This window comes from Nerophis ophidion, linkage group LG20, assembly GCF_033978795.1.
Source record: "Nerophis ophidion isolate RoL-2023_Sa linkage group LG20, RoL_Noph_v1.0, whole genome shotgun sequence".
In the NCBI taxonomy this organism is placed as follows: domain Eukaryota; kingdom Metazoa; phylum Chordata; class Actinopteri; order Syngnathiformes; family Syngnathidae; genus Nerophis; species Nerophis ophidion.
Window position 1 is genome coordinate 29,365,360 of NC_084630.1, and position 284,664 is coordinate 29,650,023.

A 284,664-nucleotide genomic window follows, 5' to 3' on the forward strand; every position below is an offset into this window, starting at 1 on the left:
GGAGAAGGCATTCGACCGTGTCCCTCGGGAATTCATGTTGACTGTCTGATTGTTACGGTTCGCTTCTGGTTTGATGTTTTAAAAAGAGTTTTCATATCCCTCCGATTGGCCGCTTCCTCTGCTTCCTTTGCTTTGTCATCAATGAACTGTTTCTTGTCATCCCTTTACACTCCTCTTAATTTCTTTAAAGGCCTACTGAAACCCACTACTACCGACCACCCAGTCTGATAGTTTATATATCAATGATGAAATATTAACATTGCAACACATGCCAATACGGCCTTTTTAGTTTACTAAATTGCAATTTTAAATTTCCCGGGAGTTTCTTGTGAAAACCTTGCAGAATGATGACATATACGCGTGACGTCACGGACTGTGAGGAAATATTAGCGCTGCGCACACACACAGCTAAAAGTCGTCTGCTTTAACCGCATAATTATACAGTATTTTGGACATCTGTGTTGCTGAATATTTTGCAATGTGTTCATTTAATAATGAAGACTATAAAGAACAATGCTGTTGGTGGAAAGCGGTGGATTGCAGCTGTCTTTAGCATCGAGACCCAGCTTGCGTTTCTTTGTTTGTTGTGAAAGCAGAGGGGTCAAGCGAACATGTTTTCTCTACGTCAACCAGCATGTTTTCGGATGGGGAAATTGTGATATATATTTTACCAAAGACATCCGTGGATTATTCGTCGTTCTGCAGCAGCTGTGAGCTTCGATCCTCGGCTTCTCTCTGAGACACAGTGTGTTCAACGCAGCCATCCGACCTCGAGGTATGTCTTTACAATCTTTACTTTACAATCTTTAAAATCTCCCTAAAACACTATTAAAACAATAAGCAGATTAGGGATCTTCCAGAATTATCCTAGTACATGTGTCTAATTACATCTGAAACGCTCACACTGCCGTCGCCCGGAGCTGTCGCTTTTTTATTTATTTTTTTTCTAGTCCGTTGCTATCAATATCATCAAGCACAAATCTTTCATCCTCGCTCAAATTAATGGGGAAATTGTCGCTTTCTCGGTCAGAATCGCTCGCGCTGCTGGCGTCCATGATTGTAATCAATGGGTGGATGTGAGGAGTCCGACAATCTGTGATGTCACGTGCACTACTTCCAGGTCAGGCTGGGCTTTTTCAAGAGCAACCAAAAGTTGCGAAATTTATCGTGGATGTTCTCTACTAAATCCTTTCAGCAAAAATATGGCAATATCGCAAATTTATCAAGTATGACACATAGAATGGACCTGCTATCCCCGTTTAAATAAGAAAATCTCATTTCAGTAGGCCTTCAATTGCTTGTTTGTAAAGCCTGTCTTGCACTTTGTTCCATGTATTTTCTCTCATTTATTCTTTCTTTTGCTTTTTTTGATGTCTCATTGATGTCTCAGCAAAATGTTGGAATATGTCTTTCACTTCTTCTTATCTTTTGTCTGTCATCTACTGGGAGCTGGTTAAGTATGTCATACTTGCTCTGTAGTTGAAAGGTACATTTCCTAATGTATGAGTCTTCTTATAACTTCCATCTATCCATTTCCTACCGCTTGTCCCTTTTGGGGTCGAGGGGGGTCGCTGGAGCCTATCTTAGCTGCATTCGGGCGGAAGGCGGGGGGAACCCTGGACAAGTCGCCACCTCATCACAGGGCCATCACAGATAGACAGACAACATTCACACTCACATTCACACACTAGGGGCCAATTTAGTGTTTCCAATCAACCTATCCCCAGGTGCATATATATTTCTTGGCGATGCCTTTTGTTTGTTTTTTCCTTATTTTTAGTTTTGTTAACATATCAATGATGAATTCCATTGATGAATGAACATTTATATTTCTCTTGTCCAGGGTGTACCCCGCCTTCCGCCCGATTGTAACTGAGATAGGCGCCAGCGCCCCCCGCGACCCCAAAAGGGAATAAGCGGTAGAAAATGGATGGATGGATGGATGGATGGATGGATGGCTCTTGTTAGCAAAGACATTGATGAGGTGAAGGAAGCGTGCTGCCACTTGCAACTTTTTTTGACACCGTGATGGATTATTTTGCAATCATGCTAAATAAAAAAGCACAGAGACCAAGGGCCGGATTTACTACACAAAGCTGATCTACAAAACCCAAAACCAGTGAAGTTGGCAACAACACATTTCAAAAAAGTTGGCACAGGGGCATTTTTACCACAGTGTTACATGGCCTTTCCTTTTAACAACACTCAGTAAACGTTTGGGAACTGAGGAGACCTAATTCTTCCCCATTCTTGCTTGATGTACAGCTTAAGTTGTTCAACAGTCCGGGGTCTCCGTTGTCGTACAATGCATAATGCGCCACACATTTTCAATGGGAGACAGGCAGGCCAGTCTAGTACCCGCACTCTTTTACTATGAAGTCACGCTGTTATACCACATGGCTTGGCATTGTCTTGCTGAAATAAGCAGGGGCGTCCATGATAACATTGCCTGGATGGCAACATACGTTGCTCCAAAACCTGTAAGTACCGTTCAGCATTAATGGTGCCTTTACAGATGTGTAAGTTACCCATACCTTGGGCACTAATACATCCCCATACCATCAAGGATGCTGGCTTTTGAACTTTGCGCCTAGAACAATCGGGATGGTTATTTTCCTCTTTGTTCCGGAAGGACACGACGTCCACAGTTTCCAAAAACAATTGGAAATGTGGACTAGTCAGACCACAGAACACTTTTCCACTTTGCATCAGTCCATCTTAGATGAGCTTGGGACCAGCGAAGCCGGCGGCGTTCATGGGTGTTGTTGATAAAATAGCTTTCACTTTGCCTAGTAGAGTTTTAACTTGCACTTACAGATATAGCAACAAACTGTAGTTACTGACAGTGGTGTTCTGAAGTGTTCCTGAGCCCATGTGGTGATATCATTTAAACACTTATGTCATTTTTTAAAGCAATACCGCCTGAGGGGTCCAAGGTCATGAGCATTTAATGTTGTTTATCAGCCTTGCTGCTTACATGCAGTGATTTCTCCAGATTCTCTGAACATGTTGATGATATTACGGACCGCAGATGATGAAATCCCTAAATTCCTTGCAATAGCTGGCTGAGAAATGTTATTCTTATACAATTAGCTCACGCATTTGTTCACAAAGTGTTGACCCTCGCCCCATCCTTGTTTGTGAATGACTGACCATTTCATGGAAGCTGCTTTTATACCCAATCATGGCACCCACCTGTTCCCAATTAGCCTGTTCACCTGTGGGATGTTCCAAACAAGAGTTTGATGAGCATCCTTCAACTTTCCCAATCTTTTTTGCCACTTGTGCCAGCTTTTTCAAAACACGTTGCAGGCATCCAATTCCAAATGAGATAATATTTGCGAAAAATAACAGCGTTTCCCAGTTTGAACACTAAGTATCTTGTCTTTGCAGTCTATTCAATTGAATATAAGTTGAAAAGGATTTGTATTCTGTTTTTTTATTTACGATTTTACACAAGGTGCCTAACTTCACTGGTTTTGGGGTTTTGCACATTTGTAGCCACAGCTACCCTGATGGAAGACTACCTGCAAAACATTCATTCATGCATTCATTCACACGCATACACACCTGCGTGAGCACCACCGCGAAGCAAGGTCGGCGACGAGGACGGTCAAGTCGCTCGCACGGCTGCTCTACCATCTGAGGCACGCCGTCCTGTACTCCCATTTTTTTTTTTTTTCTTCTTAAGTCTGCTTTTTCAGGTGGTCCCCAGAGATCACAGATGTTGGCCACATTCCCGGGCGATTAACACGATGCCACAGTGTCCTTTAATTAAGATGTGGCAAAACAGGACTGTGTATGTTTGTCTTTAGTTGCGGAGGTAGGGGGGGGGTTAAAAGGGTGACAAGGAGATAGTGTTGCTGATTGACATGTGAAGAGTGGCAAAAAAAAAAAAAAAAAAAAGTTCCCCCTTTGGAATGCGCCAATCTCCCAGAGTCCCGTGTTGCTTAGGTCTGACGGTGAATTGTTAAAAGCATTCCTGGCAGTTAGGGTGAGGGTGAAAGGAGGGTGAGAAGAGATGGTCCGCTGCTAAAAGAGGAGTTTGTTTACCCCCAAAGAGGCTTGAACAGTATCCATGCCGCCTTGAAACACAATCGTGCATAAAACATAGAAAGACCGAGGAAAAGGACGATTATCGTACAGTCGCCTCGTTCTCATCCTATCACTTTCAAAGCACTTTAACTGAGGATAGCAGTTCAAAAGAGGCTTGGTGGTCCCTGAGCTCCTGCAGTCACATTAACCCCCCACCTGTCCCCCGTCCCCTCCCCAGACACCCTCACCATCCCAAACCCACCCACCGAGCCGGGGAAGGTGGTGGTCCTGCTCTGAGGCAAGGTCCATTTGGAGCGGCAGGTTAAACTGAGCACACGACGGGGGCAAAAGGCCCCTCTTACAAGGTCTAATTGGTTTCACAGACCGCAGACTGCACAGGAAAAGCGGGGACGAGGGAAGAGAAGAAAAAAAAAGGGAGCCAAGGGGGGTAAAGGGGAGAGGTGTACGGCGGGGATAGACACAGATAAATGGGAGGACGACAGAAGGAGGTCGGTACAGGAAGGAGGGATCAGACAGAGGACACCAGGGGGGACACTTAAGACAGACATAGAAAGTTTGATCACGCCGATGGAAAAGACAGAACGGAGCAGGTCGGAGGATGAATAGGAAAGACGGACGGAGGCGACGTAGGAGGACACCCAGTGATGGAAGGCGCTCGTTCCCATGATGAAATTGTTTGATTTTATTGTGACTTTTACAGCAGGGGAGAGACTTGCTAGAGTCGGTACGAGCTGGTGGATTAGCAGCGCCGGCTCCCAGGTGCATCGCTTTAATAGTGATACCATTCGCATGTACAAAAGGTTTTCGGTGCAGCTGCATTCTTCCAGCGCGTTGCTGCCCTAACAGGGGACATATTTTACTTTTGACTCCAGTTCAAAGTCCAGTCCCGGGAGAGCAAATACACACACAGTTTTATGGAAGTGTTCTTGCTCCAAAGGAATGTTTTTGATCAAATCCTAGTCAAATGTGTTATATTCGGTAGTATCTCAATTTATGAGTTTAATTCGGGGGTGTCAAACTCAGATTAAATGAGGGGGACACATGTACAAACATCTACAACCAAGTGGGCCGGACTGGTAAAATCACGGCACGATAATTTAAAAATAAAGACAACTTCGGATTCAGTTCAGTTCAGTTTCAGTTTCAGTTTATATCGAACTTGCATATTATACAATCAAATCTAATCAAATCAACTTTATTTATAAAGCACATTTAAAATTTACCACAGGGGTAGCCAATGGGAAGGTTAAAAGATAAACAACACAACACAAACAGAACATGATAAAAAATAAATAGATAAAACATAAAAACAGGTTCACAGCAGGTGTATAATGGGGCGCCATGGCAGGATGGATATCAATCAGTGTTAAAAGCCAAGGAATAAAAGTATGTTTTTAAGAGAGATTTAAAAACAGGAAGAGAGGAGGCTTGTCTAACACTCACAGGTAGGTCGTTCCAGAGCTTGGGAGCAGCAGCGGCGAAAGATCTGTCCCCTCTAAGCTTCAGCCTTGTGTCAGGTACCGTCAGTAGCAGCTGATCGGCTGATTTTAGGGATCGGGTGGGGCAGTAAGGCTGAAGGAGGTCGGAGAGATGTTGGCGCGAGGTTGTTTTGACATTTAAAAGCAAATAGAAGGAGTTTAAAATTGATTCAATAACGCACAGGGAGCCAGTGAAGGGACGCTAATATAGGGGTGATGTGCTCAGACGAGCAGCAGCGTTCTGCACGAGCTGCAGGCGGGCGAGGGAGGCCTGGCTAATGCCTACATACAGGGCATTGCAGTAGTCTAAACGATTCGAGATAAAGGCGTGAATTAATTTCTCGAGATCATGTCCTGACAGAAGCGGTTTCACTTTCGCTATTTGGCGTGATTGATAAAAGCTTTTTTGAACGACGCTGCTGATTTGTCTTTCGAATTTAAAATCTGAGTCGAACTTTACCCCCAGGTTTGTGACACAGTGGCTGAGATACGGGGTCAGAGTGTCGAGGTCGACGTTGGGGGAGGGAGAGCGACTTGGACCGAACAACATACCTTCTGTTTTGTCTTCATTCAGACTCGGGAAGTTAGCTGAAAAACCAGGCTTTGATGTCGTGCAGGCAGTCAATGAGACTTTGAACTGTAATGCATCACACAATTCCAGTTGTTTCATAACAGCACGTCCGAAAAGGAGTCGGAAGAAGCAGAGCTATACCGGAGCGAAATAGCTCGGTTGGTAGAGCGGCCGTGCCAGCAACTTGAGGGTTCCAGGTTCGATCCCTTCTTCCGCCATCTTAGTCAGTGCCGTTGTGTCCTTGGGCCAGACACTTTACCCACCTGCTCCCAGTGCCACCCACACTGGTTTAAATGTATCTTAGATATTGGGTTTCACTACTTAAAGCGCTTTGAGTCACTAGAGAAAAAGCGCTATATAAAAATAATTCACTTCACATTTAATCCTACCCCCTTTCATACCACAGCAATGTAATCCAATGTCCTTGTTCTCAGTAACAGGACAGTGAACAAATAAATAATCAATAATAAATAAATAAAATCCCATAGTAAAAAAACACAATTTTAAATACATGAATAATGTTTCTCAATAAAAAATTAAAAAAAAGATAGTTTTCTTTGTTTAAAAATAGAACAAGCACATTGTGAAAATGTACAAATCATAATGTTGTTGGGGTTTTTTTACACTTACATGTTGCAGTTAATAGTATTCTATCTTAATTTGTCGTTATTTATACTTTTGGAATAAATTATGTGATAATGTTCATTAGTGTTAATTTTCAATCTATCAAAACAAAAAAATATATATGAAAACCCAATTAAAGGATGTTATTTATGTAGTTTGATCACTTTCCTCGACTGGTGCACTAACATTATGCGGTTTATTTTCCTTACATATGTAGTATCATCTACAAAGATACAAAGAATTGCTATTGCGACATCTAGTGGACACATTTAGAAACAGCGGTTTCTTTCATTTAAAAATGTCGATTCATTTTTTTACATAGCGAACTCATCCAGCGGGCCGGATAAAAAAACAGTCAGACCCGCAGGCCGTACATTTGACACCTCCGGTTTAATTGGTTCTGAGATCGAGCTCTTAACTCAAAGCGCTTGTATCGCAACTCAGCGTCTGCCATTGACATGGATTAAAATCAACTGAATGGATGTTTGGCCGCCAAAAGAGCACAATTTTAACATTTAACATGCCTTTTAAAAGAAAAAAAAAAATTTAGAAAAGACATATGGTGTGAAAACAATACAATATAAGTTACTACAAACAACGACAGTAGCTTTATGAAGTAATGTAATAATAATGTACAGCAATTATTGACCTCACTTCTCTATTCACTTCTACGGTGTCTCATTCCAGCTGCTTCTCCGTCAAACACACCATCAGCAGCGTTTCCATATGTTCATGGATAAATGTCCACTGTTCAGATATTATTTAAAAAAAAACAAAACCAGTGAAGCTTTCACGTTGTGTAAATGGTAAATAAAAACAGAATACAATGATTTGCAAACACTTTTCAACTTATATTCAATTGAACAGACTGCAAAGACAAGATACTTAACATTTGAACTGAAAAACTTTGTTATTTTTTACAAATATTAGCTCATTTGGAATATGATGCCTGCAACATGTTTCAAAAAAGCTGGCACAAGGGGCAAAAAAGACTTAGAAAGTTGAGGAATGCTCATCAAACACTTTTTTGGAACATCCCACAGGTGAACAGGCTAATTGGGAACAGGTGGGTGCCATAATTGGGTATAAAAGCAGCTTCCATGAAATGCTCAGTCATTCACAAACAAGGATGGGGCGAGAGTTACCACTTTGTGAACAAATGCTTGAGCAAATTGTTCGAAGTTGAAAAACCAGCATCTGTGATGGTATGGGGGTGTATTAGTGCCTAAGGCATGGGTAACTTACACTTCTGTGAAGGCACCATTAATGCTGAAAGGTACATACAGGTTTTGGCGTAACATACATTGCCATCCAAGCAACGTTATCATGGACGCCCCTGCTTATTTCAGCAAGACAATGCCAAGCCACGTTGTACAACAGCGTGGCTTTGTAGTAAAAGAGTGCGGGTGTAAAAGAGTGCGGGTACTAGACTGGCCTGCCTGTAGTCCAGACCTGTCTCCTATTGAAAATGTGTAGCGCATTGTGAAGTCTACAGTACCAAAACTTGAACAACTTAAGCTGTACATCAAGCAAGAATGGGAAAGAATTCCACCTGAAAAGCTTCAAAAATTGGTCTCCTCAGTTCCCAAATGTTTACTGAGTGTTGTTTGAAGGAAAGGCCATCCAACACAGTGGTAAAAATGCCCCTGTGCCAACTCTTTTGCAATGAGTTGCTGCTATTAAATTCTAAGTTAATGATTATTTGCAAAAAAAAAACAAGTTTCTCAGTTCGAAAGTGAAATTTGAACGATTTAGAATCATATTTAAGTGAATAATAATAGCTTATTTGATTATTTAAATTCATATACCGGCCACTTTGTATTGTTGGCAATTTTGTGTTAAAAAAGTTTTTTTTTTGTTGTTGATTTTTTTCTGTATGTACCAGATTTTGGTACTATGCCTGTCAGGCTTGTCACTGACAGTTTGGTTATATTTGGGTTTTCCTCTTGTGTTTGTGTTCATTCAGCGCTCTTATTTTGGTGCAATTTCCTGTTTGTCTCCCTGAGCGCTCTCGTTTCCTCACCTATCCCTGATTGGCAGCCTGGCACACCTGGTTGAAATTGCCAATCAGGCTACTATTTATGCCTGCCTCGCCTGTTCCTCAGTGCTGGAGGATTGTTTGCTGTCGCCTGTTTTCCCCCCGGTATCCTGGTCCCTGGTTTCCCTGCATGTCCTTTTGAGATTGAAGTCATGTATTCCTGCAACAACTCATGACAATGACCCGTGCAGCATTTCTTTCCTTGAGCTATACTCTATAACTCATCTCACAAGGGTAGACGTGGCCTAAATTAATAATGACTGTCTTTAAAATGCAGTGCAATCTTTTGTGTGGACTAGGGTGGTACGGTATACCAGTATTAGTATAGTAACGCGATACTATACTGCTGTTTCACAAGCAGACAAGCATGTTCGGCAGCGAAAAATTACAGAGTACTTACAAGCAGACACAGTGTGTCAATAGAAAAGGGAGAACGGACGCATTTTGGCTTAAAAACTAACGATAAAGGTGAAGTTATAACACTGAAACGCCCTCAGGTAGAGGTGCTTTAAGACATGGCTAGCTAGCTAGCGGCTAACGTTCATCCACCAGCGGCAGTGTTTTAGCTACTTCTAAATCACTAATCTTTGCTTCCATGGCGAAAAATAAAGTATGTTTCTGACAAGTATAATCCCTGAAGGACAAGGAATAATTAAACATGCTTCACTACACACCGTAGCTCACCGGCATCAAAATGTAAACAAACGCCATTGGTGGATCTACACCTAACATCCACTGTAATGATACCAAGTACAGGAGCATATTTCGTCGATATTACTATGATTACGTATATTTTTTGGCATCACAACATCTTCTTTCGTTTTTTAAAAATGTATATTATGTTTATAAACTCAGTAAATATGTCCCTGGACACATGAGGACTTTGAATATGACCAATGTATGATCCTGTAACGACTTGGTATCGGATTGATGCCCAAATGTGTGCTATCATCCTAAACTAATGTAAGAATAAGTGATTATTACATTTTAACAGAAGTGTAGATAGAACATGTTGAACGAGAAAGTAAGCAGATATTAACAGTACATGAACAAGTAGATTAATAATTAATTTTCTACCACGTGTCCTTAATAATGTTGACAAAATAATAGAACGATAAATGATACAATATGTTACTGCGTATGTCAGCAGACTAACTAGGAGCTTTTGTTTGTTTACTTACTAATAAAAAAAAGTTGTAAAGTATATTCACTATTTTATTTAAGGACCTAACTGTAACGACTGGTCGGCATGGCGCTGCCGGGTTTGTCCCTCCGTGGATGTGTCGAGCAAGAACACAGCGTGAGGTAAGATGTAAAGTATTAATTTAACTAATAAAAGGCTAAGGAACAAAAAACACTGGAGCTAAGCACAAAGGCAAACGAAAACGCCAGCAGTGAAGGCTAGGATGAACAAATAGATAAACACAAACTTGGCACAAAGGCACACAAAAACAGGAAAACAAATCATCAGCATGAGAGCTGGAATAAAATAACGCGTAGCGTGAAAAGCTAGCGATAATATACATACGTAGAAATAGGTAGCAGTCGTTACGTGTTGCGTGTAAGCAAATTTACGAACCCAGAAAGAATATCAAAAAGGGGCAATCTTAAATAAGGAAGTTGATTAGAAGAAACAGGTGTGAGTAGACAATAAGGGGCAGGTGAACTAATGAGCTACCATGGTGACCGACTAAACAGGAAATAAGAGGATCAGACGGAGAGTGAAACAAAAATGGAACAATAAACAATAATATGTGGCGATCCGAAAAGCGGATCTCAACATTAACTGCAATAAGAAACATATGTTTAATGTACCCTGAAATTTTTTGTTAAAATACAGCCGATAATGCAATTTTTTTGTGGTCCCCTTTATTTAGAAAAGTACTGAAAAGTAGTTAAATCATTTTTAGTACCGTTACCAAAATTTCGGTATCGTTACAACACTAGTGTGGATACGTGTCAACCCCAAAAGGACGTATTTTATCACCCAGAAAGTCAGACAGCAATGCTGGCAACACATCAGCAGGATGCCGTCAAGGCTCAGACATGCAAAGCAAAGTATGAAAGTAAAATCCGAGCAGTTTCTTGCCAAGAGTATTTGTCCTTTAGACAGTTTTAGTAAGCACATGCTGACAGAACAAGATATAAACGCTGCATCTCCTCAGTCTCACACATGGAGAATTGGTTTTATTTTGCATGCTAACTGCAGGATGGATGTTGCATCCATTTACCAACATAAAACCCAACGGAATAAGGCAGGTATGCTGATATGTAAATTGATTTGTGAGAAAAAGCCACAGAGCAGAGGCAAAAAGCTGCGATAGCCCTGAGCGGAAAAAAATCTGGAAGTGCTCAGCAGATGAAGGAGTGACTTTGCGAGTCCTCAGAGTATTTATTTCTTTTTATACACGGGCGAGCGTCATGTGTATCATTGGGAGGTACGCAACAACAAATGATATTCCCAGAAACGTCTCATCTCCACGGTTGCTGTCAAACATGCACAAAAAGTCCAATTTCGTACTTTCTTCAAAGTTTAAACCCTCAACAATGGGATATAAATAATAAGACTTGTTCCCATGGCTGACACCTTTGCCATCTTTCTTTGTGGCTTTGGAGCGTGTCCATGTCTTACATGGCTATGACATTTGTCCTCACCAGTCTAGACCAGACTAATAACACTTAGAAATTCCTCGAGTGACTGGCATTCCCATTCTAGGTAAAGTGATCTGCTGTCTGCTTGCCAGGAATGAGTGAACAAAACACTCGCTTTGCACTGTTAAATGAGGGACTCACTAATTCCTATTGTTATTCAGCACTTGCTGGAAGTCTGTGATGGATTTTCAAAATAAAAGCTTTTTTATTCAAAGTAAATAAAATATTTTAGCTGACCAAACGTAATATCAAGCTGCATTGTACGGTCACTGCTGTTAAATATTGAACTGTGTCCCAGCACATTTACCAAAAAATTGTAGACATTACATCGGAATATGTGGTACTACTACATATTAGCAGTTTTTCACTATTTAGAACAGTGATTTTCAAACTCTGGTATGCTTATCACTTGTCCGGAGATAGCTTCCCCTCTGGCTTAGCTAAATGTAATCAATAGTAACTTGTCTTTTCCAAGTAGCTTTCCCATCACTGCAAATGGGTAACTGGCAAATGATGAAAAATTGGTAAACACAAATGTTCTTACCTTTTCAATTTACAAATGATCGCTCTGGTTCACATTCACTGGATGTCCGCTAACTTTTTGCAACTCAACGCTAAGAAAACGGAAATGCTGATTATCGTTCCTGCTAGACACCGACACCTATTTAATAAAACCACCTTAACATTTGACAACCAAACAATTACACAAGATAGATAGGTAGTACTTTATTGATTCCTTCAGGAGAGTTCCTTCCAGAAAATCAAAAGGTAGGCGGCTCGATAAAGAATCTGGGTATTATCTTCGACACAACCCTCTCGTTTGAGCCACACATCAAGAGTGTTACTAAAACGGCCTTCTTTCATCTCCGTAATATCGCTAAAATGTGTCCCATTTTGTCCAATAGCGATGCTGAGATCATTTTTCTTGCGTTTGTTGCATCTCGTCTCGATTACTCTAACGTATTATTTTCAGGTCTCCCTATGTTGAGCATTAAAAGATTACAGTTGGTACAAAATACGGCTGCCAGACTTTTGACAAGAACAAGAATTTTTGATCATATTACGCCTATACTGTATATACCTTTTATATACCTATACTGGCTCACCTGCACTGGCTTCCTGTGCACTTAAGATGTGACTTTAATGTTTTAATACTTACGTATAAAATACTACACGGTCTAGCTCCATCCTATCTTGCCGATTGTATTGTACCATATGTCCCGGCAAGAAATCTGCATTCAAAGAACTCCGGCTTATTCGTGATTCCCAGAGCCCAAATAAAGTCTGCGAGCTGTAGAGCATATTTTTATTCGGGCTCCAGTACTCTGGAATGCCCTCCCGGTAACAGTTAGAGATGCTACCTCAGTAGAAGCATTTAAGTCCCATCTTAAAACTCATTTGTATACTCTAGCCTTTAAATAGACCCCCTTTTTAGACCAGTTGATCTGCCGTTTCTTTTCTTTTCTGTTCTTCCCCCTCTCCCTTTTGGAGGGGGGGGCACAGGTCCGGTGGCCATGGATGAAGTGCTGGCTCTCCGGAGTCGGGACCCGGGGTGGGCTGTGCATCGGCTGGGGACATCTCTGCGCTGCTGACCTGTCTCTGCTCGGGATGGTCTCCTGATGGCCTCACTATGGACTGGACTCTCACTATTATGTTAGATCCACTATGGACTGGACTTTCACAATATTATGCTAGACCCACTCGACGTCCATTGCACCGGTCTCCTCTAGGGGTGGGGGGTCACCCACATCTGCGGACCTCTCCAAGGTTTCTCATTGTCATCGCACTGGGTTGAGTTTTTCCTTGCCCAGTTGTGGGATCTTAACCAAGGATGTCGTTGTGGCGTGTGCAGCCCTTTGAGACACTTGTGATTTAGGTGTGTATAAATATACATTGATTGATTGATTCATGCCGTGATTGGGCAGCCAAATGACGGAGCTGGACATTTAATGGCCGTTTGGAAAGATGAACCTAATTGCATGATTGGCCAGAGAAAGATTGACTCAGACCGGTGAGAGGTTTACGAAAGATGGGCTCACCTTGAGTGCATTGGGTCGGGACAAAAAAGTTCATATTTGCGCTGTAACTGGGCGGCCAAAAGGTAGAGCTGGGCTTTTGATATGCATTTGGATAGATGGACCCGTTTACGCCATTGGCCGCAGAAAGATGAACTCAGCCCGGTGATAGGCTTAGCAAAGACAGACTTGTGGAGACGATTGGCTGCCGTTTTGTAAGCCGTCTTTTTATCCATTTCTACCGTATATGGATAATCCGCTGATCTCACAAATGAAGCAAATTCCAAATGGCTACTTTGGAAGAGGTATGAAGGAAGGCAAGATTATCTTCGCAACGCCTGTATGGAGAGCTGGGCCAGAAGGCAAAGCTCTCGGTCTACAGAGCTATCGACATTCCTACACTCATCTATGGTCATGAAGTGTGGGTCTTGATCGAAAGAATAAGATCGCGGATACAAGCAGCCGAAATGAGTTTCCTCAGAAGGGTGGCTAACCCTAACCCTAACCCTAACCCTGACCGTTAGAGATAGTTTGAGAAGTTCAGTCACCCGAGAGAGACTCTGAGTAGAGCCGCTGCTCCTTCGCTTCGAAAGGAACCAGCTTAGGTGGTTCAGGCATCAGGGGTTAGGTTTAGGGTTAGGGTTAGGTGGTTTGGGCATCTCGTGCAGTATCGGGAGGTCCTCGTTGCACGTCCCACTAGGAGGAAACCCCACGGCAGGCCAAGGACCAGATGGGGGGATTACATCTCCTCTCTGGCCTGGGAACGCATCGGGATTCCCCAGGAGGAAGTTGCTAATGTTGCTCTGGGGAGGGAAGTCTGGTGTTCTCTACTGGAGCTGTTGTCCCTGCTACCCAATTCGGGATTTGCGGTGGAAGATGCATGGATGGATCCCTGTATGTTTGATTTCAAATTTTTGGGACTTATGTAGATCCGACCCAGCAAGACATTCACCCTCCTGGAATCCATGCAACGTATTCATGCAATGTAATCTAATTTTTCCGAGCATGCATCTCTTTTGAAGGAATATTCCACATAAGTACAATATTTAACCATGTAAACAGTAGGACACAGCTGTAGTAAAGATCAGCTGGGCTAGACAGCTCATCAGTCAATCGCGGATCAGTTTACAAAGGCAAATATGGGCTCCGATCTATGATCCGGATTGAGACATCTCTAGTAATTTGGTATTAAATCTTTTTATTTGTGCATATCATATGTCCTTCATATGTTCTGTGTACAGTCACTCAAATGTTCATTGCGATTTATTTCAGGTTTTCGTAACCTGTACTCATGATATAATATAGTCTTTCTAATCTGCACTTATTGAAAATATCACTTAAATACTGTGCGTTTCATATAACCCAGGGGTCGGCAACCCAAAATTTTGAAAGAGCCAATATGGACCAAAAGTACTACAAAAAAAATCTATCTGGAGCCGCTAAAAATTATAAGCCTAATATGAGTGTTATAATGAAGGCAACACATGATGTAAGTGTCTATATTAGCTATGTTTGCCTACTAGAGGCTGATGCAAATCTTCGTTGACAGAAATGTTGTATTTAAAATTGTATTCTACACATTTTTGCAACATTGGAAATCATTAGTAAAATGAAGGCTTCTCACAGGATGACATAACTTCTCGAGATTACCGGCTCAGAATTACCAAAATGAAAATATATGTGTGTCCAAGTTAAAAGAAACGGCAGGCTGTCTTCTTCTAATGGATTTATTACAATCTTTGCAAGCTGGGTAACTTTTGCAGTGGTCTAGAACAACGTAGCACACAAACAACTATGAGAAATGCAGCCAATGTGTCATGAGACATGCAAATAAAAATCATTTACACACAGGAAATAAGTAAAGGAAATTAAATGAGCTTAAATATAACTACAAATGAGGCAAAATGATGCAATATATAGTTAGCCTAAAACGTTTGGTAGACAAAATAAGACAAAGAATGAGTGGCATAAAACACGTATTTTTGTGGCAGCATCGGAGAAAGTTATACATGTAAACAAACTAGTAATTAGTAGGACAAAACGGTGCTTCTCAAATACTCTCATCAGTGAAGCATGTTTAACATAAACAGGGGAATTTCTTACAATTAGAAAGGTTTGTGTAATGTTTGTTCTCCTACAGAAAATATATTTTAAAAAATTATTTTCCATTTTCACACATCTCTGAAAGCGGTCCATGGAGCCACTATTGCTGACCCCCAATATAATCAATGGCTGTACTGCCATTAGCATACTTGCCAACCTTGAGACCTCCGATTTCGGGAGGTGGGGGGTGAGGGGCGTGGTCGGGGGTGGGGCGGGGGCATGGTTGGGGTGGGCGGGGCGAGGTTGGAGTCATAATTAAGAGGGGAAGAGTATATTTACCGATAGATTCATAGATTCACCAAGTTAAGTATTTCACACAGACATATATATATATATATATATATATATATATTATATATATATATATATATATATATATAATATATATATATATATATATGTAGGTGTGGGAAAAATCACAAGACTACTTCATCTCTACAGAACTGTTTCATGAGGGGTTCCCTCAATCATCAGGAGATTTTAATGGAAGCATTCACATACAATGGTTTATATAGGGCACAGAGTGGGTGGGTACAGGCAGGCGTAGGGTGTGTGGCGATTGGCTCATGTGTTACCTAGGAGGTTTTTCCGTCTGTGGCGGCATGTTGAAATGATTTCGCTGCGCTTGTTGAGGGATGATAGATCTGGATGATATATAATAAACAGTTTCTCTTTTAAGCATAGGTTGCATCTTTTATTACCATTGTTGTAAGGTGTGCTGGATGCAAGAATTTGCCATGTTATTGAATATTCAACATTATTGTCTTTGAGGTTCCAAATGTGTTTGCTGAGTTCTGTAGAATTCCGCAAAGTCTGGTTTCTAAAGGAGGCGTTGTGATTATTCCATCTTGTTTTGAACGCTCCTTCGGTTAATCCTACGTACGTGTCGGATGTGTTCATGTCCTTGTGTATTACCTTTGCTTGGTAAACGACTGATGTCTGTAAGCACCCTCCGTTGAGAGGGCAGTCAGGTTTCTTGCGACAGTTACATTCCTTATTGGTTTCAGAGTCGTTTAGTCTGGGGGTAGGCAGTCCTTCTGCAATTGCTTTGTTGTGGTTTGAAATGATGTGTTGTATGTTATTCATACAGCTGTAGCTCAATTTAATGTTCTTGTTGAATATTTTTCTTAGGGTGTTGCCTTTAGGGAAGTGTTTGTCGATCAGAGTGAGGAACTTGTGGCCGATATTGGCCGAGCATTGGTTTGTCCTTGATTTTTAGATGACAGACATCAGTCGTTTACTTTGCGGAATTCTACAGAACTCAGCAAACACATTTGGAACCTCAAAGACAATAATGTTGAATATTCAATAACATGGCAAATTCTTGCATCCAGCACACCTTACAACAGTGGTAATAAAAGATGCAACCTATGCTTAAAAGAGAAACTGTTTATTATATATCATCCAGATCTATCATCCCTCAACAAGCGCAGCGAAATCATTTCAACATGCCGCCACAGACGGAAACACCTCCTAGGTAACACATGAGCCAATCGCCACACCCTACGCCTGCCTGTACCCACCCACTCTGTGCCCTATATAAACCATTGTATGTGAATGCTTCCATTAAAATCTCCTGATGATTGAGGGAACCCCTCATGAAACAGTTCTGTAGAGATGAAGTAGTCTTGTGATTTTTCCCACACCTACATATTGCGCTCTACCACGGTATCGATCACTATTCTCTGGATAATCCAATCAAGACACATATATATATATATATATATATATATATATATATATATATATATATATATATATATATATATATATATATTTCAGTGAATTATAGCTATATATACATATACATATATATATATTTATTTTATATATATATATATATATATATATATATATATATATATATATATATATATATATATATATATACTAATAAAAGAAATACTTGAATTTCAGTGTTCATTTATTTACACATTTACACACACATAACACTCATCTACTCATTGTTGAGTTTAGGGTTGAAATGTCCATCCTTGTTTTTGTAACCATATGCATGTACAGTAGATTGCAGTATTGTCCTGTTTAAGAGTGTCACAACATTGCTGTTTGGCAGACGAACTGCTTTACGGTAGATGAAAACAGACTGCTGTTGGTGTGTGCTGTTTTACCGCGCTGGGAGTACGTTAATGAAACTGGCTAACAATAAAACCACATAAGAAACCAAGAACTCACCCTCGATCATTCTACAGTTATTACGTCATTGGGCAGAAACGCTCTTTATACACGTCACGGTCGCTCAGGTCCGCACGGAGCTGGAGGGGGCGTGGCCTCCAGCTCCGCCTGAATTTCGGGAGTTTTTCGGGAGAAAGGTTTTCGGGAGAGGCGCTGAATTTCGGGAGGGTTGACAAGTATGGCCATTAGCTACAGTACATGCATATATACAGTATGTATTCTGGTATTTGCAGTACTTGCAGTCAGTTTCATATCATACCCGGACAAAAAAAAAATACATTGTGTTTTGTCCGCTGCACTACATCAATAGTATCGGCCAATTGAACATTCTGTCCGACTGTAACAGGGTCATTTACGTCAATACCTGAATATTGTTTGATGTTTTGTTAATGTGGAATCATTGTCTCGTTATACTGCAATAATAACTATGAGACCTGTCTTTTTATATGCGTTGGACACGCCTTCCAACTTCTCTTTTGTCTATAATTGAATTTTAATTGAATTTAAATTTTTAATTTTAAATTTAATTTTGTCTCTCGCTGCTGTGTTGGATCCGCTTTGGACTGGACTCTCGCGGCTGTGTTGGATCCACTATGGATTGAACTTTCACATTTTTATGTTAGACTTGCTCGACATCCATTAATTTCGGTCCCCTGGGGTGGGGGGGGGTTCTTATAGTCATCATTGTCACCGACGTCCCACTGGGTGTGAGTTTTCCTTGCCCTTATGTGTGCCTACCGAGGATGTCGTAGTGGTTTGTGTTGTGGTTTGTGCAGCCCTTTGAGACACTAGTGATTTAGGGCTATATAAGTAAACATTGATTGATTGATTGATTGATTGATAATAACGGGAGAGGTAAGCGTCCCTGCGACGACAGAAAATGTATTGTCTTGTTAAGCATTTAAGTTCACTTTCCTGTTCATTATTATATTTGTGTAGGGGCTCGACGATGGCAGACAGTTTTTGATGACAGTTGTATTCTGTGTACCATCACGTATGTTTTTTATTTTAGTGTAGTATGTAATGCCCCTTTGTCCATGACATGGGTGTCAAACTCTGGCCCGCGGGCCAAATTTGGCCCGCCGTGTATTTTCATTTGGCCCTTGAGGCAATATCAAATTAACATTATAGCTGGCCCGCCGGTATTATACAACGGCGGTGTCGCTGTAACACCGTATTCACCGCCAATACTCATACTTGCTAACCCCCCCACGATTTTCCAAGGAGACTCCCAAATTTCAGTGCCCCTCACAAAAATCACAGGGGGCAACCATTCTCCCAAATTTCTCCCGATTCCCACCTGGACAACAATATTGGTGGCTTGCCTTAAAGGCACTGCCTCAACCGTCCTCTAAAACCTTTCGTCATGTCCGCTTTTCCTACGTAAAAACATTGTGTCACATGATACATGTGGCTTTTACACACACACACACGCTAATGCAATGCAAGCTTGGTCAACAGCCGTACAGGTCACACTGAGGGTGGCCGTATAAACAACTTTAACACTGTTACAAATATGCGCCACACTGTGAACCAACACTAAACGAGAATGACAAGCAAATTTCGGGAGAACATCCGCACTGTAACACAACATAAACACAACAGAACAAATATATAGAACCACTTGCAGCACTACCTCTTCCTGGACGCTACAATATAAAAATTTATTATTTGCCTGTGGGAAAATGTTGATATTTACCTGAGAAGGCTGCAAATAGGAAAGAGGCATTCAATTTCTATTTTAATTTTATTTGATATGCCACTGCTATTTTTAAATTATTAGTATTATTTGAAACTCGATTTTCATGTCACTATAAAGTTATATGAGCCTTGCTTGTTCAATATTCAATGCAAAACTTGTTTGGGTCCCTATTAAAAGGTTAATTTGTTCAACCTTGGCCCGCGGCTTTGTTCAGTTTTACATTTTGGCCCACTATGTATTTGAGTTTGAATCCCCTGGTCTATGATAACAGGAGAGGGGCTCGACGATGGCAGACAGTTTTTGATGACAGTTGTATTCTGTGTACCATCAGGCATGTTTTTATTTTGAGTTTGAGTTTGAGTTTGAGTTTATTTGGAACATGCAAGCATACAACATGATACATCACAATTTCCAGTTTCTCTTTTCAACATGTTCGAAAAGAAGGAGGAAGAAGCAGAGCTTATTTAATCCTACCCCTTTTCTTTACATAACACTTGCTAAAACTTTTGTTCACTTCCTGTTCTCAATGTATTCACAATGTATACTCCATAAGTAATAAGTAATCACAATACAAATAAATAAATAAATAAATAACTGCTTAAGTAAGTTTTATTCCATACGATGAGATAAATCAGATTATTTTGAGAATGAATGGGTGAGTAAAATCAGAATGTTTATCATAGTTTTTCTTTTTTGTACTTTGTAAACACTTCCAGTTTGAAGAGTTTCTTGAAGTGGATCATATTAGTACATTTTTTGATTGCTTTGCTTAATCCATTCAATAATTTAATTCCACATACTGATATACTGAAGGTCTTAAGTGTTGTACGTGCGTACAAATGTTTTAAATTACATTTTTCTCTAAGATTATATTTCTCTTCTTTTGTTGAGAAGAATTCTTGTATCTTCTTGGGAAGCAGGTTATAGTTTGCTTTGTGTATAATCTTAGCTGTTTGCAATTCCACTATGTCGTGGAATTTCAGTATCTTTGATTCAATAAATAAAGGGTTTGTATGTTCTCTATATCCAACATTATGTATTATTCTAACTGATCTTTTTTGTAACACTGTTAGTGAATGAAGTGTACTTTTGTAATTATTTCCCCATATTTCTACACAATAACTCAGATATGGTAACACTAGTGAGCAGTAGAGAATATGAAGTGATTTTTGGTCTACAACATATTTGGCTTTATTCATTATTGATGTATTTCTTGCAACTTTATGTTGTATATTTTTTACATGAGATTTCCAGTTAAATTTATCATCAATCATTATACCTAGAAATTTGGTTTCATTTACTCTTTCAATTTCTATTCCGTCTATTTGTATTTGTGTTTGACTTTCTTTTCTACTGTTACCAAATAGCATTATTTTAGTTTCACTGAGATTCAATGATAGTCTGCTTTTGTCAAACCATTTTTTTAATTTGTTCATTTCTTCTGTTATTATTTGAATTATCTTCTGAGTGTTCTCTCCTGAACAAAACACTGTTGTATCATCCGCAAATAATACTAACTTTAAATCTCTTGTAACTTTACAAATGTCATTTATATAGAGATTGAATAATTTAGGTCCTAGTATTGATCCCTGAGATACACCACAGGAAATATTTAGCATTGTAGAAGTGTGTTCGCCTAGCTTCACGTATTGTTTCCTGTTCGTTAGATCACTTCTTATCCAATTTAAGACTAACCCTCTGATGCCATATCGTTCCAGTTTTTTTATTAAAATAATGTGATTAATTGTGTCAAATGCCTTTGTTAGATCCATAAACACTGCTGCCGCACATTTTTTACTATCTATTGCATTGGTAATTTCTTCTGTGATTTCAATTGAAGCCATTGAAGTTGAAACATTAGCTCTGTATCCATATTGGTTGTCTTAGTTTAGTATGTAATGCCCCTTTGTCTATGATAACGGAAGAGGGGCTCGACGATGGCAGACAGTTTTTGATGACAGTTGTATTCTGTGTACCATCAGTAAAGTGCAGCTGAGAAACCCACGGTGTCGGTCGTGTTCCATAAATCACACACAACGCAGAGGAAAAGACCACCGGTTACACGACTACTCAAGCTCATTGACAATGAGGTGAATTATTCAAGTGCGTGTGAAACTTGTGAGGGGAACTTTGTTTTTGTACATTTTGTTGGTCCCACTAGTGAGAATCAAACTATTCTGCAGACAGCAAACCTCAGTCCGGCCAAAAACGCCATCATTGGCTCCCAACGTGTGATGGAAAGAGACACTTTGTCATGCAAAAAAGGGGGAATCTCAGATATGTGAAGACGAAATGTTTCGGAGCACACCGTGACACGTTAAGTCCGAACATTGGTGCAACAAACGTGTCTTGGAGGTGAAGTCTTGGGGGCTCGTTGGGCGAGTAAGGGTTAAGTTGTCAGTTATTTGGAGGAGATAGAAGTTGAGAGCAGCCCATGAATCTTCAAGTCTCTATAGGCGCAGCATGGTAAAATAATTAGGCTTGCTTTGAAGCAGACTAAATAAACACAACAGCACTCAACAGCAGCTCCATCTTTTCTCTCTACGTCTGCAAGTAGACTTTCCAGCTCCTTTTACCTGCCTCACTTAACCCCTGGCGTTACCTGTCCACATGTGCCCTCCCGAGCTCTTACTTCTTCACCTTCTGTGGTCGAGCATATTTTCAAAGTGGAGGAGGTGGGGAGTCGGGAACAAGCGCCAGGTGTTGCAGTAGTCATTTTTTTAAACTGTTTTTATGGATGGATTTTATATTGAGGGGGTGTTGAAGGAAGAGTGTTGCTGCAGGAATTCAATAGCGTCATCACATTGTTGCGGCTCTCACATTTGTCTTTTAAAACACCTGAGAACGGCAACCTGAAAAAAAAGCATCTCCTTCAAAATGCATTATTTTTTGCTTCCGTTAAAAGGGACAATTATTTTGTGACAGCTGTGATTCCTGGGGCCAAACTACTACTTAGCGGTTCCAAACGTTGCCACAAAATAATATATACAGTCGTGGTCAAAAGTTGTAAAAAAAACAATGTCATGGCTGTTTTGATTGTCCAACAATTTCTACAACTCTTATGTCTTTGTGATAGAGTGATTGAAGCACATACTTGTTGGTCAGAAAAAACATTCATGAAGTTTGGTTCTTTTATGAGTTTATTTTGGGTCTACTGAAAATGTGACCAAATCAGTTGGGTCAAAAGTATACATACAGCAATGTTTAGTTCAGTTTACTTTAGTTTAGTTCGATAAAGATCCAACTGCAGTGGAGACTATTCTTCCTGGGGTCCAGGCAAAAAAACATCACACAATCACAAAACAAAACATTACAATGCAGTACAACATGATCAAATAATAAAATGTTGTAATACAAAAATAACAACAACAAAGAACAAAAAAAAATCAAAATAACTTTGAGTTTACATAATAATGTTCATACCAAAGATAAAAAGAGCACTATATATATACACACACAGTATAACCCGTTTTCATATGAGTTGGGAAATTGTGTTAGATGTAAATATAAACGGAATACAATGATTTGCAAATCCTTTTCAACCCATATTCAGTTGAATATGCTACAAAGACAACATATTTGATGTTCAAACTCATAAACTTCATTTCTTATTTTTTTTGGGCAAATAATAATTAACTTAGAATTTCATGGCTGCAACATGTGCCAAAGTAGTTGGGAAAGGGCATGTTCACCACTGTCTTATATCACCTTTTCTTTAAACAACACTCAATAAACGTTTTGGAACTGAGGAAACTAATTATTGAAGCTTTGAAAGTGGAATTCTTTACCATTCTTGCTTGATGTACAGCTTAAGTTGTTCAACAGTCCCGGGTCTTGTTGTCGTATTTTACGCATCATAATGCGCCACACATTTTCGATGGGAGACATGTCTGGACTGCAGGCGGGCCAGGAAACTACCCGCACTCTTTTACTACAAAACCACGCTGTTGAAGTAAAATGGATACATGGATGATACAGCAGAGGATTGGGAGAATGTCATGTGGTCAGATGAAACCAAAATAGAACTTTTTGGTATAAACTCAACTCGTTTTGTTTGGAGGAAGAAGAATACTGAGTTGCATCCCAAGAACACCAAACCTACTGTGAAGCATGGGGGTGGAAACGTCATGCTTTGGGGCTGATTTTCTGCTACGGGGACAGGACGATTGATCCGTGTTAAGGAAATAATGAATGGGGCCATGTATCGTGAGATTTTGAGCCAAAACCTCCTTCCAACAGTGAGAGCTTTGAATGGTTGACCAAACACTTATTTTCCACCATAATTTACAAATAAATTCTTCAAAATTCCTACAATGTGAATTCCTGGATTTTTTTTTCACATTCTGTCTCTCACAGTTGAAGTGTACCTATGATGAAAATTACAGACCTCTGTCATCATTTTAAGTGGGAGAACTTGCACAACCGGTGGCTGACCAAATACTTTTTTGCCCCACTGTATATATACTTTTTTTTGGGGGGGGGGCATAAATAAAAGAGAGAATCAATGGCCTAAAATATACACATTAGTGTACCAAAGACAAACAATAAGTGACGAAAAAGTACCATCCATCCATTTTCTACTGCTTGTCTCATATTCAATAAAATAGTCCATAGTCAATAAAAACAGTCATGAAATTAGGTACAATCTAGAACAGGGGACAGGAACATTTTAGCTGAGAGAGCCATGAAAGCCAAATATTTTAAAATGTATTTCCGTGAGAGCCATATAATATTTTTAACGCTGAATACAAATAAATGTGTGCATTTTTAAGTAAGACCAACATTTTTAAAGTATAATAAGTCTCTTATTCTTTTCAAACACATCGTTATTCTGAAGCTAACCAATAAATATAATGCTTCCTAACATTAATGCAATTTCTTCAACAGGTGCGGTAGAAGACAGATAAATGGATTAAAATGCATGAGAATGTTTTATTTTGAACATTATTTTTAACACTGTGATTACCAGCGGAATTATTCATTACTTATCATGTTAAGCAATGTCAGCTAAGATTTATCTGAGAGCCAGGAGCAGTCAGCAAAAGAGCCACATCTGGCTCGAGAGCCATGGGTTCCCTTCCACTGATCTAGAATAATCTCTGTCCGCAATACTTCTCCTCTTAGTCTATTCTTAAAACCCACTATGCTGGTGATTGATAGCAGATATTGTGGAAGTTGATTCCAGTAAGTGATTGCCCGATACATAACAGTCTTTTTCAAAACATCAGTTTTGGGTTTAAGACTGGTAAGAGCACCTCTTAGTTAATATTTGGTTACATGTCCCTTGGCAAGTTTCACTGCAATAAGGCACTTTAGGCTAGCTCTGGTTGAATTTTTGACCACTCCTCTTGACAAAATGGGTGCAGTTCAGCTAAATGTGTTGGAATTCTGACATGGACTTTTTTCCTCTTGCTGGATATTGTGACGAAACAGCTCAATTTTTGTTTCATTTGACTACAGAACTTTCCTACAGAAGGTCTTATCTTTGTCCATGTGATGTCAGATGAAACAAAAATTGAGCTGTTTGGCCACAATACACAGCAATATGTTTGGAGGTGAAAAGGTGAGGCTTTTAATCCAAGGAACACCATACTACCGTCAAGGATGGTGGTGGTAGTATTATGCTCTGGGCCTGTTTTGCTGCCAAGGGAACTGGTGCTTTACATAGAGTAAATGGGACAATGAAAAAGGAGGATATGGAGGTCTTGCAATTCCGGATTCTTTGGACCACCAAGGACGGACATGACAGGCTCGACGGTTTTGTGATTTTGTTTATTTTTTAATAAACTCGCTCTGCTTTCCAGCAATCGCCTCTTGTGACAGACTCGTTTTTCGGGTTGCTTTTCAGCCGTCCGTTCTCTGTCTCTGTCTCGCTCGTGCTCGGGTTTTCTCTCCATCATCAACCACTCCAGCCGCTTCCTTCCCGGCTGCTACAGAGTGACAGCTGATCAGACAAACGCGCTGAGGTTGGCCATCTACGCACCTGTCGCCAATCTCGACACACCCCGCCTCGCTGCAGGTCAGACGATTACCTCCAAATTCTTCAGGAGAACCTAAAATCATCAGCCCGGAAGTTGGGTCTCGGGCGCAGTTGGGTGTTCCAACAGGACAATAAACGATAAATGGCTTGTACTTGTATAGTGCTTTTCTACCTTCAAGGTACTCAAAGCGCTTTGACACACTACTTCCTTACTTACTTAGACTTAGTTCCTCCCGTTCCTGTTGAAACATTGGGCGACGAGTCCCCTCCATTTGTTCCGGTCACTGGCGACCCTTCTTGCTCCATGTCAGCTGACTCCCATCTCTCTCAGGTCTTCCTTGGCTGTTTGTCTCCACGTCTTCTTTGGCCGTCCTCTCTTCCTCTTTCCCCCTTCTGGCACCCAGTCCATTGCCACATTTGCCGGTCTCTCTCTTGGCAGCCGGAGCACGTGTCCAGCCATTCTCCTTCTCCTGTCAGAGACTATGTTGGACAATGGTGCTACCCCTGCCCTTCTCATCACCTCTTCATTGGTGATGAGAAGGGGCACCGACGGTGGAAGATATCCAGCTTGTTCGTAATGCCTGATGTCTTCATCCACGTCTCCCAGGCATAGGTCACTGTAGGGATGACCACTGACATATAGAGGCGCAGCTTTGTGGACGTACTGGTAGATTTTGATGACCAGATCTTCCTGAGGCGTTGGAAGACTCCTGCAGCTTTTCCGATTCTGGTCTGTACATTCATTTCTGCGTCTCAAGTGTTTGAGATGTTGCTTCCCAGGTACGTGAAGTTCTTAACGTACTCCACGCCTACTTCCACATTTACCCATTTACACACACATTCACACACTGATGGAGGGAGCTGCCATTCAAGGCGCTAACCAGCACCCATCGGGAGCGAGGGTGAAGTGTCTTGCTCAGGACACAACGGACGTGACGAGGTTGGTACTAGGTGGGGCTTGAACCAGGGACCCTCGGGTTGCGCACGGCCACTCTTCCACTACGCCACGCCGTCCCTGAGTATGACCCCAAACACACGTCAAAAGTGGTAAAGGAATGGCTAAATTGGCCAGAATTAAGGTTTTAGAATGGCCTTCCCAAAGTCCTGACTTCAACGTGTGGACAATGCTGAAAAAGCAAGTCCATGTCAGAAAACCAACAAATTTAGCTGAACTGCACCAATTTTGTCAAGGGGAGTGGTCAAAACTTCTAAAAATTCAACCAGAAGCTTGCCTAAAGTGCCTTATTGCAGTGAAACTTATAAAGAGACATGTAAACAAATATTAACATTGCTGCATGTATTGTATACTTTTGACCCAGCAGATTTGCGCACATTTTCAGCAAACCCATAATAAATTCATAAAAGAAACAAAATTCATGAAGGTTTTTTGTGACCAACAAGTATGTGCTCCAATCACTCTATCACAAAAAAATAAGAGTTGTAGAAATTTTTCAAAACTCAAGACAGCCATGACATTATGTTCTTTACAAGTGTATGTAAACTTTTGACCACGACTGTATTACCAGTATGGCAGGTTAACATCATCAGGTCTGTATAAAATTGAGTCTGTGACGATCTGTCACATTCACGTCGAGTTGTGTTTCCTTGGTTGGTGTTTATTTCCTGTCAGCGCTCTTATTTTGGCTCCATTTCCTGCTTGGCTTCCGGACTGATGTTTCACTTCACCTGTTGCTGATTGGCAGCCTGGCCTCACCTGTTGTCATTCAGCTGGCTGCTATTTATGCCTGCCCTGCCCTTCAGTCAGGGCTCGATGATTGTTTGCCATTTCCTGGTTCCTGGTTCCTGTTTTTCCCTGCATTTTGACACTAAAGTCATGTTTTCAGCATCTTGGGGTTCACCACAAACAGATTATGACAGACTCAGTTTTTTATTTAATTAAAAGTTCAGTCCGTCCAAGACTGTGTGGACATTTTTATGGTTGTTGCAGCCTAAAATTCACAATAGCTTTGTCAAAAAGTTTTGGAAAAAGTTGCGAAGGCATATACAGTAACCTCTTTGGCAACCAGGAAAAAGTGTGTCCTGATTGGCATCCAGGGACTTTTTGAATCCTGTAAATTTTGGACAAATTTTATTTTGCACATACATATATAAGTATAAGCCACAGGTGTACAATTAAAACAGGAAATATTTAGACAGACACTTGTGTTCATTCACTAATTTAACAAAAGACAGTAGTATACCAGAGAAGTCATTAAACGGTCACTAAAGCGCTGAACCTGCTGAAGTGGTCTTCTTTGGTACGCAGCCGTGCAAGCTTTTGGAGCCTATTAGTGGTGATGAATTTCCGTTCATTAAAACAGCCGTTTTCTTTTTTGTTGGCCTGTCTAATCGTCTTTGGCTTTGGGGCTAGGTCCTGTGCATTTTTTCCCTGTCTTCTCCATAATGAGTGTGAGTCCATAACACTCTAAATGACTGACTGACTGACTGAATGATTGTGTGAGTGCATTGGATTTAATGTGAACAATTACACAAGTCTGATGTGACCCAGCTAAATTTATTGGCGGCATTTGAAGTTTGTGAACCCGGAAAAACCCATAAATTAGCTGCATTATTGTATAAATGCAGCAATAATTATGGTAATAATTGCAGCCCTAGGTCATAAGTAAAGATGCAAGCAATGTCTGGTTGTTTGGTTATGTTGACAGCCACTTATGCCAAAGTGATTGATGTCGAGGGATGTCATTGTTGTTGATGTTGTTGTGGTTGCACAGCAATTTTTATCTTGACAAAAAAAGTTTTACAACAAGTTATGGTTTCTCAAAGCGAAACAATCTTTCAACTTATAACATCAAAGAGTGGTGAGTGGTGTTGGGTCTGTTCTGGCCTTGCCTGTGGGGTCTGTGTCGGTGGCTTGATGCGGTGGCAGTGCAGCTTTCTTGTTTGGTGTGGGTGCTGTGTCTCGGTTGTTTGGACGGTAGTGTGTTTGTGCGGGTTTGGATTCTAAGAGGGAGGGTGTTAATGTTTCGTTTGCCTGTTGGCTTTTGGGCTGACTGGCGAGGTGGAGCTGGCTTGTCTCCATGGTCCTGTTGACGTGGGGTTTGATTTGATCGAGTGGTGCTGGTTGTACGGGGTATTGTAGCCGTTGTTTCTGCTGCCGTTTGTTCGTGGTGTAGGTGCCCATGGCTGCTGGGTCCGGTGCGGTGGAGGTGGGCGATGTTGTGGTTTGTGGCAGCACGTGGTACGGCTTGTCGATTGCCGGCTCGGACCTGCCCTTGTGCTCTGCCACGCCGTCCTTCAAGCCCAGTGTCGTGCCGTCGTCTGGGTGCAGGCTTGTCGGGGGTTGAACCTGGAGGGGAGGGGTGTGCGCGGCCAGACCTGTGGGTGGTGGGGGTTGAAGTGATCGGCTGGTTCTCGGTGGACAGTAGGTTTCGAGGCAGCCGCCCAGTGTATGAATTTGTTTGTTTATAAACGTGTGTGCGTCTATGTATGTGTGGAGGACTCTTGCCTCCAAGTTCTACGGATCACCCAGCACAGACATGACAGTCTCGACAGGTTTACAACAATGTTTATTTTTCAATAAATCTTCAGTGTTTGTGCTTTTCAGCTAGTTGTCTCTAGTGTTTCTCAGTCTCGCTCTTTCTCGTGCTCCAACTCAAACTCTCCTCTCTGGCTGCTGCCTTTTAACAGAGCGATAGGTGATTAGACAAACAGGCCCAGGTGGGCCATCTACGCAACTGTCGCTGATTTCGCAGCCGGTCCTGGCACACCCCTCTCCGCTGCAGGTCCGCAGGCCATACCCCCCCCACCCTCCCACAGTAGGTAATTATTGTTGTCATATATATACTTGTATGTGTGTGTATGAATATGTGAATGTGTGTGTATGTATGTATGTATACATGTGTATGTATGTGTGTATATATATTTATATGCATATTTCTATATGTGTGTGTGTGTATGTATGTATATATGGATATGTAGATATATATTTTTGGGGGTGGGCGTACTCAGGCTTGCTTGTCTGGCGGGGGTCTGCGCCTCACACTACTGCAGCTGGGCTGCGTGTCTGAGGCCTCTGTCACACACCGTCCACGCCTTCTAGATGCCCGTCTTGGTTGGTGCCTGCTTGGTCTAGTCCCTGCGTCTATCGTGGCAGCTCGGTGCGCTGCAGAGTATTCTACAGTGGGAGGGGTGGGCCGACTTGAGTTGGGCGGCCCCGCTGTAATCTCCTGGGGTGGGGTGGTCAGGCTTGTCTGGGCTTGGTTGCTGGTGGGGCGGGGCCGGTCTTCCCGTCTAGCTGCAGGGAGTCTCTGGGCGCCTCGCGGAAGTGCGTCCCAGTCTTTCTGCCCGAAAGGGGTGTGGTCTCTCGCTGGCTTGGGGACTGGCTGTCCCCTGCTTCTCCCATGCCTTGTCTATGGCCTGCTGCTGGCAGGGTGAGCCCGGCTCTGGGGCTCCTGTTGCTGGCCCGCCTGGTTGCGTGGTGCCGGTGGACTCTTGTTCCCTGAGCACCACACCTGCTATTTTGGGTTGGACTCTCTGGATGGCTGGGGCCGTACCTTGTCTTTCACACACACCGGGAGACAAATATATTGTGCATACAAATTTCCATACTTACTCCCATACACACAATTATTCATACATATGTGCACACGTACGTATATTCATTCATTAATACATACAGCCACACATTAATACTTTCCCACATACATAGGTACTATACATACATACATACATACACAAATACAGCTGAGGTGGGATGGGGGTGTATTTATTTTCAAGTATTTCTTAAATAATCTGTTCATGAATGAGTTCGGCCACCGTGTCTAATGGAGAAGTCGGATCTACCTAATTTGCAGGCAGCATAACCCGTCCCTTTCGAGCTGTCCTGGATGAACTGAAATTATTTTTTTCCAATCACTTTGGAACTTGCAAGCGTACTTCTTCTTATTTGTCGTTGCCATGTCTCTTCTTCGTTCTTTTACTTTTTCTCTGTTATGTGTTTGGATATTTTTACTTGCCGCAGTTTTGAAGCAATGCATGATGGAAATCCGGATGTTGTGTGTCAGTGTATTAACGTGCCGGCTAGAATAAACACACGCTGAGAAATAGCTCCCTGCCAGCCTACTTTGTGGGTTATAGATAAACCTATGGATAGCGCAGACATATATAATAGTCTCCTGTTAAGGTGAGAAAGGACGCTAAAGGCAGTGCCTTTAAGGCACGCTTCCAATATTGTTGTTCGGATTGAAATCGGGAGAAATTCGGGAGGGGTACTGAAATTCGGGAGTCTCCCGGGAAAATCATAAGGGTTCAAGATTCAAGATTGTTTATTGTCATATGCACAGTTAAACAGTTTGCCGTACAATGAAAATCTTATTTTGCTAGTCCACCCTTCAACAAGTCACACGGTACTTAGCTAAAAAGAAAAAATACAAATAAACATGTAGATACAAGGCACGGTAAGTACATAACATTATTGCACATTCTGATTGACAGTCAACAGTATAAATATAGAGGTGACCTTGGGTCACAGCAGCAGTTAAAGTGTCTTTAGTAATCAAAGATGAAAAGTGTCTACAGTGATGGTTCACAGTTCAGGGGTGGTCAAGGTACCTGTCTTTTGTTCAAAAAGACAAAGTAAAAATAGGTTGGCAAGTATGCGGCTGAGGAACTGCTTAGTCCAGCCCAACTTTACCGCAGCTGTGTCCCAGTGTTTACATGGAGAAAGATTGTACTCACATGAAAGATTCCTTCAAAAGTGATGCACGCTCATGGAGACAAAATTGCATTTCCACATTGCTTGTTGCACACATGCAGGAGTTGCATGAAGTTCAGGAGGGTGCATGTCTTGCCAAAACACCGGCTCAAATTTAAGAGCATGCTGCAAAGAATGTGTTGTCCACAGTGCAAAGTCGCTTTTAAGATACTAATCTTCACCGCCACGACGGAAAATAAACATACTGCTCAAGCATCAAAGTAAAAAAGGGGTGATCGATCCAGATGTCGATACTCTCCATACCTAGTATAGTATCACTATATAAACGATACTAAAGTAATTGGATTGATATTTAATTTTTTTTATTACAAAAATAATTTTGGGGTGTTTTTTGTTACTGTTGACTATGTCAGTGAGTAAATCTTTGGATGCAGAAAAGCTTTGAGGGCAAAACCCAGTTGATCTAGATGGGGGCCTTTAGTAGTTCTTGCTTTTGTTGTATGTTCAGTAGCATTCCACATCACACATTAATTACAGTATCTAATTTTCAACTATACTAACACATTCTAAATTGAGTGAGATAAACTTTATAAACATGTGTTTATTGTGTGTTACATAAGTTGCTATAAAACATTGTCAGTCTTTTAATCTATGGTCAAAGTATCAGATCAGGTGGAATTTGAGGCAAAAAAAAATTGAATCAAGGTCATTGGACAATTTTTTTTTTAAATAAATTACATTTTTGTTTCATCTGACATCACATGGACAAAGATAAGACCCTCTGGAAGAAAGTTTTGTGGTCATATGAAATAAAAATGTAGCTGTTTGGCAACAATACCCAGCAATATGTTTGAAGGAAAAAATGTGAGGTCTCTAATACCAGGACCACCATCCTACCGTCAAGCATTGTGGTGGGAATATTATGCTCTGGGCCTGTTTTGCTGCCAATGGAACTGGTGATTTACAGAGAGTAAATGGGACAATGAAAAAGAAGGATTGTCTCCAAATTCTTCAGGACAACCTAAAATCATCAGCCCGGAGGTTGGGTCTTGGACTCAGTTGGGTGTTCCAAAAGAACAATGACCCCAAACACACATCAGAAGTGGTAAAGGAATGGCTAAATCAGGCTAGAATTAAGGTTTTAGAAATGCCTTCCCAAAGTCCTGACTTTAACGTGTGGACAATGCTGAAGAAACAAGTCCATGCCAGAAAACCAACAAATTTAGCTGAACTGCACCAATTTTGTCGAGGGGAGTGGTCAAACATTCAACCAGTAGCTTGTGGATGGCTACCAAAAGCACCTTATTGCAGTGAAACTTGCCAAGGGACATGTAACCAAATATTAACATTGCTGTATGTATACTTTTGACCCAGCAGATTTGCTCACATGTTCAGTAGAGCCATAATAAATTCATAAAAGAACCAAACTTCCTGAATGTTTTTTGTGACCAACAAGTATGTGCTCCAATCACTCTATAACAAAAAAATAAGAGTTTTAGAAATTATTGGAAACTCAAGACAACCACGGCATTATGTTCTTTACAAGTCTATGTAAACTTTTGACGATTGTATATTTAGGATGTACAAATGGTAGATGTGTATAAAGGGAATGTTAAATGTCTCTACAATGCCACTACAAAATCTATGACTTAGACCAGGGGTGCTCATACTTTTTCAGCATGCGAGCTACTTATAAAATGATCAAATCAAAATGATCTACCTACTACAAAAATGCAAAACATATATTTATTTCTAAAAATATTTATATCTACAATGTATGTTGATGTACATGCATAACGGCATGAGCCAATATTGCACAACACAACACAATTAACTATGTACATTTTTTGTCATTACCTGAGTTTACTCTGATGACTTCACTGAATTGAATCATCCAGGGATGCATAGTCCGGACAGTAGCTGCTGACAGCCAGCCTCAAGCACACCCGAAACGATGCTTTGGTGGCGGCTTTCGCTTTTGACGTTTGTTTTTGTGAAAAATGACTGCTGTCCAGACAACTGGGATTTCAGTTCCTTCACCTTTCTCTTGCTCAGCTCGCTTTTCAGCGGGAAGTCAATGTCGTATTTTCCATGAATAGTCCGAAAATGCCGCTCCACATTTCCCTTCTTTGGCACCCCCCCAGGACCCCAAAGGGAATCCATCCATCCATTTTCTACGGCTTATTCCCTTTCGGGGTCGCGGGGGGCGCTGGCGCCTATCTCAGCTACAATCGGGGGAAGGCGGGGTACACCCTGGACAAGTGGCCACCTCATCGCAGGGCCAACACAGATAGACAGACAACATTCACACTCACATTCACACACTAGGGACCATTTAGTGTTGCCAATCAACCTATCCCCAGGTGCATGTCTTTTGGAAGTGGGAGGAAGCCGGAGTACCCGGAGGGAACCCACGCTTTCACGGGGAGAACATGCAAACTCCATACAGAAAGATCCCGAGCCTGGATTTGAACCCAGGACTGCAGGACCTTCGTATTGTGAGGCAGACGCACTAACCCCTCTGCCACCGTGAAGCCCTAAAGGGAAGCTCCAAAGGGAATAAGCGGTAAAAAATGTATGGATGGATGGAACCCGATCTAAAATGAGTTTGACATCCCTGACCTAAATGTTAATACAAAAACATTCTAGCAGTCGGCATCCTAATAACAGCAGACCTTGCACAGTAAGTGATGTTTTATTATGTTTGTTGTCTCATGAAGTCTGAATTGAATAATAAACAGTGATGAAGACAAAACAAGCAAATGTTGTGACACTATTTGTATATAATTAATGATCAAAATACGTAAATAATAAATGTCATTATAAATGTGTCTGTTAGTAAATTACATACATCCTGACATCATGTATATAAAACCTCAATGGAGGTCTTTGGATATTTTCTTAGGGGCTTTATGGGCTGAATTGCGCAGCTCCTAAAGGCTCCATTTCAAGCAAACTTTTGATCGCATTTATTTAATATTTAAAATGCAAAAGAAAAAGCATCCATCGCCATGTCTTTCATAACGATTGTAAACGATAGGTAAAATTCCCCAAAAAAGTGCAGTTCCCCTTTAAAGCAATCTTGCCATGCTTTTACTGTTTTGTTTAGTTTAGTTTAGTGTAGTTTATTAAGGATCCCACCGCAGTAATGGCTATTCCTCCTGGGGTCCAGGCAAAAAAGCATCACACAATCACAAAACAAAAGATTACAACACATTACAACATGATCAAATAATAAAATGTTGTAATACAAAAATGGCAACAACAAAGAACCAAAAAATATATATAATAACTTTGAGTTTACATACCAAAGATAAAAGAGCAATACATACAATATATATATATATATATATATATGCATATATATATATATATATATATATATATATATATATATATATATATATATATATATATATATATATATATATATATATTTATTTATTTATTTTTAAATTTAAAATATACACATTAGTGTACCAAAGACAAACAATAAGTGACGAAAAAGTGCCATCCATCCATTTTCTACTGCTTGTCCCATAGTCAATAAAATAGTCAATAGTCAATAAAAACAGTCATGACATTAGGTCCTGTTCTACCTATCAAGTACTGTGTGGCTACAAAGGGGAGTAACACGAGGAGTAGCAACCTTTCAAATGAGTAATTATGAAACATATTTAAGTTTTCCACATAGGGTTTGTAGAAATTCTCACAAATGGTTCTTTACTTTTTTTTTTTTTTTATTGAACCGCACCTCTTGGAGGACTGTGAGGAATCTGAAGAGTAGGACGGTGATCTCACCACAGTGTAGACTGATGGTGATGATGCATGAGGGACATTACGTGCGGCTCCAAAACTCCAGGTCGTCTTTATTTTCTGAGAAGGTGAGTCTGAAATATATTCATGCTGCTATCTGCACATGCTCGACCGCAAATACACGGACATGAAATATACGCTTTTAATACTCGACGTGTGGTTTTTGTTGCAGTCACTGCATCAATTTCATCAGTTAGTTGGTGTTATTAAATACACATGTGTAATGTGAAAAGTAGGGTTGTATGGAATACCGGTAGTGGTATAGTACCCCGACACTAATGAATCATATTCGGCACTGTTGTTGGTTTTACCAGCAGAGGAGCATGTTCGGCAGCGCACAATAACAGAGTACTTACAAGTCGACACAGTGTGTAGACAGAAAAGAGAGAACGGACTAATTTTGTCTTAAAAACTAAAGATAAAGGTGAAGTTTTAACACTGAAACGCCCTCTGGAAGAGGTGCTTTAAGACATGGCTAGCTCGCTAGCGACTAATGCCCAGGCACAGTCGGCAGTGTTGTAGCTACTTCTAAATCACTAATCCTCACCTCCATGGCGACAAATAAAGTACTTTTCATACAAGTATCAGCCCTGCAGGACAAGGAATAGCGAAACTTGCTTCACTGTACACCGTAGCTCACCGCCGTCACAATGTAAACAAACACCATTGATGGATCTACACCTGACATCCACTGTAATGATACCAAGTACAGGAGTGTATCTAGTCAATATTACTATGATTACATAGTTATTTTTTAGCATGCCAAAATCTTTCATTTTTAAATAATGTATATTATGTTTATAAACTCAGTAAATATGTCCCTGGACACCTGAGGACTTTGAATATGACCAATGTATGATCCTGTAACGACTTGGTATCGGATTGATACCCAGATTTGTGGTATCATCCAAAACTAATCAAACAACAGAAGAATAAGTGTTAGTTACATTTTAACAGAAGTGTAGATAGAACTTGTTAAAAGAGAAAGTGAGCAGATATTAACAGTAAATGAACAAGTAGATTAATAATTCATTTTCTACCGCTTGTCCTTAATAATTTTGACAAAATAATAAAATGGTAAATGACACAATATGTTACTGCATATGTCAGCTACTAAATTAGAAGCCTTTGTTTGTTTACTTACTACTAAAAGACAAGTTGTCTTGTATGTTCACTATTTTATTTAAGGACAAACTTGCAATAAGAAACATATGTTTAATGTATCGTAAGATTTTTTGTTAAACTAAAGCCAATAATGCAATTTTGTTGTTGTCCACTTTATGTAGTAAAGTACCGAAAAGTATCAAAATACATTTTGGTACCAAAATATTGGTATTGGGACAACTGTAGTGAAAAATTCATGCTGGTTTTGCCCAGCAACTTGTTACATTGTATTTAATATTGTTCTTTCATTTAAATCCATCAGTGATAACCTGGCACCTGCACATAGGGCCCTATGGGTGCTTGAGCCCCTGCCCTTTTTTGCCTCGTCTTAAAAAGTGCCCTCTGCCTGTGTGTGTTTTTTTTTTTTGTTTTGTTTTTTCTTTAAACTACATTAATAAATTCCTGTTAGGAATGTAAAAAAGAAAAACAAAACAACAAAAAAGCGCCCATTAACTCCACGTTTTCTTGTAATACCGGGTTGTTTGAGCCTGCGCTTCCGCCAGAGAGAGAGAGAGAGAGAGAGGGCGAGTGAGTGAGTGAGTGAGTGAGTGAGTGAGTGAGTGAGTGAGTGAGAGAGAGAGAGAGAGAGAGGAGAGAGAGCCAACTGCGGCCTGAGGAGACGTGACAGTGGAGCAACTTGAACCTGTGAGTTATGTTCTAGTCGCCGTCCACTTATTCAGCATCTAATATGGGTAATTTTTCAGAAAAACGCTGTATTATTCTATTGTTCAATGTGTCAGCTTCTGTTTTTGCCGGACGTCGGAGCACGGCGCTTCAATTGAGTACGGCACATCTATTCCGCACAGAGCAGAGCGGTAAGTAGTGTACAAAATACAAAACAAAACACCGGGTCAATTTTCAAAATAAAATGCACTGTGTTTACGGCGGATCACATTTCTCTCACAGAAGAGGTTTAGATATAAAGTTTTATTGCGTTTCAGTTGTTTAGTCTGAGCATTAAGTGAGAAAGACCATTAGTTACAACTTGATGGTGTTTTCATCAAGTTAAGGGAAGAAGGACAGATTTCCACATTGCCGTTTTTTCCATTTGGGTATTTATTTATTTATTTTTTTCAAAGTTCATGTTGCACTGTTCAATGTTCAATATTAAAGTGCTTATCTTTAACAATAAATAGCCTAATAATAAACCAGTGTTTTGATGCTTTTCATGTCTTCCAAGCCTATGATAATGTGAACTAACTCATTGTGACAATAATTTATTGACACAAAAGATATGGCAATCACTTTTACCTACAAAGGACACACAGCGAAGTAGTTAGCTTCATATTAGCAAATTTAATTTTACATTAATTTCCATATTGTGTAAAGGACCAAAAAGAAATGTCCTGCCCTTTTCTCACTTTGAGCCACTGCCGCTTTATAATCATGTGCACGTCCTTGGTGATAACCATAAAATTCAAGATAAAATTCAGCTGTCAACGTTTAAAAATAAAATAGTTTGAATCAAATCAAGATTGTATAACCCTACCTACACCCCTATCAAAATTGCAAAATGGTTCATCCCGTCTGGTAGCAACAAACCCGGTGTGGTGTGTTGATCTGCTTTCCATTGCACTACCTGTTTTTTGGAGTTTCGGGAAGGAGTCACTGTCGCACACCTGCAGCCAATTTGGATCACCTGCCAGTCTTCACATTGCCAGTGGATTGTTTGAAGTTTCACTCTCACTAAGGAATCCCGTGTTCATCACTTCTTGTTGACTCCCAGACATTTACCAACTCTGCTCCACTCCTTGTCGAGTGTGTTTTCTGTAACCTCCTCTCCTTTTAAAGTGTGATTTCTGTTTTCTTTCCATTCCTGTTTGAGTGCACCGTTTGTTACTAAATTTTGTATTTTTTGGAACCTCCCAGCAGTCACAAGACGTTGATAAAACGTTGATTACACATAAGGATTTTTTTTTTTTTAACTGACTGTGAAACAACGTTACAAAATAGTTGCATTTGTAAATTGAGAAAATGTTGATGTCTAACGTTGGCTCAACAATGTGGCTTGGGAAATTTCCGTGTTTTCCGGACTATAAGGCGCACACAAAATATATATATATTTATTTTTTTCTCAAAACTCGACAGTGCGCCTTATATTCCGGGTGTGCCTAATGTAAGAAATAAGTTTGGTTGAGCTTACCCACCTCAAAACTACTTTATGTGGTACATAGTGTAATGATACATGTGACCAGTAGATGGCAGTCAGACATGATAGATAAGTGTAGACTGCACAATGATGGCAATATGATTCATGTAAACAACACCAACATTTTAAATGTTCCATTGAAAATATAGAACATTACACACAGCGCTCTAAAACAGGGGTAGGGAACCTGTGGCTCTCGAGCCAGATGTGGCTGTTTTGATGACTGCTCCTGGCTCTCAGATAAATCTTAGCTGACATTGCTTAACACGATAAATTATGAATAATTCCGCTGGTAATCACAGTGTTAAAAATAAAGTTCAAAATAAAACATTCTCATGCATTTTAATCCATTTATCTGTCTTCTACCGCACCTGTTGAAGAAGTCGCATTAATGTTGAGAAGCATTATATTTATTATTGGTTAACTTCAGAATAAAAATGTTATTAAAAAGAGTAAGAGACTTACTATACTCTTAAAAATGTTGGTCTTACTTAAAAATGCACGCATTTATTTGTATCCAGTGTTAAAAAATATTATATGGCTCTCACGGAAATACATTTTAAAATATTTGGCTTTCATGGCTCTCTCAGCCAAAAAGGTTCCCGACCCCTGTTCTAAAATCTATCAAAATATTTTAGTACAACGTTGGTAAGCTACGAAGCCGCACCGCTTGATGGATTGTCGGTGCATTAAACAAAAGTATTATTATGGTGTGTGTATAAGGTAAAACATATTATCTGGCGTTTTGTTTCGCATTATTATGCAAAAGAAACTTTTCTTACCTTCTGGTACCTGCTGATCTGGATTTGGGATCTGCATGAATCCTGAAAAATTATGAGGATCCGCCTTTGTAGTCCGTGCCGACCTTGGCTCAAAAAAGGTTAAAAAACACTGAAGTGTTTTCAATTTAGAAAAAAATATAAAAAATATGACTCCTTTAATGCGCCCTTTAATCCGGTGTGCCTAATACATGAAAAAAGATGAAAAATAGACCATGCATCGGCAGTGCGATTTATAATCTGGTGTGCCCTATGGTCCGTAAAATACGGTACCGAATTTCAATGATCAAATCAATGTCACAACCTGGCATTGAATAAACGTTGTCAAAAAGCATGTTGTTTCAACATTGTATTTGTGTTGTAGTATATTGGTTGGAAAATGACCAAAATTCAATGGTCAAATTAACGTTAAAACCCAAAATCGTCAACCTTAGGTCTGAGTTGCTCAACGTCAGGGCCTAGGTCAACAAGTACTCAACGATGTTTTAATGTCTTGTGCCTGCTGGGCTGTCACTCGCTGCATTGAGGTTCCTCACACCCAGCATGGAACACCTCAATGTTCTCTCAACACAGACGTCATAATGTCATCAAAGCTCACATTTATGGATTCACACGCAGCACCGATCTTTGGGAACCAGGATGAGGTGGTAGAAAAAAGGTAAAATATATAAACATAGCATCAGACAAAGTTTTGTTTAAGTTTCACTTTTGCATCCCACAGCACATAATTGTGGTGCATTCAAGGAACCTTGATTAAAAAGAGGCGTTACGAGTATTTATACGGCCACCCTCAGTGTGACCTGTATGGCTGTTGACCAAGTATGCATTGCATTTACTTATGTGTGCGTAAAATCCGCATATATTGTGTGATTGGACCGGCACGCTGTTTGTATGGAGGAAAAGCGAACAGGTTGTAGAGGATGCTAAAGGCAGTGCCTTTAAAGACCTACTGAAATGAGATTGTCTTATTTAAACAGGGATAGCAGGTCCATTCTATGTGTCATACTTGATCATTTCGCGATATTGCCATATTTTTGCTGAAAGGATTTAGTAGAGAACATCGTCGATAAAGTTCGCAAATTTTGGTCGCTCATAAAAAAGCCTTGCCTGTACCAGAAATAGCAGAACATGTGCGTGTGACTTCACTGGTTGTAGAGCTCCTCACATCCGCATATAGTGTACAATCATGGACACCAGCAGTAAGAGCGATTCGGACCAAGAAAACGAAGATTTTCCCATTCATTTGAGCGAGGATGAAAGATTTGTGGATGAGGATAGTGAGAGTGAAGGACTAAAGAAAAAAAAAGAGAGGGCAGGTGTGGGCGATTTAGATATTATTAGACACATCTACTGGGATAATTATGGAAAATCCCTTAATTTTTTATTGTGTTACTCGTGTTTAAGTGAGATTATATAATCATACTTGAAAGTCGGAGGGGTGTGGTGACCGCCAGTGTCTGTGAGGGAAGCCACGTTTCTCGACGAGGCGAAGCAAAGGCAGCCGTTGGGGCCAGGCTGAGCTTTTTTTCCTTTCCTCGACGGTGGAAGCATGCCACATTCGGGGGTGGCCGGGTCGGAGGAGGCCAGAGAGTCGCAGCTGCCTCTTTGAGAGGTGCACGAGGAACGACGCAAGCTCCGCTCATGTCTACGGTAAGAGCCGACTTATTACCACAATTTTCTCACTGAAACCTGCCGGTTGACATGTGGTGGAGAACCATGTTCGCTTGACCGCTCTGTTCCATAGTAAAGCTTCACCTTCGGGAATGTAAACAAGGAAACACCGGCTGTGTTTGTGTTGCTAAAGGCTGCCGCAATACACCGCTTCCCACCTACATCTTTCTTCTTTGACGTCTCCAATATTAATTGAACAAATTGCAAAAGATTCAGCAACACAGATGTCCAGAATACTGGGATCGGGCTGGAACAAAATGTCCGCTACAATCCGAGACGTCACGCACACGCGTCATCATACCGACGTTTTCAACAAGATACTACGCGCGAAATTTAAAATTGCAATTTAGTAAACTAAAAAGGCTGTATTGGCATGTGTTGCAATGTTAATATTTCATCATTGATATATAAACTATCAGACTGCGTGGTCGGTAGTAGTGGGTTTCAGTAGGCCTTTAAGGCACGCCCCAAATATTTTTGTCCGGGTGGAATTCGGGAGAAATTCGGGAGAATGGTTGCCCCGGGAGATTTTCAGGAGCGGCTCTGAAATTCAGGAGTCTCCCGATAAAATCATGAGGGGTGGAAAGTATGGTCTACATGCATTTCTTATGTGTGAGTGCCATCTACTGGTCACACATTACACCGAGTACCAAATAAAATTTCTTCGAGGTCGGTAAGCACAAGCAAAAGTATGCCGTACATTAGGCGCACTGTCGATTTCTGAGCAAGTGAAAGGATTTTTGTAACGCTTATCTGGCATTGGGGGTGGCATGGCGTAGTAGGGTAGAGCGGCCGTACCAGAAACCTGAGGGTAGCAGGTTCGCTTCCCACCTATTGACATCCAAATCTCTGCCGTTGTGTCATTGGGCAGGACACTTCACCCTTGTACTGGTGAATGAATGATGAATGAATGATTGGTGGTGGTCGGAGGGGCCGTGGCTACAAATGTAGCTTACCACCACCAGATGTGAATGAATGATGGGTTCCCACTTCTCTGTGAGCGCTTTGAGTATCTATCAATAGACAAGCGCGATATGAATTTAATGCATTATTATCATTATTATTATTGCGGCTATGCGGTTGCGTTCTCTCGTTGATGCAGACGGAATGGACACAGCGGGAAGGTGAAAGTGAATTATATTCATATAGCGCTTTACATAGTGAAACCCAATATCTAAGTTACATTTAAACCAGTGTGGGTGGCACTGGGAGCAGGTGGGTAAAGTGTCTTGCCCAAGGACACAACGGCAGTGACTAGGATGGCGGAAGCCGGAATCGAACCTGCAACCCTCAAGTTGCTGGCACGGCCGCTCTACCAACCGAGCTATGCCGCCCCATAGGTAAGAAAGGAAGATTTATTTTAAACTACAAAACAAACTAAAACAGAAATACTTGCACAAACCAACAGAACTAGGATGAGAGCTAGAAAAAACTAATGACGCTAGCATGTGAGCTAGGGAAATAAACAAACGAAGAAATAGCTTGGAAGCTAACGTACACAAAGTCTTTACCACAAGCGGGGATAGCGACGTCACATGTTGCATTAAATGCATATTAGACTGCGAGAGCGAATGACAAAAAAGGGCAGGCTTAAATCGAGACAAAAATTAGGAGGCAGGTGCGCGTCAAAAACACAAGGCAGGTGACACTAATACGTAACTATGACAACAGAACAAAACAGGAAGTGCCAACAGGAACTAAGGAAGACAAAATAACATAACAAAACCAGAATATGCCATGATCCATGTAGCGGATCATGTCAATTTTAAGTGCGCCTTATAGTCCGAAAAATACGGTACATATTAAATCTTTCTTTTTTTATTTTGCATATACAAATACATACTGAGTTGTGTATTTTGGGTGGTGAAGTTTGGTTAAGGGTGAGGACCTTTCAGGAGTCTAATAATAGGTCAATAATAAGCCAAATTAAAGACCAAAATAGGGCCACATACACAATACTTGTTTAGGTCCACACAAAGTCTATAGAGCAGGGGTAGGGAACCTATGGCTCTAGAGCCAGATGTGGCTCTTTTGATGACTGCATCTGGCTCTCAGATAAATCTTAGCTGACGTTGCTTAACACGGCAAGTAATGAATAATTCCGCTGGTAATCACAGTGTCAAAAATAACATTCAAAATATTAAAAATTCTCATGCATTTTATTCCATGCAGAATACCTATCAAGTATTCTGCATGGAATACCTGATAGGTATTCCACAGGTGCAGGTATACTACTGCACCTGTTCAAGAAGTCACATTAATGGTAAGAAGTATTTTATTTATTGTTGGTTAGCTTCAGAATAACAATGTTATTAAAAAGAAGAATAATAATAATGGATTAGATTTGTGAATTGTGAAGTGAATTATATTTATATAGTGCTTTTTCTCTAGTGACTCAAAGCGCTTTACATAGTGACACCCAGTATCTAAGTTACATTTAAACCAGTGTGGGTGGCACTGGGAGCAGGTGGGTAAAGTGTCTTGCCCAAGGACACAATGGCAGTGACTAGGTTGGCAGAAGCGGGAATCGAACCTGCAACCCTCAAATTGCTGGCACGGCCACTCTACCAACCGAGCTATACCGGTTTATATTTATATATATATTTATATTTATATCGCGCTTTTCTATGGTTATATACTCAAAGCGCTCACAGAGAAGTGGGAACCCATCATTCATTCACACCTGGTGGTGGTAAGCTACATCTGTAGCCACAGCTGCCCTGGGGTAGACTGACGGAAGCGTGGCTACCAGTTTGCGCCTACGGCCCCTCCGACCACCACCAATCATTCATTCATCATTCATTCACCGATGTGAGCGGCACCGGGGGAAAAGGGTGAAGTGTCCTGCCCAAGGACACAACGGCAGCGACTTTGATGTCCATAGGTGGGAAGCGAACCTGCAACCCTCAGGTTTCTGGCATGGCCGCTCTACCCACTACGCCATACCGCCCCAAGGAATAAGAGACTTATTGTCAGGCTTTCCCCTGACAATTTGTCTGTTTTAGTTTTTTTCCTCTGCATTTGTCTGTCTCCTCTGTGTGTTTAGTATTTCCTGTCCTTAGTTCCTGTCTAGTGCTCTTATTTTGTCAGCTTCCTATCCTGTTCCCTGAGTGTTGTGTTCCTCCTCAGCTGCGGCTGATTGGCACCTGGCCACACCTGTTGCCAATCAGCCTGCTCCTATTTGTACCTGCTTTGTCTTGTGTCAGTTGCTGGATCATTGTATTGTCATTCGGACTTGTCGTTGCCATATGTTGCTCTTGTCGTGTCGATGTGATTCTTTTCAGCTATTACCTGCCGTGCTACATTTTGTCCTGGTCGTCGTAGCGGTAAGCTGTTCTTGTTAGCCATTAGTTTAATGGCTTAAGCATTTAAGTCTCACTTTAAAACTCATTTGTATACTCTAGCCTTTAAATAGACCTGCTTTCTAGACCAGTTGATCTGCCGCTACATTTCTTTTTCTCCTCTGTCCCCCTCCCTTGTGGAGGGGGTTCGGTCCGATGACCATGGATGAAGTACTGGCTGTCCAGAGTCGAGACCCAGGATGGACCGCTCGTCGGGACCCAGGATGGACCGCACGCCTGTGTATCGGTTGAGGACATCTCTACGCTGCTGATCCTCCTCTGCTTGGGATGGTTTCCTGTGGACGGGACTCTCGCTACTGTATTTGATCCGCTTTGAACTGAACTCTCGCGGCTGTGTTGGAGCCACTATGGATTGAATTTTCACAGTATCATGTTAGACCCGCTCGACATCCATTGCTTTCGGTCCCCTAGAGGGGGGTTGCCCACATTTGAGGTCCTCTCCAAGGTTTCTCATAGTCATCATTGTCACTGGCGTCCCACTGGGTGTGAATTCTCCCTGCCCTTATGTGGGTTCTTCTGAGGATGTCGTAGTCGTAATGGTTTGTACAGTCCTTTGAGACATTTGTGATTTAGGGCTATGTAAATAAACATTGATTGATTGATTGATAGTTATTTCCAGTTTTTCTGTTTGCTATCCTCTAGCTTCCATGCTAAAGTTCCTTTTTGTTTTCTAGCTTCCAGTGCTAGCTCCCTTAGTTTGTTATTCCGCCCACGTGCATAATTTTTGTTTGTTCTTGTTCTATTATTTATATCAAACAATGTCTTCATATTTATGCCTGCCGCCGTCTCTGCATCATGGGGTTCATCACCAACTAACTGTGACACTTATTATTCTCTAAAAATGTAGGTGTTACTTAAAAATGCACGCGTTTAGTTGTAATCAGTCAAAAAAAAAAAATTATGTGGCTCTCACGGAAATACTTTAAAAAATATTTGGCTTGTATGGCTCTCTCAGCCAAAAAGAATCCCGACCCCTGCTATAGGGCCTGCATTTTATATAATAACTTTTGTCAAAAAGTGGGACATGAACCGAAGTACCACAGAGGAAAGTGTCATGTTAGAATGCAAAAAGTATTACAACTTAAAATTCACAAGTACATTAAAAAAAAAAAAACATGTATTTATAAAGATCGAGAGAAAGATGAAAGTAGAACCGACTGAAAAACATTAAGTGGTTTGATTTACAGAGGACCACTCGACTTTCTTTCTTCCCTGTTTTTTTTTTTTTTTTTTCTTAGTCCTCTCACTACCAGGTCTGCACAGCTGTTTGCGAGCCGGGGTCTTTCTCCAGAGCCCAGATGAAAGAGCTGCCATAAGCAGGCCTGCAGGTAGGTCTGTTAAAGCCATCGCCGTGGCTGTCCACTGCCCACCGCATGAAGTGAAAAAGGTAAAAGGGAAACAAACAAAAAAAAGGAGACGATGGAGAATATAGAGGGTGAGAATGAAAACGAGGACTCTGTTAAAACAGATGGACAGAGAGAATGTTGAGGGGAGAATGAGGGATCGAAGCAGAAAAATATGAAGATGGCGCCATGGAGGAAAGTAGCGAAAGGGGGGTTGGCGGCGGGAGGATGGGGGAAGGGGGGGGGGGGGGGTAGAGGGGCGGATACCTGTTCTCAGTCAGCCCAGACCTCCCGCCTCCTCACCACCCCCGATACCAGGAATGATGTCTGCTTTTATTGACTTTGTTAAAGCGTTTTCAATGCTGCTTCCAATGTGTTTACAAGATTGTAAATCATGGTCCGTGCACGGTGGGGGCCGGGGGGGGGGCCCAAATATAGGAGGAAACATCGAAGGAACACTTTGGATCGGGCCAACAACAACTTCATGTAACACACGCACCTTTTCTACCTCTGTGGGGCCCTTTGTCTTCATCACCATCATCATCATCATCATCATCGCAGACATGACAAGTGGTACCCGATGACTTCACTGTGGTTACATGCACAACGTATTGATTACATCCGTTTTCTATACTCCCGTCCAAAGGCAAAACCTAGTAACTCACGTCTAGCTGATTTTGAGAAAACAAAGGAAAACCAGTCTATCTTGATGCTGTCTTACAAAGATCTACAAAGGGATCAAAGGTATGGATGTTTTCTTGAGCTTTCGTTTTCTTGCCAATTGAGCCATGGATTGAATCTGCTCTCGTGATCGTGTGCCCTTTCTCCAGATATTTTATCACAATCTCGGGTGGGCCCCATTCTGCGTTTGCAGATTGGGCAAGAGCCGTGTACAGCGTCCAGTTTTTATTTTGACCTCCACAGTTATCTGCCCAAAAGAGTATGCAAGGGGAAGAATCAAGAACAATACTTTAAAGGGGAACATTATCACCAGACCTATGTAAGCGTCAATATATACATTGATGTTGCAGAAGAAAGACCATATATTTCATTAACCGATTTCCGAACTCCAAATGGGTGAATTTTGGCGAATTAAACGCCTTTCTGTTTATTGCTCTGGTGGCGATGACATCAGAACGTGACGTCACCGAGGTAACACAGCCGCCATTTTTATTTTCTACACATTACACACACGGGTCTCAGCTCTGTTATTTTCCGTTTTTTTGACTATTTTTTGGAATCTTGGAGACATCATGCCTCGTCGGTGTGTTGTCGGAGGGTGTAACAACACGAACAGGGAGGGATTCAAATTGCACCGAAGATGCGAAAGTGTCTGCCGCCAGACCCCCATTGAATGTGCCAGAGTGTCTCCACATTTGACCGGTGATGACAGACATGGCACAGAGATGTATGGATAACCTACAGATGCATTTGCAACGATAAAGTCAACGAAATCACAAAGGGGAGTTTTGTTGTTGACTTATGTGCTAATCAGACATATTTGATTGCGACGTGACTGCCAGCTAATCAATGCTAACATGCTACGCTAATCGATGCTAACATGCTATTTACCGGCGATGAAAGACATGGCACAGAGATGTATGGATAACCTGCAGATGCATTTGCAATGATAAAGTCAACGAAATCAGACATTATTTGGTCGCGGCGTGACTGCCAGCTAATCAATGCTAACATGCTATTCACCGGTGGTGCTAAAGCAGACATGGCACAGAGATGTATGGATAACCTGCAGATGCATTTGCAACTACATTACGTTTCCTTCCACCCACATTTAATGCAAAAAAAACACTTACCAATCGACAGATTTAAGTTGCTCCCTTATCACAAAATGCGAAAGTCCTGATCGTTTGGTCCGCACATTTTACGGGCGATGCTAACGCAGCTATTCGGCCATGCTATGGCTATGAATAGCGTCAATTGCTATTCGCTCAATAGCTTCAGTTTCTTCTTCAATACTTTCATACTCCAACCATCTGTTTCAATACATGCGTAATCTGTTGAATCGCTTTAACCGCTGAAATCCGAGTCTGAATCCGAGCGAATGTCGCTATATCTTGCTGTGGTATTCCCATTGTTTGTTTACATTGGCAGCACTGTATGACGTCACAGGAAAATGGATAGTGGTTTCGAAGATAGCGAAAATAAGGCACTTTAAAGCTTTATTTAGGGATATTCCGGGACCGGTAAAATTTTGAAAAAAAATTCAAAAAATACAACAAGCCACTGGGAACTGATTTTTATTGTTTTTAGTCCTTTTGAAATTTCGATAATGTTCCCTTTTAATGAAGGTGCTTGCAACGTCCTGGGCCAATCTTCCAAATATCCCCTCGTGCCATAATATAACATAATCTGGTTGACCGTCGGCCCCCATTCGTGCAAATGTCTCATTAAAGACAATAAGGCGACTGACAAAGAAGCTCCGATTGGTCCCTTGAGATACTAGGTTTTTCTGTTGTATCTACGCGGTTATGTGGTAGTTGCTAGGTCCTGCCATGCGCGTGACAGCTTACTTACGGAACAAATTACAATATCGCATACACTAATGTAAACCATATCACCTAGGAACTCCAAAATTATTATCAGCTCAGTTTTGACCAAAATTGAGTTACTGGGTTTTGCCTTTGGACGAGAGTATACCAGTGTTTCTCAACCTTTTTTCAGTGATGTACCCCCTGTGAACCTTTTTTTTTTAATTCAAGTACCCCCTAATCAGAGCAAAGCATTTTTGGTTGAAAAAAGGAGATAAAGAAGTAGAATACAGCACTATGTCATCAGTTTCTGATTTATTAAATTGTATAACAGTGCAAAATATTGCTCTTTTGTAGTGGTCTTTCTTGAACTAAAAAAAGATGTGAAAATAACAAAAAAATTATTGAAAAATAAACAAGTGATTCAATTATGAATAAAGATTTCTATACATAGAAGTAATGATCAACTTAAAGTGCCCTCTTTGGGGATTGTAATAGAGATCCATCTGGATTCATCAACTTAATTCTAAACATCTCTTCACAAAAAAATAAATCTTTAACCTCAATATTTATGGAACATGTGTTGCCTTTGAGACGCATTTTGAATGCGCGAGTTGTCACCCCCAGATGCTGCAGGACTCGGACAGGCAGGACAGCAGGTAAGAACTAGTTTAATATAAAAATGACAAAAAAAACACTTGACAAAAAGTAAAGAAAAGGCGTGCCTACCCACGGGAAGTTAAATGCTAATGGTTAGCAAGAAGTTCAAAGTGTTCAAAGTAGCACGTGCCGAGCGCGCGGAACCTAAGGCAGGACTTAGCAAGGTAAATACAAAAGCAGAATACCAGACGTGACTGTTGCGAGGATCAAACAAAACATCTAGGCAGAACTAAGGTAGCAGGTCAATTTAAATACTAAAACAATAATCATAAGCAGGTGTGCGTCAGAAAGTCAGTGCAGGTGGAGCAAATGAAGTCGCCATGGTGATGAATACAAACAAGGAAGTGCTCAAACAAAGTCAAAAGTCCACGTAACACACGATCCGGACAGCGGATCGTGACAACATGTCCACAAAAAATCTAGCTGTCAACACTGAATATTGCATTGTTGCATTTCTCTTCACAGTTTATGAACTTACATTCATATTGTGTTGATGTATTATTCAATAAATATATTTATAAAGGATTTTTGAATTGTTGCTATCTTTAGAATAATTTTTTTAAATCTCACGTACCCCTTGGCATGCCTTCAAGTACCCCCAGGGGTACGTGTACCCCCATTATAGAAACCACTGTTCCATACCCCTCATTAGGGTCAAGGGTAAGGGACTTCAGGTACACCCTAGACTGGTACACAGAGGGCAGTTTGGTCTCAAATTAACCTACTGTATTTTCCGGACCAAAGGCGCACCGGATTATAACATGCACTGCCGATGAATGGTCTATTTTTGATATTTTTTCATATATAAAGCCCACCGGATTATATGGCGCATTAAGTAAAAGTTAAAGGCCTACTGAAACCCACTACTACCCACCACGCAGTCTGATAGTTTATATATCAATGATGAAATATTAACATTGCAACACATGACAATACGGCCGGTTTAGTTTACTAAATTGCAATTTTAAATTTCATGGTAAAACATAGAGGACATTTTGTTCCAGCAGCGTTCACAGCTATAAGTCGTCTCTTTTCATCGCAAAATTCCACAGTATTCTGGACATCTGTGTTGCTGAATCTTTTGCAATTTGTTCAATGAATAATGGAGACGTCAAAAAAGAAAGCTGTAGGTGGGAAGCGGTGTATTGTGGCCGCCTTTAGCAACACAAACACAGCCGGTGTTTCATTGTTTACAGTCCCGAAAGGTGACTGTTAAGCTTTACTATGGAACAGAGCGGTCAAGCGAACGCGGTTGGATTGGACCACACACACAAAGTACAGTGTATTATGCAGCGATCATTTCGAAAGATCGTGTTTCGAAGAGGGTCCCTTGCGAAAGGCAGAGATGTGCATCGCCACCACCCGTCGACTGGTGCTGAAGAAAGGTGCGGGTACAACCATATAATCTCACTAAAACACTAGTAACACAATATGCAGATATGGGATTTTCAAGAATTATCCTAGTAAATTTGTTTAATAATATCTGAATCGCTCCGACTGTATAGTCTTTTTTTAATTTGATTTTTTTCTAGTCCTTCACTCTCACTTTCCTCATCCACAAATCTTTCATCCTCGCTCAAATTAATGGGGAAATCGTCGCTTTCTCGGTCCAAATCGCTCTCGCTGCTGGTGGCCATGATTGTAAACAATGGTCAGATGTGAGGAGCTCCACAACCCGTGACGTCATTCGCATATTGTCTGCTACTTCCTGTACAGGTTAGGCTTTATTATAAGCACCAAAACTTGCGAATTTTATCGTCGATGTTCTCTACTAAATTCTTTCAGCAAAAATATGGCAATATCGTGAAATGATCAAGTATGACACATAGAATGGACCTGCTATCCCCGTTTAAATAAGAACATCTCATTTCAGTAGGCATTTAAAGTACCAATGATTGTCATACACACACTAGATGTGGTGAAATTTGTCCTCTGCATTTGACCCATCACCCTTGATCACCTCCTGGGAGGTGAGGGGATCAGTGATCGCCCGGGAATCATTTTGGGCGATTTAACCCCCAATTCCAACCCTTGATCCTAAGTGCCAAGCAGGGAGGTAATGGGTCCCCTTTTTATAGTCTTTGGTATGACTCGGCCGGGGTTTGAACTCACAACCTATGGATCTCCAACCAATAGGCCACTGAGTAGGTTATAGTGTCATGTAAAATAATCCTTTTGCATGTTCATCATTTTGCAGAATCGAGTGCCCAAATAAAGAATCCCATGTGTGGGTAACTCAGTCTCTGTGATTTCTTTATTGAATATAATTGCATAACAGGCCACAATGGGGCCCAAAAAAATTGCAAGTACCAGCATTTTGATAAATAAGCTAACAATTCTAAAAGATAAAAAAAGTACATATTTTCTCCACTCCCCCTTCCTTCTCCACTCATCACCACATGTGCCACAAGAGTCTTCAAAAAAGGTGTTTTGCGTTCAAAGGTGGCGACTTGTCCAGGGTGTACACCGCCTTCCGCCCAAATGCAGCTGAGATAGGCTCCAGCACCCCCCGCGACCCTAAAAGGGACAAGCTGTAAAAAATGGATGAATGGATGGATTTATTTTCTTTTCTGCTCTGCCCCCCTCTCAATTGTAGAGGGGGGGGGCACAGGTCCGGTGGCCATGGGTGAAGTGCTGGCTGTCCATAGTCGGCACCCGAAGTGGACCACTCGCCTTTGCATCGGTTGGGGACATCTCTGCGCTGCTGACCCGTCTCCGCTTGAAATGGTCTCCTGCTGGCCCCACTATGGATTGGACTCTCACTATTATGTTAGATCTACTATGGACTGGACTTTCACAATATTATGCTAGATCCGATCGATGTCCATTGCACGGGTCTCCCCTAGAGAGAGGGGGGGGGGGGGGGTTCGACATCTGTGGTCCTCTCCAAGGTTTCTCATATTCATCCCACTGGGTTGAGTTTTTCCTTGCCCTGATGTGGGATCTGACCCGAGGATGTCGTTGGGACTTGTGCAGCCCTTTGAGACACTTGTGATTTAGGGCTATATAAATAAACATTCATTGATTGATTGATTTTATTGATTATTAGGACCCAAACAGCGGAGCAAGCACCACATGTGCGATGCAAAGTATTGCAAGGGGTCCTATTAAAATTGTTTTGGGTTCTGTTGGGGTTTTTCCTATCTGTACGGATGCCTTTTTTGAGGCCATTAACTTGCACGAAAAGTCCCCAGATTTTGCAGGCACGTCTAGGATGGCAAAAATAAATTATTTTGGGTGTCCAGGGTGTACCCTGCCTTCCGCCCGATTGTAGCTGAGATAGGCGCCAGCGCCCCCCGCGACCCCGACTAGGGAAAAAGCGGTAGAAAATGGATGGATGGATGGAGTCTCTATTATTAAAAATAAAAATTGGTTCACTCGCACCACCTTTAAATTGAATAAAATTAGCCCCTCCTACCAGTTTCACACATTGACAGAAAAACCACAGGGGACATCTAACATGACGGGACGCACATAAAAGTCTCAGGAACCCATACCTGAAAACCGACATCTTCCATTTTGTTGGCTTAAAAAAGGGGTCATACTTTAATGAAAAGCCCTTTTGGCACGCCAAGCATCTGAAGTAAGATAGGTCGGATAAGACAGGATGGACTTTATTTATACCAAAATGGGTAAATGATATGGTTGCGATGCAGATACAAAATGTCCACAAAAAATTTGATTAAAAAAACACAGAAAACAAAAGACAAACATCAGAGAACACAAACGACATAAAAGGCATTAAAAGAGCACAGAGCTGATGCAACCAGTTGCCACTTCAGTGGCGCCATTTCCACATACATCTACAAAAGTAAATCAAACGAAAAACCAAAAATGTACCAATTTATAATACATATTGTGCACATTAAATTGGACCATACATAGACAACAAAACAAATCAAAACAAAAACACAATTTCAGGACCCACATACACAGTGGTGGCCTCTGCAGTCTGCTAGGATGGGGGAAACACTGCCATAGAAATGAACAGACCCAATAAAGCAACCAGGACTCTGTCCAATGCAGCCCACTCTCGGCCAGTGTCCAGTCTGCGCGGACAAACGAGAATCCCTCCAGAGAGACCAAAGCATCCTCAGCTAGCACTCCGTGAAGGCAGTCTATGTGGATCCCTAACGCCAGCTCCGCAGCCCCGTCCCTTTTTCCGCTTCTCTTCCGGCCACCCCGGTTGTGGCAGGGAAGCCAGCAGCTGGTCTCTGGTGCAAACATTGCCATAGCCGAAAGGCTTCCTCAAGACAAATCAAAAAATTCACAAAAAAGGGCCAAAACCCCCACAAAAGTCATGAAAGTCCCTGTTGCGCAGCCCTGAAGGGCCCCAACTAAAAGGCAAAAAAGGACAGGAAATTTAGAGGGAAAGCGAAAGAAGAATATACAAAAGCACAGAGCTCCTGCAACTAGCAGCCACTACAGCGCCACCAGACGGAGGAACAGTCTTTTTCCGGAAGTTGTTAGACTGCTGAACTCCGATGGTGCTCTGCGAGAAACATTTAACTTGCACGAGTGTCCCAACTGTGATAAACTTGTCATGATCCGTTGCCCGGATCATTTTTTGTTTAGTTGAAGACTCCCTTAGTTCTGTTTTTCAGCACACCTGGGTTTGTGTTTTCTTGGTTGCCATGGGTGCTGATTATTTTTTCCTGCCTCTGATTAGTGTTTGAGACGCTCAGCTGCTCCCGGGCACTAATCAGAGAGCTATTTATTCCTGCTTTCCGCCACACTCATTCTGGCTGTCATGTTTGTTTCCCGCAACACCTACATTCCATGATTCTGGCTTTCTTTTTGTCTATGCTAAGCTTTTCCGTTAGCTTTGCCATAGCACACTTTTCTGTTTATTTGTATTTTCCTGAATTTATGTATTCTAGACTGATTTGTAAAGAATAAATAATTCTTTATAAATTCACCCTGCCTACAGAGTTCCGTCTGCATCCTGGGAAAACGATAAATAAATAAATGGGTTGTACTTGTATAGCGCTTTTCTACCTTCAAGGTACTCAAAGCGCTTTGACACTACTTCCACATTTACCCATTCACACAAACATTCACACACTGATGGAGGGAGCTGCCATGCAAGGCGCCAACCAGCACCCATCAGGAGCAAGGGTGAAGTGTCTTGCTCAGGACGTCAACGGACGTGACGAGGTTGGTTCTGGGTGGGATTTGAACCAGGGACGCTCGGGTTGCGCACGGCCACTCTCCCCACTGCGCCACGCCTTTACATGCGGACCCGCCGTAACAGAACAGGGTTTTTATTTGCTGCCATTGTTTTTACATTTTATTTGTACTACACAACAACAATCTATTTTATTTTTGTGTTAATTTTATGCTATTTCAATGCTATGCATTTATATATATATATATATGTATATATATGTGTATATATATATATATATATATATATATATATATATATATATATATGTGTGTGTGTGTATGTGGGAAAAATCACAAGACTATTTCATCTCTACAGAACTGTTTCATGAGGGGTTCCCTCAATCATCAGGAGATTTGATTGAGGGAACCCCTCACGAAACAGTCCTGTAGAGATGAAGTAGTCTTGTGATTTTTCCCAAACATACATATTGCACTCTACCACGGTATCAAGCACTATTCTCTGGATAATCCAATCAAGACCAATATATATATATATATATATATATATATGAAGTACCACCTCAGAAAACACTTGGCTCTTCAAGTCATCATCGGCGGTCACTCGGATGAGTATGACGATCCTCCTGGTAGGGGTGTTTACCTTAAATAGAGGATGCCTATGCATGACTTGTTTAACGTGGGGAGACTGGTGCACAGTCACCAAATGATCATTGACAGATCCGGGTCAAGGTCCAGTGGCATGGAATCCAAGACGACTGGACCCTTTTCTGTTGCAGCCTTCATCCGCCAACACAGCCGTTGAGGTCTTGAGTTGTTATTTTCCCATAACTGAGCCCACATGGATTTGGGGGTGCCTTCTTCTGCCGTCGCAGCCGTCGTGGTGGTTCATACATCTACTGTCTTCCGCCTGCTCCGCCGTTGAGGTCTTCACCATATCCCTGGCTAGGGGGCAGTCAGGTACTAGGCCTTTGCCAAGGGCCACCTGGGGTAACAGTAGTAAAGGGGTTAACCTCCTAGTGCCCCAAGACCCCATAGAGGAGCCTCCACTGCCAGATGCACTTTAACGTCATGCCCAGGACAGGCTCTCTAAGTACCACCGTAATGACCAACAGTAAAATACAGTAGAGTAGTAGGCTGAAGTATTCATCTAAAACAAGGCATAGTAGAAGCATTTAAGTCTCACCTTAAAACTCATTTGTATACTCTAGCCTTTAAATAGACCTCCTTTTTAGACCAGTCGATCTGCCGCTTCTTTTCTTTTTCCCCTCTGTGACCCGGGAGGGGGTCCGGTCCGATGACCATGGATGAAGTACTGGCTGTCCAGAGTCAGGACCCAGGATGGACCGCTCGTCGGGACCCAGGATGGACCGCTCGTCGGGACCCAGGATGGACCGCTCACCTGTGTATCGGTTGGAGACATCTCTACGATGCTGATTCGACTCCACTTGGGATGGTTTCCTGTGGATGGGACTCTCGCTGCAGTCTTGGATCCGCTTTGAACTGAACTCTCGCGGCTGTGTTGGAGCCACTATGGCTTGAAGTTTGACAGTATCATGTTAGACCCGCTCGACATCCATTGCTTTCGGCCCCCTAGAGGGGGGGTGGGGGGGGGGGGGGTTGCCCACATATGAGGTCCTCTCCAAGGTTCTCATAGTCATCATTGTCACTGGCGTCCCACTGGGTGTGAGTTCTCCTTGCCCACTGGGTGTGAGTTTTTCTTGCCCTTATGTGGGTTCTTCCGAGGATGTCGTAGTCGTAGTGGTTTGTACAGTCCTTTGAGACATTTGTGATTTAGAGCTGTATAAATAAACATTGATTGATTGATTGATTGATATATTTACTATTTTTGGCCGCTGTAACATTACTCACAGTTCGAACAGTAACATTGTATTTGAATATAGAAATATAATACACTAAACACTTAAGTTATTTATTGGCGTACCACTACAGAAGTTTTGAGATTCACTGTCCTGTTGTAATGAAAATATTGTGTACATACTTCACATCATTCTCGTGGTACTCATTGGACTAAATCTGGGACCTTGGATACTAAACTTTATGCCATCTCCTGCGTCTCATGTACAGTTGTGATCAAAATTATTCAACCCCCACACATATTTGGTGTTTTAGCAAGTTTTACATTTATTCCGTATTTTGTGTATAGTCATATCAATAAAGATGCATTGCAACTGTAGGATTATAAACTGTAGGATTATAAAATTCCTTGCATACTTGATAGCTCCATTGTGGTCCTTGCCGTTTTATGTTGTGGTCTTCACTAAGCATCCGTAGCACAATTCATAGTAGTGTCAGGTGTCACCCTGTGGGATACGGCAACTCCACTAGTGGAAATAAACATTTGGCCAGAGAGGCTTTGGTTCACTTGCATGGTCTGGGTTGAGTCCAGGTGTCTAAAGGGAACTAAAACCAATGGACACTTTTATTCCAGATGTCACAAAAGAAACCAGATTGTTCAATAACAGAGAGGTGATGCTGGCCTGATGCGTTCTCTTGCGGTTGTCCCTGGCGGTGTCATTCAGAGGAATTGTTTTCCAGTGCCTGGAATATTTTCCTAATTCACAGCGGGCATGCCTAGAAATGTCAATACGTTGTCCCCCATCTATCCCCTTACCGGGTCGACTTACTTATTTGGTGGCTCTGATGTGATAAATGCTTGGTGCGGTTGACCACAACTTTAGTATTTGTCTTCATAGAGTGAGGATATCCAAACTTCACTCTCCTTCAAACATCCAAGTTAGTAAGCTGATATGAATATGGGCTGTCTCATTGTCATTGCCTTGTCTTTGCCACCAGGTCCTATTACTTTGCAATGAATCAAATTTTATGTCTCTCACTCACACCGCAAATGACAAACGGGAGTCGTTCAGACTTTAACTATTAGTACAATAGAAGCACTCAAATCCAGCTCTAGCAATACAAGGACACCAGTCATTAGTTGGGAATTGTCTTTGTTTTTTATTCTTAAAAAAATTCGAAACAAATTTGTTAAAAGAGAAAGTAATTATATGGATGGAGTGCCATCTCCGGGTTGGGGAGGAGACCCTGCCCCAAGTGGAGGAGTTCAAGTACCTGGGAGTTTTGTTCACGAGTGAGGGAAGAGTGGATTGTGAGATCGACAGGCGGATCGGTGCGGCATCTTCAGTAATGCGGACGTTGTACCGATCCGTTGTGGTGAAGAAGGAGCTGAGCCGGAGGGCAAAGCTCTCACTTTACCGGTCAATCTACATTCCCATCCTCACCTATGGTCATGAGCTTTGGGTCATGACCGAAAGGCTAAGATCACGGGTACAAGCGGCCGAAATGAGTTTCCTCCGCTGGGTGGCGGGCCTCTCCCTTAGAGATAGGGTGAGAAGCTCTGCCATCCGGGAGGAACTCAAAGTAAAGCCGGTAATCCTCCACATCGAGAGGAGCCAGATGAGGTGGTTCGGGCATCTGGTCAGGATGCCACCCAAACGCCTCCCGAGGGAGGTGTTTAGGGCACATCCAACCGGTAGGAGGTCACGGGGAAGACCCAGGACACATTGGGAAGACTACTGTATGTCTCCCGGCTGGCCTGGGAACGCCTCGGGATCCCCCGGGAAGAGCTAGACGAGGTGGCTGGGAAGAAAGAAGTCTGGGCTTCCCTGTTTAGGCTGCTGCGGGAGAGTATGGATGGATGGATGGAAAGTAATCATAATCTGAAAGGAACCGAGATCTTTACTAAATCGAAAATTAGAACCGTGATAAAGGAAATAAGTATTTCAATTAAAGGTCTTAGTACAGCGGTCGGGAACCTCTTTGGCTGAGAGTCATGAAAGCCGAATATTCTAAAATGTATTTCTGTGAGAGCCGTATAATATTTTTAACACTGAATACCACTGTCAGGTTCAAACACTGATGCCATCTATTGAACAGACAAGAAGCAAGGAATTAAACAAAGACTGGATTCAATTTAGCTCAATGAGGAGAAGCGCGTAGACCTGTACCCTTGTACAGTGTCGTCCCACGCTCTGACAAGAGAATTCTATGCCTTCTCTTTTATTTGGACTTACCCTGATTAGAACAACTAAATGAGTGCATCTCTTATTCTTTTTAATAACATTGTTATTTTGAAGGAAACCAATAATTAATAAAATACTTTTGACCATTAATGCGTATTCTTCAACAGGTGCGATAGAAACGGATGGATGGATTAAAATGCATGAGAATGTTTTATATTTTGAACGTTATTTTTAACACTGTGATTACCAGCGGAATTATTAATTACTTATCGATTCAAGCAACGTCAGCTAAGATTTATCTGAGAGCCAGATGCGGTGATGAATGGATGGTCAGCGCCTGAAGAGCTGCGGCCTACCACCATGACCTTGAACTACCTTCCCTCTGTTGCTAGATATCTCAAGATGTATGTTGTAGTATGTATATGTGTTTTGGTATGGAGGTTTTTTCCCACTCCAGACTGGGCCCCCTTAGGAGCCCAGTCTAGATTGTATTTTTTTACTCATCCTTCTCCAGCATTTACCTTTTTCCCATCTTTTACGGGGCGCCTTATGGCGACCCATCAGCGTTCTTGTTCCGTAACCCTGTACACTTTTTGTTTGTCTAATCTTGAACAGGTTTGTGCTGAAAACAAAGTTTCGTTGTACTTGTGCAATGACAATAAAGACCTATCCTATCAAATCCAAAAGAGCCACATCTGGCTCTAGAGCCAAAGGTTCCCTACCCCTGTGTTAGTGTATGGGAACGATCTTGACAATGAAATAAAACGATATAGGTCTCCTGTGTTTAAAAAAAAAAAATTACAAATCATGGTAATGAAAATATATGACTTGGAGTAAATTATTGTTTCCATTTTCAGTTATTTTGTTGTCAATCCATCCATCGATCCATCTTCTTCCGCTTATTCGAGGTGGGCTTGCGGGGGCAGCAGCCTAAGCAGAAAAGCCCAGACTTTCCTCTCCCCAGCCACTTCGTCCAGCTCTTCCAGGGGGATCCCGAGGAGTTCCCAGGCCAGCCGGGAGACATAGTCTTCCCAACATTTCCTGGGTCTTCCCCGTGGCCTCCTACCGGTCGGACGTACCCTAAACACCACCCTAGGGTGGCGTCCGGGTGGCATCTTGAGCAGATGCCCGAACCACCTCATCTAGCTCCTGGATGTGGATCAGCAGCGGCTTTACTCTGAGTTCCTCCCGGATGGCAGAGCTTCTCACCCTGTCTCGGAGGGAGAGCCCTGCCCCCCGGCGAAGGAAACTAATTTTGGCCGCGTGTACCCGTGTTCTAGTCCTTTCGGTCATGACCCAAAGTTCATGACCGTAGGTGAGGATGGGAACGTTGATCGACCAGTAAATTGAGAGCTTTGCCTTCCGGCTGAGCTCCTTCTTCACCACAACGGATCGATACAGCGTCCACGTTACTGAATACGCCGCACCGATCCGCCTGTCGAGCTCACGATCCACTCTTCCCTCACTCATGAACAAGACTCCTAGGTACTTGAATTCCTCCACCTGGGGCAGGGTCTCCTCCCCAACCTGGAGATGGCACTCCACCCTTTTAGGGGCGAGAAACAAGGACTCGGACTTAAAGGTGTTGATTCTCATCCCAGTCGTTAAACACTCGGCTGCGAACTGATCCAGTGAGAGCTGAAGATCCTGGGCAGATGAAGCCATCAGGACCACATCATCTGCAAAAAGCAGAGACCTAATCCTGCAGCCACCAAACCGGATCTGCTCAACTCCTAGAAATTCTGTCCATATTTTGTTGTATGTTATAAAATATGTATGTTATGAATACAGACGTTAGGTCAGGAAAAAATACACAGAGGCTATTTCATCCCTACAAACCTGTTTTGCAGGTTTCCCTGCTCTTCAGGGGATTTTATTGAAGTGTCTGTGGTTGTTACATATATATATATATATATATATATATATATATATATATATATATATATATATATATATATATATATATATATAGGGTACAATACATTGGGGTGTGGCCATTGTTAAACTGGAGTGCCTTGTTTCTGTGCAAGATGAGACCAGTTTGTTGTGTTTATTATATACCAACACCAACATGTCCACATTAAACAAGGAGGGGCACAGTTCCGGTGGCCATGGATGAAGTGCTGGCTGTCCAGAGTCGGAACCCGGGGTGGACCGCTCGCCTGTGCATCGGTTGGAGACATCTCTGCGCTGCTGACCCGTCTCCGCTCGGGATGGTCTCCTGCTGGCCCCACTATGGACTGGACTCTCACTATTATGTTAGATCCACTTTGGACTGGACTTTCACAATATTATGCTAGACCCACTCGACGTCCATTGCATCCGTTCTCCCCCAGAGGGAGGAGGGTTCACCCACATCTGCGGTCCTCTCCAAGGTTTCTCATAGTCATTCACATTGACACCCCACTGGGTTGTGAGTTTTTCCTTGCCCTTATGTGGGCTCTGAACCGAGGATGTCGTTGTGGCTTGTGCAGCCTGTTGAGACACTTGTGATTTATATATAAATAAACATTGATTGATGACAATTTTTCTTTCAGGCAAAGGTTACATCTTTTAGTTGCACCGTTGTATGGTGAGCTAGATGCAACAATTTTAATTAATTTTATTGTCTATGTATTTGCACAGTTATGTGCAGTTTCCGAGTACGGGTCCACGGAATGACAGGACTTGCTCGGGTGGCGGCGGACCTTGTGGGACTCGAACCTGGGTAGGTATTTTGAAAATTGTTTGAATTTTTGCCGACTTTTCCAACTTTTATCCTCCCCTCCTTGTGGGACTCGGCTGGGTGCGTTTTGGACATTTTGGGCAAGGGTAGTTATTTTGAACATTTTTGAGACTTGTGCCGACTTTTCCAACTTTTATGCCCCCCTCAACCGTGGGAGTCGGCTGGATGTGTTTTGGACATTTTGGGCATCCCTGGACTTGCGCGGCCGGCGGCAAGACTTATGGGACTCGAACCTGGGTAGGTATTTTGAACATTTTTGGGACTTTTGCCGACTTTTCCAACTTTTATCCCCCTCTTCCCGTGGGACTCTGCTGGGTGCATTTTGGACATTTTGGTCATCCGGGGACTTGCGTGGCCGGCGGCGGGACTTGTGGGACTCGAACTGATATCAACCAAAGCTCCTCATCCCACCCCCCGGATTGTAAATAATATAAATAATTCAATGTACATACTATGATGATTAACTTGTGTGATGACTGTATTATGCTGATAGTATATATTTGTACCATGAATTGGTACAAATATATACCAATTGAAAAACTTATTGGGGTGTTACCGTTTAGTGGTCAATTGTACGGAATACGTACTGAAATGTGAAATCTACTAATAAAAGTTTCAATCAATCAATCAATCAACCAATTACGCTCAATGCTAACTTATATTGGCTTTGTCATATGCATGCTACTGATTAGCGTTAGCAATTTTACATGGCAATTTTAACACATACCAATGTGGTCATGAAAACTACAAACTGAGATGCAGACAATGTTCTTTCGATCAACTTCTCAAAGAAATTGCGGTCGAATTACGGATAGTTTGACAGGCGAACCATTAAACTTTGTAGACTTTGCAATACTCAATAACAGCAGGAAACCACCTTCAGTACACAAAGTGGTTAAGTGAAAGCTTCTGTGGTAAAACTGTGTTTCCTTAATCACTTCTCCACCGCGGGGTTGTTCCCAGACAGCAGTTCATTCCAGCTACAAAGTAATTCAAGCTCTCAGTCCCACTCAAACACGAGTGAGTTCCAGCCTCATTTGGTGGCACGAACGTTGACTTGATTTCCATTTTTTTTCTTTTTTTTTTTTTCCCCCCTGTAAGAATTTTCTCAGGCTATATGCTTATTCACACAGACGGTTACCAAATCATCAGTGTGCTACTGAGCTGCTCAGAAGGACCGCAAGGTATTGTATATACTGTAGGGCGACCAATACCTGATGATTACCTCACTTTTATAGGGGAGTTTTATTTCCCCTTTGGCTGCCATGCATTTTATTCCAGATTATTTTTTGAGGCTGTGGTTTATTGAAAAAAACTATGTAGATACATTTTACACCAACTCACTGCTAATAACTACTTATCTAATCAATATTATGCTAATTGATCAAGTCTATATGGTCTGTAGTTTCTCCTAAATTATAATAAGACATCCATGAATGCATTTTTAAGTCTCAATTAAAGGTGTTGTTTGCAAACGTTACGCTGATGCATGGAAAGTTGTCAGCATTATATCCCAGGAAATAATATAACAATATTTATTTTACATGGTAATTATAGAACCCAAAACCAGTGAAGTTGGCACATTGTGTAAATGGTAAATAAAAACAATCATTTTCAACCTATATTCAATTGAATAGACTGCAAAGACAAGATACTTAACGTTCAAACTAGTAAACTTTGGTATTTTTTGCAAATATTAGCTCAGTTGGAATTGGATGCCTGCAGCGCGTTTAAAAAAAACTGGCACAGGTGGCAAAAAATACTGAGAAAGTTGAAGGATGCTCATTGAACACTTATCTTGGAACGTCCACAGGTGAACAGGCAGATTAGGAACAGGTGGGTGCCATGATTGGGTATAAAAGCAGCTTCCATGAAATGATCAGTCATTCACAAACAAGGATGGGGAGAGGGTCACTACTTTGTGAACAAATGCGTGAGCAAATTGTCCAACAGTTTAAGAACAACATTTCTCAACGAGCTACTGCAAGGAATTTAGGGATTTCACCATCTACGGTCCGTAATATCATCAAAAGGTTCAGAGAATCTGGAGAAATTACTGCACGTAAGCAGTAATGCCCGTGGTTGTTAAAATTAAAATGTTTGTGTATGAACCTTAGGGGATCTGCTCCAATTGTGTTGTTCTTTGAACCTGTTCACTGTAATAATGACAATAAAACTTTATTCTGTCCTATCTAATAGATGATGTCAGACTATTACCTGAAACCTTCTATGTTAGTTACCTTTCTTTGTTTATAATGTATATTTTACATATATTACATACAGGGGGGCATAAAAGTATTTAGTCAGACACCGATTATGCAAGTTCTCCCACTTAAAATGATGACAGAGGTCTGTAATGTGGAAACAAATCCAGGAATTCACATTGTGGGAATTTTAAATAATTTATTTGAAATTTATGGTGGAAAATAAGTATTTGGTATGGTGTTCTTGGGATGCAACTAAATATTCTTCTTCCTCCGAACACGACAAGTTGAATTTATACCAAGAAGTTCTATTTTGGTTTCATTTGACCACATGACATTCTCCCAATCCTCTGCTGTATCATCCATGTATCCATTTTTGGTATAAACTCAACTCGTCGTGTTTGGAGGAAGAAGAATACTGAGTTGCATCCCAAGAACACCATACCTACTGTGAAGCATGGGGGTGGAAACATCATGCTTTGGGGCTGTTTTTCTGCTAAGAGGACAGGACGATTGGTCCGTGTTAAGGAAATAATGAATGGGGGCATGTATCGTGAGATTTTGAGCCAAAACTTCCTTCCATCAGTGAGAGCTTTGAATGGTTGACCAAATACTTATTTTCCACCATAATTTACAAATACATTCTTTAACATTTCTACAATGTGAATTCCTGGATTTTTTTTTCACATTCTGTCTCTCACAGTTGAAGTGTACCTATGATGAAAATTACAGACCTCTGTCATCATTTTAAGTGGGAGAACTTGCACAATCGGTGACTGACTAAATACTTATTTGCCCCACTGTATGTTATATTTTATATTGCTACTACGGTACATTTTTAGTCTACATTACACCTCCTTTCCATCCTTACACTTTCCATTCTTTGTAACTGAGCTACTGTGTGGAAAATCTCCCTTGTGGATCATTAAAGTTTGTGTAACTCTAAGTCTAAGGTGCACAAAATGGTCTACACTTGTTGAGGTAGCAAAAGAGCATAAAAATATTCCTTATTGGCAACCAGGGTAAGGGCTGCCAATCAATGCAATGCAAGAAAATGAAAGCACCACAGGAAGTGGAAGCAAGACAACAAGAGCACTGGGAAGGAAATAACACCAGGCTGTCATGATCCGTGAAACGGATCATGTTTTGTTTAGTTATGTCCTGTTAGTTTTCGACTCCCTTAGTTCCTGTTTTGTGCACTTTGGGCATTTGTTTGGGTTTTCATGGGTACTAATTGGTTTCACCTGCCTCTGATTAGTGCGCTGCACGTTCACCTGCTGCTGAGCACTAATCAGAGAGCTATTTAGTCACGTTGCTCGCCACAGTCCGGGTGGCTTCATTTTTTGCGGTATGCCATTGTCACTTTGGTGTATTCCTGATCTTGATGCTGTGCTAAGCTGTTATCTTAGCTTCTCGTGCGATCGGCACGTTTTTCCTTGGTTTGTTTCTGTCTTTTGGTACTATTACACAAACCTCTTGCAGCTCAATCCGTCAAAGACCAAGGAGCTGGTTATTGACTTTGGGAGGCCGAGTCCACGGTCACAACCTATTGTGATCGAGGGAGTTGAGGTGCAGACCGTGGACTCATTCAAGTACCTCGGGGTTTGGGTGGACAATAAGCTGGACTGGACTGTTAACACGGACCACCAGTACAAGAAAGGACAGAGCAGGCTGTACTTCCTCAGGAGACTGCACTCCTTCAACATTTGTAGAAAACTCCTGTGGATGTACTACCAGTCTGTGGTTGCCAGTGTTCTGTTCTACATGGTAGTGTGCTGGGGGGGCAGTACATCTAAGAAGGACAGCTCCAGACTTGGGAAACTGATCAGGCGGGCCGGTTCTACAATCGGAATGAAACTGGACTCACTGGTGACGGTGGCAGAGAAGAGGACTGTTGACAAACTAGTGAGCATCCTGGATGATGCCAGTCACCCTCTGCATAGTGTTATCAGTAGCCAGAGGAGCCTGTTCAGTGCTAGACTGCTTCATCCCATGTGCAGGACTAATAGACTCAAAAATTCCTTTTTCCCACACGCCATTAGACTGTACAACTCCTCTCTGGGGAAGGGGGTGGGGGGGGTACAAGGATGACAGGGGATGCAAAACAATAACAGTGCAGTGCGTTTTCATGACATGGTCACTACTTCCTACTTTCTCTTGTTATATTCTTATTTTACTGTTATATTGTTATTCCCATTGTTGCTTTTTATTTTTTATTCTTCTTGTAATATTCCTCTATTTTGTTTCCATTTAAACCCCCATTATTTACTTTTTTTTAAATTGATTTCAACTCTCTACACTGCTGCTGGAATTTTAATTTTCCTGAAGGAACTCTCCTGAAGGATTCAATAAAGTACTATCTATCCATCTATCTATCTATCTATCTATCTATTCATCCATCTATCTATCTATCTATCTATCTATCTATCCATCTATCTATTTATCTATTATGATAAAATTATCATCTCCCACCTCACGCTGTCGTCCGGAGCTTTCCGTCCTGCATTCCGGGAGAACAAACCCCGACCCGACTGCGCCACAACGTGACACAAGCAGAGGAAGATAAACACAATTTCAAGAATGTCATGGAGGTTCAGGACATTCACTACACAATGTTGTGTCAGTTTTACTCCTGTATTAGACTTTGACTTAGACTCAGACAAACTTTATTGATTCACAAGGGAAATTGTTCCACACAGTAGCTCAGTTACAAAGGATGGAAAGGATAATGCAGGTATAAAATACGCAAAAAATGTACCATTGTAGTTGTCACAGTGCCTGCAGTGTCTTGTCTGTCTGGGTGTGGTCATGTGTGGGCGGAGTTTGGGTTCCTGGGTTCCCAGTCTGGCACACCTGGCGCTGATCAACCCTCTCACCTGCCTGCCATTGGCTAATCACCTCCATTCCGCAAAAGCCCTGTCCTCCTCACACGACGCTGCCAGATCGTTTCACAGCTCTCCAAGTGGTAACGCTTCTTGCCAGTTCTCACAGTATTTTGATGACCTTGTCAATCTTTCGTTTTGTGCCTTGTGCTCCTGGTATCTCGTTCCTCGACTCACCATTGTTTTTCCTCTACCTCCTCCAAGCCTGCCTGCCTGCCAGACAACTCCACACCAGCCTACCACACCTTTCCCTCATCCCTTGTTTGCCTAAATTAAACCCTTTGGACTTTGAATCTGCCTCTCTTGTCTGCTTTTGGGTCCGCCAGCTTGTTAAATCGTGACATTAGCAATATAAAATTTAACATGTTATAAATATGCAAAATTACTTATTATATATATGTATACAGTATACAATATACACTGATAGATTCCATCCATCCATCTATTTTCTACCGCTTATTTCCTTCGGGGTCGCGGGGGGCACTGGTGCCTATCTCAGCTACAATCGGGTGGAAGGCAGGGTACACCCTGGACAAGTCGCCACCTCACCGCAGGGCCAACACAGATAGACAGACAACATTCACACTCACATTCACACACTAGGGACCATTTAGTGTTGCCAATCAACCTATCCCCAGGTGCATGTCTTTGGAAGTGGGAGGAAGCCGGAGGGAACCCACGCAGTCACGGGGAGAACATGCAAACTCCACACAGAAAAATCCAGAGCCCGGAATTGAACCCAGGACTACTCAGGACCTTCGTATTGTGAGGCACATGCACAAACTCCTGTTCAACCGTGCTGATATATTATTAAATTTAATCATCATTTTATATATTCTATACAATATATGACAAATCCTAATTGCCATGTACAATATTACAGTATGTGTAACAGCTGCAGAAAAAAAAAGGCAGCATAAACTAGAGAGTAGATCCAGCAGAAAATAGAAATGATAAACAAAGAGAGGTAGCCAACATAGAAGCGGTCAGGTAATAGGCAGATATCATCTATTGCCATACTTGCCAACCTTGAGACCTCCGAATTCGGGAGATGTGGGAGGTGTGGGGGCAGGGTTTGGTGGTAGCGGGGGTGTATATTGTAGCGTCCCAGGTGTGTTAGTGCTGCAAGGGTTTCTGGGTATTTTTCTTCTGTTGTGTTTATGTTGTGTTACGGTGCGGATGTTCTCCCAAAATGTGTTGGTTATTCCTGTTCGGTGTGGGTTCACAGTGTGGCGCATATTTGTAACAGTGTTAAAGTTGTTTATACGGCCACCCTCAGTGTGACCTGTATCGCTGTTGACCAAGTATGCTTTGCATTCACTTATGTGTGTGTGTGTAAAAGCTGCATATATTATGTGACTGAGCCGAGGCGCTGTTTGAATGGACGAAAAGCGGACGTGACGACAGGTTGTAGAGGACGCTAAAGGCAGTCCCTTTAAGGCACGCCCCCAATATTGTTGTCCGGGTGTAAATCAGGAAAAACTCGAGGGAATAGTTGCCCCGGTAGATTTTGGGGGATGCACTGAAATTTGTGAGTCTCCCGGAAAAATCAGGAGGGATGGCAAGTATGTCTATTGCTGTATGGCGAGTAATTATACAGCTGGATGGAGTGCGGAATGAAGGAGTTCTTGAATGGAACACTGTGGGGACGAAGCTGAAGGAGCCCGTTGGAGTATGAGCTCGCTGTCCCTCAATTGTCAGGTGGAGCAGTGGGTGGGGAGGATTGTCAATGATGGCAAGCAGTTGTCCTCCTGTCCCTCACTGACACAAACGCCAATAGTTTGACCTGGCTTTCCGGATCAGTTTGTCAATCCGGTTTAAGTCCCTTTTGCTGGTGCTGCTCCCCCAACAAACCACTGCAAAAGTACAGGGCACAAGGCCACAACAGACTGAAAAAAGAATGCTGAACACATTAAAGGACCTAAGCTTCCTCAGGAAAAAGTCTGCTCATGTTCTTCTTGTATACAGCTTTGTTGTTGTCCTTCTAGTCTCATTACTTAACTAAGATCATATTTATCACACAAGTATGAATTACTTGTTAAACCTACTCAGTGGCCTGGTGGTTAGAGTGTCCGCCCTGAGATCGGTAGGTTGGGAATTCAAACCCCGGCCGAGTCATACCAAAGACTATGAAAAAAATGGGACCCATTGCCTCCCTGCTTGGCATTCAGCATCAAAGGTTGGAATTGGGGGTTAAATCACCATAAATGCTTCCCAAGCGTGGCACCGCTGCTGCCCACTGCTCCCCTCACTTCCCAGGGGTTGAACAAGGGGATGGGTCAAATGCAGAGGACAAATTTCACCACACTTAGTGTGTGTGTGACAATCATTGGTACTTTAACTTTACTACGGCACAATGTTGTGTCTACTTTTACTTACTTATTTTACTTTATTCACTTTATTTTGTGAGCTATTAATTTAAAACATTACAGTTTATAAGACCGAACAAGCTACCTTCACTCTCAAAACTATACTATCAAACATTGTTCTGCTTTTCATTCACTATGAAAAAAAGGGTCAGGTGGAATATGTTGAAGGAAATAACAATCAGCAATGGCTGATAATGGAGAAGGGGCAGGTTTAAATAAATTCTGCTTCTTCCTGCTAATTTTTCGACATGTCATAATGTGCAAGTGTCAACACGTATGTGTCAACGCGTTATCTAAATGATGTATGTGATTCTTAAACTTTTGTCACCAAGTACCACCTCGGAAAACACCTGGATCTCCCAATTACCACCATAATGACCAAGATTAAAACAACGTAGCATAGTAGTTCATTAAAAACAAGGCAGAGGTTGTAAAAGAACTTTACAAGTATATTTAGTACTGTTTGCCATTGAAACGCTACACACTGTTTGAGCAGTAACACTGTGTTTGAATATTGAATGAAGGGATTTTGAACCTACCACAGTTTGAGGATCACTGGACTAAACCATTACCATGTTTACATCGAGGTCAAAAAATGTATAAATGCAAAATTAAATCAACTGTATTTAAAATTATATTGTAGAAAGCATATTATAAGCGGTAGAAAATGGATGGATGGATGGATATTCAATTAAAGGGGAACATTGTCAAAATTTCAGAAGGGTTAAAACCAATAAAAATCAGTTCCCAGTGGCTTATTTTATTTTTCGAAGTTCTTTTTCAAAATTCTACCCGTCCCGGAATATCCCGAAAAAAGGCTTTAAAGTGCCTGATTTTCGCTATCTGCGAAGCCACTGTCCATTTTCCTGTGACGTCATCCAGTGATTCCAATACAAACAACATGGCGGATACCACAGCAAGATATAGCGACATTAGCTCGAATTCAGACTCGGATTTCAGCGGCTTAAGCGATTCAACAGATTACGCATGTATTGAAACGTATGGTTGGAGTATGGAGGCAGATAGCGAAAACAAAATTGAAGAAGAAACTGAAGCTATTGAGCGAATAGCTATTGACGCTATTCGGCCATGTCTGCCTTAGCATCGCCCGTAAAATGTGCGGACTAAACGATCGGGACTTTCGCATTGACACTGGAGCAACTTAAATCTGTCGATTGGTAAGTATTTAGCATTGAATGTGGGTGGAGGGAAACGCTGGATGCAAATACAGCTACAAATGTACATACAGCCAGCCTAAGTAGCATGTTAGCATCGATTAGCTGGCAGTCATGCCGCGACCAAATATATCTGATCAACACATAAGTCAATAACATCAACAAAACTCACCTTTGTGATTTCTTTGACTTTATCGTTGGAAATGCATCTGCTTTGAGTGTCGCAAGGTATCCATTCATCTCTGTGCAATGTCTGTCGTAGCATCGCCGGTAAAATGTGCGGACCAAATGAGGGACTTTAGCATCTCCTAACACTGGAGTTACTTAATCAGTCGATTGGTAAGTGTTTGTTTGGAGTTAAATGTGGATGGAGGGAAAGGCTGGATGCAAATATAGCCACAAATGAGGCATAACGATGCAATATGTACATACAGCTAGCCTAACTAGCATGTTAGCATCGATTAGCATGCCGTGCTAATCGATGCACATTCTACGTAAATCAACTTGAATCCGTCACTGATCGTGTTGTTACACCCTCCGACAACACACCGACGAGGCATGATGTCTCCGAGGTACCGGAAAACAGTCGAAAAAACGGAAAATAACAGAGCTGATTTGACTTGTGTGTGTAATGTGTTTGAGAAAATGGCGTTGACTACCCAGGTGACGTCACGTTCTGACGTCATCGCAAATAATAGACAGGCGTTTAATTCTCCAAAATTAACCCATTTAGAGTTCGGAAATCGGTAAAAAAAAATATATGGTCTTTTTTCTGCAACATCAAGGTATATATTGACGCTTACATAGGTCTGGTGATAATGTTCCCCTTTAATATAATTAAAAAGGTTAATGCCATGATCCGTCACCCGGGTCATGGCATGATTTGGGTTTGTTAGTTTTCCTGGTTTAGTCTGTTTCCTGGGTGCACCCTCTTTCCCGGTTTTCTGGTGGTTTCCACGGGCACTAATGCTCCTCACCTGTCTTAGTTTTGCAATTAGTGTTCCCACCAGGTGTTTTGGTTAATCACTCCCCCTTTATAGTTTCCTGTCACCCAGCAGTAGTTGCTGGGTCAATGTTTTCCATAGGCAAGATTTACATTCTCCTGGTTTTCTCCTCGCTCTGGAGAGTCTTCTATGGGCGAGCATTCCTCGTTTTTTACCCCTGGTGACATTTTGGTTTGTTTTAGCTCCACGCTTGTTGGCGTCCTTAGTTTTGTATTTTTTTTGTCCTGCGTTTAATTCATTAAAAACACTTTAATCTTACCTGCATGCTACTCCTGCTTGTCTTCTGCCTTGGAAGGAAAACTACCAGGGCAGCTATGCGCCCTCGAAGACGTAACAGTTGGTCCACACTGGAAAATAATATTCACCATAAACTAATAAATTATTTAGAAATGTTAGATTATTTTACATCAGGTATTTGTGTTATTGCCTTAGCTTAACCACGCATTATAGTATTGTCCCTATACCAATATTTTGGTACCGGTACCAAAATTATTTCGATATTTTTCCAAATAAAGGGGGCCACAAACAATTGCAATATTGGCTTTATTTGAACAAAAAGTCTTACGGTACACACAAACATATGTTTCTGTCATGATCCGGGGCCGGATCATGTTTTGTTTAGTTATGTTCTGTTATTTTTGGACTTCCTTAGTTCAGTTCCAGTGGGCTGGTGGCCATGGATGAAGTGCTGGCTGTCCAGAGCCGGGACCCGGGTAGGACTACTCATCTGTGCATTGGTTAGGGACATCTCTGCGCTGCTGACCCGTCTTCACTAGGGATGGTCCCCTGCTGGCCCCACTATGGACTGGAGTATATTTATAGCTAGAATTCCGTGAAATTCAAGTATTTATATATATTGCAAGTATATAAGATTTGCAAATCATTTTCAACCCATATTCAGTTGAATATGCTACAAAGACAACATATTTGATGTTCAAACTTATAAACATTTTTTTTTTGGCAAATAATCATTAACTTTAGAATTTGATGCCAGCAACACGTGACAAAGAAGTTGGGAAAGCTGGCAATAAATACTGATAAAGTTGAGGAATGCTCATCAAACACTTATTTGGAACATCCCACAGGTGTGCAGGCTAATTGGGAACAGGTGGGTGCCATGATTGGGTATAAAAGCAGCTTCCATGAAATGCTAAGTAATTCACAAACAAGGATGGGACGAAAGTCACCAATTTGTAAGCAAATTGTCGAACAATTTTAGAATAACATTTCTAAACAAGCTATTGCAAGGAATTCAGGGATTTTACCATCTACGGTCCGTAAAATCATCAAAAGGTTCTGACAATCTGGAGAAATCACTGAATGTAAGCGATGATATTACGGACCTTTGATCCCTCAGGCGGTACTGCATCAAAAACCGACATCAGTGTGTAAAGGATATCACGACATGGGCTGAGGAAGACTTCATAAAACCACTGTCAGTAACTACAGTTGGTTGCTACATCTGTAAGTGCAAGTTAAAACTCTGCTATGCAAAGCAAAACCCATTTATCAACAACACCAAGGAACGCCGCTGGCTTCGCTGGGCCCGAGCTCATCTAAGATGGACTAATGCAAAGTGGAAAAGTGTTTTGTGGTCTGACGAGTCCACATTTCAAATTATATTTGGAAACTGTTGACATGGTGTCCTCCGGAACAAAGAGTAAAATAACCATCCGGATTGTTGTAGGCGCAAAGTTCAAAAGCCAGCATCTGTGATGGTATGGGGGTGTATTAGTACCCAAGGCATGGGTAACTTACACACCTGTGAAGGCACCATTAATGCTGAATGGTCCATTCAGGTTTTGCAGCAACATATGTTGTCATCCAAGCAACGTTATCATGGACGCCCCTGCTTATTTCAGCAAGACAATGCGAAGCCACGTGTTACAACAGCGTGGTTTCGTACTAAAAGACTGAGGGTACTTTCCTGGCCCGCCTCCAGTCCAGACCTGTCTCCCATCGAAAATGTGTGGCGCATAAAGAAGCGTAAAATACGACAGCGGAGACTGTTGAACGACTAAAACTCTACATAAACAATAATGAGAAAGAATTCCACTTTCAAAGCTTCAACAATTAGTTTCCTCAGTTCCTAAACGTTTTTTGAGTATTGTTAAAAGGAAAGGTGATGTAACACAGTGGCGAACTTGCCCTTTCCCAACTACTTTGGCACGTGTTGCAACCATGAAATTCCAAGGTAATTATTATTTGCAAAAAAAAATTAAGTTTATGAGTTTGAACATCAAATATATTCTCTTTGTTGTGCATTCAACTGAATATGGGTTGAAAAGGATGTGCAAATAATTGTATTCCGTTTGTATTTACATCTAACACAAATTCCCAACTCATACGGAAACGGGGTTTGTATACATATATATATATATATATATATATATATATATATATAACACATGACACTCCTCTACTCATTATTGTATTTGAAGTGCAATGCTTTGCAGCCTTTGAAGGAGCATAGGTATGGGCAGCATCTGTGACATTTAATTTGTAGGAAAGGAGTGAGTTTAGGGTTGAATTGTCCATCCTCGTTGTATTCTCTGTCACTATCTTTCTAACCATGCTGAAACACCCTCTCTGATAATGTATTCCTGTGAGGCACGCACAAAAGTGCCTTCATCAAATGCACCAGAGTCCGGAATCTTCCATCTCTCCCTGCAAGCGTACTTCTTCTTCTTACATCGTCGCCATGACTGTCTCTTCTTCGTTCTTCTGCTTTGTCTCTGTTATGTTTTTGGACATTACTACTTGCTGTAGTTTTGAAACAATGCATGATGGGAATCCGGATGTTGTGTGTCAGTGTATTAACGTGCCGGCTGGAATAAACACATGCTGAGAAATAGCTCGTGCTTGCCTACTTTATGGGTTATAGATAAACCTATGGATAACGGAGACATATAATAGTCTCCTCCTTGTTGTGTGTGCAGTTGCGCATTGAGCTCCAAAAGCCGGAGATGACATAACGTGACTGGGCCGGCCCGCTGTTTATAAGGAGGAAAAGTGGACGTGACGACAGGCTGTCCTCACTCAGGTCCTGCTAGAAATCGGGAGAAATTCGGGAGCATGGTTGTACTGGGAGGTTTTCAGGAGGGTTGGCAAGTATGATCATACAACACGGAGACTTACACGGGGCTGTCCGAACGGGCCCTCCCCCTCGCGCTCTTACAATATACATCACAATGTATGAATATACAGTAGCCCGCTACTGTACTGTAAATGTGTCCTTTGTCCATGGACACATTGCAACATTGTGCAAGCGTAATTGTGAATCGAGTTGATGTTCAGTTGTCCATCCATCCATCCATTTTCTACCGCTTGTCCCGTTCGGGGTGGCGGGGATTGATCGAGCCTATCAAAACCTGCACTCGGGCGGAAGGCGAGGTACAACCTGGACAAGTCGCCACCTCATCGCAGGGCCAACACAGATAGACAGACAACAATCATACACACATTCACACACTAGGGCCAATTTAGTGTTTGGAACAACATACGCTGCCATCTAAGCACTGTCTTTTTCATGGACGCCCCTGCTTATTTCAGCAAGACAATGCAAAGCCACATTCAGCACATGTTACAACAGCGTGGCTTCGTAAAAAACAGACTGCGGGTACTTTCCTGTCCCGCCTGCAGTCCAAACGTGTCTACAATCAAAAATGTGTGGTTCCATTATGAAGCGTAAAATACGACAACGGAGACCCCGGACTGTTGAACGACTAAAGCTCTACATAAAACAATAATGGGAAAGAATTCCACTTTCAAAGCTTCAACAATTAGTTTCCTCAGTTCCCAAATGTTTATTGAGTGTTGTTAAAAGAAAAGGTGATGTAATACAGTGGTGAACATGCCCTTTCCCAATTACTTTGGCATGTGTTGCAGCCATGGGATTCTAAATTAATCATTATTTGCCAAAAAAGATTAAGTTTATGAGTTTGAACATCAAATATTTTGTCTTTGTAGTGCATTCAATTGAATATGGGTTCAAAAAGATTTGCAAATCATTGTATTATGTTTATATTTACATCTAACAAAATTTCCCAACTCATATGGAAACAGGTTTTGTATAATAATTGCAGGTTTTAGTGCCACTACTACTCAGTGGCAAAACATCTCATATTTTCTCATTTTTAGACTCTTTATTCCTTTTTCTTTTTTTTTCCATTGGCCTCATTTAAAAAGAGTGTAGCGCCTCAGCAAGGACAATGATACCTTTCATTTAACGGTCGTCTACTCCAGAGCAGACACTGAGTCAGTCCTCCTCCTCTGAGAATTGAACTAAAGTGCATCTTTTGCCAAAAAGGTTTCTCCCCCAATGATCTCTGTCTTTGTCCTCACTCGCTGATACACTACTCTGTATTCGTTAGCAAAGGCATCCAAATGAGAAAAGCAGCATTAGAGAAAAAGGGAGGAAAAGAATGAGCATCTGTGGCAAAACTGGACATGATTCAACTTTTTGTGAAGGCCTTGAAGTTTGAAGTTTTTTTGTTTTTTTTTCTTTTGCAGGGCGGGAGTCTCAGGAGGCAACAGTCAGTTAAGTATGTAAAATACATGTACACACTCACTGGACACGTCATTAGGTACACCTGCGCAAGCCGAAAAGAAAATTCAATGTAAGGGCTATGTCGGGTCGGCAAACCAAAATGTTGAAAGAGTCAAATTGGACAAGAAATACAAAAAAAAAAATCTGTCTGGGGACGCAAAAAACGAAAAGCCGTATATAAGTGTTATAATGAAGGCAACACATGACGTAAGTGTCTTTATTAGCCCATTTTTCCATTTCCTACCGCTTATTCCCTTTCGGGGTCGCGGGGGGCGCTGGCGCCTATCTCAGCTACAATCGGGCGGAAGGCTGGGTACACCCTGGACAAGTCGCCACCTCATCACAGGGCCAACACAAATAGACAACATTCACACTCACATTTTCACACTAGGGCCAATTTAGTGTTGCCAATCAACCTATCCCCAGGTGCATGTCTTTGGAGGTGGGAGGAAGCCGGAGTACCCGGAGGGAACCCACGCATTCACGGGGAGAACATGCAAACTCCACACAGAAAGATCCCGAGCCTGGATTTGAACCCAGGACTGCAGGACCTTCGTATTGTGAGGCAGACGCACTAACCCCTCTGCCACCGTGAAGCCCGTCTTTATTAGCCTACTATCAAAATGACTGTGTCGCAGGCTAACACAAATCTTTTTTGACAGAAATGTTAAAATACAATATTTATTCTACCCATTTTTACAACATTGGAAAACATTAGTAAAACAGAGGGTGAGATAACTTTTAAATATTATTGGCTTAGAATGGCCAATGGTCCAAGTTAAAGAAAATGGCGGGCTGTCTTCTTCGAATTATAACAATCAATGCAAGCTGTAATGCAGGTAATATTACATATACCGTATTTTTCGGAATATAAGTCGCAGTTTTTTTCATAGTTTGGCCGGTAATGATGGGATCAGCAGTTCTTTTAATTGTACTGAATCACAAGAATCAGTTCCTTAAATTGATTCGTTCAAAAGATTCGTTCAATGAATCACTTCTGCAGCAGCAGTTCTGTGTGCAGGTCGGCGAATCATGAGTCAGTCAGTAACAGCTTCCCCAGCGGCAGATATCGGTGTGTGTCAGTTCGCGAACGACACAAGCCTTCAGCACCCAATGAACGACGAGCACAGTGACTGAACGAGATCCTCAATGTGACGTCATCCTCCGCGACACAGTCAGTTCTCTGTGTCAGTACGTTCGCGAAGGTGAATCACGTGATTCACGTCGCAACACAGTCAGTTCTCTGTGTCAGTACGTACGCGAACGTGATTCACGAGATTCACGTCGCAACACAGTCAGTTCTCCGTGTCAGTACGTTCGCAAACGTGATTCACGGGATTCACGTCGCGACACAGTCAGTTCTCTGTGTCAGTACGTTCGCAAACGTGATTCACGGGATTCACGTCGCGACACAGTCAGTTCTCTGTGTCAGTACGTTCGAGAACGTGATTCACGAGATTCACGTCGCAACACAGTCAAGTTCTCTGTGTCAGTACGTTCGCAAACGTGATTCACGTGATTCACAGGATTCACGTCGCGACACAGTCCGTTCTCTGTGTCAGTACGTTCGCGAACGTGATTCACGTGATTCACAGGATTCACGTCGCGACACAGTCAGTTCTCTGTGTCAGTACGTTCGCAAACGTGATTCACGTCGCGACACAGTCAGTTCTCTGTGTCAGTACGTTCGCGAACGTGATTCACGTGATTCACGGGATTCACGTCGCGACACAGTCAGTTCTCTTTGTCAGTACGTTCGCGAACGTGATTCACGTCGCAACACAGTCAGTTCTCTGTGTCAGTACGTTAGCGAACGTGATTCACGGGATTCACGTCGCAACACAGTCAGTTCTCTGTGTCAGTACGTTCGCGAACGTGATTCACGGGATTCACGTCGCAACGCAGTCAGTTCTCTGTGTCAGTATGTTCGCGAACGTGATTCACGTCGCGACACAGTCAGTTCTCTGTGTCAGTACGTTCGCGAACGTGATTCACGGTATTCACGTCGCAACACAGTCAGTTCTCTGTGTCAGTATGTTCGCGAACGTGATTCACGAGATTCACGTCGCAACACAGTCAAGTTCTCTGTGTCAGTACGTTCACAAACGTGATTCACGTGATTCACAGGATTCACGTCGCGACACAGTCAGTTCTCTGTGTCAGTACGTTCGCGAACGTGATTCACGTGATTCACAGGATTCACGTCGCGGCACAAACAGTTCTCTGTGTCAGTACGTTCGCAAACGTGATTCACGTGATTCACGGGATTCACGTCGCGACACAGTCAGTTCTCTTTGTCAGTACGTTCGCGAACATGATTCACGTCGCAACACAGTCAGTTCTCTGTGTCAGTACGTTAGCGAACGTGATTCACGGGATTCACGTCGCAACGCAGTCAGTTCTCTGTGTCAGTATGTTCGCGAACGTGATTCACGTCGCGACACAGTCAGTTCTCTGTGTCATTACGTTCGCGAACGTGATTCATGGGATTCACGTCGCGACAGAGTCAGTTCTCTGTGTCAGTATGTTCGTGAACGTGATTCACGGGATTCACGTCGCGACACAGTCAGTTCTCTGTGTCAGTATGTTGGTGAACGTGATTTGCGGGATTCACGTCGCGACACAGTCAGTTCTCTGTGTCAGTACGTTCGCGAACGTGATTCACGTGATTCACAGGATTCACGTCGCGACACAGTCAGTTCTCTGTGTCAGTACGTTCGCGAACGTGATTCACGTCGCAACGCAGTCAGTTCTCTGTGTCAGTACGTTCGCGAACGTGATTCACGGTATTCACGTCGCAACACAGTCAGTTCTCTGTGTCAGTATGTTCGCGAACGTGATTCACGAGATTCACGTCGCAACACAGTCAAGTTCTCTGTGTCAGTACGTTCACAAACGTGATTCACGTGATTCACAGGATTCACGTCGCGACACAGTCAGTTCTCTGTGTCAGTACGTTCACAAACGTGATTCACGTGATTCACAGGATTCACGTCGCGACACAGTCAGTTCTCTGTGTCAGTACGTTCGCGAACGTGATTCACGTGATTCACAGGATTCACGTCGCGGCACAAACAGTTCTCTGTGTCAGTACGTTCGCAAACGTGATTCACGTCGCGACACAGTCAGTTCTCTGTGTCAGTACGTTCGCGAACGTGATTCACGTGATTCACGGGATTCACGTCGCGACACAGTCAGTTCTCTTTGTCAGTACGTTCGCGAACATGATTCACGTCGCAACACAGTCAGTTCTCTGTGTCAGTACGTTAGCGAACGTGATTCACGGGATTCACGTCGCAACGCAGTCAGTTCTCTGTGTCAGTATGTTCGCGAACGTGATTCACGTCGCGACACAGTCAGTTCTCTGTGTCATTACGTTCGCGAACGTGATTCATGGGATTCACGTCGCGACAGAGTCAGTTCTCTGTGTCAGTATGTTCGTGAACGTGATTCACGGGATTCACGTCGCGACACAGTCAGTTCTCTGTGTCAGTATGTTGGTGAACGTGATTTGCGGGATTCACGTCGCGACACAGTCAGTTCTCTGTGTCAGTATGTTGGTGAACGTGATTTGCGGGATTCACGTCGCGACACAGTCAGTTCTCTGTGTCAGTACGTTCGCGAACGTGATTCACGTGATTCACAGGATTCACGTCGCGACACAGTCAGTTCTCTGTGTCAGTACGTTCGCGAACGTGATTCACGTCGCGACACAGTCAGTTCTCTGTGTCAGTACGTTCGCGAACGTGATTCACGGTATTCACGTCGCAACACAGTCAGTTCTCTGTGTCAGTATGTTCGCGAACGTGATTCACGAGATTCACGTCGCGACACAGTCAAGTTCTCTGTGTCAGTACGTTCGCAAACGTGATTCACGTGATTCACAGGATTCACGTCGCGACACAGTCAGTTCTCTGTGTCAGTACGTTCGCGAACGTGATTCACGTGATTCACAGGATTCACGTCGCGACACAGTCAGTTCTCTGTGTCAGTACGTTCGCAAACGTGATTCACGTCGCGACACAGTCAGTTCTCTGTGTCAGTACGTTCGCGAACGTGATTCCCGTGATTCACGGGATTCACGTCGCGACACAGTCAGTTCTCTTTGTCAGTACGTTCGCGAACGTGATTCACGTCGCAACACAGTCAGTTCTCTGTGTCAGTACGTTAGCGAACGTGATTCACGGGATTCACGTCGCAACACAGTCAGTTCTCTGTGTCAGTACGTTCGCGAAACTGATTCACGGGATTCACGTCGCAACACAGTCAGTTCTCTGTGTCAGTACGTTCGCGAACGTGATTCACGGTATTCACGTCGCAACACAGTCAGTTCTCTGTGTCAGTATGTTCGCGAACGTGATTCACGAGATTCACGTCGCAACACAGTCAAGTTCTCTGTGTCAGTACGTTCGCAAACGTGATTCACGTGATTCACAGGATTCACGTCGCGACACAGTCAGTTCTCTGTGTCAGTACGTTCGCGAACGTGATTCACGTGATTCACAGGATTCACGTCGCGGCACAAACAGTTCTCTGTGTCAGTACGTTCGCGAACGTGATTCACGTGATTCACGGGATTCACGTCGCGACACAGTCAGTTCTCTTTGTCAGTACGTTCGCGAACATGATTCACGTCGCAACACAGTCAGTTCTCTGTGTCAGTACATTAGCGAACGTGATTCACGGGATTCACGTCGCAACACAGTCAGTTCTCTGTGTCAGTATGTTCGCGAACGTGATTCACGTCGCGACACAGTCAGTTCTCTGTGTCAGTACGTCCGCGAACGTGATTCACGGGATTCACGTCGGGACACAGTCAGTTCTCTGTGTCAGTACGTTCGCGAACGTAATTCACGTGATTCACGTCGCGACACAGTCAGTTCTCTGTGTCAGTACGTTCGCGAACGTGATTCACGGGATTCACGTCGCGACACAGTCAGTTCTCTGTGTCAGTATGATCGCGAATGTGATTCACGGGATTCACGTCACGACACAGTCAGTTCTCTGTGTCAGTACGTTCGCGATCGTGATTCACGGATTCACATCGCGACACAGTCAGTTCTCTGTGTCAGTACATTTGCGAACGTGATTCACGGGATTCACGTAGCAACACAGTCAGTTCTCTGTGTCAGTACGTCCGCGAACGTGATTCACGGGATTCACGTCACGACACTGTCAGTTCTCTGTGTCAGTACGTTCGCGAACGTGATTCACGGGATTCACGTCGCGACACAGTCAGTTTTCCGTGTCAGTACATTCGCGAATGTGATTCACGGGATTCACGTCACGAAACTGTCAGTTCTCTGTGTCAGTACATTCGCGAACGTGATTCACGTGATTCACGTCGCGACACAGTCAGTTCTCTGTGTCAGTACGTCCGCGAACGTGATTCACGGGATTCACGTCGGGACACAGTCAGTTCTCTGTGTCAGTACGTTCGCGAACGTAATTCACGTGATTCACGTCGCGACACAGTCAGTTCTCTGTGTCAGTACGTTCGCGAACGTGATTCACGGGATTCACGTCGCGACACAGTCAGTTCTCTGTGTCAGTATGATCGCGAATGTGATTCACGGGATTCACGTCACGACACTGTCAGTTCTCTGTGTCAGTACGTTCGCGATCGTGATTCACGGATTCACATCGCGACACAGTCAGTTCTCTGTGTCAGTACATTTGCGAACGTGATTCACGGGATTCACGTAGCAACACAGTCAGTTCTCTGTGTCAGTACGTCCGCGAACGTGATTCACGGGATTCACGTCACGACACTGTCAGTTCTCTGTGTCAGTACGTTCGCGAACGTGATTCACGGGATTCACGTCGCGACACAGTCAGTTTTCCGTGTCAGTACATTCGCGAATGTGATTCACGGGATTCACGTCACGAAACTGTCAGTTCTCTGTGTCAGTACATTCGCGAACGTGATTCCCGTGATTCACGTAGCAACACAGTCAGTTCTCTGTGTCAGTACGTCCGCGAACGTGATTCACGGGATTCACATCGCGACACAGTCAGTTCTCTGTGTCAGTACATTCGCGAACGTTATTCACGTGATTCACGTCGCGACACAGTCAGTTCTCTGTGTCAGTATGATCGCGAACGTGATTCACGTCGCGACACAGTCAGTTCTCTGTGTCATTACGTTCGCGAACGTGATTCACGGGATTCACGTCGCAACGCAGTCAGTTCTCTGTGTCAGTATGTTCGCGAACGTGATTCACGTCGCGACACAGTCAGTTCTCTGTGTCATTACGTTCGCGAACGTGATTCATGGGATTCACGTCGCGACAGAGTCAGTTCTCTGTGTCAGTATGTTCGTGAACGTGATTCACGGGATTCACGTCGCGACACAGTCAGTTCTCTGTGTCAGTATGTTGGTGAACGTGATTTGCGGGATTCACGTCGCGACACAGTCAGTTCTCTGTGTCAGTATGTTGGTGAACGTGATTCACAGGATTCACGTCGCGACACAGTCAGTTCTCTGTGTCAGTACGTTCGCGAACGTGATTCACGTGATTCACAGGATTCACGTCGCGACACAGTCAGTTCTCTGTGTCAGTACGTTCGCGAACGTGATTCACGTCGCGACACAGTCAGTTCTCTGTGTCAGTACGTTCGCGAACGTGATTCACGGTATTCACGTCGCAACACAGTCAGTTCTCTGTGTCAGTATGTTCGCGAACGTGATTCACGAGATTCACGTCGCGACACAGTCAAGTTCTCTGTGTCAGTACGTTCGCAAACGTGATTCACGTGATTCACAGGATTCACGTCGCGACACAGTCAGTTCTCTGTGTCAGTACGTTCGCGAACGTGATTCACGTGATTCACAGGATTCACGTCGCGACACAGTCAGTTCTCTGTGTCAGTACGTTCGCAAACGTGATTCACGTCGCGACACAGTCAGTTCTCTGTGTCAGTACGTTCGCGAACGTGATTCCCGTGATTCACGGGATTCACGTCGCGACACAGTCAGTTCTCTTTGTCAGTACGTTCGCGAACGTGATTCACGTCGCAACACAGTCAGTTCTCTGTGTCAGTACGTTAGCGAACGTGATTCACGGGATTCACGTCGCAACACAGTCAGTTCTCTGTGTCAGTACGTTCGCGAAACTGATTCACGGGATTCACGTCGCAACACAGTCAGTTCTCTGTGTCAGTACGTTCGCGAACGTGATTCACGGTATTCACGTCGCAACACAGTCAGTTCTCTGTGTCAGTATGTTCGCGAACGTGATTCACGAGATTCACGTCGCAACACAGTCAAGTTCTCTGTGTCAGTACGTTCGCAAACGTGATTCACGTGATTCACAGGATTCACGTCGCGACACAGTCAGTTCTCTGTGTCAGTACGTTCGCGAACGTGATTCACGTGATTCACAGGATTCACGTCGCGGCACAAACAGTTCTCTGTGTCAGTACGTTCGCGAACGTGATTCACGTGATTCACGGGATTCACGTCGCGACACAGTCAGTTCTCTTTGTCAGTACGTTCGCGAACATGATTCACGTCGCAACACAGTCAGTTCTCTGTGTCAGTACATTAGCGAACGTGATTCACGGGATTCACGTCGCAACACAGTCAGTTCTCTGTGTCAGTATGTTCGCGAACGTGATTCACGTCGCGACACAGTCAGTTCTCTGTGTCAGTACGTCCGCGAACGTGATTCACGGGATTCACGTCGGGACACAGTCAGTTCTCTGTGTCAGTACGTTCGCGAACGTAATTCACGTGATTCACGTCGCGACACAGTCAGTTCTCTGTGTCAGTACGTTCGCGAACGTGATTCACGGGATTCACGTCGCGACACAGTCAGTTCTCTGTGTCAGTATGATCGCGAATGTGATTCACGGGATTCACGTCACGACACAGTCAGTTCTCTGTGTCAGTACGTTCGCGATCGTGATTCACGGATTCACATCGCGACACAGTCAGTTCTCTGTGTCAGTACATTTGCGAACGTGATTCACGGGATTCACGTAGCAACACAGTCAGTTCTCTGTGTCAGTACGTCCGCGAACGTGATTCACGGGATTCACGTCACGACACTGTCAGTTCTCTGTGTCAGTACGTTCGCGAACGTGATTCACGGGATTCACGTCGCGACACAGTCAGTTTTCCGTGTCAGTACATTCGCGAATGTGATTCACGGGATTCACGTCACGAAACTGTCAGTTCTCTGTGTCAGTACATTCGCGAACGTGATTCACGTGATTCACGTCGCGACACAGTCAGTTCTCTGTGTCAGTACGTCCGCGAACGTGATTCACGGGATTCACGTCGGGACACAGTCAGTTCTCTGTGTCAGTACGTTCGCGAACGTAATTCACGTGATTCACGTCGCGACACAGTCAGTTCTCTGTGTCAGTACGTTCGCGAACGTGATTCACGGGATTCACGTCGCGACACAGTCAGTTCTCTGTGTCAGTATGATCGCGAATGTGATTCACGGGATTCACGTCACGACACTGTCAGTTCTCTGTGTCAGTACGTTCGCGATCGTGATTCACGGATTCACATCGCGACACAGTCAGTTCTCTGTGTCAGTACATTTGCGAACGTGATTCACGGGATTCACGTAGCAACACAGTCAGTTCTCTGTGTCAGTACGTCCGCGAACGTGATTCACGGGATTCACGTCACGACACTGTCAGTTCTCTGTGTCAGTACGTTCGCGAACGTGATTCACGGGATTCACGTCGCGACACAGTCAGTTTTCCGTGTCAGTACATTCGCGAATGTGATTCACGGGATTCACGTCACGAAACTGTCAGTTCTCTGTGTCAGTACATTCGCGAACGTGATTCCCGTGATTCACGTAGCAACACAGTCAGTTCTCTGTGTCAGTACGTCCGCGAACGTGATTCACGGGATTCACATCGCGACACAGTCAGTTCTCTGTGTCAGTACATTCGCGAACGTTATTCACGTGATTCACGTCGCGACACAGTCAGTTCTCTGTGTCAGTATGATCGCGAACGTGATTCACGTCGCGACACAGTCAGTTCTCTGTGTCATTACGTTCGCGAACGTGATTCACGGGATTCACGTCGCAACGCAGTCAGTTCTCTGTGTCAGTATGTTCGCGAACGTGATTCACGTCGCGACACAGTCAGTTCTCTGTGTCATTACGTTCGCGAACGTGATTCATGGGATTCACGTCGCGACAGAGTCAGTTCTCTGTGTCAGTATGTTCGTGAACGTGATTCACGGGATTCACGTCGCGACACAGTCAGTTCTCTGTGTCAGTATGTTGGTGAACGTGATTTGCGGGATTCACGTCGCGACACAGTCAGTTCTCTGTGTCAGTATGTTGGTGAACGTGATTCACAGGATTCACGTCGCGACACAGTCAGTTCTCTGTGTCAGTACGTTCGCGAACGTGATTCACGTGATTCACAGGATTCACGTCGCGACACAGTCAGTTCTCTGTGTCAGTACGTTCGCGAACGTGATTCACGTCGCGACACAGTCAGTTCTCTGTGTCAGTACGTTCGCGAACGTGATTCACGGTATTCACGTCGCAACACAGTCAGTTCTCTGTGTCAGTATGTTCGCGAACGTGATTCACGAGATTCACGTCGCGACACAGTCAAGTTCTCTGTGTCAGTACGTTCGCAAACGTGATTCACGTGATTCACAGGATTCACGTCGCGACACAGTCAGTTCTCTGTGTCAGTACGTTCGCGAACGTGATTCACGTGATTCACAGGATTCACGTCGCGACACAGTCAGTTCTCTGTGTCAGTACGTTCGCAAACGTGATTCACGTCGCGACACAGTCAGTTCTCTGTGTCAGTACGTTCGCGAACGTGATTCCCGTGATTCACGGGATTCACGTCGCGACACAGTCAGTTCTCTTTGTCAGTACGTTCGCGAACGTGATTCACGTCGCAACACAGTCAGTTCTCTGTGTCAGTACGTTCGCGAACGTGATTCACGGTATTCACGTCGCAACACAGTCAGTTCTCTGTGTCAGTATGTTCGCGAACGTGATTCACGAGATTCACAGGATTCACGTCGCGACACAGTCAGTTCTCTGTGTCAGTACGTTCGCGAACGTGATTCACGTGATTCACAGGATTCACGTCGCGACACAGTCAGTTCTCTGTGTCAGTACGTTCGCAAACGTGATTCACGTCGCGACACAGTCAGTTCTCTGTGTCAGTACGTTCGCGAACGTGATTCCCGTGATTCACGGGATTCACGTCGCGACACAGTCAGTTCTCTTTGTCAGTACGTTCGCGAACGTGATTCACGTCGCAACACAGTCAGTTCTCTGTGTCAGTACGTTAGCGAACGTGATTCACGGGATTCACGTCGCAACACAGTCAGTTCTCTGTGTCAGTACGTTCGCGAAACTGATTCACGGGATTCACGTCGCAACACAGTCAGTTCTCTGTGTCAGTACGTTCGCGAACGTGATTCACGGTATTCACGTCGCAACACAGTCAGTTCTCTGTGTCAGTATGTTCGCGAACGTGATTCACGAGATTCACGTCGCAACACAGTCAAGTTCTCTGTGTCAGTACGTTCGCAAACGTGATTCACGTGATTCACAGGATTCACGTCGCGACACAGTCAGTTCTCTGTGTCAGTACGTTCGCGAACGTGATTCACGTGATTCACAGGATTCACGTCGCGGCACAAACAGTTCTCTGTGTCAGTACGTTCGCGAACGTGATTCACGTGATTCACGGGATTCACGTCGCGACACAGTCAGTTCTCTTTGTCAGTACGTTCGCGAACATGATTCACGTCGCAACACAGTCAGTTCTCTGTGTCAGTACATTAGCGAACGTGATTCACGGGATTCACGTCGCAACACAGTCAGTTCTCTGTGTCAGTATGTTCGCGAACGTGATTCACGTCGCGACACAGTCAGTTCTCTGTGTCAGTACGTCCGCGAACGTGATTCACGGGATTCACGTCGGGACACAGTCAGTTCTCTGTGTCAGTACGTTCGCGAACGTAATTCACGTGATTCACGTCGCGACACAGTCAGTTCTCTGTGTCAGTACGTTCGCGAACGTGATTCACGGGATTCACGTCGCGACACAGTCAGTTCTCTGTGTCAGTATGATCGCGAATGTGATTCACGGGATTCACGTCACGACACAGTCAGTTCTCTGTGTCAGTACGTTCGCGATCGTGATTCACGGATTCACATCGCGACACAGTCAGTTCTCTGTGTCAGTACATTTGCGAACGTGATTCACGGGATTCACGTAGCAACACAGTCAGTTCTCTGTGTCAGTACGTCCGCGAACGTGATTCACGGGATTCACGTCACGACACTGTCAGTTCTCTGTGTCAGTACGTTCGCGAACGTGATTCACGGGATTCACGTCGCGACACAGTCAGTTTTCCGTGTCAGTACATTCGCGAATGTGATTCACGGGATTCACGTCACGAAACTGTCAGTTCTCTGTGTCAGTACATTCGCGAACGTGATTCACGTGATTCACGTCGCGACACAGTCAGTTCTCTGTGTCAGTACGTCCGCGAACGTGATTCACGGGATTCACGTCGGGACACAGTCAGTTCTCTGTGTCAGTACGTTCGCGAACGTAATTCACGTGATTCACGTCGCGACACAGTCAGTTCTCTGTGTCAGTACGTTCGCGAACGTGATTCACGGGATTCACGTCGCGACACAGTCAGTTCTCTGTGTCAGTATGATCGCGAATGTGATTCACGGGATTCACGTCACGACACTGTCAGTTCTCTGTGTCAGTACGTTCGCGATCGTGATTCACGGATTCACATCGCGACACAGTCAGTTCTCTGTGTCAGTACATTTGCGAACGTGATTCACGGGATTCACGTAGCAACACAGTCAGTTCTCTGTGTCAGTACGTCCGCGAACGTGATTCACGGGATTCACGTCACGACACTGTCAGTTCTCTGTGTCAGTACGTTCGCGAACGTGATTCACGGGATTCACGTCGCGACACAGTCAGTTTTCCGTGTCAGTACATTCGCGAATGTGATTCACGGGATTCACGTCACGAAACTGTCAGTTCTCTGTGTCAGTACATTCGCGAACGTGATTCCCGTGATTCACGTAGCAACACAGTCAGTTCTCTGTGTCAGTACGTCCGCGAACGTGATTCACGGGATTCACATCGCGACACAGTCAGTTCTCTGTGTCAGTACATTCGCGAACGTTATTCACGTGATTCACGTCGCGACACAGTCAGTTCTCTGTGTCAGTATGATCGCGAACGTGATTCACGTCGCGACACAGTCAGTTCTCTGTGTCATTACGTTCGCGAACGTGATTCACGGGATTCACGTCGCAACGCAGTCAGTTCTCTGTGTCAGTATGTTCGCGAACGTGATTCACGTCGCGACACAGTCAGTTCTCTGTGTCATTACGTTCGCGAACGTGATTCATGGGATTCACGTCGCGACAGAGTCAGTTCTCTGTGTCAGTATGTTCGTGAACGTGATTCACGGGATTCACGTCGCGACACAGTCAGTTCTCTGTGTCAGTATGTTGGTGAACGTGATTTGCGGGATTCACGTCGCGACACAGTCAGTTCTCTGTGTCAGTATGTTGGTGAACGTGATTCACAGGATTCACGTCGCGACACAGTCAGTTCTCTGTGTCAGTACGTTCGCGAACGTGATTCACGTGATTCACAGGATTCACGTCGCGACACAGTCAGTTCTCTGTGTCAGTACGTTCGCGAACGTGATTCACGTCGCGACACAGTCAGTTCTCTGTGTCAGTACGTTCGCGAACGTGATTCACGGTATTCACGTCGCAACACAGTCAGTTCTCTGTGTCAGTATGTTCGCGAACGTGATTCACGAGATTCACGTCGCGACACAGTCAAGTTCTCTGTGTCAGTACGTTCGCAAACGTGATTCACGTGATTCACAGGATTCACGTCGCGACACAGTCAGTTCTCTGTGTCAGTACGTTCGCGAACGTGATTCACGTGATTCACAGGATTCACGTCGCGACACAGTCAGTTCTCTGTGTCAGTACGTTCGCAAACGTGATTCACGTCGCGACACAGTCAGTTCTCTGTGTCAGTACGTTCGCGAACGTGATTCCCGTGATTCACGGGATTCACGTCGCGACACAGTCAGTTCTCTTTGTCAGTACGTTCGCGAACGTGATTCACGTCGCAACACAGTCAGTTCTCTGTGTCAGTACGTTAGCGAACGTGATTCACGGGATTCACGTCGCAACACAGTCAGTTCTCTGTGTCAGTACGTTCGCGAAACTGATTCACGGGATTCACGTCGCAACACAGTCAGTTCTCTGTGTCAGTACGTTCGCGAACGTGATTCACGGTATTCACGTCGCAACACAGTCAGTTCTCTGTGTCAGTATGTTCGCGAACGTGATTCACGAGATTCACGTCGCAACACAGTCAAGTTCTCTGTGTCAGTACGTTCGCAAACGTGATTCACGTGATTCACAGGATTCACGTCGCGACACAGTCAGTTCTCTGTGTCAGTACGTTCGCGAACGTGATTCACGTGATTCACAGGATTCACGTCGCGGCACAAACAGTTCTCTGTGTCAGTACGTTCGCGAACGTGATTCACGTGATTCACGGGATTCACGTCGCGACACAGTCAGTTCTCTTTGTCAGTACGTTCGCGAACATGATTCACGTCGCAACACAGTCAGTTCTCTGTGTCAGTACATTAGCGAACGTGATTCACGGGATTCACGTCGCAACACAGTCAGTTCTCTGTGTCAGTATGTTCGCGAACGTGATTCACGTCGCGACACAGTCAGTTCTCTGTGTCAGTACGTCCGCGAACGTGATTCACGGGATTCACGTCGGGACACAGTCAGTTCTCTGTGTCAGTACGTTCGCGAACGTAATTCACGTGATTCACGTCGCGACACAGTCAGTTCTCTGTGTCAGTACGTTCGCGAACGTGATTCACGGGATTCACGTCGCGACACAGTCAGTTCTCTGTGTCAGTATGATCGCGAATGTGATTCACGGGATTCACGTCACGACACAGTCAGTTCTCTGTGTCAGTACGTTCGCGATCGTGATTCACGGATTCACATCGCGACACAGTCAGTTCTCTGTGTCAGTACATTTGCGAACGTGATTCACGGGATTCACGTAGCAACACAGTCAGTTCTCTGTGTCAGTACGTCCGCGAACGTGATTCACGGGATTCACGTCACGACACTGTCAGTTCTCTGTGTCAGTACGTTCGCGAACGTGATTCACGGGATTCACGTCGCGACACAGTCAGTTTTCCGTGTCAGTACATTCGCGAATGTGATTCACGGGATTCACGTCACGAAACTGTCAGTTCTCTGTGTCAGTACATTCGCGAACGTGATTCACGTGATTCACGTCGCGACACAGTCAGTTCTCTGTGTCAGTACGTCCGCGAACGTTATTCACGGGATTCACGTCGGGACACAGTCAGTTCTCTGTGTCAGTACGTTCGCGAACGTAATTCACGTGATTCACGTCGCGACACAGTCAGTTCTCTGTGTCAGTACGTTCGCGAACGTGATTCACGGGATTCACGTCGCGACACAGTCAGTTCTCTGTGTCAGTATGATCGCGAATGTGATTCACGGGATTCACGTCACGACACTGTCAGTTCTCTGTGTCAGTACGTTCGCGATCGTGATTCACGGATTCACATCGCGACACAGTCAGTTCTCTGTGTCAGTACATTTGCGAACGTGATTCACGGGATTCACGTAGCAACACAGTCAGTTCTCTGTGTCAGTACGTCCGCGAACGTGATTCACGGGATTCACGTCACGACACTGTCAGTTCTCTGTGTCAGTACGTTCGCGAACGTGATTCACGGGATTCACGTCGCGACACAGTCAGTTTTCCGTGTCAGTACATTCGCGAATGTGATTCACGGGATTCACGTCACGAAACTGTCAGTTCTCTGTGTCAGTACATTCGCGAACGTGATTCCCGTGATTCACGTAGCAACACAGTCAGTTCTCTGTGTCAGTACGTCCGCGAACGTGATTCACGGGATTCACATCGCGACACAGTCAGTTCTCTGTGTCAGTACATTCGCGAACGTTATTCACGTGATTCACGTCGCGACACAGTCAGTTCTCTGTGTCAGTATGATCGCGAACGTGATTCACGGGATTCACATCACGACACAGTCAGTTCTGTGTGTCAGTACGTTCGCAAACGTGATTCAAGTGATTCACGTCGCGACACAGTCAGTTCTCTGTGTCAGTACGTTCGCGAACGTGATTCACGGGATTCACGTCGCGACACAGTCAGTTCTCTGTGTCAGTACGTTCGCGAACGTGATTCACGGGATTAACGTCGCGACACAGTCAGTTCTCTGTGTCAGTACGTTCGCGAACGTTATTCACGGGATTCACGTCGCGACACAGTCAGTTCTCTGTGTCAGTATGTTCGCGAACGTGATTCACGGGATTCACGGGATTCACGGGATTCACGTCGCAACACAGTCAGTTCTCTATGTCAGTATGTTCGCGAACATGATTCATGTGATTCGCGCCAGTTCCGCTCATACCGGCATGGTCGCAGCGGAGCTCAACTGAACTGAGAAAGGAACGAATCAGTTCATAAAGTGATTCGGTTCAGTATGTTCACCCAAAAGATTCGTTCATTCGAACTAATCGTTCGCGAACGACACAACACTATTGGCCGGGGGCGCGACGTATACTCCGAAGCGACTTATGTGTGAAATTATTAACATCTTACCGTAAAATATCAAATATTATTTATCTCATTCACGTATGAGACTAGCCGGATGTCAGCAATCGTCACACACACACACGTTAACCAATGAAAATTCGGCGAAAGCATGTCATAGCAATCCAATCCACTTTATTTATATAGTACATTTAAACAACAAGAACGTTTCCAAAGTGCTGCACAGTCATGTTAAAAACAATATTAAAAAAAACATATTATGCTCCACCAATGACTGAATAAAAACAAAAATAAATAAATATAAAACCAATATAAAAAAAACTATACAAAAACAAATATGATTAAAAACTATTTTAAAGGGTAAAATCAATTAAAACAGTAAAATAGAAATCAAAGTGTATAAAAAACACAGAGGACAACAGAGGACAGAGGACCACACAACACAAGTAGTGTTAAAAGCCAAAGAATAAAAGTGGGTCTTAAGACAGTTTGAACATGGAGGAGCAGAGTGTTCCAGAGTTTAGGGCCGACCACAGAGATGGCCCTGTCTCCCCTGGCCTTAAGTCTGGTCTTGGGCACCACGAGCTGGAACTGGCTCTCGGACCTCAGAACGCGCGCAGGAGTGTACATTTGGATGAGGTCCGAGATATATTGAGGTGCCAGTCCATGTAAAGATTTAAAAACAAACAGCAATGTTTTAAAATCAATTCTAAAATGAACAGGGAGCCAGTGCAAACTCTGAAGAATTGGGGTTGTATGCTGGCGTTTCCTGGCCCCTGTTAAAAGTCGTGCTGCCGCGTTCTGGACTAACTGCAACAGGGAGAGAGATTTTTGGCTAAAGCCAGCATAAAGTGCATTGCAGTAGGCCAGGCGACTTGAAATAAAAGCATGCACGACTTGTTCAAAAAGGTTAAAAGATAAAAACGGTTTAACCTTTACTAAAAGACGAAGGTGATAAAAACACGATTTTAAAACGCCATTGACTTGTTTGTCTCGTTTAAAATCGCTGTCTATAGTGACGCCAAGGCTGGTGACTTTGGGACGCACATCATTTTGCAATGGTCCCAAGTCAGTGAAGGCCGCGCCAAAAACTAAAATTTCCGTTTTTCCCTCATTCAGTATTAAACTTCGTCCTTGACGTCACATAGACAGTTGAGAAGGGGGGTCAGGGTACCGTGGCTTTTTGAAATCGGCATATAAATTTGGCAGTCATCTGCATAAAAGTGATAAAACACTCCATGTTTCTTAAAAATATCTCCAAGAGGGAGGAGATAAAGAGCGAACAGGATGGGACCTAAAATAGATCCCTGGGGGACACCACAGTAAAGCGGGGAAGAAGAAGAGGTGGCGTCCCCCAGCCTGACAGAGGAGGACCTCTCAGACAGGTAAGATCTGAACCACTCTAACGCAGTACCCCTGACACCCACACAGTCTCTCAGGCGGTCTAAAAGAATTGTGTGGTCGACTGTGTCAAAGGCAGTAAGATCTAAAAGACCGTATTATTTTCGGGTCTCCCCATGTCTAGCATTAAAAGATTACAGTTGGTACAAAATGCGGCTGCTAGACTTTTGACAAGAACAAGAAAGTTTGATCATATTACGCCTGTACTGGCTCACCTGCACTGGCTCCCTGTGGACTTAAGATGTGACTTTAAGGTTTTACTACTTACGTATAAAATACTACACGGTCGAGCTCCATCCTATCTTGCCGATTGTATTGTACCATATGTCCCGGCAAGAAATCTGCGTTCAAAAGACTCCGGCTTATTAGTGATTCCTAAAGCCCAAAAAAAGTCTGTGGGCTATAGAGCATTTTCCGTTCGGGCTCCAGTACTCTGGGATGCCCTCCCGGTAACAGTTCGAGATGCTACCTTAGTAGAAGCATTTAAGTCTCACCTTAAAACTCATCTGTATACTTTAGCCTTTAAATAGACCTCCTTTTTAGACCAGTTGATCTGCCGCTTGATTTCTTTTTTCTCCTATGTCCCCCCCCCTCCCTTGTGGAGGGGGTCCGGCCCGATGACCATGGATGAAGTACTGGCTGTCCAGAGTCGAGACCCAGGATGGACCGCTCATTGGGACCCAGGATGGACCGCTCGCCTGTGTATCGGTTGGGGACATCTCTACGCTGCTGATCCGCCTCCGCTTGGGATGGTTTGCTGTGGACGGGACTCTCGCTGCTGTCTTGGATCCGCTTTGAACTGAACTCTCGCGGCTGTGTTGGAGCCACTATGGATTGAACTTTCACAGTATCATGTTAGACCCGCTCGACATCCATTGCTTTCGGTCCCCTAGAGGGGGGGGGGGGGGGGGGGGGGGGGGGGGGGTTGCCCATATCTGAGGTCCTCTCCAAGGTTTTTCATAGTCAGCATTGTCACTGGCGTCCCACTGGGTGTGAATTCTCCCTGCCCACTGGGTGTGAGTTTTCCTTGCCCTTTTGTGGGTTCTTCCGAGGATGTTGTAGTCGTAATGGTTTGTACAGTCCTTTGAGACATTTGTGATTTAGGGCTATATAAATAAACATTGATTGATTGATTGATTGATTGAAAAGCACTAAAATGGCTTTTCACGTGGGAGAACTTGCACAATCGGTGGCTGACTAAATACTTTTTTGCCCCACTGTATGTGCTCCAATCACTCTATCGCAAAAAAAATAAGAGTTGTAGAAATGATTGGAAACTCAAGACAGCCACGACATTATGTTCTTTACAAGTTTATGTACATTTTTCAACGCGACTGTATATGATGCGACGTATAGGTTATATGTGGAAAATACTCCGCGTCACACGTGGAATACATATTACTTACATATGTCGGACGAAAAAGTACATGAAGGTCTGCCCTGTGGGACCTCTAACCTGCAGCGAGGGAATATGTTCTAATGTAACTGGAGATGTTCTTAAGTACATGCCAGCAACTTTTTCCATGTGCTGACAGAAAAAGAAAAAAAAATAAACAATCTGATTTGACATGGATGAAGATAGACTCAATTGTCGTTGACATGCTTTATGTTGTGTAAAAAGACAGTAAGGAAATCACTTCTATGCCACAAAAGAAGCTCTCTGTCAATGCTACTGTGCGTGCGTCTCCCTCGCTGCGCAGGGCCAGGATTTGGTTTCAAATGAAGGCCACGCCTGCTCCGGACGAGGCCTTTTCACGCAAGTTTGGCTATTTAAATGTCGGAGGGACGCTGGACAGGAGAGGACGCACTTTTTTTTTTCTTTGGGACTATCCGAACAACACGCAAGGAGAGTTTCTGGATTTGGCGCGCAGCCTTTTTAATGCTGCGCGTATTGCCGGTGCGTAAAGTTCCGTGCGTAAGTGTTCCATTCCGCAGAACTGTCACTGAGGTGCTTTTTTTTTTTTTTTTTTTAAACACGCTTTCATGGCGGCACGGAGGCTCTGCTTGGATGTACCGTTTGGACTGACATCATGAAGACAACTGGACTGGAGATCTTCAATTAAACCCAAACGGGGAGGGTGGAACTCATTCATTTTCATTCCTGATAAGAATCAGCGGAGTATTCATGAATCAATATTTGAATTATTACAAAATGAGGCTGAGAACATCGAGGTTAGGTTATCTGTAAGTACAACAAAACAATATACTAAATATGTAAATGCTATATTTCCTTCATTATGTGTTTTCTTGTCTTTCACAGGTTACTCCAGTTCACAGCACTTTGCTTTTACGCACAGGTAACTTTATTTAGATGTAATCATTTTCATATTTGTTTATTGGACTTTAAGCAGGGGACTTAAAATATGGAATGCTTACAATGAAAACACAAGCCACATTAAAGAGTTTTTATTAACGTTTCACAATAATTAAAAAGCTATTTTAAGATGCATAGGCACCAGAAAATGTTGGCTAATTTTAATTCTGGTTAATATTATTGATGTACATACACAATCTTATGTATTATTTGTATATTTTTTCTGTATCTTACAGTACCACAAAGTTTTTTAGGTGAGGTAAATTCAATGCATGTGGGACATAGTACCATTTTATGGAATGCTTACAATGAAAAGATAAGCTATATTAAACAGTCATTAATGTTTCACAATAATTCCCAAAGTATACAGTGTAAAAACAGCAAAAAAAAAAAAAAAAAACTTAGTCCCCAAAAATGTTGCCGTCAAAATAATAGTGGGTTCTTTTCAGATTTAAAGTAGCGTGAAAACAAATATTTTACAGTACAGTTTTCAGATTTATAGTAACTCATCCTAACATTTTTTTTAACCATAAAAACATGTTTTTACAGTGTAGATCAGTGCTTCTAAAACAGGAGTGTCAAACTCCTTTTAGATGGGGGTCCACATGCAGAAAAATCTACTCCCAAGTGGGCCAGACTGATAAAATCATGGCACGATAACTTAAAAATAAAGACTACTTCAGATTGTTTTCTTTTTAGTTGTAGTTTTTTAGGTGAGGTAAATTTCAAAAAGTCAATGCATGTGGGATATATTACCGTTTTATGGACTGCTTACAATGAAAATATAAGCCACATTAAACACTTGCTAATGTTTCAGAATAATTCCCAAAGTATACATTGTAGAAAGAATAAAAAAAGCTAAGTCCCCCAAAAATGTTGTCGTCAAAATAAAAGTGGGTACTTTTTAGATTTAAAGTAGCATAAAAACTAAAATTGTACAGTACAGTTTTCAAATTTATAGTAACTAATTTCACCTTTTTTTTTTAACCATAAAAACATGTTTTTACAGTGTAGATCAGTGCTTCTAAAACAGGAGTGTCAAACTAATTTAGATCGGGGGCCACATGGAGAAAAATCTACTCCCAAGTGGGCCAGACTGATAAAATCATGGCACGATAACTTAAAAATAAAGACTACTTCAGATTGTTTTCTTTTTAGTTTTAGTTTTTTAGGTGAGGTAAATTTCAAAATGTCAATGCATGTGGGACATGGCACCATTCATGGAATGCTTACAATGAAAACATAAGCCACATTAAACAGTTATTGATGTTTCAGAATAATTCCCAAAGTATACATTGTAGAAACAGTATTAAAAAAAATTTAAATTAAAAAAAATATAGCATCTTATTCCCCGAAAATGTGCCTGTCAAAATAAAAGTGGGTTCTTTTTAGATTTAAAGTAATGTAAATACAAGAAATTTGCAGTACACTTTTCGAATTTATAGTAACTCATTTCACCATTTTTTTTGCACCATTAAAAACATGTTTTTACAGTGTAGATCAGTGCTTCTAAAACAGGGGTGTCAAACTCATTTTAGATGGGGGGCCACATGGAGAAAAATCTACCACCAAGTGGGCCGGGCTGGTAAAATCATGGCACGATAACTTAAAAATAAAGACTACTTCAGATTGTTTTCTTTTTAATTTTCGTTTTTTTGGTGAGGTAAATTCAAAATGTCAATGCATGTGGGATATATTACCGTTTTATGGAATGCTTACAATGAAAACATAAGCCACATTAAACACTTACTAATGTTTCAGAATAATTTCCAAAGTATACATTGTAGAAAGAGTGAAAAATGAAAAAAGCTTACACCCCAAAAATGTTGTCGTCAAAATAAAAGTGGGTACTTTTTAGATTTAAAGTAGCATAACAACTAAAATTGTACAGTACAGTTTTCGAATTTATAGTAACTAATTTCACCTTTTTATTTTAACCATAAAAACATGTTTTTACAGTGTAGATCAGTGCTTCTAAAACAGGAGTGTCAAATTAATTTAGATCGGGGGCCACATGGAGAAAAATCTACTCCCAAGTGGGCCAGACTGATAAAATCATGGCACGATAACTTAAAAATAAAGACTACTTCAGATTGTTTTCTTTTTAGTTTTAGTTTTTTAGGTGAGGTAAATTTCAAAATGTCAATGCATGTGGGATATGGCACCGTTTTATGGAATGCTTACAATGAAAACAAAAGCCACATTAAACAGTTATTAATGTTTCACAATAATTCCCAAAGTATACATTGTAGAAAGAGTATAAAAAAAAAATATATAAAAAAAAATAGCAGCTTATTCCTCGAAAATGTGCCTGTCAAAATAAAAGTGGGTTCTTTTTCAATTTAAATTAATGTAAAAACAAGAAATTTGCAGCACAGATTTCGAATTTATAGTAACTAATTTCACCATTTTTTTTACCTTAAAAATATGTTTTTACAGTGTAGCGCAGTGCTTCTAAAACAGGGGTGTCGAACTCATTTTAGAATGTGGGCGACATGGAGAAAAATATACTCCCAAGTGGGCCGGACTGGTAAAATCACGGAACGATAACTTAAAAATAAAGATTACTTTAGATCGTTTTCTTTTTAGTTTTAGTTTTTTAGGTGAGGACAATTACAAAAGAATAATCTCACTGGCAATGCATGTGGGATATTGCACCGTTTTATGGAATGCTAACAATGGAAACATAAGCCACATTAAACAGTTATTAATGTCTCAGAATAATTCCCAAAGTATACATTGTAGAAACAGTTTAAAAAAAATAGCAGTATAGTCCCCAAAAATGTTGCCGTCAAAATAGAAGTGGCGCAACAACTAAAATTTTAAAGTAGAGTTTTCGAATTTATAGTAACTAATTTCACTTTTTTTTTTTTACCATAAAAAACATGTTTTTAATGTGTAGATCACTGCTTCTAAAATAGGGGTGTCAAACTAATTTAGATCAGGGGACACATAGAGAAAAATCTTCTCCCAAGTGGGCCAGAGTGGTAAAATCGTGGCACGATAACTTAAAAATAAAGGCAACTTCAGAATGGCCCCGTTTTATGGAATGCTTACAATGAAAACATAAGCCACATTAAAACGGTTAATAATGTTTCACAATAATTCCCAAAGTATACTTTGCAGAAACAGTAAAAAATTAAAATATATTTTTAAAAAAATAGCAACTTATTCCCCGAAAATGTGCCTGTCAAAATAAAAGTTGGTTCTTTTTAGATTTAAAGTAATGTAAAAACAAGAAATTTGCAGTACAGTTTTGGTGAGGTAAATTAAAAAAGTCAATGCATGTTGTATATAGTACAGTTTTATGGAATGCTTACTCCCAAAGTATACATTGTAGAAAGAATTTAAAAAAAGCTAAGTCTCCAAAAATGTTGCCGTCAAAATAAAAGTGGTTCTACTTAGATTTAAAGTAGCGTAAAAACCAATATTTTACAGTACAGTTTTCAAATTTATAGTAACTCGTTTTAGAATGAAATTCTGAGCACTGAGCTGCAAGTTTTTTTGTTTTTTTTAACCACAGAAACATTTTTTTATACATTGTAGATACATACATACAGTGGTTGTAAAACAGGGGTGTCAAACTCATGGAGAAAAATCTACTCCCAAGTGGGCCGGACTGGTAAAATCCTGTCACGATAACTTAACAATAAAGACAACTTCAGATTGTTTTCTTTTTCTGAAAATAGAACGAGCACATTCTGAAAATGTACAATTCATAATGTTATCGTTTTTTTTTACACTTAAATGTGGCCTTCCTCTCCTTTTTTATTAGCTCTCTGTATTTGCCACAGATACAATGCATTATTACACATGAAATGGCATGAAATGTAGTATTTATAATTATGTTTGTCAGCAATAACATAAGCCAGCTTCCATTCCTTTGACATTCAATGTTAAAATATAGTGCAACTATAAATAAATAGAAATTTAAAACAAATATACTGAAATAGTTGAAAACATGGTCAAGGTAAATAATTGTGAAAATGTTGACAACATATCAATAAATAAATATTAAAATGTCTGTTACTTTCATATATTTTTATGTAGTATCTATACATAAATACATACATACATGCATATATATACATTTATTTATATTTATATATTTGTAATTTTCCAGAGGGAACTCTCCTGAAGGAATCAATAAAGTACTATCTATCTATCTATCTATCTATCCATCTCTATATATATATATATATATATATATATATATATATATATATATATATATATATATATATATATATATATATATATATAGTTTCATCCATATGTTGAAAGGATCAGTAGGATTTTTATTTAACTTCTTATTTCTAGCTTATATTTGGAAATATTGACTAAAAATATATGTGAAAAAATATTTTGTTACACTTATAGTGTAACAGCTACTTATATCCTTCTGAGAACCACATTGTAAAAAGTGTCATAGTAAATTCACAGCAATTTACTAAAATCCTTTAAAATAATGTACTGTTTTTACAGCAATTTACAGTAATTGCAGAGCTGTAGTTCTACGGTTAATTACAACAAAGTCACAATTAAATGATGTAACTTCACAATTGTAATCACAGCATACCGCCAGCTACTGTAAAAGAGTGTGCAACACAGTCCACGGAACCCCCTGAGGGACAGGACAGTTTTCATTTAAAGTTTTTAGTTGTGATGTTAAAGAGGACTATGAATATGAGTTTACTTTGAAAAAATGAATTACTATTTTTTTACAGTCATTTGCTTTAATTTGAAAGTGAATTTTGATTGCAGTGTGGGGAAAATACTGTTAAATGCTGTGAAAATCCTGATGTGTTTACAGTGCTTTTGCTTTCAAAAATAGATCAACAACTAATTTTGCATGTACTGTATCAGCAGTTAGTAGGTCTGTACACGCCTGACCCAAATAACATGGCGATAATCGGGTCTGATATTTGGATATTCCATACGTTGCATCCCTGTACATCTGCAGTGGGCTGCAATAATAATGAAGACATTTTATTAGGGGGGCTACAGGGCAATTGGCAGAAATTCAAACATCTTGAAAAGTGGCAAGATCTCACTTTGACAGGTGATTGTTAAAACATATGTGGAACGCTGCATTGAAAAGGGGGGGGGGGGAGTCAAGAAGGGGGTGAAAGATCACCGGCGGTTAAGGCAAATAACAAGCTGGGGAATTGCCGTCCCCGTGGAGCCCAAATCATCCTTAAAATTGGCCAAACCCCACCAAGGACATCAATTAGTAGGATTGAACACACACATAAGGGCAGCATTCCTCAAACGCATGTGTTTGCTGTTGCCCTGCAGAACACAGTGCAGTCTCCTCCTAATTTCAAGCACCATGTCACCGAGCAGAGCCGGCTGTCGGACCGGATGAGCCGCCGGTTAACGCGAACCTACCAACTGTACAGCCGGACCAGCGGCAAACACGTGCAGGTGCTGTCCAACAAGAGGGTCAACGCCAACGCCGACGACGGGGCGGCCCACGGTAAATGACAGCCATCGCATATTCATCCAGAGTGCTGTTTGAAAAGTGTCAAATTGATATGGAAACATAATTAAGGGGATGTCAGTTCCTAATGCTATTGGGATTTTACTATACTAACAAATGTTGTATTCTGACATGAGAACATATTACAAGTCAAATGTAGTTTGTGTTGTTTACAGCAGGGTCCCCAAACTTTTTGATGTAAATGTATATGTCTATATTTATATTTATATATTTATATATATATGTATACATTTATTTATATATACATATATATGTATGTATACAGTATATATATATATATATATATATATATATATATATATATATATATATATATATATATATATATTTGGGCTTCACGGTGGGAGAGGGGTTAGTGCGTCTGCCTCACAATACGAAGGTCCTGCAGTCCTGGGTTCAAATCCAGGCTCGGGATCTTTCTGTGTGGAGTTTGCATGTTCTCCCCGTGAATGCGTGGGTTCCCTCCGGGTATTCCGGCTTCCTCCCACCAACAAAGACATGCACCTGGGGATAGGTTGATTGGCAACACTAAAATGGTCCCTAGTGTGTGAATGTGAGTGTGAATGTTGTCTGTCTATCTGTGTTGGCCCTGTGATGAGGTGGCGCCCGATTGTAGCTGAGATAGGCGCCAGCTCCCCCCGCGACCTCGAAAGGGAATAAGCGGTAGGAAATGGATGGATGGATATATATATTTGTATCCAGAGAATAGGGCTCGATACCGTGGTAGAGCGCAACATGTATGTGTGGGAAAAATCACAAGACTACTTCATCTCTACAGAACTGTTTCATGAGGGGTTCCCTCAATCATCAGAAAAAAAAAAATATATATATATATATATATATATATATATATATATATATGTATATGTGTATTTACTGTATGTATATATATGTATATATGTATGTGTATATACACATATATGTATATATGTGTGTATGTGTATATATGTATATATTTGTGTTTATGTATATACACATGTATATGTATGTATGTGTATATATGTATATATTTGTGTATATGTATATATATGTGTGTATATGTATATACAGTGGAGCAAAAAAGTATTTAGTCAGCCACCGATTGTGCAAGTTCTCCTACTTAAAATGATGACAGAGGTCTGTAATTTTCATCATAGGTACACTTCAACTGTGAGAGACAGAATGTGAAAAAAAATCCAGGAATTCACATGGTAGGAATTTGAAATAATTTATTTGTAAATTATGGTGGAAAATAAGTATTTGGTCAGCCATTCAAAGCTCTCACTGATGGAAGGAGGTTTTGGCTCAAAATATCACGATAAATGGCCCCATTCATTCTTTCCTTAACACGGATCAATCGTCCTGTCCCCTTAGCAGAAAAACAGCCCCAAAGCATGATGTTTCCACCCCCATGCTTCACAGTAGGTATGGTGTTCGTGGGATGAAACTCAGTTGTCTTCTATCTTCAAACATGACGAGTTGAGTTTTTACCAAAAAGTTCTATTTTGGTTTCATCTGACCACATGACATTTTCCCAATCCTCTGCTGTATCATCCATGTAACCCTTTTTTGTATAAACTCAATTTGTCGTGTTTGGAGGTGTGTGTAAAAGGTAAGACATATTATTTGGCGTTTTGGTTCGTAATATTATGCAAAAGCAATTTTTCTTACATTCTGGTACCTGCTGATCTGCATAAATCCTGGAAAAAATTGCGCGTGTCGGCCTTTGTAGTCCGTGCGGACTCCGTAGTCGATACGTTTCTTCTTGTTCTCTATCTTCTTGTTATTGGAAATTCATCCATTTCTAATATAAAGTAGTGTAAAGTTCTTACTTATATCCGTCGGTAAACTCGCCATGAAAGCGCTAAAACATACTGGTATAGTGAGTTTACATTATTCACCCAAGGAACTTTAGTTATTAGAGAGTTCCGGTCGGATGGTTTTAGAATTAGTTTGATCCACCTATTATCTTATAACTATTGCCAGTGATTCTCTCCTTGATTGGAAAAAAGTTACTTCTAAAAAAATAACATGTATAATAACGAGCCAGTCCTTTGAAGGCTTTGAAGAGCACGATTCCTCAAAATCTGTCTCCCTTCTGAGCCGTAAATCCCGTCTCTGGTCACGCAAATGCGTTGCCAGGAGTTCTGAATCATTCCACACTCCAGATGGGTTATACTGCCTTCATACGTTCAATCAGATTAATAATGATAAATCCGCATTAAAGCGTAATTTTGACAGCGCTAATATAAATGCAAACATGTCAAATCTTGCACGGAGGAACAGGGTCTCCCCTACCTAGGAACCCCACGATCAGAGCATGGAAAATGTCAATTAATAAAATGTTACCCGGAAATCATTCCTCGCCCTTTCCTGCTCAGTCACTGATAAGAAGGTAAATACATTGTTACCATCCGACATGGCACACAGCGTTAGTGCTAGTCTTGTAAAGCAGTAGGGTTTCATCGATCATGGAAGTTGTGTCAGAAAGGTTTGCAAATTTATGTTTTAACTAGATCAGGCAATTCCTGAAGGAATTGCGTATTAATGCTTCAATGCTAAAGTTGAACTGAAATCTTGGGGGAAAAAATTAGAATTGTTGAAGTAGAGCACACAATTCCTGAACAGGATGAATATTTTGAAGTTGGAAAAGTTTGAATCAGATGAAAAATGTGGGATTTGTGGAACTTTGAAGAATGTCCCATTGATTTCAATAAGAACTCCCCAAAAATTCGGAAATTTCGGGAAAAGCAGGAATTGTTTTGAAAATGGTTAACAACGTGAATGGTCTGAATGAGTTGAAATGGATGGTGTTGGATTTTTTTTCAAACTGGTCGAGGATTGTTGGAGTAGTAACATGTTGAATTGAGAAATGGTATTACGGAAATCCTGGAATTTTTCCAATTCAAAAAACAGCTTAGTTTTTTGGTTCTGATTAAGAGGAATGTTTTGACGGTGGAACGGTTGAAATGCGTTGAAAAATGTGGAAGGAGTAGTCGCCAGAAAAAAAGGGTGGAAATAGGGCTTTGGAAAAGCAGGAATTCTGGACAATCTTGGAATTTTTTTTCAACTTGAAACAATTATGATTTGAATTCCCAGGATTCTGGAATATGTTAAAGTGGAATGGTCTGAATAGGTTCAAATTTCTGGAAGAGCGGGAATTGTTTTAAAAATGGTAAAAACAAAAAAACAACTTGAATGGTCTGAATGAGTTGCAATGGTTGGTGTTGGATTTTGAGAAATGTTGAAGTAGTAACATGTTGAATGTAGAAATGGTATTACGAAATTCCTCAAATTTCGGGAAACCCGGGAATTTTTCCAGTTCAAAAAACAACTTTGTTTTTTTATCCGGATTAAGAGGAATGTATGGACAGTGAAACAGTTGAAATGCGTTGAAAAATGTGGAAGGAGTAGTTGCCAGATAAGAGGGTGGAAATAGGGCTTTAGAAAAGCAGGAATTCTGGAAAATCCTGGAAAAAAAATTTGAACTTAAAAAAATTATAATTTTAATTTCCAGGATGCTGGAATATGTTGAAGGTGGGATGGTTTGAATAGGTTGAAAAATGTGGAAATAGTGGAAGTTTGAAAAATGGCCAATTGATTTTGAATGGGAAAAATGTCCCGGAAAAGCCGGAAATCTGGGAATTTTTGGAATTTGTCAAGGGAAAGCTCGCGATTGTCGAGTAGACTGAACAGTTTGAAGTTGGAACAGTTTGAATCAGACGGAACATGTGGGAATTGTGGAACTTTGAAAAATGTCCCATTGATTTCAATGAAAATTTCCCAAAAAAATGGTAATTTCGGGATTGATTGATTGACTGAAACATTTATTAGTAGATTGCACAGTACAGTACATATTCCGTACAATTGACCACTAAATGGTAACACCCGAATAAGTTTTTCAACTTGTTTAAGTCGGGGTCCACGTTAATCAACTGATAGTACAAATATATACTATCAACATAATACAGTCATCACACAAGTTAATCATCAGAGTATATACATTGAATTATTTACATTATTTACAATAAAAGCGGACAATGTTCTGAAAATGGTAAAAAAAAACTTGAATGATTTGGTCTGAATGGTCTGAATGATTTGAAATGGTTGGTGTTGGAATTTTTCAAATTGGTCACTAAATGTGGAAATAGTAACATCTTTTGGATTGAGAAATGGTATTACAAAATTCCTCAAATTTCGGGAAAACCGGGAATTTTTATGGTTCAAAAAACAACTTTGTTTTTTTGTCCTGATTAAGAGGAATATTTGGACAGCGGAACGGTTCAAATGCGTTGAAAAATGTGGAAGGAGTAGTTGCCAGAATAAAAGGGTGGAACTAGGGCTTTGGAAAAGCAGGAATTCTGGAAAATCCTGGAAATGTTTCTGAACTTCAAAAAAAATCTCATTTTAACTTCCAGAATGGTGGAATGTGTTGAAGGTAGTATGGTTTGAATTGGTTAAAAAAAATGTGGAAATGGTGAAAGTTTGAAAAATAGCCAATTAATTTTGGATGGGAAAAATGTCCCGTAAAACCTGGAAATCTGGGAATTCTTGGTATTTGTCAAGGGAAAACCCGTGATTCCCGAATAGGCTGAACAGTTTGAAGTGAGACCGGTTTGAATCGGGTGGAAAAGTGTGGAAGGAAGAATAACAAGTTGAATAATAAATACATAAATGTTGGTGTAGAAAGCCATATGTGTGAATGCATTTGAGCATTCACACAATCATAATAATAATAATGATGAATTATTATTTATATATAGCGCTTTTCTCGGCATGCAAAGAACTGAAAACACAGCATTCATTCACTCCACATATACACTTTTATGGTGGTAAGTTGCATTTCCAGCCGTTAAATGTGTTATTTTGCAGACAATTTATTTCTCATTAATTAGCTTTAGTACAGAACATGCCATCAAATTAAATTCAAGTTTGAATTTTAAAAAGTTTAAAAATGTTCCTATATAAATTTGATTTGATGTTTTATTAAGGTTCCCCATTAGCTGGTTGCCACAACAACCCGCTAGTCCTCCTGGGGTCCAAAAACTCAATACAATTACAAGTGAAAGCATATAATTATAACTACAAAATACAGTAAAAAAAAATAAAAGCATCAATAAGAAAACAAGCAAACAATTTACAGTCACAGAATAATAATGACCATACAAAAATAACTACACAATACAAAACCAAACACGATCATCAACAAGCAAACTAATTTAAAGACTCAGATAATACTAAGAATATATATATTTGAAAAATTTGTGGGGAAAAATCTCCAAAGAAAATTTTGCTCAGGACCCCAGTTTAAGTTCCTGAGTCCATGCAATGCACAGTGTGGTAGAATATCAACCGTAGAATCATTTTGGAGTTGATTTTGGCCGTTGGTGGAACAAACACAAGATGAACAGTTCCTATATGAATAAAAAAATTGTGTGGAATTTTTTTTTTTATAAAATGTTGCTCAGGGCCCCAGTTTAGGTTACTGAATAGGAACCTGGTCCATTCAACACACAGTGTGGTGGACTGTCAACAGATGACTAGGTTTTTGTTGATTTTGGCCGATGGTGGAACAAACACAAGAGGAACAGTTCCAATACAAAGTAAAAAAAATAGTGGAAAATAATCTCCTTATAAAATTTTGCTCAGGACCCCAGTTTAGGTTCCTGAATAGGACCCTGGTCCATCCAACACAGTCCGGTGCACTGTCAACAGTAGAATAAGTTTTAGTTGATTTTGGCCGCAGGTGGAACAAACACAAGAGGAACCGTTCCTATGTAGATTAAAAAATGTGCGGAAAATAATCTCCTAATAAAATGTTGCTCAGGGCCCCGGTTTGGGTTCCTGAATAGGACCCTGGTCCATCCGACACACAGTGTGGTGGCATGTCAACAGTAGAATATGTTTTAGTTGATTTTGGCCTTTGGTGGAACAAACACAAGAGGAACAATTCCTAAAGAAATGAAAAAATGTGTGGAAAAAAATCTCCTAATAAAATGTTGCTCAGGGACCCAGTTTAGGTTCCTGAATAGGACCCTGGTCCATCCAACACAGTGTGGTGCACTGTCAACCGTAGAATCATTTTGTAGTTGATTTTGGCCTCAGGTGGAACAAACACAATTGGAACCGTTCCTATATAAATGAAAAAATGTGTGGAAAAAAAATATTCTAATCAAAAGTTGCTCAGAACCCCAGTTTAGGTTCCTGAATAGGACCCGGGTCCATCCAAAACACAGTGTGGTGGAATGTCAGCAGTAGAATAAGTTTTAGTTGATTGTGGCCGTTGGTGGAACGAACACAAGAGGAACAATTCCTATAGAAATGAAAAAATGTGTGGAAAAAAATCTCCTAGTAAAATGTTGCTCAGGGACCCAGTTTAGGTTCCTGAATAGGACCCTGGTCCATCCAACCCAGTGTGGTGAACGGTCAACAGTAGAATAAGTTTTAGTTGCTTTTGACCGTTGGTGGAACAAACACAAAAGGAAGATTTCTTATATAAATGAAAAAATGTGTGAAAAAAATTCTAATAAAATTTTGCTCAGGGCCCCAGTTTAGTTTCCTGAATAGGAACCTGGTCCATCCAACACACATTGTGGTGGACTGTCAACAGTAGAATAAGTTTAAGTTGATTTTGGCCGCAGGTGGAACAAACACAAAAGGAACAGTTCCTATATAAATAAATAAAAATGTGAGGAAAAAAATCTAATAAAATGTTGCTCAGAACCCCAATTTAGGTTCCTGAATAGGACCCTGGTTCATCCAACACAGTGTGGTGAACTGTCAACAGTAGAATAAGTTTAAGTTGATTTTGGCCGTTGGTGGAACAAACACAAGAGGAGGGAGTGCAAAGCCAGAAGCTTTAAAGTGAGGCGTCAACATCTTTTATGACTTTTGTGTGCCGGCGTTCCACAAATGGATCAAGTCTTTGACACCTACTTTGAAGGCCAGCTATTTCTGGCCGGGCTATTGTGGCAACACATAGGTTGCAGAAGTCCTGACCTCACTTTATTTAGGTGCGTCCTTTCAATAGCATACCAAGACTCCGCGTACTCTGCAGTGGACATTTATTTTTCTTTTGCCAGAGTGACAAAATGTCCACGACAGAGGATGCAGGAGGTTTGAGGTTCATTATGTAAGGAATTTTCATTGCATTGCTTCCGGACTCCATTTAAAAAGAGCTGGGGTCAGCGTCCTCACCTCCTTGCCTCTTTCATGTAATCTTTTGTCTTCTTGATTTCCTGACCCACACGTTAGTTCTCACACACACCTACTAAAAAGGTGTCGCTCTTGTAAACGACCCGAATCTGCCTCGTTTGAAGACCATCACAGCACAACACGAAAGGAGACTTTATTTATGTTTGTATGTCTTTTAGATCAAAGGGCTCAGGAGATAGAATTGGTTTTTGCAATTCTGATTAAGTGGAAAGTGGGTTTGTACGGTATACCGGTATTGGTATAGTGCCACAATACTAATGAATCATATTCAGTACTATACCGCCTCTGAAAAGTTAGTCCCGGTTTAAAACCTCTAAAGGCCTTAGTGGCCACATGCGTGGATGGCACCTTTTAGCTCTTATTTCCAAAATTGTGTACACGACTGAATTGGGGTCTTATGCCGACATATGGACACTTATACTGCTATCTGGTGTCAGAAGAGTACAACATACAATGGAATTTGGAAAAAAAAAGTGTAAAAATTAAAAATGTGCATGTCACTTGACATGAAGTACACGTTTGTGTACTCATGGACTAAGTATATTATATTAGCAGATGATTTTTAGGTTTTATTCTAATTAGGGTCCAATAAGCCCAAATAGCGAAGAGAAATAAAAAAAAGCTTGTAAACACACAGCTTGGGCCTTAAGAGGTTAAAACATGGCTCGCTAGCTAGCGGCTATAGTCCCACCACTTCGAAATCACTAATCCTCGCCTCCATGGCGACAAATAAAGTAAGTTTCTTACAAGTATCATTATCACTGCAGGACGAGGAATAGCTAAACATGCTTCACTACACAACGTAGCTCACTGCCATCAAAATGTAAACAAACAACATTGGTGGAGCTACATCTGACATCACCTGTAATGATACCAAGTACAGGAGCGTATCTAGTCGATACTAATGATTATATCTATATTTTTTATCATTTCGAATTTTTTTTTCCTTTTTTTAATTTTATATTATGTTTATAAACTCAAGAAAACTCAGGAAATATGTCCCTGGACACATGAGTACTTTGAATATGACCAATGTATGATCCTGTAACTACTTGGTATCAGATTGATACCTAAATTTGTGGTATCATCCAAAACTAATGTAAAGTATCAAACAACAGAAGAATAAGTGATTATTACATTTTAACAGAAGTGTAGATAGAACATGTTAAAAGAAAAAGTAGGCAGATATTAACAGTAAATGAAAAACTACATTAATAATTCATTTTCTACCACTTGTCCTTAATAATGTTGACAAATTAATCGAATGGACAATGACGCAATATGTTACTGCATATGTTAGCAACTAAATTAGGAGCCTTTGTTTGTTTACTTACTAATAAAAGACAAGTTGTCTTGTATGTTCACTATTTTATTTCGGAACAACTTGCCATATGAAACATATGTTTAATGTACCCTAAAATTTTTTGTTAAAATAAAGCCAGTAATGCTATTTTTTGTGTATTTAGTACAAAAAAGTATCGAAATAATTTTGGTACCGGTACGAGTACCAAAATATTGGTATCAGGACAACACTGAAACCACCTCTAAAAAGTACCAGGCCCAGTTTAAGCCGTGGCTGGATAGCGGCTAACGTCCATCCGCAGTGTGAAGTGTTTTAGATACTTCTAAATCACTAATCCTTGCCTCCATGGTGACAAATTCCCTTGTATAGCGCTTTTCTACCTTCAAGGTAATCAAAGCGCTTTGACAATATTTCCACATTCACTCATTCACACACACATTCACACACTGATGCCCATGCAAGGCCCTAACCACCACCCATCAGGAGCAAGGGTGAAGTGTCTTGCTCAAGGACACAACGGACGTGACGAGGTTAAAAGCAGGTGGGGATCGAACCAGGAACCCTCAGGTTGCTAGCAAAAACCACTCTTCCAACCGCGCCAAATCCTTTTCAACTTATATTCAATTGAATAGACCGCAAAGAGAAAACAGCCCACCCTCACACTGACAAACCCCCTTACTGTACTTGTTGCCAATAATCATGAACTTAGAATGTAATGGCAGCAACACATTGCAAAAAAGGCATTTTTACCAGTGTGTTACATGGCCTTTCCTTTTAACAACACTCAGTAAAGGTTCTGGAACTGAGGAGACACATTTTTGAAGTGGAATTCTTTCCCATTCTTGCTTGATGTACAGCTTAACTTGTTCAACAGTCTCCTGCCTCATATTTTAGCCTTCACACATTTTCAATGTCTGGACAGTCTAGTACCCGCACTCTTTTACTATGAAGCTACGCTGTTGTAACAGCTGGCTTGACATCGTCTTGCTACAACAGTCTCCATGGATCTTTTCCTTTTTGGTCCACAGTCTCCAAAAACAATTTGAAATGTGGACTCGTCAGACCACAGAACACTTTTCCACTTTGCATCAGTCCATCTTAGATGAGCTCGGGCCCAGTGAAGCCTTTCTGGGTGTTGTTGATAAATGGCTTTGGCTTTGCATTGTGGAGTTTTAACTTGCACTTACAGATGTAGCGACCAACTGTAGTTACTGACAGTGGTTTTCTGGAGTGTTCCTGAGCCCATGTGGTGATATCCTTTACACATTGATGTGGCTTTTTGATGATGTAGCGCCTGAGGGATGGAAGGTGCGTTATATTATGGCTTACGTGCAGGGATTTCTCCACATTCTCTAAACCTTTTGGTGATATTACGAAGCGTAGATGGTGAAATCCCTAAATTCCTTGCAATAGGTGCCTGAGAAATGTTGTTCTTAAACAATTTGCTCAGGCATTTGTGGTGACCCTCGCCCCGTCCTTGTTCGTTAATGAGTGAGCATTTTCATGGAAGCTGCTTTTATAGCCAATTATGGCACCCACCTGATACCAATTAGCCTGTTCACCTGTGGGATGTTTCAAATAAGTCTTTGATGAGCATTCCTCAACTTTCTCACTCTTCTTTGCCACTTATGCCAGCTTTTTTGAAACATGTTGCGGGCATCACATTCCAAATGAGCTAATATTTGCCAGTTTGTCAGTGTGAACATGAAACATCTTTTCCCTGCAGTCCATTCAATTGAATATAAGTTGAAACTTCACTGCTTTGGTAAGAAACACTCAAGTGATATTTTGACACAAGAATGATTTCTGAGAAATTTCACATGCCTGTAATTAGCCACACAGGGCCAAATAAAAAGCAACACACAAATAAAGTAAGTTTCTTACAAGTATCATCCCTGCAGGACGAGGAATAGCTAAACATGCTTCACTGCACACCGTAGCTCACCGGCATCAAAATGTAAGCAAATGCCAATGGTGGATCTATACCTAACATCCACTGTAATGATACCAGAGGTGGGTAGAGTAGCCAGAAATTGTACTCAAGTAAGAGTACTGTTACTTTAGAGATTTATTACTCAAGTAAAAGTAAGGAGTAGTCATCCAAATATCTACTTGTGTAAAAGTAAAAAGTATGTTGTGAAAAAACTACTCAAGTACTGAGTAACTGATGAGTAACCTGTTCGTTTAATGATTACGGCAACAAATAATGCACAAAAACATAAAATTAGCAATGAGCAAATTCATAGCCAGGAATATCGCTTAAACAACTAAAACAATAATATATATTAAATAATAATACATTAAAATAAAAAAATTAAGGCAAATTTGAGCCACAATAACTTAACAGCACCATAGGCTCAGTAGGCATTTATTGATTGATTGATTGATTGATTGATTGATTGATTGATTGATTGATTGATTGATTGAAACTTATATTAGTAGATTGCACAGTACAGTACATATTCCGTACAATTGACCACTAAATGGTAACACCCCAATAAGTTTTTCAACGTTAATCAATTACTTAATAAATGACCAAGTCGAGGTGATCTACCTCATATATACATACACACACGTATCATATATATATATATATATATATATATATATATATATATATATATATATATATACAGTATATAATTTATAGTTTTTTATTTTGCCGTTTTTGTTGAAATGTTAAAGGTGTTTTAATTAATATACATGCATGTTTAACATATAGATTCCTATCGTTCATGAAGACAAGAATATAAGTTGGTGTATTACCTGATTCTGATGACTTGCATTGATTGGAATCAGACAGTATAGTGCTGATAATGTCCACATTTTCAAATGGAGGAGAAAAAAAGTTCCTCTTTTCTGTCTAATACCACATGAAAGTCGTTGGTTTTTGGCATCTTATTTGTCCAGCTTCCATATTCGTTTTTATACACTTTACAAGAAATACATTGGCGGAAAACTCCGTAGCTTGCTAGCTTGTTAGTGCTGGCTTTCGGAGACTCTTATTTTGTTAGCCCAGGCGCGATGGAGCGGCGCTTTTATTGTGAAGACAGGAACTGTGCGATCAGTCTTTAGGCTTTTGACGGGAAGTACGGTTGAAATAAAAAGTGTCTTTTTTCCTTTACACTTTTGGTTGATTGATTGAAACTTTTATTAGTAGATTGCACAGTACAGTACATATTCTGCACAATTGACCACTAAATGGTAACACCCCAATAAGTTTTTCAACTTTTTTTAGGTCGGATTCGACGTGTGACGGTCACGTGACCGCCTGGTTTTGTTTGATTGGTCCAACGTCACCAGTGACTGCATTTGATTGGTGAAACGCAGGCATGCGTAGTTCCTACTTTGAATGCGTGTCTGACAAAATCAAAACAAACAAAACATGCATTAACAGATCGATAAAAAAAAGTAGAGAGTAACGAGCTGATTGTAGATAAATGGAGCGGAGTAAAAGTAGCGTTTCTTCTTTATAAATATACTCAAGTAAAAGTAAAAGTATGTTGCATAAAAACTACTCTTAGAAGTACAATTTATCCCAAAAGTTACTCCAGTAGATGTAACGGAGTAAATGTAGCGCGTTACTACCCACCTCTGCCAAGTACAGGAGTGTATCTAGTCGATACTACTATGATTATGTCGATTTTTTTTGGCATCACAACGTCTTCTTTAATTTTTTTTAAATGTATAAAATGTTTATAAACTCAGGAAATATGTCCCTGGATACATGAGGATTTTGAATATGACCAATGTATGATCCTGTAACTACTTGGTATCGGATTGATACCTAAATGTGAAGTGAAGTGAAGTGAATTATATTTATATAGCGCTTTTCTCTAGTGACTCAAAGCGCTTTACATAGTGAAACCCAATATCTAAGTTACATTTAAACCAGTGTGGGTGGCACTGGGAGCACGTGGGTAAAGTGTCTTACCCAAGGACACAACGGCAGTGACTAGGATGGCGGAAGCGGGAATCGAACCTGCAACCCTCAAGTTGCTGGCACGGCCACTCTACCAACCGAGCTATACCACCCCACAAATGTGTGGTATCATCCAAAACTAATGCAAAGTGTCAAACAACAGAAGAATAAGTGATTATTACATTTTAACAGAAGTGTAGATACAACATGTTGAAAGAGAAAGTCAGCAGATATTAACAGTAAATGAACAACTACATTAATAATTCATTTTATGTCACTAGTCCTTAATAATGTTGACAAAATAATAGAATGGAAAATGACACAATATTTTACTACATATTGTTTGTTCACTTACTACTAAAAGACAAGTTGTTTTGTATGTTAACTATTTGATTTAAGGAAAAACTTGTAATAAGAAACATGTGTTTAATGTACAGTAAGATTTTTTGGGGAAACTAAAGCCAATAATGTAATTTTTGTGGTTCCCTCTATTTAGAAAAGTACCGAAAAGTATTTAAATACATTTTGGTACCTGTACCAAAATATTGGTATCGGGACAACACTAGTGGACAGGATGTTTCATATATGTAGTAGAATACAATTTCATCGCAGCATCCATAGTGTATTGATAGAAAGGAGGTCATTGGCCTTATTGTGATATCACACTATATTATTGTTTTGTCTTTGTTTTTTACTCCACCTGTTCTTATTTTTTAATCCCTTTGTGGTTGCAGCTAAACTAGAGGTGGAGACTGACTCTTTTGGGAGTCGTGTTCGCATCAGAGGGGTGAAGACCGGATACTACATCTGTATGAACAAGAGAGGGAAGCTGATTGGAAAGGTAATACGCACTGTTTATATTTGTATATATACCGTATGTACCGGAATTGTCAAAATGAACAAATTAACCAATGTGATTAAATTACAAAAAGTATCCCAATATTCATGTACACACTTAGATTAATCTTGCCATTATTTTTTTGGACCGTACAAGCTCTTTTGCCTTAACGGTCAGTGATCAGATTGTCATACGTCTGTTGCGATCCGCTGCACAAATCGTTCAATTTAGTAGTTTTGATTCCTTTTTGAATCAATCTCCGTCGTTTGACTCCTTAGTTCATGGGTGTCAAACTCTGGCCCGTGGGCCAAATTTGGCCCGCCGTGTAAATTCATTTGGCCCTTGAGGCAATATCAAATTAACATTAGTGCTGGCCCGCCGGTGTTATACAGCCGCATTCACCACTAATACTCATACTTGCCAACCCTCCCGATTTTCCCAGGACACTCCCAAAGTTCAGTGCCCCTCTCGAGAATCTCCCGGGGCAACCATTATCCCGAATTTCTACCGATATCCACCCAGACAACAATATTGGGGATGTGCCTTAAAGGCACTGCCTTAAAGCGTTCTCTACAATCTGTCGTCACGTCCGCTTTTACTGTATACAAACATGAGTGAATGCATGCATACTTGGTCAACAACCATACAGGTCACACTAATGGTGGCCGTATAAAGAACTGTAACACTGTTACAAATATGCGCCACACTGTTGACCCACACCACACAAGAATGACAAACACATTTCGGGAGAACATGCGCACCGTAACACAACATAAACAAAATACCCAGAATCCCTGGCAGCACTAACTCTTCCGGGACGCTACAATATACACCCTCCGCTACCCCCACTATTAAGATTATTAAGTTATATTAGCTTTGCTTTTTCCATATTCAGTGTTAAAGCAAATCAGCTACGCAAACTGAGTAATAACGTTTTATTTGTGCACTTTCTCTTGCTACTTCAAGACTTGAATGCTTGATTCATTCATTATTGTTATTTTACTTTCAAATTTATTTTTAGCCTGTGAAAAAAGTTTATTTTGATATTTACCTGAGAAGGCTGCAAATAAAAAAAGAGGCATTCAATTTTTATTTAAATTTTATTTGATATGCCATTGATATTTTTTTATTAATATTATTATTATTATTTGAAACTCGATTTTGCATGTCACTATAAAGTTATATAAGCCTTGCTTGTTCAATATTCAATGCAAAACTTTTTTGGGTTCCTATTTAAAGGTTAATTTGTTCAACCTTGGCCCGCGACTTTGTTCAGTTTTAAATTTTGGCCCACACTCTATTTGAGTTTGACACTCCTGCCTTAATTCCTGTTTAGTCTGTCCCCATGATTACATATTTGCTCCACCTGCCACTCTTGGATCCCGCACACCTGTTTTACTAATCACCATCCTATATAAGCCAGCCTTTTCTGTTCACTCATTCTTGGACTCTAGTTTGCTTTCATGCGACTGTTGATGACTTGTTTTCCATATTATTACTCGCTAGCTCTCGCACTGCGTTTTGTTGATTCCTAGCTCTCATGCTAATTGTGTTGTTTTTCCTTTTTGTGCCTTCGTGCCAAGTGTTTGTGTTTCCATTCGTTTTTCCTACATTTCAATGCTAGCGCTTTTTGTTTGCCTTTCTGTTAGCACCAGTGTTTTGGTTCTAGCCTGTTTTATTACTTTAATAAATACTTATATCTTACCTTACGCTGTATTTTTGCCTGACACATCCTCGGAGGAACAAATCCGGCATCGCTATGCCGCATAAGTTTCACAACGTCAGTACAAAAATGAGTGAGGAGACTGCAACTGTTGTGCTCGCTGGAAAATTTCACTCCGAAATACACCTTGAGAGAACTTTTGATAAAACTGTTAACAAGTTACCGTATTTTTCGGATTATAAATCGCTCCGGAGATTACGTGGCACCGGCCGAAAATGCATAATAAAGAAGGAAAAAAACATATATACATCGGACTGGAGTATAAGTCGTATTTTGGGGGGAAATTTATTTGATAAAATCCAACACCAAGAATAGACATTTGAAAGACATTAAAATAAATAAAGAATAGTGAACAACAGGCTTAATAAGTGTAAGTTATATGAGGCATAAATAACCAACTGAGAAGGTGCCTGGTATGTTAACGTAACATATTATGGTAAGAGTCATCCAAATAACTATAACATATAGAACATGCTATATGTTTACCAAACAATCTGTCACTCTTAATCGATAAATCTCATGAAATCTTGTTCCTCGATGTAGCTTCCAAACAACTCTGCCAACTCCAAAGGTATGCGCCGCTTCCTCTTGTCCTTTTCTGCTGCATATTTCACTACGTCCAGCTTGTAATCTGCAGTACATGATTTCCTTTTCGGTGCCATTTTTGTTCAGCCCTTCTCAGTTTTTATAAGTTACTGCCAATGTTGAAATGATTAATAGCTACGGCAGTAGTATTTAGCGATTAGCATTTCATGACCCACAATGCACTTCTGCCAGCCCCGCCAAATTCTTATTGGCTGACGTGTGTGATGATTGCTGACATTTTCTTCGTCTCTTCCGCGAATGAGAGAAATAATAGAGGGGGCACGGTTGGGGGCGGGACGTGGTTGGGGGCGTGGTTAAGAGGGGAGGAGTATACTTACAGCTGTTGTGTGCAAAGTTGTGCACTGCACTCTCTAAAAGCCATATATGTTATTGTCACATATGCATGATTGATTGATTGATTGAAACTTTTATTTGTAGATTGCACAGTTCAGTACATATTCCGTACAATTGACCACTAAATGGTAACACCCGAATACGTTTTTCAACTTGTTTAAGTCTACGTTAATCAATTCATGGTACAAATATATACTATCAGCATAATACAGTCATCACACAGGTTAATCATCATAGTATGTACATTTAATTATTTACATTATTTACAATCCGGGGGTGGGATGAGGAGTTTGGTTGATATCAGTACTTCAGTCATCAACAATTGCATCAACAGAGAAATGGACATCGAAACAGTGTAGGTCTTACTTAGTAGGATATGTACAGCCAGCAGAGAACATAGTGAGTTCAAATAGCATAAGAACAAGTATATACATTAGAAATACATTTGATTATTTACATTAGGGTATTTACAATCCGGGGAAATGGGATGTGAATGGAGGAGGGGCGGCATGGCGTAGTGGGTAGAGCGGCCGGCTACAAACCTGAGGGTTACAGGTTCGCTTCCCACCTATTGACATCCAAAAAATCGCTGCCGTTGTGTCTTTGGGCAGGACACTTTACTCTTTGCCCCCGGTGCCGCTCACACTGGTGAATGAATGGTGAATGAATGATGGATGGTGGTCGGAGGGGCCGTAGGCGCAAACTGGCAGCCACGCTTCCGTCAGTTTACCCCAGGGCAGCTGTGGCTACAGATGTAGCTTACCACCACCAGGTGTGAATGAATGATGAGTCCAACTTCTATGTGGGCTCTTTGAGTGTCTAGAAAAGCGCTATATAAATCTAAGTTGTTGTTTTTTTTATTAGTAAAGGGTTAAAGTTGCCTGGAGGTGTTGCCCTGGAGGTGTTGTGGTGCATGTACAGAAGATGGCAGTATTGTCCTGTTTAGGAGTGTCACAACATTGCTGTTCACGGCAGACGAAAACGTGACTGCTGTTGTTGTGTGTTGTTACCGCGCTAGGAGGACGTTAATGAAACTGCCAAACAATAAACCCACATGAGAAATCAAGAACTCGCCCTCGATCATTCTACAGTTATAACGTCATTGGGCATCACGCTGTTTATATTGTGGGAAAGCGGACGTGAAAACAGGTTGTCCTCACTCAGGTCCGCCTGAATTTCGGGAGATTTTCGGGAAAAAATTTCTCCCGGGAGGTTTTCGGGAGAGGCGCTGAATTTCGGGAGTCTCCTGGAAAATCCAGGAGGGTTGGCAAGTATGGTTTACAGGGATGTCTAAAGTGCAGCCTGGGCACCTTTTTTTTGGCCGGCTGCTTATTTTTTATCGATCCTCTGCATATTCTAAAAATATAATTATTATTTGTGAATTAAATTTTTGTACTATATTATTATTTATTCAATATAGAGGGTGGCCATAAATTTACAGTAGAACACATTTATCATAAAAGCAATTCCATCCATCCATTTTCTACCGCTTGTCCCTATTGCCTATTGGGGTCGCTGGAGGTGCTGGAGCCTATCTCAGCTGCATTCTGGCGGAAGGCAGCGTGCACCCTGGACAAGTCACCCCCTCACAGCAGGGCACAAAAGCAATTGAATTTTATATTTTTGTTTACAAAATAAGGAGATTATATTGTAGTTCTGTCCTCATTTAATACACGTCTCTATGGATACCATTAGTTGATAGGCTCCACCACTGCCACCCAGGACCCCGAGAGGGACAAGCGGTAGTAAATGGATGGATTGCTCTAATCAATGATGGCGACTGCATCGGTGATATTTCGCTCCACGGTGTTGATGACCCCCCCCCGTGTGAATTTAAAGTATCTCTCTTTCTAGCCATTGATCTTTGTTTGATACATGCTATGTTGAACATAAAGGGGACCTATTCTACATATAACACACTTCATTGTGGTCCAGATAATATACATTGGATATGCTTCTGTGGAAATGTTGCTCCAAAGTCACTTTTATAATGAGGTTGTTTTTTTTTATCTATCTGCAAACCGTTTGTGTGTGGAGGCGTTCCCTTTCATTGCAATTGAGACCCCCCACACCTACCATCCTTCGTAAATGTTAGAGATTAGAAAAATTAACACCATCGTTATTTTATTTGGTTTTATTTATTTATTTCAATCACGGTCGCAAATTAATTGCATGAATATGATATACTGTAGATTCACAGCAGTAGGTATAATATACAGAAAAAACCCGCACTCTCTTAAAAATGTAATAAAACAAAAATAAAGAGGTGCACAAAAAAAAGTGTACTTAATGAAAAAGCAAGGCCAGTCGTGTTCTTCTTTTAACCCTTGTGTGATGTTCATATTGTTGTTATTCAGCCAGCGTTTGTGGGTCTGATGGACCTGTTGCATTTTGTGGCTTTTAATGCCTCACAATCAAACACTTTTATGTTAAAATATTGAACAGATGCTTATAGGGATAAGGTAAACATCTGTTCAGTATTTTGACATTTAAAATAAATTTCTCTGCCTGTTTCTGCATCTGCGGTTCCCACACAAGGTTGCAACATTGTTTGCCAACACTGTCTGCTCTCTTTTTCTCGCACATTTGACCCTCTGATGTTCTGTCCTCCTCCTGTGTAGGTCTGCTGTGTGTGTGTGTGTGTGTGTGTGTGTGTGTGTGTGTGTGGTACACGGATCATCAATTTCCACACTTCTATTAGCCGGACATCTTATATGTAATATAAATGTGTAGGGGGGGTATAATTGTGTGTGGTCATTAAATATGTATTCTGATATATGTTCTTCACAGAAAATGAGCCTAAGTCAGTGAGTCTCAGTTTGAAAAATTAATTAATTGTATCATTTTTCTTTTAATAAAAAATGAAAACGGGCCCCACGGACCCGAACACCAAACAAGGGTTAATTTTAATACTAACTGCACAGGCGTTACCAAACACAGACCGGTTTCAACAAGGTTTTTGTCAGTGTGCAATTTTATAGCAGGATTTGATGCACTTCAATAGTCACAGCTGTGGTCAATCAATGGATGTAATAAAATAAAATAAAAAAAAGTGCACAAACAGACAAAATGGAAAATTGTACAAAATAAATCAAAGACTCAGTACAGTATCTGTCATGATCCGTGGACTGGATCATGTTTTCGTTATGTTCTGTTATTTCTGGACTCCCTTAGTTCCTGTTTTGTGCATCTCTGGGTTTGTGCTGGTTTCTATGGGGATTAATTGGGTTCACCTGCCTCTGGCTAGTGGTCGGCACGCTCACCTGCAGTCGACCACTAATCAGAGAGCTATTTATTCACCTCTCTTGCCACACTCATCCTTGCTTCCTTGTTTGCTACATGCAACTGCTACGTGAGAATTCCTGTCTCTAGTCTGTGCTAAGTGTTAGCCCAATCATCCAGTTAGATCGGCACTTTTTCCCTTTGTCTTATTTTTCTGTTTTTGGTGCTTCTTTGATTTGCGAGGAGTAAATCATGTTCTTACCTGCAAGTCCTGTCCGGAGTGGTCCGTTTGCATCCCGGGGGAACGAACCTCGCAGCAAGCTGCAACCCAACCGTAATAGTGCCATAGGTAAATAAGGAAAATAAATAAATAAATAAAATAAAAATTTTAAGTTGTTTTTTTTATTTTATTTAGAAAATAAATAAGAGAAAAAAATTGTAAATGTGTGGACAACCATTATTATAAACACTAGTTGGTATACCTGCACACTCTGATCAATACAAAGCAACTTTGTTAAGAAGCATCCAAAACGTGTGCGCAATCTCACATCCAAATTCATTAACCAATTGACAATTGATATTTTTTAACACCAGTAGCCAACATTGTAACAATTTTCAAAGGTCAGAAAAGACAAAGTTCATCATAGGTCCCCTTTGGGTTTGCAACTGGCCTTTTTTTTTTTTTTCGAATTTTGCCTATTGTTCACAATCCTAATGAGGCAAGAAGACAAAGGGTTTTGGGGTTTTTTGTATTCTAATTTGTATTTTAGGTGGTTAGTAATGCAGCTAATGGGAGCAATGGTTTCTCCCTTTAAATCACTTTAAATCTCCATTCAAAAACCGCCAGCAATACTTCATGTACATTCTATAACCTGTGTCATATCCGTACTTCAGCGAAACTGTGTCCAAGTTAAAGGAAATGGCAGGTTGTCTTCTTCCAATGGCTTTATTACAATCTTTGCAAGCTGGGTAACTTTTGCTGTGGTCTGGAACAACATGGCATACAAACAAGTATGAGAATTGCTGCCAATATTACATACAGATATGTGTCATGAGACATGCAAATATAAAAGAAATACACAGAGGACATAAGTAAAGGAAATTAAATGAGCTGAAATATACCTACAAATGAGGCATAATGATGCAATATGTACGTACTGCTAGCCTAAAACGTTTGATGGACGAAATAAGACAAAGAAGGAGTGGCATAAAACACGTCTTTCTGTGGCAGCATCGGAAAAAGTTGTACATGTAGACAAACTACGATGAGTTAAAGGTACTTAAATTAGTAGGACAAAACCATCCTTGCCAATTATTCTCATCAGTGAAGCATGTGTAACGTAAACAGTGGGATTTCTAACAATTAGGGAGGTTCGTGTCGTGCTTGTTCTCCTACAGAAAATATATTTAAAACATTTTTTTCATCTTTTTCCATTCTCACACATCTCTGAAAGGGGTGCAGGGACCCACTAGGGCGGCGCTAAAGAGCCGCATCTAGAGCCGCAAGTTGCTGACCCCCGGGCTAAGTCAAAGTCAAGGGGACCTCTCTCTCTTGGCTTCAGTCTACTCTGACGTTTCAGCCTCTCTTTGTGCTGGCATAACCAACAGTTCATCCTCTGTATTTTCAGGTTCAAAAAGATAAGGTTGTGAATCCTATTTTTTTTTTCCAAAAACAGTAGTCTTTGCTGTCTGTCACCAAGTCTGCCATGATTAAAACACACTTGCGTTTTTTTGCCGGAAGTCAGAGCACACATTTGTTGCCGGAAGATGCAATGGCACTGATATGGAAACGGAAATAAATGCGCTGAGGAATTAAGTTCTGGTACGGCATAAAATGACCAAAATACTGTAAATATTGAACATATTACATATTTTTATGACGGTGTTTGTTACTACATTATATTTATACTTGCAGTGTCTATATGAGACGATGATGAAGGGTTATGAAGTTGTTTTAGAAGACTTTGAAGGCTACAAGGTGACTCCCATTGGCTGCATCTTCCAAGTATTTTATCATGTTTAAGATCATAAAATTGTATCAAAAGTCTTTCATAATGATTGTGAACAATTGTGCTTGTGGCAAAATTCCCCCAAAAGTTCAGTTCCCCTTCAAATGACAGACTGAGCAGAAAGTCAGAGAGGCACATTTACAGTAAATTAAATTATTTGTAAAACTGCTCAAAGAATTATATATATAATTCAAGCACTGCTCTGTGTGAAATATAAAATTCATAATAAAAAGCTGTTTACAATTACTACACATCAAATATTCCATTTTGAAATAGGTTTTAGGGGAAATAGTGCATACTTTGAGTGTTTGCCATGTAAAAGACAAGTTTTCTTTAAAAAAAAAAAAAAAAGGAATTTTAAAGAAAAACCATTAAAACAAAATAACTTAGAAACGGCAGATTCATCTGGAGCTAATCTAGAGACTTAGGTGTTGAAATTTAAATAATATATTTTTAACACTTTATTGGGTCAGGTCTTTTGGGATTCCAATTTTTTTTTTCAAATTGTCATTGCTGAAAAAATAAAAATGAATTAAAATCAATGTCGTAATTAAGTATTTGACCTATTTAAGGTTACAATGACTTCAAATATTCTACTCTGAAAATTTGGGGGAAAAAATAATGAATGCATATATTGTATTTTTGCCATAACAAACAGGGTATTTTGACAAAAAGGGCATAAAACATGCCAAAATACATTAATTTATCTTATTTATTTTTTTGTCCTGTCCAGCTACTCAGGCAAATCCTATAGTTGATGTAGATGCCCATTTCTACTGTACAAATGTACTTTACAAAAGAGAAGTGTGGGATACTTCTCTTGTTGCCTTATTTGTATTTGACTTTATTAAATGGATTTCTATTATTTTGTGCAGCCAGGCCGGCGCAGGAGGGGATAGAAAGAGAAAAAAAAAGAAGACAGAAGGGGAAATTGCGGGGATAAGAGGGGGATAAGATAGACACAACAACAACAGCAAACACAACAATAACAACAACAGAACAACAACAGCAAATAGGATATGTACAAATATGATGGTAAAAGTGATATCAAATAAATAGTTAGTGAAATAAATAATAATACAGAAATGACAATGAGCATTTTTACACTACGAATGGAGCAATATAAACACCAATAGAAATAACACTATTGATAAAGAACAATAACAATAATTACCTGTATTATCAACAATACAATTTTACAAATGCAACAATACATATATGTAATGATAGCTTGAAATACAAAAGAAAGCAGAAAAATTGAGGTAGAGAAAGAACCCAACTATGTTTACCTTGCAGATTGTTATAGTAACAATAGGTTAAGCTTTGTCAGTGTGCCATATGTTACCCAGTTTCCCGTAGGGCAACAATGTTAAAATATCTTTGATGAAAACATATATTAACTTTATTATTTTTAATTTAATTTATAATTATATCTGCAGATTGACCTTACATTGATTTTACAGATGTACTGCAATTGTTGAATGACAACAAAAATAATATTAATAATTATAAGCGACTTGTTTTTACCATTTTTATGACTTAGACCCTTTTGGGTCCCCAAGACCAAACTGGAGATGAGTCCTAAAGAGAAAAAAAAAGTTTATGTTTTATGGGTTTTGATCCTGGGAGAACATCCGCACCGTAACACAACATAAACACAACAGAACAAATACCCAGAATCCCTTGCAGCACTAACTCTTCCGGGACGCTACAATATACACCCCCCCACTACCCCCCCCCCCCCCCCCCCCCCCCCCAACCCCACCCGCCTCAACTTCCTCTAGGCCCCAAAATCGGACTCTCCGGTCGGTTAAACATCTCTGGAGAAGATGGCTCCTCTTCAGTTAAAAAAGAAGATGGACCATCTTGATGTTCCAATGAATAAATACATCCTTCATCCAGCTCAAAGAGGCCTCCTTCGATCTGGTTGGAAGCTTCGATTTTCTGTTCCTTAACCCTTTTGAGATGGACCAAATGGTGGATGGCGTCGTTCACAACGTTACTCAGTAATTTGTCTGCTAATGTGTCTGGAGATTTGAGACGCCTCTGCTCCACCTTCTCAATAATCACAATAGCCCCCGCATGTTTTGATTTTCAGTGTGCAGCCCTTAGGGGAACATTTTTTGACATACCTGGTTCAAAATATCAGTTTAATATCGGTATCGACCAATACTCAAGGCTCCAATATGAAAATGTTGCATTTGGACACTCCTACTCAGTCGCCAACGCGTGGGATTCCTTGATTGGCCACCCGATTTGTCCGAATGATACAAAGGGAAAATTAGACTAGTTTGTTGCATGCAATGTTTGGCTGTACAATAACCAATAACCAACCAATATATTTTAATCAAAAACCGTGTTTAGGGTTGTACGGTATACCGGTATTATTGTAGTATCGCGATACTAATGAATCATTTTCGGTACTATACCGCCTCTGAAAAGTAGCTAGCAGCTAAAGTTCAGCCCCAGTCGGCAGTGTTTTAGCTACTTCTAAATCACCAATCCTGGTCTCCATGGGGACAAATAAAGTACATTTCTCACAAGCATCATCCCTGCAGGACGAGGAATAGCTAAACATGCTTCACTACACACCGTAGCTCACCGCCATCAAAATGTAAACAAACAACATTGGTGGTTTTACACCTAACATCCACTGTAATGATATCAAGTACAAGAGCGTATCTACTCGATACTACTATGATTACGTCAATATTTTTTTTCATCACATCTCTCATTTTTTTTAAATGTATATTATGCTTATAAACTCAGGAAAAATGTCCCTGGACACATGAGGACTTTGAATATGACCAATGTATGATCTTGTAACTACTTGGTATTGGATTGATACCCAAATCTGTTGTATCATCGAAAACTAATGTAAAGCATCCAAACAACAGAAGAATAAGTGATTATTACATTTTAACAGAAGTGTAGATAGAACATGTTAAAAGAGAAGGTAAGCAGAAATAAACAGTAAATGAACAAGTGGATTAATAATTCATGTTCTACCACTTGTCCAAGATAATAAAATGATAAATAACACAATATGTTACTGCATACGTCAGCAGACTAATTAGGAGCCTTTGTTTGCTTACTTACTACTAAAAGACAAGTTGTCTAGTATGTTCACTATTTTATTTAAGGACAAACTTGCAATAAGAAACATATGTTTACCATGAGAACTGGGTCAATTATGTCACGCCCCATAAGCCTGATTTTAATTTCTCGAATTAGTGACAATACTGTTTAAAAAAAGAAAAAGAAAACGATTACTCTCTATATGTCTATACATTTTTTTAATTATCATTTACTATATGTTTATATTATTTAATTTTATTTCTGAGTATTATTATTAATTCATTATTGTTGATATGCCAAAAAAAGTTCTTTATTATATCAATGTATCTGTAAATAGTATTACTATTTTGTTTTCTTTTTGTGGGGAGGGGTGGCATCGTTGGGATATAAACCAAAAACTATTTTGACATTTAGGGCAGACAACAGATATATGATGTATGTAAAAATGATGTAATGGATAGGAATGTGTGATGCTGGATGTCAATAAAAATAAAATAAATAAAAATTTAAAAAAGAAACATATGTTTAACGTAGCGTAAGATTTTTTGTTAAAATAAAGCCAGTAATGCACTTTTCTGTGGTCTTCTTCATTTAGAAAAGTATCAAAAAGTACCGAAATGTATCAAAATAATTTTGGTCCCGGTAACAAAATATTGGTATCAGGACAACACTAACCGTTATCGACCAATACTCAAGGCTCCAATATGAAAAAATTGCTTTCGAACACTCCTACTCATTCGCCAGGGCGTGGGATTCCTTGTTTGGGCACCCGATTCCGCGGAATGATACAAATTGAATAAAAATCAACAACACCCAGAAAATGTGACTTTTTTGTTGCATGCAATGTTTGGCCATAAAATAACCAATAACCAACCAAGGAATTTTAATCAAAAACTGTGTTTAGGGTTGTACGGTACACCGGTATTAGTATAGTACTGCGATACTAGTGAATCGTTTTTGGTGCTATACCGCCTCTGAAAAGTACTGTTGCTTCCTTACTTACTTGCTTACTTACTAATAAAATACAAGTTGTCTTGTATGTTCACTATTTTATTTAAGGACAAACTTGCAATAAGAAACATATGCTGAATGTACCGTAGGATTAACTGTTCAAATAAAGCCAATGATTAAATTTTTTTTGATCCTCTTTATTTAGAAAAGTATCGAAAAGTACCGAAAAGTAACTAAATATGTTGGTACCGGGACAACATTAATCAGTATCAACCAATACTCAAGGTTCCAATATGAAAAAGTTGCATTCGTACACCCCTACTTATTCGCAAACACGTTGGATTCCTTGTTTGGGCACCCGATTCCTCGGAATGATACAAATTCAATAAGAATCCACAACACCAAGAAAATTTGACTGGTTTGTTGCATGCAATGTTTGGCCGTACAATAACCAATAACCAACCTCGGTATTAGTATTGTATCGCGATACTAATGAATCATTTTCGGTACTATACTGCCTCTGAAAAGCACCTGTGCTGACATACTTACTTGCTTACTTACTACTAAAAGACAAGTTGTCTTGTATGTTCACTATTTCATTTAAGGACAAACTTGCAATAAGAAACATATGCTTAATGTACCGTAAGATTTATTGGTAAAATAAAGCCAATAATGCAATTTTTTGTGGTCCCCTTTATTTAGAAAGGAGTCAAAAGGTACCGAAAAGTATCAAAATAATTTTGTTACTTAACAAAATATTGGTATCGGGACAACACTAATGGGTATCGACCAATACTCATAATGAAAAAGTTGCATTCGGACACCCCTACTTATTCGCAAAAGTGTGGGATCCCTTGTATGGGCACCCGATTCCGCGGAATGATGCAAATTGAATAAAAATTAACAACACCCAGAAAATTTGATTAGTTTGTTGCATGCAATGTTTGGCCGTACAATAACCACTAACCAACCACGGTATTAGTATAGTATCGGGATACTAATGAATCATTTTCGGTACTATACTGACTCTGAAAAGCACCTGTGCTGACATACTTACTTGCTTACTTACTACTAAAAGACAAGTTGTCTAGTACGTTCACTGTTTTATTTACGGACAAACTTGCAATAAGAAACATATGCTCAAGGTACCGTAAGATTTATTGTTAAAATAAAGCCAATAATGCAATTTTTTGTGGTCTCCTTTATTTAGAAAGGTATCAGAAAGTACCGAAAAGTATCCAAATAATGTTGTTACTTACCGGAACCTGTAACAAAATATTGGTATCGGGACAACACTAATTGGTATCGACCAATACTCTATATGAAAAAGTTGCAGTCGCAGTTGCAGTCGCAAACATGTGGGATTCCTTGTTTGGGTACCCGATTCCGCGGAATGATGCAAATTGAATAAAAATCGACAACACCCAGAACATTTTACTAGTTTGTTGCATGCAATGTTTGGCCATACAATAACCAATAACCAACCAATGAATTTTATTTAAAAACCATGTTTAGGGTTGTACGGTACACCGGTATTAGTATAGTACCGCGATACTGGTGAATCGTTTTTGGTGCTGTACCGCCTCTGAAAAGTACCGGTGCTTACTTACTTATTTGCTTACTTACTACTAAAATACAAGTCTTCTAGTATGTTCACTATTTTATTTAAGGACCAACTTGATATAAGAAACATATGCTTAATGTACCGTATTATGTATTGTTACAATAAAGCCAGTGATGCAATTTTTTTGGGGTCTTCTTCATTTAGAAAAGTATCGAAAAGTACCGAAATGTATCAAAATACTTTTGGTCCCGGTAACAAAATATTGGTATCAGGACAACACTAACCGTTATCGACCAATACTCAAGGCTCCAATATGAAAAAATTGCTTTCGAACACCCCTACTCATTCGCCAGCGCGTGGGATTCCTTGTTTGGGCACCCGATTCCGCGGAATGGTAGAAATTAAATAAAAATCAACAACACCCAGAAAATTTGACTATTTTGTTGCATGCAATGTTTGGCCATAAAATAACCAATAACCAACCAAGGAATTTTAATCAAAAACTGTGTTTAGGGTTGTACGGTACACCGGTATTAGTATGGTACCGCAATACTAGTGAATCGTTTTTGGTGCTATACCGCCTCTGAAAAGTACCGGTGCTTACTTACTTACTTGCCTTACTTACTGCTAAAAGACAAGTTGTCTAGCATGTTCACTATTTTATTTAAGGACAAACTTGCAATAAGAAACATATTCTTAATGTACCGTAAGATTTATTGTTAAAATAAAGCCAATAATCCAATTTTTTTGGTGGTCCCCTTTATTTAGAAAAGTAGAAAGGTATCAAAAAGTACCGAAAAGTATCATAATAATTTTGTTACTTAAAAAAATATTGGTATCGCGACAACACTAATTGGTATCGACCAATACTCAATATGAAAAAGTTGCAGTTGGACACCCCCACTTTTTCGAAAACGTGTGGGATTCCTTGTTTGGGTACCCGATTCTGCGGAATGATGCAAATTGAATAAACATCAACAACACCCAGAAAATTTGATTAGTTTGTTGCATGCAATGTTTGGCCGTACAATAACCAATAACTAACCAATACATTTTAATCAAAATCCTAGAGGCCTACAAAAACTGTAGTTTAGTTGCATGACGGAAGCAATTTTCACTTTCTGAATGTACAAAACGCATTCATTTTATCTGCCTCTTTTCTTTTTTTTTTTACACAGAGGAAGGGAAGAGGCAAAGACTGCATCTTTACCGAGATTGTTCTGGAAAACAACTACACGGCGCTCCAGAACGCCAAATACGAGGGCTGGTACATGGCATTCACGCGCAAGGGCCGTCCGAGGAAGGCCTCCAAAACCAAGCAGCACCAGCGAGAAGCCCACTTCATGAAGCGGCTACCTCGGGGCCACCTGCTGAGCGAGCGACGTCCGTTTGACGCTCTCCCTCTCTCCGTCCTCCCTCTCAGCAAGAGGACTAAACATTCCCATCAGCAGCGCTCCGGGGGCCGCTGAGGGCGGACAAGGTGGACGAAGCGTTACATGGAGTGCGGACTGTTTGTTCTGGGTTCTGAGTCTAATCTGGTAGTTATTTCCAACTCGGTGAGAAGATGGTTAGAGGTGGCCGATTTTCTCATGAAATTAGTGGGAAATTGAATCCATAGCAAGACTTCTAAAGACTGTTTCAAGTACGAAGCTCGACATGGCAGCTATCTGAGTTTCAGTGGATATTCTAATTCCCCTGACGAGGCATTTTTGGATATTTTATAACCACTTTTTTTTTTTTTTTACATATATGAATATATTTTACTGTAAAATATGTAAATTGCATCAAATCGATATTTATTTTAGAGTGTATATTAAAACCACTAAAGAATCCATTCTGAAGCCTTTCTGTCATGTTGTTTTGGAATGGGATGCTCGCATACAAAATGTTGTCCCCCCCCCCGACCCCCTCCCTACCTCCCGCTCCGACTTGGAGTCGGAGACCCAGATAACTGAGGGGCAATATCTGTGACAGGCCCCAGGATTCAATGTGCTCAGCAAGTGAGACTTGGGCCTGAATGGCTGCAGCTACGCATTAAAAGCGATGAGGTCAGCCCACCATTTTGGCCCAAACAAAGGTTACCACCATGTCGTTGCATTTCTCACGATCGCACACCGTAACCCTCTGATCAAATGGGCCTTTGTGAAAGCTCATATAAAAGGGCATGTTATACAATAGTGGGTTCGAATAATAACACAAGGAGGGGTCAGTTATCAAAAAGAAGCCAGTCACACAGGGAGGGGTGGGAGGGCGCAGAAAAAACATCGGGGCCTGTGTGGCGAAACGTGGCATGGACTGAAAGAGGGGGAATGGCTGGGAAGAGGCATTCGCGAGTGAAAGGGAGGCAGAAAAAGGAATCCTCTTCCCAGAGGCAGTTGAGCATGACCGTCAGAGGCCAAACGACAGGGGAGGAAGAAGACCCCCGAACACAAGGACCTGGCTGCTCTCACGATGCATTAGTTGGATGGCCAATTTGTTGGCGGCCCAAATAATCATCAACATTGATGTTTATGGCTCTTCAATCATCAGGAGCAATAACGCTTTAAAAAATAATTCATGCCTTTAGTAAGTAAAGCTTAAAACCAAGAGTCGTTTCAGCATTAAAAATGTAAGTTTGTTACTTAAACATATTATAATCAGTTTATAACTTATAACACCAGTGAAGTTGGCACGTTGTGTAAATGGTAGATAAAAACAGAATACAATGGTTTGCAAATCTTTTTCAACCTACATGCAATAGGATAGACTGCTAAGACAGTATATTTAATGTTTGAAATGGAAAACGTTGTTTTTTGCAAATATCAGCTCATTTGGAATTGGATGCCTGCAACATAATTCAAGAAAACCACTGTCAGTAACTACAGTTTGTCGCTACATCTGTAAAACTCTACTATGCAAAGCCAAACCCATTTGTCAACAACACCCAGAAACGCCGCCGGCTTCGCTGGGCCCAAGCTTATCCAAGACGGACTGATAAAAAGTGTAAAAGTGTTCTGTGGTCCGACGAGTTCACATTTCAAATTGTTTTTGGACTCTGTGGATGTGGTGTCCTCCGGAACAAAGAGGAAAAGAACCATCCGGACTGTTCTAGGCGTAAAGTTCAAAAGCCAGCATCCGTGATGGTATGGGGGTGTATTAGTGGCCAAGGCAAGGGTAACTTAACCTAAAATCAGCCGAGCTGGAACGTTGTGTAAATTGTAAATAAAAACAGAATACAACGATTTGCAAATCCCTTTCAACCTATACTCAATTGGATGGACTGAAAAGACATGATACTTAGTGTTCGAACTGGAAAACGTTGTTTTTTGCAAATATTAGCTCATTTGGAATTTGATGCCTGCAACATAATTCAAGAAAACCACTGTCAGTAACTACAGTTTGTCGCTACATCTGTAAGTGCAAGGTAAAACTCCACTATCCAAAACCAAAACCATTTGTCAACAACACCCGGAAACGCCGCCGGCTTCGCTGGGCACAAGCTTATCCAAGACGGTCTGATGCAAAGTGTAAAAGTGTTCTGTGGTTTGAAGAGTTCACACTTCAAATTGTTTTGGGAAACTCTGGACGTCATGTCCTCCGTAACAAAGAGAAAAAGAACCATCCGGACAGTTCTAGGCGCAAAGTTCAAAAGCCAGCATCTGCGATTATATGGGGCTGTATTAGTGCCCAAGGCATGGGTAACTTAACCTAAAACCAGTGAAGTTGGAGCGTTGTGTAAATGGTAAATAAAAACAGAATACAATGATTTGCAAATCCTTTTCAACCTATTTTCAATTAAATAGACTGCAAAGACAATATACTTAACATTCGAAATGAAAAACTTTATTTTTTGGCAAATATTAGCTCATTTGGAGTTTGATACCTGCAACATGTTTCAAAAAAGCTGGCACAAGTGGCATACACACATCCCTCAGGCAATAGTGCAACAAAAAGCGACATCAGTGTGTAAAGGATATCACCACATGGGCTCAGGAACACTTAAAAAAAAACACTGTCAATAACTACAGTTTGTCGCTACATCTGTTAGTGCACGTTAAAACTTTATTATGCAAAGCGAAAGTCATTTATCAACAACACCCAGAAACGGCGCCAAGCTCATCTAATATGGACTGATGCAAAGCGGACAAGTATTCTGTGGTCTGACGAGTCCACATTTCAAATTGTTTTTGGAAACTGTGAACAAAGAGGAAAGGAACCGAGTGCAAGTTAAAACTCTACTATGCAAAGCCAATGTTTTGAACTGTGCATAGATAAAAAAGTATATGTTTTGCTTCTTCCTAATTTAAATTTTTTGCAGAGTTGATGTCGATTTGACCAGCTAAAGCTGCATGGCTAAGGTGTTTATATCTGTAACCGTGACTAAACACGTCACAAATATACAAACCCCAAAACCAGTGAAGTTGGCAAGTTGTGTAAATGGTAAATAAAAACGGAATAGAATGATTTACAAATCTTTTTCAACTTACATTCAATTGAATATGAATTGATTAACGTGGACCCCGACTTAAACAAGTTGAAAAACTTATTCGGGTGTTACCATTTAGTGGTCAATTGTACGGAATATGTACTGAACTGAGCAATCTACTAATAAAAGTATCAATCAATCAATCAAAAGAATAGACTGTAAAGACAAGATACTTAACGTTCGAACTGGAAAACTTTAATTTTTTGCAAATATTAGCTCATTTGGAATTTGATGCCTGCAACATGTTTCAAAAAAGCTGGCACAAGTGGCAAAAAAGTTGAGGAATGCTTATCAAAGACTTATTTGGAACATTCCATAGGGTGAACAGGCTAATTGGGAACAGGTGGGTGCCATGACTGGGTATAAAAGCAGCTTCCATGAAATGCTCAGTCATTCACAAACAAAGATGGGGCGAGGGTCACCACTTTGTGAACAAATGTGTGAGAAAACTGTCCAACAGTTTAAGAACAACATTTCTCAACCAGCTATTGCCAAGAATTTAGGGATTTCACCATCTACGGTCCGTAATATCATCAAAAGCCTCAGAGAACCTGGAGAAATCACTGCACATAAGCCATGATATTACGGACCTGGTTGCAGTTGCCAATCAGGCTGCTATTTATGCCTGCCTCGCCTGTTCCTCAGGGCTCGAGGATTGTAATAATGTTGAGAACCTCTACATGTATGACTGCTTCCGCCTGTTTTGAGAGTAATAAAAACTCTTACCTGCCCATCGTTCTCCCGATTCGTGCATCTTGGAGTCATAACTACGGCATCCATGCGAGTGTGCGACAGTTACAGGCACAATATATGCCATTCAAATATTCTTATCGAACTGAGACATTGACTGATCTTTTGATAAACAGTGATCGTAAAACCTAAATGTCTGTAATTTATTCTGACTTAAGATAAATAAGTTACTGCTACTCCAATAAATTGATGTGACAATTTGCATGAACATTTCTAAGAAGAATGATTATAACTTAGTAAGTTTGAATAACTTACTAAGTTATTTTAACTTAATTAATAATGTACATGACAAGGAAAATCAAGTTCTTTGTATTAAAGTAATTGGGTTTGCCTAACTCGAGATGTTTTGGGGCATTTACTGAATAATGGGTAAGTTGAACTAACTTAAAAAGATCCATGACAATTGTACATCATTTTTTTTGTAAGTTGAAGCTTCATGTAATGTTTTAGAGTGTAGAGTGGGATGTTTGCAGGGTTGTTTGCAGTATTGCTACAAGTCATAATGTTATGCCCGGATCATTCTTTGTTCTGTTATTTGACTACCTCAGTTCTGTTTTCAGCATCCTTAGGTTTGAGTTTTTGGTTTCCATGGATGCTGATTAATTTCACCTGCCTCTGATTAGTGTTCGGGACGCTCACCCGTTCCTGGACACTAATCAGAGAGCTACTTAATCCTGTTTTTTGCCACACACTGTCTGGCTGTCTTATTTGCTTCCACGCAACAGTTACGATGTCTATTCCTACGATTCCAGAGCTAAGCTTTGCGTTTTGTTTGCCGGTTTTTAAGCTAAACTTTTGCGCTGGCTATTTCCTTAGCTTGACTTCTCGTGCAATCGCCACGCTAGTCTTTTTGTAGTTTTGCATGTTTCATGGACAATAAATCATTGTCTTACCTGCACATTGCCTCCAGGGTTTCCTGCTGCATCTTGGGAGAACGACTGGTGCATAACAATGCGACCACATCGTTACACAGAAAAGACTGAGGGGTTCATCTGTGCTTTCGCTTTTGCTTTATATATTCAAATAAGTGGCAATATCTGTATATCGTTTTGGTGTCCACATTTCCAGAAAGCGAAGAATCGTGGGTTATGACTTCTCTCTTAACCATTAGTCCTATTTGATCTTGGTTTATTTATTTTATCAAAGTTACTGGAGCGCTCTGCTGTTTTCAGAAACATTTTTCAAACAAGCTAGTCGAAGATCATTTCTATGACAGCAGTCAAGTGTTTTTTAAGAATTTGCTCGAAAAAATGTGAGTCTGTCACAAGTTTTGTGAGCTGAACTTGTGGGCCAATAGTTGAATAGAGCGAATGATGAAAGAGAGAGGAGCTACAATCGAACCTTGAGGAACATCAATAGTTTAAATAAGGAGGTTGAACAAAGGACTGTTGACTATGTCTACAGCAAGACCATTACTAAAAAAATGTGTAACAACCAAAAAGGAGATGACTTAAAGAGGTGCCTTGAGGCACGCCTAAACTATGTACGTACGTCACAAGTTTTGACTCCAGTGTTCTATGTTTGCTAGCAAAATTAAAATGACAATGCAAGGATTTGCCAATGTGTTTACACAAGTCCAAGTGCATTTATACAACAGGAGCACTCTAGTGTTTACGAATTTGCTGCAAAATGTTTTGCTCCAAGTTCTGACCTGAACTTCGGGGTCCAGTATAGTGTCATTTCCAGGCCGGGCTTGGCCCCCGGTCCACTAGATGAATAGCCCTGCTGTAAAGAATCAGTAGGAATGTTGCATATTTATAAGCCAAACCCTGACATAGTGCACTACAACTCATAGATAAAGTAAGGCTGTCAATGGTGCCTTGAAAAATGTAATGAAAACTGTATTAAGAAACAAAAGTGCAGGGTTTAGGGATGGGTACCGAATTTGCTACTATTATAGACACCGACTCGGTTCTACCGGGTATCGATATACGTACAATCAAACGTGGCGTCCGGTTGCAGACTTAACCACTTTGCGGGCAAACAATTGATCAATCAATTAATGTTTACTTATATAGCCCTAAATCACGAGTGTCTCAAAGGGCTGCAAAAGCCACAACGACATTCTCGGCTCAGATCCCACATCAGGGCAAGAAAAAACTCTACCCAACGGGATGACAATGAGAAACCTTGTAGAGTCCAGTCCATAGTGGATCTAGCATAATAGCATGAGAGTCCAGTCCATAGTGAATCTAACATAATACTGAGAGTCCACTCAATAGTTAATCTAACATAATAGTGTGAGAGTTCTGTCCATAGTGGATCCAAAATACTACTGAGAGTCCAGTTAATAGTGGATCTAACATAATAGTGTGAGAGTCCAGTCCATACCGGATCCAACATAATACTGAGTGTCCAGTCCATAGTGGATTTAACATAATATTGTGAGAATCCAGTCCATAGTGGATCTAACATAATAGTGAGTTAAGTCCATAGTTGATCTAACATAATACTGAGAGTCCAGTCCATAGTGGGGCCAGCAGGGGATCATCTTGAGTGAAGACAGGTCAGCAGTGCAGAGATGTCCCCAACTGATGCACAGATGAGTGGTCCACCCTGGGTCCCAACTTTGGACAGCTAGCGATTCATTTGTGCCCCCCACTCCCCTCTTTCATGGAGAGGGGGGCAGAGCAGAAAAGAGACGGCAGATCAACTGGTCTAAAAGGGGGTCTTTTTTAAGGCTAGAGTATAGAAATTAGTTTTAAGATGGGACTTAAATGCTTCTACTGAGGTAGCATCTCTAACTGTTACCGGGATGGCAAAATAAGTCCTCAGAGCACACTCGGCCAAACAGTCTTTAGTTAATGTTGCAATTTTCAATACCAACAAAGCAAGTATGCATGATAGAAAACACTTATATTTACAGTAAGGTTCCACTTTACAAATTGCGCTAGCTCGATGCTAATTTACATTGGATTTGCCATAGACGTGCTACTGATTAGCATTAGCGATTTTATGAAAACAACAAAGAGGCATGTTAAAATCAAACAGCTGACGTGTTTATAAGTACAATGCTTCAACATAAACACTTTGTAGATTGCAACAAAATACTAGATTCAACGTAATGGCAAAGACTACTCCCTGAGTTTTGATTTTTGACTTTTTTAAATTTTCCTGAGGGAACTCACCTGTAGGAATCAATAAAGTACGATCTATCTGTCTTACTAGGCCACACACTGCAGCCTATACACTACCGACATCTAATGTCTTGAAATTGTAACTGCATGCAAAGTATATAACACTTAAAATAATACTGTATAATACTTGCACCTGAGACTCAGAAGTGAAAGAAAACAAACTGTACAGCACAGTTTTCATAACCGGCTCTCTGTTAAACATCAAAGAAAACAACGAGATAGGTAAGTACTCTCAGTTCCCGATATCAATTCCAATGTACCGGAAAATGGTAGGCTGCCGTATCAATTCAAATGTGAAAAGTATGCATCTCCATAGCCATAACCGTGTAGCCTATTCACAATCCTCCAGAACATGCATCTGAATTTAGGTTCGAGTCAAATGATAATGGTGTTGTTATTCTGGACCCCATGATACAGACACAGCAGATGAAGTGCAAGTACAAAAATGTTATTAGGGGAAACAAAACCAAAATAAGGCCGCAGAAATGTGCACAAAAATCAACAAGGCACAGGGAGCATAAGGAAAGCTATGCAATACAAAACGATCCAGCACAGTTCAGAAGACCGGGCTGACATAGGAAGCAGCCTGATTGTCAACCAGGAACAGGTGAGAGATCTAGCCCTCAGATTAAAGTGGTGGCAAAGAGAGAAAAACAGGATTTGGAAACAAAATTTAAGAGTGCTGGACAGGAAGTCAAACTTAATACTAATAACCGGCAAATGAGATTGACATTTTACTGTTTCAAAACAAATACATGTAGATTTTTATTTTATGGGGAAAAACAGTCTGCATGTTTGATTTGTGTAAATAGCATAAATGTAAATATAGTGTCAACATTTTAAACGTGTTGTTTTTACATTACACCTTTTTTTCCGTAGCAGAACCTACAGTCTCTGTAACAGCTTCTGCCCTCAGGCCAAAAGACTCTTGAACGCATCGAACTAATTCCCTCAATTCCGCCCCCAAAAACGGATTAACTCCCTGCAATATAAAGAAAAAACAACAAACATCCATTAAAGTGGATGCATATGAAACAGTGCAAAATATTTATCTGTACAGTAATGTATTTATTCATATCTGAACATTATTGCTATTTTAGCCTGCACTACAACCAGCTAATGCAACAAAGTTTCATTCTTATCTGTACTGTAAAGTTCAAATTTGAATGACAATAAAATAATGTCTAAGTCTTAGTCTAGTTCCATATTTTACAAGTATTTTTAGAATGTGCCGCAGGCCACAAACGGCCCTTGGCCTCCACTTTGTACACCCCTGCTTTAAATTGTCCATAAGTGTGAATGGTTGTGTGATTGACAAGTGACCAGGAGAGATTGCACCCCACTGCTGGCACAAAGTGGGGTTGTAGTTCACCCTCGACTCTAACAAATAGGTTGAATGTACAGTCGCGATCAAAAGTTGACATACACTTGTAAAGAACATCATATCATGGCTGTCTGGCGTTTCCTAACATCACATGGATAAAGATAAGACCTCCTGGAGGAAAGTTCTGTGGTCAGATGAAACAAAAACTGAGCTGTGTAGCCACAATACCCAGCAATATGTTTGGAAGAGAAAGGGTGAGGCCTTTAATCCCAGGAACACCAAACATACCGTCAAGCATGGTGGTGGTAGTATTATGCTCTTGGCCTGTTTTGCTGCCAATGGAACTGTTGCTTTACAGAGAGTAACTGGGACTATAAAAAAGGAGGATTACCTCCAAATTCTTGGGGACAACCTAAAATTAACCAGCCCGGAGATTGAGTCTTGGGCGCAGTTGGGTGTTCCAACAGGACAATGACCCACGTCAAAAGTGGTAAAGGAATGGCTAAATCAGGCTAGAATGAAGGTTTTAGAATGTCCTTCCCAAAGTCCTGACATGTGGACAATCCTGGGGAAACAAGTCAATAAATTTAGTTGAACTGCATACATTTTGTCCAAAGGAGTGGACAGAAATACCTTGTGGATGGCTACCAAAAGCGCCTTAATGCAGTGAAGCTTGCCAAGGGACATGTAACCAAATATAAACATTGCTGTATGTATACTTTTGACCCAGCAGATTTGCTCAAATTTTCAGTGGACCCATAATAAATTCATAAAAGTACCAAACTTCATGATTTTTTTTTGTGACCAACAAGTATGTGCTCCAATCATTCTATCACAGGCCAGGGCAATTACAGTATTTTGACTTGGGGGGCCAAATTTTGAGGAAAAAACTGTGTCTAAGGGCCGGTATATCTATTTTTAGGAACCTCACAATAATGTCTGATTGAATGTTTAATGTTATGACAGAAATTACTTTTTTTTTTACGGAATGAGACACCCAGAATGTACATGAGAATAAAGAATGTGGGATTTACAATATTAATTATGGCGGATAAAACACTGAATATTGACCACATATGAACGTCACACCCCCTCTCGATTGACATATTTTACAATCAAGCGAAACGCAACAAAAATGCAACAGACAACCAAAGAACGTGAAGGTTGAAAAAAAACACCTACAATCTGATATATCTGATATGTTGATAAGAATAGAATAGAATAGATTAGAATAGAATAGAAAGTACTTTATTGATTCCTGGGGGAAATTCAACACCACAGTTCGCTCAAAATAGACAACAATAATAATAAATAATATATAACATATATTATATATATAATATATGAATAATATAAGGCGCCAGCGCCCCCCGCGACCCCGAAAGGGAATAAGTGGTAGAAAATGGATGGGATGGATGGATAAATATATTCTTCATATATTCTACATTCAAGTGCAGTCAAGAAGGAACATATGCATTATACGGTCTGATGGCTGTCGGTATGAAGCTTTAGAACTTAGTTGTAAAAAATCTCCTTCTGCGTCTGTCCCTGACACCAGCATTTCAGGCTGGCCTCTGTGGAAACACTCTGTGGAAAGACTACCCACCCACACTGCTTGGTGCCACGTCTGAGCTGCTGTGACTTACATTACCATAGTAACTAATTAGATTACCATAGTAACTGGTAAATCATCCAAAGGCGCAGATTCCAACCATTGAAACACTTAGTATTTTTCAAGACTTGAGGTCATTAAAAAACATCACTGCACATCATAATGGCAGCTACACTTTCCATCTTAAATATCTAAAAAAAAATTGGGGGGAATGTCCAACGGGCCAGATTGAAAAACTTAGCAGGCCGCATGTGGCCCCCGGGCCTTAATTTGTCAAGCACTGCTCTATCACAAAAAAGGAGACTTGTAGAAATGATTGGAAATTCAAGACAGCCATGACATTATGTTTTTTACAACTGTATGTAAACTTTTGACCGCGACTGTTTTTAACGCTTTATTCCAAAGACATGCACCTGGGGATAGGTTGATTGGCAACACTAAATTGGCCCTAGTGTGTGAATGTGAGTGTGAATGTTGTCCGTCTACTTGTGTTGGCCCTGCGATGAGGTGGCGACTTGTCCAGGGTGTACACCGCCTTCCGCCCGATTGTAGCTGAGATAGGCACCAGCGCCCCCCGCGACCGCAAAGGGAATAAGCGGTAGAAAATGAATGGATGGATTTTAAGTAAACATGAATTTTGTTTGAACCAAACAAACGCCTGTTCTTCCACAAAAAATACAATGCATGTAGCACATTTGCTGGAGTATGTGTTTAGCTGTCATTTTAGGTAAATTATTTTACAAACGTAATATCATCAAGAGAAAAGTTAAAGTACCAATGATAGTCACACACACATACTAGATGTGGTGAAATTACTCTCTGCATTTGACCCATCCCCTGGGAGGTGAGGGGAGCAGTGAGCAGCAACGGCGGCCGCGGTCTGGAATAATTTTGGTGATTTAACCCCAGATTCCAACCCTTGATGCTGAGTGCCAAGCAGGGAGGGTAATGGGTCCCATTTTTATAATCTTCGGTATGACTCACAACCTAAAGATCTCAGGGCGGACACTCCAACCACAAGGCCACTGAGCACAGCAGCTAGTTTGATTTTGATGTATTTGTTTAGATTGAGTTCTTTGCAAACTTGAAAAGAAATAGGCCTGTTATACAAAACACAGATGCAACATATACCTTTAAAGGCCTACTGAAATGAGATTTTCTTATTTAAACGGGTATAGCAGGTCCATTCTATGTGTCATACTTGATCATTTCGCGATATTGCCATATTTTTGCTGAAAGGATTTAGTCGAGAACATCCACGATAAAGTTCGCAACTTTTGGTCGCTAATAAAAAAGCCTTGCCTTTACCAGAAGTAGCAGACGATGACGTAACAAGGGTGAGGGCTCCTCATGTCCTCACATTGTTTATAAAGGGAGCCTCCAGCAGCAAGACTTATTCGGACCGAGAAAACGACAATTTCCCCATTAATTTGAGCGAGGATGAAAGATTTGTGGGTGATGATATTGATAGCGAAGGACTAGAAACAAAATAAAATAAAATAAAAAAGTTAAAAAAAAATAAAAGGCGATTGCATTGGGACGGATTCAGATGTTTTTAGACACATTTACTAGGATAATTCTGGGAAATCCCTTATCTTTCTATTGTGTTGCTAGTGTTTTAGTGAGATTAGATAGTACCTCAGTGGTCCCCAACCTTTTTGTATCCGCAGACCGGTCAACGCTTAATAATTTGTCCTTTTTTATTTTTTATTTTTTTCATTTGTCATGAAAAAGGGACGTTTTTGTCATTAAAAATGGAGGTTTTTGTGGTTGGTGCACTAATTGTAAGTGTATATTGTGTTTTTTATGTTGATTTAAAAAAAAAGTTGTTTTTTTTTATACAAATTTATAAAAAATTATTCTACGGCCCGGTACGTGGTTGGGGACCACTGTAGTTCCTGATAGTCGGAGGAGTGGGCCCTGCAAAGAGATGGCGACTTGTCCAGGGTGTACACCACCTTCCGCCCGACTGTACCTAAGATAGGCACCAGCGCCCTCCGCGACCCTAAAGGGAATAAGCGGTAGAAATGGATGGATGGAGTCGGAGGTGTGTGTCCACGGGTGTCTTGAGGCCAGTCTCTGAGGGAAGTCGACGGCAGCTGCATGGACGGTGCAAGCTCAGCTGAGTAAGAGGCGAATTTTTACCACAATTTTCTCACCGAAACCTGTCGGTTGACAAGTGGTCGGGATCCATGTTCGCTTGACCGCTGTGATCCATAGTAAAGTTTCACCTCCGGGAATTTTCAACAAGGAAACACCGTGTGTTTGTGTGGCTAAAGGATAAGGCTTCCCCACCTCCATCTTTCTACTTTGACTTCTCCATTATTCATTGAACAAATTGCAAAAGATTCAGCAACACAGAGTCCAGAATACTGTGTAATTATGCGATTAAAAGAGACGACTGTTAGCTGCAAATGGTGCTGCGCTAATATGTCCTCTACAGTCCGTGACGTCACGCGCACGCGTCATCATTCCGCTACGTTTTCAACAAGAAACTCCACGGGAAATTTAAAATTGTAATTTAGTAAACTAACCCGGCCGTATTGGCATGTGTTGCAATGTTAATATTTCATCATTGATATATAAACTATCAGACTGCGTGGTGGGTAGTAGTGGGTTTCAGTAATCCTTAAATTGTCCTGTTACAGTATATTGTATTGTGACCCTCATTCATTCACGCAATTGCTTTAGTTGGTGTAGTTTGGTTTACTGTTTGTCCTGCATGAAATACAGTCCAGTATTAATAGAAAAGCTTTCTGTCCAACTTCCATCTCACTAACTACGTTGCCATACACTAAATTAGTCTGATTTCTCAAACAGTTTGTTGTTTGTTTTTTTATATTTTCACTAGAGATGTCCGATAATATCGGACTGCCGATGTAATCGGCCGATAAATGCTTTAAAATGTAAAATCGGAAATTATCGGTATCGGTTTCAAAAAGTAAAATTTATGACCTTTCCAAAACGCCTCTGTACGGAATGGTACACGGATGTAGGGAGAAGTACAGAGCGCCAATAAACCTTAAAGTAGGGGTCTCAGACTCGCGGCTCGCGAGACGTTATTTTGTGGACCCCACCTCAATATGAAAGTTTAATGTTTGTGTGGCCCGCAAGTTTTATATGAACGGCGCTTGACAGCGTTGTGTGCGGAGCTGAAATAATCTACATATCACGGTGTAGTATGTGGCTCTTGAGGGCCGAACATTGACGTGACTTACGTGATGCAAGCAGAGAAACGTTCCTCCCTTGCTCGCCGGCTTGCTTGCTCTCTCTGTTACTGTGTGTGTGTGTGTGTGTGTGTGTGTGTGTGTGTGTGTGTGTGTGTGTGTGTGTGTGTGTGTGTGTGTGTGTGTGTCTCTCTCTCTCTGTCCCTCCCCCAGCACCGCTGTAAACAGTCCGGCCCCGGGAGACGAGCGTCCCGGTAGCTTCCTAAGCACTCCGCCTAAGGACCGAACGACAATATAAAACTGTGGTGCACTGGACCCCAGCGCTGATACTCCGACAGAGAGTCGCCGCGCGATTCGGAGGTGTAACACATTAGTTGTGATGTTAGCCCGTTCGGGGATAATTGTGCTACCATAACTGTATCAATCAATCAATCAATGTTCATTTATATAGCCCTAAATCACTAGTGTCTCAAAGGGCTGCACAAACCACAACACAAACCACTACGACATCCTCGGTAGGCCCACATAAGGGCAAGGAAAACTCACACCCAGGGGGACGTCGGTGACAATGATGACTATGAGAACTTTGGAGAGGACCACATATGTGGAAACCCCACCCCCTCCCTTTGGCTCAAGACAGAGACGATTTTTGTTATTTGGGTCCAAATTGGCTCTTCAAACATTCTGGGTTCCCCTACCCCTGCAGTTGTGGAAATGCAGCAAATGAGGGAAAGTGAAAGAAACGTTGCCATGGAGATGAAGGTTTTCTTACGTGCCTGGCTGCAGTCCCACCGCGACACCTGTCTGTCAGTAATAACAGTCCCCGATAACCTGGACCAATTCAAACCGTTATTCTTTTTTATTATTGTTTAATTTGCATTGCTTCACATTACTTAATTGTCATTTTGTTCTTTTATATTTCGATATTATTTTGTGTTGAAAATTTTAAAAAATACTTTTAAAAATATATGTTTTTTAGATCTTATCTTGCGGCCCAGCCTCACCCAAACTTTGCATCCAGTGGCCCCCAGGTAAAGTGAGTTTGAAACCCATGCCTTAAAGGCACCTTTAAATCCCTAAATTTCTTCCAATTGCACTTTGAGAAACGTTGTTCTTAAACTGTTTGACTATTTGCTCACGCAGTTGTGGACAAAGGGGTGTACCTCGCCCCATCCTTTCTTGTGAAAGACTGAGAATTTTATGGGAAGCTGTTTTTTTACCCAAATATGGCACCCACCTGTTTCCAATTAGCCTGCACACCTGTGGGATGTTCCAAATAAGTGTTTCATGAGCATTCCTCAACTTTATCAGTATTTATTGCCACCTTTCCCAACTTTTTTGTCACGTGTTGCTGGCATCAAATTCTAAAGTTAATGATTATTTGCAAAAAAAATGTGTATCAGTTTGAACATCCAATATGTTGTCTTTGTAGCATATTCAACTGAATATGGGTTGGAAATGATTTGCAAATCATTGTATTCCGTTTATATTTACATCTAACACAATTTCCCAACTCATATGGAAACGGGGTTTGTACGTAATACACAAATAGGTTGGTTACATAACCTAAACGTGTGGGTTTTCCGCAAAATTCAAGAAAAGGAAAGTACAGGAGTCCTCATCAGATGCTTGTAAAAACATCACACAGACAGAAATTGCTGTACCAAGTGAACAATAGTATTAAATCAATTTGGAACAAAGTCTCATATTGTCTTAATCCAAATTTGCATCAGGGATGTTGACCACAAGCCAGGCCTTACGAAACCTCAGGGGCGAAATGGGAACAGTTTGATCACCAAAGTTCCACTAATGGCTCCCAGGGTGGGCCACGACACGCAAGGAACACTAAGGTATTCAGTTAACACAAATGGGACGTGCTCCTAACAGTGACCCTGGAACGAACAGGGATGGGGCTTTGTGTGTTTTGAGTACTTTACAAGGCCATCAATGAAAGGAGAGCGGGTAAGAAACACAGTAAGGAGCCAGCGCAGGGGAAGCATGTAACAAGAGGTCAAATCACATACACTATGGCACTTTTTTTTTTTTTATCCTATCTTTTGTGACAAAATCGCTTTTCTACCAAAAATGTCAATGCAGACAGAAATCATCTAGAGTATTTTATTCCAACAAAAGGTCTGGAGAGTTTCCTGAAAAGAGGAACGAAAAGTGAAGATTCACCCGTCGGAGCAGATTCTTTTTCTTCTCAGTCACAATTCACTGAGTTTTGCAGTCAACGTTGTCGTCGCTGGATCCCTTCAGTTTCTTCAGTTCCTTCATCAGGTTCTGCTCCATGGTTAAAATCTCGTTGGATTTCTTGTACTGAAAAAGAGGAACAAATGAGAAAAACTTAAATCTCGTCCATAATAGTGTTGTCCCGATACCCATATTTTGGTACCTGTACGGAAATTATTTCAATACTTTTCTAAATAAAAGGAACCACAACAAATTGCATTATTGGCTTTATTTTAACAAAAAATCTTACAGTACATTAAACATATGTTTCTTAAGGCAAGTTTGTCCTTAAATAAAATAGTGAACAAAGAAGACAACTTGTCTTTTTGTAACAAGTAAGCAAACAAAGGCTCCTAATTAAGCTGGTGACATATGCAGTAACATATTAATTAATCTTCTATTCTATTATTCTGTCAAAATTATTAAGAACAAGTGGTAGAAAATGAATTATTAATGTACTCGTTCATTTACTGTTAATATCTGCTTACTTTCTCTTTTAACATGTTCTATCTACACTTCTGTTAAAATGTAATAATCACTTATTCTTCTGTAGTTTGATACTTTTAGTTTTTGATGATACCACAGATTTGGGTATCGATCCGATACCAAGTCGTTACAGGATCAGACATTGGTCATATTCAAAGTCCTCATGTGTCCAGGGACATATTTCCTTAGTTTATAAACATAATATAAATGTTAAAAAAAACGAAAGATGTTGTGATGCCAAAAAATATCGACGTAATCATAGTAGTATCGACTAGATACGTGCCTGTACTTGGTATCATTACAGTGGATGTCAGGTGAAGATCCACCATTGGCGTTTGTTTACATTTTGACGCCGGTGAGCTACGGTGTGTAGTGAAGCATGTTTAGCTATTCCTCGTCTTGCAGGGATGATACTTGGAAGAACTTTACTTTATTTGTCGCCATGGAGACCAGGATTAGTGATTTAGAAGTAGCTAAAACACTGCCGACTGGGGCTGCACGTTTGCTACTAGCTAGCAAGCTAGCCATGTCTTAATGCACCGCTTCCTAAGGACGTTTCAGTGTTATAACTTCACCTTTATCGTTAGGTTTTAAGCAAAAATGTGTCCTTTTTCCCTTTTCTGTCTACACACTGTGTCTGCTTCTGTGTCCTCCATTGAACAGTGATGACTTAACATACAAACCCCCTTGTTTACCTGTATGTCATCTTTTTTGTAAGGGGCGCTGGAAGCCGGCAGACCCGTCAGCGATCCTGTTCTGTCTCCCTGTAATGTTTGTCTGATCTTGAATGGGATTGTGCTGAAAATTGTAATTTTCCCGAAGGAACTCTCCTGACGGAATAAATAAAGTACTATCTAAACCCCATTTTCCATATTAGTTAGCCTGACCATATTCTGAAATCCCAAAAAGAGGACACATATATGCGTGCCAAGGCGGGCAGCACGCCAAGGCCGGAACTAGGTGAAAATTTGCCAACGATACTTGAACTTGCTTTATAAATAATATATTTATTAAAATAAAGCATTTTTTCTCCTCTGTTGACAGTATAACAAAAAAAGTCACACTCATATTATGTAACATTCACAGTTTTAGAAAAAGTACATAAGTAGCAATATTCAAAATAACCTATTGTATATAATATACACATAAATAATGCAATAATAATAATAATAATAATAATTGTAATAATATGTAGGCTTATAGACTTCTTAGTTTGTCTTGTATTTATTGCACAAGATGTATTTAAGTCAACCAACAGCTCCAATGTGCGTCTATTTCCTTTCCCTGGCAAAACTAGAACCAACACTTCCTGTCAACAGCGTCACTTCCCTAACTTCCCCGAAAGTACCGCCCTCCAGCCAAAGCCAACGGCTAACACCCCGTAGCCAGCCGCTACAATATTTACTGCTAGAATTCACCAAATCGAGTAATATATGTACGGTAACTTAACCCTGGACGTACATTGGAAATACACGCAACCCTAATTCAAAATGCCGGACAATTGAGGCATTTAAAAAAAAAAGCCCGGACACCCCGGACACCCCGGACAGCCCCGCAAAAGAGGACATGTCCGGGGAAAAGAGGATGTATGGTCAGCCTAATATGAGTTGGGAAATTGTGTTAGATGTAAATACAAACGGAATACAATGATTTGCAAATCATTTTCAACCCATATTCAGTTGAATATGCTACAAAGACAACATATTTGATGTTCAAATTGATAAACATTTTTTTTTGTGCAAATAATCATTAACGTTAGAATTTGATGCCCGCCACACGTGACAAAGAAGTTGGGAAAGGTGGCAATAAATACTGATAAAGTTGAAGAATGCTCATCAAACACTTATTTGGAACATCCCACTGGTGTGCAGGCTAATTGGGAACAGGTGGGTGCCATGATTGGGTATAAAAACAGCTTCCCCAAAAATGCTCAGTCTTTCACAAGAAAGGATGGGGCGAGGTACACCCCTTTGTCCACAACTGCGTGAGCAAATAGTCAAACAGTTTAAGAACAATGTTTCTCAAAGTGCAATTGCAAGAAATTTAGGGATTTCAACATCTACCGTCCATAATATTGTCAAAAGGTTCAGAGAATCTGGAGAAAGCACTCCACGTAAGCGGCATGGCCGGAAACCAACATTGAATGACCGTGACCTTCGATTTCTCAGACGGCACTGTATCAAAAACCGACATCAATCTCTAAAGGATATCACCACATGGGCTCAGGAACACTGCAGAAAGCCACTGTCACTAAATACAGCTCGTCGCTACATCTGTAAGTGCAAGTTAAAGCTCTACTATGCAAAGCGAAAGCCATTTAACAACAACATCCAGAAACGCAGCCGGCTTCTCTGGGCTCGAGATCATCTAAGATGGACTGATGCAAAATGTGGAAAAGTGTTCTGTAGTCTGAAGAGTCCACATTTCAAATTTTTGGGGGAAATATTCGACATCGTGTCATCCGGACTAAAGGGGAAACGAACCATCCGGATTGTTATCGACGCAAAGTTCAAAAGCCAGCATCTGTGATGGTATGCGGGTGCATTAGTGCCCAAGGCATGGGTAACTTACACATCTGTGAAGGCGCCATTAATGCTGAAAGGTACATACAGGTTTTGGAACAAAATATGCTGCCATCTAAGCGCCGTCTTTTTCATGGACGCCCCTGCTTATTTCAGCAAGACAATGCCACGCCACATTCAGCACGTGTTACAACAGCGTGGCTTCGTAAAAAAAAGAGTCTGGGTACTTTCCTGGCCCTGTCTCCCATCGAAAAATGTGTGGCGTATTATGAAGCGTAAAATACGCCAGCGGAGACCCCGGACTGTTGAACAACTGAAGCTCTACATAAAACAAGAATGGAAAAGAATTCCACTTTCAAAGCTTCAACAATTAAGTTTCCTCAGTTCCCAAACTTTTATTGAGTCTTGTTAAAAGAAAAGGTGATGTAACACAGTGGTGAACATGCCCTTTCCCAACTACTTTGGCACGTGTTGCAACCATGGAATTATATGTTAATTATTATTTGCAAAAAAAAATTAAGTTTATGAATTTGTCTCTGTGATGTATTCAATTGAATATGGGTTGAAAAGGATTTGCAAATCACTTTATTTGTGTTTACATTTAACACAATTTCCCAACTCATATTGAAACAGGGTTTGTATTTAAGACATTTTATGGATTTTTTTTATAGACTCTACAGCATTTTAAGGCCATATAATGGAATGATTGGATTTTTTTTTAAACTTTTTTAAGACCCTACAGGTTCCTATTCATATCATCCGTCCATCCATTTTCTACCGCTTGTCCCTTATGGGGTCGCGGGGGGTGCTGGAGCCTATCTCAGCTGCATTCGGGCGGAAGGCGGGGTACACCCTGGACAAGTCGCTACCGCATCACAGGGCCAACACAGATAGACGGACAACATTCACACTCACATTCACACACTAGGGCCAATTTAGTGTTGCCAATCAACCTATCCCCAGGTGCATGTCTTTGGAGGTGTGGGGAAGGCGGAGGTACCCAAATGGAACCCACGCAGTCACGGGGAGAACATGCAAACTCCACACAGAAAGATCCCGAGCCCGGGATTTAACTCAGGACCTTCGTATTGTGAGGCAATCCATCCATCCATCCATCCATTTTCTACCGCTTATTCCCTTTCGGGGTCGCGGGGGGCGCTGGCGCCTATCTCAGCTACAATCGGGCGGAAGGCGGGGTACACCCTGGACAAGTCGCCACCTCATCGCAGGGCCAACACAGATAGACAGACAACATTCACACTCACATTCACACACTAGGGCCAATTTAGTGTTGCCAATCAACCTATCCCCAGGTGCATGTCTTTGGAAGTGGGAGGAGGCCGGAGTACCCGGAGGGAACCCACGCATTCACGGGGAGAACATGCAAACTCCACACAGAAAGATCCCGAGGCTGGATTTGAACCCAGGACTGCAGGACCTTCGTATTGTGAGGCAGACGCACTAAGTATTGTGAGGCAAAGGCACAAAATTATTAAAATCTTGCTGCACCATTCATATCAAAGCTCTTTTTAACGATACACCGTAAAAAAAAAAAAAAAAAAAAAAAAAAGGTCATCAAACCCCAGATCCCAGTTTGAGAACCCTTTCCCTTATCCGTCAAGGTAATGTTGGAGCCAAAGGAACCAAACATAGAATCATAGTGCAGCAAGTCACACCTGTTGGAAACTAATCTGCTAAAATGAAGTCAATTTTTTGCATAAAAAAACAAGATAAAGAGGCCAATTTGGTAGACATGATTAAAGCACTGGGATCCAACTTTACACATCACACTGCAGACACTCATTAAGCATCACAGGAGGACTTCCTCTTCTTGCCCAAAGTGAAGCAAGATGCCAAACAGAGAGATGGTCATTACAAACTACCCCTCCCTTTTAAAGACGGAAGTACAGTAAAGAACATACTGCTCAAAGGCACGTGGTGTAAACTTACGCTCACTATTAAAGTGTTGTTGGCATGAGTGAAGCTTAAGGCCGAGCTGTCCAATGGAAGTTGACTCCGATCCAGGTCAGGAATATTGAACTTCTTGTAATACCTGGAAAAGTAAAATATGAAAGGTTTAAGTACAAATGTGCAGATAACAAGCTTGCATGCTGCTTATTTTTTAAAATTTATTTTAAGTGGTGAATATATATATAAGTGTGTGTGTGTGTGTGTGTGTGTGTGTGTGTGTGTGTGTGTGTGTATATATTTGTGTGTATATATGTGTATATATGTATATATGTGTATATATGAGTATACATATATGTGTGTATATATGTATGTATGTATGTATATGTATATATGTATATATATGATATGTACGTGTATATATATGTATATATACATATATATACCCATATTTATATACACATATATGTATATATATATATATATATATATATGTATATACATATGAAATGTACGTGTGTATATAGATACACACACAGTTATAATAAATTAGTGAATTATTATTTACTTCTTGTTTGATGTTTTTATGACAATACATCTCTCTGTTGGCTCCACTGAAACATGAAAGACTTCTTTGGGATAAGGAAGGTTCCGGATTCTCCACTGAAAACTGGTCTTTGTATCTTTCCGCATTAACACTGGCTGTGGAAACAAAAGGGATTAGAATCAGTACATGAATACATATGTTATTGTTTATACAGTATGATTGTACAGTACGTGTCAGTAATGTGCGGTCAGGGGAGGCTGTCTCGGAAAAGAAAAACCATAATAACAGAATAAATTCTAATATCTGTCCATCGAAGTGTGTTATTAATGTATTTTCAGATTAGTTCCAACTTAACATTTTCTTAATCATTGAACTGCCAATATAATATTTGCATTAACATCTATAATACACAATGACTTTATACAGCCTGTGTAATGTTTTTATTATAAGTATGACATCATTATTCTTGAGATTCGGACAATAACCTGCAGAGAAATGAGACACGGCGTGACACACAGCTCACCCTGAAGAAGGCGTTGGTGAGCTGGTAGGTGCTTGTCGCTGCCATCTTTCTACAAAAAGGAAAAGCGGAACTAAAATACAACAGGGACAATACAACAAAGATGTTCCTGGGGAAGGCTAGTGTGTCGTTAATACATTCTGTGAGTCCAACTGTTTTTGGAAAAAGTCCTATACAAATAAAAGGTGGCCTTGTGATGAGGTGGCGACTTGTTCAGGGTGTACCCCGCCTTCCACCCGATTGTAGCTGAGATAGCGCCCCCCGCGACTCCAAAAGGGAATAAGCGGTAGAAAATAGATAGATAGACAAATAGAATATAAGACCAGCCATGAACCTCACCGCACATCACTGGCATGGGCTTGTGTGTGTTTAAACATATGCCCAACTATTAGGCATGGATACACTATATTGCCAAAAGTATTTGGCCACTCATCCAAATGATCAGATTCAGGTGTCCTAATCACTTGGCCCGGCCACAGGTGTATAAAATCAAGCACTTGGGCATGGAGACTGTTTCTACAAACATTTGTGAAAGAATGGGAAGCTCCTGAGTGATTTCCAGCGTGGAACTGTCATAGGATGCCACCTGTGCAACAAATCCAGTCGTGAAATTTCCTCGCTCCTAAATATTCCAAAGTCAACTGTCGGCTTTATTGTAAAAAAATTGAAAAGTTTGGGAACAACAGCAACCCAGCCACCAAGTGGTAGTCCACGTAAACTGAAAGAGAGGGGTCAGCCGATGCTGAAGCGCATTGTGCAAATAGGTTGCCGACATTCTGCACAGTCAGTTGCTACAGAGTTCCAAACTTCGTGTGATCTACCAATTAGCCCACGTACAGTACGCAGAGAGCTTCATGGAATGGGTTTCCATGGCCGATCAGCTGAATCCAAGCCATACATCACCAAGTCCAATGCAAAGCGTCGGATGCAGTGGTGTGAAGCCCGTCGCCACTGGACTCGGACGGCATGGCGTAGTGGGTGGAGCGGCCGTGCCAGAAAACTGAGGGTTGCAGGTTCGCTCCCCGCCTCTTGACATGCAAATCGCTGCCGTTGTGTCCTTGGGCAGGACACTTCACCCTTGCCCCCAGTGCCGCTCACACTGGTGAATGAATGATGGATGATGGGTGGTGGTCGGAGGGGCCCTAGGCGCAAACTGGCAGCCACGCTTCCGTCACTCTACCCCAGGACAGCTGTGGCTACGAAAGTGGCTTACCACCACCAGTTGTGAATGAATTATGGGTTCTCACTTCTCTGTGAAGCGATTTAATGTCTAGAAAAGCGCTATATAAATCTAATCCATTAATCTGGGGACGGCGTGGTGCAGTTGGGAGAGTAGCTGTGCCAGCAACCGGAGAGTTCCTGGTTCAATCCCCACCTTCTACCATCCAAGTCACGTCTGTTGCGTCTTTGAGCAAGACACTTCACCCTTGCTCCTGATGGGTCCTGGTTAGCGCCTTGCATAGCAGCTCCCGCCATCAGTGTGTGAATGTGTGTCTGAATGGGTGAATGTGGAAATAGTGTCAAAGCAATTTAAGTTCCTTAAAAAAAAGGTAGAAAAGCGGTACACAAGTATAATCCATTTACCATTTATTATTATTATTGGACTCTAGAGCAGTGGTGATGCGTTCTCTGGAGTGATCAATCATGCTTTTCCATCCGGCAATCTGATGGACGAGTCTGTGTTTGGAAGTTGCCAAGAGAAAGGTACATTTTGGACTGCATTGTGCCGCATGTGCAATTTGGTGGAGGAATAATTATGGAGTTGGGCTTGGCCCCTTAGTTCCACTAAAAATGCTCCAGGATACCAAAACATTTTGGAAAATTCCATGTGTGGATGAACTTGACTGGCCTGCACAGAGTCCTGACCTGAACCCTATTGGGATGAATTAGAACGTAGACTGAGAGCCAGGCCTTCTCGACCAACATCAGTGTGTGACCTCACCAATGCGCTTTTGGAAGAATGGTCGAAAATTCCTATTAACACAACCTTGTGGACAGCCTTCCCAGAAGAGTTGAAGCTTTAATAGCTGGAAAAGGTGGACCCACATCATATTGAACTCTATGGGTTAGGAATGGGATGGCACTTCAAGTTCATATGTGAGTCAAGGCAGGTGGCCAAATACTTTTGGCAATATGGTGTATATTTAAAAGAAAACCTACATTGGAACAATTCTCTTTTATCAACTCTGCATCCAAACTGGTGACTGGACTAACAAGTGTTTCTCCAACTTCTTGCTGCCATTGGCCATGTGCTCCAAGAGTACTTTTGTGACGCCACTTTCGTACTGTAAAGCAGCAAATGTTCCATTAAATACTGGTACATACTCTCTTATGCAAAATGAATGGCTTTGGGATGACATGTTTTACTCACTGCTTACCAATCAGTTCATCTGTTTTCAAGTCATACTCTTCTGCCATTTCTTTTCCATCCGTAAAGAGGTAGTGGATCTTCCGTTTGCCTTGAATTTGGAATAGAAAAATATGAAAATGTATTATAGTACTTGAGCATTAATATATTTGCATGACAATGAATGTATTATTTGTTCACAAATACTCTATATTATTATACAGTATATACTGTGTAATCGAGTGTCCTTCCATCCATTTTCTATTGCTTGCCCCTTTCGGGGTCGCGGATGTGCCGGAGCCTATCCCAGCTGATTTCGGGCGGAAGGCGGCGTTCACCATGGACAAGTCGCCACCTCATCACAGGACCAAGACAGATAGACAGACAACTTGAAAGATTAAAAGTGTTGTGTACCTATGTTTTTAAAATTGAGTTGTGTATAATTGTGTAGTACATATGTAAATGACAGTGTGTATGTTTGTGGTTAACTATGCTCTGATTGCACAATTTTAATAGTACAGTATTGCTAGAACATAATTTACATAGTAGGCTGTTCATTTATTTTTTATTGTAGAATAGAGTAGAATAGAATAGAAAGTACTTTATTGATCACTGGGGGAAATTCAGCACCACAGTTCACTCACAATAGACAATAAACACTTGGGTATTTTTTACAGAGTGAATAATATAAATACAGTCTATTATACACCATTATTCACACGTGAATTATATAAATACAGTCTATTATACAACAATATTCACATGTGAATAACATAAATACAGTCTATTATACAGCGTTATTCACATGTGAATAATATAAATACAGTCTATTATACAGCATTATTCACATGTGAATAACATAAATACTGTCTATTATACAGCATTATTCACATGTGAATAACATAAATACAGTCTATTATAAAGTGTTATTCACATGTGAATAATATATCCATCCATTTCCTACCGCTTATTCCCTTTTGGGGTTGCGGGGGGCGCTGGCGCCTATCTCAGCTACAATTGGGCGGGAGGCGGGGTACACCCTGGACAAGTCGCCACCTCATCGCAGGGCCAACACAGATAGACAGACAACATTCACACTCACATTCACACACTAGGGCCAATTTAGTGTTGCCAATCAACCTATCCCCAGGTGCATGTCTTTGGAAGTGGGAAGAAGCCAGAGTACCTGGAGGGAACCCACGCATTCACGGGGAGAACATGCAAACTCCACACAGAAAGATCCCGAGCCTGGATTTGAACCCAGGACTGCAGGAGCTTCGTATTGTGAGGCAGACGCACTAACCCCTCTGCCACCGTGAATAATATAAATACTGTCTATTATACAACATTATTCACATGTGAATAACATAAATACAGTCAATTATACAGCATTATTCGCATGTGAATAACATAAATACAGTCTATTATAAAGCATTATTCACATTTGAATAATATAAATACAGTCTATTATACAACATTATTCACATGTGAATAACATAAATACAGTCTATTATACAGCATTATTCACATGTGAATAATATAAATACAGTCTATTATACAGCATTATTCACATGTGAATAACAAAAAGACTGTCTATTATACAGCATTATTCACATGTGAATAATGCTGTATAATAGACTGTATTTATATTATGCTGTCTGTAAACGTGCAAATTGAATATTATTCTTCAAAATGGCAAAAATATTTGAGAAATTAGGTAACATTATGGAGGTTGATTTGCGTCTTTATTACAAAATCTTCTTTTTAACACATAATTTTTTTGCACTTGGACTTTGTAAACTGTTTTTTTACATCATATTATGCTGAAAATTTCACACAAAAAAAATTAGTAGCAATAAAGTGTCCAACGCCACTATGGGCATGTCTTTAAAATACGGTTCACTTCCATTGTTGTTACCCTTGTGAACACAACTTACAGTGGGCGCGACCGCAGCTATACCCTTCTCACCCCAACTGCACTTGGGCAGAAGGCAGGGTATAGCCTAGACAAGTCACCGCCTCATCACAGGGCCAACACAAATAAAAGACATTCCCACTCACATTCACACACGAGGGCCAATTTTAATGTTGCCCATCAGCCTATCTCCATGTGCATGTCTCTGGAGGTGGGAAGAAGCCAGAGTACCCGGAGATAACCCACGCAGTCACGGGGGAGATAATGCAAATGCCACACAGAAAAGACCCCAAGCCTGGAAATCGAACCCAGGACCTCTTTGCTGTGAAGCACAAGCGCGAACCACTGTGTCACCTTGGTACCCGGGAAATCAGAAATAAAAAAAAATGCTAAAACTAAGTTAGGGTTAGGATTCCATATAACCAACATAGTAACAACCATAAGCGGTTTATTAACCTTGTTTAGGCCAATATTGGATAAATAAGCTATCTTGGATGAAGTTACAAATCCGGAGTCCACTCTGGCATAGTCAGCGCCAATGTATGTCTTTAGGACACAGTTCACTTCCATTGTCGTCACCTCTGCGGGTGCAACTTTAAGTGGGTGCAACTTTGAGTAGGGTGCAACTTTGAGTAGGGGCGACTTTGAGTAGGGTGCAACTTTGAGTAGGGTGCAACTTTGAACTTTGAGTAGGGTGCAACTTTGAACTTTGAGTAGGGTGCAACTTTGAGTAGATGGGACTTTGAGTGTCTGCAGCTCAACCAAGCCATCAAAGAATGGAATGGTCAACTCAAGTTTTCACAGCTTCTTGCAAGCAGTCAAAGACCGGCTTTTAGACCACCAGTCCTGCTCACATTAGCAATACCAGGCAGGTCATGGACCTGCCTGGTATTGATAACCTGGCGGGAGTAGTCTGATGGCCGCCAGAGTACCATTCCAATCTTGCAACATCGCAAACTTTTTTTAACGTATGCTGCACCAATGGGGTGTATGGCTATTGAATATGTTACACACATGTAAGAGGGATGTGTACTATGGCTATGAGTTGTTTTTTTCCCCTTGGCCTCAGTCTGGGCCTCCTCTCCAGAGGCCCAGGCTTAGACCGTTATTTATTTTTTATTTTAATCTTTTACATTTTTCTCTCGTTCCCCCCTTGTTTACCTGTATCTCACCTTTTTTGTAAGGGGCGCCGGAAGTCGGCAGACCCGTTAGCGATCCTGTTCTGTCTCCCTGTAATGTTTGTCTGATCTTGAATGGGATTGTGCTGAAAATGTTAATTTTCCTGAAGGAACTCTCGTGAAGGAATAAATAAAGTACTATCTATCTATCTATCTATCTATCTATCTACCTACCTACCTACCTACCTACCTACCTACCTACCTACCTACCTACCTACCTACCTACCTACCTACCTACCTACCTACCTACCTACCTACCTACCTACCTACCTACCTACCTACCTACCTACCTACCTACCTACCTACCTACCTACCTACCTACCTACCTACCTACCTACCTACCTACCTACCTACCTACCTACCTACCTACCTACCTACCTACCTACCTACCTACCTACCTACCTACCTACCTACCTACCTACCTACCTACCTACCTACCTACCTACCTACCTACCTACCTACCTACCTACCTACCTACCTACCTACCTACCTACCTACCTACCTACCTACCTACCTACCTACCTACCTACCTACCTACCTACCTACCTACCTACCTACCTACCTACCTACCTACCTACCTACCTACCTACCTACCTACCTACCTACCTATCTATCTATCTATCTATCTATCTATCTATCTATCTATCTATCTATCTATCTATCTATCTATCTATCTATCTATCTATCTATCTATCTATCTATCTATCCATCTATCTATCTATCTATCTATCTATCTATCTATCTATTTATCAAACTGATGGCTACTGCACTGTATGTGGACTTTGATTAAAAAAAAAAATCTGTAGCACTTTATATACTTCTGCACTTTAAATAAAGCTGCTAAAATACTGTAACTTGACCGCCCACTGTTGTGTAACTCACATACCCTCTATGCATTGTACTTGTATTTTAAATTGTTTATCATTATGCAATTTCAATTTTGTTGTGTATTTTCTATCCTGTGTAATGTAATTGTGGATGTTAAATGCACAATAGGACTGCAGATGGAAATTAGCCATCTTCTTTATAAAGTAACAGTACATTGTCCTTCAAATAAACAAATAAAAACAAACAAACCCATCTCAATTTTTCAGTACTATGTTTTTTATAAAAAAAAGAGGTCGAGTGGTTAGAGTGTCCGCCCTGAGATCGGTAGGTTGTGGGTTGAAACCCTGTTCGAGTCATACCAACAACTATCAAAATAGGACCCATTTCCTCCCTGCTTGGCACTCAGCATCAAGGGCTGGAATTGGGGGTTAAATCACCAAAAATGATTCCCGGGCGTGGCCACCGCTGCTGCCCACTGCTCCCCTCACCTCCCAGGGGGTGATCAAGAGTGATGGGTCAAATGCAGAGAATAATTTCGCCACACCTAGTGTGTGGGTGTCAATCGTTGGTACTTTAACTTAACTTTAACCTATATAACTAATTTTCAAACTCGGCTTCCTCCCACCTCCAAAGACATGCACCTAGGGATTGGTTGATTGGCAACACTAAATGGTCCCTAGTGTGTGAATGTGAGTGTGAATGTTGTCTATCTGTGTTGGCCCTGCGATGAAGTGGAGACTTGTCCAGGGTGTACAACGCCTTCGCCTGAATGCTGCTGACATAGGCTCCAGCACCACCCGTGACTTCCAAAAGGGACAAGCCGTAGAAAATGGATGAATGGATGCATTTTAAAAACATTTATTAAACACAAGCATTTCGCTACCATTTTTTTCATTGAAATTGTCAGCATAATTAGAAACTTGAAAATTCATTTTATAAAATTTTCATAAAAATGTTACATAATTCAGTGTCAAAAAAAGATTTCGTAGTCAAGACACAAATTGACCAAATATTCAAATGCTTGTCGTGTTCAAACGTGTGAGTTTTGACAAGTAAATAAAAGGTAATGTGTTGTGTTAAAACTATGATTTCAATTATTTTGGTGGTTGTTGTTGTTTATCTAACAGTAGTCTCTTGCCGATAATGTGTCCTTTTTTAAAGAGCCGCGGTTGCGGGAGCAATTTAAAGTTAAATACAATAGTAATCGTTGCCAAATTACAGTGTTTACTAGGACACAGTTTCACCTATTTTCACTCACCATCGTGAATCAAAGCCGTTTTCTTTGCAGATTGTAGAATTTCGATCCAGTTTTGCGAAGCCATGAGTGTGTTGTTCAAAACGACTTCCGGAATCAAACTGTAAACATGACAACGATCCGGAAGTGGAAAAAAAGATTTCCCTTTGAATAAAAACAGGAAAGTTATATTTTACCCTCAAACGAATTTTTTTTGTAGCTCACATATATTGTAAAAAAAAAAAAAAAGTATATTTTGGGGGTCACACTGTCAACCAATGTCACTTTGTTAGGTCACCAAAAAGTAGAAATACAAAAATTATTTATGTGATATATATATATATATATATATATATATATATATATATATATATATATATATCACATAAATAAGTTTTACATATATATATACATATATATGTATATATATATATATGTGTGTGTGTGTGTGTGTGTGTGTGTGTGTGTGTGTGTGTGTGTGTGTGTGTGTGTGTGTGTGTGTGTGTGTGTGTGATTTATACATATTTATCCTCTTCTGTCCTTTTTTTTTGTCTTCCATGTTTGATACACAAGTTAACACTGCATGAAAAGAAGACAATATAAAATAGATAGACTATGTATATATATAAAATAGATAGACCATGTGTATATATTTAAAGTTTACATTTCACTGCATAGATAGTACTTACGTAATCATTACCAAGTTTACCATGAATTGATTAACGTGGACCCCGACTTAAACAAGTTGAAAAACGTATTCGAGTGTTACCATTTAGTGGTCATTTGTACGGAATATGTACGGTACTGTGCATTCTACTAATAAAAGTTTCAATCAATCAATCAAAAAAAAAAAAAAGGAAAACAAAAATAGTTAACTAAACAAACAAAAAAAGAATGAGCCGGAAGTGATTGTTGGTAGTACTTTTCGACTTCCGTTTTTGTATCCGTATGGGTCCGTCTGAAAAAGGGTAAGTAGCAAAGTACTGACAAAGTAACTATTAATGTGGCTAACATCTTTGCTTTTCAAATACTGACATTTACATTTGTATGTCAAAATGAATGAATATAGTGAAATTATTCCTCTTTATCTGGAAGCACAGATGTGTGTGTGTGTAACGTCAACAACAGCTAGGTGGATAACGCAAATTGTAGCAGTAGTTTTTAAAATAGTCCAAATACTACTACAGTTTGTACTGAATATAATTTTGCTTACATTATTACATTTTAAGGACGAAACTTTAAGAATTTACTATATGAAAATCACGATGGAAGAGGGGTTAGTGCGTCTGCCTCACAATACAAAGGTCCTGCAGTCTAGGGTTCAATCCCAGGCTCGGGATCTTTCTGTGTGGAGTTTGCATGTTCTCCCCGTGACTGCGTGGGTTCCCTCCAGGTACTCCGGCTTCCTCCCACTTCCAAAGACATGCACCTGGGAATAGGTTGATTGGCAACACTAAATTGGCCCTAGTGTGTGAATGTGAGTGTGAATGTTGTCTGTCTATCTGTGTTGTCCCTGCGATGAGGTGGCGACCTTTCCAGAGTTGTATATTGTAGCATCCCTTAAGAGTCAGTGTTGCAAGGGGTTCTGGGTATTTGTTCTGTTGTGTTTATGTTGTGTTAGGTGCGGATGTTCTCCCGAAATCTGTTTGTCATTCGGAAGCAGAAGTCTTCACAAGCTGCTCTGCTTTCTGCCTCTGTCTCTGCCTCATTGTCCTGCCCACACAACCATCTGATTGGTTGCATACAAAGCCAATCAGCAGTGCGTATTCAGAGCGATGTAACAGCCAATCAGCATTGCGTATTCAGAGCGCATGTTGGGCTAATTAGCTTTTAGCGTAACGTTAGCTCACTTTTCTGTGTGTGTGTGTGTGCGTGCGTGCGTGCGTGCGTGCGTGCGTGCGTGCGTGTGCGTGTTTTAGGGGCAGCAAAACCCTGTCTGTCTGTTATTTCATTGAACTCCATTGTGTTTAGGGATGAATAGTCTCTCCTATTGCAATTGTACTATTTTTCAGCTATAGTTACATTAATCATTAGTAATGTAGCAGCCTAGTTTTGAATAGCAGGGTCCCTGCTATCACATGTTGATAAAAATACAACATTTACATAATAAAAGTCAACTACAGGCTTCCCAAATGCTGTAATAAGTTAAGCATGATTAGTTGACATTAAACAGTTTCAATGGAAACTGTTTAATGTTAAACTTTTTATATGTAGAAGAAAGGTTTTTTCATTTTATTTAATCAAAGCAACAACTTGAGGCAGTTTAATGTGGATTAACGTGGGCAGAATTATTATAGTGTTCCCAATGAGGATAAAGCCATTGTTTACAAATTTGGTAAATAAATAACCCAAAAATTTCTATTTTGTTGATTTCTTACTGTACCGAAAATGAACCGAACCGTGACCTCTAAACCGAGGTACATACCGAACCGACATTTTTGTGTACCGTTACACCCCTATCACCACCTAATTCTAATAAGCATAAAAATGGATAATTACTGCACGAATTGGGTGAATATATTTCCGCTGGCGACACTTTTTACTCAAACTGATGCAAAGCGTAGGTTTTCATTTGTTAAACAACCTTGTGAAAAGACATACTGTTGCCGAGTAAAATATGTTTTTTCTGTATCAGAACACTCAAATTGTTTGCATGCATTAAACAATAAAAAAACAACAAAAAAACATCTATGGTAACTGCTGAAACTTAGAAAGCCTGGTTAAGAACTATCCAACACATGAGCGGTGTCCCTATCGGATATTGCAATAGGCCCGATATCAGCAAGAAAAAAAGTACGGGATCATGTTGGCTTGCATCTGATATCTCCGGTAAAAGCTAGAAATATGTTGTATGTGTCTCTTCTCAATTACATAGTTTTGTCCCGATACAAATATTTTGGTACCAGTACCAAAATTATTTCGATCCTTTTCTTGATAAAGGGGACCACAAAAAATGCATTATTGGCTTTTTCATTTAACAAAAAAAAATCTTATGGTACATAAAACATATCTTTTTTTATTGCAATTTTGTCCTTAAATAAAATAGTGAACATACAAGACAACTTGTCTTTTATTAGTAAGTAAACCAACAAAGGTTCCTAATTTAGTCTGCTGACATATGCGGTAACATATTGTGTAATTTATCATTCTATTATTTAGTGAAAAAGTGGTACAAAATGTTTTTTTAATCTACTTGTTCATTTACTGTTGATATCTGCTTACTTTCTCTTTTAACATGTTCTATCTACACTTCTGTCAAAATGTAATAATCACTTATTCTTCTGTTGTTTGGATGTTTTACATTAGTTTAGGATGATACCACAAATTTGGGTACCAATCCGATACCAAGTAGTTACAGGATCATACATTGGTCATATTCACAGTCCTCATGTGTCCAGGGACATATTTCCTGAGTTTATAAACATACTTTTCAGAGGCGGTATAGTACCGAATATGATTCATTTGTATCGCGGTACAATACTAATACCAGCATACCATAAAATAATTCATATCGTATTGGATCAATATCGGTATCAGCCAATACTCAAGGCTCCAATATCCGTATTGTATCGGAAGTGAAAAAGTAATATAGGGATGCCCCTACGACACGTGATTAAAAAACGAATGGACGGTAGAGAGACCTTGCGCAATGGTCCTAGTCTATCGTCATCAAAACAAGCGTGTGGACACAATGTCAGACTGAATAAGTACCGTAATTATGGTCTTAAAGTCTGACGAAATATAAGTGTGCATGTGAGAACTTTTTTGGGTGTGTTTCAATAATTCTCTTTTGCTTTGCAGGCTCTTTTAGCCTAGACCATGGAACCTTGCCATGGGATTATGAAAGCTTTCCCCAAAGTTAAAAGAGCCAGAGTATCTCAGGGAAAGGATTCTCCTCTTTTAAAGAAGAAAGCTGATCAATTTGATGTGAAAGGTTGGTATCGTTATTCATCCATCCATCCATTGTCTACACTGCTTATCCACATTAGGGTCACAAGGAAGCTGGAGCCTACCCCAGCTTACTTGGGGCAAGAGGTGGGATACATCCTAGACTGGTCATCAGCCAATCACATGGCACGTAAAGACAAACAACCATTCACACTGGTAATCACACCTATGGAATATTTACAGTCTCCAATTAATGTTAATGTTGAGTCCCACTTCTCTGTGAGCGCTTTGAGTGTTTAGAAAAGCGTGATATAAATATAAGTTTTGTTTTTTTTAACCTATGTAGAAGTCGCTTTCTTGTGGTTCTACGAATACGCACGTCAAAGTAGCCAAGCGTGCAGAGTTGTACAACAGATGTAATGTTTTTTGATTAGATTAACACGTACTACCTGTGAAATTTAATCACCTGTCAGCTGTGTCCCGCCGTCAGCACATGCCCCACCCCTACCCGATGGTGCTCGTCCTCAGCACCGTGGACAGCGGCGTTTACCTTTGCTCCTGCAAGCCCGGTGGCCACATCTCCCTCCACAACCTAACATGCATATTTTTGGAATGTGATAGGAAGCCATAGAAAACAAATATAGTTTGTAGTAGGGCTGGGCGATATATCAATATACACGATGTATCGCGGGTTTGTGCGATATAGAAAACGACTATATCGTAATCTTTGAATATACGTTCTCACGCAGTTGCTTTTAGCTGCGGGCATTAAACTACAGGCTCTTCTCACTCTTTCCTGTCTCTCCTTCTCACAGACAACCAGGTGCACAAACTTACACACGTCACATAATGTCACGTCAAACGTCACATACATATACGCCCTCGCCCAGCAGAGAGGTACCAGACTGGGTAACGTTAGCTGTGATGCTAACGTAGCCGTACGTGTGGTAATACGAGAGAAAGAAGGTGCGGATCTGGTAACAAATGAAGGAAGAATTAATTCCCAATAAAAACAGCAGGGGTTCCATCGTCTGGCGGTGGTTTGGCTTAAAGTGGGATTATGTTGAACAGAAAACCGTAATTTGTCAAGTGTGGGGCAAAACTGTTGCTATAAAAAGTAGCATTACTGCTAATATGTAGCATCATTTGAAAAGTAACTCGCTAGAGGATGAAGGGAATTTCATAACATCCGTACTAACATACCACATAGTGAAGGACAAATATTATTTGATTTCCTATTATGCGGCTCATTTTTATTTGACAGTTAAAATGTCTCCGACAATCTTGCACTTTCTGTTTTGGAAATGACATGAATGTTTGTGCCATTGCTTAATAACTTATTCATAAAATACACTTTTGGTCAATTGACTTAGTTGTGATTTCCCTCTCTGCATGAAAGTTTAAAAGTAGCATATATGAATGCAGTATGAAGAAGAATGTTTTAATGTAGACACATAGAATCATCATACTGCATGCGTCAAGTGTTCATTCAAGGCCAAGGCAAAATATCATAATATATATTGTTGTAGACGCCTTTCGGTTTGCGTTCTCCCGGATCACTCAACACCACCAAGCTGGATTGACACCGTTTTTATATTTTTTTGTTTCCTTTCCCTTTTCTTTGTGGCACATGCGAATGTATATACACAGTTTCAGTCTTTCGTTCCTGTCACGCTAGTCTTTCTCCCGCAGCCTCCCGTGCCTTTCGGTGTCCGTCTCACCCTGTGTCTCTCTCGGTCTTTTCGACCCCATTCATGGTCTCCGGCCCCCCTGATAAAGAGACAGGTGATTAGACAACTCGTCCCAGCTGAGAAATCTCCTCACCTGTCATTGCTTCACAGCCGGCTCCTGCGCACGCGCTGCCTGCAGGGGATGCGTCGACCACGCCCCTCCACAATCGTATATCGCGATATGGCCTAAAAATATTGAGATATTTAAAATGGCCATATCGCCCAGCCCTAGTTTGTAGTAGTATACTTGTTTTCATGTGTATTGTACTTGTAAATTACCACTAATCAAAGGATAATTTAAAATGGCCATATTTCCCATACATTTTCTTAGGGAACAAAGGGGTATCCCAGAATTGAGGTTTAAGATGGGACTTAAATGTTTCTACTAGTATGAACTCCTTGCATACTAAAAGCGATGTGAGCTTTTTTCCGTTCCAAAAAAGAGAGAAAATCCAACTCTGAGTCTGTAACCATGGTAACTTACTCTATCAACCCACTCTGCCCCCTGGAAGGTTTTCTTGAACAAACCCTGATTTATTTTGATGTGTCCTCCCTCCTGATAAACTTTTAGCAAACTGTCAGACGTGATGTGTAGGTTCCTTTGTAACCAGTAGATGTTACACACAATTAATTCCCGAAGACTTATGTCAGGTGAGAATTTTGAGGTCATGGTTAGTTAGATATATTATCATTATAAAAAATATCTTGTTTGTCACTTTGAAAATCATTTATTCTAGATATTTAATATTAATTGAATTTATTTGGATTACAAAAACATTTAACGAAATCTAATGTAATATAACGTGAATGTAACTAAAACCTGTGTTATATCCTATACTGTTAGCAAAATATTAAATGTATATTCTTTAACATGATTTAAGTTATTTATTCTGTCTTAATTCAATTTGTAATATTTTTTTCAAATTAAAATAATTTTTTATATGAATATGTAAATATGAATAATATGTGCGCTATATTATTTAAGGTAAGCAAAGTAATCTGCTAAAAAAAACAATTACACTTTGGATTATTCTTTTTCAACAAGCATATCTTAGATTATAGTACATACTGTACTATTTATGATAAACAAATTGTTTTAAAAGAAAGTGCTTCTAAAAAAAAATGATATAGCCTCTCAATGATATTTGCATTGACTTTATGTGTCACATATAATAAAAACAAATTGGAAATATTATTTTTTAGCCTCTTCTGTGTACGTTATATATTTTTTTTGCCGGTGGAATTGCACCTAAATTAAAATGATATTTAATCCATATCATTCTTCCACGTTAGTTTTTTTTTTTGGTCGGGCTTATAAGAAAATGTAACATTAAATCAATAAACTCCTGCAGTAATTACAGCCATGGTCAAAAGTTTACATACACTTGTAAAGAACATAATGTCATGGCTGTCTTGAGTTTCCAATAATTTCTACAACTCTTATTTTTTTGTGATAGAGTGATTGAAGCACATACTTGTTGGTCACAAAAAAAACATTTATGAAGTTTGGTTCTTTTATTCATTTATTATGGGTCTACTGAAAATGTGACCAAATCTGCAGGGTCAAAAGTATACATACATTATCAATTTAGGTGATGTAGAAAAGTTACAATCATATTAAATTAGCTTCATGGCATGGCCTCAACTATGATTGACGATTTGATGTCCAAGTATTTTTTTGATGTATTACTTTTCATACTAACTTGCGCATTAACACTTTCAGTTCCAGTTGGGTAAAGAACGACGGCCTTTTCTGTCCCCAGTTGCTATGGTGAATCACAGAAATAGCGCTTCATTGGGCACGGCTATTTTTTTTGGTCTTAATTCAGAGTCAACATACACAGGATTAAGTTTCCCATTTTAATGTAAATCAACTTTGTCAACTTTAGGTTTAAACTCAGTGTTTGTTGAATACCCGACCTGGAATACCCACATGGTTTGCCAGAGAATAAGATGTAAAATGAGGGATCAGTGTTGCCAATCAAGCACATTTGTAACTATTTGGTATTCAGACCGACGAAATGATAGAAAGTGGGAAATCTAGCAACTTGTTCTGGTTTTATTGGACATGTTTGGAAACTTAAACAAAAGAACATCTCAATAGTAGGTGCTGCCCTAATAGGCCTTTCCTTATCTGAAAGCATTCTGTCTTGTTTGTGACCCTTTTGTCAATCCCTTTTTAGGAAATACATTTAGAAGCACCTCAGTCTACATCCTTCCTGCTGGAATCGGAAATGCGAGATGTGAAATATTCCAAAATCAAATTCAACAGAATGGAGGCCGGACCGAGAGGTCGCTGTGTACAGGTGTCACTCATGTTGTTGTTGATGACAACATGGAGCCAGACCGAGCTCTGCGCCTCCTTAAGGTGGATGCAATGCCCCCTGGCGTCCATCTAGTGAAATGCAGTTGGCTAAGCGGCTGTATTAGTGAGAAGCAACTCTTGGAAGAAACAAGCTACAGCATCATTTTAAGTAAAAGGTACGTGTCGAGTAAATGTTGTTGTTTTTTCTTGATTTGGTACAACCATCTGCATCAACGCAACTGTAGCCACATTAAGATAGGATTAGTTCTATCTTAATATGGCTACAGTCTGATTTAGATATAGTATAACAGTTGCAAATATTCTCCATATTGTGCAAACTGCCATCTCTCATTTTATTAGGTCAAGTGTTATTGTCTGTCTATGATTGTATATGTTAATATATGTATGTATATATTAAAATATATATACATACATATATATGTATGTATGTATATATATATATATATGTATATATATATATATACATGTGTGTGTGTATATATATATATATTTATATATCTATATATATTTATATATAGATATAGATATATATATATACATATATATATAACCCTGCGATGAGGTAGCGACTTGTCCAGGGTGTACACCGCCTTCCACCTGAATGCAGCTGAGATAGGCTCCAGCAACCCCCTGGCCCCGAATGGGACAAGCGGTAGGAAATGGATGGAGATATATATATATATATATATATATATATATATCCATCCATCCATTTTCTACCGCTTATTCCCTTTCAGGGTCGCGGGGAGCGCTGGCGCCTATTTCAGCTACAATCGGGCAGAAGGCAGGGTACACCCTGGACAAGTCGCCACCTCATCGCAGGGCCAACACAGATAGACAGACAACATTCACACTCATATATATATATATATATATATATATATATATATAAATACCGTATTTCCTTGAATTGCCGCCGGGGCGCTAATTAATTTAAAACCTCTTCTCACTCCTGCGCTTATGAAAGGCATGCGGTAAAAGTAAGCATGCGCTAATTATTTTAAAACCTCTTCTCACTCCGGCACTTACCAAAGGCATGCAGTAAAAATTTGAGTGTGACGTAAGCTTGGACCTTAAATCCTACTGAATAGCTCTTAATCTTCTTCCCTTTATGCGATTTCAAATTACCGGTATTGAAATCAGCCTCCTACATTTTGAAAATGATGACAGGGGAAGTGTCACTCTTGACGTCACGAGTTTGACCAAGCGGTAATACTAAGCATGCGCTAATTATTTAGGGAAGCGAGTTTGACCCGGCAGTAATTCAAGGCAGGCGCATACTATATGCCCTGTGGCAATTCAAGGAAATGCGGTATTTATATACACACATACATACAAATACAGTACAGGCCAAAAGTTTAGACACACCATCTCAATGTGATTTCTTTATTTTCATGACTATTTACATTGTAGATTGTCACTGAAGGCATCAAAACTATGAATGAACACATGTGAAATAACTGAAAACCTGTTTTGTATTCTAGCTTCTTCAAAATAGCCCCCCTTTGCTATGATGACTGCTTTGCACACTCTTGACATTCTGTCGATGAGCTTTAAGCCCACACGTGAAGTGAAAACCAGTTGACAATCTACAATGTAAATAGTCATGAAAATAAAGAAAACATATGAAATGAGAAGGTATATTCAAACGTTTGGCCTGTACTGTGCATATATATATTTATACACATATTGTTGTATTCTTTCTATTTCTAGCGATCTTCAGACTCAACAAGAAAATAACCATTTGTTGGACGAAAAACCCTCAGCGGAAATGACTGTAAAGCCAGACTGTGATCGAAGCAAGGAAGAAGACACAATAGACACGGTTGGTAGCTATTACACTTATAGAGAAACCATCAAAGTGTTAACCACACGACTGTACTCTATGTGTGGTGGTGGGTTGCAGTGGTTCGCCACCTTTCATGAGCGCTTGTAAAGTAAATGCATGACACACGAAACACTTTCTGTCTTTCACTTTTAATGTTGGAATTATGCATTATACCAAAGGTTCCGTACTGAAAAATATGAACACATTTGCCATTGGGTTTCATGTAATCAACATAAATTTGGCCGACACCGACAGAGCTTTTAGTACTGTTGACAATGCATGTTGATGACACATTCGAGCAGTATACTGCAAATTTGACAGCGACAAGTGAATGAGTGCGTCCTCAACGCAATGTAGCGTCCTCGCTAGCTGCTAACATCCCTCCACAGTGCAGCTTTTAAATCACTGATCCTCGCCTCTATCGCAGCAAATAAGCTGTTTCTTATTAGTATCATTATATTATCACTGAAGAATTAGGACGAGCTAAACATGCTACACTACACACCGTAGGAGGATATGCTAACCGCAAGCTAGAGCTCTTTAGTGTGAGCAGAACTCGCTGGATCGGTACAAATATCAACAGTGACGATACCAATTTCAATACCACTATTGGTCGATACTAATGTGGTTAAATAAATAAACAAAAGTTATCAAATAAAAGATTGTGTTTTTGCTATTGTTTACAAACTCAGAAAATAAGTGCCTGGACACGGGAGGGCTTTAAGGGGAAAATCCAAATGTTTTACCACAAAGCCAACAGCAGAAACTATTTAAATATCTAATTGATATTGTTACACCATTATTCTGTGTTTAGAAGTGTTGTCAAAATTGATTCATTCAATGATTTTGAAAATGCTAAGTATCAGCATTGGTATGACCAATACTGCCCCTGTAACTACTTGGCATTGAGTCGATACCTAAATTTGTAGTACCAACCAATACTAATCTAAAGTATCCAAACAACAGAAAAAAAAGTGTAGATAGATAGAATCATGTTACAACTAAATGTAACCAGCTATTAATAGTAAATTGCCCTAATAAGTAGATTCATAACAGCTTTGACTAAATAATACTACTGGAAAAGACGCAATATGTGAAGGAATACTGTATTTTAAGGATTATACGTCGCACCGGCTGAAAATGCATAATAAAGAAGGAAAAAAACATATATAAATCGCACAAGAGTAAGTCACATTTTAATAAAATCCAACACCAAGAATAGACATTTGAAAGGCAATTTAAAATAAATAAAGAATAGTGAACAACAGGCTGAATAAGTGTAGGTTATAGGACTCATAAACAACGAACTGAGAAGGTGCCTGGTATGTTAACGTAACATATTATGGTAAGTGTCATTCAAATAACTATAACATATAGAGCATGCTATACGTTTACCAAACAATCTGTCACTCCTAATCGCTAAATCCGATGAAATCTTCTTCCACGGTGTCACTCCTAATCAACTGACAATGTGCCGCTTCCTCTTCTATCGGTAAGTCGCTTACGTCAGATTCATCGTCAGTTGCAGTTCCAATTATTCCAGCCTTTCTGAATCCGGACAGGATGGTTTGGGTTGTCACTGAAGCCCATGCTTTGTCGATCCATCCAATGACATCCAGAAAGGTTACATGGCCTCCGCTTTTCGCCAGTCCCTTACAAAATTCTCGCTTACTCCAAACTTTCTTTCTGCTCCTCGATTGCCGTTTTCTGCTGCATATTTCATATTTCTGCTGCAGTGTAGGATTTCCTTTTCGGTGCCATTTTTGTTCAGCCTTTCTCAGTTTTTATAAGTTACCGGCACTGTTGTAATGATCAATTTTCTTAGGTACGGAAGTAGTAGCAGGTAGCATCTTTTTTTTCACAATGCACTTCTGCAATGACCCGAGCGGGCCAAATTTTTATTGGTTGACGCGTGTGTGTGAGACGATTGTTGATATACGCCTAGTCTCTTACGTGAAGGAGATAAATAATATTATTTGATATTTTTTTAAGGTAATATGTTAATAATTTCACACATTAGTCGCTCCAGAGTATAAATCACACCCTCCAAACTATGAAAAAAACTGCGACTTATATTCCGAAAAATACGGCACTTAAGCAGCTAAATTAGGAGCATTTCTAACTTGTTTGGAAATAGTTATATCTTTAATACGTCAAATGATATATTGTGATATACATCGTTATTGCAAGAGGCTGCAACATAGATCACAAAATAGATTTTGGGCCATATCGCCCATCCCTGTCAGTAATGAAACTTACAATTGTCACGTTACTGTTGTCAGTTTCACTTTATAATATTGTTACTTTTTAATATTGTTATTCATTTTCAGGCTGGAGCAGACAAAAAAGAAATGGTGCAAGGAGAAGACGACGGTGTCTCTCAGATACACCTGGAAGCTCTAATCACTGGCCAGCACCCAAAAGATGAGACTCCTGGGCTAAGCCTTGACCCTGGTCCTGACACTGCCACACATACAGTGGTCTCAGGGAAGTGGGTCTGTGCCCAGTCTTCTCAATCCAAAAGTAATAACTTCAACAAACACCTCACTGACAAACTCGAGCTGCTGGCCAAGGCCTATACACACCAGGGGGACAAGTGGAGGGCACTGGGCTACTCCAAGGCTGTCAATGCACTGAAGAGCTACCACAAGACTGTTACATCCTATCAGGTAAGCTAAAGTAGATGCAGTGGATAGGTTTGTGTCATAGGTTTGTCAGTGTGCTGGATATTCTTACATGGGAACAAATTCAATGATTTAAGGAACTGTATTGGCATACCAGCACACATGAAATTGCACAACATTTTGTATCCAAGGTCACAGATTTACCCTAATGAGTACCACAAGTACAATAGTATGTATAAAGTAATTTAAATAGAGTAGTTTATGAATAACAATGTTTAATAGGAATATATTAAGAATACAATATAATAAATAGAAACTATTGTAATACTGTAGTGCAGATAGAATGTAAAACAATGACAGCAAACAAAAGAAACATTTTGAATAATCATCGGAAATAATGAAAATGTAAAACTGACTTCTTTAAATGAAATGTATTTTCTTCATGTCATTAAACTATTTATAACTTGCTGAATGTTATGTAATGACAAAATGTATTTATTTTTCTTCTTTTCTTGATTGGAGGGTAAATAGGACATCTAGTTCTGGATTCATAAAATATTAATTCTGAAATTATTTTCTGGCAGGCAGGAATTAATCATGAGAAGAATCACTTTGAAAAACTAGTGCTGTCACATGATGAAAGAAAATAATCAGATTAATCATGCTCACATTTGGACTAATCATGATTATTCACAGGTTATTACTCGCTTTCATAATACTTAAAAAATATATTTTGACACATGCAATTTTATTGCCAGAATTGTCATACAGGAACATTTTTAAGAAAATTCTTGAATGCACGTCATTTATTTGATCAAAACTTGCTAACAGTTTTATTAGATTAGATCATAGTAGATTAGATTAGATAGTACTTTATTTATTCCTTCAGGAGAGTTCCTTCAGGAAAATTAAAATTATCAGCATAATCCCATTCAAAATCAGACAAACATTACAGGGAGACAGAACAGGATCACTGACGGGTCTGCCGGCTTCCAGTGCCCCTTACAAAAAAGATGAGATACAGCTAAACGGGGGGAATGGTAGAAAAAAATAGAAGATTGAAATTAAATAAAATTAAATTTAAAAAAATTGGTCTAAGCCTGGGCCCTGGATAGGGGGTCCAGACTGAGGCCAAGGGAAAAAAACAACAACTCATAGCCATAGTACACATCCCTCTCACATGTGTATAAGAGAGAAACATCAAACATAATTTTTTTTAAAGTAATTTCACTTCAAAATACACCCAACGGGTGAAATCTGCAGTCAGTCTCCTCATTCATCTTTGCATTGATGTATGCATTGGCTCGTAAAGTAAAGGAGCACATGTGGTCAAACTAAATTGTGTGATTATTCTGTTTCACATGACTAATCCAATAATTTTTTGTGATTATTCAAAGGTTAGCTCTTATTTTTTACAGCTCTAGTTAAAACAGGTCATTGTTGATTTTGGAAATGCTCTGTTTTTATAGCCTTACTATACACTGATTAGTAGCACATTAATTGTTTCCTCCACACACAAGGCAATTGTTCTCTCAAAGTCTCATATTTAATTTTCTATGTGTCAGGAGGCGTGCCTTATACCAGGGATTGGCAAGCGCATGGCGGACAAAATAGATGAAATTATGGAAAGCGGTCATCTGCGCAAACTGGATCACATTGGGGAGGCTGTGCCAGTATTGGAGCTTTTCACAAACATCTGGGGTGCAGGAGCCAAGACAGCACAACTGTGGTACCAACAGGTAAAACATCCTTTCTTCATCAATGCAAGGCCTCTTATTCATGGCATGCTGAACAATCTTATCCCAGCTGACACAGGTTGGCGACTGATTTTGGGTCAGTCGCAGGACTGGCACAAAGTGACAATCGTTCATGCTGCAATTCACACTTACAGGCATTATTACACTTGACATGGCAACTTTATTTTTACACTACAAAGGCGCCCATGGCCCACCTAATATTACCACCGAATTAGTAAATTTAGTCTTGATTTCAATAGTGTTTAATAATTATGTTTAACCTACTTACCGTTTACAATTTTGTCAATTGATATGAAACCATGTGTTAATCACAAATAGTATTATAAACATTAGGCTTAGGTCAGGATGATTAGAAAAATAAGTACTAACAAAATATACTGAATAAGAACAATAGATTTACATACAGTTACTGTATGTGGCACTAAAATAAATTAACTAAATTAATAATGCATATATTTTTTAAACTGTCAATAAAATTTAAGTGCAAATGAAAATGCAGCTTCACCACTTTAGTCATTATGTTGAGTTTATTTCGAACATGGATGCATACATAATGTTTGCACTTAGGAAACTTCTGTAGGACTTTGGCTCCAGACTTCTTTACCAGTATGCGTGTTTTTCCCCATCTTTATCCAAATATAATTATAAATGTCAACATTGTATATGTGCCTAAAGCTTCATTATAATCGTATTTGGTAAATGCTTTACTCTTTTAGGTTTTGCTCACATTTGATTTATTTTATTTAGATTCATCGAGTTGTTGCTTTATAGAACACAAGTAGCAAACATTTGTTTTTAAAACTACAAAAAATATCAAGATAATACTTTAATGGGAAACACTAAACGTTAAAAGTATGTCAAACAAACCTTTAATGGAGTCGTCACCGCAGACCTGTGCATTCTTCGGCTCTGCTCCCTTGGAGTGAGTGGTACTTTTGTTGTCTTTTTTTCATAAAATCTTGCACTCTTCCGCTATACTTGATTACCTCTCGAGGAACTCTGATGAAATATTTATACTTTTTGCGATTCAAACGGTTCGTACAGCTGAAAACAACGCAAGCATAGGGCAGGAAGGCTAAATGGAGCTTAGTACCCATTGAGAGCAGACGCTGGCTTGACCACCACACTTATGACGTCATTTTGAATCCAAGCAATACACTGCTCTGATCAATGGTTAAGAAACACTGATTTAGAGCCTTTTATTGAATGTGTCTTTGTACTGTTTGTCTAATACTTGATTTGGTAGGGATTCCGTACTTTGGAGGACATTCGCACCAAAGCCCACTTGAGCCATTCTCAGAAAATAGGACTCAAGCACTATGACGACTTTCTGGACAGGATGCCCAGGGAAGAAGCTGCAGCCATTGAAAAAGTGGTACGTCGCTTTCTTTGTCTTCAACAGTTAGCATTCTGACTCCCAAACATCTCAAAGCAAAAAGTTCATGTTTGGGGAAAAAAACGGTGAGCTTTACTTTAAAATGTGATACATAGGCCACACAACAAATCATCTCAGAGGGGAAAATTAACTCTTTAATGCTTGTCTGAAATTAGCCAGATACAGTCAAACCTCGGTTGTCTCTGTTATCATTACAGCCAAACATTGCGCGTCACAAATAAATCGGTTTGGTCAAACCGATTTAGTCAAAAAATAAAAAAAATATGGTTCGAAAACTGGTAAATTTTGTAAAGATTTCTCTTTCTGGCCTTCAGGACGTATAACTAAAACCTATCTTTTGTCCTGGTTGAGCTGTAGGAAATGCACTGCCATCCATGACTTGATGTCTAAAATGCAGTTGAAAAGGGTATGTACTGGTCTTGTGTCATCCGTTGTTTAGCCCCATATCGCCACATTTAAGGTAATGGAGATCATCACGTTTGATGGCAAGTAGTAAGCCTTGTGCGAACGTCAAAAAGCGCAATATGAATATGTAATACATTTGGCAAGCCACAATTTTTTGCCAGAAAATGGATTAAAACAATCCCCCAGATCCCAAATATTGTAGGAAAAATGGAAGCTACCCTCAAAGAGTTTCATATAATCTTTAATTTTCATTTGGCCATGTGTCTTACTTTTATTCATATAAATAGTGACTCTTGTATGTGTATTTCTGGGATATGCAGGTAAGGGATGCGGCCCTGGGTGTAGATTCCGGCCTTGTGGCAATGGCATGTGGCTCCTACCGCCGAGGAAAGACCACATGTGGAGATGTTGATGTTCTGATATCACACCCTGATGGGAAGTCCCACAGGGGTATTTTTAACAAAGTGCTTGAGGTCCTCCATGACAGCGGTATGTTCTGTCACATTTAACAAGTAGAACATTTTCTCATCCAAATAAATACGCTCAAATCATGTTGAATGTTTCCATGCAGGCTTTTTGACTGATGACCTGGTGAGCCATGAAGAAAATGGAGATCAGAAGAAATACATGGGTGTGTGTCGTCTGCCAGGACCAGACCACCGCCATCGTAGGTTGGACATTATTGTGGTGCCCTATCGAGAATTTGCCTGCTCTCTAATGTATTTTACCGGCTCTGCACACTTTAATCGCTCAATGAGAGCCCTGGCAAAAACCAAAAATATGAGTTTGTCAGAGCATTCGCTTAACAAAAGTGTAGTACGCCAAGGTAGCGCCAAGGTGCATGCTGGCACACCTCTACCTACACTTACAGAGAAGGATGTGTTTAATCTGTTGGGTATACCATACAGAGAGCCTGGTGAAAGGGACTGGTGATGGTTTCTGGAACATTTTGAACTCTTCACAACAGATTGTTGATTCTAGCGCCACCTATAATATTGTCTGCCTCTAGCGGATTTGTCTGCTTTTTTACACTATCATTATGCACACATGGAAAAAAACTTGCTTCAGAAAGTTTGGTACTCAAGCTTAATGAACATGCACATGAAAAATACATTGTTTTTATTTGCACACTATTTTACTCAGCTCATACAATGAACACAATCTTAAATCATGGAACTTGTCACTAATAAAATATTTTAAACAAAGTACATGAAATCAAAGTGGAATATTTAATACAAACACAATTTTTTGCAAAATATTTATCTTTGTCCCCTTGAAGTGACTTTTCTAATCCATTTAACAGCTCAGTACACTGAAAAGTGTCACACAGTATATGGTAGGTAAAAGGGATGTTTACTTGCCTTAAAATATGGCTAAGAATGTTATGGTTTTAAATGTTTATGTCAGTGTTTTTCAACCACTGCCTGGTTACAGGGATACAGTCTGGTGTGCCGTGGGAGATTATCTAATTTCCTCTATTTGGGTTGAAATTTTATTTTTTAAACCAGTAATTATAGTCTGCCAATTATGTGTTGTTGTTGGGTGTCTGTGCTGTTTAGAATTCAGCAGAGTAAGAGTAACCGTGTAATACTCTTCCATATTAGTAGGTGGCAGCCGGTAGCTAATTGCTTTGTAGATGAGGCAAAAAGGTGTCTAATGCTTAAACCAAAAATAAACAAAACGTTAGTGCCTCTAACAAAAGGCATTGAAGCTTAGGGAAGGTTATGCAGAACGATACTAAAACTGAACCGGCTACAAAGTAAACAAAAACAGAATGCTGGAGGACAGCAAAGACTTACTGTGGAACAAATATGGCGTCCACAATGTACATCTGAACATGACATGACAATCAACAATGTCCCCACAAAGAAGGATAAAAACAGCTAAAATATTCTTGATTGCTAAAACAAAGTAGATGCTGGAAATATCGCTCAAAGGAATACATGAAACTGCTACAGGAAAATACCAAACAAATAGAAAAAGCCATTAAAATAGGAGTGCAAGACAAGAACTAAAACACCACACACAGGAAAACAGCGAAAAACTCCAAATAAGTCAGGGTGTGATGTGACATTTGGTGACAGTACACCTACTTTGAGACAAGAGCTATACTGCAAATGCTTTGATATGGTTTAAAGTCATATCCAACAATTGAGACAACAACTTTTTACTGTCAACTGAGTTTCGTTTTGTAATGATTTGTGCTAGTGGTGTGCCTCCGTATTTTTTCAACGCAAAAAATGTGCTTTGGCTCAAAAAAGGTTGAAAAACACTGCTTTATGTGACACTTTCTGTCAAAGAATGGTTTGTAAAGACAATCATGTTCATGTGTAAAAGTGATTCCCTTATTAGGACTTTACCCTGGCTGCCTGCTAATTCACCCTTTGACCATCTGAGGCTCCTGATGCTTGTCAAACACACTACTGCTGCTGTTGCCAGGCAACACCTCTTCCTGCATTCCCCTTTGATTTGTCTGATGTGCATTCAAGTTGTTACTTGGGCTTCTAGAACCACAAAAGCACGTCGAGCAGTGATTGATCCCTCCTCATCCTTCTCAAACCAAAGTATGTCATTATTGTATTATATTTTAATTAGTCTTGTCAGTAAATTAAACATCCATCCATCCATCCATTTTCTACCGCTTATTCCCTTTCGGGGTCGCGGGGGGCACTGGCGCCTATCTCAGCTACAATCGGGCGGAAGGCGGGGTACACCCTGGACAAGTCGCCACCTCATCGCTGGGCCAACACAGATAGACAGACAACATTCACACTCACATTCACACACTAAGGCCAATTTAGTGTTGCCAATCAACCTATCCCCGGGTGCATGTCTTTTGAGGTGGGAGGAAGCCCGAGTACCCGGAGGGAACCCACGCATTCACGGGGAGAACATGCAAACTCCACACAGAAAGATCCCGAGCCTGGATTTGAACCCAGGACTGCAGGACCTTCGTATTGTGAGGCAGACGCACTAACCCCTCTTCCACCGCGAAGCCCGATTAATCAAAGAAAATTACAAGGCCCCAATATTTTGATGTAAATTGCACACGTTAAATTTCAATACTTTAAAAAAGACCCCAATATTTTCTATTGTCAGAATGTTCAACGGTAACATCTAAATGTTGCATTACATTTATTTGTTCAAAGCTTGCTTACAGTTTTATCTTAAGTATCATATATTTGCACTGACATATGTATTACTGCCGCTTCTGTGTGAAGCGACCGGGATGATAATCAGCACCTCCAAGTCCTAGTCCATGGTTCTCACCCGGAAAAGGATGGAGTGCCATCTCTGGGTTGGGGAGGAGACCCTGCCCCAAGTGGAGGAGTTCAAGTACCTAAGAGTTGTTCACGAGTAAGGGAAGAGTGGATCGCGAGATCGACAGGCGGATCGGTGCGGCGTCTTCAATAATGCGGACGCTCTATCGATCCGTTGTGGTGAAGAAGGAGCTGAGCCGGAAGGCAGAGCTCGCAATTTAACGTTCGATCTACTTTCCATCCTCACCTATGGTCATGAGCTTTGGGTTATGACGGAAAGAACAAGATTACAGGTACAAGCGGCCGAAATTAGTTTCCTCTGCCGGGTGGCGGGGCTCTCCCTTAGAGATAGGGTGAGAAGCTCCGTCATCCGGGGGGACCTCAAAGTAAAGCCGATGCTCCTCCACATCGAGAGGAGCCAGATGAGGTTGTTCGGACACCTGGTCAGGATGCCAACCAAAACGCCTCTCTGGGGATGTATTTCGGGCACGTCCCACCGGTAGGAGGCCACTGGGAAGACCCAGGACACGTTGGGAAGACTATGTCTCCCGGCTGGCCTGGGAACGCCTCGGGATCCCCAGGGAAGAGCTGGACGAAGTGGCTGGGGAGAAGAAAGTCTGGGCTTCCCTGCTTAGGCTGCTGCCCCCGCGACATGACCTTGGATAAGCGGAAAAAGATGGGTAGATGGATACTGTATGTATCATTGACCATGGAGCAGGAATATTCTACTAAATTGTTTAAAGGCCACATATACAGAATGTTCAAGACCAGGGGGGCCAGACTTCTCCCTTCACTGTTTTTCTTATATAGTATAATCCGGAAAATCAGTGTCCTATGCAATAGACATTTGATTTTGGAATTTTTATTTATTTCCTGTTTTTAAGGACCTTCTGTAAAAATGTGAGTACTTCACAAGTTTTTTTAACTGAACTCATGGGCCACCAGTTTAATAGCCCAAATGATAAAAAAAAAAGAGAGGACCTAAAACGGAACGTTGAGGAACAACATTGGATTTATAAAGCACTTCACAGTGAGAACTAAGAATCCATCATTCATTCACTCTGCATTGAAACTGATGGTGGTAAGCTACATTTGTGACACACGCCGATAATATAATTATAGTGGGGGACTTTAATATCCATATGAATACCCCATCGGACCCACCGTGCGTAGCGCTCCAGACTGTAATTGATAGCTGTGGTCTTACACAAATAATAAATGAACCCACGCATCGCAACGGTAATACAATAGACCTAGTGCTTGTCAGGGGTATCACCGTTTCCAAAGTTACGATACTCCCGTATACTAAAGTATTGTCCGATCATTACCTTATAAAATTCGAGGTTCAGACGCATGTTCGTCAAACTAATAATAATAATAACTGCTATAGCAGCCGCAACATTAATACGGCCACAACGACAACTCTTACCGACCTACTGCCCTCAGTAATGGCACCATTCCCAAAGTATGTGGGCTCTATTGATAACCTCACTAACAACTTTAACGACGCCCTGCGCGAAACCATTGATAACATAGCACCGCTAAAGTTAGAAAAGGCTAAAAAAAAAAGCGTACCCCGTGGTTTACAGAAGAAACTAGAGCTCAGAAATTATTATGTAGAAAGCTGGAACGAAAATGGCACACGACTAAACTTGAGGTGCACCATCAAGCATGGAGTGATAGTTTAATAACTTATAAACGCATGCTTACCTTAGCTAAAGCTAAATATTACTCAAATCTCACCCACCGTAATAAAAACGATCCTAAATTTTTGTTTAGTACGGTAACATCGCTAACCCAACAAGGGACCCCCTCCAGTAACTCCACCCACTCAGCTGATGACTTTATGCAATTCTTTAATAAGAAAATTTAATTTAATAATACAACTTTAACATTTGACAACCAAACAATTAAACAAGGCGACTCGGTAAAGAATCTGGGTATTATCTTCGACCCAACTCTCTCCTTTGAGCCACACATTAAAAGCGTTACTAAAACGGCTTTCTTTCATCTCCGTAATATCGCTAAAATTTGCTCCATTTTGTCCACTAAAGACGCTGAGATCATTATCCATGCGTTTGTTACGTCTCGCCTCGATTACTGTAATGTATTATTTTCGGGTCTCCCCATGTCTAGCATTAAAAGATTACAGTTGGTACAAAATGCGGCTGCTAGACTTTTGACAAGAACAAGAAAGTTTGATCACATTACGCCTGTACTGGCTCACCTGCACTGGCTTCCTGTGCACTTAAGATGTGACTTTAAGGTTTTACTACTTACGTATAAAATACTACACGGTCTAGCTCAATCCTATCTTGCCGATTGTATTGTACCATATGTCCCGGCAAGAAATCTGCGTTCAAAGGACTCCGGCTTGTTAGTGATTCCCAAAGCCCAAAAAAAGTCTCCGGGCTATAGAGCGTTTTCATTTCGGGCTCCAGTACTCTGGAATGCCCTCCCGGGAACAGTTCGAGATGCCAACTCAGTAGAAGCATTTTAGTCTCACCTTAAAACTAATTTATGTACTCTAGCCTTTAAATAGACTCCCTTTTTAGACCAGTTGATCTGCCGTTTCTTTTCTTTTTCTCCTATGTCCCAATCTCCCTTGTGGAGGGGGTCCGGTCCGATCCGGTGGCCATGTACTGCTTGCCTGTGTATCGGCTGGGGACATCTCTGCGCTGCTGATCCGCCTCCGCTTGGGATGGTTTCCTGCTGGCTCCGCTGTGAATGGGACTCTCGCTGCTGTGTTGGATCCGCTTTGGACTGGACTCTCGCGGCTGTGTTCGATCCATTATGGATTGAACTTTCACAGTATCATGTTAGACCCGCTCGACATCCATTGCTTTCGTCCTCTCCAAGGTTCTCAGTCATCATTGTCACCGACGTCCCACTGGGTCATTATTGTCACCGATGTCCCACTGGGTGTGAGTTTTCCTTGCCCTTATGTGGGCCTACCGAGGATGTCGTAGTGGTTTGTGCAGCCTTTTGAGACACTAGTGATTTAGGGCTATATAAGTAAACATTGATTGATTGATATGAAGTCAGACTCACACTTTGGTCCCATTATCAAGCATTCAATCATGTTGAAATTAATAAGGGGGCAGTCCATGGGCACACTACTTACTAAGAAGGGTACCTGTTATGTTTGGGTCTCTATTATCGGGGTGACTCACATTCACTACCACCCACCTGCCATACGGCAAGGGCTCCCCATTCACTACGAGCACACTTAGAGGCTTACGCCCGATGAGATCTGCTAATGGCCGTGGCTTACGGTCGGGAAGGTCAGTTTCTACCTACTTACGATCAAGAAGACTCACTTGAGCACCTGTGTCAAGCAAACATTCAACTGGAAAATTGTTAATGTTGCACTTGACCCTGCATTTCTTCCCTACTAACTGGACCACTTGTTCCCGCACCTCAGTTTTTTTTGGACTGAAGAGAGTGTGATGGGACACAAGTAGGGGATTATATATGTTTCATTGCCATGCAAGTTGTATAGTGTTTTATTGCTGTGGATTTTACATTGCATGTTTTTTTAAATTTTAGAATTTGATTGTATTTGACAGAATTTCTAGGCGCAGTCAAGGCGTTGAGGGGTTCCGGTTTGGTAACCGCAGGATTAGGTCTCTGCTTTTTGCAGATGATGTGGTCCTGATGGCTTCATCTGACCGGGATCTTCAGCTCTCGCTGGATCGGTTCGCAGCCGAGTGTGAAGCGACTGGAATGAGAATCAGCACCTCCAAGTCCAAGTCCATGGTTCTCGCCCAGAAAAGGGTGGAATGCCATCTCCGGGTTGGGGAGGAGACCCTGCCCCAAGTGGAGGAGTTCAAGTACCTAGGAGTCTTGTTCACGAGTGAGGGAAGAGTGGATCGTGAGATCGACAGGCGGATCTGTGCGGCGTCTTCAGTAATGCGGACGTTGTACCGATCCGTTGTGGTGAAGAAGGAGCTGAGCCGGAAGGCAAAGCTCTCAATTTACCGGTCGATCTACGTTCCCATCCTCACCTATGGTCATGAGCTTTGGGTCATGACCGAAAGGATAAGATCACGGGTACAAGCGGCCGAAATGAGTTTCCTCCGCCGTGTGGCGGGGCTCTCCCTTAGAGATAGGGTGAGAAGCTCTGCCATCCGGGAGGAGTTCAAAGTAAAGCCGCTGCTCCTTCACATCGAGAGGAGCCAGATGAGGTGGTTCGGGCATCTGGTCAGGATGCCACCCGAACGCCTCCCTAGGGAGGTGTTTAGGGCACGTCCAACCGGTAGGAGGCCACGGGGAAGACCCAGGACACGTTGGGAAGACTATGTCTCCCGGCTGGCCTGGGAACGCCTCGGGATCCCCCGGGAAGAGCTAGACGAAGTGGCTGGGGAGAGGGAAGTCTGGGTTTCCCTGCTTAGGCTGTTGCCCCCGCGACCCGACCTCAGATAAGCGGAGGATGATGGATGGATGGATGGAATTTGATTGTTTTTTAATTGCACGTTTTTACATTTTAGGATTTGATTATAGTTTTAATTGCATGTTTTTATACTTTGGAATTTGATTGTTTTTAATTGTATGTTTTTACTCCTTGTGGACTTTGCTGGTATCTTAAGACATTGCCCCTTTTAGCTGGTTGCCCATAACAACCACAGTGCCCAATCCAATGGCACGGGAAATTGGACACACCTGTGGAGCATTAAGACTGTGCACATTGATTGATTTAAAAGGAGCAACAAGAGGAAGAAGAGGGGACAGGTTCGAGAGGAGGGTCTACAGAGTAAAACGGCAGGATTCGGCAGGTTCTGGCCGGAACGGGGAAGAATCTGCAGGCTTTGACGAGAGGGACCGGGTAGACGCACGCAGGCTGGGAAGGAACCCCCGGACCACACAGTAGACCCCGCAGGCAACCGGAACGAACCCCAAGACGTCCACAACAGGCAAGGGAGGAGGAAACTCTGCCGCCCATGTAAGTGCCGTACTGTTGTGGCTCTGTGGGGACACCCAACTGCCTTTGGCTGTGGGCTTGCAGGCTCGTGCGTCGTGCGCCGGCTGTGTGGTTCTGTAGTCAGGGTGATTTGGACCCAGGGACCTGCGGCGACCCCCGGAGCGACCAGGAGGCGGAGCGGCACGGGTACGGCCACGTGGGTCCTGCGAGTGACCGGAGAGTGGTCGTACCCAATACGTTGACGCGGAACTAGAGCAAAGGCAGGGGAAACACTGCCTTGCGTGTAAGTGTGACGTCAGCCCCGATAGCGTCTCCGTGGTTTTAGTAGATTTTATCCCGTGGCCTGCCTCCCTTTTAATTTTGTGTGCAGGAAGACACCGTGGAAGTGGGCGGAGCCAAGAGACGGAACCCCACGCCTGTCGTGACTGGTTTTAATTGTATTTTATTAAATTGTGAATCAGAATATTCATCTTTCCTTATTTTGGGACGGCTGCTCTCACTACATTGGGTTCTTAATAGTTATATTGGTTTTAAGCAACAATTTTATTGGTTTTTAATATTTTTCTACTCGGGACCATTACAAGAGGACATTCCAATGTTTCTTACATGTACTGGTGGCTTCACCTCTGTAGGGCTCCAGGGGCTGCTGTTCATTATGGTGTGGACATCAGCAGGGGGTTGGTTGGCTCTCTGGACACGAGGCCTCTTGAGACAGCCAACAGCTCTGTGCCTGACCTCCCCACATAGAAAACAATGGTTACATGGGCTTGTGCCTTGTCAAACTCGCTTCCCAAAATAATTAGCGCATGCTTAGTATTACCGCCGGGTCAAACTCGTGAAGTCACGAGTGACACTTCCCCTGTCATCATTTTCAAAATGGAGGAGGCTGATTTCAATACCGGTAATTTGAAATCGCATAAAGGGAAGAAGATTAAGAGCTATTCAGTAGGATTTAAGGTCCAAGCTTACATCCCACTCAAATTTTTACTGCATACCTTTGGTAAGTGCCGGAGTGAGAATAGGTTTTAAATTAATTAGGGCCCTGGCGGCAATTCAAGGAAATACGGTGTGTGTGTGTGTATATATATATATATATATATTTCTGTGTGCGTGTATACCTGTATATGTATAAATATATGCAGTATGTGTGTGTGTATATATGTGTGTGTATATACAAACCCCGTTTCCATATGAGTTGGGAAAGTATGTTAGATGTAAATATAAACGGAATACAATGATTAGCAAATCCTTTTCAACCCATATTCAATTGAATGCAGTACAAAGACAAGCTATTTGATGTTCAAACTCATAAACTTTTTTTTTTTTTTTTTTGCAAATTAACTTAGAATTTCATGGCTGCAACACGTGCCAACGTAGTTGGGAAAGGCCATGTTCACCACTGTGTTACATCACCTTTTCTTTTAACAACACTCAATAAACGTTTGGGAACCGAGGAAACTAATTGTTGGAGCTTTGAAAGTGGAATTCTTTATCATTCTTGTTTTATGTAGAGCTTTAGTCGTTCAACAGTCCGGGGTCTCCCCTGTCGTATTTTACGCTTCATAATGCGCCACACATTTTCAAAGGGAGACAGGTCTGGACTGCAGGCGGGCCAGGAAAGTACCCGCACTCTTTCACTACAAAAACACGCTGTTGTAACACGTGTCTTGCAATTGTCTTGCTGAAATAAGCAGGGGCGTCTGTGATAATGTTGCTTGGATGACAACATATGTTGCTCCAAAATATGTATGGCCCATTCAGCATTAATGGTGCCTTCACAGATGTGTAAGTTACCCATGCCTTGGGCACTAATACACCCCCATACCATCACAGATGCTGGCTTTTGAACTTTGCGCCTATAACAATCCGGATGGTTATTTTCCTCTTTGTTCCGGAGGACACCACGTCCACAGTTTCCAAATATAATTTGAAATGTGGACTCGTCAGACCACAGAACACTTTTACCCTTTTATCTTAGATGAGCTCGGGCCCAGCGAAGCCAGCGGCGTTCCTTGTTGTTGTTGATAAATGGGTTTTGCTTTTCATAGTAGAGTTTTAACTTGCACTTACAGATGTAGCAACCAACTGTAGTTTCTGACAGTGGTTTTATGAAGTGTTCCTGAACCCATGTGGTGATATCCTTTTCACACTGATGTCAGTTTTTGATGCAGTACCGCCTGAGGGATCAAAAGGTCCGTAATATCATCGCTTACGTGCAGTGATTTCTCCCTTTTCTCTGAACATTTTGATGATTTTACAGACCGTAGATGGTAAAATCCCTAAATTCCTTGCAATAGCTCGTTGAGAAATGTTCTAAAACTGTTCGACAATTTGCTTACAAATTGGTGACCCTCGCCCCATCCTTGTTTGTGAATTACTTAGCATTTCATGGAAGCGGCTTTTATATCCACTCATGGCACTCACCTGTTCCCAATTAGCCTGCATACCTGTGGAATGTTCCAAATAAGTGTTTGATGAGCATTTATCAACTTTATCAGTATTTATTGCCACCTTTCCCAACTTCTTTGTCACGAGTTGTTGGCATCAAATTCTGAAGTTAATGATTATTTGCACACAAAAAAAATGTTTATCAGTTTCAACATCAAATATGTTGTCTTTGTAGCATATTCAACTGAATATGGGTTGAAAATGATTTGCAAATCATTGTATTCCGTTTGTATTTACATCTAACACAATTTCCCAACTCATATGGAAACGGGGTTTGTATATGCGTATATATGTATGTTTGTATATGTGTATACATGTATGTATATATATATATGTATGTGTGTGTATATATATATATATATATATATATATATATATATATATATATATATGTATGTATGTGTGTATATATATATATAGATACATTTATGTATATATGGATACATTTATGTATGTATGGATACATTTATGTATGTATGTATATACAGTGGGGCAAAAAAGTATTTAGTCAGCCACCGATTGTGCAAGTTTTCCCACTCAAAATGATGACAGAGGTCTGTAATTTCCATCATAGGTACACTTCAACTGTCTCTCACAGTTGAAGTGTACCTATGATGAAAATTACAGACCTGTATGTATGTATACAAATATGTATATATGTATAATTGTGTGTGTGCATATGTATGTATGTATATATGTATGTATATGCATATATGTATGTATATATATGTATGTATATATATATATGTGTATATATATATGTATATGTATATATATGTATATATATACATATATATATATATATATATATATATATGTATATATATATGTATATATATACATATATATATATATATATATACATATATATATATATATATATATATATGTATATATATATATATATATGTGCGTGTGTATTATGCTGGACGACAGTAAAAACTTACACCGTGTGGCAAAATACATCCGTATACGAAATGACAATTAACAATGTCCCCACAAAAAAGTATAGCGTCCATCCGGCCATTTTATACCGCTTGTCCCATAGCGTCTGCACGACTTAAATAATCTTGATTGCTAAAACAAAGCATCGATCCATCCACTTTCTACCGCTTGTCCATTTTGGGGTCGCTGAAGCCTGGGGATGGCGTGGCAAAGTTGGGAGAGTGGCCGTGCGAGCAATCTGAGGGTTACTGGTTCAATCCCCATCTTCTACCATCCTAGTCATGTCCGCTGTGTCCTTGGGCAAGACACTTCACCCTTGCTCCTTATAGTTCCTGGTTAGCGCCTTGCATGGCAGCTCCCGCCATCAGTGTGTGAATGTGGAAATACTGTCAAAGCCCTTTGGGCTCCTTAAAAAAAGGGGTAAAAAAGCGCTATACAAGTAAAACCATTTAATTTAATTTATCTCAGATGCATTCGGCCGGTAGGCGGTGTACACCCTGGACAAGTCGCCACCTCACTGCAGGAAAACAAAGCAGGTGCGGACAATAGCGCTCAAAGGAAGGCTTGAGGCTGCCACAGGAGGACACTAAAAAAAAACAGGAAATGTCACCAAAACAATAGCGCAAGACAGAAACTAAAGCACTACACACAGGAAACAACGACAAACTCAAAATAAGGCACGACAACCTGGTGGAGATTTTTTTAAATATTTTCTGCTGGTGGTGTGACTCCAAAATGGGCTTTGGCTCAAAAAAGGTTGAAAAACACTGATATAAAAAACTTTGATTGATTGATTGATTAATCACTGTTATAAGCGGCCCCTTGAAGACATCCATCCATCCCGTTTCTACCGCTTATTCCCTCCCTTGAAGACAATAACTACTATATAAAGTGGCCCTCAATGAAAAGGATTCTGTCCCCCCTGCTTTAGATCAGTGGTTCTCAAATGGAGGTACTTGAATGTATGCCAAGGGATACGTGAGATTTTTTTAAAATATTCTAAAAACAGCAACAATTCAAAAATCCTTTATAAATATATTTATTGAATAATACTTCAACAAAATATGAATATAAATTCATAAACTGTGAAAAGAAATGCAACAATGCAATATTCAGTGTTGACGGCTAGATTTTTGGTGGACATGTTCCATAAATATTGATGTTAAAGACTTCTTTTTTTGTGAAGAAATGCTTAGACTTAAAGGCCTTCTGAAATTAGATTTTCTTATTTAAACGGGGATAGCAGGTCCATTCTATGTGTCATACTTGATCATTTCGCGATATTGCCATATTTTTGCTGAAAGGATTTAGTAGAGAACATCCACGATAAAGTTCGCAACTTTTGGTCGCTAATAAAAAAGCCTTCCCTTTACCGGAAGTAGCAGACGATGACGTCACCGGTGTGAGGGCTCCTCACATCCTCACATTGTTTATAATGTGAGCCTCCAGCAGCAAAAGCTATTCGGACCGAGAAAGCGACAATTTCACCATTCATTTGAGCGAGGATGAAAGTTTTGTGGATGAGGAAATTTAGAGTGAAGGACTAGAAAAAAGAAAAAAAAAAAAAAAAAAAGGCGATTCCATTGGGAGCCATTCAGATATTTTTAGACACATTTACTAGGATAATTCTGGGAAATCCCTTATCTTTTTATTGTTTTGCTAGTGTTTTAGTGATATTAAATAGTACCTGATAGTCGGAGGGGTGTGTCCACGGGTGTGTTGATGCCAGTCTCTGAGACAAGTCACAAAGCTGCAGAAGAACAGAAGCTCTGCTGATTTCTGGTAAGAAGCGACTTTTTACCACAATTTTCTCACCGAAACCTGACGGTTGACAAGTGGTCGGGAACCATGTTCCCTGGACCGCTCTGATCCATAGTAAAGCTTCACCTCTGGGAATTTTAAACAAGAAAACACCGTGTGTTTGTGTGGCTAAAGGCTAAAGCTTCCCACCTCCATCTTTCTACTTTGACTTCTCCATTATTAATTGAACAAATTGCAAAAGATTCAGCAACACAGATGTCCAAAATACTGTGTAATTGCGCGATGAAAAGAGACTACTTTTAGCCGCAAGTGGTGCTGAGCTAATATGTCCCCTCCAACCAATAATATCACAAACACGTGTCATCATACGCATCATCGTTCGCGACGTTTTTAACAGGAAACTCTGCGGGAAATTTAAAATTGTAATTTAGTAAACTAAACCGACCATATTGGCATGTGTTAGAATGTTAATATTTTATCTTTGATGTATAAACTATCAAACAGCGTGTTTTTGGATGGGGAAATTGTGATTAATATCTTACCGGAGAAATCATTGGATTATTCATCATCCTGCAGCAGCGGCAGCTGGGAGTTTGGCTCCTCGGCTTCTCTCTGAGACACTTCGTGTTCACCGCAGCCATCCGACTTCGAGGTATATCTTTACAATCTTTTACAATCTCTAAAATCTCACTAAAACACTATTAAAACAATAAGCAGATAAGGGATCTTCCAGAATTATCCTGGTAAATGTGTCTAATTACATCTGAAACTCTTACACTGCCGTCGCTTTTTTTTTTCTTCTATTCCTTTAATATCAATATCGTAATTCACGAATCTTTCATCCTCGCTCAAATTAATGGGGAAATTGTCACTTTCTCGGTCCGAATTGCTCTTACTGCTGGTGGCTCCCATTAAAAACAATGTGAATATGTGTGGAGCCCTGCAACTCGTGACGTCACGCGCACATACTTCCGGTAAAGGCAAGGCTTTTCTATTAGCGACCAAAAGTTACAGACTTTATTGTCGATGTTCTCTACTAAATCCTTTCAGCAAAAATATGGCAATATCGCGAAATGATCAAGTATGACACATAGAATGGACCTGCTTTCCCCGTTTGAATAAGAAAACCTCATTTCAGTAGGCCTTTAAAGATTTCTTTTTGTGTGAAGAAATGCTTAGAATTAAGTTCATGAATCCAGATGGATCCCTATTACAATCCCCAAAGAGGGCACTTTAAGTTGATGATTACTTCTATGTGTAGAAATATTTATTTATAATTGAATCACTTGATAGGCGCCAGCGCCCCCCGCGACCCCAAGAGGAAATAAACGGTAGAAATGGATGGATGGTTGGATGAATCACTTGTTTATTTTTCAACAAGTTTTTAGTTATTTTTATATCTTTTTTCCCAAATAGTTCAAGAAAGACCACTACAAATGGGCAATATTTTGCGCTGTTATACAATTTAATAAATCAGAAACTGATGACATAGTGCTGTATTTTACTTCTTTATCTCTTTTTTTTTCAACCAAAAATGCTTTGCTCTGATTAGGGGGTACTTGAATTTAAAAAAATTTCACAGGGGGTACCTCACTGAAAAAAGGTTGAGAACCACTGCTTTAGATCAGTGGTTTTCAACCTTTTTTCAGGTTGAAAAATAAACAAGTGATTCAATTATAAATAAAGGTTTCTACACATAGAAGTAATCATCAACTTAAAGTGCCCTCTTTGGGGATTGTAATAGAGATCCATCTGGATTCATGAACTTCATTCTAAACATTTCTTCACAAAAAAATAAATCTTCAACATCAATATTTATGGAACATGTCCGCAAAAAATCAAGCTGTCAACAATGAATATTGCATTGCTGTATTTTTTTCCCACAGTTTATGAACTTACATTCATATTTTGTTGAAGTATTATTCAATAAATATATTCATGACGGATTTTTGAATTGTTGCTATTTTTAAAATATTTAAAAGAAAATCTCACGTACCCCTTGGCATACCTTCAAGTACCCCCAGTGGTACGCGTACCCCCTATCTGAGAACCACTGGATTAGGGGGTACTTGAATTAAAAACATGTTCACAGGGGGGTACATCACTGAAAAAAAGGTTGAGAACCACTGCTTCAGATCATGCTGAAAAGACGCATTGATGTGTGATTGGTTGGCCCACGCCGCGCTGTCCAATGGCGCTTGAGTCCGTGAAACCGGTAAGCCAAACACGCAGCTGCGAGCCATTCACGTTGCGCACGTGGAGCAAGTGGAGGCGACCACGCCACACCCAGCACACGCAGGCCGAGCCCTCACGCGGAAGGAACAGATTGTGTAACAGCTGAAGAAGCGGAGCTTCACCAGTTGCTCCCTCCGTGTGCCTTGTCCACAGCACCACGGTGGAGCAGAGGATTGGGAGAATTTCATGTGGTCAGATGAAACCAAAATAGAACTTTTTGGTATAAACTCAACTCGTCGTGTTTGGAGGAAAAACAATACTGAGTTACATCCCAAGAACACCATACCTACTGTGAAACATGGAGGTGGAAACATCATGCTTTGGGGCGTTTTTTCTGCTAAGAGGACAGGACGATGGCTCCGTGTTAAGGAAAGAATGAATGGGGCCATGTATCGTGAGATTTTGAGCCAAAACCTCCTTCCATCAGTGAGAGCTTTAAATGTTTGACCAAATACTTATTTTCCACCATAATTTACAAATAATTTAAAATTCATACAATGTGAATTCCTTGATTTTTTTTGCACATTCTGTCTCCCACGGTTGAAGTGTACCTATGATGAAAATTACAGACCTCTATCATCATTTTAAGTGGGAGAACTTGCACAATCGGTGGCTGACTAAATACTTTTTTGCCCCACTGTATAAATGTATATCCATCCATCCATTTCTACCACTTATTCCCTTTGGGGGCGTTGGTGCCTAACTCAGCTACAATCGGCGGAAGGCGGTGTACACCCTGGACAAGTCGCTACCTCATCGCAGGGCAGGGGCGCCGAAAAGGGGGGGGAGGAAACGGATTCTAGGGGCCCATGATGGAGGGGGGCCCAGAGAGGCCCCTAATGATGATGAAATGAAATTAAATTATGTGTTGGGGGCCCTGTTAAGATTATTTTCATGGGGCCAAAAATCCCTAACAGCGCCCCGGGCTCCACCCTCCGTGTGCCTTCTCCACAGCTCCACCCTCCGTGTACCTTATCCACAGCTCCACCCTCCGTGTGCATTATCCACAGCTCCACCCTCCGTGTGCCTTATCCACAGCACCACCCTCCCTGTGCCTTATCCACAGCTCCAACCTCCGTGTGCATTATCCACAGCACCTCAGTGTGCATTATCCACAGCTCCACCCTCCGTGTGCCTTATCCACCGCTCCACCCTCCGTGTGCATTATCCACAGCTCCACCCTCCGTGTGCCTTGTCCACAGCACCTCCCGTGTGCATTATCCACAGCTCCACCCTCTGTGTGCCTTATCCACAGCACCACCCTCAGTGTGCCTTATCCACAGCTCCACCCTCCGTGTGCCTTATCCACAGCTCCACCCTCCGTGTGCCTTATTCACAGCACCTCCTTGTGCATTACCCACAGCACCACCCTCCGTGTGCCTTATCCACAGCTCCACCCTTTGTTTGCCTTATCCACAGCACCACCCTCCGTCTGCCTTATCCACAGCTCCACCCTTTGTCTGCCTTATCCACAGCACCACCCTCCGTGTGCATTAGCCACAGCTCCACCCTTCCGTGTACCTTATCCACAGCTCCACCCTCCGTGTGCATTAGCCACAGCTCCACCCTTCCGTGTACCTTATCCACAGCTCCACCCTCCGTGTGCCTTATCCACAGCTCCACCCTTTGTTTGCCTTATCCACAGCTCCACCCTTTGTCTGCCTTATCCACAGCACCACCCTCCGTGTGCATTAGCCACAGCTCCACCCTTCCGTGTACCTTATCCACAGCTCCACCCTCCGTGTGCATTAGCCACAGCTCCACCCTTCCGTGTACCTTATCCACAGCTCCACCCTCCGTGTGCCTTATCCACAGCTCCACCCTTTGTTTGCCTTATCCACAGCACCACCCTTCGTCTGCCTTATCCACAGCTCCACCCTTTGTCTGCCTTATCCACAGCTCCACCCTTTGTCTGCCTTATCCACAGCACCACCCTCCGTGTGCATTAGCCACAGCTCCACCCTTCCGTGTACCTTATCCACAGCTCCACCCTCCGTGTGCCCTATCCATAGCCCCACCCTCCGTGTGCCTTATCCACAGCACCACCCTCCGTGTGCATTAGCCACAGCTCCACCCTTCCGTGTACCTTATCCACAGCTCCACCCTCCGTGTGCCCTATCCATAGCCCCACCCTCCGTGTGCATTATCCACAGCTCCACCCTCCGTGTGCCCTATCCATAGCCCCACCCTCCGTGTGCCTTATCCACAGCACCACCCTCCGTGTGCATTAGCCACAGCTCCACCCTTCCGTGTACCTTATCCACAGCTCCACCCTCCGTGTGCCCTATCCATAGCCCCACCCTCCGTGTGCATTATCCACAGCTCCACCCTCCGTGTGCCCTATCCATAGCCCCACCCTCCGTGTGCCTTATCCACAGCTCCAACCTCTGTGTGCATTATCCACAGCACCACCATGCCGGGGAGTGAGCGCGCTCAGCCGCTCTTCCGCGCCTCGGCGCCGGGGAATTAGTGGCGGGTGTTCGAATGTGAAGTGCATGGTTTTTCCCTTAGTCGTCGCAACTTTTTTTTTCGGGAGGAATGAGAGGCGCGTGTGTGGCTCTGAAAATGGGATTGTTTCTGCACAACGCCGCGCCTGTCACCCCCACGGCCGCCGCCACGGAGCGGGTAAGCTGCCGTAAACACGTCGGTCTCTGACAGCGGGGCTAGCATGCTAGCTGCTAGTTACCTGGCTAACTTACATATAAACATTCACTCCTTCGTCAGACGTAAAGCTAGCTGCCTTTGCGTGCCAGGACACATCATGTACAATATTGTTAATGATTGGATAGCTTTAAAAGACACTGTCCTGTCGAAAAGAAGAATGTAAGCTCTCTGGTAGCGATAGCTAACTCACCTAGTATAGGACGCCTCGAGGATTCAGGGCCTTGCCATGGTGTTGTTTTGTTGCTTTTTGCGTCAGGAAAGTCCCATTAACTTGATTTTTAAGTGTCCGTGTATATACGTGTTGACGCAGAAGTCGTATACAATCCCTGGAGGTTTTATTTTTTTATTTTTTGTTTAGACCTGCTTGTCAATATTCCCCATCCATCCTTTTCTACCGCTTATTCCCTTTTGGGGTGGCGGGGGGCGCTGTCGTTGTCACGCCAAATTTCTTCCCCCTACAAACCCCACCCAATTTATTTCCTGGTTCATGATTGATACAGACAGGGGCGCCGAAAAAGGGGGGTAAAGAAGACGGATTCTAGGGGCCCATGATGGAGGGGGGCCCAGAGAGGCCCCTAGTGATGATGAAATTATAATACAGAGGGATCCTGTAAAGATACAGGGGCCCTGTAAAGATTCTTTTCATGGGACCCAAAATCCCTAGCGGCGCCCCTGAATACAGACGTTTTGTTAACGCTATATTATACAAATACAACGCTATATTATAAAAATACAGACGTTTTGTTAACACTATATTATTAAAAAAATAATAAATAAAAAAACATTTACAAACACAAGCTATGGGATGACCTAAGAGGAGACGTGACCCCGGAAGTAAATGCGTCATCCCATAGCTTGTGTTTGTAAATTGTTTTTTTGATTTTATTTTTTATAACATAGCGTTAAAGCCCTACAGAAATGAGATTTTCTTATGTAAACGGGGTAAGGAGGTCCATTTTATGTGTCATACTTTATAATTTCGCAATATTGCCATATTTTTGCTGAAAGGATTTAGTAGAGAACATCCACGATGAAGTACGCAACTTTCGGTGCAAAGAGAAAAGCCCTGCCTCTACCGGAAGTCGCAGACGATGATGTCACATGTTTGATGGCTCCTCACATATTCACATTGTTTTTAATGGGAGCCTCCAACAAAAAGTGCTATTCGGACCGAGAAAACGACAATTTCCCCATTAATTTGAGCGAGGATGAAAGATTCGTGTTTGAGGATATTGATAGCGACGGACTAGAAAAAAAAAAATTATTAAAAAAAATAAGTAAAAAAAACAAAAAAAAACGCGATTGCATTGGGACAGATTCCAATGTTTTTAGAGATATTTACTAGGATAATTCTGGGAAATCCCTTATCTTTCTATTGTGTTGCTAGTGTTTTAGTGAGTTAAATATTACTTGATAGTCGGAAGGGTGTCTGCACGGGTGTCTTGAGGCGCAGTGTCTCAAGGGAGTCAACGGCAGCTATGGACGGCACAAGCTCAGCTTTTCTCCGGTAAGAACTGATTTTTTAACCACAATTTTCTCACCGAAACCTGCTGGTTGACATTTGGTAGGGATCCATGTTGGCTCGACCACGCGCTGATCCATAGGAAAGTTTCACCTCCAGGAATTTTAAACAAGGAATCACCGTGTGTTTCTGTGGCTAAAGGCTAAAGCTTTCCAACTCCATCTTTCTACTGTGACTTCTCCAATATTAATTGAACAAATGGCAAAAGATTCAGCAACACAGATCTCCAAAATACTGTGTAATTATGCGCTTAAAGCAGACGACTTTTAGCTGTGTGTGTGTGCAGCGCCCATATTTCCTTAAAACCCGTGACGTCTTGCGTACACGTCATCATTACACGACGTTTTCAAGACGAAACTCCCGGGACATTTTAAATTGTAATTTAGTAAACTAAAAATGCCGTATTGGCATGTGTTGCAATGTTAATATTTCATCATTGATGTATAAACTATCAGACTGCGTGGTGGGTAGTAGTGGGTTTCAGTAGGCCTTTAACAAAACGTCTGTATTTTTATAATATAGCGTTACACAATGTCTGTATTAATCATGACCCCGGAAGTAAATGGGGGGGGAAAGGTTTTTGTAGGGGGGAAGAAATTTGGCGTGACAGCGCCTATCTCAGCTACAATCGGGCGGAAGACAGGGTACACCCTGGACAAGTCGCCACCTCATCGCAGGGCCAACACAGATAGACAGACAACATTCACACTCACATTCACACACTAGGGCCAATTTAGTGTTGCCAATCAACCTATCCCCAGGTGCATGTCTTTGGAAGTGGGAGGAAGCCGGAGGGAACCCACGCATTCACGGGGAGAACATGCAAACTCCACACAGGAAAATCCCGAGCCTGGGATTGAACCCAGGACTGCACTATCTTCGTATTGTGAGGCAGATGCACAAACCCTTCTTCCACCGTGAAGCCTGCTTGTCAATATTGTGCACTCCTATTTTAGTTCATGCAAATGTTTGTTGTGGAACATTAAAAATGTGACTTATGATTTCAAAGCAAGTTATCCATCAATTGGATCTACACAAATCCCAATAGACATATGCAGAGGCAATTGTGTAATAATATAATGAGGCGATTATACAAGCGGTCCCATGAAAACAGCCAAAACTATCAATTAATCATCAATCAATGTTTATCTATTTAGCCATAAATCACCAGTGTCTCAAAGGGCTGCACAAACCACAACGACATCCTCGGTAGAGCCCACATAAGGGCAAGGAAAACTTGCCCCAGTGGGACGTCGGTGACAGTGTACAGTGTTGAAAGCACAATACCAATGGCGCGCAATTTGCAAAATGCGCAACTGCATTTCGCAAATTTAATGTCAAATCAGATCAAATCAAATGTTTATTGGATTCATCACTATACAGTGTACATCCACGACAGAACTACTGACTAAACTACTACCATAACTTGGTTTACTATTTATAAAATATAATTATGTAGGGTTACCTGGAACTTGAAATTGGCCACCCTGCTTGAATCCACACTTGGTAGTAGTTTAGTCAGTAGTTCTGTCGTGGATGTACACTGTATAGTGATGAATCCAATAAACATTTGATTTGATTTCACATTAAATTTGCAAAATACGGTTGCGCATTTTGCAAATTGCGCGCCATTGGTATTGTGCTTACAACAACAGTGACAATGATGACTATGAGAAACCTTGGAGAGGTCCGCATATGTGGGCAACCCCTCTCATCCCCCAGGTGACCAAAAGCAATGGATGTCGAGCGGGTCTAACATAGGGCTGGGCGATATGCGATATATATCGTGGGTTTGTCTCTGCCATATAGAAAATGACTATATCGTAATATTCGAGTAGACGTTCTCACGCAGCTGCAGGCATTACACTCTCCTCGCTCTTTCCTGTGTCTCCTCACAGACAAGCAAGCGCACATTCATACGTCACTTACTGTCACGTCATACGTACACGCCCTTGCCCAGCGGAGAGGTAGCGGCGTGGCTAACGTTAGCTGTGATGCTAGCGGGTTGTTGCGAGAGATAGAAGGTGCGAATCTGGTAACAAATGAAGGAAGAATTGATTCCCAAGAAAAACAGCATGGGGCCCATCGTCTGGCGGTGGTTCGGCTTCAAGCGGGAATATGTCGAACAGACAACTTTAATTTGTCAAGTGTGGGGCACAAGCGTTGCTACCAAATGTAGCATTACTGCTAATATGTAGCATCATTTGAAAAGTCACCTGCTAATAACTTTAATAAATACAGTTTTGGTAAATTGACTTAGTTGTGATTTCCTTCTCTGCATGAAAGGTTAAAAGTTGCATATATTAGTGCAGTATGAACAAGAATGTTTTAATGTAGACACATAGAATCATCATACTGCTGTGATTATATGCATCAAGTGTTCATTCAAGGCTAAGGCAAAATATCGTAATTTATATCGTATATCGCGATATGGCCTAAAAATATCGCGGTATTAAAAAAAGGCAATATCGCCCAGCCCTATTCTACCATGATACTGTGAAAGTTCAATCCATAGTGGATCCAACCTTACCGCGAGAGTCCCGTCCATAGTAGATCCAACAGGAAACCATCCCAAGCGGAGGCGGATCAGCAGCGCAGAGACACTAAACGTGACTTATGATTTCAAAGCAAGTTATCCAACAATTTGGATGTACACAAATCTAAATAGGCAAATGGCTAGGCAATTGTGTAATAATATGTTGAGGCGATTATACATTCACTGTTACAGGCGGCCCCCTGAAGACAGCCATAACTTCTATGGCCTCCTCTACACTAAGGCCATCCCCACACAAACACGGAGACGCATATTTGGGGTTAAAACAATCTCCATCCGAACAAGTGTAGTTTCAAAACTGTGTATGTCTACACACAAACATACACTTGCTGTCTTGCACATTTTGTCCAATCAGAAGCCTGAAAAAAGCAGCAATATCTGACTTTGTGGCTTTCCATCCATCCATTTTCTACCGCTTGTCCATTTCGGGGCAACGGGGGGGGCTGGAGCATATCTCAGCTGCATTCGGGTGGAAGGCGCCGTACACCCTGGACAAGTCGCCACCTCGTCACAGGGCAAGACTTGGTGGCATTACACCTCCTATTATGTTTATTTTGATCGACTTTAGATGTAGAATAACATGTACATGTTCTTTAAAACCAGCTTGCACGTACACAGAGAATCCTGGGAACATTATTATAGAGCAAATGCATGCCTGCGCTGTTGAAACACAACACTCAGAATTATAACGTGTTCAGCAACATGGTGATGTAATACATGTGCGGTGAAGTGTTCAATATTTCTAAAATCAGCACACACTAACAAGCCAAGGAAACCAGGTTGCTCGTTTAAGGGAATTATAAAGCATTTAATCATGGATACAGTGATATAGTACATGTGTAATGAACTGTATATTGTCTTTAACATCAATACACACTACAAGGAGGACGCTACATTAAGTTTTTTTTTTTTAGTTGCTTGCTCCCTTTTTACGCGCGAGAATAGATGCAACACACGTAAGTTAACTTCATGATTTTTACGTTAAACAAGGACTAAAAACAGAAAATAATGTTGCACCTTTCTTATGACACAGATTCAAAAGTCTTGCGTGTCAAAGTTGTCCTATCAGGTGGAGGTTCAACAGAGATCGTATCCAAAACAGCCGACTGTCATTTGCGCCGGCGGGAGTGTCGCAAAACCCATTTTGATGTCTTTTTATTAAAGTTGAGTGAAAATAGTACCATGTTTACCTTTCAGACAGACAATAATTCCTCTTATAGTGTGTTTGAAGGCAGTGTGGTAGAGCTTGGAAATGACAGCTCACAACCATGACATCATCACAAGTCTCCGTTTGTGCCGTGTACACGCTTACGCTGACTGGAGCGTTTTGTATCTCTACACTTTGGCCAGTGTTTGTAAAAGTCTGCTTTTTTCAAGACAAAATTATGCGTCTGCGTGTGGACAAGAGGCCTAACTGCAGAGATAAGTATGTGTTTATTGAGTATCTGTATCTAAAGTCATCAAGGGTAAATCCCACCTAACCTTATCCTTGTCCACACACACACAATGGACGTTTAAGACTAGGGTTGTCCCGATCCGATATTTGGATCGGATCGGCCGCCGATATTTGCCCAAAAATGCGTATCGGCAAGGCATGGGAAAATGCCGATTCAGATCCAGTTTAAAAATAAATCCGGTCCGTGTTTTCCAACGTACCGATTTAAATAATACATTCCACTCTTCTGCTGCTCCCTACGCTCCGTTCCGCTTTTTCCAGCACACCAACACATCCACAGGTCAGTGTTCTAACCGTTAAGACGGCCGTGTGAATTAAGTTACGGTAAAAATGTCAGCTGTGTGGGATTATTTTACCCTACAAAACGAAAAAGATGAAGAGGTGGAGTGCAAAACATGCCACAATAAAGTCAAGCCTGGTGGTAAAGTTGTAAGACATTTTAATGACTCCTGAGAGTGAGAGGCTTTTTAGCACTCATCGTTGATGAACACAGGAGTAGGCTGACACCTGAGCATCTTGAGGTGCTCGTTTTTGTTTGAAAGAATCTCCCCATTATGCTTGGACTCCAATTGTTTGTCGTCCCCCCCCCCCCCCCCCCCCTGACTGGGGCAAACAATTGAACGGCGTGTGTAGATAGTTTTATTTTTATTTTTTAAGTTTACACTTTTTCAAGAGCAAGTATTGATGTTGAGTTATAGACATTTTATCCCACTCAGGTTGTTTGTGTGTTTTGCTTTTTTAAATAATGTTTACAGCATTATTTGCACTTATACTGTTCACTTTTTTACTGTTTAATGATGCCATTTCTGTTTGTCATGTATAAGTTTTTCTATTGTGTATTATTCAAACTCACCTAATTCAGCTGTCTAGTTGTTATCAAGAGTACTAAAACCCTTTTCAACAGGAATCTGACAACTATCCATCCATCCATCCATTTTCTACCGCTTATTCCCTTTTTTGGGCTCACGGGGGGCGCTGGCGCCTATCTCAGCTACAATCGGGCGGAAGGCGGGGTACACCCTGGACAAGTCGCCGCCTCATCACAGGGCCAACACAGATAGACAGACAACATTCACACTCACATTCACACACTAGGGCCAATTTAGTGTTGCCAATCAACCTATCCCCAGGTGCATGTCTTTGGAAGTGGGAGGAAGCCGGAGTACCCGGAGGGAACCCACGCATTCACGGGGAGAACATGCAAACTCCACACAGAAATATCCCGAGCCTGGATTTGAATCCAGGACTGCAGGAACTTCGTATTGTGAGGCAGACGCACTAATCCCTCTGCCACCGTGAAGCCCTGACAACTAAGTAGGATAAATAACTTCAAACTTTAATACATGCTCGGATAGGCCAGTATCGGCCAATATCGGTATCGGACGGATCGGAAGTGCAAAAACAATATCGCATCGGAAGTGCAAAAACCTGGATCGGGACATCCCTATTTAAGACCCCTCCGACCTCCGGCGCAAGGTGACCCAGTACGCATGCGCGTAAAATGCGCACGTCATAGTCACCTTTGGTGTTGCTTTGTGTGCTAGTTCTTAAATTTAACTTATCTGAACAATATCCAGTGTTGTGGTATTTCAATCAAGTGTGCTGTGGGGCCTATTGTAGTGAATCACACCTGAGACGACATAAATTAATCAAATCTTATAATGCCGTTAATGATTGGATAGCTTTAAGAGACACTGTCCTGTCGAAAAAAAGAATGTACGCACTCTAGTAGCGCTAGCTAACTCACCTAGCATAGGAAGCTTCGAGGACTCAGTGCTTTGCTATGGTGTTTTATTGCTTTTTGCTTCAGGAAAGGTGCATTAACTTTATTTTTAGTGTCCATGTACATACGTTTTGATGCAGAAGTTGTGTACATTCCCTTTAAATGTTAGTTTTTTTAGACGTGCTTGTCAATAGTTTGCCAGTTTGTTGTGTAACATTAAATATGTGACTTGTGATTTCAAAGCAAGTTATCCACCAATTTGGATGTACAAAAATTTAATTGGGCAAATGCACAGGCAGTTGTATAATAATATGAGGAGGTGATCCCGAAGGGAATAAACGGTAGAAAATGGATGGATTATACAAGCTGCCCCCTGAAGACAGTCATAACTACTTTGGCCTCTCCTACTTTGCTTTAGCAATCAATATTATTTAAGTTGTGCGGACGCTATCTTTCTTTGTGGGAACATTGTTGATTGTCTTGTCATGTACGGATGTACTTTTTGGACGTCCTCTCTGCTCCACAGGCTGTAAGTCTTTGCTGTCGTCCAGCATTCTGTTTTTGTTTACTTTTATAGCCAGTTCAGTTTGTTTTTTTTTGCAAAGCCTTCCCTAAGCTTCAATGCCTTTTCTTAACGGCACTTGCCTTTTTGTTTATTTTTGGTTTAAGCATTAGATAGCTTTTGACCTGCAGGCTGCTTCCTGCTGTCGTCTGCATATTGTGATCATGACAAACTATCGTCATCGTTCACGACATCTACAAAGCAGTTAGCTACCTGATGCCATCTGCGGATATGGAAGAGTATTATACAGTTACTCTACCGAGCTCTAGACAGTACAGACACTCAACAACGGCACATTATTTGCGGATTATAATGACTGGTTTGCAAAAAATACTTTTAACCCATTTAGGTGAAATTACATAATCTCCCATGACACACCAGACTATATCTCACGGCACACTAGTGTGCCGCAGCACAGTATTTGAAAAACATTGGTCTAAATGTTACAACCTCATGTCAGCATAATGGAATGTATTGGTCAAGTTTGCACTCTTGTTCTGCTAAAAAGTGTTTGGTTAAATTTCTCTTCATAATGTGAAATTGTCAAATTTTTGCAAATGTTAATAACCCTTTTTTGTTGGCCTTGTCTTGTCATCAGAGTTTGAAGTTCTCCAAATTGTCCGTACTCTTTATTGTCCACAGTCCAAGACAAGTGTTTGTGGGCATCCACAGGCAAAAGGACAGCAGTTATTTTTGTTCATCACCTGTTGTATCACGTGCCGTATCCATATTTGTTTATTAACATGTGCACACACAGCCAAATTAGGTTATCCTGCAAGTTGTCTTGTCGTGCACATGTTTTATTGGTTCATGAGTTTTAGTGGTAGTCATGAAACACAGCTCAGGCCGCCGTCCATGGTCCTTGACAGATTTGACATTATCTGTTTACGGTACGTGACACAATATCATATTTATTTTATCAGTTTTTCAGCCTCATTACTATAATTAGTCAACACCGTCATAGATTATCATCAACTTTTACTAGCTTTTTTGTGTGCGTTATTCCGCCCCTTAGTAAAAATGGATCTTCCAAAGGCACGTCTACATTCCGGAAAACATACTCGTGAGGGTGTTGTGTTCCATATTGCTGTTTAACAGGCAGATTGTAGAAAACTCAAAACCAGTTAAATTAGCACGTTGTGTAAATCGTGAATACAAACAAAAACAATGGTTTGCGGTATAGCTCGGTTGGTAGAGTGGCCGTGCCAGCAACTTGAGGGTTGCAGGTTCGATTCCCGCTTCCGCCATCCTAGTCACTGCCGTTGTGTCCTTGGGCAAGACACTTTACCCACCTACTCCCAGTGCCACCCACACTGGTTTAAAATGTAACTTAGATATTGGGTTTCACTATGTAAAGCGCTTTGAGTCACTAGAGAAAAGCGCTATATAAATATAATTCACTTCACTTCACTTTTTTAAACTTATATTCAATTGCATAGACTGCAAAGACAAGATATTTAATGTTCGAACTGAAAAACTTGGTTTTTTTTTTGCAAATAATCATTAACTTGGAATTTAATGGCAGCAACACATTGCAAAAAAGTTGGCACAGGGGCATTTTTACCACTCTGTTACAGTACATGGCCATTCACAGCCTAAATGTTACAACTTCATGTCAGCATAATGGAATGTATCGGTCGAGTTCCGCTAAAAAGTGTTTAATTGAATTTCTCTTCATAATGTGAAATATCGTTTTTTTTTTGCAAATATTAACCTTTCTTTGTTAGCCTTGACTTGTCATCAGAAGAGTTTGAAGTTCTCCAAAATGTTAGTACACAGTCCAAGTAACGTGTATGTGGGGACAGCAGTTATTTTTGTTCATCACCTGTTGTATCACGTGCAGCATCCATATTTGTTTATTATCATGTGCACACACAGCCAAATTAGGTTATCCTGCAAGTTGTCTTGTCGTGCACGTTTTATTGGTTAGTGAGCGTGAATTTAGCGTCCTTTTCAGTGGTAGTCATGAAACACAGCTCAGCCATAAACAATTCTGACATTATCTGTTTACAGTACGGGACACAATATCATCTATATTTTGTCAGTCCATCAGCCTCATTACTATAATTAGTCACCACCATCATAGATGATAATTAACTTTTACTGGCTTTCTTGTGTCCGTCATTCCGCCACTTATTAAAAATGGATCTTCCAAAGGCACATCTACTTTTTGGAAAACATACACGTGCGGGTTTTTTGTTCCATATTGCTGTTTAACATGAAACCCAAAACCAGTGAAGTTGGCACATTGTGTAACCCGTAAATAAAAACAGAATAGCTTTTCAATTTATATTCAATTGAATAGACTGCAAAGACAAGATACATAAAGTTTGAACTGTGAAACTTAATATTTTTTTTTGCAAATAATCATTAACTTAGAATTAAATGGCAGCAACTAGGGGTGCAACAGTACACAAAAATTTCGTTTCGGTACGTACTTCGGTTTAGAGGTCACGGTTCGGTTCATTTTCGGTACAGTAAGAAAACAACAAAATATACATTTTTGAGATTATTTATTTACCAAATTTGTAAACAATGGCTTTATCCTTTCAACATTGGGAACACTATAATAATTCTACCCACGTTAATCAACATTAAACTGCCTCAAGTTGTTGCTTTGATTAAGTAAAATGACAAAACCTTTCTTCTACATATAAAAAGTGCAACATTAAACAGTTTCAAGTCAACTCATCATGCTTAATTTATTACAGCATTTGGGAAGCCTGTAGTTGACTTTTATCATACACACACACACACACACGCACACAGCAAAATGAGCTAACGTAACGCTAAAAGCTAATTAGCGTTTACCTCAAGCCAGAACTGCGAGCGAGCTGAGCTGCAGTTTAAGTTTCTAGAAGGTCAACGGGCTCATAGTGATGTTAGTAATAGTTGTGATTGGGAAGGGTTTTTTATAATTTGGGGAGTGTACGATGTCCGCTGCTAAACACATATCTGCTCATCTCGACGCCGGAGCAGACAACATGCGCTCTGAATACGCACTGTTGATTGGCTGTTACATAGCTCTGAATAGGTGCTGCTGATTGGCTTTGTATGTAACCAATCAGATGGTTGTGTGGGCGGGACAATGCTGGGTGCTCACTGCTCAGACAGAGGCAGAAAGCAGAGCAGCTTGTTAAGACTTTAGATTACAAACTCGTTCGATACACCCTCGTACCGAACCGAAACCCCCGTACCGAAACGGTTCAATACAAATACACGTACCGTTACAACCCTAGCAGCAACACATTGTAAAAAAGTTGACACAGGGGCATTTTTACCACTGTGTTACATGGCCTTTCCTTTTAACAACACTCAGTAAACATTTTGGAACTGAGGAGACCAATTTTTGAAGCTTTTCAGTTGAAATTTTTCTTCATTCTTGTGTGATGTACAGCTTAAGTTGTTCAACAGTCCAGGGTCTCCGTTGTGGTATTTTACGCTTCATAATGTGCCAGACATTTTCAATGTGAAACAGGTCTGGACTATAGGCAGGCCAGTCCAGCACCTGCACTCCTTTACTATGAAATAAATTAAGCATGGTCGGTTGCATGAACAAAGGCACTCTCGGTTTGGTAAGCTAACAAACAGGAGGTGGTCAGTGAGCAATGGGAGGGATGTGCTAAACAACTAAATACTTAAACCGTATCAAATATCAGTTTGGTTGTCTTCTCGCTGCTGAATGGGAAAATAAACTAAAGATGAGTGCTGCAGAGAGCGAAAAAATTGTAGATAAAGTCATGTCGACATTATAGCAGATTTTAAATTGTTTTGTCTAAAATCCTGTAGTCCTTTGCCGCACTCATCTTTTCATTTCAACCGACGTCCGTTCCCTATTAGGATGTATGGAAACATCAGGTAGGAACTAAAGTGCAGGACTGCATAACTCAAACAAATGACAGAATATAATAATTTGCTACTTTAAAACAACAATTTGGTCAAATAATATTTAAATAATTTCTGTATAACGTTAATTTCTATATTTAGATAAAAATAACTGACCAAACTAAATTTAACAGAGACATGTACCTTCCTGACTGTAAACCTGCAAATAGTTATTCTCAGCGTTCTCTGTTTTAATTTTCACACTTTGTACTATTTTCTTACACTTAAAGCATTTCTTACATATTCTTTATTGTTGCACCTTAAAAAGGTTATTAAGTTTATCATGAATTTAGAATGTTATTTAAATTGAGTGCTTGTATTGACATTCCTGTCTGCCTCGATACCTGAGGGCATTATAATTAGAGGAAGGTTACATTTGAAATAAAAATGTTATATATTATATATATAATATTTATTATATATAATATTTATTATATTTTTCTCTTGGTCTATTATTTCCATAGAGCATAAGAATGTCAATAATTATCGATATAGACCAATATAAAAAACTTATATCGTGATACAGTTTTCAGCCATATCGCCCAGCCCTAGTTTTAGGCCTATCTTGCTATGTTTGTGCCTGTTTCGCATATCCTGCACATGCCCTGCTCAGTGTGCACCATTCTCTCCTGTTTTCTTTTGGATTTTTTGGATTAATTGGGGCTAGGCGATATGGCTTAAAACTGTATCACGACAACAGTGTTTTATATCTGTCTATCGTTATTTTGATATGTTTTTTTATGACCCATTGAAAATAAGGGTCAAGGGAAACATGTATTTATTGTACACATTTTTATTTCAAATGTAACTTTCCTCTGATTGTATTCCCCTCAGCTATCAAGGCAGAAAGGAAATGTCAACACACAAACAACATTCTAAAATCACTTTGGAGACTTAACAATAAACCTCTTAAACCTAAAGTGCAAACATAAGGAATATGTAAGAAATGTTTAATAAAGTGTAATGAAAAAGTGCATTGTGTGAAAATGTAAACAGAGAGAAACCTGAGAAGAAATATTTTTTACAGGTTTAGTTCCAGGATGGTACGGCTGTGCAACATTTAGTTTGGTCTGTTATTTTTAAGTATGGAAATGAATTTGGTATGCAGTAATTATTTAACTATTATTGGACCAAATAGCTATTATTTTAAAGTAGCACATTTGTTATTTATTTTATTTTTACCGCCCAGCACTTTAGTTCCTACCTGTTGTTTTTTCCGTATGCCCGAATAGGGAACAGACAAGGGTTGAAAGAGGTAAACTCGGTTGAGGACTGCGGTCTTTTTTGGAAAAAATCCAAAACTTTTATTAGTAGATTGTACAGTACATATTCCGAACAATTGACCACTAAATGGTAACACCCGAATAGGTTTTTCAGCTTGTTTAAGTCGGGGTGCACGTACTGTTGAGGTGACACTTTCTGTTTTATCGACAATTTATTTTCTCTTTACCGCAGTCATTTTAAGTTTCTCTTCTCACTTCAAGTAGCAAACCAACAGCGAGACGGTGCAACCAAACATGATATTGTTGGCGGTTCGTGTGTCCCTCCCAATGCTCAGGGATTACCTTTGTTCAATCAACCAACCTTGCTTTGTAACTTCCGTTTTTTACAGCTCAAAAATATGTATATTTATCCAACGTTTTATCAAACCCTCTAATTGTTTTCCAGGTGGGGTTTTTTCGGTAGGTTTTTATGGTGATTCTATTCTATTGTCTGTACAGTGTTAAAACCATCAGGCTAAAACCTGAATTATGCTTCTGCAGGGTCAGTGTGCTGATCTGCTCGTTTAAGCTCTTTGTCTGGTTTGAGTGTATGACGTGTAATTCTTTGCCAAAAACACCAGGGGCAGTGTGTTACAGTTTTATTGAAGCTGCATCTAATCCATGTGTGTTAGGATTTACTATCTATATATGCAGTACAGGCCAAAAGTTTGGGCTCACCTTCTCATTCAATTTCTTTATTTTCATGACTATTTACATTGTTGATTGTCACTGAAAGCATCAAAACTATGAATGAGCACATGTGGGGTTATTTACATAACAAAAAAAGGTGAAATATCTGAAATCATGTTTCGTATTTTAATTTCTTCAAAAAAGCCACCCTTGGCTCTGATTACCGTATTTTTCGGAGTATAAGTCGCTCTGCAGTATAAGTCGCACCTGCCGAAAATGCATAATAAAGAAGGAAAAAAACATATAAGTCGCATTTTTGGGGGAAATGTATTTGATAAAAGCCAACACCAAGAATAGACATTTGAAAGGCAATTTAAAATAAATGAAGAATAGTGAACAACAGGCTGAATAAGTGTACGTTATATGACGCATAAATAACCAACTGAGAACGTGCCTGGTATGTTAACGTAAGATATTATGGTACGAGTCAATCAAATAACTACCAAACAATCTGTCACTCCTAATCGCTAAATCCCATGAAATCTTATACGTCTAGTCTCTTACGTGAATGAGCTAAATAATATTATTTGATATTTTTCGGTAATGTGTTAATAATTTCACACATAAGTCGCTCCTGAGTATAAGTCGCACCCCTGGCCAAACTATGAAAAAAACTGCGATTTATAATCCGAAAAATACGGTACTCCTTTGCACACTCTTGGCATTCTCTCGATGAACTTCAAGGGGTAGTCACCTGAAATGGTTTTCACTTCACAGGTGTCATAGTTGTGATACCTTAAGTGAAAATTTAAGTTATGAGAATAAAGAAAACACATTGAAATGATAAGGTGTGTCCAAACTTTTTGCCTGTACTGCATATATGTAAATATGGGAACACAGACATTTTTTTTTCTTCTTCGCCACTGTCTCAGTGCTCACGTGCGGAAAATTGATGCGACTTGCTGGGTAAAATGTTTGGTATAGTCTCTGGTACTAAAAATACTGTATTAAATTAATACAGTTTGCATAAGAATGAAGGTCAAGAAGAAATAACTTGACAAAAATAAGGCCTCTTGTTATTTTTGCCAAAGAACCCTATTGTGAAATAAGCACCATAGTAATATGGCAGTGATATTATTGCCTATGGCTACATTTTACTGTCAAGCTTGTTTTAACGCTAATAGTGCTGTCAAGCGATACGTTGTTTAAATCACATTATTCACACGTTTGTACTTAGATTATTCACAGGTTATTACTTGCGTGCATGATTTAAATTCATTTTAGAACAGACACCAAGATTTTGACATTGGCAATAAACGGTAATTTGTTGTAAATGTGACTTGACGACAGATGGATTTTTTTTAATGCATTCTTAATATTAAACCTAAATAAAAGTCAGCTTATGTTGGAACCAATAGAAGCTCCACTATTTCGCCCATAAAATTCGATAACCATTCAAAAAGCGCCAATAATAGTACATTTTTATTTGGTGATTTAAATAGTAACCAATGTTGGTGATATTGTTATTGTAAGGCGCTAATGCAGGCAAATTATAGTGGCGACTTAATCACTTCTGTTTGTCCCTATGTTTACATCTTTGAGGGGTCTGCTGTTTCCTCGTTTCCCTGCTCTATTAAGTTTTTTGTAGATCATAAATGATGCCTCTCACTTGGAAAGTAGATGGCTGAGACTATAATCCGACAAGTTTGACTGCCATTTAGGACCTGGAACTGTTGAACTACACACTGTTTTTTTTGCGAGGATTATGGGACATTTTTCATGTAAATGGGAATATATTACCATCCCAGCAGTCGGCATTCGAATGGCAGCGTACTTTGTAGTAAGTGATGTTATGTCATTTTTGTTGGCTCTCAAAGTCTGCAGTAAGTAGAAGAAATTAGTGATGGAAAAGAAAACAAGCAAACGCAGCGATGCGTTTTTTTAAATTATTGCACTGCGTATTCTTAAATGATCAAAATATGTAAATATTAAATGTTTTGAATGTGTCCGTTATTACATTACATATATACTTACATCATGTATATAAAACCCTAATAGAGGTGTTTGGCTGTTTTTTTTAAGGGCTCTATAGGCAGAATTAAACAACTCCCACAGGCTGTATTTCAAGCAGACTTTTGATCGAACCCATTTAATATTAATAGATTAATACATTTTCAAAAATACATTTGTCATACCTTTTCTAATTATTGTAAACAATAAACAATTACAAAAAAAAGCACAGTACCCTTGAAGTTGAAAATAACCTTGACTATAAAAGCACCTTTTTATACAGCATAATAAATAAAAGCTTTAACTAAGTGGGTCCACTATGAATGTGTAATCAAGTCGGGGATTACCTAACTTGATCCACTTTCATTAAGGAACAGCAGTATTCAATGGCAGGGACTTTGGTGCTGTCCTTGTTGTCTCCCCGTTTTCAACAGCCTCTAATTTGGAGGGTTTACAGAGTTTAATAATACAGCGAGTACACTGTGGCCTGACGGATGATGGATGGTGGAATCCAGTTTGTCCGGATACATTTCTTCTACACTTCGTCTCAGTTTAAGTGTTACACCAAAAATATTTGATCAAGCATGCGTACAGTATTATACAAGCACGTAAACAAGTGGATAAGGTAATTTGTGTGCATTGTTCAGTAGATCTGGAGATTAGGGCTTCGAGCTGGAATAATTCATGTTATGTAGCCAATAAAGAATTTTCATTTACTAAAAATTTAATTCTAACTCACACTGTTCAAAATGTTACTGTTGACCTTGCTTTTCCTAAAAAAAAATAGTGCCAATAATGATATATTGTACATTGTGTATTAACTGTCATTTTGCTTTTTCTGATGCAATACATACTGTTTGAAGAGGTGTGTGTGTAACAAGACTACATTGTATTCCTATCCTGCTTTAAAATATCTTTAAAGGTGAACTGCACATTTTTTGGGGAATTTTGCCAATTGTTCGCAATCATGAAATATATTACTGTTATGTTTTTTATGGATTCTATCTAGGCATGGGCAACATGGCCTAGAAATAAAATCTCAGATTAAAAAACAAAAAATTGATATACAATTTTTTGCAAATTTTTTCCCAATTTTTTAAAGAAATTAATACAACAGACATATATAATCCAAAATAAGATTTTATTTTATTAAAAAAACTATTTGTTTGAAATGACATTGCATACACTGCAATGTACCGTTAGCAAATTCTAGTTTTAATATTTTATGGAATAATTTTCCCCAAAAAATTAAATAAGAGCTTCCTCTGGAAAACTGTCTCAAATAAAATACTTCTGGTCACAAAAATGTAGCATTGCACATTGCATGCACATAAAAAAGAATCTCAAATATTGAGATTTAATATGTGAAAACGTCAAATTTCTTTCTTCAATAAAATACTTCTGTAAAAAAAAAATGTAGTGTTATTACAATTGTATGCAAATAGATAATCAAGTAAAACATTGAGAAGACCATGTTATAGTTTTAGTAGGTGGATAAAGGCAGGCTTTTTCATTCGCACATCTTGCCGGTGTGCAGAGCAACTGCTTTTAGGAGTAATTCTGTACATTGTGCTTCTTTGTCATCATACGTGGCATTAGGGCTAGGCGATATATCAATATACTAGATATATCGCGGATTGCTACTAAAGCGTTGCTACCAAAAGTAGCATTACTGCTAATATTTAGCATCATTTGAAAAGTCACCTGCTGGAGAATGAAGAGTGCTTATTCCGCATGTCAACATCTCTGTTCGGTGCCACACGCCCACAAAATCATGCACAAAAGTGCCCTTCATTTGTTTTAAACTATTGTAGTGGCGTTCTGTACAAAAAGTGCACTTTAATTTAGTGTTGTTTTAATATGTCTTCTTAGTGACATCATGCACACAAGTGCACACATGTCTCTGACAATCTTGCACTTTCTGTTTTGGAAATGACATGAATGATTGTGCCACTGCTTAATAACTTTTTAATAAATACAGTTTTGGTCAATTGACTTAGTTGTGATTTCCTTCTCTGCATGAAAGTTTAAAATGAGCATATATTAATACAGTATGAAGAAGAATGTTTTGATGTAGACACATAGAATCATCATACTGCTGTGATTATGTGGATCAAGTGTTCATTCAAGGCTAAGGCAAAATATCTAGATCTATATCATGATATGGCCTAAAAATATTGAGATATTAAAAAAATACCATATCCCCCAGCCCTACATGGCAACATCACCTGGTGTAAATGATTCCACCACAGTAAAATGCATTTTAACCGGAGTTTGTTAGTTGTTGCGGTCTTGTTCAGCTTGTTGAGTTGCATATCACTCTCATCGGACTCGAGTAGAGGCTTTGGTTTTAGATGCTGGAGTAAAGTTGTTCTTCTGATATTTTAAAACAAACTTTGTAAGGTGCAGTCATTTGTTCCACGCCTGTTGCCGCAAAATGCTTTTATTTGGGCCAAATGTCTTGTTCTCATTATTGTTACCATTAACCATGTTTTGAATTTCTGCTCAGAAGGTAATGGGGCGGGCGAGGGCGATGGAAACTAATAGGGGGCGGAAAGTATGCCGGATTAAGAGGAACATTTTTTTTTTGTTTTAATTTGTCTGCAAAAAAACATTGATGATCGATAAAATTAATGTATCCCCCAGGCCTGATTGTAACTCTGAAATAAACGTAAATAAAACTCATCTTATGAGCGCTAACGCTAACAAACTATAATAGGGGTGCCGCAATCACAAGCTTGTATGCCTATGTTGACACGATCAACTGATCGGCTGCTTCCTTGTTCCCTTGCTCGTTAAACTTAAATGTAAGTCATAAATCATGCCTCTTACATGGTTCGTAGAAGGACAAGGATGTAATCCAGCAAGTTGGTACACTTTGACAGCCAATTTACTCTTAATGGCGAGAACAACAGAAAAAGACGCTTGATTCCATCCCTCGTTTCTCAATTTTCATCTAAATTTGAACAAATGAACATTCTAGCAGCAGTGCTGTACACTTAGCTATTTCACTAGTAGCACTGGTATTATTACATGAAAAAAAGCAGGGAATTTTGTAGCAATATTGAATGTCTTAACACTCGAACAAGGTACAAGTGCAAGTGAAACTCTTATTTCGTGAAACAAAGAAAGATGCACCAATAATCAGCTTCAATAAATTAGTTGAAACATAGCTCTTGAATTGTGATCGAATTGTGACGTGCCAAAGATTACCACCTGTACTTCTTGTCAGAATAGAGCGGCTCACCAAAGGTACATTGTAAGCAGAGTTTTGATCGCATTTATTTAGGAGTTAGAATGCATTGAAAAAAAAAAATCATACATCCGTTATTTCTTTCACTTATAACATAAATATCTGCAGAAGCAGAAAACAAGTAAAAAATGTATTACAACAAGCTAACTGGCATACTACGAACATGTAGAAAATAATATTAGTCACACAGTATGAGAGCAACATGGGGCATCTTAAATAGCATTATTAAAAATGGTGCTAAAAAGGACTATCCTAAGTACGTCTTGGATGGAAATGTAAAAAAAAAAGGCAATATGAACCAAGTACCGGTAGTTGAAAGCTTCAATAAGTACTTTGTGAACATTGTACCAAATCTGAAGGAAAAGATTCCAGATCCTGAGTCAGTTGAGGACTTGAATGACAACATAGATAAAAAAAACCAACTCTATGTTCTTAGGAGGAGTGACAAAAGAGGAACTAGTCAATATTGTGAAAAAAGGTAAATCAAGACCTCAACTGATTGCAACAAAATGTATATGAAAACAAAACAAAAGGTTATTGAAGAGATTTTAGAACTTTTAATATATATCAGCAACCTATCATTTCAAACAGGCAATTCCCTAGATAAAATGTAAATGGCAAACATTGTACTTATTCATAAGACTGGAGAAAAACACCAGTTTACAAACTACAGACCTGTTTCTGTACTTCCACAATTTTCAAAAATCATTGGAAAAACTGTTTAACAACTGATTAGACAAATTCATAAATAAAAACAAAACATTCACAGACAACCAATACGGATACAGAGCCAACATTTTAACATCAATGGCATTAATCGAAATAACGGAAGAGATCACAAATGCAATAGATAGTAAAAAATGTGCTGCTGCAGTGTTTATGGATTTAACAAAAGCATTGGACACAATTAATCATAGCATCTTAATAAACAAATTAGAACGGTATGGCACCAGAGGGTTGGTCTTGAACTGGGTAAGAAGCTACTTAACTAACTGGAAGCAATACGTGAAGATAGGCAAACACACTTCCACAGAGCTGAAAATATTTTGTGGTGTACCTCAGGGATCAATACTGGGAACAAAATTGTTCAATCTCAATATAAATGACATTTGTAAAGTTACAAAAGACTTAAAGTTAGTATTGTTTGCAGATAATACAACTGTGTTTTTTTTCAGGAGAGAACACAGAAGATAATACAAATAATAACAGAAGAATATCAAATTAATTGAATTGAAGTATTTATTTCAAACCTGCACAGTACAACACACATTTTTTTTAAACATTTTGGCAGAGACATTTATGCAAGGCTTGTAAAGGGGTTGGATGAAGCAGATGCTTATAATATCTCAACCCGTGTCACTCATTCCATATTTAACATAAACAATATAATACAAGAAAAATGCCATACAAACAAAAACAAGAACAACTCCTGTACACTAACAATACAATAGTACCACTTACTATGAGACAAGACAAGATGACAATTAAAAAGCTGGTTTGACAAAAACAGACTCTTTGAATCTCAGTAAGACTAAATGCTAGATTAGAAAGTCTAACACAAATACAGATAGATGGATAAAAAAAATTGAAAGGGTAAAAGAAAACACATTTTTGGGTGTAATAATAGATGGTTAAAATGAATTGGAAATCTCATGTCAAAAATATACAAAATAAAGTAGCAAGAAACATGTCAATAATGAATACAGCAAAACATGTTTTCGACTAAAATCACTTCATATTCTTAACTGCTTGCTAGTGTAAACATATCTGAGTTATTGTGCAGGAATATGGGTATACAACTACAAATGTGCGCTTCATTCACTGCGTTACAAAAAGATAAATTAGAATAATACATAATGTTAGCTGTAGAGAACATACCTTTATTTATTGAATCACAAATATTGAAATTCAACGATTTGGTGCATTTGCAAACAGCTAAAATGATGTACAAGGCAAACTATAACCTGCTACCCAAGAATGTACAACAATTTTTCTCAACAAAAGAGAAGATATATAACCTTAGAGGAAAATATAATTTAAAACATTTGTATGCACGTACAACACTTAAAACCTTAAGTATATCAGTATGTGGATTTAAATTATGGAACGGATTAAGCAAAGAAATCATACAAAGCACCAATATGATTCAGTTTAAGAGACGGTTCAAACTACAAGTGTTCACAAAGTACACAGAACAAGAATTATGATGAACATCTTGAACCCTTTTTTACCCCTTTTTTTATTGAGACAGATTATTTATGTCTTTAATATTTGTTTGCTTACTATGGTGAATTATTTATTTTTTAGTTCACTGTTCTGTTACAGAGAACAAGGAAACGGGATAAAACTGCTTTGGTATGAAAAGGGGTAGGATTAAATAAGCTCTAAATCTTCCTACTCCTTTCTGAATGTGCTTTAATGAAACAACTGGAATTGTGTGATGCATTACATTGTATCGTATGCATGTTCCAAATAAACTGAAACTGAACTGAATTGCAGTTCCCCTTTTAAAGCATTTGAAATCGTGATAGGCTTTTCTTTAGGCGGTCAAAATTTTAACAACCTGAGATACGTGCTTTACACTGCACAACTGATCTGCTAAACCTATTGCTTACCATCACCAACGCGGTGCCCGCGGGCACCAGGTAGCCCGTAAGGACCAGATGAGTCGCCCGCTGGCCTGTTCTAAAAATAGCTCAAATAGCAGCACTTACCAGTGAGCTGCCTTTATTTTTTAAATTGTATTTATTTACTAGCAAGCTGGTCTCGCTCTGCTCGACATTTTTATTTCTAAGAGAGACAAAACTCAAATAGAATTTGAAAATCCAAGAAAATATTTGAAAGACTTGGTCTTCACTTGTTTAAATGAATTCATTTATTTTTTTACTTTGCTTCTTATAACTTTTAGAAAGACAATTTTAGAGAAAAAATACAACCTTAAAAATGATTTTCGGATTTTTAAACACATACCTTTTTACCTTTTAAATTCCTTCCTCTTCTTTCCTGACAATTTAAATCAATGTTAAAGTTTTTTTTTTATTGTAAAGAATATGAAATACATTTTCATTTTATTCTTCATTTTAGACGAAGACTATTTGTGAAATATTTCTTCAAACTTATTATGATTAAAATTCAAAAAAATTAATCTGGCAAATCTAGAAAATCTGTAGAATCAAATTTAAATCTTATTTCAAAGTCTTTTGAATTTCTTTTAAAATTTTAGTTCTGGAAAATCTAGGAGAAATAATGATTTGTTTTTATTAGAAATATAGCTTGGCCCAATTTGTTATATATTCTAAAAAAGTGCAGATTGGATTTTAACCTACTTAAAACATGTAATCCAAATTCTAAAATTAATCTCAATCAGGAAAAATTACTAATGATGTTCCATAAATTCTTTTTTTTAATTTTTTCAAAAAGATTCAAATTAGTTAGTTTTTCTCTTCATTTTTTTCAGTTGAATTTTAAATTTTAAAGAGTCGAAATTCAAGATAAACTATGTTTCAAAATTTAATTTTCATTTTTTTTGTGTTTTCTCTTCTTTTAAACTGTTCAATTAAGTGTTTTTTTCATCATTTATTCTGTACAAAAAACCTTCCGTATAAGGAAAAAAAATGTACGACGGAATGATGGACAGAAATACCCATCCATCCATCCATCCATCCATCCATCATCTTCCGCTTATCCAAGGTCGGGTCGCGGGAGGAGCAGCTTAAGCAGGGAAACCCAGACTTCCCTCTCCCCAGCCACTTCGTCTAGCTCTTCCCGGGAGATCCCGAGGCGTTCCCAGGCCAGCCGGGAGACATAGTCTTCCCAACGTGTCCTGGGTCTTCCCCGTGGCCTCCTACCGGTTGGACGTGCCCTAAACACCTCCCTAGGGAGGCGTTCGGGTGGCATCCTGACCAGATGCCCGAACCACCTCATCTGGCTCCTCTCGATGTGAAGGAGCAGCGGCTTTACTTTGAGTCCCTCCCGGATGGCAGAGCTTCTCACCCTATCTCTAAGGGAGAGCCCCGCCACACGGCGGAGGAAACTCATTTCGGCCGCTTGTACCCGTGATCTTATCCTTTCGGTCATGACCCAAAGCTCATGACCATAGGTGAGGATGGGAACGTAGATCGACCGGTAAATTGAGAGCTTTGCCTTCCGGCTCAGCTCCTTCTTCACCACAACGGATCGGTACAACGTCCGCATTACTGAAGACGCCGCACCGATCCGCCTGTCGATCTCACGATCCACTCTTCCCTCACTCGTGAACAAGACTCCTAGGTACTTGAACTCCTCCACTTGGGGCAGGGTCTCCTCCCCAACCCGGAGATGGCACTCCACCCTTTTCCGGGCGAGAACCATGGACTCGGACTTGGAGGTGCTGATTCTCATTCCGGTCGCTTCACACTCGGCTGCGAACCGATCCAGCGAGAGCTGAAGATCCCGGTCAGATGAAGCCATCAGGACCACATCATCTGCAAAAAGCAGAGACCTAATCCTGCGGTTACCAAACCGGAACCCCTCAACGCCTTGACTGCGCCTAGAAATTCTGTCCATAAAAGTTATGAACAGAATCGGTGACAAAGGACAGCCTTGGCGGAGTCCAACCCTCACTGGAAATGTGTTCGACTTACTGCCGGCAATGCGGACCAAGCTCTGGCACTGATCGTACAGGGAACGGACCGCCACAATAAGACAGTCCGATACCCCATACTCTCTGAGCACTCCCCACAGGACTTCCCGAGGGACACGGTCGAATGCCTTCTCCAAGTCCACAAAGCACATGTAGACTGGTTGGGCAAACTCCCATGCACCCTCAAGAACCCTGCCGAGAGTATAGAGCTGGTCCACAATTCCACGACCAGGACGAAAACCACACTGTTCCTCCTGAATCCGAGGTTCGACTATCCGACGTAGCCTCCTCTCCAGTACACCTGAATAAACCTTACCGGGAAGGCTGAGGAGTGTGATCCCACGATAGTTTGAACACACCCTCCGGTCCCCCTTCTTAAAGAGAGGAACCACCACCCCGGTCTGCCAATCCAGAGGTACCGCCCCCGATGTCCACGCGATGCTGCAAAGTCTTGTCAACCAAGACAGCCCCACAGCATCCAGAGCCTTAAGGAACTCCGGGCGGATCTCGTCCACCCCTGGGGCCTTGCCACCGAGGAGCTTTTTAACTACCTCAGCGACCTCAGCCCAAGAAATAGGAGAGTCCACCACAGATTCCCCAGGCACTGCTTCCTCATAGGAAGACGTGTTGGTGGGATTGAGGAGGTCTTCGAAGTATTCCTTCCACCTATCCACAACATCCGCAGTCGAGGTCAGCAGAACACCATCCGCACCATACACGGTGTTGATAGTGCACTGCTTCCCCTTCCTGAGGCGGCGGACGATGGTCCAGAATCGCTTCGAAGCCGTCCGGAAGTCGTTTTCCATGGCTTCCCCGAACTCTTCCCATGTCCGAGTTTTTGCCTCCGCGACCGCTGAAGCTGCACACCGCTTGGCCTGTCGGTACCTGTCCACTGCCTCCGGAGACCTATGAGCCAAAAGGACCTGATAGGACTCCTTCTTCAGCTTGACGGCATCCCTCACCGCTGGTGTCCACCAAGGGGTTTTAGGATTGCTGCCCCGACAGGCACCAACTACCTGGCGGCCACAGCTCCGATCTGCCGCCTCGACAATAGAGGTGCGGAACATGGTCCACTCGGACTCAATGTCCAGCATTGTACCCATTTTTTTTATATATATAGATTTATTTATTAAAGGTAAATTGAGCAAATAGGCTATTTCTGGCAATTTATTTAAGTGTGTATCAAACTGGTAGCCCTTCGCATTAATCGGTACCCAAGAAGTAGCTCTTGGTTTCAAAAAGGTTGGTGACCCCTGATCAACAATACAAAACAATATACAGAATGAAAAAGCATATTAAAAAAGACATACCATATGCATATTACAAAGTACATCAAAATGCCCACAATTCATATAAAAGTAAATTGGCAAATAACATCAATGGAGGCACCATGTTAGAAATAAATTAGAGGTAAAATGGCTATACCTATACATGCAGTAATATCTATTTAATATTCAGAATACTTGCCAGTAAGTGTTTTTATAACATCCAAGCCTGGGCAATATGGCCTAAGAATAACAACTTTTTTCTTTTTCTTTTTTCCTAAAATGCTGTTCTTTTTAAACCAGGTATATATTGCACTCTGTATGGAATAACTTTCAAATAAGTAAATTAAGAGCGTCTTATGGAAGGCAATGGTTCTGTAAAATAAAATGTAAAATTGCATGCAAATAAATAACAATGTCCAACATCAAAAATAATAAACCGCAAACTTAAACATCTGCTTGAATAAAATACATCTGTAAACAAAAATGTAGCATTGCACATTGCATGAAAATAAACTTCAATAAATCAGTCAAGATTCCAAAAAATCAATAAATACTTAATATAAATAAATCAGATCAATAAAGTAATGTATACGTTCTCAAGCAAATTGGTGTATGTTTAAATAAAGTTGTAGTCACTCTCCAGTCGCTAAATGCAGTCGCTGACCAAAGCATTGCATCACTTGGGAGTCGAAGTCTGCACCGCGCCGCCACATTTATAAAAAAAAAAAAACACACCAAAAAAACCCACGTTTGATGCGCAGCGCATTATTTTGCGTCAGAAAAAATCTTTGCGCGAGTCCGTCGTCCTAGTCTGATATTGTAGTAAATAAGCTTCTTTTTCTCTATCCTCTTCATGCTATTGCCATTTCTAATACAAAGTAGCGTATAGTTGTAACTTATATCTGTCAGTAGACTCCATGTGGAAGTGCTAAAAACACCACGGCTGGCAGGGAGAAGACACAGTCGAAGTGGAGGCACGTAAAAAGGACCACCCACAAAACAATGCATCCTGAAAAGACTGTCACAAAGCGGCGAACCACCATTACATGTTATATAGAGCAGTGGTTCTCAAATGGGGGTACGCGTGCCCCTGGGGGTACTTGAAGGTATGCCAAGGGGTACGTGGGATTTTTAAAAAATATTCTAAAAAAAGCAATCGTTCAAAAATCCTTTATAAATATTTTTATTGAATAATAGGTCAACAAAATATGAATGTAATTCATAAACTGTGAAAAAACATACAACAATATTCAGTGTTGACAGCTAGATTTTTTTGTGGACATGTTCCATAAATATTTTTTGTGAATAAAATGTTTAGAATTAAGTTCATGAATTCAGACGGATCTCTATTACAATCCCCAAAGAGGGCACTTTAAGTTGATGATTACTTCTATGTGTAGAAATCTTTATTTATAATTTAATCAGTTGTTTATTTTTCAAGAAGTTTTTAGTTATTTTTATACCTTTTTTCCAAATAGTTCAAGAAAGACCACTACAAATGACCAATATTTTGCACTGTCATACAATTTAATAAATCAGAAACTAATGACATAGTGCTGTATTTTACTTCGTTATCTCTTTTTTTCAACCAAAAATGCTTTGATTAGGGGGTACTTGAATTAAAAAAATGTTCACAGGGGGTACGTCACTGAAAAAAGGTTGAGAACCACTGATAGAGCACAAGGAAGTGTTTTACAGGTGGGGAAAAATCATAATATGACCCATTTAAAGAAAATATCATCGCAGATAGAGCTGGACGATATGGCCTTGTTTTAATATCTCTATTTTTAGGCCATATCGTGATACACGATAGATATCTCGATCTTTTGTCTCAGCCTTGAATTAACACTTGATACATATAATCACAGCAGTATGATGATTCTATGTGTCTACATTAAAACATTCTTCTTCATACTGCATTAATATATGCTCATTTTTAAACTCTCATGGAGAGAAGGAAATCACAACTAAGTCAATTCACCAAAACTGTATTTATTAAACAGTTATTAAGCAGTGGCACAAACATTCATGTCATTTCCAAAACAGAAAATGCAAGATTGTCAGAGACATTTTAAAACAAGCTATGAATGCACTTTTGTGCATGATGTCACTAAGATGACATATCCAAACAACACTAAATTAAAATGCACTTTTTGTACAGAACCCCACTACAATAGTTTAAAACAAATGAAGTGCACTTTTATACATGATTTTGTGGACGTGTGGCACCGAATGGAGATGTTGACATGCGGAGTAAGCACTTTTCATTCTCTAGCAGGTGACTTTTCCAATAATGCTACATATCAGCAGTAATGCTACTTTTTGTAGCAACGCTTTTGCCGCACACTTGACAAATTACGGTTGTCTGTTCGATATATTCCCACTTGAAGCCAAACCACCGCCAGACGATGGACCCCTTGCTGTTTTTCTTGGGAATTTATTCTTCCTTCATTTACTGGATTCGCACCCTCTCTCTCTCGTATTACCACTCACACGGTTCCGCTGGCATTACAGCTAATGTTACCCATGCTGCTACTCTCTGCTCCGTGAGGGCGTATACATATGTGACATATGACATGACAGTATGTGACGATTTTTAAGAAGGTGCTCTTGTCTGTGAGGAGAGACAAGAAAGAGTGGAAAAAGCCTGTAGTGTAATGCCAGCAGCTAAATGCAACTGCGTGAGAACGTATACTCGAATATCACAATATAGTCATTTTATATATCTTACAGACAAACCCGTGATATATCGAGTGTATCGATATACAGTGGGGCAAAAAAGTATTTAGTCAGCTACCGATTGTGCAAGTTCTCCCACTTAAAATGATGACAGAGGTCTGTAATTTTCATCATAGGTACACTTCAACTGTGAGAGACAGAATGTGAAAAAAAAATCCGGGAATTCACATTGTTGGAATTTTAAAGAATTAATTTATAAATTATGGTGGAAAATAAGTATTTGGTCACTTCAAACGAGGAAGGTCTCTGGCTCTCACAGACCTGTAACTTCTTCTTTAAGAAGCTCTTCTGTCGTCCACTCGTTACCTGTATTAATGGCACTTGTTTGAACTCATTATCTGTATAAAACACACCTGTCCGCAGCCTCAAACAGTCAGACTCCAAACTCCACTATGGCCAAAACCAAAGAGCTGTCGAAGGACACCAGGAAAAGAATTGTAGACCTGCACCAGACTGGGAAGAGTGAATCTACAATGGGCAAACAGCTTGGTGTGAAAAAAATCAACTGTGGGAGCTCTTATCAGAAAACGGAAGACATACAAGACCACTGATAATCTCTCTCGATCTGGGGCTCCACGCAAGATCTCATCCCGTGGGGTCAAAATGATCATGAGAACGGTGAGCAAAAACCCCTGGTGAATGACCTGCGGAGAGCTGGGATCAAAGTAACAAAGGTTACCATCAGTAACACACTACGCCGGCAGGGAATCAAATCCCGCAGTGCCAGACGTGTCCCCATGCTCAAGCCAGTGCATGTCCAGGCCCGTCTGAAGTTTGCAAGAGAGCACATGGATGATACAGCAGAGGATTGAGAGAATGTCATGTGGTCAAATGAAACCAAAATAGAACTTTTTCGTATAAACTCAACTCGTCGTGTTTGGAGGAAGAAGAATACTGAGTTGCATCCTAAGAACACCATACCTACTGTGAAGCATGGAGGTGGAAACACCATGCTTTGGAGCGTTTTTTCTGCTAAGGGGACAGAACGATTGATCCGTGTTAAGGAAAGAATGAATGGGACTATGTATCGTGAGATTCTGAGCCAAAACCTCCTTCCATCAGTGAGAGCTTTGATTGGCTGACCAAATACTTATTTTCCACCATAATTTACAAATAAATTATTTAAAATTCCTACCATGTGAATTCCTGGATTTTTTCCACATTCTGTCTCTCACAGTTGAAGTGTACCTATGATGAAAATTACAGACCTCTGTCATCACTTTAAATTGGAGAACTTGCACAATCGGTGGCTGACTAAATACTTTATTGCCCCACTGTATTGCCCAGCCCTAATAACAGATTATGCAAACTGTATGACATTGTATTGACCACGCCCCTTTTGCCACAGGTGTATTGCCAATTTTGGGGAATCCCTGCAATATATTAAATTTGTCTTAATGTAAAGAAAACAAAACATTTTTTTTAAAGTGTGGCAGCTTTTTTTTTGCCCTGGCAGGGAGCCACAATCAATTCCATGTAGGCGAAACACTGATGTGCTTGGAATGCATGTGCGTCATGTAAATGTCAAGTATGAATGAAATAGTATTTATTTTCTTAGTACTTACTGATTTTATATTCAGACTTTTTTATGTGTTTCACTTTCTGCTTTAAGTAAAATGTCATTGTATGTTTTTACAATGAAAATAAAGGGTATCTATCCATCTATCAATCAGTCTGCATGTCTTTAACTGATCCTTACAAAGTTGAACCTGATTTATGTAAGGTTGTGATATGCATTTCAAAAAGATGGCTTTACCCAAAGTCAGTATTTTTTAGTGCTTGAAAACTGATTTTGTTTTATGGTATCTCCTCTCTTTGCTGTTATGCAACACACCTTTTTAAGGTTCAAATGTTTAATCAACATCGCTTGCTTCATCACATTCTTGTGGTCCAGCAGGGCATGTTTTTGTAGAAAAAAGGCTGTTTGCAATATCCCAACCCACATCAGTACAATGGAGCTCAGGCTGAGGACCCAAACAAACTGTGGTTACGCGTATCAAGTGGCAAACACGGTCCAGGCGGCCATAATGAGAGCATAAACTGGGGGAAAGCCAGCAGATCAGCAAAAACAGCTGCAGTTATCTGAGCTGCCACGCCTGGACAGAACATCATGTGTTTTATTACACAGTGATTTAAATGTGTCTATGTTAAGCCTCATTTTAAAATACATGAAAGAAGTAAAAAAAAAACAGTGTTTTGGGTTGTTGAGTCAGTTTTAGAGTATGTCAAAGAAGTAGAAAAATAAACAAAGTAGTTTGAGAGGATGAGTCTTATCAGGTGCGTGGTTGTGGTCAAAGTAGTGCTGAGCAAGTAGACTGTGTGGATTGGTGTTGACGCTGCTCCTTGGAAATTTCCGTAGAGCAATCCTTGTTGGTCCGAGACTTGAATGTGTGTGTTTTAGGGTGGGGGTGGGTTTGTGTGAGGCAAGAAGGGGGAAGCAGCAATACAGTATATTGGAGAGCTGTTTTATGTCTGGAAGTGAGACCAAGGAGGTGGTGGGACTATTCTGAGATTTTGGACTCTGGATTATCATGAGTGTGGGACCTATGATGGTAATTTTACAGAAAGTATACACTTATCTTGTACATATCTTTCTTTGCTCGCTATTTATTAAGCTCATTTAAAATTAAATACCTCCTAGAAAAATCCCCTTTTTGATGAAGATTTAAATTTGTTGATTACATAAACTATTGTGCTGCTCATGTACTTTCATACTACAAGAAATGGAGGTCAACGGCGAATATTAGTAATGTTTTTAGCTTTGGTTTACATCAGAGGTGTCCAAACATTTTCCAGCGAGGGCCACATAGAGAAAAATTGAAGGATGCAAGGGCCACTTCTATACATTTTGTATATGAAACATACTCAAACCAAAACAATGTAGGTGGACATATGCTAACATTTGAAAAACCCTTTTACATCTTAGCTTTGTGTTATAGATAACAAAGCAATACAATCATTCATGATTATTTTAATAACGATTTGTATTTATATTAACTGTTACTAATATTGCTATTATACTGCTTTTGAGGACTTTAGTACACTCAAACATATTTCTCACAAGACGTTTGTACACTTTTACATCATGACAGGACACATGGAAATCATCAAAAACCTTATCCAGTAAGACACTCAGGCCATTTTGGTTTTCATGTCCCTTTTTTGGAGGATTTGGTCCCTTTTTAATTTTTAATACTTTTTCATTCTAATTTGATTGATTGAGTTTTTTTGTTCTAATTTGAGACCAGTTTAATTTGTCTATAGAATAAGTCAAGGGCCAATAAAAATCGTGCTACGGGCCACAAATGGCCCCCGGGCCGCACTTTGGATATCCCTGGTTTACACGGTACTCACTTATTATGGCAGATGTGAATGGTTTGAAACTGGACAGGCACCTTGTTGATTAAGGAGCAAAGTTGACTTTATGACAAAGGCCTCCTTTTCAGTTTTTTGGTGTGTTACATTTAAAAAGAAGTGTTATCAATTGTAAATAGAGATGTCCGATAATGGTTTTATTGCCGATATTTGATATTTCGATATTGTCCAACTCTTAATTACCGATTCCGATATGAACCGATACAGATATATGCAGTCGTGGAATTAACACTTTATTATGCTTAATTTTGTTGTGATGCCCCGCTGGATGCATTAAACAATTTAACTAGGTTTTCCAAAAAATGCCAACATGGCACTGCCATGTTTATTATTGAAGTCACAAAGTGCATTATTTTTTTTACCATGCCTCAAAACAGCAGCTTGGAATTTTGGACATGCTCGCCCTGAGAGAGCATGAGGAGGTTGAGATGGGCGGGGGCAGGAAAAGGGGTTTTTTTATATTGTAGCATCACGGATGAGTTAGTACCGTTAGGGGTTCTGGGTATTTGGTATGTTGTGTTACGATGTGAATGTTCTCCTGAAATGTGTTTGTCATTCTTGTTTGGTGTAGGTTCACAGCGTGGTGCATATTTGTAACAGTGTTAAAGTTGTTTATACAGCCACCCTCAGTGTGACCTGTATGGCTGTTGACCAAGTATGCCTTGCATTCACTTGTGTGTGTGAAAAGCCGTAGATATGATGTGATTTGGCCGTCACGCAAAGGCAGTGCCTTTAAGGTTTATTGACGCTCTGTACTTCTCCCTACGTCCATGTACCACTCCGTACAGCGGTGTTTTAAAAAGTCATGAATTTTACTTTTTGAAATCTATACCGATAATTTCCAATATTTCCTTTTAAAGCATTTACCGGCCGATAATATCGGCTGTCCCATATTATCGGACATCTCTAATTTTAAACACTGAAATTGCAACATTTCACAAGCACACGTGGTTTGCATTCGTTTACCCCGCACACATGGCTAAGAATAAGTGGCTGCCACCTGCTAAGTAATATTGCCTCATTACATTTTTTCTTTTATAGATCAGCGCAGGTCATTCCATACATGCATACATCTATTATTAATTTGTATCAAATTAAGGCCTTTTCATTTTGTATTCATGGACTTGGAACTCGCTATTGTCTTGAGTACGATAAACAATGTTTTTATGCACGATGAAACCAAAGGTTTTTGCATGAAATGATACATCATAACAGCAGATATTGAGAATGTTCACTCCTGCTTTGCAGTTGTGTTTTTTTAATAACTTAAAAGGGCCGAAAATGTTAAAACTTGACTTTATTAAGTTGATACAGATGCTTCTCTTATACAACAATGGCTTAAGTTAAGTGTTATTTTTTCTTCATATTATTTTTTTATGTATTTTCTACAACCTGTGGATTCAGAATTCAGTAAATGTGGATTTTTTTTTACAATTTGTAGCTTTTTATTAGTCGATTTCATTACGATTTGTAGCTTTTATAAATAGCCGCCTGAATTGTTTAAAAAAAAAAAAGTGTTCTTAATCTAGTTCTCTGAATTTTTTTTTTTTCAATTTTTTGTTTTTCATTTGTGTTTTTAAAATCCGATTTCTTTCTACTTATCTTGCAGAACCTGCTGCTCTGTGAAGGTGTAAACAACCAGAGCTACATGTGCGAGTCAGGTCACTGCTGCGGAGAATCTCAGTGCTGCAGTTACTACTATGAGGTCTGGTGTAAGTGTTCCGCTATTTCTAGACCACATTCTCAATAGACGTGCGTACAAGATTTGATTACATACGCTTGCTATCCATGTGAGCATCATAAAGATAAGTCATCTTTGAAGTCCCATCTTGCAAAGTATCAAATTGATACGATAGTGCTATAATATTCAGCGCAATCAGGTTCCCATGAAGATAACAAACTGGCATTTGAGACATTTGTTTTGCTCTGATTGTCTTGAATGTGAAATATAAAAAGAGGATATCTCTCTCACGTCAGCTAGTGAAGAGCTAGTGCAAATATGTATGCAACTCTTTATGCTAAAAACTGTTAAAAGAAAATGTGGTATGTTGGTGATTGCCCAATTGCACATCAGGACTATATTATGTATTTTATGCCGCCTCTTATTTGAGATGAGTTGATGTAAACCATTCCAAGATCCAGTTACAAATGCAGGCTCAGTAAAAAAAAAATAGTTGTCATCAGCTGCACATATTTTCCATTGTATTATGGATTATAACTTCTGTTTTTTGCCACAAATTTATCACAGCAACAATGAACTTTAAACTATTGACTGGCATCTCGTTTAACGCTATAGACAAAAGTGTTTACCTTGTCTGTCCATCCATCCATCCATTTTCTACCGCTTATTCCCTTTGGGGTGGCTGGGGGCGCTGGTGCTGCATTCAAATGTAATCTTGTCTTAAAGTACGTAGCTTGGGCCAATTGCATCTGATCTTGATAATTACGGATAGAGCCATTAAAATTGTAAAAACACGGAAATATTTTTAAATTTCCCTGAGGGAACTCCCCTGAAGGAATCAATAAAGTACTAGCTATCTATATGCCAGATAATGGATGGGCATTAGTCAAAAAATTGCGGCGCTGCCAACACTTGGTTTCTGCAGGAGACTTTTGAAAATGTCCCTGCTCTCGACATCCCAACCGAAGTTAAAAATACAGTAGTGACTCAACACAGGATTTTAATGGATTTCTATAACCGAGCTTGTTGTTTCATACACTAACTTCATGAATTGACATTAAATTAATCTGTGTTTTGCCCAAAACGCAAAATTTTTAACATGTAATATGTCTTTTTAAAAGAAAAACTAATCTCTAAATAAGAAATATTGTACGGAAAACAAAACAATAGAATGTGCTGTACTACAACAGTGTTTTTTTTTTTAAAGAAATGTACTGAATGTACTAACAGTGGTTTGGTTTTATAAACTAATATACTATACTACAACAATAGTGGTTGTATGAATTAATGTAAAAATGTACAGCGTTAAACTTCGAGAGCGACCGCGGTAAAGTTGGTTTCACATCGATTGATATTTGTCTCCGTAGCTACAGCTATGCCCACACTACTGTTTAATGGTACGGTGTGCTCTCACGAAAAGGGCCCCTATAAACGCTAGTCATTTATGCTAAGGACAGCGGACTTCTAATGTAGCTCTTTTGAGCTGCTTCTCCGTCAAAGATATCATCAGCAGATTTTCATAGATTAAATTCTTCTGTTTAGCAGCCTTTGCTGGCACTGCTAGGGCTGGGCGATATGAACGAAAATGTATATCTCGATATATTTTTTAACTTAAACTCTATATTCGATATATATCTCAATATATTTTCCGGTGAAAGTTTACATATAAAGATATTAATTTTTTAGCAAAATTTAGTGAAATTGAAGTGAGTGACAATTGTACTTTAAACAGTCAGTGGCTGTTTTATTAACCCAGTTAGTCAAGATGGGTATTAACAGCACAGAAGAGAAACTGTTTAAGTAGCACAGAATTACATCACATAAATAAAATAGAAAAATATTCTTCCTACAAAAAATAAATAACATAGCTGTGCAAATAATAGATATATGGCAGCATTTCTCGTGCAAAATATGCCCGGCTTGGCAACTGGAGATCAGTTTGGATTTGGGCTTACATGGCAAACAACTCAAATGAACGTTTTATCCAAATGAACGTTTTATCCAAATGTGTCCATGTCGATGCATTGTGGGTTTTCTGGACGGACGTGGTCTACATCGCTAACAGAAACATCTAAAGAAGAGAATCCCTCTGCCATCTTCCACTAGTTTTTTAATATATGAATCGCTCTCTCGTCATCATTTGGGGTGTCAGTTGTGATTTCCCTTCATGGTTCCATGGCCCGCCCTATCTTGCCTCTTATTTGTCTTATCTCAACCAATCGTGAATCATCAAAGTGAACAACCAACCAATCATGGGTGTTCTTATACGTGCAAGCACGTCTTGGAAGGAGGAAGGGGAGGGGTTTAGAAGCCCATGAGAGGGAGCGAGTGAGAACCAGGAACACAACAAATAAAGCGGTGTATGGTCATTTTAACATGAATTTAAATATATCGATATTAAGATATTTTCTTAATTCATATCTTGTAAAAAAATATATATCAGAATCAGAAATAACTTCATAAATACCCGAGGGGAAATTAAAATTTTCAGCACTATCCCATTCAAAATCAGACAAACATTAGACAGGATTGCTGACGGGTCTGTCAACTTCCAGCGCTCTTTACAAAAAAGGTGAGATCCAGGTAAACAATGGGGGGTAAGGAAAAAACAAAAAAATTGGTCTAAGCCTGGGCCGCTGAGGCTAAGAGAAAAAACAACTCATAGCCATGGCACACATCAAACATAAAAAAACACAAAGGACATTAAATAGAGCAGAGTTATATTGCATATGCAATATATTGATATATCTTAGATACGCAATATATTGCCCAGCCCCAGATTCTGGTTCATTATGGTGCAGGGTAGACCAGCACTACATGCTACACACAGAACTGCCTCGCCTTTATGGTCGTCATGTTTTTGATTATTTATTTAATCAATTCAATTAAAATCTTCCACTTTCTTCTTTTCTGCACTCTCCTTCACACTCTTTCATGGTTCCCATGGTGGGAAAACAAAGTTATGTCGATCTCTAGCTTATAGGGTAATGGTGACGAAGAAGGCTGAATCTTTCGGTGGCTAAACTTAGAGGTTTCATTCTGTCCTTTGCTACACCAACTAGCGGTGAGAGGGTTCCTGACGCAAATTTATGCCTGCAACTTAAAGAATAACAAAAAGCTGATAGCTCAAAATACTCTCAAGTTGAGGTACTGTACCACTGTATATCATATTACTCGCACCCTATCTTAACAGCTCTGAAAGCAAGGAAATCCGATTTAATGGTGAAAAGAAAAGGTGGACTGTGCGTCAATGTTGCGTCAATGTGCCTCCTTAAGTCTTTATTTTAGGAACAATGACGACAAAACTGTCTTGAAAGACAATATACAGGAAGCCATGGAGCTCTGTTTTCATGGAGTTAGTAAAGAGTTTTCACATAGTGTAAAACAAGGGTTTCCAAACATGCCTAATCTTTTGCCTGAGTTTTTTTTTTTGGCAAATGTTTTTAAACGTAGTAATACATACCTGTTGGTCATATGGCAGCTTCAATATAGATGTATAGCCTCTGCGTTTATTACTGTTGCCTTAATGTCAGGGTGACTGACCTTCAAATTAGTTATGGTTTAGCTGTCATAAAACTGTTTGCATTTTTCTCCATCGGGTCAACCATGAAATGTCAATATTTCTACATTTCTTTCTTCCAAGTGTAGACCTATTGAATTTTGCTTCCGTATTTTACCAAGACAGTAGTTGTAATCTCATACGTAACAAACCGCATCTCCCTCTGAAATAGGAATACATCCAATCACAACTAACTTTTCTTACCCACAACATATGATTAGATTTCATTTCTATCAACATTTTTATATATTGCCCAATATGTCAGTTCATTTTGTCAGTTTTTCTTAAAATGCCTTTTTTTTTATTAGTTACGGTCTTGATTTTAGTCATGAGTAAAAAGGTCGCTGTAAGTTATTTGTTGAAATCAATAAAAAACAATTATATAGTCGTTAATCTTGAGTGCTTCATAATGCTTTACAAACTTACGACACATCTGGGCAAGGGAAAACTCAATGAACTCCAAATGGGTAAAAGAAGAATCCTTGAGAAGGGATCGCAGATGTATTTACCCCCTGTCCAGGGTGACCAGCTGCCATATATGTCGAGAGGGTACAGTTATTGGATTGTTAGATTAATTAATTGTTAAATTAATAGATACAGTGGGTGTCCAGTCCATTGGAAAAACATGTAGTCATGGGGGGAGTTTCTTCCAGCCTCATTCAGCTATATACACAGTGGACTTTTGGGGATAATAGCGGTATATGTTATGTATCAGTTCCATCCATCCATCAATTTCTACCGCTTGTCGCGGGGGGTGACACAGAGATGTCTATAGCTGTGATGGAAGTGTGGTCCAACAAGTTGTCCATTTCGAGTCTCAATTCTGGTCAACTTGAACCTCCTCTAGACAGGTACCTCTCCAGAGGTTAACTGTGGCCATCAGGCAGAAGATAGGGACAGAGCAGAAAACTGGCAGATCAACTGGTCTACAAAGGAGTGTATTTAAAGGCTAGAGCATATAAATGAGTAGTAAGGCATGACTTAAATGCTTCTAAGGTGGCATCTCTTAATCGTTACTGTTAAGGCATTCCAGAGTACTTGAACTCTGGAACTTGGTAAAATGCTCTAAAGCTCGCAGACTTTTTTGGGACTCTGGGGTCACAAATAAGCAGGCGGTTTTCGAATTTAGATTTCGGTGTGGAACATAGGGTTAAATAAAATCAGCAAGTGCTAGTAGTTTGTACATAAGTAATAACACCTTTAAAATCGCACCTACAGTGTACCGAGAGCCAAAGTGTTCCTCTAGCGCAAGGGTGCCCATTACGTCAATCGCGATCGACTGGTCGATCTCGGAGGGTGTGTCAGTCGATCTCAAGCCAGGCATTAAAAAATAGACATAAAAATGAGCAATCATCAATCATACCAAGACTTCACTTTCGTCAGTTGTTTGACATTCTCGGCACCCGAGGATCTTGTGAGATGATGCTGGCTGCTGCAAGCTCATATTTAAGAAAAAAATCACTAACAGGGCGGACGCAGAGAAACACATTTTATTTCTAGAGACTCCGTACCTACTGTCAAAACTCTAAAGACCGACTGCACAGTTCCTGTCTTCACCATAAAAGACCTGTTTCATCCTGCCTGTGCTAACAAAATACGAGTCTCAGAAAGCTAGCGTGCACAAGCTAGCAAGCTACGGAGTTTGATGCCAATGTATTTCTCCCCCGCCCTCAGCGACCGCTTTCTCACTTGCTTGCCCACCCGCACAGTCACTGACGTCACTCACCTGCTGCCAGACATTAAAGGGCCACACACATATGCTACTCTCATAACAAAGTGTTTAAAACAGACTCCTTACCCAGACCAGTAGTCTCGCATTTTCCATCTAAATCCGTCTTCGGGATGGAGGAAAGTGGTGTTCTGTGGGGATTAGCCTTCTGCTTTGTTTTTAGCCCCGCTCGGCCTACTGCCCTCGGTAATGGCACCATTCCCAAAGTATGTGGGCTCTATTGATAACCTCACTAACAACTTTAACGACGCCCTGCGCGAAACCATTGATAACATAGCACCGCTAAAGTTAAAAAAGGCTCCAAAAAAGCGCACCCCGTGGTTTACAGAAGAAACTAGAGCTCAGAAATTATTATGTAGAAAGCTGGAACGCAAATGGCGCACGACTAAACTTGAGGTGCACCATCAAGCATGGAGTGATGGTTTAATAACTTATAAACGCATGCTTACCTTAGCTAAAGCTAAATATTACTCAAATCTCATCCACCGTAATAAAAACGATCCTAAATTTTTGTTTAGTACGGTAGCATCGCTAACCCAACAAGGGACTCCTTCCAGTAGCTCAACCCACTCAGCTGATGACTTTATGCAATTCTTTAGTAAGAAAATTGAAGTCATTAGAAAGGAGATTAAAGACAATGCGTCCCAGCTACAACGGGGTTCTATTAACACTGACACGATTGTATATACGGCGGATACTACCCTCCAAAATACTTTCTCTCGTTTTGAGGAAATAACATTAGAGGAATTGTTACAACGTGTAAATGGAATAAAACAGACAACATGTTTACTTGACCCTCTTCCTGGGAAACTGATCAAGGAGCTCTTTGTATTATTAGGTCCATCAGTGCTAAATATTATAAACTTATCACTCTCCTCGGGCACTGTTCCCCTAGCATTCAAAAAAGTGGTTATACATCCTCTTCTTAAAAGACCTAACCTCGATCCTGACCTCATGGTAAATTACCGACCGGTGTCTCACCTTCCCTTTATTTCAAAAATCCTTGAAAAGATTGTTGCGGAGCAGTTAAATGAACACTTAGCGTCTAACAATCTATGTGAAACCTTTCAATCCGGTTTCAGGGCAAATCACTCCACGGAGACAGCCCTCGCAAAAATGACTAATGATCTATTGCTAACGATGGATTCTGATGCGTCATCTATGTTGCTGCTCCTCGATCTTAGCGCTGCTTTCGATACCGTCGATCATAACATTTTATTAGAACGTATCAAAACACGAATTGGTATGTCAGACTTAGCCCTGTCTTGGTTTAACTCTTATCTTACTGATAGGATGCAGTGTGTCTCCCATAACAATGTGACCTCGGACTACGTTAAGGTAACGTGTGGAGTTCCCCAGGGTTCGGTCCTTGGCCCTGCACTCTTCAGCATCTACATGCTGCCGCTAGGTGACATCATACGCAAATACGGTATTAGCTTTCACTGTTATGCTGATGACACCCAACTCTACATGCCCCTAAAGCTGACCAACACGCCGGATTGTAGTCAGCTGGAGGCATGTCTTAATGAAATTAAACAATGGATGTCCGCTAACTTTTTGCAACTCAACGCCAAAAAAACGGAAATGCTGATTATCGGTCCTGCTAGACACCGAACTCTATTTAATAATACAACTCTAACATTTGACAACCAAACAATTAAACAAGGCGACACGGTAAAGAATCTGGGTATTATCTTTGACCCAACTCTCTCCTTTGAGGCACACATTAAAAGCGTTACTAAAACGGCCTTCTTTCATCTCCGTAATATCGCTAAAATTCGCTCCATTCTGTCCACTAAAGACGCTGAGATCATTATCCATGCGTTTGTTACGTCTCGCCTCGACTACTGTAACGTATTATTTTCGGGTCTCCCCATGTCTAGCATTAAAAGATTACAGTTGGTACAAAATGCGGCTGCTAGACTTTTGACAAGAACAAGAAAGTTTGATCACATTACGCCTGTACTGGCTCACCTGCACTGGCTTCCTGTGCACTTAAGATGTGACTTTAAGGTTTTACTACTTACGTATAAAATACTACACGGTCTAGCTCCATCTTATCTTGCCGATTGTATTGTACCATATGTCCCGGCAAGAAATCTGCGTTCAAAGGACTCCGGCTTATTAGTGATTCCCAAAGCCCAAAAAAAGTCTGCGGGCTATAGAGCATTTTCCGTTCGGGCTCCAGTACTCTGGAATGCCCTCCCGGTAACAGTTCGCGATGCCACCTCAGTAGAAGCATTTAAGTCTCACCTTAAAACTCATTTGTATACTCTAGCCTTTAAATAGACTCCCTTTTTAGACCAGTTGATCTGCCGTTTCTTTTCTTTTTCTTCTATGTCCCACTCTCCCGTGTGGAGGGGGTCCGGTCCGATCCGGTGGCCATGTACTGCTCGCCTGTGTATCGGCTGGGGACATCTCTGCGCTGCTGGTCCGCCTACGCTTGGGATGGTTTCCTGCTGGCTCCGCTGTGAACGGGACTCTCGCTGCTGTGTCTTGGATCCTCTTTGGACTGGACTCTCGCGACTGTGTTGTATCCATTGTGGATTGAACTTTCACAGTATCATGTTGGATCCGCTCGACATCCATTGCTTTCCTCCTCTCTAAGGTTCTCATAGTCATCATTGTCACCGACGTCCCACTGGGTCATTATTGTCACCAATGTCCCACTGGGTGTGAGTTTTCCTACCGAGGATGTCGTGGTGGTTTGTGCAGCCCTTTGAGACACTAGTGATTTAGGGCTATATAAGTAAACATTGATTGATTGATTGAAAAACGAGTATGCAAGTTGGACAAATGAGATGCCAAATCCAACCACTTTCATGTGGTATTGGACAGAAAGGAGGACTTTTTTTTTCCTCCATTTGAAAATGCGGACGTTATCAGCACCACTGTCTAATTCCAATGAATGCAAGTCATCAGAATCAAATACACCAACTTATATCCTTGTCTTCATGAAAGAAAGGAATCTATGTGTGTTAAACATGCTTGTATTATCATTAAACACCATTAACTTGTTAACAAAAATGTCTCTTTCATAAATAAATAAATATAAATTATAAATAGGAATGAGGTAGATCTCCTCGACTTGGTCAATTGAAAAGTAGCTCGCCTGCAGAAAAAGTCTGAGCGCCCCTGCTATAGCGTTACCTTCTCAAAGTGAGAGTTTATTTTGGACAGCATTTGCCCGAATCCACATATTTTATCTTCATTAATAGAACCCAATTGAAGCTGGTACAGGGTGTCTTTAATCTCCTTTCTCATGAGATCAATTGTCTCGGTAAATAATGGAGCTACTAGTAGAAGACCCTTGTTGGGTTAGCAAAATGAACAAAGGTTACTAATTACTTAGTACGCAGTAGTAAATAGACCATTTTCTTGATATGAAAAAACAGATAAGTAGCAGGATTGATTTACCATACCAAATTCCATCTACTAGAAAATATTTTGAAAGCCACTATTAAGTGTATCCATGCTTTTGTCACTTTTAGATATGCAATATGCCAAACTCACCACGTTAACATTTCTCCCACTGTAGGGTTTTGGTTGGTGTGGGCCATCATCTTCATTTTGAGCTGCTGCTGTGTGTGTCACCACCGGCGCACCAAACACAGACTGCAGCAACAGCAGCGACAGCACGAGATCAACCTCATTGCTTATCGTGAAGCACACAACTATCCCTCAGTGCCCTTCTACTTCAGTAAGACCTACTTGTATTCATTCATACATGCAGACAGTTTATCATTTGTTGACCTAATTGTTATCCTTGCCTGAAAACTTGGAGCTGGGAGCAGATGCTCAATACATTTACGTGCACAAAAGAAAACCAAATTGTTGCATGATTTGGTTGGAACCAACTGTCTAAAACATAAAAAACACCTTAATAAGATTATTATTATTATTTTTTTTTTAATCGGATTAACATACCGAGATACCCCCTCTTCATCATTCTCGTCCTTTTTCTTCTTATCCTTCCCCTTTCCTATGTTACCTGGATGGCGGTGATTGAGGGTGGTTAGGTCCATTGCTAGACACTAAGCATTTAGTGTGTGTCGAGTCGACATCCAATAGCAAATGGACTTGGACTTAGACTTAGACAAACTTTATTGATCCACAAAGGAAATTGTTCCACACAGTAGCTCAGTTACAAAGGAAAGAAGGGTAAGGATGGAAAGGATAATGCAATAGGACTGGGCGATATGGACAAAAAAGTACATCTCGATGTATTTCTACTTAATCTCAATATTTGATACATGTCTAAATATATTTTCTGGTCAAAGTATACCTATAAAGATATTCATTTTTGAGCGAGATTCAGTGAAATTGAAGTGAATGCCAACTGTACTGTCAACAGTCAGCGGCACTTTTATTAACCCTGTTAGTCAAAAAAGGCTATTAACAGCACAGAAAAGAAAATGTTTAAGTAGCACAGAATTACATAACATAAATAAAATGCCATCCATCCATTTTCTACCGCTTATTCCCTTTTTTTGGGGTCGCAGGGGCGCTGGCACCTATCTCAGCTACAATACAAATAAAATGGAAAAATATTATTTCTACGTAAAATAAATAACATAAATGTGCAAATAATCCATTTTTGGCAGCATTTCTCGTGCGAAATATGCCCGGCTTGGCAACTGGAGATCAGTTTGGATTTGGGCTTACATGGTAAACAACTCCAAATGAATGTTTTATCCAGACGCATACATTGTTCCAAATGTGGCCGAGTAGACGCATTGTGGGTTTCCTGGACGTCGTCTACATCAGTGGTTCTCAACCTTTTTTCAATGATGTACCCCCTGTGAACATTTTTTAATTTAAGTACCCCCTAATCAGAGCGAAGCATTTTTGGTAGAAAAAAAGTGATAAAGAAGTAAAATACAGCACTATGTCATTAGTTTCTGATTTATTAACTTGTATAACAGTGAAAAATATTGCTCATTTGTAGTGGTCTTTCTTGAACTTTTTGGAAAAAAAATATAAAAATAACTAAAAACTACACATAGAAGTAATCATCAACTTAAAGTGCCCTCTTTGGGGATTGTGATAGAGATTCACATGTATTCATGAACTTAATTCTAAACATTTCTTCACAAAAAAAGAAATCTTTAACATCAATATTTATGGAACATGTCCACAAAAAATCTAGCTGTCAACACTGAATATTGCATTGTTGCATTCACACTTAATGAACTTACATTCATATTTTGTAGAATTATTATTCAATAAATATATTTATAAAGGATTTTTGAATTGCTATTTTTAGAATATTTTTAAAAAATCTCACGTACCCCTTGGCATACCTTCAAGTACCCCCAGGGGTACCGGTACCCCCATTTGAGAACCACTGGTCTACATTGCTAAAAGAAACATCTAAAGAAGAGAATCCCTCTGCCATCTTCCACTAGTTTTTTAATATATAAATCGCTCTTCTCTCCTACGAATCTGTTGTCATCATTTAGGATGTCTGTTGTGATTTCAGTTTCTGGTTCCAAGACCCTCCCTAGTTTGTGTCTTTTTGGCCTAATCTCAACCAATCATCATAGTAAACAACCAACCAGTCGCGGATGTTCTTATACGTGCAAGCACGTCTTGGGAGGAGGAAAGGGAGGGGTTTAGTAGCCGATAAGAGGGAGTGAGGAGCGAGGTAGAACAAGGAACACAACAAATAAGCAGCGTTTGGTAATTTTAACATGAAATAAATTATATCGATATTACGATATTTTCTTAATTCATATCTTGTTTAAAAATATATCGCTATATCTTACAAACTCCATATATATCACCCAGCCCTATAATGCAGGTATAAAGTAAACTAAAAATGTGCCAAAGTAGCAATATAAAATATAATTTATTTTTAATATTTAAATATTATATATACAGTATATAATATATACTGATATATTGTTATTATATTATATTCCTATAATATATACAATATACAACAAATCCCAAATACCATGTACAATATTATACTATATGTAACAGCTGCAGCAAAAAAAGTGCAGCATAAAATAGAAGGTAGATCTAGCAGCAAATATACATTATAAACAATGAGAGGTAGCTAACATAGAATCGGTCAGGTAGTAGACGGATATCATCTATTGCTGTATGGCGAATGATTATACAGCTGGATGGAGTGCGGAATGAAGGAGTTCTTGAATCAAACACTGTGGGAATGAAGCTGAAGTTAATTTCCTTTATTTAACAGGGAAGTAGACCCATTAAGATTCAAAATCTCTTTTGCAAGGGTGTACTGACCAAAATAACAGCACAATCTGATTGCAATTTACATGCATTTGCGATTATACATAGATTGTGCAATTTGTAAAAATATAACTGTAGCACTTGGGGTAGGGGGGGCTGCACCCTATCTCAGCTGCACTTAGTATTTAAAAAAAGAATTGGTTAAGTAGATAGTTATGAACATTTTTCAAGTAACAGCCCATTTTCCCTCCTTGTGAAGAGTTGCCTTTTATTCACCGCAGCGCTTACACGGATACACATTCTCTTTCTCGTCCAGTGTAGGTCACTTGTACACGATGTCTTCTGAATCGTTTTTAAAACTTACATGTTTTACCCGGGTAATCCAGTTTTGGTACTTTGTTCCCGGCATGTTACAGATTCTGTTTTGTTTTGCTGCTGCAAGGATGAAGCTTCCATCCACAGAACTTGGGAATGTGGGCTCATTAAAGGAGCGAGGCAAGTTTCAGGTTACGGGATTCAATCAAATAACAACATGACCGCTATGGATAGACATTAAGATGACAGAAAATAAATCCCAACTTTTTGTAAATATATGGATAAATGGGAGACTTATTATACTGTATAAGTAAAGAAGAGACAACATTGTAATACAAGTATAAGAATGCTAGATGCTTGAAAAACATCTCATCTATAAGCTACATAAAGAAGCCTAAAATGTATTTTATTTAAATGTTAGCAATGTTTCGGGGTTCTTCACAATGAAACCTTACAATGTATTAAAACCATAAACTGCTATGAAAATGTTAAATTGAGTAGATGGCAAGTTATTGTATCATAGAGTAATCCCATATTTTGAAATGCAAATGTTGCTCCTCTGACATGCAGCATTAAACGTAGTTAAAAATTGTTTGTGAAATCCCCTCATGTTTGGTGCTAAATGTTCCCTCAAAAATAATGTTTAAAAAAAAATACTTAAAGCCTTGTCAAGCTGTTTAATTCCATCCATCCATTTCCTACCTCTTGTCCCTTTTTTGGAGTCGCTTAGGGTCGCTGGAGCCTATCTCAGCTGCATTCGGGCGGAAGACGGCGTACACCCTGGACAAGTCTCGACCTCATCGCAGGGCCAACACGGATAGACAACATAAACACTCACATTCACACATTAGGACCAATTGAGTGTCGCCAATTAACCTTACGTATACTATTTATATTTATATAATCTTCACTGCATATGAATATCTGCTTCAAATATTGGTTATCGACCTCCTTGACTGTTAATAATCAGTATCGCCCTTGAAAATAACAATTGGCGATATTTAATAGTTATTTTCCACTTGGAAAAACAATACCAGATACAGAATCAGAAATACTTTATCAATTCAGATTTTCAGCACACTCCCATTCAAGAGCAGACATACATTAATTATTACAGGGTCATAGTGTGATACAGTATGCAGTGATGGAATGTTGCGATACAAATACACTTTCACTCGCAATCCTCTTCCTTTTTAAAAATTGCACTTTTCCGACTTTGGGGGAAGTTTGAGTTGTCCAAAGTTTTTTATGAAGAAAGAAAAAAAACAAGTACATTTGTATTTTGTAATCGATTTGAAACCTGTTCGATATTTAAGTGTATATCAAATTGTTAACCGATTTTAGACCGAATTAAATGAAATCTAATCGATTTGGGAAATAGCCGAGAAGGTAATACTTTTGGGTGTGGCACACTGAGAAACGAAATCAGTCCGTCCAAAATTATTGTGGTTAACGGTTCATAATTGCAACACAAGTGTGTTAGGCTGGCTTACATTTTGTCTGTGACACATGGCTGTTTCTTTTGTAAACCCATTGTTTTCTGTTGTTTTTTTATCTTCTTCCCAAGGGTTTCTACCAAGCTACCTCCTGCCAGATTATGAAGAAGTAGTGAATCGGCCGCCGACCCCTCCCCCACCATATAGTGCCTTACACACAGGACCATCCACAGCAACCTCACAGCCTCATCCTGAGCAGCAGGAAGGACACTGTCCCGCCACTCAACCCATGCCAGTTCCTCCAGACTCTGAGCGCCATTGTAGCAGACCCAGTTCGGAAGCGCAACGACCCCCCTCTACTTTAGATTTAAGTCCCAACGCGGACGACAAGCCGGTGCAGACCACACAAGACTCGAGCATGATACTTTTGTCCGAGGGGCTGAGTAGAGAGGGACTCGAACAAGAGGAGAAAAGAAGCGACTGCAAGGATCCTCTTCTGAAGGATCTGTCCGATGACAAAGATCGACTCCCTAATGGCAGACGGCGACGATTCACCGGGGACTCCGGGATTGAGGTGTGTGTGTGCGGCTCACGCGGGAGCAACGATTGTGGTGGAGCAGGCAACCAAGAAGGCAAGGAGTTGCGGGAGCTGGACAGCCTTCTGGGTCGCGAGGGAGACGAGGAGGAGGCTGGAGACTTCTGCGACAGCTGTGTTCAGCGGTCCTCCTTCACCGTGGAGGAAGAGCGGGCGCTGGGCGCCTCGGAGAGGAGAGCGGCATCGGTATCCTCTCAGACGCCTCACCACACAGGCAGCGCCTCACCGTACCCTCCGGTGTGTCTCCTCCTGCACACAATCAGCGAGCAGGACGGTCCTTACCAAAGCACCAGCACAGAGGCCCAGGGTTGAAAGACACCTTGGTAACCGCAACAAAGGACGTAGAAACCTTATATGTGTGTCAAGACTTTTAAAAGGTGTGGTGCAGATACCATGTAGAGCTTCAAAGCTAGGACTGAGGGATAAGAAAACAGCCCTATTACACACTGGAACATGAAGCAGCCTTAGTTAGACAGGAAACCTCTTCTGAAGCAGCTCGGTCAGTGGCTTTGAACCCTTTTGCACACTTGACACATGCCAAAGACTAGACCACTAGAACAGAAACGGGAAGATGGCTAATCTCATTAGGTGTACACAACTAATTGCAACCGTTTCTATTCGTCTGTGTCACACATTCAACAGGTCCTTCCAGCATAAATGTGTGTTTGAGCAAGCAAGAACATCTGACCTGCACCTGAAAGTGCTTTTTTCAGCAATTTCTCAAAAAACTAACTCTGCTTGGGTCCTATTTCTTGCGCTCTATCTGAACCACTAGTTAAAGTGCATTAACAAGTCGTCATACGATGAGCAGTTCCTATTTTGCACAAATTGTATTTATATTTTATAAATTAAGCTTTTAACAAAAAAGACCATCATTCTGTGTTTCATCAGTCTTACATGGTTCATTTCAAGACTGGAATGGAACGGAATAGTCACTTGTTGGGTCCTAAATGGTCTTTTTTGGTAACTTTATGAATGTTAACAATATGTGCCTACCTGAAAAGCTGACAAGGAGAGCGTGTACCAAAATAATTCTTACAGATACCGATGAGGCGGACATTACTTTCGCTCACATAAGCAGATGATCATGTTCACCAGCTGCAGCGTATAAAAGCACTCATCTCAGTGGCTGCATTTACAGTTATTATATATTATATCAACAGACTTACCGTATCCTTCTCCTACAGTGGTATTCAGAAGTTACTGTCATTTAACAACAAGTGCGTGCATAAGCCATAATTTGCACAAAACAATGCTAAACATTTTGCCCGTCTTCTAATGCGTGATGTTTAATAACCTGAGGGATGAATTGTGCCTTTTAAAGGGCGCTGAAAGCTTTTTTTTTTTTTTTCACCATGGTTCAAATGGTGTTATTGTCTTACTGGACTCGTCATGAAAGTTGTAGTAGTACTCTTCAATATAGTACACATGGCACAAAATGGTACATGGCAAAGAGGCTCTGCATCTTGGAAATTGTGTAGAAGATACAAAACCTGTTAATAAAATGACTAAATTGTAAGAATAATCCTATCCATGAATACAATGCATTCACAAAGTATTCACAGCAGTTCACTTTTACCCCATTTTATGTTATAGCCCTACTCCAAAATGGTATAAATGTATTTTTGAACTTAACATTTTACACACAATTTTCAATAATGACAATGTAAAGTTGTTTTTTTATTAGGCAAATGTATTACAAATAAAATGCTAAAAAGTCACATGTACCCAAGTATTCCCAGCATTTGCTAAATATTTCGTTGATGCCCCTTTGCCAGCAATTACAGCCTCAAGTCTTTGAAAACAATGCCACTAGCTCGGCACACCGATCTTTTGGCAGTTGCATGCATTCCTCTTTGCCCATTCTTCTTTGCAGCACCTCTCAAGCTCCATGACGTTGGATGTTAAGTGTTGGGTGTTATCCTGGATGTCTCTGTATTCATCGTTCCCTCTATCCTGACTAGTCTCCCAGAACCTGCCACTGAGAACCATCCCCACAGCATGATGCTGCCACCACCATGCTTCACTGTAGGGATGGCATTGGCCTGGCATTCACCCCAGAGTTCAATCCTTGTCTCATCGGACCAGAGAGTTTAGTTTCTCATGGTCTTGGGGGTCTTTTTAGGTGCATTTTGGCAAACCTTATATCAACAAATAACTTCCACTATACATACACCACACAGGCCTGATCCCTGCAGAGATAGTTGTCCGTCTGGAAGGTTCTTGCTCCACAGAGAAATGCTGCAGCTCTGACAGAGTGACCAGTGGGTTCTTGGTCCCTGACTAGACTAAGATGAATGCAGCAATGTACAAAGACATCTTGGATGAAAACCAACGCTTCCCATCCAACCTGATGCAGCTTGAGGTGTTGCAAAGAGGAATGGGCAAAACTGCCCGAAAGTAGGTGTGCCAAGCTTGTGGCATCTTAGTTAAAAAGACTTGAGGCTGTACTTGCTGCCAAAGGCACATCAAAGTATTGAGCAAATGCTGTGAATACTTATTTTTGAAAAAAAAAATGTTTACATTGTTCAGTTCAGTTTATTTTCAGTCTAACAAAAACATATTCAAACATGGATCACGATTCAAAAATGAATAACATGACTGAAACAGGCAGAAGCAAAAAAGCTTATATGCCCAACATAAACATTTTTTTTTTTACATTCAATTAAGTTACCTTTTCTAATAATTTTGTAATACAAAAAGAAATATAGTCATTCAGCATTTACATTTAAGTTGCCCTTTAACAAATAATACAAAAATATGTACTTACACACATGCACTTTTGTCATTATGGGGTTTTGTCTGTATAATTTTGAGAACAGCCGTAACATAAAATGTGGAAAAAGTTGGATGCCGTGAATATTTTCCAGATACTGTTTGCCTCGCAGTTTAAACGTGACCATACTGCACTACAAAAAGCAAATGGTCACATGTCAAATACAACTGAACTGTACCCTAACAAAATCTCCCACCAACTGCAAGATGAATGCGCATGGAAAACATATTTGTTACAATTAGTGCATCTGGGATAAGCTCCAGTCAAAAATGGAAAGGATTTTTGCAGACCGAACATTCAGCAAACTTTACAAAGCACAACGTTTTCAGCTACTGTAAAAGTATGCATACTCTGAAACATAGCGCTGTCTGTTTTAGTGCCGTTATTTGTGTGATTCCATATAATTTTACCCATCAACATACACCTTGTGGTACAAGTACAGTAGTGTAAAGAGTTATTTTTCCTTTGATAATTAAAATAAAAACCTGTCATATTTAAATAAAAAAAAATGGTGTACAATGACAGGACATGTTTTAGCCAAACATGAAAATAAAAATCATTAGCCTTATTTGTGAAGGGGTACACCGTGATTGAACATGCATGTTTGAAGGAGAAATCATGCCAAAGACTTGTTTCGTTCATCATTGTGTGGAAGTGCACATATCCTTTTGAATGTCAACTACGCCAACATCAACCAAGGTGGATGTACTTTCAATAAACATTTCGATTTAATCTGAATATTGTCTCCGTATGGTAAATCAGCTTTCTTAGTCTAAACGTTAAGGTGACTCATGCATGTTGTGAAGCAGGCAGTGTTCTCTTGTGCAGGAAGTGAACCCTGAACCTTCTCTCGCTATGCAAACATCGGTATCGCACCGATGGCAAGTACAGGAACAGTATTGCCGATACTCACACTTTCAACTGGAAATATTTCAAGCTTTTTAAATGATTTATTTTAGCCTTTAATTTGTTAATTATGATTATTATAGGAGTAAAACACAGGACAAACAAAAAATATAACCAACCCCTATGTGGTCAATAGAACCAGTGATGTGTGGTTAAGGGAGGCAAAATCTTACACAGAAGAAATACGTGTAGACCGCAATATGATGGTAGTCACACATAATAGATGCAGTGGGGCCAAAAAGTATTTAGTCAGCCACCGATTGTGCAAGTTTTCCCACTTAAAATGATGACAGAAGTCTGTAATTTTCATCATAGGCACACTTCAAATGTGAGAGACAGAATGTGAATTTATTTGTAAATTATGGTAGAAAATAAGTATTTGGTCAACCATTCAAAGCTCATACAGATGGAAGGACGTTTTGGCTCAAAATCTCACGATACATGGCCCCATTCATTCTTTCCTTAACACGGATCAATCGTCCTGTCCCCTTAGCAGAAAAAACTCCCCAAAGCATGATGTTTCCACCCCCATGCTTCACAGTAGGTATGGTGTTCTTGGGATGCAACTCAGTATTCTTCTTCCTCCAAACATGACGAGTTGAGTTTATACCAAAAAGTTCTGTTTTGGTTTCATCTGACCACATTACATTCTCCCAATCCTCTGCTGTATCATCCATGTATCTATTTTGGTATAAACTCAACTCGTCGTGTTTGGAGGAAGAAGAATACTGAGTTGTATCCCAAGAACACCACACCTACTGTGAAGCATGGGGGTGGAAACATCATGCTTTGGGGCTGTTTTTCTGCTAAGGGGACAGGACGATTGAACCGTGTTAAGGAAAGAATGAATGGGGCCATGTATCGTGACATTTTGAGCCAAAGCTTCCTTCCATCAATGAGAGCTTTGAATGGTTGACCAAATACTTATATTCCACCATAAATTACAATTAAATTCTTTAGAATTCCTGGATTTTTTTTTCACATTCTGTCTCTCACAGTTGAAGTGTACCTATGATGAAAATTACAGACCTCTGTCATCATTTTAAGTGGGAGAACTTGCACAATCGGTGGCTGACTAAATACTTATTTGCCCCACTGTATGTGTAGACTGCAATATGACGCCAGTAAACAACTCCAAAATGTAAAATGTTAGAATAAATAGAATTGGGCTGTTGTAAATGTATTTTCTTTATCATTTCCTATTAACTATTGCAATTCTCTCCACTCTTTCCAACAAGTCAACGCTAAAGAGACATCAGACTTTAGACCCAGAACACCCCATATCACCCCCATTGTATCCAGTCTTCATTGGCTTCCAGTCAAATTCTGCATTGAGTTTAAGATCTTAGTCCTGACTTTCCGTGCGTTGCGTGGTTAGGGACCCCCAGTACATGACTGACGTATGTCTCTACTCTTTAGGCCGGTTTTCTAAAGATCCCAAAAACTCATTTTAAAACCCGTGGAGACCTGGCTTTCCAGGCTATAGCTCCCAGACTCGGGAACAACTTGCACCAGTCATCTCCGGGATCTTGACTGTGTTGACAATTTTTAAGAAACATTTGAAAACTTCTCTTTTTAGGAAAGCTTTTAGTGAATGCACCTTTTAACTATCATTTTCAAACCACTTAGTATCTTTTTTATGATGTTGCTCCTGTTTTAATTGAATTGTTTTACTTCACCCAGGTTTTCTACAGCGCTTTGTGATTTTATCTCTGGAAAAGTGCTTTATAAAAGTTTGAACATACCTCAATTAATGTTTTCTTTATTTTCATGACTATTTACATTGTAGATTGTCACCGAAGGCATCAAAAGTAGTTATGTACTTAACAAAGAAAGGTGAAATAACTGAAAATATGTTTTATAGCCACCCTTTGCTCTGACTGTTTTGCACACTCTTGGCATTCTCTTGATGAGCTTCAAGAGATGGTCACCGGAAATGGTTTTCACTTCACAGTTGTCATAGTTTTGATGCCTTCAGTGACAATCCACAAGGTAAATAGTCATGAAAATAAAGAAAACACATTGAAATGAGAATGTGTGTCCAAACTTTTGGCCTGCACTCTATATAAAATGCACCAAGACATTCTAATGTCTTTAAAATAAGTGAGAAATATCATTCTTGCTAATCGGACAATAATCAGATAATAAACTTTTAAAACTAAATGAAAAAAGGAACTTCGACAACAAAATAACTGAGCTTTTCCTGGAGAAGTATAGGCCCATGGATTTCCAGTCAATTATCTTCTTTTTTTTGTTACCAAATGAATAACATTAGCAGGGACAAGCAGTAGAAAATAGATGGATGATTTGAGCACAAGAAAAAAAAAGTATGTGCCTCAACAAAAATGAACCTAACCCAGGGGTCGGCAACCCAAAATGTTGAAAAAGCAATATTGGACCATCCATCCATCCATCTTATTCCGCTTATTCAAGGGGGCAGCAGTCCAAGCAGGGAAGCCCAGACTTTCCTAAATACAAGTAATCTGTCTGGAACTACAAACAAATAATACTCATGTAAGTGTTATAATGAAGACACATGATGTAAGTGTCTATATTTGCTATATTAGCCTACTATCAAAATGACTGTGTCGCAAGCTGACACAAATCTTCGTTGACAGAAATGTTAAAATGTAATATTCTACAAATTTTTACAACATTAGTAAAACTTCTCAGCGAGTGAGATAACTCCTGGAAATGACTGTCTTAGAATGGCCAAAGGTATAAATGCGTGTGTCCAAGTTGAAAGAAACGTCAGGCTATCTTCTTCTCATAACTATAAGAAATGCAGCCAATATTACATACAGATAATGTGACATGCACATATAAATTAGGATGATTGAAGGATATTAAATGAGGTCAAATATACCTACAAACGAGGCATAGTGATGCCTAAATAGCATGTTAGCATTGATTAGCTTGCAGTCGTGCACAGACCAAATATAGCTGATTAGCACTCCATAACAAGTCAATAACATCAACAAAGGTCACCTTTGTGCATTCACGCTCAGTATAAAACGTTTGGTGGACACAATGAGACAAAGGAGTGGCATAACACACGTCTTTCTGTGACAGCGTCGGAGAAAGTTTCATAAGTAAACAAACCTGAGTCACGTTCACACAACGGTGAGTTCAAAGGCCGCTGAAATTAGTAGGACAAAACGGCACTTGCATCAGTGAAGACTACACGGTGGACTTTCTAACAATTACGAAGGTTTGTGTCGTGTTTGTTCTCCTACAGATACCATATTACAGCTAAATAATATTTTTCAACCCCATTTTTTTTCCCATTTCCATATATTTTTGAAAAAGCTCCGTGGCGCTACTCAAGAGCCGCATGTGGCTCAAGACCATCGGGTGGCTGCTCCCGACCTAACCCAATGTACAAACACCTCAATCTAAGACATGTTACTATACAAACCAAATATCTCAATGTGTTCTTTTTAATACATGCAATTGTTAAAGCGGGAAAAATAAGTTAACACAAGCAAAAATTATTGGTTCTTAACAAAGCCTTAATTTTGTCCTCGAAAATGAATTCCCCGAGATTGTGAACAATATCAACGATATGACTAAAACAACAACAAACATGTATATGTGTCAAAATAAACACAACAGTGCACTGGTAAAACATAACTATTGCCTCTTATCGGTAGGTCGTGAGTTCAAATCCCGGCTGAGTCATACCAAAGACTATAAAAATGGGACCCATTACCTCCCTGCTTGGCACTCAGCGTTAAGGGTTGGAATTGGGGGTTGAATCGCCATAAATGATTCCCGGGCGCGGCACCGCTGCTGCTCACTGCTCCCCTCACCTCCCAGGGGGTGATCAAGGGTGAAGGGTCAAATGCAGAGAATAATTTCGCCACATCTAGTATGTGTGTGACAATCATTGGTACTTTAACTTTAAAGGCCTACTGAAACCCACTACTACCCACCACACAGTCTGATAGTTCATATATCAATGATGAAATATTAACATTGCAACACATGCCAGTACGGCCTTTTTAGTTTACTAAATTACAATTTTAAATTTCCCCGGAGTTTTGTCTTGAAAATGTCGTGTAATGATGACGTGTACGCAAGACGTCACGCGTTTTTAGGAAGTTTGAGCGCTACGCACACACACAGCTAAAAGTCGTCTGCTTTAAAGGCATAATTACACAGTATTTTGGAGATCTGTGTTGCTGAATTTTTTGCAATTTGTTCAATTAATATTGTAGAAGTCACAGTAGAAAGATGGAGTTGGGAAGCTTTAGCCTTTAGCCACACAAACACACGGCGATTCCTTGTTTAAAATTCCTGGAGGTGAAACTTTCCTATGGATCAGAGCGCGGTCAAGCCAACATGAATCACGACGGAATGTCAACCAGCAGGTTTGGGTGAGAAGATTGTGGTAAAAAGTCGCTTCTTACCGGAGAAAAGCTGAGCTTGTGCCGTCCATAAAGCTGCCGTCGACTCGCCTGAGACATTAGCGTCAAGACACCCGGCCGTGGAGACACCCTTCCGACTATCAGGTACTATTTAACTCACTAAAACACTAGCAACACAATAGAAAGATAAGGGATTTCCCAGAATTATCCTAGTAAATGTGTCTAAAAACATCGGAATCCGTCCCAAAGCAATCGCGTTTTTTTTTTTACCTTTTTTTTTAATCTTTTTTTTTTTTCTAGTCCGTCGCTATCAGTATCCTCAAACACGAATCTTTCAACCTCGCTCAAATTAATGGGGAAATTGTCGTTTTCTCGGTCCGAATAGCACTTTTTGTTGGAGGCTCCCATTATAAACAATGTGAGGGTGTGAGGAGCCCCCACACGTGTGACGTCATCGTCTGTGACTTCCCTAGAGGCAGGGCATTTCTCTTAACACCAAAAGTTTCGAACTTTATCGTGGATGTTCTCTATTAAATCCTTTAAGCAAAAATATGGCAATATCGCGAAACGATCAAGTATGAGACATAGAATGGACCTGCTATCACCCTTAAAATAAGAAAATCTCATTTCAGTAGGCCTTTAACTTTAACTTTAGTAATGTTCCGATACTGCTACCACCCTGGTATCGACACGCCGACCCGCCCACCTGTACCTTCAAGCAGACTCATGTCCTTGCAGCTCAAGCTCACACCAACACAACTTTCACTACACGACTTTCTCCTGCTTATTCTGGACTTTTACCGGCTATAATGTCGGATAAAACAAGGTAAGAACAATCTACAAACACAGCATCTGGTCGTTAGCTTAGCTTAGAGCATGGTGGCTATCATTGCTATTCACTGTTCATATGACACGACACAAACTGTTTATATATATATTTATATGCACAACTTAGAAAATAATGACATATTAATCGTTTGACTCACCAAGTTGTATTACAAATACACAGCAATATATATCTAAAATGTTATATTTTGAGCTAGCTACGGTTAGCATAAGAGTGCTGTACAAGAAGCGATGTATTAGTAATAAAGTTTATCATTATTTCATTATGTTTTTTAAAGCTTCGTGGACACCACCATTCACCTGGATGTCAAGGTAGGATAAAGCATGTTTAAAAATGATCGTACCGACTCACTATCCATATGTCTTATACTTATAACAAGCTGTGTATTTTGGCCATATATTCTTATATCATTTAGTAGGTTATAGGCTACTAACGGAGTTTTGTCTCAGCCAGTAAAGTTCATTCTCATTTGATTTGTTTGTTGTTCACACAAACACACACACACACACACACATATGTATTTACAGTATTTCCTTGAATTGCCGCCGGGACGCTAATTGATTTAAAACCTCTTCTCACTCCTGCGCTTACCAAAGGCATGCGGTAAAAGTAAGCATGCGCTAATTGTTTTATACCTCTTCTCACTCCGGCACTTACCAAAGGCATGCAGTAAAAAATTGAGTGTGATGTAAGCTTGGCCCTTAAATCCTACTGAATAGCTCTTAATCTTCTTCCCTTTATGCAATTTCAAATTACCGGTATTGAAATCAGCCCCCTCCATTTTGAAAATTATGACAGGGGAAGTGTCACTCGTGACGTCACAAGTTTGACCAGGCGGTAATACTACGCATGCGCTAATTATTTTGGGAAGCGAGTTTGACCCGGCAGTAATTCAAGGCAGGCGCATACTATATGCTCTGCGGCAATTCAAGGAAATACGGTATACATTATACATATTGTAGCGTTTCCACAGAAACCAGTCGAGAGGCGTAGTACACTTGCTGTCTTTATTGTTAGACACGTAACTGGCTACTGTGGGGCGTAATCACCGCCAATGGCACATTTATATCTCTCTCTAGTATTGCTAAACTTATGTCTTGTGCGTCTGTCTCTCTCACTCTAAAACCTCCCCTTTTTCACTTCCGCATCCCAACATAACAGCACTCTCCCTCGTATTCCTCACCCAATCACAGGTAACCCCCAGCATGCAACTCTGAACATGTTGCCTTCACTGGCACTCTGTAAACTTCAGTGTCATAGAACAGTACATGAAACTAAGTACGTGAAAGTTGACACATTAACATTAACATCTCCCCTTAACTCAACCCGTTACACGACACCCCCTCTTCAAAGTCCCTCGCCCCCGAGGGAGCACACAAAGTCTCTCAGGTGCCTGGGAGGTCTGACGTCTCTCCGGAGGTGCCGTGGGGGGGAAAGGGGGCCCGAGATAGGCACAGGGTGGGGGGTTAACAATCCATTATGGGGGGGTCAGACAGGACAGGTCCCTTGGTGGGGAAGTGGGAAGCAGACTGTCCATTGGTGGTGGGGTGGGGGGGACAGTCCATTGGTGGGGGCATGGGGAGTGTCTGGGGTAGTGTCCAAGCTCTCTCGCGTTCCGCCCCCTTGTCCCGGGGGCACGGTCGTTCCCCGGTAGGGGGCAAGTCTGTCACGGTGTAAGGCAACTTTTCTACCTCTTGGTGGCAGCTGTACTCTATACACAAGCTCACCTAGTCTCTCTAGGACCCTGCAGGGTCCCACCCACTTGCTGTCCAGCTTCGGGCACCTGCCCTTCTGTCTCAATGGGCTCAACACCCAGACCAGTTCTCCAGTACTAAAATGTCGCCCTTTGGCATGCACGTCATAGTTCCTCTTTTGTCTTGCTCCTGCGCTCCTTAACTGCTCTCTGACGAACTTGTGAGCAGACTCTAGGCGGTCCTGCAGCTTCCTGGCATATTCGGACCCCGGGGGGACTGCTGGGCTGTCGGGCGGCTTGCCCACCATCAGCTCAGCCGGGGTCCTGATCTCCCTGCCGAGCATGAGAAGGGCCGGGGAGCAGGAGGTGGAGTCTTGGGCGGCGGACCGGTACGCCATAAACACCAGGGGGACATGAGTGTCCCAGTCACGTTGGTGTTTGGCTGTCACTATGGTCAGCTGCTGCGCCAACGTGCGGTTGAATCTGGCGACCAGTCCGTCGCTCTGCGGGTGGAGGGGTGTAGTGCGTGTCTTGTGGGAGCCCAGTTGTTCACACATGGCCGTAAATACGCGGGACTCGAAGTTCCTGCCCTGGTCTGTGTGGATGACTTCGGGGACCCCAAGTCTGCTAAACATCCCCTCCACCAGCGCATCCACTATGGTTCCTGCCTCTTGGTCCGGCAGGCAGTATGCTTCTGGCCACTTAGTGAAGTAATCCATGGCTGTGAGGATATAACGGTTACCTCTCTCCGAGCGGGGAAACGGTCCGAGAACGTCAATCCCCACTCTCTCCATGGGGCAGCCCGCTGGGAACTGATGAAGCTGGGCGTGCGATCTGTCGGTGGGGCCTTTACGCGCCGTGCAGCTGTCACAGCGGCGGCAATAGTCCTTCACGTCCCGCCTATGCTGCCCCCAGTAAAACCCCTGACGTAGGCGGCGGAGTGTTTTGCCAACCCCGAAGTGACCAGAGCCGGGAGCTCCGTGCACTGCCTGTAACACTGTTTCGCGTAGGGCCCTGGGTACGACCACCTGCCACAGTGTCTCTCCTGTAGCAGCCTCCCTACACCCCCTCTGAAGCACCCCGTCACACACACGCAGGTTTGAGAACATATTCCAGAGCCCCTTCGTGGCCCTGGAGCAAAGCCCAACCTCTCCCCATGGGGGTCGACGTTGAGCTGTCGTCCACGTGAGCACCGGTCTGATGTCATTGTCCTCTTCCTGTTTGAGCCTCCACTCTGCTGTGTCCACAGCTGTTAGTCCCACCGCCGAACATTTCACCTCGTCTTGCTGCTGCTCGCTTTCTCGTGTCTCCCTTTTCTCGCAGTAGCGGCAGTAGTCGGCGGCGCAGGGTCGGCGGGAAAGTGCGTCCGCGTTCCCATGTTGTTTCCCCGGCCTGTAGACCATGGTGAAGTCGTACGACTGTAGCAGTTCGATCCAGCGTGCCAGCTGGCCCTCCGGCTCCCTGAAGGACATGAGCCACTGTAAAGCTGCGTGGTCAGTCCTAACCGTGAAGTGGAGGCCCCCGAGGTAGTATTTGAAATGTTTGATAGCACTGACCACGGCAAGGAGTTCCCGCCTGGTGACGCAGTAACGACGTTCGTGCTTATTGAATGTCCCACTATAGTACGCAACCACTCTTTCCTCTTCGGGGGTCACCTGGGACAGCATGGCCCCCGTGCCGACGTTGCTGGCGTCCGTGTCGAGCACGAAGGGTAGGGTGGGGTCAGGGGGGACAAGAATCGGGGCCTCCAGGAGGGCCTTCTTAAGTGAGGTGAACGCTGTCTGGCACTCCTCTGTCCAGACAAACTTTTCTTTCGGACGCGGTAGCCGGAACAGGGGCGCAGCTATGCTGGAGAAACCCCTCACGAACCTCCTGTCGTAGGAGGTCAGCCCTGTGAAGCTCTTCAGTTCGGAGATAGAGCTGAGGGTGGGCCAGTCCTGCACAGTCTGCACTTTCTCTTCCATGGTGCTGATGCCGCCAGCCCCCAGCCTGTGACCCAGGAACCTGACCTCCCGTCTCATAAAGCAGCACTTCTGGGGGTGCAGCCTCAGTCCTGCTGCTGCCACTCTCTCCAGCACGCGCCTGAGGCCCCTGAGGCCTGACTCAAACGATACCCCATGGACCAGGATGTCGTCTAGATAAACGACACACTCCTGGTGGGGGATCCCAGCCAGCAACCTGTCCATTAGTCTCTCGAATGTAGCGGGTGCGTTACAGAGGCCAAATGGAAGGACCTTGAACTGCCACAAGCCCCCGTTGGTGATGAAGGCGGTCTTGGGCCTGGCCGCGGGGGTGAGGGGGACCTGCCAGTATCCGCTGCGCAGATCTAGTGAGGTGAACCAGGAAGACCCAGCCACTGTATCCAGGGCCTCGTCGATTCGTGGGAGGGGGTAAGAGTCTTTTCTTGTTACGTTGTTGAGTGGTCTGAAGTCCACACAAAACCGCCAGTCCTCTTTGGACTTTTTAGGCACCATGACTACTGGGGCGGCCCAAGGGCTGGTGGGGGGTTCGATGAGTCCTGCTCGCTGCATGTCCTGTAGTGCTTTGTCTGCTGCCGCCTGTCGGGCCAGGGGAAGGCGTCGGGGCCTCATTCTAATGGGCGGGGCATCCCCTGTGTCAATGTCGTGCCGGATTAGATCAGTTTGGCCCACGTCATCCTCCGATAGTGAGAAACAGTCTTTATACTCCAGCAGGAGCTGCCACAGCAACCCCTGCTCGATGTGAGTCAGTCCGTCACAGTTCTTCTGCCACACCTCTCTCACGGCCGCGACTCTCTCTCCACTGTCAGGCGGTGTGGCAGGTGTTGGGCGACCATGGGGATCTGCGGTGGGCGGGGTGGAAGGCAGCTCGGGCAGCCTGTAGGGGGGGTTGCAGTCGAGGGCTGGAATTGTGGTGGGTCGATGTGGTTTTGTGGCGGGTGATGAGGGGGGCGGTGTGGTCGGCTCACAGAGGAAGACAGGGCCTGCAGCCATGCTTGATGTCACCTCTGTCGTCCGCACCCCGACCGCGTGAGCAGTGTTGTAGTTCGGCCGGGATGGTTGTCTTGACATCTGTACAACATGTCCGTCTGGGAATGTAAGCGTTCCCCTCCTGGTGTTAATGACACAGTCCATCAGTTCAAGAACATCCAACCCTAGTATGCAGTCCTCCAGGTTCGCGACCCACACTGGGCAGCGAACCATCTCTCTCCCCACCCCCACAGTCTCCACCGCCTCCCCCACCATGGGGGCCCGGTCTCTGGTGACCGTCTGGAGCTTCACTAAGGTGGGCCAGACTGTGGTTCCTCTTCCCAGCACATCAGGTCTGACCAGGGTGGCTGACAAACCCGTGTCCACCAGTGCAGAGCAGCATGTCTCTCCGAATGTCACTGGGGCGTACCAACAGTTCCCTGTCCCAGTCCGGCCCAGCATCACGACCTGCACCTGTTGGCCCCCTGTATCCTCCAGTGTTGTATCCCCGCCCGTTCGGGGTTGGGGCGCTCTCCCGGGGCACCGCGCCGTCCCGGCTATGCGTTCCCCGCGTCGTTTCCCTGGTCTTTAGGGGCGTTGGGGAACTGCCAGGCCATATGGCCAGGTTTTCCGCACGCCCAGCAGACCCTTGTGCGCCCCCAGGTGCGCTGTTCTCCCCGTAGCGAAGCAGCCCGCACCAGCTGCGTCAGTTCCTCCGCCCAGGCAGGCGCTGTGTCGTCCCTTTCAGGTACGTTCGCGGCCCTCACCCTCAGTGCATTGTCCAGCGTGGAGAAGGGGGGGCCAGCACCCAGCATCTCTCTCTGTGAAGCCAGCTCCAAAGCCTCCAGGAGGGACTTGGGGTGAGCCAGCAGCGTTTGGATACGCGGGTCACCCGGTGATAGCGCCTGCAGGAAATGGTCACGAGCTAATTTGCTCTGTATGGCGGGGGACATGTGGGCGTAGGTGCGGTGGACCAGCCCTTCAATGTCATTGGCGAGATCTCTTAATGGCTCCCCGGCCCGTCTCTGTCGGCTGCACAGCTCGGAGCGAAGTAAGCTAGCCGCTGAACATTGTCCAAACCTCCTCTTTAATGCTCCCACTAAAGCATCATAGTCACTCCTGTCTTCTGGGCTCAGCAGCAGCAGGCTTGACAGAGCATCCCCGGTGAGGCACATAGCTAGCTGAAGAGCTTTCATTTCTGTGGACCACCTGCCGGCCCGGGCTAACAGTTCGAACTGGGCGTGAAAAGCTTCCCATTCAACCTTGCCATCATACCTGGGGGTTTTCACTGAGGGCGGGGCGACATTCTCCGTCCTGACGGCGGCTGGCTCTCCACCTGCGGCAAGTCCAACTCCGAGACGGGCGGAGGAGCTGAACCCGGCATCAGCGGCCATCTGAGCAGTCGTTGTCCTCACCCTCTCCCTCTCAGCCGCATCCCAGCCTCCGAAAGCGCCGTATTGCTCCGGCACCCCGGCTCCCTCTTCCCGCTTCACTTTTTTTACGTACTCCATTTCTCACCGGAGTGTGGACGCTGTGTCCTCCGTCCTTCTGTGTCCACAGGTGTGTAACGGTGGTGTGTAGCGTCCCTTTTCTCTTCTCACCGTCTTTTTTTTCTTCTGACACCAGTGTAGCGTTTCCACAGAAACCAGTCGAGAGGCGTAGTACACTAGCTGTCTTTATTGTTAGACACGTAACAGGCTACTGTGGGGCGTAATCACCGCCAAAGGCACATTTATATATCTCTCTAGTATTGCTAAACTTATGTCTCGTGCGTCTGTCTCTCTCACTCTAAAACCTCCCCTTTTTCACTTCCGCACCCCAACATAACAGCACTCTCCCTCGTATTCCTCACCCAATCACAGGTAACCCCCAGCATGCAACTCTGAACATGTTGCCTTCACTGGCACTCCGTAAACTTCAGTGTCATAGAACAGTACATGAAACTAAGTACGTGAAAGTTGACACATTAACATTAACATCTCCCCTTAATTCAACCCGTTACAATATTATCAACTTTAAGAAAGTCAGTGTGGGAAAAAATTGGTTCAAATATTGAATAGAATCAAAGACGTTGTGCGATTATGAATCGATTCTCATTTTTTTTTAAATCAATTGTTTTTTTTTATTATTTTTTTTAGCAATCCAACAAAACAATACACAGCAATACCATAACAATGCAATCCAATTCCAAAAACCAAACCTGACCCAGCAACACTCAGAACTGCAATAAACAGAGCAATTGAGAGGAGACACAAACACGACACAGACAGAACAAACCAAAAGTAGTGAAACAAAAATTAATATTATCAACAACAGCATCAATATTAGTTATAATTTCAGCATAGCAGTGATCAAAAATCCCTCATTGACATTATCATTAGACTTTTATAAAAAAAAAAAAGAACAATGGCTTACACTTGCATCGCATCTCATAAGCTTGACAACACACTGTTTCCAATGTTTTCACAAAGATAAAATAAGTCATATTTTTGGTTTGTTTGATAGTTAAAAGAAATGTACATTATTGCAATCAGTTGATAAAACATTGTCCTTTACAATTATAAAAGCTTTTTACAAAAATATACTACTCTGCTTGCATGTCAGCAGACTGGGGTAGATCCTGCTGAAATCTTATGTATTGAATGAATAGAGAATCCTTTTGAATCGGGAAAAAAATCGTTAATAAATCTTGTTGAATTGAAAAAAAAAATTGATTTTGAATCGAATCGTGACCCCAAGAATCGATATTGAATCGAATCGTGGGACACTCAGAGATTCGCAGCCCTAATATATATATATATATTAGGGGTGTAATGGTACGTGTATTTGTATTGAACCGTTTCGGTACGGGGGTTTCGGTTCGGTATAAGGGTGTACCGAACGAGTTTGTAATCTAAAGTCTTAACAAGCTGCTCTACTTTCTGCCTCTGTCTCGGCACCCAGCATTGTCCCACCCACACAACCATCTGATTGGTTACATACAAAGTCAATCAGCAGTGCGTATTCAAAACGATGTAACAGCCAATCAGCAGTGCGTATTCAGAGCGCATGTCAATCAATCAATCAATCAATGTTTACTTATATAGCCCTAAATCACTAGTGTCTCAAAGGGCTGCACAAACCACAACACAAACCACTATGAGATCCTTGGTAGGCTCACATAAGGGCAAGGAAAACTCACACCCAGTGGGACGTCGATGACAATGATGACCCAGTGGGACGTCGGTGACAATGATGACTAAGAACCTTGGAGAGGACGAAAGCAATGGATGTCGAGCGGGTCTAACATGACACTGTGAAAGTTCAATCCATAATGGATCCAACACAGTCACGAGAGTCAAGTCCAAAGCGGATCCAACACAGCAGCGATAGTCCCGTTCACAGCGGAGCCAGCAGGAAAACACCCCAAGCGGAGGCGGATCAGCAGCGCAGAGATGTCCCCAGCCGATACACAGGCAAGCAGTACATGGGCACCGAAAAAGAAAAGAAACGGCAGATCAACTGGTCTAAAAAGGGAGTCTATTTAAAGGCTAGAGTATACAAATGAGTTTTAAGGTGATACTTAAATGCTTCTACTGAGGTGGCATCTCGAACTGTTACCGGGAGGGCATTCCAGAGTACTGGAGCCCGAAATGAAAACGCTCTGTAGCCCGCAGACTTTTTTTGGGCTTTGGGAATCACTAATAAGCCGGAGTCCTTTGAACGCAGATTTCTTGCCGGGACATATGGTACAATACAATTGGCAAGATAGGCTGGAACTAGACCATGTAGTATTTTATACGCAAGTAGTAAAACTTTAAAGTCACATCTTAAGTGCACAGGAAGCCAGTGCAGGTGAGCCAGTATAGGCGTAATATGATCAAACTTTCTTGTTCTTGTCAAATGTCTAGCAGCCGCATTTTGTACCAACTGTAACCTTTTAATGCTAGACATGAGGAGACCCGAAAATAATACGTTACAGTAATCGAGGCGAGACGTAACAAACGCATGGATAATGATCTCAGCGTCTTTAGAGGACAGAATGGAGCGAATTTTAGCAATATTACGGAGATGAAAGAAGGCCGTTTTAGTAACGCTTTTAATGTGTGACTCAATGGAGAGAGTTGGGTCGAAGATAATACCCAGATTCTTTACTGAGTCGCCTTGTTTAATTGTTTGGTTGTCAAATGTTAGAGTTGTGTTATTAAATAGAGGTCGCTGTCTAGCAGGACCGATAATCAGCATTTCCATTTTTTTGGCGTTGAGTTAGAAAAAGTTAGCGGACATCCATTGTTTAATTTCATTAAGACACGCCTCCAGCTGACTACAATCCGGCGTGTTGGTCAGCTTTAGGGGCATGTAGAGTTGGGTGTCATCAGCATAACAGTGAAAGCTAACACCGTATTTGCGTATGATGTCACCTAGCGGCAGCATGTTGATGCTGAAGAGTGCAGGGCCAAGGACCGAACCCTGGGGAACTCCACACGTTACCTTAACGTAGTCCGAGGTCACATTGTTATGGGAGACGCACTGCATCCTATCAGTAAGATAAGAGTTAAACCAAGACAGGGCTAAGTCTGACATACCAATTCGTGTTTTGATACGTTCTAATAAAATATTATGATCGATGGTATCGAAAGCAGCGCTAAGATCGAGGAGCTGCAACACAGATGACGCATCAGAATCCATCGTTAGCAATAGATCATTAGTCATTTTTGCGAGGGCTGTCTCCGTAGAGTGATTTGCCCAGAAACCGGATTGAAAGATTTCACATACATTGTTAGACGCTAAGTGTTCATTTAACTGCTCTGCAACCATTTTTAATCAATGCCTCAGCGTCGAGCAGATAGATGTTTAGCAGGTGAGCAGCGGACAGCGTACTCTCCCCAATTTATAATAAACACCTCCCTGGCACAACTACTAACATCACTATGAGCCTGTTGACCTTCTAGAAACTTAAACTGCAGCTCAGCTCGCTCGCAGTTCTGGCTAGAGGTGAAGGCTAATTAGCTTTTAGCGTAACGTTATCTAATTTTGCTGTGTGTGTATTTGTGTGCGTGCATGCGTGTGTTAGGGGCAGCAAAGCCCTGTCTGTCTGTTATTTAACTTGAACTCCATGGTGTTCAGGGATGATTAATCTCTCTTATTGCTATTGTACTATTTTTTTCAGCTATAGTTACATTAATCATTAGTAATGTAGCAGCCTAGTTTCGAATGCCAGGCTTCCTGCTATCACATGCTGACAAAAATACAACATTTACATAATAAAAGTCAACTACAGGCTTCCCAAATGGTCTAATAAATTAAGCATGATGAGTTGACTTGAAACTGTTTAATATTGCACTTTTTATATGTAGAAGAAAGGTTTTGTCATTTTATTTAATCAAGGCAACAATTTGAGGCAGTTTAATGTGGATTAACGTGGGCAGAATTATTATAATGTTCCCAATGTTAAAAGGATAAAGCCATTGTTTACAAATTTGGTAAATAAATAACCAAAACATTTATATTTTGTTGTTTTCTTACTGTACCGAAAATGAACCGAACCGTGACCTCTAAACCAAGGTACGTACCAAACCGAAATTTTTGTGTACCGTTACACCCCTAATATATATATATATATATATATATATGTATATATATATATGTATATGTATATATATATGTATATTTATATATATATATATATATATATATATATATATGTATGTATATATATATATATATATATATATATATATATATATATATATATATATATATATATATATATAAAGTAAAACAACTTGCACTGAGCCTAGTCTATAAAATTCACTACACCTCCCTGATATCGAAGTACATGTCAAACTACTTCCAGAACGTAAATGACCGCCATAACCACAACACCAGGGGGAGTTCCACAAACAATGTTAAACCAAGATTCCGATCCAACAAAGGTCTTAACTCATTCTCCTTCTATGCCACATCAATATGGAATGCACTCCCAACAGGTGCAAAAGAAAGTGCATCTCTATCCTCCTCCAAAACTGCAGTAAAAGAACACCTCCAGGCAACTACAACCCAATTCCGTACAACTGACCAAAAGTGATCAATTGTACGGAATATGTACTGTACTGTGCAATCTACTAATACAAGTTCCAATCAATCAATATACATATATTTTTTGAATGGTAATTTATGTATATATATATATATATATATATATATATATATATATATATATATATATATATTCCTTTATTTATAAAGTTCAACATTTACAAACAAACATATGAACAATAACAACCAAAACAAGTACAAAAACCATAGAAAACAGTACAAAACAGCTCCAGTGTGTTGTAAACTCATTAAAAGCAACTACGGTAGAATGCTATATATATATATATATATATATATATATATATATACACATGTATGTATGTATATATATATATATATATATATATATATATATACATGTGTATATATACACATGTATGTATATATATATATATACATATATATACACATTTATGTATGTATATATATATTTATATATATATATATATGTATATATATATATATATATATGTACTCCTCTCTGAGCTGCAACCTTATCGTGGTAGAGGAGTTTGCGTGTCCCAATGATCCTAGGAGCTATGTTGTCCGGGGGCATAAAGCCCCCTGGTAGGGTCTCCCAAGGCAAACAGGTTCTAGGTGAGGGATCAGACAAAGAGCAGCTCGAAGACCTTTATGAAGAAGAAACATCATGGACCCAGATTTCCCTCGCCCGGACGCGGGTCACCGGGGCCCCCCTCTGGAGCCAGGCCCGGAGGTGGGGCACGATGGCGAGCGCCTGGTGGCCGGGCCTGTTCCCATGGGGCCCGGCCGGGCACAGCCCGAAGAGGCAACGTGGGTCACCCCTCCAATGGGCTCACCACCCATAGCAGGGGCCATAGAGGTCGGGTGCATTGTGAGCTGGGCGACAGCCGAAGGCAGGGCACTTGGCGGTCCGATCCTCGGCTACAGAAGCTAGCTCTTGGGACGTGGAACGTCACGTCACTGGGGGGGAAAGAGCCTGAGCTAGTGCGCGAAGTCGAGAAATTCCGGCTGGATATAGTCGGACTCACTTCGACGCACAGCAAGGGCTCTGGAACCACTTCTCTCGAGAGGGATTGGACCCTCTTCCACTCTGGCGTTGCCGGCAGTGAGAGGCGACGGGCTGGGGTGGCAATTCTTGTTTCCCCCCGGCTCAAAGCCTGTACGTTGGAGTTCAACCCGGTGGACGAAAGGGTAGCCTCCCTCCGCCTTCGGGTGGGGGGACGGGTCCTGACTGTTGTTTGTGCTTATGCACCAAACAGGAATTCAGAGTACCCACCCTTTTTGGGAACGCTCGAGGGAGTACTGGAAAGTGCTCCCCCGGGTGATTCCCTTGTCCTACTGGGAGACTTCAACGCTCACGTTGGCAACGGCAGTGAAACCTGGAGAGGCGTGATTGGGAAGAATGGCCGCCCGGATCTGAACCCGAGTGGTGTTTTGTTATTGGACTTTTGTGCTCGTCACAGTTTGTCCATGACAAACACCATGTTCAAACATAAGGGTGTCCATATGTGCACTTGGCACCAGGACACCCTAGGCCGCAGTTCCATGATCGACTTTGTAGTTGTGTCATCGGATTTGCGGCCTCATGTTATGGACACTCGGGTGAAGAGAGGGGCGGAGCTTTCTACCGATCACCACCTGGTGGTGAGTTGGCTGCGATGGTGGGGGAGGATGCCGGACAGACCTGGGAGGCCCAAACGCATTGTGAGGGTCTGCTGGGAACGTCTGGCAGAGTCTCCTGTCAGACAAAGTTTCAATTCCCACCTCCGGAGGAACTTTGAACATGTCACGAGGGAGGTGCTGGACATTGAGTCCGAGTGGACCATGTTCCGCACCTCTATTGTCGAGGCGGCAGATCGGAGCTGTTGCCGCAAGGTAGTTGGTGCCTGTCGGGGCGGCAATCCTAAAACCCCTTGGTGGACACCAGCGGTGAGGGATGCCGTCAAGCTGAAGAAGGAGTCCTATCGGGTCCTTTTGGCTCATAGGACTCCGGAGGCAGTGGACAGGTACCGACAGGCCAAGCGGTGTGCAGCTTCAGCGGTCGCGGAGGCAAAAACTCGGACATGGGAAGAGTTCGGGGCAGCTATGGAAAACGACTTCCGGACGGCTTCGAAGCGATTCTGGACCACCGTCCGCCGCCTCAGGAAGGGGAAGCAGTGCACTATCAACACCGTGTATGGTGTGGATGGTGTTCTGCTGACCTCGACTGCGGATGTTGTGGACAGGTGGAAGGAATACTTCGAAGACCTCCTCAATCCCACCAACACGTCTTCCTATGAGGAAGCAGTGCCTGGGGAATCTGTGGTGGACTCTCCTATTTCTGGGGCTGAGGTCGCTGAGGTAGTTAAAAAGCTCCTCGGTGGCAAGGCCCCGGGGGTGGACGAGATCCGCCCGGAGTTCCTTAAGGCTCTGGATGCTGTGGGGCTGTCTTGGTTGACAAGACTTTGCAGCATCGCGTGGACATCGGGGGCGGTACCTCTGGATTGGCAGACCGGGGTGGTGGTTCCTCTCTTTAAGAAGGGGGACCGGAGGGTGTGTTCCAACTATCGTGGGATCACACTCCTCAGCCTTCCCGGTAAGGTTTATTCAGGTGTACTGGAGAGGAGGCTACGTCGGATAGTCGAACCTCGGATTCAGGAGGAACAGTGTGGTTTTCGTCCTGGTTGTGGAACTGTGGACCAGCTCTATACTCTCGGCAGGGTTCTTGAGGGTGCATGGGAGTTTGCCCAACCAGTCTACATGTGCTTTGTGGAATTGGAGAAGGCATTCGACCGTGTCCCTCGGGAAGTCCTGTGGGGAGTGCTCAGAGAGTATGGGGTATCGGACTGTCTTATTGTGGCGGTCCGTTCCCTAGACGATCAGTGCCAGAGCTTGGTCCGCATTGCCGGCAGTAAGTCGAACACATTTCCAGTGAGGGTTGGACTCCGCCAAGGCTGTCCTTTGTCACCGATTCTGTTCATAACTTTTATGGACAGAATTTCTAGGCGCAGTCAAGGCGTTGAGGGGTTCCGGTTTGGTGACCGCAGGATTAGGTCTCTGCTTTTTGCAGATGATGTGGTCCTGATGGCTTCATCTGACCGGGATCTTCAGCTCTCGCTGGATCGGTTCGCAGCCGAGTGTGAAGCGACCGGAATGAGAATCAGCACCTCCAAGTCCGAGTCCATGGTTCTCGCCCGGAAAAGGGTGGAGTGCCATCTCCGGGTTGGGGAGGAGACCCTGCCCCAAGTGGAGGAGTTCAAGTACCTAGGAGTCTTGTTCACGAGTGAGGGAAGAGTGGATCGTGAGATCAACAGGCGGATCGGTGCGGCGTCTTCAGTAATGCGGACGTTGCACCGGTCCGTTGTGGTGAAGAAGGAGCTGAGCCGGAAGGCAAAGCTCTCAATTTACCGGTCGATCTACGTTCCCATCCTCACCTATGGTCATGAGCTTTGGGTCATGACCGAAAGGATAAGATCACGGGTACAAGCGGCCAAAATGAGTTTCCTCCGCCGTGTGGCGGGTCTCTCCCTTAGAGATAGGGTGAGAAGCTCTGCCATCCGGGAGGAACTCAAAGTAAAGCCGCTGCTCCTTCACATCGAGAGGAGCCAGATGAGGTGGTTCGGGCATCTGGTCAGGATGCCACCCGAACGCCTCCCTAGGGAGGTGTTTAGGGCACGTCCAACCGGTAGGAGGCCACGGGGAAGACTCAGGACACGTTGGGAAGACTATGTCTCCCGGCTGGCCTGGGAACGCCTCGGGATCCCCCGGGAAGAGCTAGACGAAGTGGCTGGGGAGAGGGAAGTCTGGGTTTCCCTGCTTAGGCTGTTGCCCCCGCGACCCGACCTCGGATAAGCGGAAGATGATGGATGGATGGATGGATATATATGTATATATATAATATATATATATATAATATATATATATATAATATATACATATATATATATATATATATATATATATGTATATATATAATATATATATATATAATATACATATATATATATATGTATGTTTGTATATGTATTTATTAGGGGTGTAACGGTACACAAAAATTTCGGTTCGGTACGTACCTCGGTTTAGAGGTCACGGTTCGTTTCATTTTCGGTACAGTAAGAAAACAACAAAATATACATTTTTGGGTTATTTATTTACCAAATTTGTAAACAATGCCTTTATCCTTTTTAACATTGGGAACACTTTAATAATTCTGCCCACGTTAAACCACATTAAACTGCCTCAAGTTGTTGCTTTGATTAAATAAAATGAAAAAAACTTTCTTCTACATATAAAAAGTGCAACATTAAACAGTTTCAAGTCAACTCATCATGCTTAATTTATTAGAGCATTTGGGAAGCCTGTAGTTGACTTTTATTATGTAAATGTTATATTTTTATCAACATGTGATAGCAGGGAACCTGCCATTCAAAACTAGGCTGCTTCATTACTAATGATTAATATAACTATAGCTAAAAAAATAGTACAATAGCAATAGGAGAAACTATTCATCCCTGAACACCATTGAGTTCAATAAAATAACAGACAGACAAGGCTTTGCTGCCCCTAACACACACACAAACGCACACACAAACACACACACACACACACACACACACACAGCAAATTGAGCTAACGTTACGCTAAAAGCTAATTAGCCTTCACCTCAAGCCAGAACTGCGAGCGAGCTGAGCTGCAGTTTAAGTTTCTAGAAGGTCAACAGGCTCATAGTGATGTTTGTAATAGTTGTGACTGGGAGGTGTTTATTATCATTTGGGGAGAGTACGCTGTCCGCTGCTCCCCTGCTAAACGAACATCTGCTCGACGCTGAAGCATTGACTACATGCGCTCTGAATACGCACTGCTGATTGGGTGTTACATCGCTCTGAATACGCACTGTTGATTGGCTTTGTATGTAACCAATCAGAGGGTTGTGTGGGTGGTACAATGTTTGCTGCTGAGACAGAGGCAGAAAGCAGAGCAGCTTGTGAAGACTTCTGCTTACAAACTCGTTCGGTACACATGCGTGCCGAACGGAATCCCCCGTACCGAAACGGTTCAATACAAATACATGTACCGTTACAACCCTAGTATTTATGTATGTATATATATATATATATGTATTTATGTATGTATATATATATGTATGTATGTATATATATTTGTATATATATATATTTATTTATATATATATATATGTATGTTTATATGTATGTATATATATATTAATATAAATATATGCTGTGTATATATATATATATATATGTATATATATATATATCTTAATATAAATATATGCTGTGTGTATACATATATATGTATATATATATATATATATATATATATATATATATATATATATATATATATATATATATATATATATATATATATATATATATATACCGTATATACATATGTATGTATATGTATGTATGTGGCAATGTGTTAAGCCATAGACTCACACAAGTTCCGTAAATAGTCCAAATTTGGAGCACAGCATCATAGTTTTCATAGCTTTCTGGTTGCTAGAGGTAGAAAGTGTTTTAAAGGAAAGTTCTAGGGTTTTTTTTAAAGGCACACAAAACAGGTCGGGTATTGAGAACCTTAGATTTATGACTATAAAACTTAGCCATTATTATTATGAAGTTGTAAACAAAAAATACCTTTTCTAAATTTTTGTCATACTGTCTATATCCAAATAGCACATCTTTAAGACATAGCACACATTTGTCAGGAATATTGTCCAGGATGAAACAACCGTTGCCTTGCCATAGTGACCGATGCTTTTACAAGTTCAAAACAGGTGGTAAACAGTCTCTGGATGCATGTTACATAAGGTGCAGGTAACAACAATGTCCTTCTCGTATCTAACATCACAGTCTTTACAGGCTAATAACCATAAATCAATCAATCAATCAATGTTTGTTTATATAGCCCTAAATCACAAATGTCTCAAAGGACTGTAAAAACCATTACGACTACGACATCCTTGGAATGATTTTGAAATATATCTCTTTGACTTTGTTCGTAAGTAAATACTTGTTAGGAAGAGACCACGTTTTGACCCATCAGATGTCATTCACAACATCATTCCCAAAGCACAATTACATAAGAGACAGACACACAATCATTTTAGAATAAGCTGTGGATTTTTGTGTTATTTTTCTGATCAAAAAAAGGAGTGTCTAGTGGATCATTCACAATTGTTACGGCAGAAAGAGGAAATTAATAACCCCTGTACAACTTAACAACACCTGTTGGAATGGCATCAAATACAATGGCAAATTGTTTGGGAGTCACAGGGACCTTAAAATGGTTGAAAACTGTTCTCACATAAATGCACTGACCGAACGTCACTCTGTGACGTCATCATATTTGTCTTCTCATGTAGGATTATTATGGAAAGACGTTGAAGAACACCTCAGACCTGAAGAGCAATGCCTGCGTGGCTCCAGCCCAGCCACTCCCCAAATTCATCCTTCAAGCTCTGAAGAAAGTCCATCCTGATGTCACCGACAGGTTGTCTTTGCATATATTGACATATCGGCAATATTCCTGAGTGTGCTTTCTGGTTCTTTAGATACTATGGTTGCGGTCTTGTGGTGCCAGAGTGTTTGGAGGGCTGCAGGATTCTGGACCTGGGAAGTGGGAGTGGTAGAGACTGCTACATGCTGAGTCAGCTGGTGGGAGAGACGGGCCATGTCACTGGTATTGACATGACTGAGGATCAGGTAGCACTACCGTGTGTTCGATCGACACAATTTATTTGGTGCTCACACTAGGCCCTGGCTATTCAGGGCCGTATTTCCATAAACGCAAAAAGACTGTCACTATCATTCTTATTTTGAGAACCAGCATTATCTGTTGTGGACATTTGTTTTTGGTTAGTTATAAATTAGTTCGGGCTTCACAGTGGCAGAGGGGTTAGTGCGTCTGCCTCACAATACGAAGGTCCTGCAGTCCTGGGTTCAATCCCAGGCTCGGGATCTTTCTGTGTGGAGTTTGCATGTTCTCCCCGTGAATGCGTGGGTTCCCTCCGGGAACTCCGGCTTCCTCCCGCTTCCAAAAACATGCACCTGGGGATAGGTTGATTGGCAACACTAAATTGGCCCTAGTGTGTGAATTTGAGTGTGAATGTTGTCTGCCTATCTGTGTTGGCCCTGCGATGTACCCCGCCTTCCGCCCGATTGTAGCTGAGATAGGCGCCAGCGCCCCCCGCAACCCCACAAGGGAATAAGCGGTAGAAAATGGATGGGTAAATTAGTTCAGAAATAATACTGCTGTCATGCAAAATACAGTGGTTCACTGCAGTGGACGGTGGACTTTCGGAGTTTAAAATATCAATATGTTTACCCCAGTCCAGGTTTCTTTATACTTGGGTGTTTTTATTATGTTGAATTTGCTGCAACATATTTAAAAAAAATTTTCCCAAGTTCTTTTTTTATTTTTTTATTTACAAAATCACACAATCCATCTAATTAAATAATTAGTTCGATTCCAGCCTTATAATACATGGGATACACATGTACAAAGCAATTTAGAAGACATACAAATACAACACCTAATTAATACTAAATATTAATTAGGTGTTGTAAATATTAATAAACTGCATAATATATTCTGCACACTGACCTCAAGTGTACATGTCTGTTGTTTTCTAGCTTGAAGTAGCCAGGAAACATGTGGATTTTCACATGAAGGAGTTCGGCTACAAGAAGCCCAATGTGACTTTTGTCCTTGGTTACATCGAGGCCTTAACAAAAGCTGGTCTGGAAAAGAACTCATTTGATATCATCATGTAAGATATATTGTTTTCTCATCTCTTGCCCTCACAATTTAAAGCTGTATAATTTTATATATTTATTTACAATAATCAAATGTGCCTTTTATCACTTAGCTCCAACTGTGTGGTGAATCTTTCGCCGGATAAGAAACAAGTCCTGACTGAAGCCCACAATGTGCTCAAGGTACAATAAACCAAACAGGACAAAAATCTTGACTAATTTGGAAAAGGAGCCAACAACTATTCTAACAAAAGCATATGTATGCTTGTCTCATAGGGATTGCAAATGATAGGCAAAATTCCCCCCAACATTATGATGACCCAAAATTAATTGATCGTGGGATCTGATCAGAGCTGATATTTGTGCGGCATTGTGGCGCAGATGGTAGATCGGCCATTCCAGCAACTTTAGGGTTCCAGCTTCGATTCCTGATTCCGCCATCCTAGTTGCAGTTTTTGGGCAAGACACTTCACCCTTGCTCCTGATGGGTCGTGGTTAGCGCCTTGCATTGCAGCTTCCACCATCAGTGTGTGGATGGGTAAATGTGATGTATAATTTAGAGCGCTTTGGGTATAAATCCAGATATAGCAAAGCACTAAACAAATACAGATTTTTAACTGATTGGCTAATAGCTGCAGAGCCCAACCAATCTTTACCGCAGCGGTATCCTAGTGATTAAATGGCTAAAGATTGCACTCGCGTGAAAGATTTCCTCCAAATGGGTGCACGCTCAGGGAGGCACAATTACATTTCCATTTTCCTTGTTACACACATGCGGCAGTGTGCATGTCTTTTTAGAACACCGGCTAGAATTTGAGAATGTGTCCTATATCCACAGCACCAACGATACTGTACTGCTTCTATGATACTCATCCTCACCACCATTAAAATAAACAAAGTTTTTTTCCCTATCATTATCACTGGAGGACTTGAGGAATAGGAATGAATAGAATAGAATACAATAGAGTGGACTTTATTGTCATTGTATTTGCATATAACGTGATTAAGGACTCCAACTTAAGTTGCGGTAGTGGGAACCAATATGGGATAAAAACAAAATCACACAAGAGGTAATAGAGATAAAACTAAGAATTGAAATAAACATAATACTATCCAATAAAAATAATAAGCAATCCTGTACAACATACAAAACACTTTACAAAATACTGTACAATATACAGAACAAGACAAGAGTACCGGAGTAATAAATAAAGTACCGGAGTATTAAATAAAGTACCAGAGTAATAAAAAATGGCTACGCACACCAATGACACAAGAAGCTAAACGCTAAAGCAGTGGTCACCAAGCACCGCGGGCACCAGGTCGCCCGTAAGGACCAGATGAGTCGCCCGCTGGCCTGTTCTAAAAATAGCTCAAATAGCAGCTTTGCTTGACATTTTTAATTCTAAGAGAGACCAATTCCAAGCGAATCCAAGAAAATATTTTAAAGACTTGGTCTTCACTTGTTTAAATAAATTAATACATTGTTTTACTTTGCTTCTTATAACTTTCAGAAAGACAATTTTAGAGAAAAAATACAACCTTAAAAATGATATTAGGATTTTTAAACACATATACCTTTTTACCTTTTAAATTCCTTCCTCTTCTTTCCAGACAATTTAAATCAATGTTAAAGTATATATATATTTTTTTATTGTAAAGAATATTAAATACATTTTAATTTAATTCTTCATTCTACCTTTTGTTTTTTCGACGAAGAATATTTGTGAAATATTTCTTCAAACTTATTATGATTAAAATAAAAAAAAACTATCTTGGCAAATCTAAAAAAAATTAGAGTTGACTTTTGTATTTTACATGAGTTATTATTTGTACAAACATGGTGCAAAGTAATTGATGATTTCTTTAAAAATCTTAGCTAGTTAAAATGGGATATTGTGATTTCACAAGACTGTCTTAGGAGTGATCATTTGAAAATGTTCCATTTGAAAAATGTGCACTTAGAGAAAATATAAAAATAAAGTGTTGCATATTGATATTTATCTGTTTCTATATATATTTATTGTGATATATCATTATGATGATCAGTGATTCCACAAATATAAATATAATTTATTATTAATAATAACATAGAGTTAAAGGTAAATTGAGCAAATTGGTTATTTCTGGCAATTTATTTAAGTGTGTATCAAACTGGTAGCCCTTCGCAATAATCAGTACCCAAGAAGTAGCTCTTGGTTTCAAAAAGGTTGGTGACCCCTGCGCTACAGCTTCTCTGTAAAGTAGTGCTGATCGATCCAGATGTCAATACTATTGATACCTAGTATAGTATCAGTATATATAAGTGATAAATACTATTGTAATTAGAGCTCAATTTTCTTATGCATCTTATGATTCACAACAGTACTTGCTAATTGTAAATGTAATAAGCTTTCTAAAAATGTTTTACTATAAAATATTTTCAGTTCTTTAAACTGAAATTCAACTGAATTTGTGAAGTTTTCACACTGATTATGTTGTGGAATTTACATGATCATGCATCATATCCATTGAAAATTTCTAAAAGAGAAAATTCAGAAAGGACGTCCAAACCAATAAAGAATGTTAACCCTGTACTGTACACTCTACTGATACTTAGGACGGTGGCGAGCTTTACTTCAGTGATGTCTACAGCAATGGAAGACTAACGGAGGAGATCAAAAACCACAAAGTCCTGTGGGGTGTGTATGACAAGTGTTCTACTGATGTATAAAAGTTGCAGACACATGCCTCAGTATGATTTTCTGGTGACAGGTGAGTGTTTAGGTGGTGCACTTTGGTTCAAAGATCTCCTACAGTTGGCCAAGGAAGTAGGATTCAGCCCCCCGAGGCTTGTTCAAGCCAGCATCATCACTGTTGACAACAAGGAACTGCAGGACATTCTAGGTGTGAGGCTTCTTCTTGTCAAGGCAGATTGCAATAAAAAAATCCCAGTTTTAGAAAAAAACTAAATTTCTGCTTTCACTCTATTTTGTATTCAATAGTTTGATGTTGTGCTATAATTTGTGCATTACAGGTGACTTCAAGTTTGTTTCTGCCACATATCGTCTGTTCAAGGTCCCTAAAGGCAGCACCAAGCCATGTAAAGTCATGTATAATGGTAACATCACAGGGGCGGAGGACACCCTCCGCTTTGACTGTCAGTACACCTTCAAGGTTTGTAACTTCAGAACAGAATCAGCACATAGTGCTTTTTTTTAACCTAATTTTTGTCTGACAGGCTGATCAAGTGGTGGAGGTAGACGCAGAAGTCGCCTCCATTCTGACCCATTCCAGATTTGCACATGACTTCACTTTCCAGCCACCAGGAGGCTCCTCTGAACCCTGCGGAGTCCGACCAAAGGTCAGTGATACGCTTTGAAATTTGCGGACATGATGACTTTCAGCAGCAGAGGCATAAACACGATGCAGTTGTTCAGAGCCACAACCACAACTTTTTTTGTGTCAACATGTCCTTTTTAATAGGTTTGGTTTGGTTTAGCAGGATCGCAGCGTTACTTTGAAGATTGACGACCAAAACGATCGTACTATTTAAGTTTATATTGTAACCAAGCATTTTGCTTAAGTAAATACGTTCTAAGAATTATTTTTCTTTTTCTTTTTTTTTCCCCATTTATTTTGTTCATTTTTTCCATTAATTCCCAAGCAGCATAGCAGTTTTCAATTGATGTCACTTTCCTTACTTATCAACCAATTTTTTTTTTTTTTTTTTTTTTTTTTTTACAACCTTAGGATATTATCTGGAATACAAACACATGACTATTGAACATATAGGATTGAAAACAATTGTACTTGTCAACGCAGTCTTTTTGTGTATTGTTCATACGTAATTATTTGCAGTAAATACAAATATTGACATAACTTGTAAAATATTAATAATACGTTATTTCTTGATATGTAATTATAAGCATACTTCAACTGAATTGTCGTTGGTTCTTTTATGCAGACACTTAGCCAAATCTACTTCTCATCACCAAGAGTAATACAGTAAACTCTTGTTTATCGCTTTTAATTGGTTCCGTGCCTGACTGTGGTAAATTAGTTCCCCGCTAAGTAGTTATAAATTGGATATTTTTTATAATTAGAGCATAACACCCACATAGCACCTTTGTAATATGATACGCACTAGGCTACAGTCAGCCCTATAGCCCCTTGCGTGTTACACTGATATTAAAAACCAAAACTTGGCCACAAACACATTCTTCTTTAGGTGCCACAAAATGCCTACCACAGGTCAACATGTTCATTGAGGACACACCCAAAGAGGCCCGCCGTCTCACTGTGCACACAATCACATTTGAGGAAAACATTCTCACAAACACACACTCTCAAAGCACAAGGTCAAGCAGCTGTCTCAGAGTCTTAACCAGACTGTGGACTCATGCTGAGAACCTTGAACAAGAATGAATGTTCTCTTCTCCAGCTCTTACAAATGTCATTTTATCAGCTCCTTATGGTCATTTAACTCCTATATTCATTAACAAACCTGATCTTGATTAGAAATATCCTTTCGTGTTCAACCTTTAAACTCTCTCTGAATCAAAAATCAAGCTTATTGTAGGTATTGTACAACAGTGCTTGATTTTGATATTGAAATAGATTCACTTCTTCTATGCATTTCTGTCATAATATGCAACCCTGAGTCTGATAACAGAGCTTAAGCGCAGGTACCAGTAAACCCACACTGATGGACTTGGTTGATTGCAACCTTGTTTGTATGAAATGAAACAGCAATATGAATGTTTGCACATATATTTTTTTAATGAAACTACACCTAATTTAATCCAAAATTGTAATCAATTTTTCATTGAATTGGTCATTCAGGCAGGCACTGAAGATCCTTTTGAGCTTGCTGAGCAGCTGCCGAAGCAGGGTCCGGGTTCAGCCACCGGGGGGTGCTGCGGCACAAAGATTGCGACTTGCTGCAAGTGATGGATTGTAGGAAAAGAGCGATCCCACGTCCAGAACCAAGTACATATAGATGCAGCCGCAGACATTCTTAAGTCGAGCCCACTTAAAGGCCTACTGAAACCCACTACTACCCACCACGCAGTCTGATAGTTTAAAAATCCATCCATCCATCCATCCATTTTCTACCGCTTATTCCCTTTCGGGGTCGCGGGGGGCGCTGGCGCCTATCTCAGCTACAATCGGGCGGAAGGCAGGGTACACCCTGGACAAGTCGCCACCTCATCGCAGGGCCAACACAGATAGACAGACAACATTCACACTCACATTCACACACTAGGGCCAATTTAGTGTTGCCAATTAACCTATCCCCAGGTGCATGTCTTTGGAAGTGGGAGGAAGCCGGAGTACCCGGAGGGAACCCACGCATTCACGGGGAGAACATGCAAACTCCACACAGAAAGATCCCGAGCCTGGATTTGAACCCAGGACTGCAGGAACTTCGTATTGTGAGGCAGACGCACTAACCCCTCTGCCACCGTGAAGCCTGTTTATAAATCAAAGATGAAATATTAACATTGCAACACATGCCAATACGACCTTTTTAGTTTACTAAATTACAATTTTAAATTTCCCGGGAGTTTCGTCTTTGAAACTTCGTGTAATGATGACGTGTACGCAAGACGTCACGGGTTTTTAGGAAGTATGAGGGCTGCACATACACAGCTGAATGTCGTCTGCTTTAACGGCATAATTATACAGTTTTTTGGACATCTGTGTTGCTGAATCTTTTGCAATTTGTTCAATTCATATTGGAGAAGTCACAGTAGAAAGATGGAGTTGGGAAGCTTTAGCCTTTAGCCACACAAACACACGGTGATTCCTTGTTTAAAATTCCTGGAGGTGGAAACTTTCCTATGGATCAGAGCGCGGTCAAGAGAACATGGATCCCACATGTCAACCAGCAGGTTTCGGTGAGAAAATTGTGGTTAAAAAGTCAGTTCTTACCGGAGAAAAGGTGAGCTTGTGCCGTCCATAGCTGCCGTCGACTCCCCTGAGACACTGCGTGTCAAGACACCCGTGGACGTACACCTACGACTATCAGGTACTATTTAACTCACTAAAAGACTAGCAACACAATAGAAAGATAAGGGATTTCCCAGAATTAACCTAGTAAATGTGTCTAAAAACATCGGAATCCGTCCCAATGCAATCACGTTTTTTTTTTTAACTTTTTTTTTTTTTTTCTAGTCCGTCGCTATCAATATCCTCAAACACAAATCTTTCATCCTCGCTCAAATTAATGGGGAAATTGTCGTTTTCTCGGTCCAAATAGCACTTTTTGTTGGAGGCTCCCATTAAAAACAATGTGAATATGTGAGGAGCCATCAAACATGTGACATCATTGTCTGTGACTTCCGGTAGAGGCAGGGCTTTTCTCTTAGCACCGAAAGTTGCGAACTTTATCGTGGATGTTCTCTACTAAATCCTTTCAGCAAAAATATGGCAATATCGCGAAATGATCAAGTATGACACATAGAATGGACCTGCTATCCCTGTTTGAATAAGAAAATCTCATTTCAGTAGGCCTTTAAAGATGCGGTCATAGGGGTGACGACAACGGACGTGAGGCTAGAGAGACAAGACGCAACACAGAAATAAAAAAAAAGTTAAGGTAAAGTACCACTGATAGACACACACACACGCTGGGCGTGGTGAAATTATCCTCTGCATTTGACCCATCCCCTTGTTCCACCCCTTGGGAGGTGAGGGGAGCAGTGAGCAGCAGCGGTGGCTGCGCTCGGGGAAACATTTTGGTGATTTAACCCCCAATTCTAACCCTTGATGCTGAGTGCCAAGCAGGGAGGCAATGGGCACCATTTTGATAGTCTTTGGTATGACTCAGCCTTGGTTTAGGTTTGGGCTTCGGTTGGAGTTATTGTTTCATATAATCATCCGAAAAAGCAATACATTCATCAGCCGAAATATTAACAGCGTGTGTTGCATAAGCCATCTTGGATCACAATACAAATCAAGTGTCCACTCTCGCTTTGTCAGCACCACTGTGGGTATGTCTTTAAAACATGGTTCACTTCCGTTGTGGTGGGCGCGACTTAGAGTGTCTGCGGCGACAGCAAGACCCTTCTCTGCAGAACATGTGTCTCTGTCCTATTTGTCTGCCTCACAGTTCTTAATAAATGGAACAATGTGTGCTATATATCAAGTACATTAGTATACATCAAATGACTTTAAAAACAATCACAAACATTCAAAATTATTGATATGATACATTAACGTATTTCAAACAAGTCTTAAATTGTCAATACCTGGCTTTGTTCTTTGACTGCAATGTTTATAGTTGACTGATTCCTAAATTATTAAATCCTATTCTTTATCAAGTTGATTGTTGTTTTGTATTAAGACGATAAATAAAACGTTTTCAAATCGTGACGTGATGATATTGTGGTCTGCACGGGGTTGTATCATTGGTGTGTTGCTGAGACAGAAAATGCCATTGAAAACTACAGCAAGTAGTTACGCTCTAAACCCACCAGATGGCGACAAAAACGCATAGAGCACATCAAGGCATAATGTTAGACTATGAAAAAAAATCCCTAAATTGCTGCACATTTAAATACTTTGGCCCCGAGGAGGATATCCCACAAAAAGTGTTAGACTTCGAAAACCCCTGACATAAAGTCATGTTTACATCATAACTTTTGTTCTGTACTCAGTCTGGACCTCTACACAAAGTCATTATGTACATTCTAGACTGTTCACTTAAAAAGAACAGTAACATTTTATTATGAGGCAGCATGGTGGTACAGGGGTTAGTTCATGTGCCTCACAATACGAAGGTCCTGAGCAGTCCTGGGTTCAATCCCGGGCTCGGGATCTTTCTGTGTAGAGTTTGCATGTTCTCCCCGTGACTGCATGGGTTCTCTCGGGTACTCCAGCTTCCTCCCACCTCCAAAGACATGCACCTGGGGATAGGTTGATTGGCAACACTAAATTGGCCCTAGTGTGTGAATGTGAGTGTGAATGTTGTCTGTCTATCTGTGTTGGCCCTGCGATGAGGTGGCGACTTGTTCAGGGTGGAGCCCGCCTTCCGCCCGAATGCAGCTGAGATAGGCTCCAGCACCCCAAACGGTAGAAAATGGATGGATGGCACTTTAGTATGGGGAACATATGACCCATTAATTAGTTGCTTCTTAACATAGGGTTAGGGGTAGGTGTAGGATTAGATTTGGAGTTGGGGTTAGGGTTAGGGAAGACTCTTAGTTAATGGCTTACTGGTTGTATAAGAAGGCCATGCAGAATAAGGCATTAATAAGTACTAAATAATGACTAATTAACAGCCAATATGTTACTAATTTGCATGTTAATAAGCAAGTAATTTAGTGTTCTATGTTCCCCATACTAAAGTGTTACCAAAAGAACATTTGTGTTTATTTGTATTGTTTTAATGACAAGTCTGGTGCATTTGGCTAAATTATTTCTGATTTTAAATAGATTTGACAATAAAACCTGGACAACACAGACATGACACCTGTCCCACCTATTTTTCCTATGCAATATTTTTAGAATTGTTTTTTTTTTTTAATATTAAAAACTGATTTACCCTGAATGTTAAGAATCACTGCTGACATTTTAAAAATGAATATTGCCCACATTTCAATGTAACTATTTAACATTATATGTAAAAATAAAAAAAGTACTTGACTGGTGTCAGTACTTCTTAACCATTTCATAACCGACCCAGAAAGGAGTTGATAATGAATTATGATGTGCGTCCTCCTTCACACTTGGCACAAACAAACAATTGAAACACAACCTCACCAAGTGCTCCCTACATTTTTTAATATTTTATAAAAGCTGGTAGATGAAAAACAATATGTTCAAAAGGTAATTTTTTGGATTCTGTATTTCATTCTAGCGCAACTCAACAACATTGTACTTTTTCAGAGTTAAAAAAAAGCACTTATTAACATATTTCTAAGATAATCAAGCACCTGCACCTACAGCGAAACTTAACTGTAAGGCTGTGGTTATCAGAGTGCGGCCTAGGATCTATTTTTTACCCGTGGCTAGTTTGTTTTTTCTGACCCTTGTCATATTTTAAAAATAAAGTCTCGTTCCAAGATTTGAGGACATTTTGGAAATAAAATTGTAATATTTAAAAAAACATTCTCTCTCCAGAGTTTTGTGTATTTTCAAATACAATGGTAACTAAACGTAAAAGTGTCCCAGCTTAAGAGCGTTTTTAGAAACGAGCTGTCTCCCGGCTAATTGTTAGGCTTTAATTTCCAAGCCAAAATTTGAGTACCGAGCCTCCCCGCAAATGTCACAGTAAACCCCGTAAGATCTGCCCAAAACATCTAGTCTTACAGTTTGAAATCGACATTACTTTATATTTTACCACTATTGGAATGACGAAAGTGAGTGTGAAGGACAGTGCTGAGAAGACTTGGATGATATTCGTTGAATTAAATAAATAAATAATCAAGAACATGACAGAGCGTGTCCCCAACTTGCAATTGGAGCGTATCACCGCTAGTAGGCACCATACTGAAGCCAGCCAAACAAGAATGTTAAAATAATATCTTAACAGCGGACATTTATCCATGAAAATATGGAAAAGCTGCTGACGGCGTGATTGAAGGAGAGGCAGCCGGGAAGAGATACTGTCCACTCTTAAAGGTAAATACTGTAAATTATTACTACATTACTTCATAAAACTACAGTAGTTGTTAGTTATACATTCTATTGTATTGATTTTACATCATATTTATTAAATAAAAGTTTATTTTTCTTTATTAAAGTCTGGTTACGTGTTTAAAATGGTGCTATTTTGGAGGGGCAAAGTTTTAAATTAGGAGCCCTGTCACAGGACCAATCACACTCATAAATAGTTGTACAACTGTGATTAGTATTATTGGCTCATCAAATGTATACCGTGTGCGGAGCAGTAATCAGAGCAAAGAAACATGTTTTAAGTTATTTCACATTTTTTAGTTAAGTACATGATTCCACATGTGTTCATTCATATGTTTGATGCTTTCAGTGACAATCTACAATGTAAATAGTCATGAAAATGAAGAAAACACATTGAATAAGAAGGTGTGTCCAAACTTTTGGCCCACACTGTGTATAATAGATACAAATAAATACATAAATAAAACGAGTAAGACAGGGGTCCCCAAACTTTTTGATTAGAGGGCCGCATTGGGTTAAAACAATTTATATATATATATATATATATATATATATATATATATATATATATATATATATATATATATATATATATATGTATATATATAGCCTATCTCATCTACAATCGGGCGGAAGGCGGCGTATACCCTGGACAAGTCGCAATCTCATCACAGGGCCAACACAGATAGACAGACAACATTCACACTCACATTCACACACTAGGGCCAATTTAGTGTTGCCAATCAACCTATCCCCAGGTGCATGTCTTTGGAGGTGGGAGGAAGCCGGAGGGAACCCACGCATTCACGGGGAAAACATGCAAACTCCACACAGAAAGATCCCGAGCCCGGGATTTAACCCTGACTACTCAGGACCTTCGTATTGTGAGGCAGACGCACTAACCCCTCTTCCACCGTGAAGCCCATATATTTCTATATATATATATATATATATATATATATATATATATACAGTATATATATATATATATATATATACATACATAAATGTATGTATATATATATATATATATATACATACCTACATACATGTATGTATGTATGTATATATACATACATACATGTATGTATATATACAAACCCTGTTTCCATATGAGTTGGGAAATTGTGTTAGATGTAAATACAAACGGAATACATCCATCCATTTCCTACCGCTTATTCCCTTTGAGGTCGCGGGGGGCGCTGGTGCCTATCTCAGCTACAATCGGGCGGAAAGCGGTGTACACCCTGGACAAGTCACCCTCATCGCAGGGCCAACACAGATAGACAACAATCACACTCACATTCACACACTAGGGACCATTTAGTGTTGCCAATCAACCTATCCCCAGGTGCATGTCTTTGGAAGTGGGAGGAACCCGGAGTACCCGGAGGGAACCCAGGCTTTCCCGTGGAGAACATGCAAACTCCACACAGAAAGTTCCCGAGCCCGGGATTGAACCCTGACTACTTCGTATTGTGAGGCAGACGCACTAACCCTTCTGCCACCGTGAAGCCTAAACGGAATACAATGATTTGCAAATCTTTTTCAACCCATATTCAATTGAATGCACTACAAAGACAAGATATTTGATGTGTAAACTAATAAACTTTATTTTTTTTTTGCAAATAATAATTAACTTAGAATTTCATGGCTGCAACACGTGCCAAAGTAGTTGGGAAAGGGCATGTTCACCACTGTGTTACATCACCTTTTCTTTTAACAACACTCAATAAATGTTTGGGAACTGAGGAAACTAATTGTTGAAGCTTTGAAAGTGGAATTCTTTCCCATTCTTGTTTTATGTAGAGCTTCAGTCATTCAACAGTCCGGGGTCTCCCCTGTCGTATTTTACGCTTCATAATGCACCACACATTTTCGATGGGAGACAGGTCTGGACTGCAGGCGGGCCAGGAAAGTACCCGCACTCTTTTTTTACGAAGCCACGCTGTTGTAACACGTGCTGAATGTGGCTTGGCATTGTCTTGCTGAAATAAGCAGGGGCGTCCATGAAAATGACGGCGCTTAGATGGCGGCATATGTTGTTCCAAAACCTGTATGTACCTTTCAGCATTAATGGTGTTTTCACAGATGTGTAAGTTTCCCATGCTTTGGTCACTAATGCACCCCCATACCATCACAGATGCTGGCTTTTGAACTTTGCGTCGATAACAGTCTGGATGTTTCGCTTCCCCTTTGGTCTGGATGACACAATGTCGAATATTTCCAAAAACAATGTGAAATGTGGACTCGTCTGACCACAGAACACTTTTCCACTGCATCAGTCCATCTTAGATGATCTCGGGCCCGGAGAAGCCGGCGGCGTTTCTGGATGTTGTTGATAAATGGCTTTCCCTTAGCATTGTAGAGCTTTAACGTGCACTTACAGATGTAGCAAAAAACTGTATTTTGTCACAGTGGTTTTCTGAAGTGTTCCTGAGCCCATGTGGTGATATCCTTTAGAGATTGATGTCTGTTTTTGATACAGTGCCGTCTGAGGGATCGAAGGTAACGGTCATTCAATGATGGTTTCCGGCCATGCCGCTTACGTGGAGTGATTTCTCCAGATTCTCTGGAACTTTTGATGATATTATGGACCGTAGATGTTGAAATCCGTAAATTTCTTGCAATTGCACTTTGAGAAACGTTGTTCCTAAACCGTTTGACTATTTGCTCACCCAATTGTGGACAAAGGGGTGTACCTCACCCCATCCTTTCTTGTGAAAGACTGAGCATTTTTTGGGAAGCTATTTTTATACCCAATCATGGCACCCAACTGTTCCCAATTAGCCCGCACACCTGTGGGATGTTCCAAATAACTGTTTGATGAGCATTCCTCAACTTTATCAGTATTTATTGCCACCTTTCCCAACTCCTTTGTCACGTGTTGCTGGCATCAAATTCTAAAGTTAATGATTATTTGCAAAAAAAAAAAAAAAGTTTAACAGTTTGAACATCAAATATGTTGTCTTTGTAGCATATTCAACTGAATATGGGTTGAAAATTATTAGCAAATCATTGTATTCAGTTTATATTTACATCGAACACAATTTTACAACTCATATGGAAACGGGGTTTTTATGTTGTTGCCTTGCAGTCATCATTCAGACTTTGTAGGAGTCGTGTAGTTCCCTGCACTGAAGCATAGGGGGTGCTGTTGGACAGAAAGTGAACTCTGGACCCTCCATTAAAACCAACATTTCCGTAAGCTGTCCACAGTGATCACAACAAAACTTTGTCCTACACAACTTCTCCTGCGTGTTGTGGACATTTATCAGCGATAATGTCCGATAAAACAAGGTAGGAACAATCTACAGACACCACATCTTATTCTTAGCTTGTAGCAGTTTAGGCTACTAGCCATTGTTGCTATCTAGTATCCACTATTTATATTCAAAGTTCCGCCACAATGTATGCTTCTGTATATTTTTGAAGCTAATCACTGTATGTTTAACAAACTTTTACATTTTGACTTACCTTGTGTTTTATGAATAATGTTACATAACTGAATTACATTTTCTTATTTAGAAGCTTTGCCGATACCAACGTACACCTGGATGTTAAGGTCGGATTTTACGTTTGTTTTTAAATTCTGTAACATATATATTTTTTTAAATCATTAACTAATCACAATTAGTAGGAGGAGACTCACTTGTTTAGTATTTGACAACTTTTTTTAATCTGTAAAATTGGGGTTCCTGGTACTAATATGGGATACTAGAGTAACATAAACATAGATGATACATGATATACCCAGTCTATTTAGCTGATATCACAGACATGCACTGACCTAACATCACGATGTGACGTCATTATATCTGTCTTCTCACGTAGGATTATTATGGAAAGACGTTGAAGAACACCTCAGACCTGAAGAGCAATGTCTGTGTGGCTTCTGCCACGCACCTTCCAAAATTCATCCTCCAGGCTCTGAAGAAAGTCCATCCTGATGTCACTGACAGGTTGTTTTTGCATACAGTCATGGTCAAAAGTTTACATACACTTGTAAAGAACATAATGTCATGGCTGTCTTGAGTTTCCGATAATTTCTACAACTTATATTTTGGTTATAGAGTGATTGGAGCACATACTTGTTGGTCACAAAAAACATTCCTGAAGTTTGGTTCTGTTATGAATGTATTATGGGTCTACTAAATCTGCTGGGTCAAAAGTATACATACAGCAATGTTTATAGCACTCCGCATAACACTTCTGTTATGCGGAGGAGACCAAAGTGGCGTGGGAGGAAGGAAAACTGTCGGCGTTCATGTCTCTGGGCAAGTTTCACTGCAATAAGGCTCTTTTGGTAGCCATCCACAAGCTTCTGGTTGCATTTTTGACCACTCCTCTTGACAAAATTGGTGCAGTTCAACTAAATTTATTAGTTTTCTGACATGGACTTGTTTCTTCAGCATTGTCAACAGGTTTAAGCCAGGACTGAGTTTTGTGGCCAAACTGCTCAATCTTTGTTTCATCTGACCACAGAACCTTCCTCCAGAAGTTCTTAACTTTTTCCAAGTGATGTCGGATGAAACAAAAGTTTACCTGTTTGACGACAATACCCAGCAATATGTTTGGAGGAGAAAAAGTGAGGCCTTTAATCACAGGAACACCATACCTACTGTCAAGCATGGTGGTGGTAGTATTATGCTCTGGACCTGTTTTGCTGCCAATGGAACTGGTGCTATACAGAAAGTAAATGGGACAATGAAAAATCAGGATTACCTCTAAATTCTTCAGGACAACCTAAAATCATCAGCCCGGATGTTGGGTTTTGGACGCAGTTGTGTGTTCCAACAGGACAATGACTCCAAACACATGTCAAAAATGGTAAAGGAATGGCTAAATCAGGGTAGAATTAATGTTTTAGAATGGCTTTCCCAAAGTCCTGACTTAAACGTGTGGACAATGCTGAAGAAAAAAGTCCATGTCAGAAAACCAACAAATTTAGCTGAACTGCACCAATTTCGTCAAGAGGAGTGGTCAAAAATTCAGCCAGAAGCTTGTGGATGGCTACCAAAAGTGCCTTATTGCAGTGAAACTTGCCAAGGGACATGTAACCAAATATTAACATTGCTGTATGTATACTTTTGACCCAGCAGATTTGCTCACATTTTCAGTAGACCCATAATAAATTCTCCTCCAATCACTCTATCAGAAAAAAATAAGAGTTGTAGAAATTATTGGAAACTCAAGACAGGCATGACATTATGTTCTTTACAAGTGTATGTAAACTATACACCACGACTGTATATTGACTTTTTTTTTTTTGCAAAGCAGTCGGTAATATTCCTGTATGATGTTTTATTATCTTTAGATACTTTGGTTGCGGTCTGGTGGTGCCAGAGTGTTTGGAGGGCTGCAGGATTCTGGACCTGGGCAGTGGGAGTGGTAGAGACTGCTACATGCTGAGTCAGCTGGTGGGAGAGACGGGCCATGTCACTGGCATTGACATGACTGAGGATCAGGTAGACTACTCAACGTAAATGCATTTAGTCAGCAGACACGGCAGCGGTGTAGAAGTCAGCTACAGCATACTGTGAGGTGTTTTCTGTTTTCATTTATTATGACCGTACAATACAATTAAAGAGCCCTTTTTATCTTATTTCACAGTATTGGACCTAAAAATAATGTCTACAGGTAAAATTCCATCCAAAATAAACACAGTTGTAATTTTAGTTTAGTTTTCTAAAGAGTTTTTGCATATTTTGGAACGCCCATTTTTAGCTTCAAAATGTGGGTGGGCCTGCATCAGCCTACTGACGCCACCTAAAAAACACTGGAAGCAATTTTGGTAGCATCTTCTTCCCGAATTATATTTTCACACAGAATTTAATGTAATTATAAAATATGTCTGCCAGATGCATTGTTGTATTTTCCGGAATGTAAAGCGCACTTAAAAATGTTTTTTTTCCCTCAAAACTCGACAGTGCCCCTAATAACCCGGTACGCCTAATATATGGAAACATTTTGATTTTGCTTACTTGGATTGAGTAGTGTGTGTTTTGGTAGCACCTTCTTCCCGAATTATATTTTCTCACAGAATTTAATGTAATTATAAAATATGTCTGCCAGATGCATTGTTGTATTTTCCGGACTATAAGGCGCAGTTAAAATCATTTTTTCCCCTCAAAACTCGACAGTGCGCCTTATAACCCGGTGCACCTAATGTATGGAAAAATTCTGATTTTGCTTACCGACCTCAAAGCTATTTTATTTGGTACATGGTGTAATGATAAGTGTGACCCTTAGATGGCAGTCAAACATAAGAGTTACAGGTACGTGTAGACTGCAATATGATGGCAGTCACACACAAGAGATACGTGTAGACTCCAAATTACTCAAATAAAAAGCACCAACATTTTATATGCCAGCCATTGAAAATATAGAACGTTACACACGGCGCTCAAAAATCTATCAAAATGTTTTAGTACGACTTTGGTAAGCTATGAATCCTTGCTTGATGGATTTTACTGTGCTTCAACATATGAGTATTATTATGGTGTGTGTATAAGGTAAGACATATCATCTGGCGTTGTGTTTTGCAATATACTGCAAAATAAACTTTTCTTACCTTCTGGTACCTACTGCTCTATATTTGGGATCTGCATAACTCCTGAGAAATTGCATACGTCCGCTTTTTGAAGTCCGTGCAAACACCGTTGTCGATAAGCTTCTTCTTCTCGATCTTCTTGTTATGGGACATTCATCGTCCGCTGTTGCCATTTTTAATATAAGGTAGTGTAAAGTTCTTACTTATATACTGTATGTCAGTAAACTCGCCATGAAAGCACTAAAGTATACTGGTGTAGTGAGTTTACATTATTCACTCAAGGATCTTTAGTTACTAGAGAGGTACGGTCGGACGGTTTTTCACGGGACACTTTGCTGTTGTTGCACTAGTGAGACACGGATGAGGAGATGCTGCTCCGTTATTGATTGAAGTAAAGTCTGAATGTCTTTAAAACAGTTAGCTCCATCTTTTGACACTTCTTCCACTCCCGTCCTTGCACGCAATAACGCTACAACAAAGATGACGGGGAGAAGATACTGCCGAAGGTGAGCCACGTAAATAAGACTGCCTACAAAACGTCACATCGTGAAGCGACTGTCAGAAAGCGGCTTGAAGATGATCTGTAAAACGTAATAGTTTGCAATATTTTGACCAAAGAACCACCATTACATGTTTTGTAGACCACAAGCAAGTGTTTTCATTTAAGAAAAAACATAACAATGTGACTGCTTTAAATTGCCTTACAATCGCCTTATAGATGAAAAAAGGATGATCATAAACCCGCTCATCGGCAGTGCGCCTTATTATCCGGTGCTCCCTATGGTCCGAAAAATACGGTAGGTTGTAGCAAAACAACTACAGAACGGGTCAGCCTGCATACGTTTCCTTATGATGGCAAAATAAGCAAAGTTTGGATGCCTCCTGTCAAATTGACTTGTGAAAAAATGTGACAAACCAGGTGACAAGAGTGTAATTTGCATCATTTTAATGATTAGGAATTTAAAGAGGAAAGTTTTTGGTCAGAGTTTGGAAGGAAAAAAAATTAAAAGACTCAAACTAAATGTGATCCTGAAAATCAGGAGCACCCTCGAGGAGAGAATGACTCTGTCATAATATGCGAAAAAACAGAGAAAAAAGAGCAGACTTGGCACTCAAAAACAAGAGAATATGAAGGTAAACCTATTATTTTATATGTTGCGTCCTCTTTTACTGATGTTTTTCTCAAAATGCTGAAGGAGCATGTGGAAACCGGCTATGGTGTCTGCAGAAGAGGAGATGGAAGAGCAGGGAAGTGTGGAAATGGCAATAAATTCCTTTTTGCTCATAATGTTCGCCATATCAGTTTTAAAGTAATCATGGACCAGGGTGACAAAACATGCAATTAAGTGTTGAAAAATGGTAATTTTACACAACTTTATCCACACGGTCTAAGCAGAGAAATGGGTTCCAGTTTTGTAGATGATGTCACACGAAGAGTAGGCGGCATATCAAGTCTGACGATGGAAAAGCGGCGTTCTAAGTACAGTTAGTTGTCTACCCATTACTCAAAAAATTATTCATATTACGGGAAATGGCTGCCAGATTCATTTTAAGGAGCAAAAAATAACTGAAGAGAACTTGTGGGAAGTTTCTCTCATCGGGATGCTGTGGGGTCCTTTAAGAAAATGTAGATGTTTGGGGCAAAATATTTAGACATGTAAGCAAATGGCATGTGTGAACACCCTAATGGTATACAGATGTCCCTAAATTTATGGCTTATAACTGGTTCGGAGCCGTACCGTGGTAAATGAATGTATGTGAAGTAAAAATTATTCATTACAATTGTAATTTTTTCATAGTTAGAGCGTAAAAAAACCCATCTTATGACCCTCAAAATGGGTTTGTTTGTAACATTTGTCCTCTTGATATGAAATACCAACCACATAGTCACATTTAAACTCTGCTAACACAATATAGTAGACATAATAATAGAAAAGAATACTCTACTGAAGTGACCTTTGGAGCTATGGTCTCATCTAGCGGCCAATATTAATGTAAGATTGCAATTTTTTTTCATTTATGCTTCGAAATGCGCAATTTAGGCCCAAAATTGGAAGAGCGTCAATTTCATGTTTTTATGATACCCAAGATTAGTTGGTGACTTGTCCAGAGTGTACCCCGCCTTCCGCTCGAATGCAGCTGAGACAGGCTCCAGCACCCCGCGACCCCGAGAGGGACAAGCGGTAAAAATGGATGGATGGATGATTGTTGTCAGTTTAAGAGATATTCAACCGATACTGTTTTACAAGCTGTACTCTGACTACTCTAAAGTATATCCAAGTTGAATTTCTATTGTGTTGTCCCTTGAAAAAATATACTGTCCTAAAAATGGCTACTGTAGTCATTTTTTAAAATTTCTGACCCAGGGGTATCCATATCACAGTAAAAGAAACCATACAACGGTAAAACCCAAATAAAAGAAACACAAGCAGAAATAAAATAAATAAAAAACACTCCACAATATTCAATGTCCAGCATGCAGGCTTACTCGCCAATGGTCCCACACACCGGATAGAAATCTGACATACCTCAGAGTTGGGTTAGTCAGACCGTTAATGACATTGTTGTCTGACTCAGCTGCCCTACACATGAACCTGTACATTAGATGACTTAAAGTGGCAGAGCAAACTGGAATCAAATGTAAGAGATTATTTGGAATTAAAGCCAAAAGATAAACTTTGGTTTCATCAGGTAATAACAGATTTTATTCCTGAAGATATTTATTTGAAAATCAAGCAAAGACAACATTGCACATCACGAGAAAAACATCTTACTCAATATGCAATACTGCTGGAATTTTAATTTTCCTGAAGGAATCAATAAAGTTCTATCTATTTATCTATGGTAACTTCATACTTTGGGCTTGTTTGACCTTAAGTGTGGTGATTTATATTCCATGCCGTAAGTAAAGCTGACATTAAGTTTGTGTTGTTCTTTTTTTTTTTTTTTAGCTTCAAGTAGCCAGGAAACATGTGGACTTTCACATGAAAGAGTTTGGCTACAAGAAGCCCAACGTGACTTTTGTTCAGGGTTTCATTGAGGCCTTGACAGAGGCGGGTCTGGAAAAGAGCTCTTACGATATCATTATGTGAGATTATCCCTCCTGCTCACTCTATGTTTCCCAATAACCACAAGTTGTGTAGTTGAAAAAATGTTGTGAAAAGCTTTTTCATCACTTAGCTCCAACTGTGTGGTCAACCTTTCTCCAGACAAGAAGAAAGTTCTGACTGAAGCTTACAGTGTGCTCAAGGTACTATTGTATTTTGACTTCCTGAAGAATGTATTGAGACGCGTCAACAACTTCAAATACTGAAGGACACTCTTATCACGCTTAGGATGGCGGTGAGTTCTTCTTCAGTGACATGTACTGCAATGGAAGACAAACGGAGGAGATTAAAAACAACAAAGTCCTGTGGGGTGTGTATTATTATTTATGTTCTACTGATGTACAAAAGCTGCAGACACATGCCTGAGTATGTACCAGTACTTTGTTCAATGTAGGTGAGGGCTTTGGTGGTGCGCTGTGGTACAAAGATCTGCTGCAATTGGCCAAGGAAGTAGGATTCAGCACCCCAAGGCTTGTTACTGCCAGCACCATCACTGTTGACAACAAAGACATGGAAGCGATTCTGGGTGGGATGCTTATTTCTGTCTTTATTTGTCGTTCTATTCTTTTGCTCATTGTAGTTCGTTGTAATGGCGAAATCATTTGAACAACTATGAAACCCGGGGTCAGATAGATTTACACTTAGACTTCCTTTTATTGTCATTCAAATTTGAACTTTACAGTACTTGTTGTAGTGCAAGATAAAAGAGCAATAAGGTGCAGATATAAAGAGATTAATGTACAGAGAAATATTTTGCACTTTTGCACATGCATCCATGTTTATGGATGTATGTTATATTGTCTTTATATGTCATCGAGTTAATCCGTTTTTGGGGAGAATTGAGGGGATTATTATAATGTGTTCAATAGTTATGGCCTGAGGGAAGAAGCTGTTACAGAACCTAGAGGTTCTGCTACGGAGGCTTCGGAACCTCTTTCTAGAGTCCAGCCAATCTACTAGGATCCAAATAACATATGCTAAACAGCGTGTGCAAACTTTGAAATTGCATGTACTATTTGTGGGTGTGCTGTGTGTGATCTACTAAGACTGTGTACAATTTATAGGAAGTGAAAAAGTAGTGCAAACA

General features: G+C 40.8%; 6 protein-coding genes and 2 long non-coding RNA genes across 15 annotated transcripts in view; 6 read left to right on the forward strand and 2 right to left on the reverse strand.

Moving 5' to 3' along the window:
- The first annotated feature begins 92,671 nt into the window (after nt 1-92,671).
- fgf8b (fibroblast growth factor 8b) lies at nt 92,672-128,002 on the forward strand. Of its 2 annotated transcripts, none has more exons than XM_061880254.1 (5): nt 92,672-93,812; nt 93,889-93,925; nt 99,289-99,421; nt 112,599-112,705; nt 127,367-128,002. In XM_061880254.1, exons 1-5 carry the CDS (start codon nt 93,754-93,756, stop codon nt 127,655-127,657), a joined length of 627 nt encoding a protein of 208 aa, XP_061736238.1. In that variant the 5' UTR covers nt 92,672-93,753; the 3' UTR covers nt 127,658-128,002. The 2 variants fall into 2 exon arrangements, with proteins under 2 accessions (XP_061736238.1, XP_061736237.1); XM_061880253.1 differs by having other exon boundaries at nt 93,145-93,812; nt 99,241-99,421.
- Nucleotides 128,003-142,747: 14,745 nt separating this feature from the next.
- dpcd (deleted in primary ciliary dyskinesia homolog (mouse)) lies at nt 142,748-156,512 on the reverse strand. 3 transcript variants are annotated; one of them, XM_061880940.1, is made up of 6 exons: nt 156,385-156,512; nt 151,237-151,317; nt 151,019-151,143; nt 148,360-148,493; nt 147,840-147,936; nt 142,748-142,962 (listed from the first exon to the last, which is right to left on the reverse strand). In XM_061880940.1, exons 1-6 carry the CDS (start codon nt 156,446-156,448, stop codon nt 142,858-142,860), a joined length of 606 nt encoding a protein of 201 aa, XP_061736924.1. In that variant the 5' UTR covers nt 156,449-156,512; the 3' UTR covers nt 142,748-142,857. The 3 variants fall into 3 exon arrangements, with proteins under 3 accessions (XP_061736924.1, XP_061736923.1, XP_061736925.1); XM_061880939.1 differs by having other exon boundaries at nt 147,834-147,936; XM_061880941.1 differs by having other exon boundaries at nt 147,834-147,936; nt 156,371-156,483.
- A 733-nt stretch (nt 156,513-157,245) lies between these two features.
- poll (polymerase (DNA directed), lambda) lies at nt 157,246-173,519 on the forward strand. Of its 2 annotated transcripts, none has more exons than XM_061880942.1 (9): nt 157,246-157,328; nt 160,162-160,294; nt 164,162-164,459; nt 166,018-166,129; nt 168,463-168,801; nt 170,322-170,495; nt 171,760-171,888; nt 172,635-172,803; nt 172,886-173,519. In XM_061880942.1, exons 2-9 carry the CDS (start codon nt 160,180-160,182, stop codon nt 173,245-173,247), a joined length of 1,698 nt encoding a protein of 565 aa, XP_061736926.1. In that variant the 5' UTR covers nt 157,246-157,328; nt 160,162-160,179; the 3' UTR covers nt 173,248-173,519. The 2 variants fall into 2 exon arrangements, with proteins under 2 accessions (XP_061736926.1, XP_061736927.1); XM_061880943.1 differs by lacking the exon at nt 157,246-157,328 and adding an exon at nt 160,350-160,464 and having other exon boundaries at nt 160,161-160,294.
- On the reverse strand, nt 161,528-191,023 carry LOC133538977 (uncharacterized). 2 transcript variants are annotated; one of them, XR_009803147.1, is made up of 3 exons: nt 190,739-191,023; nt 181,102-181,230; nt 161,528-162,018 (listed from the first exon to the last, which is right to left on the reverse strand). It is a non-coding gene; the product is annotated as an uncharacterized LOC133538977 (long non-coding RNA). The 2 variants fall into 2 exon arrangements; XR_009803146.1 differs by having other exon boundaries at nt 181,102-181,225; nt 190,739-191,022.
- Nucleotides 178,471-181,278, forward strand: LOC133538978 (uncharacterized). The gene is made up of 3 exons (XR_009803148.1): nt 178,471-180,516; nt 180,580-180,778; nt 180,866-181,278. It is a non-coding gene; the product is annotated as an uncharacterized LOC133538978 (long non-coding RNA).
- wbp1lb (WW domain binding protein 1-like b) lies at nt 190,216-240,444 on the forward strand. 3 transcript variants are annotated; one of them, XM_061880944.1, is made up of 4 exons: nt 190,369-190,509; nt 223,018-223,120; nt 231,916-232,077; nt 236,467-240,444. In XM_061880944.1, the coding sequence occupies exons 1-4, from the start codon at nt 190,423-190,425 to the stop codon at nt 237,240-237,242; spliced, it is 1,128 nt and encodes a 375-aa protein (XP_061736928.1). In that variant the 5' UTR covers nt 190,369-190,422; the 3' UTR covers nt 237,243-240,444. The 3 variants fall into 3 exon arrangements, with proteins under 3 accessions (XP_061736929.1, XP_061736928.1, XP_061736930.1); XM_061880946.1 differs by lacking the exon at nt 190,369-190,509 and adding an exon at nt 220,457-220,585; XM_061880945.1 differs by lacking the exon at nt 223,018-223,120 and having other exon boundaries at nt 190,216-190,509.
- Nucleotides 240,445-245,651: 5,207 nt separating this feature from the next.
- LOC133538979 (arsenite methyltransferase-like) lies at nt 245,652-271,657 on the forward strand. Its single transcript, XM_061880947.1, has 11 exons — nt 245,652-245,808; nt 246,107-246,140; nt 262,901-263,028; nt 263,090-263,240; nt 264,171-264,307; nt 264,407-264,476; nt 266,893-266,974; nt 267,048-267,179; nt 267,310-267,449; nt 267,514-267,636; nt 269,118-271,657. Exons 1-11 carry the CDS (start codon nt 245,792-245,794, stop codon nt 269,223-269,225), a joined length of 1,122 nt encoding a protein of 373 aa, XP_061736931.1. The 5' UTR covers nt 245,652-245,791; the 3' UTR covers nt 269,226-271,657.
- Nucleotides 271,658-277,062: 5,405 nt separating this feature from the next.
- The window catches only part of LOC133538980 (arsenite methyltransferase-like), a 29,536-nt gene continuing 21,934 nt past the window's right edge, over nt 277,063-284,664 (forward strand). The window contains exons 1-8 of the mRNA XM_061880949.1: nt 277,063-277,217; nt 277,446-277,482; nt 277,752-277,879; nt 279,235-279,385; nt 283,422-283,558; nt 283,651-283,720; nt 283,806-283,887; nt 283,972-284,103. Coding sequence (XP_061736933.1) covers nt 277,201-277,217; nt 277,446-277,482; nt 277,752-277,879; nt 279,235-279,385; nt 283,422-283,558; nt 283,651-283,720; nt 283,806-283,887; nt 283,972-284,103 — 754 coding nt within the window. The 5' untranslated portion in view covers nt 277,063-277,200. The remainder of the gene's footprint in view (nt 277,218-277,445; nt 277,483-277,751; nt 277,880-279,234; nt 279,386-283,421; nt 283,559-283,650; nt 283,721-283,805; nt 283,888-283,971; nt 284,104-284,664) is intronic.

What these genes read in the sequence shown, in the direction of transcription:
- fgf8b (XM_061880253.1), top strand. Translation starts at nt 93,754, where the DNA reads ATGAATCAATATTTGAATTATTACAAAATGAGGCTGAGAACATCGAGG. An exon ending in ACATCGAGGTTAGGTTATCT is followed by an intron (nt 93,813 to 93,888) that starts GTAAGTACAACA and finishes TGTCTTTCACAG; the next exon opens with GTTACTCCAGTTCACAGCAC. An exon ending in GAGGGAAGCTGATTGGAAAG is followed by an intron (nt 112,706 to 127,366) that starts GTAATACGCACT and finishes TTTTTTACACAG; the next exon opens with AGGAAGGGAAGAGGCAAAGA.
- dpcd (XM_061880939.1), bottom strand. Translation starts at nt 156,448, where the DNA reads ATGGCTTCGCAAAACTGGATCGAAATTCTACAATCTGCAAAGAAAACG. An exon ending in AACGGCTTTGATTCACGATG is followed by an intron (nt 151,318 to 156,384) that starts GTGAGTGAAAAT and finishes TCCAAATTCAAG; the next exon opens with GCAAACGGAAGATCCACTAC. An exon ending in ATAAAAACATCAAACAAGAA is followed by an intron (nt 147,937 to 148,359) that starts GTAAATAATAAT and finishes TTACTTTTCCAG; the next exon opens with GTATTACAAGAAGTTCAATA.
- poll (XM_061880942.1), top strand. Translation starts at nt 160,180, where the DNA reads ATGGAACCTTGCCATGGGATTATGAAAGCTTTCCCCAAAGTTAAAAGA. An exon ending in TGATCAATTTGATGTGAAAG is followed by an intron (nt 160,295 to 164,161) that starts GTTGGTATCGTT and finishes ATCCCTTTTTAG; the next exon opens with GAAATACATTTAGAAGCACC. An exon ending in TGAGGTCCTCCATGACAGCG is followed by an intron (nt 172,804 to 172,885) that starts GTATGTTCTGTC and finishes GTTTCCATGCAG; the next exon opens with GCTTTTTGACTGATGACCTG.
- wbp1lb (XM_061880944.1), top strand. Translation starts at nt 190,423, where the DNA reads ATGAGAGGCGCGTGTGTGGCTCTGAAAATGGGATTGTTTCTGCACAAC. An exon ending in CGGCCGCCGCCACGGAGCGG is followed by an intron (nt 190,510 to 223,017) that starts GTAAGCTGCCGT and finishes CTTATCTTGCAG; the next exon opens with AACCTGCTGCTCTGTGAAGG. An exon ending in CTCAGTGCCCTTCTACTTCA is followed by an intron (nt 232,078 to 236,466) that starts GTAAGACCTACT and finishes CTTCTTCCCAAG; the next exon opens with GGTTTCTACCAAGCTACCTC.
- LOC133538979 (XM_061880947.1), top strand. An exon ending in AACTCATTTGATATCATCAT is followed by an intron (nt 264,308 to 264,406) that starts GTAAGATATATT and finishes TTTATCACTTAG; the next exon opens with CTCCAACTGTGTGGTGAATC. An exon ending in GGAACTGCAGGACATTCTAG is followed by an intron (nt 267,180 to 267,309) that starts GTGTGAGGCTTC and finishes TGTGCATTACAG; the next exon opens with GTGACTTCAAGTTTGTTTCT.